Here is a 288,358-nt window from a genome sequence, read left to right as displayed (position 1 = left end):
ATTGACAAATAATTGAAGACCGAGAACTTGTCCACAGCACAGGTATACCCATAGAGATATTAAAGGTACACCACTATGTTGTACCTGTGGACAGCATATGTTGTACCTTTGGACATACAAGACAATAATATAATACTAGCCATTATTATATTCAATTTGAAAAGTTTTAGGGTCGACATTGAATGAAAATTGACTTTTTAGTCGATCGGGCTTATCTATCGTCTAAGGCGAAAATAATTTTGAAAAAATGTCAAATCCAACTGACAGAATAATCTTTTTCATCAAATTAAATAAATCTATAAAATGGACAAATTAAAGATGGTTGTAACATTAATAACTAAAAATCTAAGAAATATGCTTTTATTAGCTTAAAATCATGTAAATATCGATAAAATCTATGCGTGTCTTACCTTTGGACGCGTCCACAGGTAGGTACAACCAGCAATATGTCCAAAGGTACAACAAATCAAAATTTTACATTAAAAGTGTGCTGAAGTTTTTTGAGTATATATTTTAACAAAATGCATTCCTTTAACTTAACACTTAATAATTCACAAATCAAACTACATTTACAAATTGAATCCAATGATCTCTCAATAATTATGATAAAATAAACAGTAAATACGCGACCCGAGAACTACAAGGTTCTAAGTGTCGATTTTTGGCCAAACTAAAGTAATAATGAGGAAGTCTTCCAAGTCACATTATCTACATACTATATTAATATGAAGTCGATATTTCTTATATTATTTCATTAAACCCCAATACTACCTAGTTCTATGTGCACTTTACAAAATATCTGTGATACTACAGAGTTCTATCATAATCTAAAAAGATCCGTCGTTCTACAAAGTTCTATGTGCTTTGACATTTCGCGGTTGTGAATACATTTAAAGCTGTTAAAATGGTTTTAATTTCAATATGAAGAGTAAAATCGTGTTGTTTTGTATTTTAAATCTATTATTAAGACTTCATGCAGTGTCTTTAACTATAAGTCATGAGTATTTACATAAACTACTATAGCTTCGAGATTCATAACCTCAAAAATATGTTTCATGATATTTGATATCAACAGTAAATTGTGAACTCACTTCTGGATGAATTATATTATGAATCATAAGTAAGCTTTAATTATATTATCGTATTTTTTTTAAATTTCGTTACAGTTACATATTCACAAACCGTTAATTACAATACATAATTGATTATTTTCATAATGTGAATGTCGAACGAACATTGTGCATTTTATTATTTGACCTTTTGCTAATAATAATGTTCAAATATTGATAGTATTGTAAAGCTATTGCATTCATTGACTTTATGTTTCAGGTTTAAGTATTCCTGTGGGTCTATTCTATACTTATCGACCGTTAAGTGATAAAGTGATAAATATTATCAAACTTAGGGTAGGTTTAACAGCACCTCTCTTGCTGCTGTAAAATATAGCACTTATTGCAACAATTACAACCAACTAATTGTAATTGTTACAATAAGTGCTAATACGTTGATACAAACCTATCCTTAGTTTGATAATATTTATCATTTTATCACTTTGGCGGTCGATTAGTATAGAATAGACCCACTGAAAGTGATATAAATGATTGAGATGTGTCAAATCTCAGTAGATGAGGTGTAGAAATGGATATGTTGTATTCTACAATCCCTATTCCTGAGAATTCCCACACTATAGAGATCGAGTATATTAATTATACAAATCATTATGATGTTATGATGGATCTGAAAGATATGCCTCTTGCTGGCTCTAAGTTTATTCTAAAACTGAGGCAAATAATTTAATAGAAGATTTTTTACACAACATTCCCTCAATCATTAGTAACAACAATCTTGTATAAAGAATTACAATAAATGTAGGTAGGTATCTGATGTAGATGAAGACAACAGGCCAGTTGAAATTGAACCATCAACATTGGGCTTGTTGCATAAACAATAGTTTTGTATTTTATATTATATTTTCAACATATTTTTCATTTTAAAATGGTAATAAACAAAAAATAGAAAAAATATTTAGAATTTTTTTCCGAATTTCCCATTTTCCCAACAATTTCCATATATTTTCTCCAGAAAAAATATTATATTCGATAACTTTCAAGACTTTTATTTATTTTAAGATGAAAAGTGAAACTATGTATCCTGAATCACCAGAATTTCCATACGAATTTCAGTTAGAACCTTGTAGTAAAGGTGATTTGTTTGAGTTTCAGGTGGACATAGTTCTAACTGAATTTATGACATATCAAATTAACTATTAAAAACTAGTTTTAACATAGTTTTATTGATAGGTACACCATAGCAGTACCATCATTGATATATTCAATAAAAAAAATAATTGAAATCATTCACAATTAACAAAATACAAGCGTTCAAAACTTCAACAGCCCATAACTTTTTTGCTGCAATTGTCCACTTAGAACCCTGTAGTTCTCGGGTCGCAAATAGTCAAATACTTATTTTTCGTTCTAAAAAACACAAATTCAAAATCTGGCAGCTTTCCTGGACTAAAAATTGGATTGAGTATTGGCAGAGTTATAATATGTGCGTAAATTCCTAGAACATAGTATTGCAAAAATATGAATACCTACCGAAATAAAGCCCCTGTCCACAGGTACAATACTCCCCCCTATATGGTGATAACTGATGACTCATCGATAATAATTGTTGATTTTCTAATTTTTTCTCACATCTTCATATCAGTGGCGAATACTCCATACAAGGCTATTATTTAAAGCCCACCTTCTAAAGAAAAATATGTTTTAGCTTAAATTTTATTTTTATTTAAATAGTAACCTCATTATTGCACAATCTACAAAAATAATCACTTACCGCCAATGCGATCTGTATGTAGGTATGTGTTATGAATTGGTTGTCGTCTTGCCCAACCAGATTTGTCCAGCTATCACATAAACCGAACCCTACCCTCCTTGTGTGTGCGTTTTAAACACAGAGGTTATAGAAAACTGTCCTCGTTTACCGCAAATTCTTATCGATTACACTTGGCATTAATTATGGCTTGACCTTACATAACCTTACATACATGAATAATTTTCTTTTAAAAAACAATTATCATTTTTTACTGACTGTACAAGAAACCGTAGAAAATTATTGTATTGTAATTATTGGAAACTCAATCAATCAAATGTCTAATATTATACTATATTATATTAGCTTTATCTATTTTTAAAGGTTCACATATTATATATACCGATTTAGATACTTTTTATATTAAATATTAATATTTTAATGAGATTTTTGTATCTATATTTTTATTAGTAGATAATTCTGTTTTTTTTTCTATAAACATTCAATAGAAAATACCGTTATTGATATTGCAATCCCTATATTATGTGTTCTGTGCTAATACCACCACTGGACGAATATAGTTGTTAGCCATTTAATCAACCCATTGAGTCCTTACATTGGATCAAATACATTTAAAAAAAAATAACATCCATTTTTTGACCAACAGCTAGTTGGAACAGCTTTTCTACAAGGGTGCAAACGTAGAATCAACAAAAACTTTGCTTCAAACTAATCGGAAAATGTTTGTGTGGGGTGGTGCAGCATTCTGCTACTGTCGTAGGTATTTAAATTCAAATTCAATCATTTTAACATTAAGTGAACTTTATAAATCATAAATTTAAGACGTTCACATACATAACATTTAAAAAACAAATAAATATATTATGGAGTATTAGAAAAACAGTACAAAGTGTAAATACAAAAAATATAAACTAAATACATGGAAGTACACCGAACGAGCTAAGTAAACCCCATTATTTTTAAGAATTTATAAAACAACGCCCACCTATATACTCATCCTCACGTAGGTGGAATATTTATTGCCCTCCCAATTGGCATCACCAATTGCAAGTTAGTTCTGCACCTTGGGAAAACAAACAACTAATACTCGCGATTTCTAAGATAGTTATCATAGACACAGGTCAATACTACCAAGAATGGCAGAGTTCTCATGTACACCGCATATAAGTCGGAAAAATGCTTGGCCAAATATAGATATCTTCTAGTGTTTAAAGTATAGTATGTAAGCATTCCTAAGAGAAGACGGAAATTCACGGATAGTATCCATATAACCTCAAGTAAAGGATATACACATTCCATGCAACCAAGCGCACACACAGAAAAGTGGTAAGGGGGGTCCGTATCTAAAATTTATCAATGATAACTTATTCTTGTTTTTTTAAAACGGTGGGAGGGTCAGAATAACATTACCAAGCAGGCGTCAGTGACTCTCGCATTTACCCCGTCAAATACCTATAGATTCTCGCTACACTACGGACCCGCCTCCCACACTTTTCCGTGTACATTATTCATACTCAGACACTCCGCACTTTGAGTCCAAGCGATGGATAACTGGCTTGCAATTATAACTACGGGTCTCACTTATGAGTTATTGCGACCTGTCGCATTCACAGATGGCTATCAATAGAACTTTCTCTAAATTGTCACAGTAGGGTGGAGGTAGGCTGTTAAGATCCGTCATAAATAGTGCACATTAAACTTTGTTAGTTATACGTATTTGTTTTTATTGAACTACAATTTACAGATGGTACTGGTTGGTATTTAATATTCAATTTAACCCTGCCTAACCAAACCATATTAGTTTTGGTATAATTTGGGCAATATGACAAAATTATGTACACTTTTTCATTCATACTTATTAGTTCTCGTTGGATTAAGATTACATTATTACACATAATATTGTTGGTTAAATTTTTAAATTCATTAAGCCCTGCTTAAACCAAACTATAATAGATAAAAAATATTATTAAGTATATCTATATTATATTCAAAATTATGTATGATTTAATTGCATAATTTTAGATATTTCATAGATAGACGAGTATTTTATAACGTTTTTATTAGCTCGTATTCTTGTTTGTCCAGTACAATTTTTGTCTTGTTTGTCCAATACAAATCTTGTTTTAACTAACTTCCCGACTAGCTAGACATTTAAAACTTTTAGAATATATCAGAACACGATGCCAATGCATTCTTTTAATACTTTTAGCCATCTTTAAGCAGAATTGAATCCATTTTTAGTTAATTCTGTTTTGTATGCAAAGTTATTTCGGAAAAAATTCGTAAAAAGTAAAACACTATTATTGGTTGCTAAGGGGGTCGTAGCATCTATATTATTAATATATACGTGCGTTACTATGGCGATCAATATGAAATGTCAAAATGACATTTCAGTAAGTATTCTATAATTTATTCAGTATTTCTATCAAGTACAAAAAAAAGTATTTATTAATACATAGAATTGTCAAGTTAATATGATTCAACAGAAAATTTAAAAACGTGGTACATTTCTTATCTTATAATTATTTGTTTTTAGGTACTATTATTTATTATGGCTTTATTTTCTCAGGGTTCAGTTAAATTTGAAAAACTAATCAACACAATCTGTAAAATAATTGTAGTCTTATTTCAATTAAAACAAATACGCATGACTGACAAAGTTTAGTATCCGCTATTTATGGCGGATCTTAACAGCCTATCTACACCCTTCGCCACTGAATAGTCATAATTATTATTTGGATCATTCGTGTCCGTTGGAAACGTCTGCTGTTTTGTCTTTTAGATATGTCGCGTCAGAATCGTAAGGCAAACATTGACTGCAGATGGTTGCATAATTTCATGAGTGACACGTGTCTTCCACAGACACAGGCCTTGAGTATTGTAGAATAACCAGATAGATCGGTAGATCGGTAGATCCTCAGTCAAGAGATCATGACGAAGAAGAAGAAAAATAATGTTCAGTTCTCTAAAATAATTTGTATTTTTTCTACCTGAGGAGGGGGGTCCGCAACCGAAAATATGTGCGCAACTGCCGGAACTCGGTATTTTTCTGGCTTGGCAGTGTTTTAGATTTACGCACAATGTTTCTAGTTTCAATTGCCTCTTTTGAATGTAGGTACTGGATGTTCAATTTTATAGAAATACATCTAATCTCAAATCAGACCACATATGTTTACCTTTATTGGGAAATTTCCATACGGTTGATTTAATGACAAGGGGGAGGTTTCGTATTCGTACCCATCATTAAAAATACAAATTATTTAGCTGAATAGAATTTAATTTCTTTTTCTCTTCGTCAGGACCCCATGGCTGAGGATAATGACCCGGACCATTTGGCTATAATACAGCTTTCTGAACGGGTAGGTCAGATGTTTATCGCTAAACTCTTAAGTGCGGAGTGTCTAGGTAAATGTATCTGGAAACGTTCGGGGTGAACGGTTGAAGTGATGAGTAAATGTGGGACTTCGTAGCACCTGCAATGTTCGATCCTAAGAAGATCGTTTTTAATCATCAAACCTGGGACTCACGACATTACCCGCCGACACGTTTCCCATTCGAGCATCGTGATAGCTAAATATATTATTATACTTATCTATAAATTCATTTATTTGTAACTAGTAAGTACTTAAAAAACCAATCTCTAATCCATTGATCTTTATTTTGTGCAAATGATAAGGCTGATAATAATTCTGGACTATGTACATTGTACAATATATTTTTTACTATCAATTACGCGATAAGGTTTTTTGATACTTATCCAACCAAAGAATTTATCAAACGTAGGTACATTGGATTCATTTGCAAGATTTAATTTTACAAATATGTTATTTATTTAGTTATCATATTATATAATCATAAATCGGTTAATGATCTTGTGTTATCGATAGGGTCTTTCGAAGGGTGTGGAATGCTTTCTGGAAAAGGATATATCAGTTCAGTAATACATTTTTTTTTAAATCTTAAGTTATACACGATGCAATGTAATAGGTAACATTGATACGTTGAAGCGACAGGTGACAACAAGCCGATATGGCAAGTGGCGGAGGAGCGAGAAGAAAACAAGCATCTGGAGATGGATGGTGAGTACGGCGGATGGCACAAGGCGGCCAAAGTGGACAGCCCCACCGTCTCGACCACCCTCAAGAATCTGGGGGCGCTGTACCGCCACCAAGGGAAGTACGAGGCGGCCGAGACCCTAGGGCAGTGCTCCGCAACCAGTGTGCTGCGAGACGTTGCTAGGTGTGCCGGGGTGTATTGCTTCCAATAAAAACGCTGCTGACTTGAAAAACTTTGCTGCAAAAGAAATTTCATCATTACTTTCATACAATCAATACGACAGGATTCGAAACCCTTTTGCAACCAAAGCCGAAAATTCTATAGAAGCGCTTTCCCAATAAATTCAAGAGGAATTTGTTGAATTAAGAAACGACGAGACGCTAAAACTGGACTTCGCCGATGAATCATTGGCTATTTTCTGGATTTCGGTTAATAAAGAATATCCTCGGATTTCCGACAAGGCTATCGCAGTTCAACTCCCATTTTCTACGACATAGGTATCTAGGTGAGCAAAGTTTTTCAACTCAAGTTATAATTAAAAATGATAAGCAGTCGTGCTTGAAGGATCTTGACCAAGAACTTCGGGTTGCTCTTTCAAAACTTTTACGTTCATTGAATAAGCTCAGGTATCACAATAATTAGTTATTATATTGATAATACAAATACTTACATGGAAATATATAGGTATATTTAGTTCTTATTCGTGTGTTATGTATATTTAATTATTTATCAAATAAAAAAATATGAATTCATGTAATTTTGGTGCATGGCCCCCACGAGAGGGGGCTGGAAGGGCTACCTAGAGGCGGGGGCTGGCGTGGCAGGTCAACCAGATAAGTGAGATAAACACAAATTACAAATTTGCTCATATAGTAAAGAAGTCGCCTGCGGCGCTATTTTACTGCGCTAGTATTAATATTTTAAAACATGTGATTGTGGTATGCAATTAATGCAACTCGATACATAATAATTCTTAACCCGAAAACCAACCATTATTCAAGTGGATGTATTAATACAGGGGTTCCCAACCCCGTGCCCGCGGGCACCATGGCGCCCGCGGAACGATTCGTATGTGCCCGCCACTATTCGACAGAGACAGAATTTTCACGCTAGCCTGACACACGCAGAAAACCCGAAGTGAACGAACGCCACGAACTGAGCCGATGAACGCCGAAGCACGTGACAGTAGTCACGTGCTCGTACCGTCCCGATTGCTTCGGCGATCATCGGCTCAGTTCGGGTTTTCAGCGTGTACAAGGATTGATGTGCAAATAGCATTCCCCGCCTGGAACCGCGTTATTGTCATTGTGATTGCGATTGCTGCCCCGTTCGGGTCGCGACAGTTAGCTAGGAGACAACTTCGTCTGACGAAACACGAATTAGGAGATTTGATTTTATGATGATTTTGATAAGAGATTTTTGCAGTTTACAGATATCGAGCCAATTGTTTCCTTCTGTATCAATTCTTTTACTTGCGAAATAAATGAAATGGAAATGGCCGCATGTATTGCAGATTTTGTTCAAGGTAAGACAGAAGAACTAGAGTTAGAAATTTTGGAGCTTAAGAATGATATTTTGCTTAAATCCTTAATATCAGACGACTTTTGGAATACAGTGGACAGAGAAAAGTTCCCATTTTTGAAAAAAGCGGCATATAAAATTGAATCATTTTTCGGTTCAACATATTTATGCGAATCATTGTTTTCAAACATGAAGTTAATAAAATCAAGATAATATAGATCTCGACTCACCGATGAGCATCTTTATGATTGTTTGCTAACAGGATTATCGTCATAGTCTCCTAATGATGAGGCACTGGCCAATGATAATATGCAATGCCAAAGATCACATTGACATATTGATATTCTATTTTTTTATAAAATGTTTTCTTTGTATTTGTGTTTTTTGTTGTGTGTATGCAATTTGAATAATAGGTTTATTATTTTGAAACAGTTTTGTTTATTATTTATTAATAAATTATGAATATAAGAAAATAAATTATGGGAAAATGAGAAGTTATGGAAGGAGTTTGTCGATTAAAAATAGGTGGTGCCCGCCACCCTACCGATATTTTAGAATGTGCTCTAGAGTACAAAAAGGTTGGGAACCCCTGTATTAATAGATACAAAAAATCGCTAAACATATAACAATTCCATTAGTTTGACCTCAAACACCATTTTAAAAACGCTACTTTAGAGTATCACACTGTCTTTAACCTTAGCGGTAGATAAGAGCCACGTCGGGATATGTTCATAACTCGAAAAGCTGTACAATCTGTAGAATAAACCTATATTTTAATTCACTATTTGATGAAGTTCTATCATGTAAACATGGGTTCAATTATTTTGACATGGGTGAATCTACGTCTACGTGAAAGTACGTCTACTGAAAAGGTTTAATGTACGGCTAACAATCGATTCTTGTATACATATTTTTAATACATCTCTGCAATATCAATATAGAGAAAACAATGTTTTTTGTGTGAAAATATTCGGCATAATTTCAAATGTCATATTATTATTTTCCTTTGGTTTGTGTGTTGTGTGAGTGTTTGTGTAGACGTTTATTAATAGGTTTAATATTGTACAAATTAAAAAACTTTAAGCCTCACTTAGAATGTTAGTCGAATTAGACAAGACTATTTTTTTACATTTAGTGCGTAGTAGAATTTTTATACCAGTTGTCTGTGGTTTGATTTTTTTTTCGTTTTATTTGAAAAGAGCAAGTTAATTATGAGTACTTAATTATTAATTTTCGCTATATAAATATGAGTCTGAATATAATACGAGTACATTGATAGCTTCAAATTAATACGACGAATTTTAATATTCTAATTATTATCATATTTATAATCTAAATCAATTATTATCAAATTTGCTGTATGATAAATTGATAAGGGTAAGAGTGTGCGAAAAATATCTGATAAGCAGTTTAAAGATTAATATATTATGTTATATTACGGCAATTTAACGATTTTGAAATATTTAGACATATTTTACTCTTCATAAATATTTGATAATAATTTTAATGTGTATAGTATACTGCCGTCCTAAGCGAAAGAGCAGTATCTCAAAAATGTTAACTTTTGGCTATGAGCAATTTTGTAAAGATACAAACCGCACCACTTTGTAAATTATTATTTGATGTTTATATGCGATATAATACCTATTCTCATATATACCTAACTGCTTATGGGTTAATTTTAATTAAAAATTAAAAACTTAAGCTAATAAATGAGATACGTCCATTTTGCTTAGTAAATTTGGTTTCGAAATAATAGATACGACCTCGGCCTTTATGATGTTGTAGGAAAACTTACATTTATTTTCAAAAACTTGCATTCTTTTATACTTTTGTACAAATCAAGTTTTAAATATCATGTTAATTATATCTAATGGCCAACTAATGCAAACGCGCCAGTCGCGTTGTCAGCACTAAATGATGTGCGAAGTGTTATTACTTCTAAAATCGTTCTCAGCACACACGACTAACTGTCATTTTGCTTGACAGGAACGTTTGAAACATGATGTAATATGAAAGACTTTCTTGCCATAGAACTGTATATTTCCAAAATTCTTTGTTAAGAAACTGCGTCCTTTCTTCAGATATCATTTCAGCGCACTTATGAGCACATTTTTTCAGTATCACAACCATTTATTACTGCATGCATTTCTGCTATTTTTTGCAACTTTTGTTTTTTTAGTTCTTTTAAACACAAATCAAACTTTTTTCTCTTTCTAATTAATCCCTTTTTTGTGTAAAGGACATCACTGTTGCGTTTACGTTCACTAAAAATTTCACCTGTGCCATTATTCTCATTAATCTCACCCTCATCCAATATTTGTCGAATATCTTCAGTGACAGTGTTATTAGAACTGACAGGATTAACTGGCTCAAGTTCTAATAATAATGAAGAATCTTCAACTATAATATCATTTATTGGAGATTCTGTTTGATTCAAAGAAGTAACATCATACACAGTCGCAGTAGCAGTAGCAGGACTAACTGGCGGCCAAAAATAATATCACATTACATCTACGTTGGTCTGAAATAATAAAATCACGTATTATAAGTAATATTGTATTGCTTGGCCTTTATCTGATACACTATAAATACGGACATAATATTGAATTATATCGATTAAAACAAATCAAAGTTACCTTCAAAACACAATATGTTTTCATCCTGAAGCATTTCTGAAACCATACCCACCCAAATTGTTCTGCATTGCCTCATCAACATCAGGTTCCGAACATTTAACAGTTTCTGAAATGACGTAAGTCCGCACTTAACGGCCCACGTGCGCCGCGTCGCGTAGGTCAAAATTGAGGTTTTATGGTATTTTCAAAGCATAAGCCTGGACATTTCCTAAACGTTGTAGATAATCTATTTATATTATTTTGAAGCCTGATTATCCTTTATATTTATTTTTAACAATTGATGACTGCATAAAGTATTTTTAATACATACAATAGTATTCTTTTAAACCTCTCGATATTTAGAATATAGTTAAGATTTTTTAGATATATTAATTTTTAAAGGTATTTATAAAATCATTAGTGAAATTAATATTAACATTATACAGTGAAATATTTACTTATAATCTCTGTGATCCCAAATTTGACAAGAATTATGCATTTTATTATTCAACACGATTAACACATTTGAAGATAAATGAAGTAGGGAGTAAGATCATGTTAACACGCGTGTTTGAAGATATATCGAACCGAAAAAAAATCGTTTCAGCAACAGCTGAATTATTCTTTATTAATTCTTTCTCAGTTTTAGATATAGATTTCAGAATACTTACTTTGAAAACAACCAAATTTCGCAACAATCGCTGATAATATTGTAGTATAAAAGAATATAAAAGTCGATTTGATCGAATGTGATTGACATAACCTCACATGCATTTTTTCGAGAAATTTAAATGCATTGTATTTGAATAATATTAATGTCTTACCTAATTCCTTTATATTTTATTGACACATAATCATCATTTTCATCGCTCTTGAATACACTCTTGATATATTTTTGATGAAAACACGCTTGTCAAACCTACAATAATACACGCCGAAAGGTCAAGCCGACAATTATGGCATTGTCGCTAGCGAAATATTGTGAGCTTTTTCGGTCATAATGGTAAGCGAAAAGGGCGTAACTCAGAGATTCCACTAAACCGCTTAGGAAATTGAGATATTGCTATTGCGCTTAGGATTTCATTGTGATTTTGAGATACGCCATATTTAATTAGCTTATTTTACCTATTTAAAAATGAGATGCGGCTATATCGCTTAGGAAAATAGATGTGGCACCCCCTGAATGTTCATAAGGCAACAAAAACCAGAAAACGAAAAAAAAATGAGATACCGCTCTTTCGCTTAGGACGGCAGTATAGTCCAGGGATGGCGAACCTATAGCACGCGAGATGATTTTGCATGGCACGCGAATATTTCATTTTGAAGAGAAAAGAAATTACTATTCTATAAATATATGTAAAAATATGTTTTTTTAAGTTTTTTCAAGTACTTACATAATATTATAATGACGTGCCATGCGTATTTTCTTCTGTTTTTCATATTATGTTTACCAATCGACGCGCAAACGGAAACGACGAAATTCATACTAAATATGACAAACCGAATTGTATAAAAAATTGTAGGCAAATCCTTTTCATTACGTTTAATGTAAATATACAATAGAATAGGTCGGTCCTTTGGATCGGGATATTAAAAATAAAAATATTCAATCAACAAACCTTATGAAATTTATTATCAGCAATCATTCAATAATATAATAACTGCTTGTTATTTTGCCTCAAACGTAATCTCTAAAAATTGATAACCGTTCAGTGATGGAGAATATAATATGAAAGAAGAGTGGTTTAAGGAGGAGGCTTATACCAGCAGAGGCACCTAGCAGAAAAATATGAAGCTTGCAATTTGAATTTTTTTTAAACTATACAATTTGAACTGTATTAATTAATAAATATATATCTGAAAACATTAAAAAGAAAAATATTTTTTTTAAGTCAAAGATAAACATACAATTGTAAAAAAATCTGAATTTGTTACATATTTTTGTCCACAGTTATAGTATTATTAAATATATTTTATGGTCATATTTATTATTAAAATTTAGTTGATTAAGTTTTGTATGTGTTGAAATAGAGATTTTTGACTAAGTAATTCATAGTTTTAATATTTTTTATATTTATATTAAAAAACATCGATTTTTATAAAAATATAATTGTGTATAACTTGAAATCCTTTTATGACCCAGACTCATAATAAATGATTCATAGTTATGCATAATATTAAGTATATTCAGCGCGTGGCAGGCTCGACATTTTTGAAAGCTAGAGTATCATCCACGTAACCTTGTCATTGTACACAGTGACAAGGATTTATGTGTACACGCAACCGTATAATTGTATTCGTAAAAGCCAGGCATATGATTGGTTTACTCACGTACCTGCGCCGTATAATTGTACTATTAGTAAATTCCATGCACTTGATTGGCATCACGAAACAAAGTGACGTGTTTCCAGCTCGACGTTCTCTCTCAGGATGCAAGCGAGTCCAAAATTTCGTCGCGCCTATAGTTGAAAATTATTTGCCGTTTCACTGATGTATCACCTTAAGGCGTCAAACTTCACCCACGTCCTCTCCTACTACACAGAAATGCTTCCTAGGTTATAGTTGTCATGTAGGCAGAGAGGTTGTATAAATGTGAAGCGGGAGAATAGAGTATTGCCAAAAATCTTATCATTGACTATCTTAGACTCACTCTGTCCCCAGTGAGTTTTGGTGTCTTCCTACATACAAGTTCAAGAGCTTTCATGGATGCCACCATTTAGTCTAGAGCTTTAAACAAATGTTTTATTGGCAGTATTTGCAATCCCGATTCCCGTGATTTAGCAATATTTGTTGATCCTTACATCATGGAAGGAAAATGCTGCTATTCTGAAAACTTATGAAAGGTAGGCAATTTTAGTATTTTCATGCGATGATAGTAATTTAGGTATCATCATCATCATCAGCCTGAATCTATCCACTGCTGGATGAAGGCCTCTTCAAGCTGTTTCCACTTCTTTTGTTCCTGTGCGTTGTGTTGCCACGTACTTCTGCAGAACTTTATCATTTCATCGATCCAGCGGCCTCTAGGTCTACCTTGCGGACGTTTTGTACCTCTTGGATACCAACTGGATGACTAAATTTGTTTAACGATTGTCTCTTCTTCTAGCAATGTGTCTAGCCCATTTCAATTTGATAGCACACACTGGTTGAACACTTTGCGCTTTAGGCAGAGTGGAAGGTCACTTTTGAAGACATTATTCAGGCGTCCAAAAGCACTCCAGCCGAGCTTTACTCTGCAAACAATTTCATCAAATATACATCCATCAATAGATACTTGTTGTCCCAGATAGATGTAGCTTTTCACCTGTTCGATCTGAGTGCCATTGATGAGGATCTCTTTTTGGCCCGCAAAGTAGTTGAACATGACTTTCGTCTTTGTTACATTTATTTTCAAGCCTACATTGTTGCTTACTTCAGCGAGTTCCTGCATTCTGGTTTGGAAGTCTTCTGAGTCTTGTGAAAAAATTACTATATCATCGGAAAAACGCAGATGACTCAGGTGCTCTCCATTATGGGGATCCCTTTGTCATACCAGTCAAGTTGCCTGAATAAGTCTTCAAGGGTAGCTGTAAATAGTTTAAATGAGATTGTATCACCTTGTCGGACGCCGAGATTTACAGATGCTGTTGCGCTACTGTATATATTATTGAAAATATTTATATAGCGTCCGGGGATTCCTTGATTTCTGAGTGCGTCGAGTATTGAACATTTCTTTATGGAATCGAACGCCTTCTCATAGTTTATTAGCATAGTGGCAGTTTGTATTTCTGGCATCACCGCCCTATGATTTCTCTGACGACTTGGATATGGTCCATAGTGCTGTATCCTCCTCTAAATCCGGCTTGTTCTTTCGGTTGGTTCTCGTCTAGTACATTTTGCAGATGCTTTGAGAGAATTTTTGTGAACTTCTTGTAGAGAATAGGGAGTAGACTTATTGGACGATAATTTGCTAGATCTTCTCTGTTACCTTTTTTGTGAAGAATGACAATGCTGGCATTTTTCCATGCCTCAGCAACCTATGCAGGCTGTGAACAATTGTGCAAGCACTGCGTTTGCATCTTTTCCCGCGTTTTTGAGGATATCTATCGTTAGACCATCTTCTCCCGGTGCTTTGCTACTTTTCATGTAATTTAAAGCATGTGTTTCTTCCCAGGACGTGATTTCGGGAGTATGGTCTTCCACATTTCCATTTCTCTGAAGATCTAAGTCTATAGTCGTATTGTCAGTATCATCACTGTAGAGATCGCTGTAGAACTCTTCAACTCGGCTGAACAAGTTTTCCCAATTTCTGATGATAGAGCCATCCTTTGCTTTTAGTGCTGTGATTCGCCATTTTCCTATTGACAAGCATTGATAATTTTTGTTCAAACTTCTGCCTGCTTTCACAATTGCTTGTATGAGGTTTACATTGAATTTACGAAGGTCTTCTCTTATCTTTCTTCGGAGGGTTTCGCAAAGTGATGAAAACTCCATATCGTTTTACGCCTGTCTATCGCTTTTGGTTTTCCTTCTCTGCTCCATAAGGTTCGATGTTGCTTTTGAAAGCTTGGTGGGAGGTGTGACTCCCAAGCTTTTTACGTCTGTTTTTTTCTGCACATTGTAGAATGATATTCGTTATATCCTCTGCGTTGGATAGGGAAACAGTTCCGTTCTTTCTAAGAAAGCCGATTGAGCCTTCTTGAGTTCATCTTGGAATTCAGTATTGTTCTTCAAGTATATGCGAGCATTTGACTTCTTCTGTAGTTTGGATCTTTCTGATTTGACGTACAATCTTATCTTACATCTCACCATCCGGTGATCGCTGCCGGAGTTAAACCTATTAATATTAGGTATATAAAGGTTTAATTCACGGAACATTATTCATGTTTATTTTATTTTTATGGTTTATTTATGTAAGCAGATGAAAATAAAGTAAGTCACGCATATGACAGATTCAGTATAAAATGGAACATCGCTGTAGCAAGTTGTAGTTTGTCATAAATGCCATGTTTCTTCGCAAAAACCTTCCAAATATCTTGAACACCTTGCTCAGTTTGTATAAGATATTAGTAATTGGGGTCTCTCATATGCCCAGGTTTCATCTCTAGAGAAAGCGGGTTTCTTTAATATCTTGGAATAAAATGGGTAAATTTCTCATAATTAATCAGAAATCAAAATTCTTATTTACATGAAAAAAATTAATTAGAATCGACCCGTTTCTCTGGGTTTAAACATACATAATAGTTATAACCTTGTATTTTTCCGCTTTGGAAAGTATCCTTTGGGCAATCCCAAATTGGCAGCCAGTGTCAAATTTGGTATTATTGTAGATCTTTGACCATATAGTAAAAAAAATTGTGCTTATTACTAACTCTTACCCGTATTACCTTTAATTGTTTATTATAAATTGGTTCCTATACTATATACTATGAGTTTATCTTTGTATGTTTACATTTTTACATGTGAGCTTTTTAATACCTTTTAGTCTCAGAATATTATTGATAGGTACGGTGTATTTTGTAGCTATCATAAAATTGAAAATAAATACTGCGACTATTTGTAACAAACCTCCGAAAATAGTCACCATGGAATATGCATACGGTGACGCATGTACGTATCAGATGATTGAATAAGTAAGTCTTTTGGGAAAATTGAGATTCATTCAAAAGTTTGTCTTTTCAAGAGATTCAAAGCTTAGTTGATCGTTGTTGATACTAATTTTAGCGCAAAAGTAGGGCCCCCAAAATAGAAAATTGTAAGCAAAAACGGAAGAAGAAAGTTTGAAAGATTAGGGATTAAAACAATTGTAGGGTTCTAATGCAAAAGTGACTATTTCCAAAATCGACGAAAATGAGTTAAGTATGCACGATTATACATTGGTATGCCCGGAATCGATTGGCATATTTGTTTTCGACCAAATCGCGATATTTTCATATGATTTTGCTGTTTGAAAATTGCGATTTTTTTCAAAACGAACTATTTCTAGTATGAACATTATTCTGTTTTATTTCAAAATTGACTATTTGTGTTTGTAGCCAAGACTGACTATTTCCCATTAAACAACAACACTAATATAGTGCCTACTATATTCCATAGTGCACTAATTCCATAGAAAAAAGATTTCCTTCAAAATTGACTAATTCCTCGTTTACTAAATGTCAGATTCATAAAAGTATTGTTCGAAATTTTATTTGTCTTCGTTCATTCGTCAGTAAAAGTGTTTTTAATATAGTAGAATGGCAAGCCATAGTGACCAAGGTATTTATTAACAATGATGAAATCATTTCGTATTACGCATTGGATGTTTGGTTGGAGAAAGTTCCACAATATAAAGTATGAACATAACCTTACTTTTCGACAGTGCTCAATTAAATACGTCTAATAATGAACCGATAGTTATTCTGCCACCAATATCAAATACAAATAAGAGTGAATCGGAGTTTTTAAAAAATACTGTACATTGAAAGTGTATGGCAAAGATTTAAATTTTTTTGACTACAAATCTGCAATAAAACTTCTTCTGAATAAGTTCCCTTTCAAAATCACAGAACATTAAGTGATGACTTATATTAAAGGGGAAAAGTCGACTGTTGGTGTTTCACGGACGTATGCTCGGTCTTTTGTTGGAGCTACGATTTTAAAAAGAAACAAAACTATGACTACCGATACCACTCAAATATTGAATAAAATAAGCCATGTTAAGAAGGTTAAAAAAGATGATGTCATGAAGCTAATAAAGTTCTTCACCACCCTCCAAATGCAAACTAATTTTATGATGACATATTGGGGCTTGCGCCAAATGACATTGAACTATCTGAGACAGGAGACGAAGATTAATTATTTTATTTTCATCATAATTTAGCCATTTTTTAATTTATGTATTTTTCCTAATAAAGCATATAACTTACCCTTGTAATTTTTATGTTCTTATTTTACTGAAAACTGTCTCTATTAAAATCCAAAATGTTAAAATACTGTGATCATGCGAAATCTTATATTCCAAAACCGACTATTTCCTGGAAATAGTCAGTTTTGGAAAAATTCAAAATAAAAAAAATGGTTTTTCTTTAATAACTATTAATAAGTTTGATGGACTGGTCTAATTTTTTTAGGAAATATAAAAAATTACTCTACCTATCACAATGTCTTTAAATTGAATGTGTATTTTAATTCTAAAGGTCTCTCATAGAAAATGTTGATTCCTGAAAAAGTGCAAAAATGGAAATAGTCACCTTTGCATTAGAACCCTACAATTTCTAAAAGATTTCATAGATAATCTCATATATTTTAAGAACACTAAGAATTTTAAGGGCTCTGAACCGAACTGTATCGAAAACCGGAAAAAAACTTTATTTTCGTCGGAACGAAAACCGGTTCGGTACATGTTAAAATACGCGCGTTAACATGGTCTTACTCCCCACTTCAGTTGTCGTAAATATGCTGTTGTTTTTCATTTGGTCTGTCAAATTCAAGGCGCAAAAAAAAATATTCACGGTCGTGTGACGTATCTTTACATAGTTCTCAATATTTATAATATTGGAATATTTAAAATATAATATATATTATATGGTTACGGCTATGCGGTGCAGCATAACCATTGGTTTCGGAGTGTGGCGCAGGGTTATCATACAAGTGCCATAGAAAGTTCTAAATTATGGTGGAAAACAGTTTCTTAATATAAATAAAAACATTTAAAAAATAATCACTTTGAGCTGAACCGAAAACCGGAAAAACCGTTTTTTTTCGGAACAAAAATCGGAATCGAACCGATATATTACATATTTATCCTTTTACTCGAACTTGAACGAAACCCGAAACGAAAAAAATAGCGGTTCGAAGCCCTGTATGATCAAAACATCGGAGCATTAAAAAAAACGAAAAAGAAAGTTTTTACGAAAGCAATTAGAACAGTCTATGACGAGATGTTGAAGGCCGTCATCTCTGACACATTAGTTGTGGAGTTGGAGAAGATAATATATTCTCCAGGGCTCTAAATGGATCGGAGCGCACCGAGCGAAATCCTTAAAATTATCGCTCTGTCTCGTGTACTTCGAGCGTTGATCTTCACAAGTTATTGGATTGATATACCTATACTATAGCAATATTGTAGTTGGCGAACCTTTTTACGTACGAGTGCCAAAATTTATAAAATATAACATGGATAAAAAAAATGGTTTTTAAGAATTCTGATGATGTTCCAGATATCAGTCACAGAAAATAGCATACATAAGTATTTACAGCTTTATCATTTTTTTTAATGCCATACATTTCAGTCCACGAATATTGTAACTGTCACAGAATTACTACTACAAGCTCCACCAAGTTTATGTTTCTTATTTGGCACAGTCATTTTTGTGTGTAGAAATGTAATTGTTTGTTAGTGCATTACTTAGTTTGGTTCTTTACGCTCAAATTGACACCAGAATTGCTCCGATCAGATGAGGCATTATCTCGCTATTATAGTGGTCTCAAGCATCATAAATCGATCACATTCAGAGGTTTGCAGCTCGGTTTCTCCCGCCGCCTGATGGATGAGGTTAGTGGAATAATATTATTTGTGACGCATAAAGCGTAAGGTCCGACGTATAAAATTATATATTTAAATTAAACGTAATGCTTATTCTTAAAGACTATTTGCCTGCTATCTTTTATACAATACGATCTGTCATTTATTATTATTATAGTTCATATCAAAATAAAACATTCACGTGCCTTGCAAAATCATCTCGCGTGCCATAGGTTCGCCACCACTGTTATAATATATAATATATATCAATTACATCTATTGTGGAGTGTATTCATGTCATTTATGTGTAATTTCAATATTGATGAGGCGATAAAAATGAGCGAATTATCAATTTAATGAGTACTAACTCAGAGGATATTGATAAGTACTATAGGTTTTCGCTTTATCAAAAGTTTGTTTAAATATATAAATATGTAGGTACATAGCTACCAGTGGCGAAGGGTGGAAGTAGGCTGTTAAGATCCGCCATAAATGGTGCACATTAAACTTTGTCAGGTATATGTATTTATTTCCATTGAAATAATACTACAATTTGCACATGGTGTTGTTAGTTTTTAAAATTCAATTAAACCCTGCGAAAATCAAGCCATAATAGATAGTAGTCAAAAATACTCATCTATCCATAAAATACCTAAAATTATGCAATTAAATCATACATAACTTTGGATATTGTATAGATAGAATAATATTTTTTATCTATTATAGTTTGGTCTAGGCCAGTGGTCGCCAAACCGCGGCTCGCGAGCCACACGTGGCTCTCTGGCCCCTTGAGTGTGGCTCTACCACAAATGACCACGTATGGACTAAAACAGTGAAAGATAAATCAGTCAAAATGTCATCGATTATAACCAATCAGCATATCGAAGATCTTAAATTGGTTTCAACTTTATTAATAGTAGTTAACGAGTTTTGTGACATTAATGATACAGGACAAATTTGTACGATTTATTTCATCTACAGGTAATAAAGAAGAACTTTTAGGACTATTGCCTCAAAGGTCAAACACGTGGAGAGGATATTGCAAATCCTGTAATTGAGTGCATGGAAAAACGTCATATTCCACTCGATAAAATTGTGTCAATTTCAACAGATAGGGCGAAAAGTATGACCGGTGTAGGAAAAGGGTTTCTTACTATTTTGAAAGAAAAAAATAAGCATATTGCATCATTCGTCAAAAAGCGCTTTGTGCGCAGACATTTCCAAAAGAAATTTGCAAAGTTAGCTCTTAATTATTGCCAATTTTTTTTTAGTTAGCTTAGTACGCAGATCTTCTGCTGCATAACAGGGTACGTTGGTTATCAAGAGAAAAATGTTTTTAAACGTTTCGCTTTCTTATTAACAGAAATTAAAGCATTTCTCCTTGAGAAGGGTGTTTGTTCACTATCCAGAAATATGGTAACGGACAGTGAGTTGATCCAAAAATTCTATTTCATGGGAGACGTTACGTCTCATCTAAATTAGCTTAATCGTAAACTGCAGGGGGAAGGAAACACAATTTTTCGATGTTAGAAGAAGTTATTTCATTAGAAAACAAAATATCCCTTTTTGCTTAAGATTTAGAAAGAGAATCTTCGATTCATTCAAAGCCTGCTGAAACATCGCTACGAAAATAATTCTGATTTTGACATTTGCTATTTCAAAACAACAATTTTAAATATGAGGGAAGCTTTCCTCGACAGGTTTCAGGAATTCAGAAACAGCAAAGCGACGTTAGTCTTTGTTAAAAAAAACCTTTTAATGCTACGGTAACAGAATTAATTTTTTCTCCCTTTAATGTTGACATTGGCAACTTTGAAATTTTGAAATGCAACTGCTGAATTTAAAAAATGAAGAATTATGGAGCTCTACATTTCAACGTCTCTGTGCTGATATAGACATATTGGAGAAAAAAAATATGAATATGGTTCATAGCACAAGTACCTAGTCTTCTTTGAAAGACCTGGAGAAGGAAGACGTGATGATTTTTAACACCTGGAATAGTATTCTTGACTCATAATATGTTCTATTGAAAAAACTAGCGTTTGCTGTTCTTTCCCTTTCCGGTTCTACATATTTATGCGAACAATCTTTTGCAAGCATGAACCTTATCAAGAGTAAGGTCGTCTTATTGATTAAAACCTGGAATCGTGCCTAAAATTAAAAACAACAACATACAATCCTGACTTACCCAAACTTTTCAAGGAGATGGAAGGCAATTGTTAATTTAAAGAGAATTTATGACTTATATTTTTATCAATAAATAAGATCATTATTAAATAAGACATCAAATTTTTTTCAGTGTACCTACCTATAGTTTAATTAAGACTTAAAACTTTAATTAAAGTTTATTAAGTTAATAATCAGTGTACCTACATATATAGTTTAAGTTGAAGAAATTTGGCTCTTCAAAGAAATCGCAATCGTTGTACTGTTGATATTTGGCTCTCTTGACTAATGAGTTTGCCGACCACTGGTCTAGGCAGAGCTTAATGGATTTAAGAAAATGAACCAACAATATGACGTGTAATATGTATTCTTAATCTAACGAAAACAAATACGTAGGAATAAAAAAGTGTGCACAATTTTGTCGTATCGCTCAAAATGAACCAAAACTATTATGGTTTGGTTTAGGTAGGGTTTCATTGATAATTAAAAACTAACCAATACCACCTGCAAATTGTAGTCTTAGTTCAATAAAAACAAATACGTATGACTAAAAAAGTTTATTGTGCACTATTTATGGCAAATCTTAACAGCCTACCTTCACCCTTCGCTACTGATAGGTACATACTATAAATGTAGAAAAGCAGTGTTCGGCGAGCTGGACTATCACCGAAACAGCCTCGTGGTTTGAACATTATTTTCTAGACCGGCTTCGAATCGTTGTTTTTATATTACTTTTATTATAATAAATAATATGACTTATTTTAGTATCTACCTACCTGTTGTCTTTTTTTCATGATCTATTATAAAACGGTAAAATAGACCTAATATTTTTGTTCAGTAAAATATGTACTGATGATAAAAATAAATAAAATTCAAGTAGGTACTTAACTATCCTAGGACTTTTTAAAAGTTATTTACCACAGCCTACATACTTTCAATAATATGTACCCTTCGTCACTGACATACGTTCATACAGTCTCAAGAAAAAAAGTATCTTTTTCTGAGCCCTTTTATCCATAAGGCCGTTACTAGATGTGGTTCTGGAGGAGTACCCACAGATAAAGTAAATGGTATGAAATATAGACATTTTAGTATTGTCGCTGAATAATTTCTCGGAATCACATTTAGCTGCACGTACAAAGGAAAATAATAAACTTAACGTTAATAATGGATACGTGGCGAGTTTTAGTTTTGTCAATATTTTTAGTTATTCAGGTGCTGACACTCTCATGTGGAAATCCATTTGGTGAATTAGAATCTGCCCATCTTCACAACATCACAAGGATGGTTCAACAATGAAGAGAGAGATCCGTGAGCCGTAGATTAAACCCTTTATTTATCGAGGAATCAAACATACATAATTATGAATATCACCACGGCGGCCGTCACTGTAAGCTAATGGAAAATTGACGGATGCTGGAAATCATCACCACCGTCACCATCATCATCACGAAATCAACAATGGAAACAGTGGTGTTCAAACGGAATCAAATTATGGTGCGATAAATCCCAGAATTGGAACAGAAATACACACATACCAACTATATAATAAATATAAATATTTTTCACTATGTTTTGTACATTTTTTTGGCATCTTATAACACTTTCGTAATATTTATATTGTAGAATATCGATAATAAGTTTTATGTTTATGGGATCAGGTGTGGTCTCACAAGTATTTTCGATTCTTGTATAAATAGTTTTAACATACCTCTGCAATATCAATATAGAGAAAACAATCTTTTTTTTTGGGTGAAAACATTCGATATTGTCTCTCTGTTTCAAATGTCATATCTTCCTTCGGGAGTGTTTATTTGTGTGCAGAAATTTTTGATATGGTAAATATTATTCAACCTAAAATACTTTAGACGTCACTTAAAATATTGGAGTATTGGGAAAGATTTTTTTTAGATAATATACGTACCTACCTAGTAGAATTTCTTCATACAAGTTGTCTGTGGTATTGATTTTTTTCGTTTTATTTGGAAAGAGCAAGATAGTTATGATTGATTTTGTTTATATAAATATGAATTTTATTAATACATTGATGTCTTATCAAAGGTTTTGGGAATATCTAATTTAAAAATCAACACTTACTAATAATATAATTTTTATCATACTTGTAATCTTGCTGTGTTAACCTTATTTATCCAACACTTCGGTTGTGATATAATTTTTAATAGTCTTGCAGTGTGGCTGATAAGAGTCAGAGTGCGAAATCTATCCGATAAGCATTTTAAATAATAATTCATTGGAGAGTATACTGACAGAAACCTTTAAGTCATTAAAACAAGTTCTGAGATAATCGCAAAAAGGACTTTTTTTTCTACAAAGCAATATTCTCCCACGTAGATTTTTTTATGATTTAAAAATATTTTTTCTACATTATAAAGAATAACCTTTTTGGCATACAAAACATGAGATTCGATGTCAATAAACTGTATAGGTATATATTAAAAAAAAAAAAAACAATGTTAAAAATAATTACAATTTAAAAATTACTGCTGACTTTTTTAGTATGAAATCTTATTTGCGATCGTAAGAAAAATCCAAAAATTGCGACACAATTCAATTTTGTCATCTTCAATCCAATAAATTTCAATTGAATTTACATTATTTATGATTCGCTTCGACAATTTTGGAACTGTTGTAAATACCTTAAAATTATTAGAAGGTAAGCATTCATTACTGAAATATTTATTTTTTCTCTCTTCCAGTTTTGAGGACTTGTCTGTTTCATTTTTTTCTGTTTTGAAATACTTTCGTCAATTACATATCATTTTCGGCAAAAAGACCAAGTTCCTCGTCAAAAATAACATTTTCACTAGAATTTTCTTGGACTAAAGATGAGTTATGAATTACAGATATGGTCTATATTTTCATAAACTTAGAAAGGCCGCGTTGAATCATTGAGTATTATTTTATCAACGTATGGCGAATTACTCGTACTTATCAGATGAGACAAATTATCAGTAGGTACTTTCAATTCAAGAATTCCATTTAAAATCTCTTAATTAATTTAATTATTCTGTTTGATAAAACGTGATTTCACCTTAACTTATATTAAAACAATAGTTACTATGACTATGTTATATAATAATTTCATATTAGGAACTAATAATTATATTTTTTAAATATACAATTAAACATATTTGGGCCGGCATCACCGTCTTCCTTGTTATCTATTTCTGACTTCATAGAATATATGGCATACTACAAGTCCTGTGTGTCATAAACGCAGAATGTATGACTTAATGCTTTCTGTCAGAATAAAAAAATAACAATATGACTTAATAATGTTTTTATTTTCTAAACTATACACCCTATCTTGCCCTTGCACTTCCATCTATCTTCTATATCCATCTATCATCTATCTTCCATCTTGCGCTTTTAGTGTCGTGATCTGCCGTCTCCCTATTGACAGATGCTGCTTGTTCTTATGTAAGCTCCTTCCCAATTGTTGCGTCAGGAAGCAGCTTACATAAGAACAAGCAGCATCTGTCAATAGGGAGACGGCAGATCACGACACTAAAAGCGCAAGATGGAAGTATCGTGCGTAACTGGGATCATCTATTGGACACTGTTGTAGAGCTTTACAGCGCCCTATACAAAGATGACACTGACATCAATTCAGATCCTCCGGTGAATGGAGAATATGGAGATCCTCTTCCCGAGGTTACTACCACAGAGGTGGATAATGCTATAATTTGCATGAAGAGTGGGAAAGCCCCGGGAGAAGATGGGCTGACTATCGATGTTCTCAAACGGGCCGGGAGAACGGTTAGCGAAGTTCTCGCACGTCTGTTTACGTCTTGTCTGCACGAAGAGAACATCCCAGAGTCATGGAAAAATGCCTCTATTATTATTCTCCATAAGAAAGGAGACACTGAAGATCTGAAAAACTATCGATCAATTAGTCTACTGCCAATTCTGTATAAGGTTTTCACGAAAATACTCTCAAACCGTCTCGAAACAGTTTTAGACGAGAACCAACCAAGAGAGCAAGCCGGATTCAAAAGAGGCTACAGTACTATGGATCATATACAGGTCGTCATGGAAATCATAGAGCGCTACCAGGAGTATAAACTGCCATTATATCTTGGTTTTATAGACTATGAAAAGGCGTTTGATTCCATCAAACAATTCTCAATTATAGACGCCCTTAGCAACCAAGGAATTTCCAGACGCTACATAAACATATTGAACAGTATATACAGTGATGCCACAGCATGCGTGAAACTCCACAAACGGTCGTGTAAATTCCCCATTAACAAAGGTATCCGGCAAGGTGATACCATTTCACCTACACTTTTCACCGCTACTCTTGAGGACTTATTTAGGAAACTTGATTGGGAGGAAAAAGGTGTTCCAATTAATGGGGGAACAACTCAGTCACCTGCGCTTTGCAGATGATATTGTTATACTCTCACAAGACCCGAAAGACCTCCAAGGTAGAATGCAAGAACTCGCGGATGTCAGTCAAACGGTCGGTCTAAAGATAAATGTATCAAAGACAAAAGTCATGACTAACTGTTTTTCGGACCCTGCGATTATCTGTATTTCTGGCACCCAACTCGAGCAAGTCAGCAGCTACGTCTATCTCGGACAGCAGGTGTCCATAGACGGAAGCATGCACGATGAAATTGCTCGAAGAACAAAGCTGGGATGGAGTGCTTTCGGACGTCTGAATATTATTTTCAAGAGTGACCTACCATTATGTCTTAAGCGTAGGGTGTTCAACCAATGTGTGCTACCCGTGCTCACGTATGGCTGCGAGACGTGGACCCTCAACACGAGATATGTCCAAAGGCTAAGAGTCACACAGCGAGGCATGGAGAGGTGTATGTTGGGCATCACGAGAAAGGACCGTAAGAGAAACGAATGGGTTAGGAAGCAGGCAAGAGTACGCGATGTAATAGACGTTGCAAAACAGCTGAAATGGAGATGGGCAGGGCACATTGCTCGCCGAAAGAACGGCCGCTGGACAAATGCCGTCATCCAGTGGTACCCAAGGAGCACGAAACGGCCACAGGGTCGCCCTAAAAGCCGCTGGATTGACGAACTGGTAAAGTTCGGCGGATATACGTGGCAACGAACGACACAGGACCGAGAGAGTTGGAGAAAGCTTGGAGAGGCCTTCATCCAGCAGTGGATTGACCCCGGCTGATGATGATGATACACCCTATGACTTCATGCGTTTTACCAGAACATAGTGCATACAATTATTGTATAAATAAAATTTTAGTATTCAAAACAGAAAAACATCAAAAATTGACTTAATGCGTTCTGTCAGTAATACCTTCTATATGGCAATTTAAGGATTTTTATCATATTTTATTCATCATACATAATATTTGTTAATAATTATTGATATTTGTATAGCACTAAGCTAAAAATAAATAGTGGATTAGATAACGAAATAAGTTAAAATATGTGGTAATCAGTATATAAAATCAACAAAATTATTTTGATTGTGCTACTGTGTTATGTTGCAAATTGTCATTTGAGTAGGCTTTCTTGCTTTCCTAACCTTGATATTTGAGTATACAGTATCACCGTTACATAAAGTTTAATTAAACTCTTGACAATTAATTACAATATTCATTTTATCCGTGAACATTTTGAATATTTTTGTATGACCCGTCGCTCAATCAATTTACCCAATTATCCATCGAGTCTATAATCATCTCATCAGAGATGTTATTATTTGCAAGCCATTCAAGGAATCGACACCACAAGATTTCATGTATATTTTGGAATTTACAAAACATCTTAACTCATAATGTTAACTTAAATATTATCTTCGGCAAAATTATGATTACACTATACAATCAGACATAACAATCACAGTTTGAATTAATATCAATTGATGGTTTATCATTTTAGTAATCACAAATTGCAAATTATTATACTAGACATTATAGATATTTTGATACATATAATTTATATGAAGCTTTATAAATTGTATACTTCCAAATTGATCTGTCCTCGTCACCGGGTTTTACCTTTGGGAGTCTTCAGGCTTCATCTATATGTACTAACGGTAGGTACTTGTACAATGAAGCTTGGATCACGAGAAATGATCGATACCTGAAGTGTATGAAATTCATATAAATTTGAATATTCTTTCTACACTCAGTCAATAGTTGTATATTTTTTATGGAATTATCCAATAACCTAATTTTTACATCCGTATAATACATAAGGTTAGTATAAGGTTAGGTTATTGTAATATTATTATAATGCAATTATTATTTTTGTAAGTAACTCCCGTATTATTGCTATATTACCATGTTTTGCCATTTTCTAATTTTGTACGTTTGGTATTTACTTTGCTCTGGGTGTCGTTATTATTTTTACTCAGTGTTTGTATAATTTTTCGAATGTAACGTGTTTTTCCCGGTTTAATCGCAGATTGTGTTGAGGTAATACAATTAATATACAGTAATGGAAAATTAAGAAGTTTGATTTGGTTGGGTCGTGGTCAATGAGGTGTGCATCATTGTATAGATGGCATAATGTTTATTTGCATTTTCGTAGATTTATACTAATCGTGTTATAATATGATATTTCTCACTGAATTAAACGAATAGCATTGAAATAAATTATCGATTTGTTTAATCTGAGACATCAATTTCGTCTATTGAATACCTCTAACAATTTCACACTATTTTTATTTTCGTTATAGTAAACTGCCATAGTTGATTGGTATATAGTTTGTGCATTACAGTTCCTATTGTATTGAATTCTGCGATGATTTGAAGATTGATGATGATTAAACTGGCGCTAAGGTCCATTTAGGTCCATGGCCGACTGCACAACCATCCTCCAGGTGTCTCTGTCCAGAGCTTCTCTTTTCCAGTCGGTCACACCCAGCTTCGCTGCATCCCTGCTGACGGCGTCCGACCATCTCTTCCGAGATCGGCCTAGAGGCCGGATACCCACCGGGACTCCCTTGTAGACCCTGTAGAGAGCTTTGCTTTCTTCGCACCTTACAACGTGACCGGCCCATCTCAGCCTTCTTGCCCTCAGAATATTTCTGATCTTCGGCTTGAAAGACTCGTAAAGTTCGGCATTCTTACGAATGCGCCACCCTTGGTCCTCTTTAATAAAACCTATAGTTCTCTACGGATGTGAAACCTGGAGCATTACGGAGAAACAAGAGAAGTCTATCCAAGTATTTGAAAACAAAATTCTCCGAAGAATACTTGGACCAATTAAAGAGGACCAAGGGTAGCGCATTCGTAAGAATGCTGAACTTTACGAGGATTTGAAGGCAAATCTAAAACATTCTCGATGTGTACCATATCACCATGTCACAGTTGCTAATAAAATTGGACTCTTACGAAAGTTTCTTACAAAAAGACTCAACCCACATAAAAGTCACTCCAGTCCTATGTGCATTATGTCATTATTTTTTAGTAGAGAATCATACTAATTAAACGGTATTAAAATAGTCTTTTGTTTTGTAACTTTACTCAACGTCAACATTTAGTGCTTGGCCAGAGTGAATGCACTGGCAACGGGACGTTAGCGGCCCGTGAAACTCAAACGTAAACTTAAGTGAAATGCTAAAAAAAAAAGGACACTGTCTACGAACATTTTCCACATGGTTATACGTTTGAGTTGCACACGCCGCCGCCGCCGGCTCGACCACTGTGTTCTAGCACTTAGGTCGGCTAAAACTTATTTTATTACCCTATTTTGAGTGTTTTGGCAATACTGTTGAATATACGGGTTGTAACCCCGTCGAGCACCGTATTTTTTTCAAATGTGATTTTTTTCTAGTGATTTTTTTCATGTTAACCTTTCAGCTGCCCGGCCGATATACAGAGTTTATACTAACAGGGCCCAAGAATTATATATTTCAATAAAATAAAAAATTCTACATAAAAATATAAAAATATAGCACTCACATTGATATGATGTCATGAAAAGCTCCAAAAACAAATTAATCATACGAAATCTCGTAAATCTGTCATCACATTTGCACTAGAATTAGGGTTGCCACAAACCACTTCACTTAAAAAAAAATAGTTTCACGAATAAAATAACTTCACCAAACAGACAACGATAAATATTTACAATAAAGAAAGTTTATAAATATATTTACTACACTATATTTATACTATATTTACACATATAAACAAAAAAAAAACACTAAAAATTTTCTTCCGTATGGAAAATTTCAAAACAAGGCTCGAAACATAGAGCAATGTCACATTGTTTACATAAATATCTAGTTTCTTTACGTTTTTTATCAGTTTTGGAATTGAAACACACATAACATCGTCGAGTAGCATTGGTTTTTTTTATTGTCGACGGAATTTTGCCCAAAAAATGGCGTTCGGTAAGCCTAGCTGGCAATGGAGCCTTCCGTTTCAAATTCTGCCGTGGTTCAGTCTTATGATCTTCGATCAACTGTGTCAGGACATGTATTTGAAAATCTCCCAAGGGTTGCTTCTTGCCAGTTTTTTCTTGGTGGATGACGTGGGCATTCAGTAGACACAGATCAATAAGGTGAAAAAATACCTTTTTGTACCACTTGATCGTTTTTCTGGCACATGTGACGGAAGAAATGACCATGTCACCATGATCCACTGCACCCATGTTTTTGTTATACTCTACTATGCACTCGGGTTTCACAATCGGTTCTTTTGATTTGTAATCGACTTTTCCTGTCGGCTTAGTAACATTGGTATGCAGAGTGGTCAACATTGTCACATCTTTTTTATCTTTCCAAGAAAGAGCCATCATATCGTCCGTGTGAAACGATTCGGTTTCACCTTTTTTTAATTTGGTGGTGAAATTTGGCATCCCGAGTCTATTCCGTCTTACTGTTCCGCAAGCATTTGTCCCATTTTCATGCAAAAATTTAAACAGTGTTGGACTACTATACCAGTTATCGATATATAACGTGTGGCCCATGTTCAAATATGGCTTCAGTAAAGTGGCCACAACATTTCCTGATATGCCAATATAGTTTAGCTTGTCGATTATATGGAATGCTACAATCTCAAATATTGTGAATTATTTGTTTATTAAAAGAAATGGTTTATTGAAAATATCGCTATTTATCAAAATATTCCTATTACTCCAACAGCTATGGCCACCCCACCCTACATAATTACTAATGAATCGGTTGTTCTATTTTTAAAGTCGTGGATGGAAAACGAATATTGAAACGTCAAATATTTTCACAGATGTGGCACATCATTTTTTTTGGATTGCTGCAAATGAGTAAAAAACAATTTTTACTCAAACTTCACCATGAAAATTTACACTTACTAGTTAACGATAACACTAATTTTGCCAATACGTCGGCATTTTACCATGAAAAACAACATTCATTAAGGCTATAACTCAGCTGGGGCACGTTCTGAAACGATCGTGACTACGCGACGCGAAGATTGTGCAAACAACGCGTGCAGAACATAACATAATTTGTCATAAAAATTCAACGTGCGTCGATTTAATGTTCTATTTATTGTTTTATTAGTAACAATAATAATATATTCATTGACATGTTTTCTTTTTCAAGTAAATGGGTAACGTTTTTTGGTCATCTTTGCACGATTTAAGAATTAATACCCCCGTCGCCATCACAAAAGAATTTGACGTGTTCACAGCTCGACTTTTGCTCTCCGATTGCCAGCGAGTCCAAAATTTCATAGCACCTATAGTTGAAAATTACTTGCCGTTTCACTGAAGTATGCTCTTAAGAACATTTCATTTAGTATAACGTTACTTATATTTATATAATATTATCTATATTATATTGTATATTATGCTGCTTTTCATTAATGTTATTAATTTCGAATAAAATCGTTACATGAACACCATTGTCTAGAATGTCTAGATTCTAGAAGAAGAAAAATGGTCCTTAATATGACGCATCATCCTGATTCTTCTGAAAGAGAATTATTAATTTTTGTAGGCATACTGTTTATTACTTCTTTTAATGAGGAATAAAACGGAAAATAGTAAATCAAATGAATTCATTTGGAAATTGAGAAAAATAAATTGTATTCGAGAAAGTTTCGAAATTCTTATTTCAAAAACTTAAAAACAACGGTGTTCGCTTATGTGACGATCCCTTTCGTGCATTATTATTCCAAAAATTTTTTTTTTCATACTGCAAAATGAAAAGCTTTTCGATGAGAAAACGCTTTAAAATGTTATAAAATGCCGAAATAATATGCAATATAATTAATAATTAATAGAATTATTAATATAATATAATAATTAATTCGTTCAATGACACGCGAATGGTTGCAGTTGCTTGCATAGAAACTATTATTAGTTACATCAATACCCATAAACACGAAGAATACGTAGTTGAACTGTCATAAATATTGCTTTCGACATATAATTTTCATGGCGTCTAAACCTTCACCGGTCTTATAACTTTTTCATTTAAACACTATCCATATACCTTTTTAAATATTGTTTTAATTTATAGTGCAATATTACGATGAATCTAATTCTGTATTCGAGAACCAGTGTGTCGTGTGTCAAAAATTAACTTTCGGAAAAACGAAAGTTAAGATTTTTCAACCGCTTGCTATCTATGGATTTCGAGATTTTCAAGTTTCTGGTATGGACACAATCATTGGAGTTTTTCAGAAGCACTGCAAAGCCGGCAAACCGTTAGCCCCGAATTTAACTCGTTTTCGGCAAAATCGTACATACGACACTCTAGGACTGAGTGATGTACCTACAGATAAGATAAGTTATTCATATTGTATTTATTAAATGATGACGTTAACGTCACGACGCTAAAATGATTTTAGTTTACAATAAAACAGCGAATATTTTTTGAAAATGGAAAAACCGACAGCTGTTTTAAAATGGCTACTACATGGATCAGAAGTATCTCATACTTAACATAACATTACATTTTTTGTAATAGACAAGCTTGCAATAAGTAAAATTCAAATTATTTTGTAACTTTTCATTTTAATATTTTTCCCAAATAAAACAATGTAACTAATTAATTGCATTCTTACTACTACTTATAAACAAGTGATACTTTTATTTGTGATTAAGCCCGCTTTTCTATTAAGTTTTATAATATCTATAAACTTCAATAAAATACCATGTAAATGGTTGCCGGTGGCATTTTTATGTAAAAAATTAATAATTTATTAGGTACTTAAACTGAAAAAATTAAAAAGAATCAAAATTATTTACACGTAAATTTTATGTAAATGGTTTTTTTGGTTATACATAATAAAGAAATTTTCATGTAAATTTGTCTTTTTACTTTTCATTAAGACATACCTAGTTACATATTTTACGTTGATAAGTGATAACTTATTAAACTGACGATGAGCATCGATTTTATTAGTATTTTTTAGATTTAGATATACATAACCAACAAAATAGTCTAATAGCTCGTCCAGCAGACCAAGAACAATCCAGCGCTCGAAATGGGCCGGAGAGCAGCTTTGGTTCATGAAACCCCCGAGATTATCGCTCCGTCTACTGGAAAAATTAATTTGACCGTCTGAGCTAGATAGGCCATTAAACAAAAAATCTGACCCACCTTTTTTATAAAATATACATAAAATTAGATAATTATGTTCATATTTTCGGAATATTAACGAGCACTCCGGTTCGTCATTATTTTTCATTTTGAGCGCTGGATACATCAGTTCGGTGAACAAAATAATTAATGAACACTGTAAAGAAACTGTTCAAAAGTTGTATTAAAAATTATTTCCTGACATTTTAGAATTTCACACGACTCAGTTGATGATTGGTGACCAGGCAACTTAGAAATAATGGGAATTGAAATACCTAACGGATGTGGAGAAGCAGCATCTATCCAACCTATCTCGAGTGCGGAAGAATACGGGATAAACATAAACACGTGTCAAGAATACGTCATGCGTCGAAAACTGACAACTGCTCTCGGTTTATGCATTGACGTGGTTCTTTTTCGTAGGACACTCACACATTCAAAACCTTGCGTCAAAATGTAGTGTATTGGAATATAGCTTATCAGAATTATATATTTTATTAATCCGTTCAGAGTTGGTGACAGTTGGGTCGACAATAAAGTACTGAAAATGAACGATAACCGTCGTACCAACTGTCACCGATAGAATTATTACATTTTGGCTACGACTCTAGAGAACGATCCAAAATAACATTTCAGGATCGGGGCAGACGATCGGCGTGAGTCGTTGGATCTCCGAGGCTGATGATGTAATTTAAATATGCGCAGTTCACCGTGCACCTGGATGGTCAACTGCGCATGCAGTAAATATTATTGATATGTATTGCAATCCGTTGAATATTTCGTAATAATAATTCAATGAACTACAGTTTTTGTTAGAATATTAAATTTAATATGTATTAATGTATTCTATACATATTTTTTTTCTTTCTTATCTTCACTGTATTATGAAATATACTCAAAATATCCAACGGATCGAAATATCTGATACGAAGAGTATCGCATAAGAGTGTGTACTGCTCTTATCGATTTTATGCATATTATATCAATAATTGATCCACTATTGACAAGATTAACAAGTCGAGTAAGACGCTATACGATATCTTCAATTCAAGATAAAATAAAGATAGACATCTATTATGTATATCAAAAAGTTTAAACATAGCTCTTTTTGACAGTTTAGATGGTTAACTTATTGTAACAATTAACCCCTCTAATACATACATTTGATAAACTACCGTCGATAGCCGCCGATATACGAATACACCCACAGGTATTCTTAATGCTCGCGACCTAAAACTCGGTGTGGTTGGCATATTGATTGATGGAAGTTTCAACAATAACAATATTTTTTAAATAATACCATACGATACCTACATTACAAAATTTGTAATGTTTAATGTACAAACATGATTATAACAATTTTGAGCCCCTGCGCATCGAAAGTAGCACCTTCATGGTATCCAGAATTAGCTAAAATTGCTTGCGGTGACTCCCCACATACTGTATTTGTATGTACTTTTTAAATAAATAACAACTTCGATTTCAACTTTCGAATTTATTGAATTCGGTTGTTGAAATATAACATCTCTATGTACATCAAGTGTAAGTTAAAATTGTGGTAAAGGCGGTAAAAAATACGCCTGTTTCCTGGCCAATTTATTGAAGATACAACATTAATTTTGCTGACGGTGACAATAGGTATACAAAAAATATTACCCAAAAACCGCCATTTTTCCAAGATGGCCCCGTCTGTCCAAGGGTGCCAGAGTGGCCTGGCACCCCGCAGATTTGTAATCAGCAGAAAAAACAAGTATTCCCCAAGCGATTATTACGAGTGCAGCTCCACCGAGCTGTCAGGGTAGCAGATCAAATTTAGCCCTGATTTCGGCCGATACCTACCTACGTTAGGGGATGGCACGCACGGTATTTTATGTAAATCTCGTAACGAAATCTAAGCTTTTTAGATCTTTTTAGCTTTAATTTGATGTAATGAATGTAAATATAATTATGCAAGTTATAAACCGAGTCAGGGAAAATTTCGTAAACGTCGATCACCCCTGTGCCATTTTGATCGGATTTTTGTCAATAAGGAGGTTGAGATTTACATTCCTGTCAAATTTCAACCCCCTATCTCGGAGGACCACTACGTGTACAAGCTTTAGTGGAATATAACAATCTATAAGAGAATGTTACAGATACACTAGCGAACGGAATATAGACATAAAAAATGCTTTACTAAAAAAACATATTTATGAAAACTATGTTTTGTCTGTCCAGTTCAACACGTTCACTCTCGTGTTTGCCTCGATTCGCCGCGTGTGTGTTTGAGCCCTTACATGAAAAATGATATCGAATATTATCTTGATTAAAATTTATTTGCATTTTATTGATATACATACCTACATTCAAAATTATTATCAGTAAAGATAGTTACATGTTCCGTGGCAGTCGATAATCACCAAAGGTACGTAAATAAATCATAATATTAGTAAACAATAAAAATATTTCCTAAACCTCGAAATAGACGCGAAGACCTCTTAAGGCGAAGTCTTTAAACTATATTAATTAATAAATATGTATCTGAAACTTTAAAAAGAAATATATTTTTTAAGTCCAAGATAAATTTACAATTATTGTAAAAAAATGTTATAAAATGTGAATATGTACAAAAGAACGCATCTTATTTTTAGATACATTTTAAAGTCATATTTAAGTTTAGTTTATATGTATAGTGTTCTATGTTTTGTCGTAGAGATTTTTGACTAGATCATAGTTTTAATATTTATTTTAAAAAACATCATTTTTTATAAACATATAAATGTGTATTTGTTTACCTCGAAATCCTTGTCATTTATAATTTACAATTACAAATCGGACTACAAAAATAAGGAAAGTGGGCTACCTTCTGGGCGTGGCAGTAAGAATATCGGTACCTATATCAAAAATACATTAGCGATAGTGCAATAATTAATTTGTGACGTTGACATTTTGGGAATGTATGAAACGAAGTGATTCTTTTAAAGCTAGACATTGTTTTATTGTGGCAATGGAAATTAAAACTGTGTTGATAAAGAATGAACAAAAATAAAAAATATATAAGAATCGGCAGATAATACAAATAAAAATCAGGTATTGTTATTAAAATAAAATCAATGTATTCTGGTAGCTATGCATAAAGCGAAATACAACAAAAAGGTGAAAAACGAATATTGTCAGTTATCAAAATCTGCCAAAATGGCCACAACAAGAATGAAGTCACTGCGCGTATCAGGTTACGTCACCAACCGCCACGTCACTGGGAGTTTTTTTTTAAATTTCTGCAATATTACACATTTTCGACTCACGCTCTTTTTGTACCATAGAATTTCTATTAGATTATGATCTATGACTGTTTAGTCTGGTGTCATTATGGTGTTGACGTATATTATTATTATTTATGGTCTGCTAGTTGGGTTATGTTCCAAATATTAAGTAGTACAGAACTACAAACTTATCGGTAGAACGGCCAGAAATGGAACTACAAACTACCATTGGACGCCATTTTGAAAATGTCATTCGAATGTCAGATTTTGTCCAGTTACGAGTCTTCAGATATTCAGATAAGTCTGTAGGTCTGTACCTACCTACGTTCCAGCAAACGTTTCTGATAGGTACTTTGACATGTCATTTTTGATGGTTTGCGCATGCTCAATAAGGAAACTGGAAATAATTGGAGATTTTGATGAATCGTTATCTGTCATTTTTAACGATCAGAAGTCGTTTGTTATCAAAGGTTTGTTACTTTTCTCTGACGCTACTGACTAAAGACAATCTATCAAACCGACAGTTAAGAACCGAACCTAAAAAAGAAGGTCATTTATTATTGTCGTATGTACCTACGTATATTTCGCATCTTTCATTTTTTTTTAATATGTTGCGTTACCAATGAAAATTATAACATTTAATCGAGATGCTAAATACAGCACTCAGGTGTCCGCTCACCGGTGCGTTTATTCGCAACGCAACCGCTATGGCCTTGTCCACATGGCGCGTTTTGACCGTATAGAGCCGTTCACATGCATTCGCTCCGTGACGACTGTCGCGCGCGGTCATGGTACATGTGACTCATTGAGATAACCACATGCACTCGCGGCGAATCTCGGCGAGACACGCGCAATGTGGACAATGCCAGCCGCTTGCTATCCGCTTGGATTTGATGCGAATTTCGTGTTTGTCATCACACCAATTAAGTAAATATGAAAAATATACGTTGACTATAGCGCTTTCAGAATTACTAAAAATTTTACTCACGTCGCGTAAATTTTATTTTAATGATATGAAACCAAGGTGGCAGCATTGGTTGCAGCCATAGACAAAATACGATTGCCAAATTGATAGTTGAGTGTTGACGAAATGTACTCATCATCGGATGAAGCAGAAGAGCTTTTATTAATATGGATAATATTAGGTATGCAAAAAAATAATCTTAAAGACTACATAACCAAAAAAAATAATTCTTGAATACTATCACATCTCTTAAATCACGATATTATTGACAAATATAAAATGACAATAAGTACTTACGTTACCGAGGATGATTGCAGACAAATTACATACATGATACTTATTGATAATATAATACTCGTATCTGAATGCTCGAAATAGAAACGATCGCAAACAACGGTCCAAATTGAACATTGTAAGAACTGAGAACTGTCAGTGCACTAACAAAGCTATAAAGTTTTTGTATGACGCTAATTAATAATAATATTGTATTTTTGAAATTTCGGGACCCAATAATATTAAAATTATTGTATTGGGCAGTTGCGAAGGGTGGAGGTAGGCTGTTAAGATAAGACATCAATAGTCCACAATAAACTTTGTCAGTCATACGTATTTGTTTTCATTGAACTAAGACTTCTATTTCAAGATGGTGATGGTTAGTTTTAAAAAATCAATTAAACCTTGCCTTAAAGGCCCACATGCCCAACGAAGGTCAAAATGGAAATTTAATGGTATTTTCAAAGCATTGACCTGAACATTCCTTAAACGTTGTAGATAATCTATTTATATAATTTTGAAGCCTTATCCTTTATATTTATTTTAAACATTAAATTTGATGACTACATAAAATATTTTTATTAAGGGGGGACATGCTCGTCGAAGGTCAAAATTGAGTTTTTATTGTATTTTCAAACCATGATACTGGTCACTCCTTAAACGTTGTAGATAATCTATTTATATAATTTTGAAACCTTATTATCCTTTATAGTTATTTTAAACATTTGATGACTGCATAAAGTATTTTTGTTACATAAAATAGTATTCTTTTAAACCTCTCGCTCTAATGTTTTAGAATATAGTCATATTTCGGTACATAACTGTGCAGTGGTGTTAAGATTTTTTACATTTATTAATTTTTAAACGCATTTATAAAACCATTAGTATAATTTATTACGAGATAATTTTTGTAAAATATTCACGATAAAAAATTATATTGATAATCTCTGTGATCCCAAATTTGACAAGAATTAGGCATTTTATTATTCAAAAAATCGGCAAGATTAACACATTGAAGATAATTCTAAAAATACTAATTATAAGCTATGTCTTTGACCATTCAAGTGTGATAAACATCCTACGAATATTGATTGCTTTATAATAATTATTGACCTAAGAATAAGGTAGTGTTTTTTTGAAATACGCCATTTCTTTTGGCATTCCCCAGTGGTTAAGCTACAACATACGGCCGTAGCCATAAATTGACAAACTATAATTAAAGTAGGGAGTAAAATTATGTCAACGCGCGTGTTTGAACATGTACTTAACCGATTTTTTTTAATTTTTTTTTTAAACGGTACATGTTCAAACACGCGCGTGAATATCATTTCACTCCCTACTTCAATTATAGTTTGTCAATTTATGGCTACGGCCGTATGTTGTAGCTTAACCACTGGGAAATGACAAAAGAAATGGCGTATTTCAAAAAAACACTACCTTATTCTTAGGTCAATAATTATTATAAAGCAATCATTATTCATAAGATGTTTATCACGTTTGAATGGTCAAAGACATAGCTTATAATAAATATCTTTAGAATCATCTTCAAATGTGTTAATCTTGCCGATTTTTTGAATAATAAAATGCCTAATTCTTGTAAAATTTGGGATCACAGAGATTATCAATAGAATTTTTTATCGTGAATATTTTACAAAAATTATCTCGTAATAAATTATACTAATGGTCTTATAAATGCGTTTAAAAATTAATAAATGTAAAAAATCCTAACACCACTGCACAGTTATGTACCGAAATATGACTATATTCTAAAACATTAGAGCGAGAGGTTTAAAAGAATACTATTTTATGTAAGAAAAATACTTTATGCAGTCATCAAATATTTAAAATAACTATAAAGGATAATAAAGCTTCAAAATTATATAAATAGATTATCTACAACGTTTAAGGAGTGTCCAGGATCATGGTTTGAAAATACGATAAAAACTCAATTTTGACCTACGACGAGCACGTGGGCCGTTAAGTACATAAAATAGTATTTTTTTAAACCTCTCGATCTAATGTTTTCATCCATTTGCAGTAGTGTTAATATTTTTTAGATTTAATAATTTTTAAACGTATTTACTGCATTAGTAAAATTAATGTTAACATTATTTAGTGAAATATTTACGATAAAAAAATATATTTTATAATCTCTGTGATCCCAAATATGACAAGAATTAGGCATTTTATTATTCAAAAAATGGGAACGATAACACATTTGAAGATAATTCTAAAGATACTGATTATTAGCTATATCTTTCACTATTCAAATGTGATAAACATCCTACGAATAATGATTGTTTTATAATAATTATTGACCTAAGAATAAGGTAGTATTTTTTTGAATTACGCCATTTCCATTGGCATTTTCCAGTGGTTAAGCTACAACATACGGCCGTAGCCATAAATTGACAAACTATAACTGAAGTAGGGAGTAAAATCGTGTTAACGCGCGTGTTTGAACATGTACCGTTAAAAAAGAAACGATTTTTTTCGGTTAGGTTAGATTATGATTTCCCTAATTCTCTTTAGAAATTCGCGCGTCTACGAAAAATACGTAGTCGCTTGCGTTATCGAAATTCACACCGAATATTTGTAGCAAATTCGCACGCTAGACGCAAGGCGGTCGCGTAAGTGTGCTCTTTCCCGTATGCCGATACGAGCGTCATAGGACTGAGTGATGCGAATAAACGCACCGGTATGGGGATACCTTTCTATGGCATTTATACATCGTGACATACTCATAAATTTAGATATTTAGACGGTAGGAGTTGCAATTAATTAGTTATGTTATAGCTTAGTAATCAATGCCTTTTATTCATAAGTAATCGTATACGAGCAAGACACCGCTTTTGTTCTTACTATCCCATAATTCCAATCATATTCGCTATGACAAAATTGGATTTAATTTCTATTAGATACCTATTATCATGTCGACGTCTAACAATTTATTTCCATTTTATATTAGCATTAAACTACAGACTATATTGTCCTTCTTCAACCAAAAATGAAATAATATTACCGATCAATTTTCTCAATTTATATACGATTGTCGTCTATTCACATTCAAATTATAAAATATTTGGGCGATTTGGAAAAGGTTTGGGCAAAAGTTATTGCTAATAATATTCGTCATATAAATTAACTAAGTAGGTACCTATTAATTCATGAAGCATTATTTTTATTTTATAGATTTAAAATAAATGAATACGAGAATTAAATTTATGTGTTCTCATGGACGACGAGCAGGTTGGATTTTCATGAAAATTTCACATTTCAATAAAATGTGTTGCAGTTTTAGAGATAAATAAATTATTGAATAAAATTTAGATACTGGCAATACTAATTCGGTGTTGAAAATCGCATTCGCGCGAAATTTCTGTCAGGCCAATCGAATCTAACCGATCGTTTGATTTATTTGGTTCAGTTTGGTTTGAAATCCTGGAACAAAGATATTATCTTCTATGCATGCAATATGCAAGTAATTTGACGCTCGTCCACGTAGAAACTGTTAAAAATAATTGAAATTACCTTGAATCATAATATCAAATGTAAAGCATTGTTCTTACCTTATCAAATTTTATTTTTTCGTTATGTTCGAAGTTTTCATCTCCAGATAAGACATCAATAAAATAGATACTTAACCGAAAACAATGATTTTCTTATGTATGCCGATTCCCAATCAACCTTTTACATGGATCATAATATGCGAAGAACTCCCAGTATCTTTGATTCGGCCATCCTGTTTATTATACTCCCCTTACAATTAAACATATCATTAAATAAATGTTGGTAATCTATTACTATAAATACGCTGCACTTCTTTGCATTCGCCTTTTTTTTTGGTAGAGTGATGAATGTCAACTTCAACCAATCATCAGGAATTTGGCCCGTTTCATAAATTTTGTTTAACAAATTCTAATTATTGGTCTTCTTCTAATAATTTTATCAGTTCATTTTTGCCATTTTTAGAGTTTTGTATTTCGTATACAATTTCTGCTCTATTTTATGGCTAGGGTTCATTTATGCTCATTACGTACACTCTACGTCTCATTGGTGAGTAGAATTCTTGAATATGGGTCGATTATCTGTTGTCCTTATGAGGTTTCCTATAAGCTTATTTTAGAACGCGTCCAGAAAAAATTTCATCGATGTCTTAACTTTAAGACATTTAACTATTTTCCTTTCGATAATTCGTCAAATGATTATTTTCCGGCTGCCTTTCTACAAGGCATGCTTACTTTTCACTCTCTTGAATCTCGTTGGTCTCTTCTGCTCTTGAAATGCTTTTGCTTGTTAGCGTGAGGGATGGTTTCCAATCCTGGTGTCCTAATGAATTTGAATTTATATGCGCCTGTCAATTACCTACGTGGTCGCAGTCATGATTTATTCTGAATCGGAACCATTTCATCGTGTCAAACTTATCAGGCACCTTTAGCGAGGGGTGCAAGACTAGTCAATGCATTAAATTGTACGTAAGTAGGTATGTTTTGATTTTAAGTTTGAGTTTTGAGTTATTATTATTATTATTTTGATTATATTTTTTTTCTATATTCTCTTCTCTATTTTGAGGGTAAAATTTGACTTATAATGTCAATCTCATGTTGTGTACGTCTTAAACTTAGATTTTTTATGTCCACAATGTTTTGTATTCGTAAATAAATAAATAAATATATAAAAGTATAGCTAATAAATTCTCTATCATCATCAAACAGTTTTTCAATATATTCTTTCCAACGAATCAGTTTAAATGTCTAGACTCTAGCTAGAGCTAGAGTATGATAATCCCATCTTCGTCTTAAATATAATGAGGTTACTCTTGTAATACCTAATAAATATTTCCTTTATCGTCTTGTGCATATTAACGGAATACTCTTTTCATTGGAGATTTTCAATTTCTTTTCATTGATCAGATTCAGTTGTGCGAATTTTTCTTTTGATGGTATTATGAATTCATCTGTATTGAGTTTCATTTTTATTTTTCCATTTTCTTCTATCATCCACCAAGATAGAATCTCATCTGTCATCCATTTTTGCTTCTAAGCTGTTCCTTAACATTCTGATTGAGAACACATTTTTTATCCTGTCCCACTTGTATGTTATGTCTGAGAATATATAATGACTGTAGTTTATTTTTTGTTGTATTTCTGTATTCGGTGCATTTTTCACTTGCTGTTTGATTCAGTTAAATGTTAAAACGTTGGGTTGTGCGTGGTTCCCTCAGTAACCTTTTTAATCTAATTTCTACTAATAAAGCTACAACAGGTTTTTAGATGAGATGTCGGTTTCCAGATAAGTTTTAGTATACGGTACACTATTTTTGTGAAGATCACGAATTAATATAATATTATAGTCAAATTATTGATTTCTTACAATGATATTGCTATAATATTGTGGGGATTTCCATGTGTAGTTGTTGCACTTTGCTAGAAGTTTGAATAATGTGTTACTTAGAGCCAAACTATTTCTGGCAGAATTATTGTAGTACCTAGTCTTTCTCCTCGATCGTTTCTTTGTCCTAGACCAATTTATAATATTTCACTATTTTTACCATTACGAATCTTTGCACTGAAATTTCTTATATCAAGTTTTCTTCATCATCTTTCGTCGATTTTAGAATAACGTTTATATGTTCATGAAATTCTTCAATAACGTCTTCATCTATATCGGTAGTTGCAGCGTACACCTGTTTTATATTAACGTTACCAATCCACTATGTAACAGCATTACTCTGCCAGAGTATGGACAAAGCTATTGACCGATTTTATCGATGACTATGATAGCCACTCCACATTGATGGTGGCAATTATATGTTATACAAGGTACCATTGTCAGCTTTCATTCTGCCATTTCCTTTCCACTTTAGTTAGCTGATACCAAAATTATCTAATTTTAACATCATTCATTTCCAAAACGATGTTTTGCAATTTTTAACTTTTAAATATTGATCGCACATTTCAGGTCGCAATCTTTATAGCCGGCCAGGGAATTCTCAGCACCCTCTGGCCATTTAGGGCCTGCCGGAGACTGAGGGCTATGCAATTTGATTTTTCCGTCATGATGATTTCTAGGGATATAGTTAATGTGGTATTTCCCGTTGCTTTTCACATCACAGTGTCAAAGCCAGTTAAGTCGTTGCGAACATGCCTTCAGTTATTTAAATGAAAGTCTAGTAGTACGGGGTCTATCATCTCCACCTCACACTTTTGCTGCGGCCCAATACCAGGAATATATTTATTGACGGTTTAAGGTTTAAGATCCGCTGTGTTCTGCAATACCAGGGTTGCCTTTAGAAGGATGTGATGCTGGTACCACACACAGACAATCTCAGTAAGGAAAAGGCTAGTGATTTATTCTAAATTTATCCACTTGATCCATTTTATGCAGACAGTGAGGACCAGTGTCTGGTTTACTCATAGAAAGGGTACTTACATCTACAGTTTCACTTAAAGTAATAATTAATGAACGTATTTTTTCCCTTATAATAAATAATGGGTGTTTTGAGAACATAATCTGATTAGTTTTAGAAAGTTAAAGGGTAGGTACGAGGGTGGGTCAATAATTCCTTAGAAAAAAGCATTAGAACAGTTTTTATTTTTGTATTTTTTTTTTATTTCTCAACATAATCTCCTTGGAGCTCAATACACTTGGTTAGACGTTTCTCAATATTTTTTAAACTGTCAGAAAAATAAGTTTTCGGAAGGTCCTCAAAATAAGCATTTGTCCGATCGATGACTTCTTCATTTGAAAAAAAACGTTGTCCACTTAGCCATTTTTTTAAGTTTGGGAAAAGGAAAAAGTCACTGGGGGCTAAATCTGGCGAATACGGTGGGTGGTCGACCAATTCGAACTTCAATTCTTCAATTTTAGCCATTGATCGTAAACATGTGTGAACACGGGCATTGTCCTGATGAAAGAGGATTTTTTTCCTGTTTAAATGAGGCCGTTTTTCTTCAATTTTGTTTTTTAGCTGGTCCAATAAAGATGCATAATAATTCCCTGTTATTGTTTTTCCTTTTTCCAAATAGTCAACGAAAATAATTTCACGTGCATCCCAAAATACAGTAGCCATAACCTTACCAGCTGATTTTACGGTTTTCGCCTTCTTTGGACATGGTTTGCCTTCGCAATCCACTGCTTTGACTGTTCTTTCGTCTCGGGAGTATAGTGGTGTATCCATGTTTCATCTACAGTCACAAAGCGACGAAAAAATTCATCCGGATTGCGTTGCATGAGCGACAACAGGGCTTTAGAGGCCACCACCCTATTGCGTTTATTGTCGACTGTGAGCAAACGCGGCACCCATCTTGCAGAAATATTTTTCATGCCCAATTTGTCATGTAACATAGAAATGACGCTACCTTTTGAGATCCCTGTAACCTCAATTATCTCACTCAACTTTAATCTTCGGTCACTTAACACCATATCGTGGATTTTATTGATCATTTCTGGTGTAGTCACCTCTACAGGACGTCCTGAGCGTGGTTCATCCTTTGTTGATGTACGACCAGTGCTCGAAATGGAAAATTTCACGAACAGGAACGCTGTATAATTTTCCGAAACTAAGTACTTATGCTAATCCTTTCTTTACGTACGTACGTACTTTTGATATAAAAATGCAACAATAAACTTTAAACTTCTTACGTGGGTCTATATTGGGCAGGTTGGTAAGGATTGTCAGCGCCGCAGGCGAAATAATCTTGTTTTAACAAAGTATACCGTCAAAAATTGTATTATTCTTTATTCTTACTTTATCTACCACTATAACCAGTGCATGATACCTCTACCACCACTCGTCACTGATTATAACTTATATTACTGTCTCATTTGAGATAGATAAGTTTGTAATTAATTAGTCATAACAAACAACATATCCACATAAGTACCTTATAGATTCAAATTAAAAAAATATTTACGTACTTATAGAAAATTTTACAAATTCCATTTAAATACGAGCACAGAATATCAAACATCAAGAAATAGTATTAAAATAGTGTTTAAAAAATAAAGAAATAGTATTAGAAAAAACAGTAAGTGCCTACCTATACCAAGAATTTATAAAATAACGTTCACATAAACTCGTTCTCACGCAGGTGGAATATACGATTATCCGAAGCGATTTGGTTGAACATAGTTATTTCCTGCCCAATTATCATTAGCAATTATTGCACCTTGGCAGAACAAACAACTTAGATTATCAAGAAAGTTATAAAATAATATATAATAAAATCAATACTAAGTACCAATAATGGCAGAGTTCTCATTTGTACTGGGTAGATATAAGTTGGAAAAAGTACGTAGCCTAAATACCTAGTTCTCTTTTTAACTTTCAGAATACAGTATGTAAGCATACGTCTTGAGAAATCAATCGGATAAAAACATGGATAGTATCCACTATCCACACAGCTTTAAAGGATTCTCAAAGATTTATTTTGAACCTTCTCCACTATAAGGGGCATAAGGCCGTACCTACATCTAATAAAAGTTTCAAGTCATCCAAACAACGTAAACATAGCATTATTTGTAATAAAATTACCAATGGTGTGTCATTTTCATTTATATAAGATAAAACATGTCGGAAGGTGAAACTCAGGTTGCTAAGCGCGATTCTTATAGAATAATATAAAATTGTCATTAGTTAGTACCTACTATATTCAACATTAAAAGGACTAATATTGTATTGTATGCATGTTATGTTACAATGGTGATGCTTTGGTTACGATTATTGTAATATACATCTACCACCGTATTTATTTAATAATCTATGACTAACACCATCTAAGATAATTAGATGTCCGCACTGGACACACAGGTACCTAATTTGTTAGTACCTACTTATTCTAAACGATTCAATCTATGTTGTTTGTCCTTCCCTACTCACATTATTATTGCCATGGAAATGATAATAGGTACCTACATACAATACAGATATTATGATAGTCGTACATTTTTATTGAAGGATATTCCTATATTTTTTTTAAACAAATTTACAAACAAAAATTAAGTAAAAGTTCTCTCCACACTACCTACGTATTATTTCTATTATTTTTAAAGTCACAAGCTACAATGCATTTAATAATAATTGTAATACAATAGGAACGTCCCAAATAAATAAACTCTGCAGAAGGCTATTCAATATTTTCTGCCCAAACCATCAATGGCCCAAAAACACATTTTTGTAGAAAAAATCATTCATTATTCATTGTAAAAATTGGGGTTTACGACTTCTCATAAATATTTTTTTAACACGAGTCAAGTTGTTGAGATGATAATACCTAATTATTGAATCACAGAACAGATGTTGCCACTGTATTGTCCACCGGAAAGAATTCCTAATGTTTTAGCAGATTTACACGAAGTACTTACTACGTAATTAAGCCTTCATTATTTTTATAAATATCCACAAAATTATTCAATTCATTTATTCAATTCATTTATTTTTTTAACATATTGTGGACATTACAAATTATAAGTTTAAGACGTTCACAACATGACACTTAGAAACAAAGATATATAAATATAACAGTCTTACATAAAAAAAGAGATATATCAGTAGATGAATTAGATAGGTACAAGGAAGTACACCGGATGAGTTAAGCAGACCAAATCGTGCGTCAAATTGTGCGTGTGGCCAGAATTATCTTAAATCAGTTTGGATACCAGCGACAATAGTATATAGGTATATATGTAATAATATAATTATGTAAAAATGGCGAATTTGTATCCCACAGGAAAGTACTTATTAAAAACGATAATTGTAAGGGTGATTATCCACTTAGTGTTACAAACATAACATAATAGACTTTTTAAAATATTATATTATAAAGCCTATTATAAGGACAGTATTCATCCACAGGTAATTAATAAATAAATGTCAAAGGTTAAAAATTCACCTCCTGTAAAATAGTATTTTGGTTAATTCGCCCTTTTTACAATACACCGATGATATAAAGGTATTCGTATCGCCTGCTGAGAATTTTAACGAACTTTTAAGAGAACAAATTGTTATTAAAAAATATGTTCAACACAAAGTTAAAATTAAAACACAAAACTTACCAGAAGCAACAAAATTCACTTACAAAAAAGTATACCTACTCATCATGACCTATGGCAAATAAATGAATGAATGTAGTAGTTATATCACAAGATTTATTGTACTATAGTCGCAATTCAACAATAATGTAAATTACAAAACAAATGTAAACATCGTAAAAATAGGGGTTTACGACACGTCATAAGCTTTTTTTAACAAAAGTCAATTGTTGAGATGAATACCATCTGTTGTCACTTAAATGGTTATTGGAGTGAATTCCTAATGTAATGTAATGTGGTTTTAGCAGATTTACATGAATTACCTACTACTTTATTATACCTTCATTATTTTTATAAATAACCACTCAATATCATTTTTTAAATGATCAAATTGTGTAGGTATGTGGCCAGCGTTACGTTACATGCGACAAAATATTTTTCAATAGTTTCGGTTAACACGTTTCGCCTGATGACATTTTTGACCAACTTTTAGGACATGGGATGGCAAACTGCGGCCCGCGGGCAGCATGTGGCCCGCCATCATTAATTGTACTTCTGATTACGAATAACTTTTTTTATATTTTTTTAAAAAATATTGACAATAGATGAAAAATTTGTTATTTCGTAAATGTATTATCTCAGTACGTCTTCCTTGCGTCTCGTCTCACATTATGTAACCACTATTTTCTACGTTGAACATCGATTTCAATAGATATTGATAGTGTACCGACAAAGCTATAACTTGAGATTATTGATCTGCAGTGTGACACTGATTTAAGAGAATTGCATCGTCGTGAAGAAATCTCCAAATTTTACAATGCCCTTAATTCAGACAAATTCGACCAACTTAAAGATTATGCAAGAAAAATGTTCGTTATTTTTGGATCAATTTATATATGTGAACAAATATTTTCGATCATGAATCTCAATAAAAATTCTATACGATCAAATATCGCCGATGCCCATTTAAAAGCAGTTTTAAGAATATCAACTACAAAATTAACACCTTAATTTAAAAAAATAAACAACAGTTTCATTCTTCTCATTATTTTTTTTTTGAAATGTTTAGTTTTCGTGATAATAAATAGTGTATATCTAAAAATGGTATTTTACTTGCGGCCCGCCGGTCATTTTGAATTCTTGAATTTGGCCCTCCATGCAAAAAGTTTGCCCTCCCCTGTTTTAGGAGAACATTTTTTTATTAAAAAATCAAGTTAAACCCACAGTTAAAATTAAAACACAAAACTTACTAGAATGTAGCAAAAAAAACACCAAACTAATAATATAAACAATTTTGTTTAGAAACGTATTTATATCTCAAATAATACAAAATATTTTAAAAGGCAACTAATAGGAATATTATAGCGGATTGCACGAGTCAAATTATCAAACTTTTTTGTATTAATTTAACCATCAAAAACACAATTCATTCACCCGAATATAAATGGCGAAGTAATAATTTTTGTCACTCCGAATAAAATAATATAATAAATTAGTAGGTGTAATGCGTAAGTCAAAGGCAAGATTGTATTGAGATTTGAAATGTTTCATCCTTTAGAAATTATTAAACAATGTATACTTTATTTTTGAAGAGTTTTCAAATAGTGTCAACAAGGCACATTTTTTTGGGTAATAAAGTAATTTACGCTTGCAGCTGGTTGTTTCTTGTTATTTAGACAATGCATTTAGGCATGGACATATCGACACAAAATAAGAAGGTTGAAAGAAATTTAGGGATGTCATAATTTTTATTTTTAACCCTTGCACGCCCGGCATAACATAACTTCGTTAATTTTTAATTTTGAGAAAAACTTTAAAAGATACATTCATATATTATAATTATCTCAATCTAACGAACCGCAACGCAATTTTAAATGAATTCACGAGCCGGAACGGTATATTTTGGAATTCCACGAACCACAACGGCGCTCCGGTGCGTTCCTGTCCATTCCGAGCGCTGTGTACGACCACGTTTAAATTCATTTAACCAGTTATAAATAGTTGCAAGTGAAGGAGCAGATATGCCGTGAACTAAATCCAACTCATTTTTTATTTCCTTTGCTGTTAACCCTTTTATATTAAAATGTTTAATAACAGCTCTAAACTCAATTTTCTCCATTTTCCATTTTTCCATTTTCCACAAGCAATTTTTTTTTTTAAATGTACGAGAAACACACAACAACCCGACCAATCTGATTGAAACTTCGCAGCATACTGAATCGGTAGTGCCGCTGCATGAAAACAAACCGCTCACAGTACTAGTCGCGCCACCTGTCGGCTTTTCTAAGGACTTATTGACCCACCCTCGTAGGTATCTATTGATAATTTTGCTATTAAAAAATTTGCAATGTCTCAATCCGGTCACCGATACACATTCAATCCTCAGCACCTTAATTATTATTGTAGGTACGTATTTGAGTGATGGCATTTCCATTTTGACAAGATGACTACAATTAATTTTTCACCCTGTCAAGTCCCATTCTATAATAAAATACCTAAACAGTTCGTTTCCTCCATTAGATATTTAAAATGCATTATTATTAATTGCAGAGATCAATAAAAATACAAAAGTGCTGATAATTTGCTGAACGGCGCTGTCAGCATTAGAGAGACGACTCTCGGAGAGAATCACCCGTTCGTAGTCGCCGCCACTCCTCGACAACTTTGCTGCAGTTTATAACAGACAAGGTAAAGCTGTTTCCTAATTATATATTATTTTTATAATCAGAAAAGAAAAGAGTGGTTATATTTTAACAAAAAAATTGTAAACGGAAAAAGAGAGTATATATTAATTATGATTTTAAACAGGAACAACGATTATTAATAAAGATAGGATGCCATGTTACATAGGATTTCGGAGCAAGTAGGTTCTTGGGTTATAGCTCGCTTTACAGGCTTGAGGCTTGTAACCTTTCAAACTCGCTTCAACAATGACTGTAATAAAAAATGACAGCTGATGTAGTTTTAGATGATGATGGATGATAACGTGAACTCAAAGAACAAGAAATAGGAAATGGGTATGGAATCGGCTAGCCAGAAGGAAGTATGAGATTATCAGAGCGTGAATCCTTTGTTTAAATACAGCACTCCGCCTTCAATCAGGTGCACTCTGAGGCGGTTAAGTGATTGTTATGTTATAGAAAAGAGTTAATAAGTTATTTTCACTGGTGACGATAAGTTACAACATCAAGGGAAGTAACATGTAAGAATTCAAGCAACGAGAATATATATGACAATAGAAAACCTTAGCACCAACTCAACCTCGGGGATTGAGTAAAATTAATAAGATTATTATAAAGATATTCGCTCGCCAAAAAAGGCAAATCCCCTTTACTCCGCGATATTATTCAACCTAATCTATAGGTATAACTTATTAATGCAGACACTCACTGGCCGGCCAAATTTATGGTTAGTTATGTTTACTTGGAAGTATTTAATTAACTATTTCTTTTATTCAACGAATAATTCACGAGATTTTAAGAATGTACCATAAGTATTTATAATGTATGTTGAATCTTGTATTCTAATATTATAAAATACATTCAAATTTTACAATTATAATTATTTATTGTTTTCATTAGATGTACATACCTACGCTTTTAACAGATAAATGCACTAAAAAAAGATTTCGGTTATAACCAGTTAGCCGGTTTATTAATCCTAAATTAACCGTTAACCGGTTAATATTTTTACACCGGTTAATTGGAAGCCCTAACCCAGCCGGTATGGAGAGCGCTTATTAGCAGGTACTAAACAGGCCAAGAGTTAAAATGTGTTGCAATTAAGCGTGGCAGTCGTAGCATAGTGGTAATGCACAGGGTGCGATACCCAAGAGACGCAGGTTTGATCCTGCCGGGTGTCTTACTTTTTTAAAAAAGATTTTTCCTATTGGCTATTTATTTTCTTATGAGTGTTTTCAAAATTATGTATGTTATACTATCAAAAGTAGGCTTAGGATTTTTAGTTGCCAATTAATGAATAATAGGTACTTTAAATATATAGATATAATCAAAAAATATGTAAATTTCATAATTATGTGCTAAAAAACAAAAATAGGTGCTAAAAATTTAAGTATTATAATAAATCATAATATATATTTCAACAGTTTAATCTATTATTTATTCACAAACAGAAAACGCTTTATTACAATAAATAATAAAATAATTCTTCAAATTTTCGAAAGTGAATCTAATAACCTAAACCTAACAACCGAACCTTACAATTACAATAAGTTAGTTGTAATTGTTACAATAAGTGCTGTGTTTTAACAGCACCTCTCTTGGCTATGCTAAATTTCAGAGCGAAATAGTCAGTTTTGACTGTTTAGACGGCTAACTTAGTGTAATTGTTACAATAGATGCTAACACCTCGATACTATCCTATCCTAGATAGCTGCCGTAGCGGGCCGACTGCAGTCATTTGTACAGAATAGATGCCCAGGAACATTTCTTATTTTAGCAGCAGTATTATTATTTAACACATTGACTGATGTGTTATAGATAGATATTTTTGATATTTTGTTGTGGGGCCATTCAAAAAAATATTTAAATACCAACCTAAGAAGTATTTGACTATTTTCTAAATACATAATAATACACTATGGAGTAATTATCAAATTACACCGTTACATGATATATTAGGTACGTATATCAAACATCTCCAACGTGAAGTTAATGAAGAATTTTTACTAATAGCGACTGCAATGTCTTAAATGTCCAAATCGGATTTTAATGGATTTTTTTTAATAGTCATCGAATTTTTTTTTGAACTTATTTATGAATAACAAAACGAATCTAGCCCATATCCTTCACTGTTTTCTTTTTTTGCCAAGTTTACGAATTTCAATTTTGGTATGGAAAATCACCATCAAATTTACTACAGTGGAGATCATTAAAATGATATTCAAGATACCCACTCTATTTGGCAATGACACTGGGGCGTTACAAATTAAATTACATTAAATTTGTGTTTCACCATTACACCGAAATACTCAATATCCCATACACTATATTCTATACGGCGCTATTTTTGTCACTAAATGGGCATTTGAAGATATTTTGTATTACGGGCTATGATACACACAGATGCGCACATACACAATTTCGTAACTTATTAATAAAATAACAAGAGGCATAACAAAATTGTTACACAGAGATCTCCTTCAAATTATTATCCTACTGTACTCTCCTAAAAAGCTTACTCGACTGTAAGAGGAAACACGCCTCACTTTAGGCTGCGGAGAATCGTATCTTCTCTCTTTCTCACTCCTGCGCCAGTACTCCTAACCTAAGTACACGCTGCATGCAACACACTTCGAAACACACGCATACAGTCCATACTATGTGTACCTATTAATACCAGGAAGAAGAAAAATGATGGAACTCACATGTATGTCGGTGGTTGAATCTTCTTCAGTATTATTTTGATTGGGAGATGTGTGTGGACATCAGGATAAATTATAACACAGTAACTTTCGATTTGACAGATTCTCCGCGGAGACGTTTAATTACATTAAATTATACAAGTTTGGAACACAAGAGCTCAGCATGAGTGAGGTAAAGTAACGTTAATTGACGAAGTTACACAATTCATGTCGATGGCTAGCGCGCATACGGTATTCATCTGGATCACATTTCACTTTGCATTTTTTTTACACATGGACGTGTTCACACAATGGAGAGGTCGGCGTCGGAGCACTTTATCGGGGACGTGATAATTATGGGAATTAATATTACCACATTATAGGTAAAGGGTATACTGATCACAATTTAGAGAACATATTATCCGGCTTATATCAACAACCACGCCGCTGCCCGCAGAAGCGACGCGTCCGTTTTGGGGACGATTTCCCTACCTCCAATGTATTTAGGGGTCGGTTGACAACTGGCTAGACATGCGTCGTTCTCGAACGAACGTATCTTTTAAAACTAATCTTTAGCCAGCGAACAAATCGGTCCCGTGTCACCTGGCGCTTATGTCGTTCGAGGCGAACGAGATTCACGAGAGTGCTCGCCAGCTCGCGCAGTATAGGAATAAACGTGGATACGAAGGACACGCTGCCAGGCGAACTGAATATGTCATTCCGTTGAACTAGAGCGCGCGCGCAGTATAGGAAGAAACGTGGGTGCGAAGGACACGCTGCCAGACGAACTGAATTTGTCGTTCCGTTGAACTAGAGTGCGCGCGCAGTATAGGAAGAAACGTGGGTGCGAAGGACACGCTGCCAGACGAACTGAATTTGTCGTTCCGTTGAACTAGAGTGCGAGCGCAGTATAGGAAGAAACGTGGGTGCGAAGGACACGCTGCCAGACGAACTGAATATTTCGTTCCGTTGAACTAGAGTGCGCGCGCAGTATAGGAAGAAACGTGGGTGCAAAGCGTCGCTATAGGATTTGTTTCCCGAATATCCATTTTGTCGAAATCGACATTTTAATGCAGTTCAATTTCTTTTATCGAACTCTACCGAAATCATTTATAAAAACAATATATTTTTATCTAGGAACAGAGATATTTTTTTGAAAAACCCGAATACGCCATGTTAAGTTACAATTACTCCGTGTTGTTCTCCCGAATGTCCAACTATTCGTACCTGAATATCCAAGTTAATTTCGGTCGAAATAAATCTCTGGCTGAGTTTTTATTTCCCGAATATGACTTTTAGCCAATCAAACCGCGCTGACGCCGTGCATCTCGCTCCCACATTCACGCTGTCTAGCTCTAAAACAATCACGCCCACTTTCATATTTTTTCGGCCGTCCGGAGTGCTCTTTCAAATTTCGTCTTATTGATATTGTTTTTAAAGTTACTATTGTTTTATAAGTGAATTCATCAAATTTGAAGAGATCATTCATAGCTGATACATCACCAGTTTGCCCTGAACTTACAGTAAAGTTATGGAAGTGAGTATTTTAACCTAAATAACTGCATTTTGTTTTGAGAAATGACACAAAATTCCAACGGTTACATGAATTCTACAGTATGACCCGGCAACTACTATGACGTAAAAAATAATTATTATTTCAAATTATTTTTAATCAAACATTGTTTGTCTTTATTTTACTTTTGATCTAGGTATTTCTATGAAAATAAAGGCGATGCTATTATTTATTTTTGAATGCGCTGATAGTTAATTTAATTTAATATGTATGTTAGTAATTATTTATTTGGTGAATATTATATACTTAGGATATTGGTATCTACCTAATATTAGCAGCCAATGGTAATTAATTGTTTGTAATAAGTTTAATTGTTAATTATAGAAATATATAGATATAATAATATACAGATATATTATATACATAGTTTTTTTTTTTTTTTTTTGAAAAAGTATTAATATAAAATTGTTAGCAAGTACGACTAAGTACCATCATAAAATATTGGAGAAATCCGTGACGTCGGTTAGTAATTGAAGTAGTAGATACCTATTTTTATTTAATAAACAAAAACCGATCGCCGATAGTCGCTTGATTTTGAAGAATACTGATGAGCAGGTATTAAAAGGCCAATAGTTAAAGTTTGTCGTCATAAGTATGTCACCTCGTAGCATAGTGGATAATTCGTGGACAGGGTCGTAAACCCAGGAGATGCAGGGACGACTCCTGCCGGGTGTCTTACTTTTTTCAAAAAGATTTTTTCTATTGGTTATAATATATTTTCTCAGAAGTGATTTTCAAAATTATGTATGTTCAATAATTAGAATGGTACATTCTTAAATCTTGTGAATTATTCGTTGAATAATAAAAAAAGATAATTAAAAACTATTTTATTACTTATTACGAAAAAAACCGAAAAAAGCGAATGCCGCATGATATTATTACCTATGAACTTGGGTTATTACGATCATTAGGTATTTAAATAGTAAAAGTAATCATTAACAATTATCGAGTAAATAAATATAACATTTGAGGTGCGTACTTTTTGACCACTCAGTAATCCGTGGGCCGTGCAGCAATACGCTACGGTCTTAAGTCCCGAACGTCCTTGTTTTGTCCCGAATATCCATTATTCTGAGAGAGCGCTAAAAATTTCCCGAATATCCACAACGAGTACTTGTAAATAAAACGCATTTTCTGTGCATTTACTGATTTATACCAGTATATTATTATTGGAATCTATTCTTAGATAATGTTGCAATCATACAGTGTAGAAAGAATGATTGATACATCTACTGATATTTCAATATACGACAATGAAATTTGTTTTTCGTCTCCTGAAAAATTGACATTTGGTCTATTCGGGAAACAAATCCTAAAGCGACGAAAGGATACGCTGCCCGGCGAACGGAATATCTCGTTCGAGGCGAACGAGATACGCGAGAGTGCGCGCGCAGTATAGGAAGAAATAGTAACTATACATTTTATTACGGCAACAAAAGACACAATTGACCTAATTAATCCGAACAAATCACTATCCGTAATTGAGCTATTCGGTCGGAGTCCTTATTAAGTGACTCATTTCCCATATCTACAACTGGCTATCTTTTTCCAAAAAGCCTGTTGGTTGGTAATGAGACGTGGGACGACCGCCACGGCTGTGGGGTGAGGGGAAGTTATTCGGCTGACTAACGGGACTTCTGTCCGTCCACCTTGCTCAAGGTCGGATGCAGGTATCTGCAAAGGGACTTCGCGTAAAAAAATGCGTTCGCAACAACAATGCTTGAAGCGTTCCGTTTGTACTGCAGGGCTGTGCAACCTTTTAGTTGGGAGGCGTTTCGATATTAATGTTAAATTGTTGATCTAGAATTTGAAACTGTCGCGCCGGAGTCTTTTCTTTTTTTGTCTGGTGACACTATCTATTATTCTACAGCTCGTGAGCCACATTCCAAGCTAATACAGTATTATGTACGTCATGATCGCCGTGCGAGTGTGGGACAAAGGTATCCTTCAAACAATTGGAATACTGTGCATACGTATATTTTAAATTATGTATCCTGCCCATTTCCGTTTAAGGTTTTCAGCTACGAGGGTGGGTCAATAAGTCCTTAGAAAAGCCGACAGGTGGCGCGACTAGTACTGTAAGCGGTTTGTTTTCATGCAGCGGCACTACCGATTCAGTATGCTGCGAAGTTTCAATCAGATTGGTCGGGTTGTTGTGTGTTTCTCGTACATTTAAAAAAAAAATTTGCTTGTTTACAAAAATGGAGAAAATTGAGTTTAGAGCTGTTATTAAACATTTTAATATAAAAGGGTTAACAGCAAAGGAAATAAAAAATGAGTTGGATTTAGTTCACGGCACATCTGCTCCTTCACTTGCAACTATATATAACTGGTTAAATGAATTTAAACGTGGTCGTACATCAACAAAGGATGAACCACGCTCAGGACGTCCTGTAGAGGTGACTACAACAGAAATGATCAATAAAATCCACGATATGGTGTTAAGTGACCGAAGATTAAAGTTGAGTGAGATAATTGAGGTTACAGGGATCTCAAAAGGTAGCGTCATTTCTATTTTACATGACAAATTGGGCATGAAAAATATTTCTGCAAGATGGGTGCCGCGTTTGCTCACAGTCGACAATAAACGCAATAAGGTGGTGGCCTCTAAAGCCCTGTTGTCGCTCATGCAACGCAATCCGGATGAATTTTTTCGTCGCTTTGTGACTGTAGATGAAACATGGATACACCACTATACTCCCGAGATGAAAGAACAGTCAAAGCAGTGGATTGCGAAAGGCGAACCATGTCCAAAGAAGGCGAAAACCGTAAAATCAGCTGGTAAGGTTATGGCTACTGTATTTTGGGATGCACGTGGAATTATTTTCGTTGACTATTTGGAAAAAGGAAAAACAATAACAGGGGATTATTATGCATCTTTATTGGACCAGCTAAAAAACGAAATTGAAGAAAAATGGCCTCATTTAAACAGGAAAAAAATCCTCTTTTATCAGGACAATGCCCGTGTTCACACATGTTTACGATCAATGGCTAAAATTGAAGAATTGAAGTTCGAATTGGTCGACCACCCACCGTATTCGCCAGATTTAGCCCCCAGTGACTTTTTCCTTTTCCCAAACTTAAAAAAATGGCTAAGTGGACAACGTTTTTTTTCAAATGAAGAAGTCATCGATCGGACAAATGCTTATTTTGAGGACCTTCCGAAAACTTATTTTTCTGACGGTTTAAAAAAAATTGAGAAACGTCTAACCAAGTGTATTGAGCTCCAAGGAAATTATGTTGAGAAATAAAAAAAAAATACAAAAATAAAAACTGTTTTAATGCTTTTTTCTAAGGAATTATTGACCCACCCTCGTATCTTTATTACATCGCGCACCCTCGTATGTTCCCTCATCCAATTGTTTTGTATTTTATCATTACGCATTATGTCCAGCATACACCTTTTCATATCACGCTGTGCTTAGTAAAACCCTAATTGTCTCTCGATGTAATAGTTATAATTTTTTTACAGGGAAATATAAAGAAGCGGAACCGTTATTTAAGAGAGCTCTGTCAATTCGCGAAACAGTCTTCGGAAAGGAACATACCGTTACAGCAAAATAGCTTAACAATCTCACAATGGGCCAAAAACAGGTATCTACAACTTTACTATTACGTATCTATAATAATATGTACCTATATAGCAGGGATATCAACTAATTTTTAGATAAGATATACTTCGGAGAAGAAAAGTCCTCCGCGATCTACTTTATCTGAAATTAAGGACATCTTCTAATATATAAAAATTAATATTTGATGGTTTGTTTGTCTGTTTGTTTGTTCGTATTTTATGCGCTGTCATACCGTTCATCCGATTGCGATAAAACTTTGTCAACTTATTTCTTGCACTTTTGCGAAGAGTATAGGTTATACATACATACATAAAAATGAATGTCTGTCTGTCTGTATGTCTGTCTGTCTGTCTGTCCCGTATGCGTTCCTATACCATTCATCCGATTGCGATGAAATTTTGGTAAGTGGTTGTATGCACACCCTTGAAGGTTTCTGAATAAGAAAAATCATCATCTACTTCTTCTTCTTCATTCTATTTTCTTTTATTCGTATGGTTCCTATACCATTCATCCGATTGCGATGAAACTTTCGTCAGTTATTGTACGCACACCCGCAAAAGTTTCTAAATTTAAAAAAAACCATCTTCTTCTTCATTATATCTTCTTTTATTTGTATGGTTCCTATACCATTCATCCGATTGCGATAAAACCTTCGTCAGTTGTTGTGGTAACACCCGTAAAGGTTTCTAAATTAGTACAACCATCTTCTTCTTCTTCTTCTTCTTCATTCTATCTTCTTTTATACGTATGGTCCCTATATCATTCATCCGATTGCGATGAAACCTTCGTCAGTTGTTGTGGTAACACCCGTAAAGGTTTCTGAATTAGTACAACCATCTTCTTCTTCTTCTTCATTCTATCTTCTTTTATACGTATGGTCCCTATATCATTCATCCGATTGCGATGAAACTTTTGTCAGTGGTTGTGCCAACACCCGCGAAGGTTTCTAAATTGTACAACCATCTTATTCTTCATTATATCTTCTTTTATTCGTATGGTTCCTAAACCATTCATCTGATTGCAATAAAACTTTCGTCAGTAATTGTGCCAACAACCGCGAAGGTTTCTGAATTAGTACAACCATCTTCTTCTTATATTCTATCTTCTTCTATTCGTATGCGTTCCTATACCATTCATCCGATTGCAATGAAATTTTGATCAAGTGTTGTGCTCACGCCCGCAAAGGTTTCTGAATTGATACAACGATTTTCTTCTTCTTTTTCATCAATTCTATCTTCTTCTATTCGTATGCGTTCTTATACCATTCATCTGATTGCGATGACATTTTGCCAAGTTGTTGTGCGCACGCCCGCGATGGCTTGTGAATTAGTACAACCATATTCTTCTTCTTCTATTTGTATCCGTTCCTATACCATTCATCCGATTGCAGTGAAATTTTGATCAAGTGTTATGCTCATGCCCGCAAAGGTTTCTGAATTGATACAACCATTTTCTTCTTCTTTTTCTTCTATTCTATCTTCTTCTATTCGTATGCGTTCCTATACCATTCATTCGATTGCAATGAAATTTTGATCAAGTATTGTGCTCACGTCCGCAAAGGTTTCTGAATTGATACAACCATTTTCTTCTTCTTTTTCATCTATTCTACCTTCTGATATTCGTATGCATTCTTATACCATTCATCTGATTGCGATGAAATTTGACAAGTTATTGTACGTACGCCCGCGAAGGTTTCTGAATTACTACAACCATATTCTTCTTCTTCTATTCGTATGAGTTCCTATACCATTCATCCAATTGCGATGAAACTTTTGTCAGTTGTTGTACGTACACCTGCAAAGGGTTATAAATATATAATACAAAGTTTGTTGTTTGTTTGTTCCATCCAATTTTGGTTTTTTTACTGCATATTATTAACATTCATAACGTTTGCATATTTTGGATTCGAATTTAATTTAGTGTTCTTTTGTTTGACCTATACTCCTATTAGAATTATTTTCATATTGCCATATAGTATTACACAGATATTTTAATATTAAAAAAATAATTACCTCTTATTATTTTTAAAATATCTAAGATACATATAACCACAAAGCAACCCTGTGCGAAGCCATGTACTTCAGCTAGTAATATTATAAATATACTTATAATAGATATATTTTTAAACCAAAATATAATTTTACTAGAAAAATAAAATAAAGCGTTGAACATAGAATTTTTTTTATTTACATAGGTATAGGTAAATCATTCTACAGTGGCACCATAGGCGATTCGCGCATGTATTGAATTGCTTGCGACAATGCCTGTTTCAATGCTAGCAAACAATACCACTTCAACTGCAAGCCGCATTTGCCGTACCCATGGTGCCTCTGTAAAACGATTTACCTATAACTGTAGTTGTTTTATTTTGAATACATCAATTTCATTTTTGAGCTTCCGGATACATTGTAAGATGTAAGATGTTTATAATTGGGGGTCTAATTACTCAAACCATTTCTCAAACATGATTCCAAATCTTCGTCCTCTGTACTTCGATTTTATAATTTTCATTTGCAAAAACGCTGATTTGCACAAGTATGTCGAACCAAAACAGTCGTACAAATTTATTATTAGCACATTTTTAGATTTGAATACATCTTATCTGCTGGTAAATATTTCCTAATTTTTTATCTTTTAAAGCTCTTCCTTTAATGTAAATATCATTTTGCAGCGTAATTATTTCCTCTTCAAGCTTCAACATATCCGTATGAAAAAATGTTGAAAGGTTTCCTGCAAATACTTCTGCTTTGTTTTTGGTATCAAATGGAAAACTCATAAATAAAACATACTAATTATGAATAAATAAATTTAAAATTTATGGCGATCGACATTATTGACACCCCTGCTATATTGAAATATATAAAATTATTATGTTAGAAGGACTCCTTCAAAATGATTTTGATGGGTGGAAATTGAAATAATCTTGTGACATCATTATGGGGTCCGTAACCTGGAGACAATAAAATACACCGTTGTCTTAAGAGTAGGTACAACAGAACAATGTGATTCATATTTCAGTATGCACGATGCATTCAGGCCTGCACGATAATATTTATTTTTAGGCGTTATAAATTATTTCGTGCATTGGCTTTACTCAACCAACAAAATACAATAATGGTACCTACCTATTATTTCACTAGTACATATTATAAAAGTAAAGTTATAAAAATAAAATGCCTAATTCCTGTAAAATTTGGGATCACAGAGATTATCAATATACTTTTTTATCGTAAATATTTTACTAAAATTATCTCATCATTAATTATACTAATGGTTTTATAAATGCGTTTAATAATTAATAAATGTTAAAAATCTTAACAACACTGCACATTCATATACCGAAATATGACGTTATTCTAAAACATTAGAGCAAGAGGTTTAAAAGAATACTATTTTATGTAATAAAAATACTTTATGCAGTCATCAAATGTTAAAAATAAATATAAAGGATAATAAGGCTTCAAAATTATATAAATAGATTATCTACAACGTTTAAGGAATGTCCAGGATCATGGTTTGAAAATACAAAAAAAAACTCAATTTTGACCTACGACGAGCATGCCCCCCCCTTAATATGCATTAGAATTAAACAATACTCACCTATTTTTTTTAATAATTATGTAGGTCTTACACATTAAAAATAAATACTATTCAATAATAATGTTTTTTGGATAGCACATGAAATAAAAATGTAGGTAGATAATATGTGTTTCAAAATCCTTCGTATGTTTAGTTCTCGTACAATTTCAGGTTAAATAATTATTAATCTATTTTTAAGTTTAAAAACGTCACAATATCCACCATATTGTTACTAAATATTGAATTTAGTAACATTTAAGTATATTAAAAGATATAATTTTTTGGTCACCCCATACTCGCTTAGCTGAAGCGAGTTTGTTTGTTTTAAATTTAATTTAGTGAGCGTTACTTTTGAGGCTCGTATCGGCGGTGACTTTTTTATATTACTAGTGGACCAACTATTTCGGACCACATATAAAAATATCATATTTTCAATTCCCAAGGGCATTTCTGTAGAGCGTCCCCTTGAGTGTTACATAATATAGTAGAAGCTTCATTTTTCGGATCTGTCGATGATGTAAGTGTATAACCAGAACAATGCAGAAAACCAAATTATCAACATTTCAATATGTATTCAGCATTTGACACCTACTATAGATTATTGCCATCAATCAGTTTAAAAATTTTACCGACGTTTACGTTTCATGTTTCCGTTATAATGGCTTGGAAATAAAGTGTGTGTGAAATTAATTAAATCTTTATTTTAATATGAATTTTGCGTATGTGACGCAATAAATAAAATAAAATTATTATTTATTCAATATTGAATAAATAATAATATAATTATACACCAGGTTTTAAGAATGTAAGATTCCTTATTATAGAAATCACATAATTTTGAAAAACCTCAGAAACATACATATTAGAAAAAAATCTAAAAAAAAAAAGTTGGACCGAATGTGACTTGAACTCATGTCTTTCACTTTCCGGGTGAGTGCTTTGGCGTCTAATAATTCTAACAATTCATAGACGGATCGATAGCTTAGGCTTAGAAGTATGAATAGTTTTAGTGTTTGTTAAAAATTCTGCCTAATTACTAATAATATATTCAATAGGCGTATACATCGTCAAAACTCTACAAATAGGTCTTTAGATAACTACTCACTAATAACACAATCGATAAGCGTAAAATCGGAATTACTGGGTCTTGCCATATACATGTTTAGGGGGCCTTGGTATGAACAAGTTTGAGAAGCACTGATATACACCATTATATGCAATTCAGTCTGTTGTATCCATGCCCCCCAGATTATAAAGCGGGCCCCCAGGCCAGTATCTATGGCGGCCCCCCTACCTGTCGCTAAGGTTAAGGGCAATGTGATTTTTTATAATAGTGTTCCGGAAGTGGTTTCCACGGAACCCCAGGGTATTCTGTGTATTTTTACCGATTTTTAAATAAGTACAGTTGATCGGCACTCAGTATAATATTATGAACCACTGATAGCGACCTCATTTTGTGGTAACATGGAACCAGGAAAACTCATATAATAATTTAAAGCAAAATTCGCAGCGTGAATTATCATTTAATTATATCACATCAAATTACATCGCACAGATGCATATTATAAAATGTTAATAATTATTAAAAAAAAAAAATAGCGCCGCAGGGGACTTTTTTACTGTTAGAGCAAATTTGTGGTGTGTGTTTTTCTCATTAAACTGGTCGGCTTGCCACGCCGGGCCCACTCTAAGCCCGGGCTCCCAGGCTAGAGCCTGTAAGCCCCCCCTTGTGGGGGCCATGGTTATATCCATATCTAACGACAGTCGCGGTGAAAACCCAAAAATCTATTACGATAACAAACAACCGTGAAAATCTCACTAAAACGTTATACGTAAGTAGGTGCGTGTCTGTTTTAGTGGTTATGTTATATTAATATCTTCGATGTTAGTTGTAGGGATTTTGTTATGCTTTGGGTAATATTTTATAGTAAATTTGTGAAAAAAAGCTTATTTTGAAGACTTTGGTATAATTTAACCACTAAACAGATTAATAATATATCTTTGTGACAGCCAGTCGCCATATACCAAATTTTTCACAGAAGTTTTGGTTTATGACTAGGGCTTACAATTAACCGGGGTAAAATACTATACGGTTTACGGTTAATTTAAGATTAATAAGATTAAGAATTTAATTTAAATAACCGGCTAACCTGTTATAACCAACATATTGTTTTATGTACGTAGGTACGTTTATTCGTTAAATGAGTATGTACATCTTATGAAAACAATAATAAATTATAAATATTAATAAATGCACGAACAAAATAGGTAAATATTGAATGTACTTTAAAATATTAGAATCAAGGTTGTTTGTTCGTGTTTTATGCGCTGCCATTCATCCGATTGCAATCAAATTCTGTTCAAGTGTTGTGCTCACGCCCGCAAAGGTTTCTAAATTAATATAACCATATTAATCTTCTTCTTCTTCATTTTATCTTCTTTTATTCGTATGGTCCCTATACCATTCATCCGATTGCGATGAAACTTTCGTCAGTGGTTGTGCCAACACCCGCGAAGGTTTCTGAATTAGTACAACCATCTTCTTCTTCATTATATCTTCTTTTATTCGTATGGTTCCTATACCATTCACCAGATTGTGATGAAACCTAAGTCAGTTGTTGTGGTAACACTTGCAAAGGTTTCTGAATTAGAACAACCATATTTTTCTTCTTCATCTATTCTATATTCTTCTATTCGTATGCGTTCCTATTCCATTCATCCGATTGCAATAAAACTTTCGTCAGTAATTGTGCCAACACCTGCAAAGGTTTCTGAATTTGTACAACCATCTTCTTCTTCTATTCTATCTTCTTCTATTCGTATGCATTCCTATACCATTCTTCCGATTGCAATAAAATTTTATCAAGTGTTGTGCTCACGCCCGCGAAGGTTTTTGAATTAATAAAACCATATTCATTTTCTTCTTCTTCATTTTATCTTCTTTTATTCGTATGGTCCCTATACCATTCATCCGATTGCAATGAAACTTTCGTCAGTGGTTGTGCCAACACCCACGAAGGTTTCTGAATTAGTACAACCATCTTTTTCTTCATTATATCTTCTTTTATTCGTATGGTTCGTATACCATTCATCCGATTGCGATAAAACCTTAGTCAGTTGTTGTGATAACACCCGCAAAGGTTTCTGAATTAGTACAACCATCTTTGTCTTCTTCTTCTATTCTATATTCTTCTATTCGTATGCGTTCCTATTCCATTCATCCGATTGCAATAAAACTTTCGTCAGTAATTGTGCCAACACCCGCGAAGGTTTCTGAATTAGTACAACCATCTTCTTATATTTTTTATGCGTTCCTATCCTACCATTCATACGATTGCAATGAAATTTTGATCAAGTATTGTGCTCACGCCCGCAAAGGTTTCTGAATTAGTACAACCATCTTCTTATTCATTATATCTTTTTTTATTCGTATCGTCCGTATACCATTCATCCGATTGTGATGAAACCTTCGTCAGTAATTGTGCCAACATCTGCAAAGGTTTCTGAATTTGTACAACCATCTTTTTCTTCTATTCTATCTTCTTCTATTCGTATGCATTCCTATACCATTCATCCGATTGCAATAAAATTGTGATCAAGTGTTGTGCTTACGCCCGCAAAGGTTTTTGAATTAATATAACCATATTCATCTCCTTCTTCTTCATTTTATCTTTTTTTATTCGTATGGTTCCTATTCCATTCATCCGATTGCAAACTTTCGTCAGAGGTTGTGCCAACACCCGCAAAGGTTTCTGAATTAGTACAACCATCTTCACCTTCTTCTATTTGCATGCGTTCCTATACCGTTCATCCGATTGCAATGAAACTTTGGTGAGTTGTTGTGCGCATGCCCACAAAGATTTCTGAATTAGAAAATCAACTTCTTCTTCTATTCGTCTATTCGTGCGTTCTTATACTATTCATCTGATTGCGATAAAACTTTTGTCAGTTGCTGTGCGCACACATGCGAAGGTTTCTAAATTAATATTATATAAAATACAAAGTTTGTTGTTTGTTTGTTCCATCCAATTTAGATTTTTTGTTACTACATATTTATAACATTAATAACGTTTGCATATTTTGTATTCGATTTTATAGTGATCTTTTTTTGACCTTTACTCCTATTAGAATTACTTACATATTGCCATATTGTATTACACAGATATTTTAATATTAAAAAAATAATTACGTCTTATTATTTTTTAAATATCCAAGATAAATATAGCCACGAAGCGACTCTGTGTGAAGCCGGGTACTTCAGCTAGTAGATTATAAATTCAATAATATAGGTAAATAGAATAAAAATTATCAAATCACAAATACCTACAATGGATTTGAAGAAATTCTCCCATATGACATGTTCACTATAAAAACAATAAATGAGGAAGTCATAGTGGATATATATAGCGCATGTACATAATGCTTTAAAAAACAAACATCCGAATAAATCAAACTTAGTACATATAAATGACATACAATATATTTTATTCGAAATATTCACTTATTTTTTAAAAAAAAAAAAAATTTTACCAATGCATCAAGCGTTTCGTGGTTCATAGAACTTCGAATTTTCTTACAAAAATTTTTTGCAACTGAAAACAGTCGTTCACTAGCCGTTGACGTTGGTCGAACTGTCATCAAAGAATTATATTTTTTTTCTAGGCTTGGAGTGCGTTTTCGCTTGACTAAAATATTTTAAAATCTTTGTGCTACTCCAACAGTTCTTTATCAAAGCATTTTACTTCTGGTATATATATGGAAAGTACGATTTTATGCATTGCAACAAGTGACGAGTGTGTTGTATTTACAGAATAGATTAATAAATAAAATTTCGATAGGCAATATTCAATACACTACATTTTGATGCAGGGTTTTGAATGTGTGAGTGTCCTATGCAAATAAATCACGCATTGTGCACGAGCAATACTTTCTTGCTGCTGTTAAAATATAGCACTTATTGCAACAATTACAACCAACTTATTTCAATTGTTACAATAAGTTCTAATACTTTGATACTAACCTACTCTAAGTTTGATAATATTTATCACTTAGCGGTCAATAAAGTATAGAATAGCAATAGACATACTGGTCAACAAACAATACCACAGAAGAAGGGCTGGCCGCACAACGATATCTAAGAGTTAATAATGATGACGTATACTTTGAGTTTTCCTATTTAGGTAGATATTTTGTAGTTAGTTTATTAACAGCAGGTTTATTTTATGAAGGTAAAAATATGTATTCATAAGACACGAGAAACTGAACACACCCAAGGAAGTTGTGGATACCCACACCGGTCATCACTATAGAATAGATAGTGTCATCAAACGAAAAGACCCTAGCGCGATAACGTTTCAAATTCCATATCAGTAATCTACTCAAAACCTCACGAGGAGGCCCCGACCAAAGGATTGGCTTTCCTGACTTACAACATAGTAATATTATTCAGCGCTCGAAATGGAAAATTTTACGAACCGGAGCGCTCGATGATTTTACGAAAATATTAACATAGTTATCTAAATTTATGAGTATTTTATAAAAATAAGTGTTAGGTTTTTTTGTTTTATGGCCGATCTAGCTCAGACAGTCAAATTATTTTCCTACGAGATTTTATTAATCGGAACGGCGCTCCGGTGCGTTCCGGTCCATTTCGAGACCTGATATTATTCCAAAACGCATTAGGTATACCTGAAACGGTCGAGGCCAATGTCATTTTACAAATCCTAAGCAAAAGGTACGGCCAGCCACCGCACCCCTTATCCTCTCCTCAGCAGACTAGATCCCGCTGAATTGAAACATGTCCTTGGAAGATCAGTCTCGACCTACCCATGATTGACAGCGTGTCATATAGGGACTTAGGCGGGCGGCTTAGGAATTGCCGTACGCCGGCGGGTGGTTAGCAAACTCGTGCGCTCACCCGCCTCTCAATTATTACGTCTCGAATAACACGCGGTTATCAATAAATATTGTTATAAATAACAAATTGCCCGTGAAACTTAATAAATAATGTGTGAATGCGGCCACGTGGCCCTAACGTGAAGTGAAGTGTAAACCAATCGATAGTTACGTGTTCTCAAATAATAAGCCCATATCGCCCACGCCAATTCGAACGCTTTCTAGTATGAAACACGCGTTCTATGATAACGTTACTTTATTTCAGTCATGCTGAACCCATGTATTCCAAACCTGTATAATCTAGTGTAAAAAAATTCCGCGTGGAACTGTCAAATTAAAAAGTTTCTGTGTTGTAATTTGTCCTATCTGCCATGATGTCACTTATAACCTTGAATCCGAAGTAATGCTGATGAAGGATCCCACTAGCCTACATGTGAGTCCTTCTTCGCGGTATTAATAGATAGGTTACATGCAAATTGTACCTACGTAAAACATTTCACCGTGGTACAGTCCGCCGTGAGGTTTCTATCGGAAAGCGATGACCGTATACTATATTATGGTCTCCAATTTTATTATATTCAATGTGAAAATTAATTCAAAAATTTAATAATGAAAACCTAACCTAGCAAATAATGCAGTATATCGGCTATTTACAACAAAAAGAATTGTTTTGGCTTCCTGTAAAGCAGGGGAGGGCAAAACTGCGGCCCGCGGGCCGCATGTGGCCCGCTGGGTATTTTTTTGCGACCCGCCATCATTAATTGTACTTATGATTATGAATAACTCTTTTTATAATTTTTAAAAAAATATTGACGATAGATTAAAATTTGAAGAATTTGTTGTTTCCTAAATGTATTATCTCAGTATGTCTCCCTTGCGCCTCGTCTCACACTATGTAACCAATATTTTCTACGTTGAACATCGATTTCAATAGATATTGATAGTGTACCGACAGAGCTACAACTTGAGATTATTGACCTGCAGTGTGATACTGCTTTAAGAGAATTGCATCGTCGTGAAGAAATCTCCAAATTTTACAATGTAAATTAGACTCTTAATTCAGACAAATTCGATCAACTTAAAGATTATGCAAGAAAAATTTTCGTTATTTTGGATCAATTTATATATGCGAACAAACATTTTCGATCATGAACCTCAATAAAAATTCTTTACGATCAAATATCTCCGATGGCCATTTACAAGCAGTTTTGAGAATATCAACTACAAAATTAACACCTGAATTTAAAAAAATGTACAACAGTTTCATTCTTCTCATTAATTTTTTTGAAATGTTTATTTTTCGTGATAATAAATAGTGTATATCTAAAAATGGTATTTTACTTGCGGCCCGCCAATCATTTTGAATTCTTGAATTTGGTCCTCCATCCAAAAAGTTTGCCCCCCCCCTGCTGTAAAGCGTAAACCGACAATAACCGTGTTTTATTTAGACATGAATTTTATGTCACTACTAGAGACCAACAAGTTTAACGTGGGGCTCCGCGCCATACGCCCGCATAGGCCTGTTTGGACTGTTCCAGTGATTTAATCGAGTACCAAGTGATTTGGTAAAAAACCGTGTCTGAACAGACAAATTTAGTCGAGTAGTTTAGTAAAATCGCTAGTCCAGTCGATCCAATTCTATTATTTCGTCCGAGTAGCGACCCCCACCACGTCTCACTAAATACTAAACAAGCCACGAAACAAGTCTGAACAGGCGAGTTCATTAGTCGCCGACTGCCGCAGAGATGGCACAGCGTTGGACCAAAGATACTACTCGAAATAATATAACTTACAGTTATTATACTTCAATGCGACAAACCGTCGCGAATGTGTGTTGATAGATCAGTAGATAAATGGCAATATTTCACAGAAAACTTGTTGTTATTGAGAGTAGGTAAAGAGGTAGGTACACATTATCCTAGTGTTCATAAGAATAATTATAAGTTATATTCATTTACCATTCTGTTTATATTTACTAGTCAGTAAGGACAATGGAGCATAAAATCAGGGGCGGATCAAGTCAAACGGAAGTCCTGAGCGGTAAAAATTTCGGGGCCCCCAAATTCAAGTTAGAAAAAAAAAGAAACTACGCAGAAACTCTCATTAATTTATTAACATAAAATATAACAAAGGTAATAGAAATAAAATAAGAAAACATGTTTTAAATAAATTTTCGGCTTGCTTTATTTCTTGCAAATTCGTCAATTATTTTGGCAGTGTCAATTTGGCTTAAAATTTCTTGCTCTATGTACAAAATGGCCATACTATTAAATTTTTCTTACACGCTTTAAAACAGAAAACGATCTTTCACCTGATGCATTAGAATTATTTTTGAAGTTACAAGTTTATCTGATAGACGACAGCACTCTCATGTCGCGCGAATGGTGTCCATTTTGAAATATCCGTCGCTCTCGTCGCTCTGTTCATTTTGACACGTCACTCACTAATGCACTGTGTTCGGACACTTTTCAGTTACTAATTCACTAAATCACTCGGCCGGTCCGAACCAGCCTTCGGTCGAGAGCCTTGTCGGTCTCTATACGACCCAAAGAGGTTGGACTGTCTTTAATTTACGGCCATATATTTCCGATACAACATTTCACGGTGAAGTGTAATACGGCGAATTGCAGTGTACAAGTTTCCGGAAACGAGATAGATAGATGGCCGTGGGCCTTGGGATACCTTCTTAGCTGTTTACGCGTAATTCTTTAAACTTTAAAGAGTCGCGCTATTATTTTTATTCTTGGAAATTTGACCAAACAGAACTGCCATTCCGGAAATAGCATTACAAATATTTTGGTTACGTTTGTCTCTTTGGAGCATATACTTATGTATGTACTAAGAAGAGCGGTCAACCGAATAAAATTAGTCGGTTATCAGTTAATTAAAAAACCCACGGTAATCTGGTTAGGGCTTGAGCAGGCAGAGAGCGGTCAGGCGTTCTGCGTTTTCTTTGTAATGTATGGACTTCATCATACTGTGCACACAGCAGGCAGTCAGACCGCGCCGGTCAATGAGAATACTTGCGTTCTAGAGTTCTATTACCGGAATTACAAAGAACTCCGTACCCCTCAACCGTTGCAATGTCGGGATCAGAAAAATTAATCGATAGAGAGAAGATTGATACTTGATTTAAGTGACGTAAATTAGGACATAAATCGTTTTTATTACAAACATATTGTTTTTAAATCAACACTTGATTGATTTACGTGCATAAATACTTGATAATTTGGCGAGATTTATAGTTTTCATAGTTCAATAATAAAATGAATTTGACATGCGAGGTTATGGGTAAAATTGAAAGGTTAGAATCGAAATGTCAAATATTATAGATAGAGGTAGGTACACAAACAAATAAGTTTATATGTCACTTCATTTAAAATCGTCGATATTAAGTTTTTAAATATCTGGTTTGATAAAATGCATTGATTACAGCAGGAATTTTAGTACCTAGATTATATTTAGTTTACAAGTCAATTTAAAATGTAATTAAATTATATAATTCATCGAAGCTTTGTATTGACATGCGAAAGTTAATTAAAAAGTAGTTTTTCATCTTTTATGAATTGCTGAAAAAGAACATTAAATTCTCCTTCTTCTCGCTTCATATTTATCGGATACATTCAGTGCTTTCGTTTTGTTTGAAACGCTTTTAAGTTCCACAAAAGCAATGGTTCGTCTTCGGAATTTGAGCTGTCAAACGACATAGAGCGAAACCACACGGGTGCTGTGTCTGCGAGACCCAATGACATTAATCGAGACCACTGTATTCCGACTGTTAGTATAAGTTAGAACGCACCGCTGTTGCGTACTCACTCCCCCTCGCAGTCGGAATACACTGGTCTCGCAGTCGCAGCGCCCGTGCCACTACAACGTTTGAATACAAATGGAACGCATTATTGTTGACCGCCACATGTCTGCTGTCGGAACTCATATTGAAATGTCATTGACGCTACCGGTCAACGGTCGGTTGAACGCAGAACGCCAACCGCTCTGTCTGTTCAAGCCTTTAGTTGGTTTCGGTTAGAACCGGTTAAGAAGCTCTATTTATCACTTAATGAGGGGCAAGCCATTTAAATCGAGAAAAAAAAGTCCATGAATGTCTTCAAATATGACTAATATTGAATACGCGTGTCGCTTACCTACGTAACAAACGTTAATGCATATTAAAATACATGATAGGTAAATGGCATATTAGTTGCTTTTCTTCTTCGTCACGACTTCATCGTGACCCGGATGATTTGACTGTTAAAAATAGCCTTTTCAACGGGTTGGCCCTACTCCTTTCAGCATTAAACGACACGCAAGGCCTGTGACCATAGATATATTTTTCAAATGAACCCCCCCCCAATATTTTTTCTGGGTTCGCGCCTAATACATAAGACACGCAAAAAGACTGGCGAGCTACGGGGATTCTTGGAGGTGCCTATTTTTTAATATAATTCCATAATTGCTATGATATATGCATTTTATGATGAATTAATTGTTTATATTTTTGTTTCAAATTCCATTATTTCTCATTTTATGTATTCAAAAATGGTACAATTAATACATATAATAAAAATGTTTTAAACAACTTTCAGGTTAAAAATGAAGAGGCGGACGCCGACACCGCATGCGAATTGGCCTCATCTTGCTTCAGACAGGTACAAACAATTAATGTTCATTGATCTTAGACTTCGTAAAATAGAATAAGGATATTAAGAAATCTTTTTTGATCTCAGTTGCTCTAATTAGGTTACAGTATTTGCGGTCATATAAGAATGACACTGTCTTTCCAGTACAGTGGTGATCACATGTATCGCGTTCTATTTAGAGCCCTACTTGCAATTAGTGTGATCCTCGAAGCATTTTAACCTTTTTATTTTATTTTTCTTTCTTTTAAATTCTTTATTGTGTAGATTTAATCCCCTAAAATGCGGAGTCTTGTATGCAGTACTCCAAATGTAAAGCGCGTATAAATTGAAGGAGCATACACCAGAGATTCTCAACTAGTCCACGGATCCCTGAAATCTTTAAATGTGAAAAACTACAGTATTTTAAAATTTTTGGTTTTGATATTGCATCACAGTTAATATTGAATTTACGACAGTTTTAGGAGGGAGGGAAATTTTTTTAGCAACGAAGAATGAAGGAATAAAAATGAGATATCTGTTGGTATTATCAATTAGATAAGAAATCTATTAGATAGAAACCAAAGAAATTTTGTATGGCTATGTCGTCATTATTTTTTAATATTATATACTTATATACCTATTTATTTGAAAAATATTTTCGTAAAAAATATGTTTTAAATTATTACAGGAATTCCTTTTCTCTTCAAAATAAATCATTCAAGTGCCATGCAAAATCATCTCGCGTGCCATAGGTTCGCCATGATTGGTATATAGCATGCAGTACAAAATATAATTAGGTATCGAATACGCCGCGCCGCTCTTGTTCTTTTTTTCACATATTTTACCACGTTTTTATTAGCTCGTTTTCTTGTTTGTCAAGTACAAATCTTGCAATCGATTTTTAACTAACTTCCCGACTAGCTAGACATTTAAAAATTTTGAAATATACCAGAACACGATGACAATGCATTTTTTTTATACTTTTAGCCATCTTTAAGCAGAATTGAATTCATTTTCAGTTAATTCTGTTTTGTATGGAAAGTTAGTTCGGAAAAAATCTGCAAGGTGGCGCCTCGATCGAATTCAATGCTTGCACTTTTGCGTAACGGCGTTCGATGATTTTGAAAAAAGAATTAACTCGCTTTCTTGTTATTTGTTTGCTTGTTTGTCTTTTAACTTCATATCAAAAATCGGTACTGTTCGGTTATACGGAATACAGCGGAAAACGCATTTTGAAAATAGCCGATTAACTGAATTATTTGTTAGTTTGGGTTAGTTTAGGTTAGGTTAGGTTTGTTTAGGTTAACCTAACAAATAATCCAGTTTATCGGCTATTTTCAAAATGCGTTTTCCGCTGTATTCCGTATAACCGAACAGTACCCAAAAATATCATAATATAATATGTTATTCAATTAATAAATGTTTGAAAATTTCTTATAATTGCTCTCTTTATTACGCATTTGATCACTTTCTTTCAAGTTGATGGGATAATTCATCAGAAAAAATGTAAAAAAGTATTTATTAATACATAGAATCATCGAGTATACATGATTCAACAGAATTTAAAAACATGGTATATAAAAACTTATTTTTATCTTGTAATTATTTATTTTGTTTTCGCTCCATTGATAGATGCTGCTATATTTTTGACTAAATCATTCATTATGAATACAAATATAGCACGATGAATAAAACGATTAACTGTCACTTTGAGAGTAATTTAATGTAGACACCATTTGTAATATTTAGTGCTCTCCTATTGGTCGACTTAAAATGCGCGAAAGAAACAAAGCTTTAATTAATAAATAATCTGATGTATGGACGCTCTTTGTACTACATCAAGATTTTAAATATTTTTTTTAGGCATTTGATAGGTTTAGAAATATATTTATCGACCATCAAATAATATTGTATCAAATTACACGTAGAATGTGTAAGTGCCTAAGTATTTTTATTTTCGATTTTGACCAAATGTGGCTTTATCGCATTTAGAATTAGACGCCTCAAATAAGAATATACGTATGTATTGTTAGTATAAATTTTGCTTTAACTCTTCGATTCACCGCCTTGTAGTAAGCGCTGCCCTTTGACAGTTAGTAGAAAACGCACATAATATGAATTTCATACTATATCTCATCTTAAAATTCAGTTAACATACTTAATTGAATAAAATATAAGTGTACACTTTAAACGATTTAGTAAGAAAAATATTTAAAATGTATTTTTCCAGACTTGCCCCCTAAACCCCGCTGCCCGGATGTTACGCACTCCTAATACTCTCGCTTTGCGCGTCCCCGTCTTCGGGTTAACTGTTTTTATAATGGCTTCCCAATTTAAAAACTCCAACTAAATAGATTGTCGGAACGATTTCCAGGAGTTATTTTAGGCATCGCTAACAACACTTACCGTATGGCCTTTACCAGTCACATACTTATATTTTTTTTAAAACATTTTCTGGTGTTGTTTAGTGCTCAACCGTGAGGCCAGAGCTGTTTACAAATTTTATAAACGATGACAATATATCATTGGTTATTAAAAACGAAGAAGGAAACAAATTATGTTTGATGTTTTTTGTCTGCACAGTATGGTAGCGTCATAACATAGTGTGGTTGCCATATTTTGTGGGTTTGAAGCAGTGGTGCACAAGCTTTTCGGAAGAAGGGACAATTTATCCATTTTCTAATTTTTCACGGGCCGCAAAGAGTAAAAGTGTTGAAATATAATGATATATTATACTAGATGAGATATACATTTTGTTGGGAGAAAATTAATTTAGACACGAATAATTTGTTAGAAAATAATAAAAGTACATAAATAACTTTATACACGCACTATACATATCGCACCCCTAGTTTTAAACTATTACAAGTCGAAAAATTGACATTTTGAGTTAATAATGCAGAAAGGTTGAAAATATCATTATTTATCTGGTCAAAGACTATCACAAGTCTAAATAAATTCTACGGAAGTACAGGACAGAAAGAATAGTCTATAATTTTCATAAATAGTATTGTGTGATATTTAAAGACTATGCTATTTTGAGTTGTTATGGTCTTAAATTAGGATTCAAAAATTCAGCGAGTTTAAGACTATGACATCTTGAATTATCATAGGTCAGGAATGGACAAAGTAAATAAAACTTGTGTTGTGGTCACACTGGTGACTGGTTATTCTGAAAACATTGACAATTTGACAGTAGTTTGTTGATCAATATAGTATTAAATAAAACAAACAGTGATGGAATCATAGAAAAGGATCTCAGAAGAACACATGAAAATCATAAGAAAATTGATACCGAATTAAAACAATATGTTAGAGATCACATCAATTGCATTCCTAGGGTAGAATCCCACTTACTGAGAGCTCAAATTTTCAACCATGTCCGATCTAATAAGATCATATGGGCCTCCGCGGTGTGGAGGTTTGTATTAACAGATTTTTGTTTTTTACGAGATATGAATGTCAGCCACTTGCTCCACCTATTAGGTCCATACTCTGACTCATGCACAAATTGAAAAACAATATGTGTACTTGCCAGACCCAGGATTTGAACCTATGACCCACGACGCTATAGTCCGACGCTTACACCAGACTAACTACCAGACAATTTATTGATGGCTTTTTAAATTTAGCAACATTATATGCTATACAAAGGAAAGTGCCAACAAAATGATCGACCTCTCGTGAAGTTGTCTCAGTATTCTACGATGTTTAACACAGAATTTAACATTGGGCGCTTTCAGTAAAAAAAGGATCAATGGTCAGGACAGCATATACAAATTTAAATAATACACAAAAACAAAACAATTAACTTCGTTCAATCCCAAATAAAGAAAAAGCACGAGAGGAGAAAAAATTACGTGAAAAATGGAGCTATCCCTGATCCAGATATGATAGTTTCATGCTTCGATTTGCAAGCAGTTCTTAAGCATAACCCTGTGGTTAAGTCTCAAACTTCTATTGCACCAAAAAACTTGCAACATATTTCACTATATTAGATATTGCTGCAAAAAAGGGCTTTGTTGTATCTGGAACGAAGTGACTGCTAAAAGAGGTTCTAATGAAATTGGTAGTTGTATTTATAAAACATTACTTGAAAAGGGAATTCTAAATTAGAATGGGCATTTTTGGTCCGATAACTGTGCTGGACAAAATAAGAATAAATATTTAGTTGCGTTGTATTTACTATTGGAAACAGAAAATATAAAGTCTGTAACGCAAAAATATTTGATCACGGGTCACACCCAAAATCAGTGGATACTGGTTAGCGATGCACTCAAAAAAAAAGAAAACTAAAAGTGCTCCAGTCTTCATACCAGCTCAATGGATACCCATTATAACCATGGCTGAAAAGAATGGTGAACCTTATAGAGTTAATGCAATGGCAACTGATGATATATTTGACATGAAATTGCTGTCCAATGAGCTGGAACAAAATTGAGTTATAACTACCGTAGGTACGAAGGTAACATGGCAAGCAATCAGTCATGCATTTGAAAATAGAATCACCGTATAGTTTTTTCATTAAAACCAATTTTAATGATTCTTCCTATAAGGAAATTAATATAATGCATCGCATGACGGGTCGTCCGGTTCCTATGAATATGATAATTATACTGAAAACTTATAATGAGCCACCAGGAATAACCATGCAGAAAAAGCAAGATCTTTTAACCCTATGCAAAAAAATTGATACCGATGACGTACCACGTTTTTTACAATAATTTGAAAGTCGCTAATAGTACTCAAGTGGCAAGAAATGACTTGGTTCACGAAGAGAGTGATGGAAATTACTCTGATTAATTCTAAATTACATAATAATTTTCATTACATAATGTCAAGAATCTTGAATAGGTAATCATAATCTTATACAATTATATATTTTAAAAAATCGGTGTGTATTTGATGATTTATCTGTCCCAGTTATTTTATTATGAAATAAAAATTTCAAATAACCATTTTGTTTATTATTTTACTTGATATGCATAATATATTGAAGAGATTTTATGTTGTTTTATATTAGTTTGTATTGTGTGCATGATGGGTTATTTCAAAATTTATCAAAATAGTCCAATTTTAGAGTATGACATTTCAAAAATACTACTAAAAATATGTTTTCTGTATGATTTTTCAATATAATAATTATTTCATACAAAAATACAAGCCCTGATACATATTGAGCAAGGAAATCGGTTTGGTACATACATTTTTAGATTTAGTTGAGAGGGTTTGAATCTTTGAATCCAATTATCTCAGAATGCTGTTTTTTGACTTGTCATACTTTAAAACTAGGGGTGCGATATGTACATACCTATTAATACCTCAATACCCGGGCGAAAGGAATACTTGGAGGTGCTGTGAGGCCATATATGGCCGATGTAGATATATTTGATGTATTTGGAAACCGTGGCCATTGTGTCAGAATATTACATTCTCAATATTGGTGAATTGTTTGTTAAATAATAAAAAATCAGTTAATTATTATTCAGTATTTGCCATGATTTATGTATTTTATAATAGTTTAATATATTATTGTCTCAAAGTCCATTTTTTCTCATTGAATGTATTCAAAAATTCTACAATTAATATAATACATATATTTTAAACATCTTTCAGGGTGAATATGAAGAGGCGGAACGCCACTATCTACAAGCGCTTGCTACCTACGAAGTGAAATTGAAGCCAGACGGCCTACAACTCGCCAAGATGAAATATGATTTAGCCGCAATTTACCATGAACAGGTAACAACAATAATTGTACATTGATCTTTGATTGTCGTAAAATAAAATAAGGATATTAGGAAACTTATTTGTTCTCAATTGCTCGAGTTAGGTCTCACTATTTTCTGTGATATATGAATGACACTGTCTTTCCAGTATTGTTGTGATTTTCCCACAAAATTAATATCCACTTTTCATGTCTGTGTGAGAGTTTCACATAAACGTCCTAAATTTAAGGTATATAAATAAAGGTCGACGTTTGGCGATTGTTCAATAAATTATTGTCGTCGAATATAAAATCGAAAAGACTATTACATGTATCGCGTTCTATTTAGAGCCCTACTTGCAATAAGTGTGATCTTCGAAGCACTTCAACTTATTTTCTTTTTTTAATTTCTTTATTATGTTGATTAAATCCCCTAAAATGCGGAGTCTTGTATGCAGTACTCCAAATGTAAAGCGCGTATAAATTGAGGTAGCATACACCAGAGATTCTCTACTGGTCGACGGATCCCTGAAACCCAGAAAATGTGATAAACTAAAGTATTTGAAAATATTAGGTTTTGATATTGAATCATAGCTAATATTGAATTGACGACAGTTTTAGGAGGGAAGAACATTTTTTTAGCAACAAAGAATGAAGGAATAAAAATGAGATATCAGTTGGTATTATCTATTAGAGTTTATAAAATTGTCATGGTGACGTTATAGATACAGTGGCTCCTTATTGTTTTTTATTTGTTAACCCCATTAGGTTTTGACAATGTAGAAGTGTGGTTATACGATATATTATCGCATGAATTGCTTGCTTTGAAAAATTAATATTTCCAATTTAATTTTGTATATGTAATTGGGGATTTTAATGGGATGCATTTGGAATAAAGTAAGACCTACGTCGACGCACGCAAACTGCAGTGCTGTTTAAGGGGAAGCTCTACAGAATCGGCCTTGAGAATTGAAAATATGATTTTTTTACATGTGGTCCATAATAACTGGTCTACTAGTTAATATAAAAAGGTTGCCGCCAATGTTTGTCTCAATAAAATCCCTCCAAGTGAAGCTTGTGAAGTGAAGCTATGGGGTGACCAAAAAATAGTACTTTCTAATAAATGTTACTAAATTCAATATGTTTATCAGTTCTTTGGTGTGAAGTATTGCAACTGATATGATTAATATGATAACTTTTTTGATTATGTGTTAGCCACGATATAAACTTAATAATATATTAATAACTTTTTAACCTGAAATTGTCCGAGAACTAAATATACGAAGGATGTTGACATACATATCTACCTACATTTTTATTTCATGTGCTATCAAAAAAACATTACTAATGAATAGCGTTTATTTGTAATGTTTAGGACCTACGTATTAAAAATAATAGGTATTGTTTAATTCTAATGCATATTTTTTAAAACGTATAATTTAGTGTCTGCCTATTATAAAAAGAAAGTGACTTTTTATTGGCTGCGCAACTTCACTTTTATACTAGTGAAACAAGTGGTAGGAAGAAGCATTATTGTATGTAAAGCCAATGGGCGAAATAATTTATATCATGAGTGCCTAAAAATAATTATTAACATACAGTCACTAGACACATCATTTATTTATTAGTCCATCCGACTGGCGGGCGACGCCAGGGCTGTCGACGCAATTAATTATATTGTACTTTTTAAATTTTATTTATAATATTATATTTTATTCAAGTTTTGTGCATCTAATGCCGGGTCCACACTGGCAACATGTCGCGCGACAACCTCGATAAATTTTACGATAATTATCATAATGGCTTAAGAAATTTTACGATAATTATCATACTTATCGTAAAATTTAACGAGGTTGCCGGCGACATGTTGCCAATGTGGACCCGGCATAATATGCCTAAAACTGGCAACCAAATTCGCCATTTTGGAAAGCGACGACTTTTCGTAAACAAATATCGCGTGGTGTGCACGTGTGCGGTAAACTTAAATAGGTAATTTTGTGTATTTTATGTGTATGTATCATGCATTGTTGGCCATATTTTCCGGTCTTTCTTGATTGCCGTGACACAATATGTTCCTTCCAGTCTTTTTTATTCATATAAAAAAACAGTATGTTCTATTAGTTATATAATGTATTATGAATCAGTAATAAAATAATACACAATTAAAATATTTTCAAATTGAAAAAAACACATTTTCCTAGCTTTGAGCCGTGCTCACTCATGAATGTCATTCTTCATTTAGGTAAGTATATACAAATTTTGATGTTATCTTGCAAATTAAACAGGTATCTGACCTTTTCACTATATTATACATGTACCTACATGCAAATGTAATGTTTTCAAATAATTGATATTGATTATATACCATCGTATTATTTTCTCGAAATCATAAACATACTATAATAGTATTTGAGTATCAACCTATGCTCAATTTGAATTAGGTAATAATAATAATATACCCGTAGATATATCAATAGTATGTTTGCTACGATATCCACCCAAGTTATCAGTATGTACTTAAAGGTTTGATTAAAAACTATGACGAAATTAACATTTTAAAAATATTAATCCATATAATATTTTGACAGCCCTGTTTTCTGATCGGCGGACACGTGCAGTTGTTTATCAAATAATAATGTATAAGACGGCCGACAATACCAATAATATTTTTTTTTTTTTAAATAAAATCTCCGATGATTAGTGATTTTTGCGAAAATATCGATTTAAATTAACGTCCTAACGACGCCGATGTCCTTTTGATACTAGATTATATTTCAATCTCCATCTCTTGAGCCCCCTCTTAATAATAATATTTTGCCTCTTGACTTAAAAATAATGTTGTATCTATTAATATGATGTGTTCTATTATGTATTAGTAAAATATATAAATTAGTAGATATGTAAACAAATAAAAGTTTCAAAAAATATTTGGTTTGGCCGATTATGACTCCAATCCCATCCTTAAACCCGCAAAAATATGTCCCACCTACCATTCTGCTTATTATTGTCATCCAGGCACTTAACAAGCACGGGTTAGCAGTAGACCGTGATTTAATGATAGTGAGTTATTAGTAGACAACGAAAGAGTCAACTTGCTATAAAAGTATGGCCGTTGCTTAAGTTCAGTGTTCGAAATGTAAAATTTCACGAACAGGAACGCTCTATAATTTTCCGAAAAAAGTGTGCTTGATTTTTTTCGATACATACCTACGTTCGTACTTTGCATGTACAAGTGCAACAATAAACTTTGAACTTCGTAAGTGGATGTAAATTGTGGGTAAGGATTGTCAGCGCTGCAGGCGAAATCATATTGTTTGAACAAAGTATACCGTCATAAATTGTGTTAATATTATTATTCTTACTTTATCTACCACCCATAAGCAGTACATGATACCTCTACCACCACTCGTTACTGCTTATAACTTATGTTACTGTCTCATTTGGGATAGTTCAGTTTATTAAATAATTAGTCATAAAAAAACAACATATCCACATACCCTAAAAATTCAAATTAAAAATTAATTTACATATAGCAAATTCTACTTATTACAGATTCAAGATGAGCACAGAATATAAAGAAATCAAAGAAATAGTAATAAAATAGTGTTCAAAAAATAAATAAATAGATGCAGAATTAGAAAAAATAGTGTGTACCTATACAGAGACGAGTAAATACAAAATTTATATAGTACCTACATATCTGTACACTGATAGAGCTAAGTAGGCCCTTTAATTATTTAAGAAGTTATAAAACTAAGAATTTATAATCTCTTCACATAAATTCGTTCTCACGCAGGTGGAATGTACCAATATCCGAAGCGATTTGGTTGAACACAGTTATTTCATGCCCAATCATCATTAGTAATTGCGGGTTAGTTCTGCAGTTATGTAAGCATGCCCAATCAATACCGGCAAGTTTTCCAGTCGATAGTAGTAGTATCTACATGTGGTCCATAATATCTGGTCTACTAGTTAATATAAAAAGGTCGTGTCAAAGTTGTTTGTGTCAATAAATTTGCTCTATAACTCGATCCGACTCATATTTCATCAGGGCTGTCGAAGACATAAATCATAAATATTTATAATTTTAAATTTTTATTTATAATATATATTATTTAAGTTTTGTGCATCTAATGCCGGGTCCACACTGGCAACAAGTTAAGTTGCTGGCAACCTCGTTAGATTTTACGATAATTATGATGATTATCGTAAAATTTCTTAAGCAATTATGGTAAGTATCGTAAAATTTAATGAGGTTGCCAGCAACTTGTTGCCAGTGTAGAAATGGCTTAATATCCACTGTGGTTCACGTAGTGGCATGGACCTGGGGTTAACTAATTCAGGAAGTCAACACCCATGATAGAATTATTTTCAGTTTTGGTTGCATTATATTCCAAAACTCAAAAATAAATGGAAATTTCTCGGTGTACATAGTAAGCAAACCTACGAATAAAAAAAGACAAGAAGGAACATACTGATTCATCGCAGTAAAATCTGGTAATCAAATTCGCCATTTTGAAATGCGACGATTTTGCGTAAACAAATATCACGTGGTCTGTACGTGTGCGGCAAACTTCGAATGTGTTTGTAATTTTGTGTATTTTATGTTTGTGTATCACGCATTGTCGGCCATATTTGCCGGCGTTTCTGATTGCCGTGATTTGTACACATCTTCCTTCCTGTCTTTTTTTATTCGTAGAAACAAACAGTATTTTTTATTAGTTATATGAAGTTGACCTTGAATCTGTAATAAAATAATACACAATTAAAAGATTTTTAAATAGAAAAAAAAACATTTCCAAGCTTTCAGCCGTGCTCACTCATGAATTTCATTCGTCATTAAGATAGGTATATATATACACATTTTGATGTTATCTTGCAAAGTGAGAATGTACTGTTTTCAAAAAGGTATTATCAAAACCTGCTTAACTCCATGAACACAAATGTTGGCAAAAGCGAAAAAACTGCTGTGGGCTTAATTATTGCAAAATATAAGAAAAGATAAAATTAATGAATAAAGAAGTAGATAATAACATGTCACCTGCCGAGTTACTAATGTAAAAGCAACATTTAGAAAGTTATTTAGTGTTTAAAAATCCACTTAGGTAGGTTTTGATACTTAACATCGGATTTGAGTAGGTTTTGAAAGTCAATCATATGGATATAGGCTTTTTTGAAAGGAAATAAAGTGGATTGAAATAAATATTTATACCAGGGGTGTATGACAGAGTAAGCAATAATGAAAGATGTGTTATATTATTTATTTTGGAAAATTATTATTTTATCAAAGAAAAAAGAATATTGGGCGTAAAATAATTTCGACATTACAACTTAAATTATACGTTTTCATTACATAGTTGCAATATAAAACGATAATACAATATAATAATAGTGATTATAGTATTTATGTAATATAATGATTAAAACTAGCAAATAAATGAAAAATGTAAAATTTAGAGATATGTACCTAACCTAACTAAAATTGTTGAAATACAATAATTAATATTAGTGATAATTAAGAAAATAATTTCGACATTAAAACTTTACACTATACGTCTTCATTAGATACTTGCAATATAAAACGATAATACAATATACCGGGTGCCGGACGAATGCTGAAATCCCGAATGGCTGAAATCCCGATAGCCCGAAATCCCGAAAGCCGAAATCCCGAAAGCCGAAATCCCGAAACCCTAAATACTGAAATCCCGAAGGCCGAAATCCCGAATGCTGAAATCCCGAATGGCTGAAATCCCGAATGGCTGAAATCCCGAATGGCATATAATATATAATATATATTTTAGATAGACAATTTAGACTTAGTGTGTTATTCCATGAGGTAGTCGATATATTTTTAAATGAATATTTTATTTCGGATTATGAGTTTACTATTTTATGTTTAAAAAATATATCTTAATCCACTGCATAAAGAGAAAAAAAGGTAAAGAGACATTTTTAATTGATATGCTATCGATTGATTTGTAGGAAACCGGTCCTTATAACAATAATTAATTGTATTGAATAAGGACTAAATATTGAAATAATACAAATATTGAATTAATACAATGTGTTTCAACCAAGAATTGATAGTTAACTCTATTGAAGAGATTTTGTAAAAAATCTGTATAATAGAAAAAAAAATGAAAAAGTAATTTTTAAGAATCCTATAAAAAAGCTTTCATTTGAATTCTTGATATTCTATCTTTAAATCAGATGAGGCATTCTTTCACTACAGTGATCTCAAGCATTGTAAATCGATCAAAATCAGAGATTAGCGGTACGGCGTCCTTCGCCGCCTGACGAGGTCAGTGCGATAATATTATATATGATGCATAAAGCCAACTGACGTGCATATAGGAGTCCTTCATTCGGATACTTTGATGTTGAGGAGTGAGACATTTCAAGGGTTTGTGTTACACATCATAACGGCCACAAATTTAGTATAAAATTGATAACACAGATTTTTTTATTTGATAGCACCGCGCAGAACTGGGTTTATTTACGGTTAAACATACATTGCCATTATGGGTATATTATAAAGATTAGGTAATTAAACCTAGGGGTGAGTGATTGTTATAGTTACATTATCGGTTACAACGGAGAAGACACGGTATTATTTTGCAGCCATTGTTGCACTACTTTTAATTTATTCGGCACTGACACAGGAGGGTTAATTAATTTCTAGGTACATTATCGGGATTAACGCTAACCTAATTTATTAGGTTCACGGGCTGCTTTAAGGGTGCTCATATGAATTATTATTAACACGATCACACAAAAGGGATACACTTATTTATAATATTAAGACATGCGTGGCTTTCCGTTGGGATGATATATCCACCGCGTGGGCAGCGGACCCTCGCGTGGGACCTACCACGGCCTTCGCAGTTCTTTTTGTTATTACTCGAAAATATATATCTAATTATTCTCTTGTGAAGGGTGATGCGACCGTAGTAAGTCAAATAGTATAACTAGATTCCCGAATGTTCTTAGGTCTTTTTGGGTTTTGAAAATTTACCATTGCTTGGGATCAAAGTCACCTCAACCCGGCCGAAGTTTAGGGTCAGAAAATAGCCTTGGGTGCAGGTACTCGAATATTGCCTCTCGCAAAAATCGTTTGCGATATGTTATTTATTTTATAATATTTATCAGGGATTGCAAACTTTAATCAGGGGTATATTTTTTGTTATTTTTGGTTAGATTTTAGATCTGGAATTTGAGACGTTCTCGTACTAGGCGCTTTGTTTGGTAATACTATGTACACAAACAAATGTGTCATAATCGAACTGTATTTTTTTCTGTTAAGACAATCGATAAAGCAGTACATGATTTCAGTAGATTATTTACGGCGATTTTTTAATATCGATACACAAACGTCGTCATGCACTGACAAAATTCCTGGAGAACTAACACTAAAATGCGCGTTTTGAAAACAATAATCTAAAAATAGACTGCATCTGCACCACAGACGGTTTGACTCATTGTAAAAAGATGAATTTCAGTCGCAAATTTATACCCGTGAAAATATAATTATATTAAATAATAAAAAATAGCATTAGGTTTTCTATCAGTGTCGATTCAGATTATTTACCGATGCTACTGCATAATTTGTTCACATGTCGAACACATCATATTCAATGGAAAAAACTATTGATGAATACTTGTTATTTTGGGCCGCAACGAATGCTATTTCATTCCGCGTACGGCCCACGGGCCGCGTTTGTTATGCACCACTGGTTTAAAAGCTTCAATTCGTGGGTCGGGATGTGAAGTCAGGTAAGTCACAAATTGTCATTTTGAGATATAGCAAAAACAAAGTTCAAAAAATTGCCCACATACCCATAATTATACTTAGTTATGTTTTTTTTATGGATAACAAATCAAAGTACCTATATGTAATTGGCTTTCAACTATATTTCCTAGAAGTATTCTAGGACACTATTTCATTGCATTAAAACTTAATTGGTTTAAAAAAAAAAGGTATTGACTTATCTGGATTTGCACAAAAAATAATTGACTTACCTTACTACGCACAACGAAATATTATTATTTTTCCATAGTAAATCCGACTAATATTAGCAATAAAACACACATTTTATACATACATCTTATTAGTTTTTTGAAAAAAATAGTAAGTATATAAATTTAAAATTAGCATTTTTATAATTTTTTTTTAATTTAATGTTATTTAAGAAGTGAAAAGGCACAAAAACCTGAATATTATAAAGTTTCATCGTTATCATTAAACTTCAGTATGGATTTCTACATCAGGTATCAAGAATATCGTTGACTATCTCAGATGTCTCAAGTGACTCATAAAATTCTCTATAATACGGTGAAATGTATGGAAGTAAGTCTATCAAATCTTTCGTCTTGTCTCGTCTTATATATGAAATTTGTTAAAATGCAGTAGTCTCGTCAAAAGTTCTCTTAAATTTTACTATTCCCGGTTTGTTTTTGTTGAATTGAAGCCACTTAACATCTCTCCAAACAAACTTATTCCCATATGTGTCTATACGATACGAGAAGTTAAAACAATCTGCACGAGTCATTTCAGTGACTTTAAAAGGATTTGGCCCAATCATGAGGATGTTCGATCGTTCCACCAAATGTCTTTTTTTCTACTCAATTATGCAATGGTCACTATCGCACTCCATATGTGTGTAGCCAGGACTAAAAAATGTGATCAATTTTGTTTAAAAGTCTCAGAATGTTTCACTGCTATCATGCACATTACAGCTACGTGGCTATTTTTTTTTTTGACCCACACATCTCGTCGCTATAGGATTTGTTTCCCGAATATCCATTTTTGTCGAAATCGACATTTTAATGCAGTTCAATTTTTTTTATCGAACTCTACCGAAATCATTTATAAAAACAATATATTTCTATCTAGGAACAGAGATATTATTTTAAAAAACCCGAATACGCCATGTTAAGTTACAATTACTCCGTGGTGTTCTCCCGAATGTCCAACTATTCGTACCTGAATATCCAAATTAATTTCGGTCTCAATAGTCTCTGGCTGAGTTTTTATTTCCCGAATATGACTTTTAGCCAATCAAACCGCGCTGACGCCGTGCATCTCGCTCCCACATTCACGCTGTCTAGCTCTAAAACAATCACGCCCACTTTCATATTTTTCGGCGTCCGGAGTACTCTTTCAAATTTCGTCTTATTGATATAGTTTTTAAAGTTACTATTGTTTTAATAGTGAATTCATCAAATTTGAAGAGATCATTCATAGCTGATACATCACCAGTTCGTCCTGAACTTACAGTAGAGCTATGGAAGTGAGTATTTTAACCTAAATAACTGCATTTTATTTTGATAAATGACACAAAATCCCAACGGTTATATGAATTATACAGTATGACCCGGCAACTATTATGACGTAAAAAATAATTATTATTTCAAACTATTATTAATCAAACTTTGTTTGTCTTTATTTTACTTTTAATCTAGGTATTTCTATGAAAGGCGATGCTATTATTTGAATGCGTTGATAGTTAATTTAATTTATTATGTATGTAAGTAACTATTTATTTGGTGAATATTATAATATACTTAGGATATTGGTACCTACCTAATATTAGCATCCAATGGTAATTAATTTATACATGCTATTATTTTGTGTTGTTATTCCTTACAATTATAGTAAATATATAATATTATTTGGTGGTTTGTAATAAGTTTAATTGTTAATTATAGAAATATATAGATATAATAATATACATATATATATATACTTACATAGATTATTTTTTTTTGAAAAAGTATTACTATAAAATTGTTAGCAAGTACGAGTAAGTACCATCATAAAATATTGGAGAAATCTGTGAGGTTGGTTAGTAATTGAAGTAGTAGGTACCTACTTTTATTTAATAAAAAAAAACCGATCGCCGATAGTCGCTTGATTTTGAAGAATGCTGATGAGCAGGTATTAAAAGGCCAATAGTTAAAGTTTGTCGTAAGTATGTCACCTCGTAGCATAGTAGGTAATTCGTGGACTGGGGCGTAAACTCAGGAGATGCAGGGTCGATTCCTGCCGGGCGTCTTACTTTTTTCAAAAAGATATTTTCTATTGGTTATAATATATTTTCTCAGAAGTGATTTTAAAAATTATGTTTGTTCAATTATTAGAATGGTACATTCTTAAATCTTGTGAATTATTCGTTCAATAAAAAAATAGTTAATTAATTAAAAATTATTTTATTACTTAATCCGAAAAAAACCGAAAAAGCGATTGCCGCATGTTATTATTACATACGAACTTGGGTAATTACGATCATTTAGTATTTAAATAGTAGAAGTAATTATTAACAATTATCGTGTAAATAAATATAACATTTGATGCGCGTACTTTTTGACCACTCAGTAATCCGTGGGCCGTGCAGCAATACGCTACGGTCTTAAATCCCGAACGTCTATGTTTTGACCCAAATATCCATTATTCTGAGAGAACACTAAAAATTTCCCGAATATCCACAGTGACTACTTGTAAATAAAACGCATTTTCTGTGCATTTAATAATTTATACCAGTATATTATTCTTGGAATCTATTCTTAGATAATGTTGCAATCATAGAGTCTAGAAATAATGATTGATACATCTACTGATATTTAAATATACGACAATGAAATTTGTTTTTCGTCTCCTGTAAAATTGACATTTGGTCTATTCGGGAAACAAATCCTATAGCGACGATCTATCAGAATACAATATGATCACATGCTTAATATTATCATGTATCCCCTTGGTTAAGGATTTGCATAGGCATGAAGCGATATTATTAGCTTCTCTATTGGCAAGAGTCTCATGGCATACATAGCAATATCTCTGGTTATTATCACAATCATGCACTGTCGCATGTCGTTTATAAAAGGCCCGGGAACTTTGATGCATGTCAAATGTTACAATTTGGCAAGAGGGATCTTGCAAGTACTCTTTATCACAACTCTTAGCTGAATATGCAAAGTCAGCTTCGTCATGATGCTCTTTCAATTCCTCACGATTTTTATTTCTTTCTTCATCGTTGGTGGAATTCTTAATTTGTATATTAAGTTTATCGCATTTTTGGCAAGTATCCTTGTTTGGCCGTTTGAATGTTAAGTTCATGACATGGAATATATCTGCGTATAAACGAATATTGATGGGATTAGAGCTAATACTCTTCAAGTATTGAGAATACATCACAGTTATTGTCAAATGTGGCGGTAAGTATTTTCTGATAGTCCCTTCTAGAGTAATGACTCTCATAATGATGGGATTGAGAGTATAGGTGTCTTTGCTGTTTGCCTTATCTTCTTCGCTATCTTTGTTTTTAGGGATATTTTTCCTCTTGCATTTTCTTGAATAAGTATACCGGAAGTAGTCGCACATTTTTTTTTCAAAACGTGTTCAATAAAATTGTGACTTTCATTTCATGTTTTCAGTGTACAACCTTTACAAATTGGTTTCCGTAACAGTTCAACAGTCAAGTAATATTGAACTGTTACTTGGCGAAAATGTTGTTTTCCTGGTTCGCTTTGTCTGATACGACTTTCGTATTCATAACTTCCATTATGGGTACTTGTTGTGTAACTTTTACCAGTATTTCGTGCAACTTTTTTATCATTTCTGAAGGCTTTGTATCATCGTTTAAGTTACGTTTTGGTGATTATTTCTTCTCAATCGAGAACGAGGGTAACAGGTTAAAACATCGTTGTGATCTGTAATCGTGGAAGCATTATTTGAGCATGAAGGGCGTGGTTCTTCAATGTTGGTAAATTAGATTGTAATAATTCTAGAATATTAAAATCAGGATCTTTTATGCTATCATATGAATCATCAACATACAAGTTATTTGAATATGCGGTTGAACCTAGAAGCAAGATTATTTGTTTGGATATTGTGTACGAGTTTTTAGATTTGAATAAATCAAATTGGATAAATTTGGTATATTTTTTATTATTTATAAAGAATACAATACTTATTTATATAAGTCATAATGTATTATAATATGACTATTTTACTTACGTTCTATTATTTTTTTTTTTTTTTTTAATTTCTCAAAATATCTTAAAAAATACTTTAGATTCACCAAAATCAACACTGAGTAGGTATGACGTTTGAAGGTAAGCCAACACTAATATCAACTATGAGTAGTAAGGTAAGTCATACAAAATGTTGACTTATCTGACTACTCATGTGACTTAATTGTGTACACACCCGTAAATTAAAAAATATGTTTTGACTGAAACCGCATCTCGCCAATGGTTAGACGTACGACTTACCTGACTACACACAACGAAAGATTTTTTTTTTAGTATAGTGGCATTCATATCTCATTTTGGCTGTTTTGTGACTTACCTGACTACACATCCCGAACACGAATTTAGATATTCATATGCTGTCGACTGTCATGTTCAGAATGGCAGTTGAGAAGTATGAAGTCGGTATCTAGTCGTTATATTTCGTCGCTGTAGATTGGTTTCCCGAATAGACCGAAGGAGACGAAAAACAAATTTTATAATCCTATATTTAAATATATGGAGATATTTAAATTGTTATTTTTACAGCATATGAATGATGTATTCATTACCATTACAAAGTAATTAAAAGAAAATGATGGTTCTCTGCCAATTAGATACAAAAAAACATTCTGCATTAAGAGGTCGATTTCGACAAAAACGGATATTCGGGAAACCAATCTATAGCGACGATTTATCAATAAAATTTAGTGTATTAATACCTATTAATCTCTCATTTACATTTAATCCGATTAGCTGTGAAGAAACGATGGTCAGACTAATGTGCTGTGTCAGTAGTTGTGAAGCCAGAGATACCGGTTGAATATTGAATTTTGCTGAGAATGCCGGAAGCTATGACGTTTTGAAGCGTAACCCATTATCTCTTTTAATATTTTTGGGGTTTCTATGGAATTCGATAGCCTCCTTTACAAATCGTGAGAAATATCCATTATTCCGACCCAGCATTTTGGTATCATAGACGTCAAAGTTGTGACCTGTGTCCATCGAGTGCTCGGCAGTTGCTGACATCATGTAGTGTTTTGGTCGATATGGCCTCTCATGTCACTCACACGCGTTTTTACCGTTCGAGAAGTTCGGCCTATGTACTTCTTCGGGCATCCGCGACAGCTTATCTGGAGACACATGCCGAGTCCAAGGGTTGCGAGTCCATCGCTGGTCTTAAAATGTTCCGGAATTTCGTCGATATGAAGGTAGAATGCCGTTTCGATCTCGTGTTATTCTGGAAATGGTATCATTAGTATTTTTAATAGAAGGCAGATAAACCTATCCCTTGAATTTTGTCCGTTTTTCTTGATTGTCTAGATTGATTTTATTATTGCTGGCATCTTGGTTTGTCTTGTTAGTGTATCTGTTCACTTGGAGAGCCTTTAACACGTGGGATATTTTGGTTTTGAAATACGCAGATTCGCCGAGCTCTTGCCATCAATGTCGAAATCGAACCCAGCAGATTGTGATGACATGATGCATGTTAGTAGTAACGATTAGTATGGGTGTGTTTTCGGTGGAATCTCTGTCCTAGAGAACCACCCAACTTTCCAGTAACTTCCGCGTCAAGAAATGGTATACTTAGCTCCATTTTGTTCTATCTGCATTATAAATTAAATCAAACGGATTTACGTTTTGTACTTAGGGAATTTAATGGAGTTTTACAATTAGAAATAACAATAATTTAAGTACATTCTAATTATAAATAACAATAAGTATTAATACTCAATAAGTGGTAAGAATTACAGGCTTTGCAAAAGTTTTATTAACTAAACGAGTAGGTATACTTAAAAGCTATGTTTTTTTAAACTGTCAGAAAAAAAATCACACACATACCCAATTACGCAAATCAATATACACATATACAAGTGAATACCCTACCATCCAGCATGACTTGCCATCGCAACATAATATTGTTTAAAATCACAAAACAACACTTGATGTAACAAGTCATTTATGTGGGTCAATTAAATTTCAATAGATAGCTGATTTAGCAAAAGTGATATTCATATTTATTTACAATTTATGAAACAAAAACACATACCTGACCAAGCAACCAAGAATCAAACATTTATGTCATTGTCATTTCAAAATAGTAACACTGCATTTTTTCAATCTATAAATATGCTATACAAACATGTACTTTCAGATACTCACTACCCTCGTCCTTTATTCCTAAACCATACATGTTTTATATAAATACCATATAGGTACACAATATAAAATAAATATTCCTTTGTATCCCTAACAATAGTCGCTGTAAACAGTGAAAACCCAAAAATCTATTATGATAACAAACAACCGTGAAAGTATAAAACATATAAGTAGGTAGGTGTCTGTTTGAGTGGTCATGTTATCTCGTTAGTTGTAGGGATTTTGTTATGCTTTGGTAAATATTTTATACCAAATTTGTGAAAAATTCACATATTTTGAAGATTTTTTTTTCGACCATGTCCGATCCTACTAAGATCATATGGACCTCCACAAAGTGGAGGTTTGTATTGAGCGATTTTGTTTTTACGAGAAATGGATGTCAGCCACTTGCTCAACCTATTAGGTCTATACTCTGACACACACAAATTGAAAACAATATATTGTGTACTTGTCAGACCCAGGATTCGAACCTGGGACCCACGACACTATAGGCCAACGCTTGTAGTTGTATTACTGATTTGAGATTTTTTCAAGGCTTCTCTGTCGAATCGATTGCGGGTATTGCTTACGTGACAAACGTTATTGCATATTATGATTCATATTAGGTAAATGGCATATTAGTTGGTTTTCTTCTTCGTCATGATCTTATCGTGACCCGGATGATTTGACTGTTGACAGCCTTTTCAAAGGGTTGGCCGCACTTATTTCTGCAATCCACGACATGCAAGGCTTCTGACTACAAATATACATTATAATTATTATATACATTTTCAAATGAACCACCCCCCAATAATTTTTCTGCGTGCGCACCTGTTACATACCTACCTAATATGTATGACTAAAGAAGACTCGCGAGCGACAGGTATTCTTGGAGGTGCCGTATGGTGTCTATAATATGCTCCAGCCAAGAGACTGACATGGACGATGAAGATATATTTGATGTCTTTTCAAACTATGTTCATTGTTTCAGAATTCTTTGTAAAATAATAAAAAAAAATCAGTTTATTATTCTATATATTTTGCCATGAGATATGTATTTTATAATGGTTTATTTACAGGAGTTGGCAACCTTGTTGCCTCAAAGAACGCAATACAAATTTTGAAGACAGTCAGGGGGGCATAATGTATACATTTATATACTTTTCTAGCTTAATACTTTATATTAAAAATCCCAATAGAACTAGAAATCATGATATAACCCCAAAAATCCCTAGAAATGTGCATTATTAATAATATGGAGTTCTATAAATTTAACTACACACGATTTTGATCAATGATTAAATATTGATTTAAGAGAAAAGATACATACATATCTACATAAATCAACATTAAAAAATATAAAACTAATATTTGGAGATTTAAAATAAAAAATACAAATACCAAAAAAGTTAAACAATAAACCAAGATTCGAATTTTCAACATTATTATAAATTTAAATTGTTATTTTGTATTTTAAAATGGGTAGGTACTCTTATATTTAAATGTACATACACACATCTATTTATATACGAATACATGCTGTGCAAAAAAAATCAATTCGACACTTGGCACTGTAAATCTTCAGCTTACTTATTATAGTTACGTACATAATTAGAATTACCTGTCCTTAAGCAAATATCCAAGTGAGGATTTGTGAGTCTTGATCGATATTTTGATTATAAGTGACACCCCCGAAGTCCGGGTAGGGGAAGAGTCGAGGCCGCACAGCCCGATCCGACCTCCGCACTCAGCTCTCCGGTCGACCTGGCGTTAATGACGCCGTTGGTCGATACGTATAAGTTACATGACCAGCTTCCACCCTTCGATTAGCTCAGTGATGTAAATTGTTCAGGGCAGTCAATAGAAGCTGGGTTTGGTGTGGTAGAGCACGTTCAGTGTAAGGTTAGTCTTGACAGTTGGGTTAAGATGTAGGATTGACAGCTGATGATGGTGATTGTTTGAAATGAAACACACATTGTTCATAGCACAAATCTCAAAAGAAAACTTTATTTTAACAATTAAAAATCACAAAAAAAAAATTACAACACACATGTACACAATTATTAAGTTTTTCATAGTTTATAGTTACAGGCACATTCGAGATTAATTTTAAAACCTTTTCCACTCGAAATTTTTTTTATAGGTACATACCACCCACTCGAGACTTTTTTCCGTACAAAGCATAATTTCAATATAAAACATTTAATTGGTGAAAAAAATGTAAAAAAAATTTTTTTATTTTTATTCTGTAAAATAGATTTATAATGAATATACTGTACTTATTTTTAGTTTATTTATAATTCTTCATTGTGTGGTATTTCACAAAGCAATCTCCAATATGTAATCCTGGCTTATCACAGAATCATAATGAAATAGCGGTATGTAGAGAAGTGGCTATAAAGTGTAAATCGTCCATACGTATAGTTATGACTGTAACTATGATACAAATGAATTGCCTTCAAATACACTTGTAATATAAGCGGCTGTCACGTAAATTTCCTAAATTAGTTTCGGGCTCATAACAACTCATTCCCAGTGCGGTACACATTATCAAAAGATTTCTCAAAAAATAATAAATCGATACGTAATAATTTTCATTTGACTCATTAGAGTATTTCACATTATATAGGTTCCGAATCGGCATAATATACTAGTAAGTATTGTCATCAAAAACAGTCTATTCAAATATAAAACTGTAAACTATACGAGACGCCCCTGCGCAAGCGAGAACCAATAAAAAAATATAAACACACTTCAAAATCATGCGTACAAACACTTCACTCTAGTCTGGGAACATTCAATAAATAAAATTTATGTGACAAAAAAACATTGCTTGCAAGCGACGACCTACGAATAAAAAAAGAGAAGATTCCGATAAAAATACTATGTTGAAATTACGCACGCAGTATTCTTTTGCCGACTTCTTTCTCAGATAAATGTAATAACCTATTATTATTCATTCTAACTTGATTGAAATCGCATTATAAAAATTTCTGAAAATATTACAAAAAATGATTTCATAGGCGTGCCGCCGCTACGGCGGCACTCGAGTAATACGGGAAACTTGTAATGCCGCCGATATGGCGGCACTCGAGTGTTAAGGGTTAAAGGTAGAATATTAATTAAATTTTCACGAGTCGATTTATTTATATTTTTATTCGTAGTGATCATAGCTAAGGGTTATCTAAGCTAATTTCTTCGGTTTTTAAATTATTTAGACAACTATGGGCGCCTTGTATAGCCAACAAAAAAATAAAAAATCGCGATTCAAGTCACGTAACTGATATAGGAAGTTGGTACGTAGTCGAACACGTGTTGCCTGGCCGGATCAATTCCTGTCGATACAGCAATTTTTTTTAAAGTAAGTAATCAGTAAAAATTATTATTCTCAGCGGGACATGATGTCCACCGCTATCCAACGTCCTTGGCTTACTGCCTGCCAGATGGGACATCTACCGCGTGTCGCGGTTATGTCCACTTTTAAGGCTTTATCGCTGTCCCTCTCAATCTACCCCTGAACGCTCACCCCTCTCTGTCTTTCTCACCTGCGGCGGGTACCTTCGTCTTTTACCTGAAGAGGGTCATTAGGCTCACGTTCCAGCCAGCTAGCCGAGAGCTACAGCGAATTCGGAGAATCGTGCTCAAACGAAACAATATTAGATACGGTTTTTTGAAATATGCGAACCTAACTAAACGTACAGCTATCATTACAACAAAATCTTAATATATACGATTTAAAAACTAAAATTATTTCTTTCGAGTCTCGATTATTAGTACTAATCTGGCGTGATCAACCTTTATCTCAAGTATCTAGTAATTTGTACATTTTTTAGTTAATAAATAAAAGTACAGAGCATTTTATTTGATCGAGCGGCGATAGACGGACATTTGGCTTAGCGGACTATAAGAAACATGAATGTGGCATCCATAGTTTCGCTCGCATTTTACCTTAAAGGGGTCTTCCATACACGTAGGTACGTGGAGGTATCATAAGTATTTCATGTTAGAAAACAGAAACTTCCAAGAATATTATATTGTCGTACAGTATGAAGTTATTTTTATGCACATTGTCCTAAATTGGAATAACTACTACTCTTTTCGGCTTAATTCCTAAATATTTTATCATTATTATGTGCTTTTAATTTAGAATAATTTTGTTTATTTATTTTTTCCGATTCTAGGTCTGCGGTAATTTCTATTTCAAAATACGTTGAAATCATACTGGGTATATCATTTTCAGTAATATTAAATGGATCACAAATCCTCAAATCTGGAAGAAAACTGTTCAATGAGAGTATCCATAATCTTTATTATGATATACAAATAATAGGGTTTTCTTCTCTCAAATTCTCAATACTAATATGTTTTGGATTTAGGAAATGTTATATTGATCTTATTATAGATGAGTCTATCATAATGCCAATTTACATTAAAATGCATTTACTGCACTGATCATGTCAGCAATGTGGTGTTTTTTCCTTACATATTTAGATTTAAATCATTAAGCTTGCTCATAATGTCTGTAAGAAACCCGAGGTGGATAAGCCAAAAGTTTTTTAATTTTTCGTAAAATTCGCCTCTTGATGCAATAAAGTCTTTTATTTGCGATAAAAGGTTGATAAATCACGCAAGTTTCTTTGCTCTGCTACGTTACCTCACTTCTGTATGTAAAAGAAGATCGTTGAATTGGACATTTTCATTCTCCAAATGCAATTTGTATATTCTGTGTTGGATTGCTCCTGATCAGGTGGAATTTTTAATTTTTGTTGTAGGTAGTTTACATTACATTTTGAAAACCGATTGATTTGGCACACAGCATTTACTGGTGTATGAAACAGTGGTACGACACATATTTTAGTTATACAGAATCCTCTTTACATAAGGCAATAAAGCCGTTTTTTTCGGAATTGCCGGTGACCCATCTGTAGTAATTGATGACAACTTTTTCATTGGTATTTTTGCATCTATACAATTTTTTAATATAAAAAAATGTGTTCCTCTCTGGTACATCCTTTCAATGACAGAATTTGAAGAAATTCTTCTTTTGTGGAAAAATCGTAAAACACAATCTTGACGTTTATTGCCACTTGTGCTGAATCTGTTTCGTCTGTCGATTCATCCAGTTGTAGGAAAAACAAAATACATTTTTCCATATTATTTGCTAATTCTGACTCCAAATGAGATGCAATTGCTTCAATTCTTCTAGTGACAGTTCTTGCTGATAATTGTATCGTATTAATAGCTGCAACTATTTCTTTTTTATTTTAATATTCTTCAAAAAGAGAATCAGCAGCTTCAATCATAGCTTCTTTTACTATTTCTTCATCTTCAAACGGTTTATTCTTCTTAGCTAACAAATGCGATATTTTAAAAGACGCGATTGGTGCATTTGTTGATTGGTGCGATGGTTTTCTGAAAAATCTTTGCTGCTCTGTAAAACATGCTTTCAACTCCACATTCTTTTTTTCTTATTTCAGAGTTCAATGCATAGGTAGAATCAAAAGTCATATGAAAAGTTTTTATGTCTTTCAACATTCCACCAAAACACTATCATTGCGTAATAAACAGGTACACTTGCAATAAAAATCAAAGAAACAATATTAACTTTCCCAATCGTTGTTGAAATAATATTATGTCCTGTATGTCGTGTTGGGAACACGAACTTATGAGGTCAAGTGTTACAATTGTATTTCAGTTTACTCGATTCGAAATCGATATCAAGGATTTAAAAATTCATGCTTTCGCAATACAATGTAGGTATCACCCTTTACTTTGTAGATTTACATGGCATTGTTTTATAATTTGTGATATCAACAATGATGTAAGATTTGATCGTTTTTTTGTGTGGTCATGAATTTTATTAATAGGCATATGAATGAATATGAATGACACTGTCTTTGCAGTATTGTTGTGATTTTCCCACAATATTAATATCCACTTTTTCTTGTCTGCGTGAGAGTTTCACCTAAATGTCCTAAATGTTTAGGTCGAAGTCTTGACCATTTTGCAATAAATTATTGTCGTCGAAGTTAAAATCCAAAAGACTATCACATGTATCGCGTTATATTTAGAGCCCTACTTGCAATCAGTGTGATCCTCGAAGCATATCAGCTTCTTTATTTTATTCAATCCAACACGCATGTTGATAAAGTTCCCTAAAATGCGGATTCTTGTAGCGTCATATTAACGTAGCAGACGCTAATGATTCTCAACTGGTCCGCGGAACCCTGAAATCTTTAAATGTGAAAAACTGGATTATTTTGATATTTTGGGTAAGATATTGCGTCATAGTTAATAATATTAATATAACAAAAGTTTTACGAAGGAGGAACATTTTTGTAGCAACGAGGAATGAAGGAATAAAAATGAGATATCAGTTGTTATTATTAAGCTATTGCGGTTTATCAAATTTTCATGTGACGCTATTGATACAGTGTGTGCTTATTGTTCTTTATTTGTAAATCCCATTAGATTTTGACAACATGGCAAAGTGTAGTAATACGATACATCACGCATCCAAAGTTTAGTCAATACATGGATTAGGTACTCTTATATATATATTTTTAGAAATCTGTTACTTACCTAATAATTAATATTAAGAGTAAGGTTCGCATGACTTGCTTCGGAGCATTCCTTGTAGAATTTCTAATTTAATTTTGTTTATGTAATTGGGAATTTTAATGGGATGCATTTGGAATAAAGTAAGACCTACGTCGACGCTGTTTAATATTATTATTTTTCCTCTTGACTTAAAAACAATGTTGTATCTAATAATATTGACACCCCGGAAGTCCGGGTAGGGGAGGGCCAGGACCGCAAAGCCCGATCCGACCTCCGCACTCAGCTCTCCGATCGACATAGCGTTAATGACGCCGATGGTAGTGCGTCGTCGGTCGATACGTGTAAGTTACATGACCAGCTTCCTTCCTTCGACTAGCTCAGTGATGGTAAATTGTTCAGGGTGGTCAATAGAAGCTGGGTTTGGCATTGGTAGAGCACGTTCAGCTTAACGTTAGTTCTGACAGTTGGGTTTGGATGTAGTATTGACACCCACACACGTTGTTCGTAGCACAAATCTCAAAAGAAAGTTATATTTTAACAATTAAAGTTCACAAAAAGTTACTCACTATTACACACATAGGTACAGGTCAATATCAATACACATCAAATTTAGATTAACACATGAAGGCGTGTGTCAGAACTTTGAGAAAAACTGTATGTAAATGTTTAAACTTTATTTTTAATTCACAGAAATAATTTGCAACAGCCTTAAATTTGTTCTTGAAATCGTCCAAATAACTCCGTCCGTGACAGCCGCACTATGCCAATGGTTAGCGTCGACAGGTATGACGATACAAATTTCAGATTTTTAAAAAAACTATATTTATTCACAAGTCCGTCACTGTGATTTGGTAAAATCCGAAAAAAGTTACACTAAAAGTTATTTGTTAAGGATGGGCGCCTTGAGCTGCAGCAATTAAAGTTTGAGAATCTATGAATGACTTGATTCGTAGCACTAGCAAATTCTACACAACGTATCACCACGTTTAGGTGCCCGGCGTAGCACACGAATTCTACTGATATGGAAATTAATCGACAATTAGGTAAACAGCAAACGTTATAATTCACGGAGTTGACGCACAGCGGGACAAGATACCCAACGTCCTTGGCTTACTGCCTCCAGATCGGACATCTACCGCGTGTTACCGATTTTCAGGCTTTATCGCTGTCCCTCTCAATCTACCCCTGAACGCTCACCCCTCACTGTCATTCTCGCCCGCGGCGAGTTCTTTACCTGACAAGGGTCATTAGGCTCACGTTCCAGCCAGGTAGCCGTGTTACATGAATTCGGGGAATCGTGTTCGAAAGAAACAATATTAGGTATGGTTTTTTTTTAATATTCGAACCTTACTAAAAGCAACAGCTATCATTACAACAAAATCTTAATATATACGATTTAAAAACTTAAATTATTTCTTTCGAGTCGCGATTATTAATAACAATATCGCATGACCAACCTTTATCTCACTTATCTAGTAATTTGTACATTTTTAGTTAATACATGAATGTACAGAGCATTTTATTTGATCGAGCGGCGGTAGACGGACATTTGGCTTAGCGGATTATAAGAAACATGAATGTGGCATCCATAGCTTCGCTCGCATTTTACTTTAAAGGGGTCCTCCATACACGTAAAAACGTGTAGGTATCAAAGAGTAGTAGGTAATCAGTAGGTATGTAAATAAATAAAAGTTTCAAAAAATATTTGGTTTGGCTGATTATGACTCTAATCTCATCCTTAAATCCGCAAAAATATGTCACACCTACCATTCTTCTTATTATTGTCATCAAGGCACTTAACAAGCACGGGTTAGCAGTAGACCGTGATTTAATGACAGTGAGTTATTAGTAGACAATGAAAGAGTCAACTTCTACAGTGTGGCTGTTGTTTAGGCTAGATTTCAATACGAGTACCCCCAGATCCGGAATCCACAAGCATCCTTCAAAATTACAGTCCACAAAAGCTCAAAAAATATTTTTGATTCAGTAGGAGAAGTGTGCTTTTAATTGATTATTGACAGAGTTTGTAATGAAGTTCCACTTTTAAGAGCCTTGGTACTATGGTAGTCTGGTGGGAGTCTCGGAAAAATGGTGGGGTGTACCTAAACAAATAGAGAATAATATATTTTAAAATGAATATTTTATTTCGGATTATAAGTTTACTATTTTATGTTTTATAAAATATATCTTAACCCACTGGCTAAAGCCGCTAAAGAGAAGAATGAGGTAAAGATACATTTTTAACTGATATGCGATCGATTGACCTGTAGGAAACCGGTCTTTATAACAATTAATTGTATTAAATAAGGACTAAAGACTGTTTTATTGAATTAATATAATGTGTTTCAACCAAGAATTGATAGTTAACTCTATTGATGAGATTTTGTAAAAAAAATTGTTTAATAGAAAACAATGAAAAAGTAATTTTTAAGAATCCTATAAAAAAGCTTTCATTTGAGTTTTTGAGATTCTATCTGTAGATCTGATGAGGCATTCTTTCGCTACAGTGATATCAAGCATTGTAAATCGATCAAAATCAGAGATAAGCGGTACGGCGTCCTTCGCCCCCTCATGAGGTCAGTGCGATAATATTATTTACCTATACAATTGTATGATACGAGGGTGGGTCAATAATTCCTTAGAAAAAAGCATTAAAACAGTTTTTATTGTTGTATTTTTTTTTATTTCTCAACATAATCTCCTTGGAGCTCAATACACTTGGTTAGACGTTTCTCAATTTTTTTTAAACCGTCAGAAAAATAAGTTTTCGGAAGGTCCTCAAAATAAGCATTTGTCCGATCGATGACTTCTTCATTTGAAAAAAAACGTTGTCCACTTAGCCATTTTTTTAAGTTTGGGAAAAGGAAAAAGTCACTGGGGGCTAAATCTGGCGAATACGGTGGGTGGTCGACCAATTCGAACTTCAATTCTTCAATTTTAGCCATTGATCGTAAACATGTGTGAACACGGGCATTGTCCTGATGAAAGAGGATTTTTTTCCTGTTTAAATGAGGCCGTTTTTCTTCAATTTTGTTTTTTAGCTGGTCCAATAAAGATGCATAATAATCCCCTGTTATTGTTTTTCCTTTTTCCAAATAGTCAACGAAAATAATTCCACGTGTGGTGGTGTATCCATGTTTCATCTACAGTCACAAAGCGACGAAAAAATTCATCCGGATTGCGTTGCATGAGCGAAAACAGGGCTTTAGAGGCCACCACCCTATTGCATTTATTGTCGACTGTGAGCAAACGCGGCACCCATCTTGCAGAAATTTTTTTCATGCCCAATTTGTCATGTAAAATAGAAATGACGCTACCTTTTGAGATCCCTGTAACCTCAATTATCTCACTCAACTTTAATCTTCGGTCACTTAACACCATATCGTGGATTTTATTGATCATGGTGTAGTCACCTCTACAGGACGTCCTGAGCGTGGTTCATCCTTTGTTGATGTACGACCACGTTTAAATTCATTTAACCAGTTATAAATAGTTGCAAGTGAAGGAGCAGATATGCCGTGAACTAAATCCAACTCATTTTTTATTTCCTTTGCTGTTAACCCTTTTATATTAAAATGTTTAATAACAGCTCTAAACTCAATTTTCTCCATTTTCCATTTTTCCATTTTTCACAAGCATTTTTTTTTTAAATGTACGAGAAACACACAAAAACCCGACCAATCTGATTGAAACTTCGCAGCATACTGAATCGGTAGTGCCGCTGCATGAAAACAAACCGCTTACAGTACTAGTCGCGCCACCTGTCGGCTTTTCTAAGGACTTATTGACCCACCCTCGTAACATTAATTGTAATGTTTATTCTTGATTATTTGAGTACCTATTTGCCTGATATTTTTGATTCGATGCTACTGTCATTTGTATTTCGTCGTTGACATTTACAGATCGATTGGTAAATATTACTGGTTATATGTACTTCGTATGGCTATGTCGTCATTATTTTTTAATAATATATACTTACATATTTATTTGTGAAATTTTTCATAGAAAAATATGTTTTAATTTATTACAGGTGTTCTTTTTTTCTTCAAAATAAAACATTCAAGTGCCATGCAAAATCATCTCGAGTGTCATAGGTTCGCCATGACTGGTATATAGCATGCAGTGCAAAATGTAATCAGGTACCTAATACGCCGCGCCGCTCCTGTTCTTTTTTCCACATACTTTTGTTTTGTTTTCGCTTTCTTGACACTTCTTGACGCGTAGGCATTTGACGGGTTTTGAAATTTATCGATCATCAAATATTGGTAAAATTACACGTAGAATGCGTAAGTGCCTACGTATTTTTATTTTCGATTTTGATCAAAAGTGGCTTTATCGTATTTAGAATTAGACGCCTCAAATAAGAATATACGTAGGTAATGTTAGTATTCGATTCGCCGCCCTGTAGTAAGCGCCGCCCTTTGACAGTAGGCAACACACATAAATGTATTTCATACTATATCTCATCTTAAAAGTCAGTTTACGTACTTAATTGAATAAAATATAAGTGTAAACTTTGAATGATTTTAGTAAGAAGAATAAAATGTATTTTCCGGACTTGCCCCCTGACCCCGCAGCCCGGGTGTTACGCACTCCTAATATCCTCGCTTTGCGCGTCCCCGTCTTCGGGTTGACTGTTTTTATAGTGACTTTCCAATTTAAAAACTCCAACCTAATAGATTGTCGGATCGATTTCCAGGAGTTATTTTACCGTGTGGCCTTTACCAGTCACAAACTTATATATTTTTTAAAACATTTTCTGGTATTGTTTAGTGCTCAACCTTGAGGCCAGAGCTGTTTACAATTTTTATAAACGTTGACAATATATCATTGGTTATTAAAAACGGAGAAGGAAACAAATTATGTTTGATGTTTTTTGTCTTCACAGTATGGTAGCGTCATTATTAATGTTATTGCATGGCATAGTGTGGCTGCCATATTTTGTGGGTTTGAAGCAGTGGTGCACAGGCTTTTTGAAAGAAGGGCCAATTTATCCATTTTCTAATTTTTCACGGGCCGCAGAGGGTAAAAGTGTTGAAAAATAATGATATATAATTTATTACAAGATGAGATATACATTTTGTTGGGAGAAAATTAATTCAGACACGATTAATTTATTACAAAACAATAAAAGTACATAAAGAACTTTATACACGCACTATACATTTATGTACATACCTATTAATACCTTTAAGAACTCACGTGCATATAGAAGTACTTCATTCGGGTACTTTGAGGCTGAATTCTTTTTATTTTTCTTAAATTTATTTCGCCGATAGAACCTCTGATGCGGACCGTAGGATTTATTAAATTTGTAATGCTAGCTAACAGGAGTGGTGTTTGTCTTATTTACAAGTCCAGTTAACTAATAGGCTAAATGTCGGAGGTAATGTCGTCTAGTGCTCCAGAGGAGTCGTCTGCTAAAGGCAGACAGTTTTAAATGGTGTTAGAATGAATAAATAAAAATGAAATATCGGTTGTTATTATTCAGCTATTGAGGTTTATCAAATTTTCATGTGACGCTATTGATACAGTGTGTGCTTATTGTTCTTCATTTGTAAATTCCATTAGATTTTGACAACATGGCAAAGTGTAGTAATACGATACATCATGCATCCAAAGTTTAGACAATAGATGCATAAGCCACACTTTTATTATATATTTTTAGAAATCTGTTAGTTACTTACCTAATAATTAATATTAACAGTAAGGTTCGCATGCATTGCTTCGGAGTGGCATATTTGACAAAATTAAAAGAGTACCTATAAAATGAAGAGAGGAACTCGACTAATATAACTTTTCGGAATAGATTCTGTGTTACATTTTGTTATGTAGAACCTCCCATTTGATTTTGTATATCTTATTGAAGATTTTAATATGATGCATTTGGAATCAAGTAAGACCTGTGACGACGCATGTAAATTGCAGTGCCATGTGTCTGAGCGTCAACAGTCATGAGAGGCCGTATTAAAATCGTCACTCCGGACGGTTCACATCCTAGGATAATTTTATTATCTGTCTGAATACAATATTACAGCACATTAATCATCACTTTTTGATTGGAGTTTACTGATAGGTTAGAAACCCCTTCTTTCGTAACATGTCTGTGTAAGAGTTTCACCTAAAAATGGAATAAAAGTTTATACAAAGTTATTGTTTGTAATGTCATAGACTGCCATGCAGAACCATACTTAGAAGTGCTAGTCCTTAAAATAGGCATCCATATTCAGGTGGCGGCGACGTCCGAGATTGCGATGATTTTTTTGTGTGTGCCCCTGATACATAATAATTTTTGTATGACGCAAGAACACTGGCGGACGACAGGAATTCTTGGAGGTGCTGTGAGGTGTCCATATATGGCCGATGTAGATATATTTTGATGTATTTGCAAACTGTGGCCATTGTGTCAGAATGTTACATTCTCAATGTTAGTGAATTATTTGTTAAATAATAAAAAATCAGTTAATTATTATTCTATATTTGCCATGATTTATGTATTTTTTAATAGTTTAATATAGTACCGCCTCAAAGTCCGTTCTTTCTCATTGAATGTATTCGAAAATTCTACAATTAACATAATACAAATATTTTAAATATCTTTCAGGATAAATATGAAGAGGCGGAACCCCACTATCTACAAGCGCTTGCTATCTACGAAGTGAAATTGAAGCCAGACGACCCAAAACTCGCCGAGATCAAATGTCATTTGGCCGCAAATTACCATGACCAGGTAACAACAATAATTTTTTTGTACATTGATCTTTGATTGTCGTAAAATATTATAAGGATATTATGAAACTTATTTGTTCTCAATTGCTCGAGTTTTGTCTCACTATTTTCTCTAATATATGAATGACACTGTTTTTCCAGTATTGTTGTGATTTTCCCATAAACTTAATATCCACTTTTCATGTCTGTGTGAGAGTTTCACATAAACGTCCTAAATTTTTAAGGTCGACGTTTTGGCCATTGTTCAATAAATTATTGTTGTCGAATGTAAAATCGAAAAGACTATCACATGTATCGCGTTCTATTTAGAACCCTTCTTGCAATTAGTGTGATCCTCGAAGCATTTCAACTTATTTTTCTTTCTTTTAATTTCTTTATTATGTTGATTAAATCCCCTAAAATGCTGAGTCTTGTATGCAGTACTCCAAATGTAAAGCGTGTATAAATTAACGTAGCATACACCAGAGATTTTCAACTGGTCCGCGGATCCCTGAAATCTTTAAATGTAATAAACTACAGTATTTAAAAAAATTAGGTTTTGATATTGCATCATGGTTAATATTGAATTTACGACAGTTTTAGGAGGGACGAACATTTTTTTTGCAACAAAGAATGAAGGAATAAAATTGAGATATCAGTTGTTATTATCTATTAGAGTTTATAAAATTTTCATGGTGACGTTATAGATACAGTGTCTGCTTATTGTTTTTTATTTGTTAATCCCATTAGATTTTGACAATTTAGAAGTGTGGTTATACGATATATTATCATGTGTCTGAAGTGTAGGCAATAAATGGATAAGGTACTCGTTTACTATATTTTATAAAATTGATATTTACTTACCTAACAATCATTAATAAGAGTTAGGTTCGTATGAATTGCTTCTGAGTATTCCTTGTAGAATTTCCAATTTAATTTTGTATATGTAATTGGGGATATTAATGGGATGTATTTGGAATGAAGTAAGACCTGCGTCGACGCACGCAAACTGCAGTGCTGTTTAATAATATTATTTTGCCTCTTGACTTAAAAATAATGTTGTATCTAATAATATAATATGTCATATTATGTATTGGTAAAATATATAAATTAATAGATATGTAAACAAATAAAAGTTTCAAAAAATATTTGGTTAGGCCAATTATGACTCCAATCCTATCCTTAAACCCGCAATAATATATCACACCTACCATGCTTAGTATTATTGTCATCCAGGCACTTAACAAGCACGGGTAAGCAGTAGACCGTGATAGTGAGTTATTAGTCCACAAAAGCTCAAGAAATATTTTTGATTCAGATGGAGAAGTGTGATTTTAATTTATTATTAACAGAGTTTTTGGTGAATTTCCACTTTTAAGAGCCTTGGTACTATGGTAGTGATGAGCCTCCAAATCCGCGGCTAGCTCCGAGGGTTGGAAGTGGAGGTCAATCATGCAAGGAGTCACAGGCCAAGGTCTGCAAAAGGTGGTGATCACACAAGTCACCGAAATAAAAACTCGTAGAAAAGTTAATGGTTCATATATTGTTCACGATCACAAAGTTTACAATTTTATAATTGGTTTTAATTCAGAAAAATTGGTATAGTTCACAAGTTTAGGTATAGTTATAGTTCAATAAAGTTATATATATAGTTCGCAGAATTATTAGTACACAATTACACAGTTGCACATTAAATGTCAAAGTAGGTACGTTGAATTTCAGAAAAACGAGAATAATTAAATTCGAAAAGTTAACAATTATTCAAAATATACACGGGCCGCCACTAATAGACTTTAGGAACCGATGTTTGAATGAAATGAAAGTTGAAAAATTTCGGGGCCTCCGTTGAAGAACCGCTGTACGAAAACTAACTTCGCGTTCAAAATGTTTGTAGTACTGAGTAGGTATTTATCTCAAAAAGTCCGGTTAAGGTATTTATAATTAATTTCTCGCCCGCAAAACGACAGAGTCTACTTGAGGTATAAACCCGAAGTAGGTATAGGGAGAGTTGGGCGGACCACACTCCTGTGTAAACTTGCACAATATATGACTTTGTATGAAACGGATCAAAGCACGCTCCGACGTGGAGTCGCGCTGAGATGGTAAAAAGACTGGATAATGAATTCAAAAATCCTGGGTTTTTATCTAAAAAAGCAGATTTCATCACAATTTTGCAAAACGGTTTTGCTATTAAATTTGCATTTAATCGCTCATTACGCAGGACCGCGAAGTCAGAACATTACAAAAACATTTGTACCCGGTGCAAGCGGTCGGTAGGTACCTATAGGCCGATATAGCGTCTCATTGCGAGCCGACTTTGGGGTACTTCCCCGAACAGTAAGTACGTTTCGTAAAATGTATTGTTATCTACGATTTTACTTAACCATGCGAAAATTATTAGACCTCCTAACCTAAGTACATGTATATATCTTATATTATTATCTAATTACGAGTACCTTATAATTATTGAGTGTAAATTAATCCTAGTCCTTAGCCATATATGATTAGATAAATCGCTAACCCTTCTAGTTACGCAAGCTACGGAATAACTGAGGTCACCGCGATCCAGAGACGATCACGTCATTAAAAATTTCAATCAGATCGGACGCGTGTACCTCGAGTTATCGTTTAAGATTTGTTTGTATGAAAATATCGCTGTGTTCCGCGGTTCGAGCGTGCGGGATGGGGCCATACGTGCAAGCGAGACAGCTGCCGCAATACCAAACTGGAAACGCCGCTCTCAGAACGGCCTTAGATCTAGATCGAAGCTCGCGGAATATCTTGCGGTATTAATACTGCGGATGACGCATTCCACGACTGGTACCCGCCGCGAACAGACACACTTACGCGTCCCGATACTAGTATTAACTCCGGTACGATTCCGCTACTCTTATATACCGCTATATTTCGCCACCTTGCTCCGCCACCCACGCCGATTCGATTTCAACACGACCTTATAACATTTGTTGAAACGATTCCGCCACCTTTTGACTCAGCTCCATCGTCACCACCGCCCACCCAGATGACACCCAACTGACCTATTCCGCCAGAATCAGTCTTTCTTAAGATAGATTCGACGGCCGATTGACTGGAAACTCCTCTGCAAAACCACCACAGCACATAGAAGACCAACACCTGTTCTAAAAAAAAAAAAAATACAATTTTATTTTCTCAAGATTCATCCACAAACCGCTACAACTACACAAAATGGATAAAATCCTACAAGAAATTGAACCAGACATCATCTCCTAGTACGGCTTGTCACTAGGAAAGCCAGGGCTATTTACAAAGAGAGGTCAGACCCTCCAGAAAATCCTCTAAAGCCGACCACGATTGATAAAATCGAACGCTTTATCAAGCGGCTTGACAACCGCAAAGCCCCTGGTAATGACGGACTATCAAACCAAGCCGTCAAAAACCTCCCAGACAGAGGATTAGTAATCTTAACGCAGATAATCAACGCATGTTTATAACTCCAATACTTTCCAGCAGCCTAGAAAGCAGCGGACATTGTACTGATCCCAAAACCCGGCAAAAATCTAACCAAACCAGAAAATCACAGACCTATCCGCCTACTGCCTGTACTAAGTAAAATCTTTGAAAGAGTCATAAAATCCAGACTTCATTTCATGATCGATGAATTAAGCCTCATCCCGGACATCCAAGATGGATTCAGAGCAAGGCATTCAACCAACCACCAATTACTTAGGGTTACAGAATACATAACCAAATCCTACAACAAAAAAGTCTTCACAACAGGACTCTTTTTAGACATTGCAAAAGCCTTTGACAAGGTCTGGATCAAAGGTCTCATTGTTAAATTATCAGAATCAGGACTCGATAAAGCAATGATTAACATGATAAGCTCTTTTCTTCAGAATGGAACTTTCAATGTTAAATTAAACGGTATCAGATCCACAACAAAAACACCCACAGCCGGAGTCCTACAAGGATCCGTGCTAGGTCCCACCCTGTACAACCTGTACACGTGGGACATAACGATTCCCATAGACAGCACCGGTAACTCTACCATCTTAGCACAATACGCGGATGATACAGCTATCATAGCAAGATCGCATAACCTCAATCAAGCCACCAAATAAGTCCAGACCTCGGCTAACCAAATTTCCAATTGATGTGACAAATGGCGTATTCAAATCAACCCTTCAAAAAGCACAGCCGTCATATTTTCCAAACGCATATACAGAAGACACTCACTTAAGTTTAAAAAAAATTGTAATGAACTCACACCCCATCCCACGGAACAAATCAGTCAAATATTTAGGCCTCACCATCGACAAAAGACTCACTTTTTACCCACACATTAATATCAAAAAACGCCAAGCCAAGGTAATAAACGCACGACTTCAACCCATGATGGGTAACAAAAGTAGACTGTCTACGCGAGCAAAACTTCTGCTATACACCGCAATCACTAGACCCATAATGACATACGCATGCCCCATCTGGGCATATTCAAACCCAAAACACCTGAAAACTCTACAGACAAAACAACAAAACACTGCGTAGAATCACAAGCGCACCCTGGTTCGTGCGCGGTTCTACGCTGCACAGAGATCTCAACTTAGAATCCATCCACGACGCCTACCCTGTCCATGGAGGAAAGGCTTGACAGAGCCGAATCTCTGCTTATTAAATGCGGCATGTTGCCCTAAATGGCTAACACACGCCCACTAAAAATAATCTTCTATTATATATCCTATAAGGAGATTATTTTTCTCCTGGAACGCCCGCAGCATTGCTCAGCGCGATAAGCGACCGGAGTTGACTGACCTACTCCGGGTGCTAGACGTGGACATTGCTTTAATTCAGGAGACATTCCTTAAACCAAAAGACCGTTTCTCCGTTCCCGGTTTTGACTGTTATCGTGAGGACCGCCCTCTCCCAGCGAAGGGTGGGGGTGTCATGATACTAGTCAATCAAGACTTAAAACATGCTCACATCCCAATTAAGCCTCTCATTGGATTTGAAGCCACGGCAGTTGAAGTAAACTTAAATGGAGGCCTACATGCCATAATTTCGGTATATGGGCATGCCAAAGAAAAAATGAGCGAGGCAGAGGTGGTCTACCTTGCCAACCTCAGAGGCTCAGTCATCCTAGCAGGTGATTTTAATGCACATAATAAGATTTGGAACTGCCATTCCAACAACGCCCGTGGCGATGCCCTCTTAAAGATTACAGAGAAATACGATTTCTCAATCTCACATCCTGACGAGCCGACTCGTGTCCAAGCTCGTTGCAACCCAGCAGTTTTAGATTTTGTGATAGCAAACAACTCCCCAGAAACCGGTGTCCCGAGAGTTGTTAATGCTCTGAAGTCGGATCACCTGCCAATTTATTTCGAAGTTGGAGGCGAATACGATAATGAAAGTAAAATCCAATTTGACTACTCTAAAACCAAATGGCACCTATTCAAGAGGCATATTAATCGATGCATTGATCTCACGCCTAGAACCTTTCAAACGGAGGTAGAGATAGAGACAGCGGCCGTCGAACTCACTGAGACTATTCTCACAGCGAGACGTCGCTATATTCCGAAAATCAAGAAAAATCCCATCAGGGTGGATCTTAATGATGAGGCCAGAGAGCTCATCAATACTAGAAACCAGCTACGCAAGGACTGGAACAAAGCTAGACGCACAAATCACTTCATCAAACGTAAGATCAATACTTTACAAGGTAAAATCAAGAAGATAGTATCAGAACTACAAGCCGAGCATTAGGACAATAAACTCAAGGACTGCAGAATTTATACAGACGACCCGCGGAACTCGCTCTGGGCACTATCCAGGGCAATTAAAACGGGCCCGTCTGTTATAAAGCCCCTCAGAGAGAATGCGACTAGTCGAAATTTCGTATACTCGGATCTCGTAAAAGCAGACGCACTTGCCGATGCGTTCGTCAATAATACTAAAATCCAGTCGGACACCGATTCAGCTACTAAAGCCTTGGTGAACAACTCAATTCTTGCACTTGCGAAAGAAGACATCGATCCCGATGATGTTAAAATTGTTGAACCGCGCGAGATCTCTAGATCTATCAATACCTTGATCGCCAGAAAGGCACCCGGACGAGACAATATCACAAATTACATGTTGAAACGACTTTCCGAGAAGGCGCGGATACATATTGCTAAGATCTTCAATGCATGTCTGCTGCGCGGATACTTTCCAAAGACCTGGAAAACGGCTCACGTTGTCGCTATAGCAAAACCCAAGAAAGACCACTCTTTGGCTGTAAACTACAGACCTATAAGTCTACTAGATGGCATAAGCAAACTTTTCGAGAAAGTGATCCTTCGACGCTTTCTCCCATCCCACAATCAAGTCCTCCCGGACACCCAATATGGTTTCAGGAAGGGTCTATCAACGACCCTACAACTCTCCAGAATTACCGGGATTGTGATGGCCGATATGAGACAACGCAAGACCACTGGTATGGTTCTGTTGGACCTCGAAAAGGCATTTGATACGGTCTGGCATGACGGTCTAATCCACAAACTTTTTACCACAAACATGCCCGTGTACATCACAAAAATCATCCAGAACTACTTGAGCGGTCGAGCGCTTTTTGCAGTGGTCAAACGGGAGAATTCATCTCACCGCACTATCGATGCAGGGGTACCACAGGGCAGTTTGATAGGCTCTTCAATCATTTCACAAGTGATATGCCAAATCCCGCCAACTGCACACTGGCGCTATACGCAGATGACACAGCCATCCTTTCCACCAGCCGCCAGACTGACACGGCAATTAGGAACTTAGAAAAGGGCACTCGACAGCTAACTGATTATTTCAGTCGCTGGAGACTTAAAGTTAACGCGGAGAAGGCGGAGGCAATTCTCTTCTCGCGGAGCCAAAAATCCTATAAAGGAAAAATTACTGTTTGTGACATCCCCTGTTCATTCAGTAACACTGTGAAATACCTCGGGGTATACCTTCACCATAGATTGAACTGGACACCTCACCTATTAGAAGCCAGGCGAAAAGCCTTTATGGCGATGGGGGTTCTTAGACCCATCTTCAACCGTAGAAGTTGTCTCTCAGAAGAAAACAAAAAGGCACTATATAGCATGGTTATTAAACCAACCATGCTGTATGCATCCCCAATTTGGACTACTGACATCACCAAATCCAATTTAAAGATGCTGCAAACAATAGAGAACAGATGCCTTCGAATCGTCTACGAACTCAAGCCTCACCATAGCATCAAACGCATCAATGCAAAACACGATGGAATCGACATTGCCGAAACCATAACTAAATACAGAGAGACCTTCTTGAATAGACTGACAGAAGGGCCTCATAAGAAACCTACACTATTTGCCAACAAAATTAAAATTTTTAAGCACAGGCGCAAGGAAGCTAGGCTCCGTCATAAGATGATGCCCCCTGACTCTCCAAATTTTGATGATCCACCCCCTCCTCACTCAATTACAGGTACCTCTTCCACATCGGATGCGGCCGGCAGTACTCTGACCCTGCCGGATCCCTTCCAGGGTCTAGCGGTAGAGGTAAAAGAATGTTTGGAAGCCCTAAGAGTTAAACTAGGTAGCTTTAGAATGTACATCAGAATGAGACTCGGGCTCAAAGCCCAGGTTAGAGCTAAACTTATGGAAAACAGAAAACGGGGTATACCCCCTAGGGACTGGGCGAACATCTTTGATGTTATAAAATGATCCACACAAGATCATAATCTCAAGCCGAACATCCCGCTAAAGGATGAACTTTTTGTTTGTTGGACCCATAAGGACAATATTCGGAAGAGGGTTTTTCCTAACTGTTTTCCCTCGAAAGACTTGTTTGAAAAGCGAAGGTAAATGTAAATTCAACAGCTCAATACTTAGCTAGATTACATGCGGGAAAGGGCATTTATGTACTTACAAGACCCAACCCTAGAAATAACAGTCAGGAAACCGAGGTCTGCCTCTCAGACCTCACAAGGTTTCAGTTAGAAGAAAAGGTAGGAAAAAAAAAAAAAAAAAAAAAAAGAGACCACGTCATGAAATTGTCAGAAAATTTTTACAAATCCATGCCAGGCCACCCTAACCCGACCATCCTAAACCTATCAACCTACGATAAAAGCGACACAGACTACGCCTATAGGAGACCGAGGGCGATCCTTGACGACAAACCACCATAGTTCCCCTCACATCCCAACCACAGACTCCCTCAACCCGAGCGACTAAACCTCTGTTAAAAAACCAACCCTCAAAAAGACAAATACTGATATTCGACCCCTCCCCGAGGATAATAAAAGATGAAGGGCAACCTGCCGCCCGTCGCTATTGCACGGACGGAAGGAACTTTCCTCACCTGACTTTTTAGGGGGATGTAATGTATAAAAGACAAAATACTGCTCGGGTGATACAATCGTGCATTGGTTGAGGATTATATCTATGTTACGAGTATCATGTTGTACACTGTACTACCTTACTGTATCATAACTAACACTACTAACAGCCAAAGCTTTCATATCAAGAACCAAGAGATGAAGGAGATATGGGGCCCAGCCCCTGAGCTCCATCCAAATGTAAAAAGCAATACACCAAGAAGACAAGAAGCGGATGACGCCTTCCCCGCGTATGAAATTTATTATGAGAATGATGAATATTAAAATCGGGGATACTGGGTACCCCGTAAAGAGATTAGATACTATGTTGATGTTTTGTGTGAGGCTTGGGCTCGGATTGATTTTCGGCTAATTAAATCGATAAAAATGATGATTAATTAATATCTAGCTTATCTCGCGGATTAACTTATGCTAATTTTATGCTCTAATTATTATAATGATATTATATATTAATGCCTGTCTACAATTCTACACACTGATAATATTTAATCTTTGCATTTACATGGTACATGGTTCGTTTCATATTAATTACATGGTTATCATTAATCGAAGCCCAATACATGATTAATCTATTCTTAATATTAATATCAGTTATTTAAATAACAGTAGAATACCTATGACTATTATTGAAATACCTATTACTAGCATCTTAATTACTCAAATTTAATTATCGTGTGGTGTGTCTATTTGTCATGTTAATTTTACGTTAATTCTCGATTTTTATTATGTCGTCGTTATTTACATTCTTACCATTACTCTTCTTGGTCCTTGTGACCGACCTTACATCATCCACAGTTCACCCTGAAAAGTGGTGGGACCTGCAAGAGCAAACTGCGGGACTTCTACATTTATAACATATTGCTCTGCTTTGTCGAGGGTCGTAGTCACATAACCGGTGGCACATTGACTACTAGGATCAGAACGAGCGGCTGGGTGGCACTACTCCTTATGGGAGCACCCCCACAGGGGTCTGTAAATTAGGTGCACGTCAGTAGTATGGTGGGGTGTACCTAAACAAATAGAGAATAATATATTTTAAAATGGATGAGTTTAATATTTTATGTTTTATAAATTATATCTTAACCCACTGGCTAAAGAGAAGAATGAGGTAAAGAGACATTTTTAACTGATATGCGATCGATAGATCTGTAGGAAACTGGTCCTTAGAACAATTAACTGTATTGAATAAGGACTAAAGATGGTTTTATTGAATTAATACAATGTGTTTCCATCAAGAATTGATAGTTCACTAAAGTTTTGGAGAGATTTTGTAAAAAATCTGTATAATAGAAAAAAAAAATGAAAAAGTAATTTTTAAGAATCCTATAAAAAAGCTTTCATTTGAGTTCTTGAGATTCTATCTTTAGATCAGATGAGGCATTCTTTCGCTGCAGTGATCTCAAGCATTGTAAATCGATCAAAATCAGAGATTCGCGGTACGGCGTCCTCCGCCGCCTGATGAGGTCAGTGCGTGATATTATGTATGATGCATAAATCCTAAGGAACGACCTATACAATTATATAATAACAATATTCGTAATGTTTTTTCTTGACTATTTGAGTACCTATTTGCCTGCTATTTTTGATACGATGCTGTCTGTCATTTGTATTTCATCGTTTACATTTTCAGATCGATTGGTGAATATTACTGGTTATACCAAACCAAAGAAATTTTGTATGGCTATGTCGTCATTATTTTTTAATATTATATACTTATAATATATTTATTTGAAAAACATTTTCGTAAAAAATATGTTTTAAATTACGAGTATTATAGGTATACTTTTTCTCTTCAAAATAAAACATTCAAGTGCCATACAAAATCATCTCGCGTGCCATAGGTTCGCCATGATTGGTATATAGCATGCAGTACAAAATATAATTAGGTATCGAATACGCCACGCCGCTCTTGTTCTTTTTTTCACATATTTTACCACGTTTTTATTAGCTCGTTTTCTTGTTTGTCAAGTACAAATCTTGCAATCGATTTTTAACTAACTTGCCGATTAGCTAGACATTTGAAACTTTTAAAATATACCAGAACACGACTAAAATGCATTCATTTAATACTTTTAGCCATCTTTAAGTAGAAATGAATTAATTATCAGTTAATTCTGTTTTGTATGGAAAGTTAGTTCGGAAAAAATCTGCAAGGTGGCGCCTCGATCGAATTCAATGCTTGCACTTTTGCGTAACGGCGTTCGATGATTTTGAAAAAAGAATTAACTCGCTTTCTTGTTATTTTTTTGTTTTTTACTTCATATCAAAAATCTCATATATGTTATTCAATTGATAAATGTATGAAAATTTCTTATAATTGCTCTCTTTATTACGCATTTGATCATTTTCTGTCAAGTTGATGGGATAATTCATCAGAAAAAATTAAAAAAGTATTTATTAAAACATAGAATTGTCGAGTTTACATGATTCAATAGAATTTAAAAACGTGGTATATAAAAACTTCTTTTTATCTTGTAATTATTTATTTTGTTTTCTCTTTCTGGACACATTGATACATGCTGTTATATTTTTGACTAAATCATTCATTATGAATACAAATATAGCACGATGAATAAAACGATTAACTGTCACTTTGAGAGTAATTTAATGTAGACACCATTTGTAATATTTAGTGTTCTCCTATTGGTCAACTTAAAAATGCGGGAAAGAAACGAAGCTTCAAAATTAATAATAATCTGATGAATGGACGCTCTTTGTACTACATCAAGATTTAAAATATTTTTTTTCGTAAGCATTTGATGGGTTTAGGAATTTATCGATGATCAAATATTGTGTCAAATTACACTTAGAATGCGGAAGTGCCTACGTATTTTTATTTTCGGTTTTGACCAAATGTGGCTTTATCACATTTAGAATAAGACGCCTCAAATAACAATAAACGTAGGTAATGTAAGTATAAATTTCGCTTTAACTCTTCGATTCGCCGCCCTGTAGTAAGCGGCGCCCTTTAGTAGTTAACGCACATAATATGTATTTCATACTATATCTCATCTTAAAATTCGTCATGGACACAGGCGCGACGCATACCCTCATACGGAGCGATGTGTGTCCACAACTCACGCCGCGAGGCGCCCGCATGACGCTGACAATGGCGGGCGGGAGCCCGATACACACGATGGGAGAGGTGACCCTAGGCCCTAGGGGGCTACTTGCGGGACGACCAGGTCACGATGCGTGCCTTGGCCTTAAAATTTTATTTATGTACAGTCCCAATATTGAAGCTTGATTTGATATAAATAAAAATGATTTCAAGTTATACACATTTATATTTTTAATAAAAATCGATGTTTTTTAATATAGATATAAAAAATATTAAAACTATGAATTAGTCAAACTCTCTAAGGTGATGCTTAGAAAACTTAATAAACTAAATTTTAATAATAAATATGACCATACAATATATGTAATATTAAGGTGCGGTCCGATTCAACAAATTCACATTTTATTACATTTTTTACAATTATTGTAAGTTTATCTTTGACTAAAAATAAAAAATATTTTTCTTTCTAATGTTTTCAGATACATATTTATTAATTAATACAGTTAAAATTGTAAAGTATCAAAAAAAATCTCAAATTGCAAGCTTCGTATTTTTCCGCTAGGTGCCTCTTTAGAAAAGGCTCAGTAAAGACTTCACCTTAAAAGTAAGGTTCGCATGTATTGCTTCGGAGTGGCATATTTAACAAAATTAAGAGTACATATAAAATGAAGAGAGGAACTCGACTAATATAACTTTTCGAAATAGATTCTGTGTTACATTTTGTTATGTATAATCTCCAGTTTGATTTTGTATATCTTACTGAAGATTTTAATAGGATGCATTTGGAATCAAGTAAGACCTGCGACGACGCACGCAAATTGCAGTGTCATGTGTCTGAGCGTCAACACAGTCATGAGAGGCCGTATTAAAATCATCACTCCTGACGGTTCACATCCTGGTATTATTATCTGTCTGAATACGATATTACAGCACATTAATCATCACTTTTTGATTGGAGTTTAGTGATAGGTTAGAATAGCCCTTCTTTCGTAACATATCTGTGTAAGAGTTTTACCTAAAAATGAAATATAAGTCAATACAAAGATATTGTTTGTAATGTCATAGAGTGCCATGCAGAACCGTACTTAGAAGTGCTAGTCCTTAAAATAGGCATCCATATTCAGGTGGCGGCGACGTCCGAGATTGCGGTGATTTTTTTGTGTGAGCGCCTGATACGTCATAATAATTTTTGTATGACGCAAGAACACTGGCGGGCGACAGGAATTCTTGGAGGTGCTGGAGGTGTCCATATATCACCGATGTAGATATATTTGATGTATTTGCAAACTGTGGCTATTGTGTCAGAATGTTACATTCTCAATATTGGTGAATTATTTGTTAAATAATAAAAAATCAGTTAATTATTATTCAGTTTTTACCATGATTTATGTATTTTATAATAGTTTAATATATTATTATCTCAAAGTCTATTCTTTCTCATTGAATGTATTCAAAAATTCTACAATTAATATAATACATATATTTTAAACATCTTTCAGGGTGAATATGAAGAGGCGGAACGCCACTATCTACAAGCGCTTGCTACCTACAAAGTGAAATTGAAGCCAGACGACCCAAATATCGCCGAGATCAGATGTCATTTGGCCGTAACTTACCAAGAACAGGTAATAACAATAATTATTGTGCATTGATCTTTGATTGTCGTAAAATAAAATAAGGATATAAGGAAACTTTTTGTTCTCAATTGCTCGAGTGAGGTCTCACTATTTTCTGTCATGTATGAATGACACTGTCATTCCAGTATTGTTGTGATTTTCCCACAAACTTCTTCTTCTTATTGTGCCATCTCCTAGCGGAGGTCGGTCACCATCAAGGCGATCTTATCTTTGTCGTCTGCTACCCGGAAAAGTTCGGTGGAGCTGCACTCGTACCAATCACGGAGGTTTTTTAAGCCACAAAATGCGGCGCCGTCCTCTGTTACGCTTCCCGTTGATCTTTTCTTGAACCACAAACTTTCCACAAACTTAATATCCACTTTTCATGTCTGTGTGAGAGTTTCACATAAACGTCCTAAATTTTTAAGGTCGACGTTTTGGCAATTGTTTAATAAATTATTGTCGTCGAATGTAAAATCAAAAAGACTATCACATGTATCGCATTCTATTTAGAGCCCTACATGCAATTAGTGTGATCCTCGAAGCATTCAACTTCTTTATTTTATTTTTTTCTTTTAATTTCTTTATTATGTTGATTAAATACCCTAAAATGCGGAGTCTTGTATGTAGTAATCCAAATTTAAAGCGCGTATAAATTGACGTAGCATACACCAGAGATTCTCAACTGGTCCACGGATCCCTAAATTCTTTAAATGTGATAAACTACAGTATTTAAAAATTTTATGTTTTGATATTACATCATAGTTAATATTGAATTTACGACAGTTTTAGGAGGGAGGAACATTTTTTAGCAACAAAGAATGAAGGAAGAAAAATGAGATATCAATGTGTAGAGTTATATAGATAGTTAGAGTTTATAAAATTTTCATGGTGACGTTATAGATACAGTGTCTGCTTATTGTTTTTTATTTGTTAACACCATTAGATTTTGACAATGTAGAAGTGTGGTTATACGATATATTATCGCACGAATTGCTTCGGAGTATTCCTTATAATATTTCTAATTTAATTTTGTATATGTAATTAGGGATTGTAATGGGATGCATTTGGAATAAAGTAAGACCTACGTCGACGCACGCAAACTGCAGTGCTGTTTAATAATAATATTTTGCCTCTTGACTTAAAAATAATGTTGTATCTATTTGATACCTCCACGTTTCTACGTGAATGGAGGACCCCTTTAGGGTAAAGTAGGAGCGAAGATATGGATGCCACGTTCATGGTTCTTATAGTCCGCCAAGCCAAAGTCCTTCTATCGCCGCTCTATGAATAAGATGCTTTGTATTAATTAACTCGGTGTTGCTTGGGCATAACCTGATAACTGCTTTTTTGGCTATTTTATGTTAAGAGTAAAAAGTTTGTCAGTATTGTATGTTCTTTCATTTGGTAATAACATGATATCTGCATTTCAATTCGAAATGCCTCAAACGCGTTGATAATATCATGATATGTGAACAAATACATCAATTAGTTTGGTCAAAACACGACAACGGATTTTATCATATTTTGATCTTACTACGAGTAGTAACTGTAAGGTACATACATGGTATCTGCTCACTTATCAGCTTTGGACCAAATTGTCTATGGAGCTTGTCGTTTGACAGGTGTGAGTTACCGGGTAATGATCTAACGTGTGCTGTTGTTAAATACTTTTTTTTCTTAATTAATGCATACATATTACACTAAAAAACATGTCTTCGCGTGGAAAAACTATGGTTCAAATGTGTCTCAATAAAGAGAATGGAAAACTTGCTCATGAGGTAAGTTATGGCATGTTTTAATTTTAAATGAAGTAGAGGGTATGTTTCGCATTGTTTTAAAGTTTAAACGTATAATTTCAAATTCCCCAAAAATAGTGTAACGAAGAATCGTTTAATGACTGCTATTTATAACATTGATCAAGATGGGGTTTTTATTCACGTCTGTAAAACTTGTTTCCTGAATATTTTTGGGGAAAAAAGAGGATATTTAGATGAAATTATCAAGAATAAAAAAATTCTGATAATCCAATAATAAATACAGACCAAAGAGGGAAGTCCAGCTAACAAAAGATCTGAAATGGATATACAATTATTTAACGACCATATTAATAGTTTTCCAGCATACGAAAGTAATTACACACGACGGGATACACAGAAAAGATATTTATCGCAAGAGTGAAATATGAGAAAAATATATGATTTATATGTAGAAAGCAGTCAATCAAGCAATTGTTTACCAGTTAGCTTATGTGTTTATAGAAACATATTTTTAACGAACAATTTAAGGTTCAAGAAGCCTCAGATGGATACATGCAAAACTTGCGATATAATGGACATACAAATCAAAGCTACCATGGACGAAATGCACAAAAATTCTCTAATAGAAAAGCAGATTGACCACCAAACCACAGCAGACTTCCACTATGGAAGCAAGCGAAGAGATAAAGATGTTGCTTCGGGATCAAATGAAAAAGTAGTAGTTGCCGTGTTTGATCTCCAAAAATGTCTGGAAACTCTTCATATTAAATCCAGTATTGCTTTCTATAAGAGGAAACTTTGGACTTTCAACCTCACAGTACGCGATTGCAACACCCGTAAAACATCTTGCTTTATGTGGCATAAGGGTACAGCAAAGAGATGGGCCAACGAAATTGCTTCATGCCTCTATAAGTTTTTTATGGAGTTGCCTGAACCAACTGAAAAGCTTATCCTGTACTCGTCCATACATGTCCTGGCCAAAACTGAAATACAATTTTACCAGTAATGTTTTCAGTCGCAGTTCAGATGAAGCCAAACCTGACTGAAGTAAATCATATATTTTTAGTTCCTGGGCACACTCGCCTTGAATGTGATTCAGACCATGCATTGATTGAGAGGCTTAGAAAGCAGCGTGAGAACGTTATCCTGGCAATTCCTCATGATTGGATTACTCGAATTCGCCTAGCAAGTCCGAATTTTATAGTTACACACATAGACCAATCAGATTTCATTAACTTTTCTAACTTTTTAGAAACGATATTGATGAAGAAAACTGTCGATTCTGAAATGGCATCGTTCAACTGGACAAAAATATTTTGGATCCAAGTGACTAAAAGTGATGGACTTGGATGTATAAAATTTAAATACAGTTTGAACGATGAACCTTTCCGAATATGTTCACTAGAAGAGGACGGCCCAGTGATGTGTCGTCAATGTCACTGCCACAAGCTTATTCAGGACCGCTGTGTATTGACAAAAAAAATACAGCGATCTGATATCTTTGCAACAATTTTTAGACCCAGTGTACCATAATTTTTACATAAGTTTGACTAACAATTCCATCTCCGTTCCTGATGAAGATACTGATAGTGATGATATTTATGAGGAATAGTATTTTTAGTGCTCTTAGTTATGTGTGTAGCGGTTATGTTGGTGCATGTTCTTCCTGACATTATATTATAAATCTGCTTTTGTTAATCTATATACTATTCAGAAATACCTTTTTTGTGTTTTGTGTTTAATGTTTAAGTCTATACTGTATTCATTTTAATAAATTGTAATAAAAAGTTCTTGAATGCGTTTTATTACTTGGAAATTCGGTGACTTTGTGGTCAAACCCTGGTACGTGTATACTTTCAAAGATAGGTTTTACAACTATTATTTGATCAACTCCTGATAAGTGACATTATTTCCTTAATTAGTGAAATAATTAAAAATCTAATTCATGTTATATTTTTCTCTATTTATTTATTTCAAAATGTATTTTGAATGTTAGACTAAAAATCAAACCGGGATTTATGGGGGCAATTCAAACTTTAAAATTGCTCTTCTGAAAATTCAATATATTGCAGTTATCAGGTTATGCCCAAACACCACCGAACTATAAATGTTCAAATTACCAGATGGGGGAGATAAAGGTTGGTCATGCGGGATTGGTATGATCGAGACTCAAGGGAAATAACTTTAGTTTTAAATCGTATTTGTATTAAGATACCTAATGTTGTTTCTTTTGGGCTCAATTCCCCGAAATCGCTGTAACTCTTGACTACCTAGCAAAAAAAAGGTGACCTGGACGACCCTTACGGTAAAACCCAAGTAAAGTTCCAAGCGTTCTGCCGCAGGCGAGAACGACAGAGAGGGATGAGCGTCCAGGGGTAGATCGAGAGGGACAGCGATAAGGTGGAAACGGGAACATAACCAGTCTGGCGGGCAGTTAGCCGAAGCCTCCAATACCTGACGGACTTTGTGTCTCGTTGATCCTTAAATTTTATTTGCCACAGCCACGGCGCCCATTATTAACAAATTTAGGGCTGTTGCAAAATTATAACCTGTGTAAAACTTCATAATTGTGTTCTGTGTATTGATATTGTGTTGTGTATGTAACTTTCTGTGAACCTAAACTGTTAGAAATAAGACTTTGTACTACGAACAACGTGTGTTTCATTGTGAATATCTGCCATAATCAACTGTCAAGACCTAACCTTACACTGAACGTGCTCTACCAACCCAAAACCCAGCTTCTATTGACCGCCCCGAACAATTTAAATCACTGAGCTAGTCGAAGGGTGGAAGCTGGTCGTGTGACTCATACGTTCGACCGACGGCACGCTATGAGGGCGTCATTAACGTCAGATCCACCGGAGGAGCTGAGTGCGGAGGTCAGATCGGGCTGTGCGGCCCCGAATCCCCTCCCTACCCGGACTTCCGGGGTGTCAATATTTGGCGAGCCCAACGTGGACCTTTGACAGTACTTGTCATGTTGGCAAGCATCTGTCAGAAATAGGGCAGTGAAGAACTGAAGGAGCTTCACCGAACCGATATCCTGAAATGAAGAGTCAGTGCTAAATTCAGTGTAATAAATTTTGTGTGCTTAAAGCGTCTGACAGTTGACGTGGACAGTGACATTTTGACATTTGTGACAATGGGAGGACAATTGAAGTTAAATTCCCTCCACCAAAACCCGCCCCGTACCACCCTCGGTCTTAATCGAGAGTATCACGGGACCCATCAATTGGTGATGTGAAGCATCTAAAAATTGGCCTGGGAGTGTCCTGGGAGAAGATGCCCAAGACTTAGGTTGCTACGCTCAAAGTGAGCTCTGACTGAGTTTACTGAGTTTACTCTAATGCAAAGTGCCAGGGAGAGAAAAAGCACATGGAATTTACTTTAAAGAAAAAGAAGCTACTATTTTAATATAACAAAGAACGAAGCTAATCATACAGGCAGCAAAATTTATGTGAAGAGATCTTCACGCCCGTAGTAAGACGCCGCAAATTTTTTGAATGCAAGATAGTTGGCCTTAGTAGCAACCAGGTCGGACGGGCCGATGGGTCCAACAGCTGGTTGGACCGACCTGAGCATTTCCTCCCGTTCGGAGCACATACTCAGACACTCCCATAGGATGTGATTGGCATCCTGTACCTCCCATCCGCATGGACATGTCGGATGGCTTACAAGTCCAAGCTCAAAGAGCCTGCCAGCGAAACCACCATGACCAGTCACAAATTGACTGGTGTAATGGTCTGGAGTCAAATACTTGGTTATCTCCATTCGCCACTGAATGTCTGGAAAAAAGCTGTATGTGTGCCGGCCCTTGGTGGATTCGTCCCACTTTCGCTGCCAGGTCTTAATGGCCGCATCTAGCGACATGAGTCTAATTTTGCGCTTCAGTAGTGCTAATCCCTCGCCAGCTAGCCGAGGGGAAGGGACGAGGTGAAAATCACCAACGTCGACCTCCTCGCCCTTGAGGAGCAATATTGAAGCGCCGCTGACCTGAATATGCAGGTCAAGTGGGAGAATGCCGGCCAGGACCGGGAGCGCGTCAGTTGAGGTAGTACGGTAGGCCTTGGTAATGGACAGAAGCGCGATGCGCTGTCCTCTTAAAAGAGAGATTCTAAGTTTGACACTTTTGGGAATGCGCGGGCACCAAGCACTGGCGGCATAAGCCGCGATTCCCATAAAAATGGCGCCGTAGGCGATCTTGAGCGCCCTTACTTTTAAGCCCCATCCTTCACCAGCCATGCGGCCGATCCTCTGGAAGGCCACCCCAGCCTTGTGGACTTGGGTTTCGGCATGGTGTAGGAAATTTAACATTGTGTCCATTTTGACGCCTAGATAGGTGACGATCTTCGACACTTTCACTCTCGTGTCACCGAATCGGACTGTGGGTAGTCTCGAACAGCTAAGTCGTCTCGGTCCTTTAAGGACAATGGCTTCTGTCTTGGAAGGTGCGAATGATAGTCTAGTTAATCTACCCCAAGCCTCAATTGATGCTAAAGCTTCGCCAACGGTGCTCTCAATCTTCGCCCTGCTGTCGGCCTCGACCAGCAGAAGCGCATCGTCTGCGTAGGCAATGACAGTACAGTCGGTTGGAAGCGGAATTCTAAGGAGATCGTCGAAGAGTACGTTCCAGAGAAGGGGCCCGAGGACTGAGCCCTGGGGACATCCCATGCTGGTGTTCCTCTTTATTGTGGTTGAACCAACTCGAAACTCGATCGATCTATTGGTGAAATAACTTTGAATTGACGCGAACAAATTTCCTGGTAGTCTCTTCAGCCGGAGCTTTCGAAGTATAAGAGGCCAAGACGCACTATCAAACGCACCTGCAATGTCCAGGAAAACTCCTAGGACGTATTTACGGCGAGAATTTTCAGCAATGGCAATCACGTTCCTTATGGCGTCGACTGTTGATTTGCCTCTTCTGAATCCAAATTGCTTATCGGAAAGCGGCGAGTGTGTCTCCAGGTGGGCTTCAATCCTGTGGCACAGTAGCTTCTCCAGCACTTTGCCCAGAGCGGGCAGAAGTGTTAGAGGGCGGTAGGCTTTGGGGCTAGACGGTTCTCGGCTGCCAGTTTTGGGGATTACCTTAAGTAAGCCCCTCTTCCAGCAGTCGGGGAACGTGCCGCTTCTGATGCAGTCACTGAGGAGGGCTGTAATCTCTGGCGCGGCGATGGCCCATGTGCGTTTGACAAGTAAATTGTCAATGCAGTCCGGGCCCGGGGCCTTGCCAGCAATCAACGTGCGTATGATGTGGTTGATCTCCTGTTCGGAAGGCAACGATGAGTGATCCGTGTCGATGGGAAGAGAAGCCTCAAAGCGGGCCATCCTCATGGCGTCATCATCCCTGGATTCGTCATCCAGGGGGATGAGGGCCTCGAGTAGGACCGCAGCCGTTTCAGACTCGGTACTGGTGAATCCGCCACCCGGTTTCTCGATGCCGCACAGGAGGCTCGTCGGTCTGAGTCCCAGCCTCAATGCGCGGTATGGAGGACCCCAGGGGTCCGAACCTCCCTCAATGGTGACGAAGTTACGCCAGTAGTCTTTCTTGGCTTGAGTAATCGCTTTCTTGTATTCCATTCGGGTGGATTTGGCCATGGTTGCAAGGGGATCGATGGAGGCAGGTGGTTGCTTGCGCAGGCGTGCACGTTGATGGGCCTTGCGCGCTTTTCTGAAAAGGTCACGCAGGCGCGAAACATGCTGCGTCCACCACGGCGACTGGCTTGGTGGCTTGGGCTTGCAGCGTCCAAGTGAAGCTTCGGCTGATCCGGTGATGTCTGCAGTCAGTCGTGAGGCAGCCGAGTGCAGGTCCGGAAATCGGGTTCTAGATGTCCTGTCAAGCTTTTTGGAGAGCACCTCTTCAAACTTTTCCCAATTCCCGTCGCGCGTTCTAAATCGCGTGGGCGGGGTTGGGGATACGTCAGAGACGCCATCGTGCGAGGAGACAGTGGCCAGCTCAAAAGTGACCAGCCGGTGATCACTCATGGAAGCGCTCTCATGGACTCTCCAGCCGCTGATTCGTCTCGCGACGGACTCAGTGGCCAGGGTGATGTCGATGTGGGTGCTTCCGGAGTTCGCGTGCGACACGAAAGTCGGCAAGCTGTTGGGGTCGTTGAGGACGACCAGGTTGTGCTGGTGAACCAGCTCCTCGATGACGTCCGCGTCGCATAGGGGGATATCCACGGGCGCCCAGAGGGGAGATTGCGAGTTTGCATCCGCACAGATGATGACATCCCTGCCACCAACTGCGCGTAGGATGCCGTCGAGCACTGATGCCACGTGTTCCTTTGTGCTCTTAAAGCTGAAGTAGGCGGAGATAACCATCACACTGCCTCCTCCGGGAAAGCTTATGTCTGCACATGCGACTAGCTCAGTTGACAGGTGCGAGAGCGAAAGCACGCCAAGGCGAGGGTCAAGAGCGAAGACGCAGGCCTTTGGCTCTGCACCCCTGGCGCTGACGACAAGGCCCGCGCACCCGAGTCCCTTTTCAGTGGCCTTGGGGCCCTTTTTAGAGCCCCAGTGGTACGGTTCCTGCACCAGCGCCAGAGACAAGCCTGTGGCCCGCATGGTCTCAATTAACTCCGCCGAGCCGGCGTCGCTCAGGTTGACGTTCAACTGAGCGAAGGTAATCATCGCGTGGCAGTGTAGTCCACCATAGCCCTCTCGCGCAGCTCAGCGTGTAGCCTTGCTGGGCAATCGAGACTGCCGGTGGAGTGATCAGACGGTTGCTTGTGTTTATGGCAGGCCACGCATTTGGGTGGGTTTCCTTTGTTGGGGCAGTCCTCGCGGTCGTGGCCGGAGATGGCGCAGTGGCTGCACGTCGGGGTTTTGTTAGAACAACCTTTGGCCATGTGACCGAAGAGGTGGCAAATATTGCACTTTACTACCCCAACGTAGTCCCTAAGAGGGAAGGATTCCCACCCCATGTAGAGTCTGTCTTCTGCTATTAGGGCAGACCAGATGGCCGCCGGGGCGAAGACCACAAAGTGGCATCTGCCGGTTCTTGGCCCGGCTTTGTGGCTCAGTCTTATTTCCTGGTATGCCTTTTCTGGCAGACCGGTCTGTTCCCTGGTGGAGGTGAAGATAGCTTTCCGGAGTTGTGGTTCCGTGAGAGTCGACGGTAAGTTAAAGATAATGACACGAGGCTGTTTTTTCCCAGCGAGCTCGGCTCGTAGGGCAGCCTCCGAGGTCTCCAGGGCTTTCATAAGGGCCTTGGCCTCGACTTCAGAACGGGGGTGAACAATTACATTTATGTTACAATTATGTTACGGATACCCGTAATTTGAACCCCAAGGGACCTGGGGTCGAAGGCCTTCTTGAGGATCTCCTTCGTGGTATCCGACTTCTTCTCCCCAGATCCGGTCGGGAAGAAGAGAACTCCCGGTCTGGGGGCGAGGGGAAGCAGGGACGGAAACTGTTGGTTGGCGGATGTTGAGGTGGAGGGTGGAGCAAGTATTGCTGTAGTCGCCGTAGGTGGGCGGCTCTTCCTGCCCAATGCTGTGGCCCATGACATTGCAGGTGTCGTTGCTGTAGGTAGGGCGTTTGTGACCGCTTGTGGCTGGATAGTTTTTAATATTTTAGACTGAGCATGCAGGTCCTTAATAGCCTTTTTTTGTAAGTTGAGGCCGGAGGTCCTGTCTTTCAATAATCCTTCAAGTTGCAGGATCCTAGCCTCTTGGACGATTGATCTCCGCTCTAGCTTGGCCATGGCTAGATTTTGTCGGCTGTGGGCTTCCGACATGCTCAGGAGGGCATTTGTTATGCGCTCTTTGGCGCCGGCCTGTTTGCCGCGGAAGGCCGTAATAACCTCGTTCAGGCATGTTGAAACCTCAGTGTATATGTCCTCGTGCTGGTCGGGGTCTATCCTGGAGAAGTCCACCTCGTAATCCTCGCCAGAGGAGGAGGAGTCTTCGTCTTCTTGTGGGGGGGGCGGCTGATGGTTTCTAGATTTGGGTTTTTTCGCCTTTGGTTCTGTGATTGTTGTCGGAGAAGTATTTTTTGATGTTTTTTTTGTTGTTGGTGATTTGGGGGAACGTTGTTTCGTTTTGCTAGTTCTGGCCGAAGATGGGGCGTATGCTGTGGATCCCGAAGTGGATGCCGCGAGGGTTGGGGAGTTGTCAGTCTCGGGAGGATCAGGACCCTCCTGGGGAGGAGTGCGCATCATATTCGGCATGCAGTCGCGTGATGGTGTGTAGGCAGGGAGAGAGAAGACGAGTGGAGATTATATTGGATTTGGTTGTCCGTCACACGGCCGGTAGCTTGACGTTTAGATAGTGTTTTAACACTTTGTCGGGGGTGGCCGAAGCGAAGCAGTAGTTATGTATACAAAGTGGATACCTACTTGGATATCAGGGGTGCCCAAGTCAGGGGTCGGGGTCCAGATGGGGTCCCTTGACTTCCGGTCAGGGGAGGTCAAGTTGGGCCCGCGGTCCAAAAATGGTCCCTATCCAAAATTGTACAGGGACACGGGGGGGGGATAAAGCGGACCTCAGAGACAATAAGTTGTCGAAGTTGGCGCGAGTATATGCTGTATTGGGTGAAAAAATGGGGTGAAGGGAGAAAGAGCGTTGTCTGGCTAAGTGCCGTAGGTATTGAGTTGAAATGAAAAATTTGAGAAAAAATTACAAGTCCAAAATGGGCTTGATGTAGGTATTGAGATGAAATGAAAAATTTGAGAAAAAATTACAAGTCCAAAATTGGCTTGATGTAGGTATTGAGATGAAATGAAATATTTGAGAAAAAATTACAAGTCCAAAATGGGCTTGATGTAGGTATGGAGGTGTAATGAGTGAGAAAATAAAATTACGAGTCGAAATCGAAATCAGAAATTAGATGCGGGTGGGGCGAAATGACCGCCCGCTCTAGTCGGCCGCCAAAAAGCGACTGACGCAAGAAATTCAAAAAGTGGGCGTGGATTTTGGAATATGGGATTAGGTTGGAAGGGGTTTAATTGTTTTGTTTACTTCCTCAGTATTAGCCTTCAAGTCGTTAGCAAGAGAATGATGGTGATAAATCTTCGGACTTGGTCGGTGATTGGAGGTCACTTGTGAGTTCTTGATGATTGCTTCTTAATGTTGCTGTAATGACAGCAGACGGAGAGTTCAAAGTTCAATGTTTGTAAATCTTGACAGCGTATCACATGAAACAATCGTGAAAACACACCGTGGTTATAACACAATCACTTATGGAAAGCCGTTGTTTCGTAGGGCAGACAGTTGCTTATTCGCTGTGCGAATTTGGAGCACTTTGAGCGTCTGGTTTGCACTTATAAGCAGATTGATATCGCTTAACACAAAAAAAAAGTCACAAAAGTCACAATTCCCGGGAAAATCCCGGGAGGAAGCACTTGAAGATATGTCAGGTCGAAGTCCAGGGGCAGGCGCGGGTAATAAAGTGAAAACGGGATCAAAAACAGTAGAAAGCTGGGTCAAAGATAAAATGTTAACGAAAAGCGGTGAGTCGGCGTAAAATAGTTGCGGAGCGAAGCAAAAAACACGTCTGCATTCGGCAATAAGGAATACGATGGGAGGACAGTTGTTGTGGTTGACAACTGTCACTTTGACGTTTGTGGTGTTGTGATAGTCCGCCATCTTGGGACGGCTGAGTCTGTTGACATCCGCCATCTTGGATTGGCTGTGAAGGTTTTCAACTGTCACTTTGACGTTTGTGGTGTTGTGATCGTCCGCCATCTTGAAACTGCTGAGTCTGTTGACATCCGCCATCTTGGATCGGCTGTGAGTGTTGTCATTTGTCGCTTTTGATAGCTGTCATCTGTCAGTTTGACAGTTGGACATATTTTTTCAAGTTTATATTTTTCTGTTAATTTTGCAATACGAACAATTGCCAGTGCGCGCAAATAAGGATCAATGACACTAATAATAAAATTTAAATACTAAATTTATTTTTAACTACCTATACGATGGATAACTGGGATACGAACTTTATGAAAGTTATTGAGTGTACCGTGCAGTGTATCTGCGAGAAGACGGCGTGGACCAGAAGGGATGCCGGTCACGAAATATCCGTGGAGAGGCGTGGTACGCCATCGCGGCGCGGACGACGCGGTAACAGACCGCCACACAGCCGGTTAGGGCCTATCAGGCCCTAACGGGAGAAGATGACGAGGAAGAAGACCCCCTACGGAGGAACGACCAAGCCAATATAACACTTTCATTTTAATTCATATTTCATATTGTTGTTTATTTTTGTATTGTAATAGGGTAAGAGGTACAATGATGGGCCAGTTAAGCGAATGGCTTGCTTTGATCGGTCAGAACAAGCTTATTAATGCGGTTTTATTGAAATGCATTTTTTTTTCGTGTTTACAAAGCATGTATATTGATATATATCTGTACATATTTTATAACACCAAACATGGTTATTACAAAAAATATAAAAGAAAAAAAAATCGCAAAAAGTATAGTGATGGGCCACACTCAGATAGTGATCGGCCACTTTCCAGACAGTGATGGGCCACCCGCCTTTTTCTGAATAAATTAAACAACTAAGGCTTACTTTTTAATACAATATTGAATCAAAGTGTCTAATCTTATGATATAATCAACAAACATACTTCTTTATCTCACCGTTGATATAATAAAAGAGGATAGAGTGACAGAGAGTGGATTCTAAGGTCTTAGAAAATTATTGACCTGTCTGTTGAATACTTCATCACCTGAGTCACTAAATAAAACATCAATCTCAATTGGGACATGGACCTGCTGAGATTTTGGAACGCAATTTGAATGGAAGCTATCTTTATACACTGAACATTCTAATTTATTAAGATATTTTATTATTATTTCACAAATCGCACAATGATTTTGGCCGCCATTTTTTAAACTTTATTATTTTTTATTGCCTCTACTCTGCACTTTTCTTGTTTTCCATTTTTTGGTCTTAAATATCTCTATATTTTTGCAAAGTGATGGCGAATGGAACTCTTTGTAAAAAATGTTTATCGTTTATTTTTGGTATCTGAGGCCATGATAATGTTTGAATTAGAACTGTAGATATTATATTTACCATATTTTTATTTATTTCTGCCATGCGTTCAGTATCTATTGCCATGTTGCACTCTCTCTCGGCACTGACACATTATATACATTTAATTGGGTTATATTTTCTTTGCTCTAGCTGTTGTCAGATAATGACTTAATTTGATTAATTTTTTCCGCAATCGATAAGTATGGTATAACAAATGTTTTATCTATTTACCTCCGCTAATATTTTGAATATTTTAAAGGTTTTCTTCTGTTTAATTGCCCATTACATCGTAAAATCTAAAGGATGCATTAGGCATAAGGCAGGATTACATAAAGGATGAAAACAGCATTTTGCGATATTTTGCAGCTTTAACTGGAGGGAAAACAGTTATATCTATAGGCTGAAGAATCCTAGGTGCATTAGGATTATAGTGCTATAAGATGTATTTCAAATAAAATTTTAGACAAAGCTCACTAACTTGGTAGATAAGATGTGGCTTATGCCTTTCGATAAATAATATAGGAAACTCTATACCAACAGTAACCAGATTCGGATAGAAAATATTTCCAATGTATTGATATCGATCGTGGCACTCCGATTTTTTTTTGCAACTTCACATAGTGATTCCCTATTTTTATAAAAGTATGCAACAGCATCATCTATAGTTTTAACATCTTATTTTAAACTTAAATTATTCAATTTTGATATTCTGAAAGAAATGGGAAGTTAAATGTGTCTAAATACAGTGATGGGCCAGTACAAATTTAGTGATCGGCCATGTGGCCAACGACTGTTTAAAATTAAAAAAACATAAAAATAAAAACGGTAGATACCATAGTACATTATACATATTGTATTTAGCATAAAAAAGTTAATTAAAAGTAAAAAAAACATTTTTTCAGTCATGGGCCAGCCCGGCTCATCATACAACTGCTACATATATTTAGTGCAGTAAATGGCCACCCAGCTAGATGTGTCATTTTAATTTAAAAAAGTCGTAGAATTAACATAATTATATGTTTGAATATCCAGCATAACGATTATTAAATAAAAAGTATAATTAGTAATATAGTTAAAGAGATCTTACCTTCCAAAGCATGTTATTTCCTTAACAAAAAGTTAAGCAATTGTCAGACAAAATGCAAAACGTGTGACTTGGTATGCAAAATGGTCACTTATAGGGTCAGTCCTGCTACCTATACAGGAAATAATGTGCTAGAACCGAAGTATATGATGTTGTGAGTCACATATAGGAAAAAATACCCATAACTTAGGTTTTTAAATACCTATTTTTTGTGTTTTACTGCTGAGTGGCCCATCACTGGAGGGTGGCCACGATTGTACCTCTTACCCTACTTGTGTATTATTATCGTTGCCATGTATGTCTTATTGATGTAGCGTTTTGTTGCTGGCACTACGATTTAATTTCTGTAAATGCCGTAGTTTGATACTACGCCGGCTGATGTCGTCAAATACGACGGAATAAAATAGATTATTTAAATACAATGACCTGATTTACTCGATTACGATGAGATGAAAAAAGTTGAAAATGGATCTTAATTATCATTTATAAATCTACCTTGGCCAGATTGATGACTCTGTATTGCGTATTTAGTACGGAGGGATGGTGTACTAAGTATGATAACCGTGAATACTTATTTTAAATTTTGTTTTGTAAGCACATTTTGTTCATTGTACCCCATAAATTTTGCCTAGTTTAATTTACCTAATGACGACTCATGTATTAACGTAATATGTGAATGCGTGTGACCAGAGGTAGTGACGGACGTTAGCAAGGAACGTTCGTTAAGGAGGAATGGAGGTATTGTGATGAACTGCCGTGGGCCGACGGAATAGGTTTTAGCTACGCGCATCTTCTTACGGGGCGGTTGACTAGATGATGGCGCCATCGGCTGGTTGGTTGACTCGTTGAGGTAGGACCATGTCTCTTGATCGGGGATTGATCGAGGAGGCATCTGTCGTCTCCCTGTCAGGATTAAGGCGAGCTCATGAATGTAGTGACACTGAGCACGAGTGCCAGTGTGCGCGATAGAGTAGTGATGCGGAGGGCGTCGGTGTGTAACGAATCTGTTCGCGCCAGGTACGCCGTAATTGTTTTTGTATTTTATTTGTATTTTCTTTGTGTCACGAGTAAATAGTCGAGCGCGGCCGGTTATTCTAGTAATGGATGGTGTGTCCCCCACAACTGTTCCGTGAGTTGGTGTCGTGTGATGAGGACAGATTTTTGAGGTCTAACGGACGTGAATCCGCAGCATCTCTGTGATAACTTAGCGAGCGTGGTAGATAACGATAGGCCTTCAGCCGTGTCAGAAAGGACGCATGTATGTACGCATCTAGATACGGTTGATGAAAATAGGGTACGATTTTTAGTGTGGGCGTTTGTTAGGTAGGAATAGATGTGTTAGGATGAGCTGCCGCGGGTCGACGAGATGAGTCTTAGCTACGCGCATCATCTTGCGAGAGCCCACTGTGGAAGTAACCTGCATCTAGGTAATGGTACCGATCGTGAGCGGGAGACTTGATGTGACGTATGTGTTGAGAGGAGGCCTAGATCGCGAAGTGTAGTGCCGGCCGAGTGATTCCGCCGTGCATGAATGGGTAGCGAGGCGAAGCTTAATTTGTTTTTTTGTGGCACCTTGGTTTTGTCTTCTGTCGGGAGTGATTGATTGAGGGGCGCAGTTCGTCACCCCGGCGAGTGTGTGGGAGGCCGGCTCGTTCGCCTTCGGTAAGACCCCTCACCCTTGCGTGAGAGTCCGTTCGTAAACCTCTGTCGGCACAGACCCTCTCACCACCACAGGGGCCGCTTGTCGACTCTTCGTCGAGATACGACTGGCGGAGGGCAGTATTGAGGTGTATTTTTATTATGTGTTGAGGGTCCCTTATCGATCGGTGGCCGGATATACTAGTAATTCGACATGCAGGGTCGGAATGCCACAACCCTCTCGTGAATTGTATGTCGCTGAGTGAGGATGAATCTTTAAGAGCTAGCGGACGTGAATCCGAAGCATTGCTGTGATTACTTAGCGAACGTGGTAGATAACAATAAGCATTCAGCCGTATCAGAAAGGGCAACACTTCAGCATTCGCTCGCTTAGCCGCGAGACAGAATAGCGTCGTTGTGTCTACCCGAATTACCAGAAAATCTAATTTCATTTTTTTTTTTCAAAATAAGTAATGGGGGGGGGGTGAAGTAGCGAAGTAGTGCAGTAGTGTAGTGTTGAAGTAGGCGATGAGGATAGGCCTTCAGCGGAGTTAAAACGGGCGATGATCCACCATCTACTCATTCGAAGAAGAGTGGATACGGGTGGTGCAGAATCTACCCTTATAGTTAGAAATTCAAGGTATTTTTACAAAGGTGCGAGGGGATGCCTACATCGAGAAGGATATAAATCGAAAAGGTATCAGACCACGGAAATCGGGTGGAGATAGCCACCGTAGACGTACGCGACCTAAAACGGTGCGTAGAAATAAACAGGTAGAAACAAAAATAGCACGGACTGCCGCCATACGAGCCGAAAACGTCATTGACGCAATCGCTCGCAACCTAGCGATGTGGGTACTTCAGTTACCCGCCTTCTTCTTGCGGTTCAGGTAGGAAGCTTGCATCAGGGTCACCTCATGGCAGAGGGACGAGTTTTTAAGGTTTTATACTTTGTTTAATGATTGTAATTGTGGTTTTTCATCCTAGTTTTGTCTTGAATTTCTGTTGTAATTAAAAATGTGTTGTTACTAGCGTAGTGAGGCAGGAATGATAGAGTTCCACCCAGAAGTTGATTGCAGTTAAATTGTTTTCTTTTTCTTTTATTGTAATGAGTAATGGATGTTGCTTTGTGATTATGTCTGTCAAAATTTATTCGTAAACGTTCCTATACCATTCATCCGCTTGCGATGACTTTGACTTTCATTGCAACGCATGCCGGGTGCTCGCTAGTTATAAATAAAAATATAGCACGATGAATAAAACGATTAACTGTCACTTTGAGAGTAATTTTATGAAGACGCCATTTGTAATATTTAGTGCTCTCCTATTGGTCGACTTAAAAATGCGCGAAAGAAACGAAGCTTTAAAATAATAATCTGAAGAATGGACGCTCTTTGTACTACATCAAGATTTAAATATATTTTTTCGTAGGCATTTGACGGGTTTTGGAATTTATCGATCATCAAATATTATGTAAAATAACACGTAGAATGCGTAAGTGCCTACGTATTTTTATTTTCGATTTTGACCAAATGTGGCTTTATCGCATTTAGAATTAGACGCCTCAAATAAGAATATACGAGGGTGGGTCAATAAGTCCTTAGAAAAGCCGACAGGTGGCGCGACTAGTACTGTAAGCGGTTTGTTTTCATGCAGCGGCACTACCGATTCAGTATGCTGCGAAGTTTCAATCAGATTGGTCGGGTTGTTGTGTGTTTCTCGTACATTTAAAAAAAAAAATTGCTTGTGGAAAATGGAAAATGGAGAAAATTGAGTTTAGAGCTGTTATTAAACATTTTAATATAAAAGGGTTAACAGCAAAGAAAATAAAAAATGAGTTGGATTTAGTTCACGGCATATCTGCTCCTTCACTTGCAACTATTTATAACTGGTTAAATGAATTTAAACGTGGTCGTACATCAACAAAGGATGAACCACGCTCAGGACGTCCTGTAGAGGTGACTACACCAGAAATGATCAATAAAATCCACGATATGGTGTTAAGTGACCGAAGATTAATGTTGAGTGAGATAATTGAGGTTACAGGGATCTCAAAAGGTAGCGTCATTTCTATTTTACATGACAAATTGGGCATGAAAAATATTTCTGCAAGATGGGTGCCGCGTTTGCTCACAGTCGACAATAAACGCAATAGGGTGGTGGCCTCTAAAGCCCTGTTGTCGCTCATGCAACGCAATCCGGATGAATTTTTTCGTCGCTTTGTGACTGTAGATGAAACATGGATACACCACTATACTCCCGAGATGAAACAACAGTCAAAGCAGTGGATTGCGAAGGCAAACCATGTCCAAAGAAGGCGAAAACCGTAAAATCAGCTAGTAAGGTTATGGCTACTGTATTTTGGGATGCGCGTGAAATTATTTTCGTTGACTATTTGGAAAAAGGAAAAACAATAACAAGGGATTATTATGCATCTTTATTGGACCAGCTAAAAAACAAAATTGAAGAAAAACGGCCTCATTTAAACAGGAAAAAAATCCTCTTTCATCAGGACAATGCCCGTGTTCACACATGTTTACGATCAATGGCTAAAATTGAAGAATTGAAGTTCGAATTGGTCGACCACCCACCGTATTCGCCAGATTTAGCCCCCAGTGACTTTTTCCTTTTCCCAAACTTAAAAAAATGGCTAAGTGGACAACGTTTTTTTTTCAAATGAAGAAGTCATCGATCGGACAAATGCTTATTTTGAGGACCTTCCGAAAACTTATTTTTCTGACGGTTTAAAAAAAATTGAGAAACGTCTAACCAAGTGTATTGAGCTCCAAGGAGATTATGTTGAGAAATAAAAAAAAATACAAAAATAAAAACTGTTTTAATGCTTTTTTCTAAGGAATTATTGACCCACCCTCGTACGTATGTAATGTTAGTATAAATTTCGCCTTAACTCTTCGATTCGCCGCCCTGTAGTAAGCGCCGCCCTTTGAGAGAAGACAACGCACATAATATGTATTTCATACTATATCTCATTTTAAAATTCAGTTTACGTACTTAATTGAATAAAATATAAGTGTACACTTTGAATGATTTTAGTAAGAAGAATATTTAAAATGTATTTTTCCGGACATGCCCCTGAACCCCGCAGCCCGGGTGTTATGCACTCCTAATACCCTCGCTTTGCACATTTTCTGGTGTTGTTTAGTGCTCAACCTTGAGGCCAGAGCTGTTTACAATTTTTATAAACGATGACAATATAACAATGATATTATCATATTTGGTTATTAAAAACGAAGAAGGAAACAAATTATGCTTGATGTTTTTTGTCTGCACAGTATGGTAGCGTCATGGCATAGTGTGTCTGCCATATTTTGTGGGTTTGAAGCAATGGTGCACAAGCTTTTTAAAAGAAGGGCCAATTTATCCATTTTCTAATTTTTCACGGGCCGCAAAGGGTAAAAGTGTTGAAAAATAATGATATATTATACTAGACGAGATATACATTTTGTGGGGAGAAAATAAATTCAGACACGATTAATTTGTTAGAAAACAATAAATATACATAAAGAACTTTATACAGGCACTATACATATGTACATACCTTTAAGAACTCACGTGCATATAGGAGCCCTTCATTCGGATACTTTGATGTTGAGGAGTGAGACATTTTAGGGGTTTATGTTACACATTATAACTGGCACAAGTACAAAATTGATTTAAACAGATTTTTTATTTGATAGTCCGCGCAGAGCTGGGTTTATTTACGGCTATACACACATTGTCGTTATGGGTATATTATAAAGATTAGGTAATGAAACCTAGGGGTGAGCGATATTTATAGTTACATTATCGGTTACAACTGAGAAGACACATTATTATTCTGCAGCCATTGTTGCACTACTTTTAATTTATTCGGCACTGACACAGCAGGGTTAATTTATTTCTAGGTACATTATCGGGATTAACACTAACTTACTTTATAAGGTTCACGGGCTGCTTTAAGGTAGTCATATGAATTATTATTAACACGATCACACAAAAGGGATACACTGATTTATAATATTGAAACATACGTGGCTTTCCGTTGGGATGGTATATCCACGGCGTGGGCAGCGTACCCTCGCGTGGGACCTATCACGGCCTTAGCAGTTCTTTTTGTTACTACTCGAAAAATATCTCTAATTATTCTCTTGTGAAGGGTGATGCGTAGGAAGTCAGAAGAGTATAGCTAGATTTCCGAATGTTCTCAGGTCTTTTTGGGTTTTGAAAATTTACCGTTGCTTGAGATCGAAGTGACCTTGACTCGGCCGAGGTTTAGGTTCAGAAAATAGCCTTGGGTGCAGGTACTCGAAGATTGCCTCTCACAAAAAACGTTTGCGAAATGTTATTTATTTTATAATATTTATCAGGGATTGCAAACTTTTATCAGGGGTATGTTTGTTGTTATTTTTGGTTAGATTTTAGATCTGGAATTTGAGACGATGTCGTACTAGTGATGAAGATGAAGTATGAATTCGGCATCTAGTCGTAATATTTATCAATAAAATATAGTGTATTAATAATTACTAGCAGAGCCAGCTGGCGGTCGCCAGTCTGTCTCGCTAGGTCTTGCAGACGGCTTGGCAGTGTTGGTATAATTGTGAAGTATGCATAAACGGCACCATAGTTTTCCCTTCGGGATGGATTTTCATTCACCTCAGACAGTTTGACATTTCGCTGATTTGTTATTTTTACGATTTGCAAGTCGTCACTGCCAATATAAATTTTCGGTCATATGCATAGTCTATTCTGGATTCTGACCTTCACAATATCGTCTGACACCACTTCAGACTGATAGGCCTAGCAGAACACCTGGCAATCGTCGATTGCTACCAGTGACATTTTAATAGAATATACCTAATATGTTTATATATTCCACTTTTTCATCCATACTTATTTGTTTTCGTTGAACTAACGTTGTTAGTTAGTTTTTTATAATTCATTAAACCCTGCCTAAACCAAACAATAGTATTTAAAATATTATTCTATCTATTAAATATCCAAAATGATGTATGATTTAAAAGCATAATTTTAAATATTTTATGGAGAGATACGTATTATGGCTTCGTTTTCCCAGGGTTATTTTGAATTTTAAAAACTAACCAACACCATCTGTAAATTGTTGTCTTAGTTCAATGTAAACAAATACGTATAACTGATAAAGTTTAGTCTGTACTATCTATGGTGGAGCCACCCTACCTCCACCCATCGCCACTACAGGATAGTCTAATTTTTCATACATTTAGATTACTGCGTTATAATACGTTTTATTTATTCAATGGGGGAAGATCACATCAGTTTGAAAAAATGTAAAAACTATTTCTCATAATGTCTTTTAAGATACTCGTAATTACCACCCTGCAGACATTGACATTGCATTGACATGAGAAGTATGGCGTTAAATAGGAGTTTAGAAAATACATATTAGGGTAACCTTTGTACTTGTTTTGATATTACAAAAATGGAAAGTATATAATATTTGATATATAGTGTTATTGAAGTTAAACATGAATAGTTTGTCTTTCGATTGATAATAGAATATAATGGACAACATTGGTTGGACGAGCAAATAGAAAAGATAATTATGTTAGGCGTGTAAACATCAATTGATTCATCAGGGCTTCTCAATGTATAAGATGTAAGATATTAAGAATGAGAGTAGGTACATAACAACTCCTATCTTAAGAATAAACTTATGGCTTATCCTTGCTATAAGTTTATAACAATGTAGGGCATATCAGTAATAAAATTCAGATAACAAGTTACTTAGTTATCAAAGCAAGTTATATAGTTAACAATATTTGGATAAATGATAAATGGTATACAATTTATTTTCACATAAAATATATAAAAGATTATTAGTTAAGACATATTCATTAAAACATATTGGAAAACAATGCGAAGTTGTTATACAAGTACAGTACATTATTATGAGATTAACAATTTTGAACTTATTGTTTAAGGTTTATCATTTTAAACAAAGGATTTTTGAAAATGTTAGTAACACATTAATTTTATGAAACACCTTTTTTATTATTTATAATTGCCTTTTTGTCTCACTTTTTCACTTTCACTTTATTATTTTAAGGTTAGTTAGTATACATTGCATGATTAAATGGAGAATGCTTTTATAATTTTTTATTTTATAACTTAAATTTTGAGCTTAATCTACTACTTCGCCTGAGAGGTGAAGATTGGGTTGGCGAGCTGTCATTTGATGGTATGGTAGGCGTACTATTTAATTCTATATCGTCATTATTGACAGTATTCGGAGTGGTTTTGAAGCAAATTTGAAATATGTTGTTAATATTTGGAGTACCAGGTTGGTTATTTTCTGTAGAGTGAATTCTATTAGGAAATTTTAATCTACGACAACATTTGAAAAATTTAAATAAAATAAAGAGTAAGATAACTATAATAATATATATAGTATAGATAAGATAATTATAGGTATTAGTATATTTCTTGACATGGGGTTGATCAAGCAGATTGTCGATATCTTTCGAGAATGTGTTTATTCTATTCGAGATAAGATGTAAATCTTCTAAACCTTTATTAGAAAAATGAATGGGGTTTAGCAAGGGTATATGAATGGAATCATTAGGTTTATTTTTATCACAACAATCGTCATGTAGGATATCGATGTTGGGGACTATAGAATGAAAATCAGAATGTTTTGTATCTTCGGTAGTCAATAAAATACTAGGTGAATATCCTTTACATCCGGCGGGAAGTTCTAATATACCGGTGTCAGATAGTTTTATATCATTGATATTGTCGTTACATGAAACAGTTATAATTGGTGGGAAGGATAAAACAAATAACCAGCAATTGGTTGCTGCTAGTTTATGCCAAAGATCTAGAGCAGGGGAGGGCAAACTTTTTGGATGGAGGGCCAAATTCAAGAATTCAAAATGAATGGCGGGCCGCAAGTAAAAACCATTTTTAGATATACACTATTTATTATCACGAAAAATAAACTTTTCAAAAAAAATTAATGAGAAGAATGAAATTGTTGTTTATTTTTTTTAATTCAGGTGTTAATTTTGTAGTTGATATTTTCAAAACTGCTTGTAAATGGGCATCGGCGATATTTGATCGTATAGAATTTTTATTGAGGTTCATGATCGAAAATGTTTGTTCACATATATAAATTGATCCAAAAATAACGAACATTTTTCTTGCATAATCTTTAAGTTGGTCGAATTTGTCTGAATTAAGGGCATTTCACGACGATGCAATTCTCTTAAATCAGTGTCACACTGCTGATCAATAATCTCAAGTTGTAGCTTTGTCGGTACACTATCAATATCTATTGAAATCGATGTTCAACGTAGAAAATAGTGGTTACATAGTGTGAGACGAGACGCAAGGAAGACGTACTGAGATAATACATTTACGAAATAACGAATTCTTCAAATTTTTCATCTATTGTCAATATTTTTTAAAAAATTATAAAAAAAGTTATTCGTAATCAGAAGTACAATTAATGATGGCGGGCCGCAAAAAAATACCCGGCGGGCCACATGCGGCCCGCGGGCCTCAGTTTGCCCTCCCCTGATCTAGAGGTTGGTTGGTTTCTTGGATCATACAAGATTTTGGGATATTAGAGGATTTAAGTAATTCTATTTCGCAAATGGGTTTATTGTGAGGTATGTAAATTATATGATTATTTGAACATAAGAATTCGTGTTCTACGATTTTTTTACAATCAGTTAAATCTTGTATAATGAATTTTAGTGCTAGAGTATGCTAAAAATCTTTGTATAGGATGTATAGAAATATATCCGTTAGCGGAATGGATAGGAAGTGGTATCATATTATAAAGATCAAAGTTATTAGAGGACGTTAAGGGAATTGATAATTTTAATATTAACTTTTGATTAATGTTATACACATGTATGGTTATGAGATTCATTAACTTGTAAATATTTGGTAAGTTAAGGGTTAATGGATAATCAGTTGAAGAAGGTAAGTGCTTACGGATTTTCTGAAGTTCTCCATAAAGTTGAGAAGAGGTTATAATTGACGGATGTATCTGATTAGATTTAACGAACATGATCGAAGAAATAATGTTGTTTAAATCACTTTTTATTTTTACTGTTAGATACTTAAGAGAATTCAAGTGAGCAGAGTACAATTCATTTTTTTCTAGATTTATAAATTTAGACTTAAGGGTAGACGAATAATTAGTTATTTATCAAAATTTCGGTTGATAGTATACTCTTGTAATTAAAGTGAGGATAGAGATTCATTAAAATTGGTGAGAGTTGTCATAACAATGCTTGTTTGTCTTTTCATAAGAGCTATTGTTTGAGATTCATTTGTATTTAATTTATTGATGGCGTCGTCATAATAATGAGCATCCTTAGAATCTAGAGTTCCAAAAAGACTTTTTGCTATAGTACCTATACCGTTTATAAGACCTCGTTTGACACGGGTTTGGTTAGAGAATGGAGTAGTCATTTGTGACAAGGAACCTTTTAAACGGTCAATAGATGTAAGTTCATGCTCAAGATCCTTTAGATTTTGATGACATATATAACTGATACCTCCACGTTTCTACGTGTATGGAGGACCCCTTTAGGGTAAAGTACGAGCGAAGCTATGGATGCCACATTCATGTTTCTTATAGTCCGCTTAGCCAAATGTCCATCTATCGTCGCTCCATCAAATAAAGTGCTCTGTAATTTTACTAATTAACAAAACGAAACAAAATATAATGAGTACGTATTTAAAGGACACCTAAAGAAATAATTTTTGTTTTTAAAACGATACCGTAACGCGAAAGGGTAAGTTAGGTAGCTATAACATTTCGATGGCGCGGAAATTTAAATTTAAATTTTTACACAATTTTGATTCGTAGGTACTTAGTAAACCTCCCTTCGTTATTAAGGTAAGAGAAAGAAGGTTATTTTTGAAACAATTTACCTGTGGTAGCGATTAGGTCCAAAGTTCAACATACCTGGGGCAAAAAGAAACGCCAGGTGTAACCAAGGGGTGCAAAACTTTACAAGTGAATTGTTTTAATATGTTGACCCCGTGAGAGGTATTGTTTTTATTTACATTTGGTTTTGATATATCTTGCAACTAACTAATAATTTAATGATTATTATAGATTACATTCTTTCCGTGAATTTTCGTTGTTGATTACCGATGTTAATTTTTATAACTTCCAATTGAAGCCAACGGCCCTTCTGAATCAATTGTAGTAATGATAATTATTATTGTAGGTATTTCAAAATTAGTAACACTGTTGGTGAAAAGTGAAATTGAACACGATGACCGTCGGGAATTAAGTCTATTCCCGAACACAGATTCTGTCGACTTGTTGTTCGCCGGAGAATAATATCTGTGGTGGATTCCATAGTAGATGGTATTTTTTTCCTATCCAACCGTGTTACGCAATGTGAAAGTATAATTAAATTTGTGTACCTATGATGCTTAAGGTTGACAAGTATCCCGTATTATGTATCGCGGAATTTCCTTGCAAAAGTGTTCTTCTGATAAATATTTTTTAATGTAATAGGTATTAATTTTATTTTTTTTGTGATCCGCTGTATGTAAAACCTCGTAAAAAGAAAGTGTATTCGCGAAGTTTTCAGTCCAGCATTTTATACCCCTGCCAAATGCAAAGTCGATAGCCGTAGGCGCATAGTCGGGTTGGGTTAACCTGCAAAAATCACTTCTGGGAAATGCGTTGGTGACCGTGCGTCGGACGCATATAACCTTATTATTGTAGATAAATAGTTCTGACTTTCGATCTATTAATTCTAAACGAATTATTAAAGCAACGTATCCAACATATATTTTTTTTTTAAATCGAATGGCGTAAGTCCCATTTCGGGGGCATACCTACAACTAGTCTTAAATTGATGAACATGGTTTCTTCGCCTGATCTGATCGGCCAATCAGGGAGGTGCGAGACTCGCGCCTAATCCATCTAAGAAAGTAATTTGAGATTATGTTGTTCTAATCTTTTGAAGATTTCTCTGAGTTTATATTCATGGGTTTCAATGGTATCAACATAAACAACAATATCGTCAAGATAAACAAAACATTTCAGACCTTGAAGACCTGTTAATACCTGATTCATTAATCGTTGAAAGGTACTACACCCATTTTTTAATCCAAAACTCATTCGGTTGAATTGATAATGTCCTAGATATGTAGAGAAAGCGGTCTTATCCGCGTCTCTAGGGGACATCGGAATTTGGTGGAATCCATAGGCTAAATCTAAGGTCGTAAAATATTTGGCATGACCTAATTGATCTAAGATATCAGAGATGTTTGGGAGTGGAAATGCGTCACCTACCGTAACATTATTTAGTTTCCGGTAATCAACAACGACACGCCATTTCTTTTTACCTTTAGAATCGTCCTTTTTGGGCACGATCCAGATCGGTGAAGACCAGGGAGAATTAGAGGGTTGGATTATACCTTGATCGAGCATTTTATTGATCTGACTATTGACTTCAGCTTTATGAATTTCTGGGAACCTATATGATTTTACATGAATTGGATTTGGTACAGAGAGAGAGAGATTTTATGCAAGATAGAATAAGTATGTGATAGTTTATCACCTTCTAAGAAAAATAATTGACTATACTGAGTACATAGTTTGATAATAGAATCGCGCTCAATGTTATTTAGATGCGATAATTCTAATGAGTCTATCACTCTCTTATCACGATTTATATCGATATAAGCTTGGCGATTTTGAGAATTTTGTACAACAGATAAGATATAAGAGTCAATTGGTTCTAAATATACTTCATTTTTTAAAAGATTAACAGAGTTTTCATTGTTAATAAGAACAGTAGTAAGAGCTTGAGATAAATATACTCCTGGACAAATTTCTACATTAGGAGTGATTCCTTGATGGATTTCAGGATTTAGGATTTTGAGTTCAACGAGGGTTTCGGTACGAGTTTTTAATGTAAGGATAGGTTGAGAGGATTTATTTTCTTCTGACATCTAAAGTATGGGAATTTTATAATTTAAGAGACTAAGTTCATTATATTTATAATCGATCTTAGCTTGGAAATACCTTAGGAAGTCTTGACCTAATAAACCATCGAGTGGAATATTAGTTTCTCGACTGGGAATTACATGCGTAATGTGAGTTAATAATAATATAACTTAATAGTTAATAATAATAATATAACAAAAAAATACGAAGGAGGAAAATTTTAGTAGCAACAAGGAATGAAGGAATAAATATGAGATATCAGTTGTTATTATTTAGCTAGTGAAGCTTATCAAATTTTCATGTGTCGCTATTGATACAGTATGTGCTTATTGTTCTTTATTTGTAAATCCCATTAGATTTTGACAACATGGCAAAGTGTAGTAATACGATACATCATGCATCCAAAGTTTCGGCAATAAATGGATAAGGTATTCTTTTATTATATATTTTTAAAAATCTGTTACTTACCTTATAATTAATATTAAGAGTAAGAGTAAGGTTCGCATGCATTGCTTCGGAGTGGCACATTTAACAAAATCAAAAGTGTATAAAATGAACGGAGGAACTCGACTAATATAACTTTTCGGAGTAGATTCTGTGTTAAATTTTGTTATATAGAATCTCCAATTTAATTTTGTATATCTTATTGAATATTTAAAAAGGATGCATTTGGAATCAAGTAAGACCAGCGTCGACACACGCAAATTGCAGTGACATGTGTCTGAGCGTCAACACAGTCATGAGAGGCCTTATTAAAATCATCACTCCTGACGGTTCACATTCTGGGATAATTATTAACTGTCTGAATACGATACAGCACATTAATTATCACTTTTTGATTGGAGTTTAGTAATAAATTAGAATAGTCCTGCTTTCTTTACATGTATGTGGGAGAGTTTCACCTAAAAAATGAAATAAAAGTCAATACAAAGTTATTGTTTGTAATGTCATAGAGTGCCATGCAGAACCGTACTTAGAAGTGTTAGTCTTTAAAATAGGCATCCATATTCAGATGGCGGCGACGTCAGAGACTGCGGTGATTTTTTTGTGTGTGCGCCTGATACATAATAATTTGTATGACGCGAGAACACTGGCGGGCGACAGGAATTCTTGGTGGTGCTGTGGGGTGTCCATATAATATGGCCGATGAATATATATTTGATGTCTTTTCAAACTATGGCCATTGTGTCAGAATATTACATTCTCAATGTTGCGAATTATTTGTTAAATAATAAAAAATCAGTTAATTATTCTATATTTGCCATGATGTATGTATTTTATATTGTTTATTATTCTTCTTATTATCTTAAACTCCATTATTTCTCATTTGATGTATCAAAAAAAAAACTTCAGAGTTATTATAATTCAAATGTTTTAAACAACTTTTAGGGTAAATATGAAGAGGCACTACACCACCAACTACAAGCGCTAGAGGTCTACGAATCGAAATTTAAACCAGACGATCCACAACTCGCGAAGATCAAACAAAGAATGAGCATAACTTACCATCAACAGGTAATAACAATTGTACATTGATCTTTGATTGTCGTAAAATAAAATAAGGATATAAGGAAACTTTTGGTTCTCAATTGCTGGAGTTAGGTCGCACGATTTGCGGTCATATATGAATGACACTTTCTTTGCATTATTGTTGTGATTTTCCCACAAAATTAATATACACTTTTCATGTCTGCGTGAAAGTTTCACCTAAACGTCCTAAATTTTTTGTTCGAAATCTTGGCCATATTGCAATAAATCATTGTCGTCGAAGGTAAAATCCAAAAGACTATCACATGTATCGCGTTCTATATAGAGCCCTACTTGCAATCAGTGTTATCCTCGAAGCATATCAGCTTCTTTATTTTATTCAATCCAACACGCATGTTGATAAAGTTCCATAAAATGCGGAGTCTTGTATGCAGCGCCCGAAATAAAAAGCGCGTCATATTAACGTAGCATACACCAATGATTCTCAACTCGCCGCGGAACCCTGAAATCTCTAAAAGTGAAAGACTGGATTATTTTGATATTTTGGTACAGATATTGCGTCATAGTTGATAATATTAATATAACAAAAAAATTACGAAGGAGGAAAATTTTTGTAGCAACAAGGAATGAAGGAATAAAAATGAGATATCAGTTGTTATTATTTAGCTATTGAAGTTTATCAAATTTTCATGTGTCGCTATTGATACAGTGTGTGCTTATTGTTCTTTATTTGTAAATCCCATTAGATTTTGACAACATAGCAAAGTGTTGTAATGCGATACATCATGCATCCAAAGTATAGGCAATAAATGGATAAGGTACTCTTTTATTATATTTTTTAGAAATCTGTTACTTACCTTATAATCAATATTAAGAGTAAGAGTAGGGTTTGCATGCATTGCTTCGGAGTGGCACTTTTAACAAAATCAAAAGTGTATAAAATGAAGGGAGGAACTCGACTTATATAACTTTTCGCAGTAGATTCTGTGTTACATTTTGTTATATAGAATCTCTAATTTAAATTTGCTATATATCTTATTGAATATTTTAAAAGGATGCATTTGAAATCAAGTAAGACCAGCGTCGACACACGCAAATTGCAGTGACATGTGTCTGAGCGTCAACACAGAGGCCTTATTAAAATCATCACTCCTGACGGTTCACATTCTGGGATAATTATTAACTGTCTGAATACGATACAGCACATTAATCATCACTTTTTGATTGGAGTTTAGTAAGAGATTAGAATAGTCCTGCTTTCTTAACATGTATGTGGGAGAGTTTCACCTAAAAATGAAATAAAAGTCAATACAAAGTTATTGTTTGTAATGTCATAGAGTGCCATGCAGAACCGTACTTAGAAGTGTTAGTCCTTAAAATAGGCATCCATATTCAGATAACGGTGACGTCAGAGACTGCGGTGATTTTTTTGTTTGTGCGCCTGATACATAATAATTTGTATGACGCGAGAACACTGGCGGGCGACAGGAATTGTTGGAGGTGCTGTGGGGTGTCCATATAATATGGCCGATGAAGATATATTTGATGTATTTTCAAACTTTGGCCATTGTGTCAGAATATAACATTCTCAATGTTGCGAATTATTTGTTAAATAATAAAAAATCAGTTAATTATTCTATATTTGCCATGATACATGTATTTTATAATGGTTTTATATGCTTCTTATTATCTTAAACTCCATTCTTTCTCATTTAATGTATTAAAAAAAATCTACAGAGTTATTATAATTCAAATGTTTTAAACATCTTTTAGGGTAAATATGAAGGGGCACTACACCACAAACTACAAGCGCTAGAGATCTACGAATCGAAATTGAAACCAGACGATCCACAACTCGCCGAGATCAAACAAAGTTTGGGCATAACTTACCATAATCAGGTAATAACAATTGTACATTGATCTTTGATTGTCGTAAAATAAAATAAGGATATAAGAGTCGTATAGTATCAAAAGTAGAACTGTCGCATATATGTCGAAATTGAACTAAGTATGCCACATTATTCTTCGGATCATAATGTCTGATTAGCAATGTAATATTCGAATCAAAATCATATCTGTGTGGTATCAAAACGTGAAAGAAAATAGGGCTTGGTATCAAAGTTAGAACTGTTCACGTCTTTGGAAACACAAGTAGAACTGTTCGGTTTCGACCAATCACAGAGTTGCCCTAAGTGACGTCACAATATGCCCGCTCATACATATCGTTCAGTTGTGACTGTTGACATGCCGTGTTTAAAGTTGAGTTTTTTATGGTTTTTTTTTTACCAAAACATATAAATACTGATGGCTAGTCCCCTCATGGAGTACCAACCAATACCAATAATAATAAACAAAGGTCGGAAGAGAAGCAGAAATCCATTACAAAAATTATTTGTAAATCCATTAGATTTTAAAAACATGGCAAAGTGTAGTAATACGATATATCATGCATCCAAAGTTTAGGCAATTAATGGATAAGGTACTCTTTTATTATATATTTTTAGAAATCTGTTACTTACCTTATAATTAATATTAAAAGTAAGAGTAAGGTTCGCATGCATTGCTTCGGAGTGGCACTTTTAACAAAATCAAAAGTGTATAAAATGAAGGGCGGAACTCGACTAATATAACTTTTCGGAGTAGATTCTGTGTTACATTTTGTTATGTAGAATCTCCAATTTAATTTTGTATATCTTATTGAATATTTTAAAAGGATGCATTTGGTATCAAGTAAGACCAGCGTCGACACACGCAAATTGCAGTGACATATGTCTGAGCGTCAACACAGAGGCCTTATTAAAATCATCACTCCTGACGGTTGTCATGTTATTTTATAACATAACACACTAAGCCAAGGAAGTCTTTACGAGGGCAACACTACGCAAAAGTACGACCGGATCACGCCTGCGCACGGGATAGTTTGTACGGAGTTCGTGACACTATTTCCGGCGCTATACGAGATAGCGGGCTTTTTACACGAAGGTGAAGCGGGAGTCGCTCCCTCAGTCTTGACCCTTCGAAGGAAGCAGACGTTTTGGCCCGTTCCGAGCCTCGGACCCTGGGCACAGGGCTTTCGATTTCCTGACGTTTTGGAGACGAGGACGATGGCCATCTGAAGGACGTCCCCCCCACGCCAGGAGATCGGAGGAACTCCACGGTCCCCACACGTTCGAAGACGCACTCCTCGATTCCGTCCTGGAAGGAATCGAGGGCAGCGAAAAGGCTGAAGAGCCTTTTGTGTAATTGGTATTTATTGTTATTTTATGTTACGGTTCACCGACCGAACTAGTCTTTGTTTCGAATTAGCTTTTGGGTTTTTGTTCTTATTTAATTAAATATTGTATCGCTTTAGGTGCTCGTGATTCACTTAAGTAATTATATTTCTCTATACACTGTAGCCCGCAAGTTATCTTATTTATTAATATACAATTGTTGAAATTTCTCTACTTGCTTTTCATTTAATTTTCCTTATCACTATTGTCTCTATGCATCATCATAGAGTGGCGCTCAATCCGAGATATTTATATTTATTCCATCTTTATGTACTTTATTATTATACAGGAACATCACACGAATGAGCGAAGTAACCGGACAGGTAACTGAGGTCTTAGAGGTAATTGTCAAACCATCCACGACCCTGCCTCCTATTTCCCCGAGTCTCATGCGTATCCCTATCCTAAATCCCCATGTCAAAATCATTCCGTGATATTGGCGCCCCACGTTTGGCGCCAAATGTAACGTAGGTTTTGTGTCAAGGTTTATAGAGGAGATATATGTATAGGCCGGCTAGCCAGTATAAAAGACTACTACCTTCCGGTCGTGGGTTTTTTGAGTACCAACGGCCGTTATCAAATTTCATTCCTCCGGAACGTTAATAACTAAAGGATAAACCAATGTATATTACCCAGAACAGATGCTAGTAGGTGGGCGCCAGCCCCTAGATCTGAAAAGGCTATAAATTTGGGAGTCTAGAAGCGAAATAAAAGTTTAAGTTGAGTTCAAGATATAAGTTATATATTGTCAATAAGTTTGACAGGTAATTTACAGGTTAGAAAAATGAACAAATGCAGCTAACGGATCAAACCCTGAATAGCGAGAAAAGACACTCTGACAATCCCGCGAGAGGGATTAATAAATAATGGAACAAATGGAACGATACAGCTTACGATAATCCAGGTCTCCGAGGGGGAACCAAATCCCGACGTCGACAAGCCTTTGTCCGGGCGTTATGTTTACGTCGGTAAGCCATCTCCAATTCGGGCGGACCGAAAAAGGCCACCCATGCACGTCCGTCCTGCCTCGAGGTCCCCACCGTAAGCCCCGTGTCACCAGCCTCTCGTCTCCTTAATCGATTATTAATTTATCTCCGTACAAATTCGCCAATCACAACACCAAAAAACAGCAACTCATTTCCGTCGCCAGCCGCCATCTTGCTCCCTCCTGCTTCTGCGTGTTGCCAGCGTAAAACTTGTTTTCCTTAGTGTGGCAAGTTAATATAACATGACACGGTTCACATTCTGGGATAATTTTTAAATGTCTGAATACGATACAGCACATTAATCATCACCTTTTGATTGGAGTTTAGTAAGAGATTAGAATAGTCCTGCTTCCTAACATGTATGTGGGAGAGTTTCACCTAAAAAATGAAATAAAAGTCAATACAAAGTTATTGTTTGTAATGTCATAGAGTGCCATGCAGAACCGTACTTAGAAGTGTTAGTCCTTAAAATAGGCATCCATATTCAGGTGGCGGCGACGTCAGAGACTGCGGTGATTTTTTTGAGTGTGCGCCTGATACATAATAGTTTGTATGACGCAAGAACACTGGCGGGCGACAGGAATTCTTAGAGGTGCTGTGGGGTGTCCATATAATATGGCCGATGAAGATATATTTGATGTCTTTTCAAACTATGGCCATTGTGTCAGAATGTTACATTCTCAATGTTGCGAATTATTTGTTAAATAATAAAAAAATTAGTTAATTATTCTATATTTGCCATGATTTATGTATTTTATAATGGTTTCATATACTTCTTAATATCCTTAGCTCCATTCTTACTCATTTAATGTATTAAAAAAATCGACTGAGTTATTATAATTCAAATGTTTTAAACATCTTTTAGGGTAAATATGAAGAGGCACTACATCACAAACTACAAGCGCTAGAGATCTACGAATCGAAATTGAAACCAGACGATCCACAACTCGCGAAGATCAAACAAAGTTTGGGCATAACTTACCATGAACAGGTAATAACAATTGTACATTGATCTTTGATTGTCGTAAAATAAAATAAGGATATAAGGAAACTTTTTGTTCTCAATTGCTGGAGTTAGGTCGCACGATTTGCGGTCATATATGAATGTCACTTTCTTTGCATTATTGTTGTGATTTTCCCACAAAATTAATATACACTTTTCATGTCTGCGTGAAAGTTTCACCTAAACGTCCTAAATTTTTAGTTCGAAATCTTGGCCATTTTGCAATAAATTATTGTCATCGAAGGTAAAATCCAAAAGACTATCACATGTATTGCGTTCTATTTAGAGCCCTATTGCAATCAGTGTAATCCTCGAAGCATATCAGCTTCTTTATGTTATTCAATCCAACACGCATGTTGAATCACACATCCACAACCTAATCAAACGCCTTCGAATTAGGGTTCACCACCCCTGATTTACGAAATAACATCGCCACGGGACATTTCAACAGCGGCAAAAAGGGCGGGTACCTAAGCCCAGCTTCTAGGAAATGGTAACTTGCCGAGAGACAAACAAAAATTTACCGTAATTTTTGTTTCATCCCTTTGCCCCTCCCTCCTGTCTCATCACCCATAGATCCGTCGTAGATAATTGCAGGCAGTACTCATTCTCTCGCCAAAGTGGAAGCTGACATCCGGGGTTGCACTTCGGTGTGGCCCGGAGTTTTTACGATGTAAACTGTAAAGTCGCGCTCGTTTCATTATTATAAATCAGTGAATTCCTTTTGTGTAAGCGGCCCGATAATAATCCCTACAACCACCTCAAAACCACGTGTCGCGTCCTCGATAAAACGTTCGCGCCAGTTTGGCTGATGTGTTCAAACACGTGTTCCCATATAATGACTGTGTGGTAGCTAAATCTAAGACTCCTTTAAGTGTAATTAATAATGTAAACTAATCGATGTCCACCCTAATGTTATTACAACCCACGCTTGTATAATCTAGTGTAATTAAATATATCCTCTGCGCGGAGGTTTTGAATCGAAGTTTCTGTGTTATAATTATGTCCTGATGTCCACACAACCCTCAATCAAGGTGATACTCGTGAAGAACGCCGCCAGCATAAATGTGAGTTCTCCACCCATTCTTCTCGGTATCAATACATATTATTTTAATACAGTTAAGGTTAAGGTTCATGCCTAAATATAGTGAGTTAATAAAGTAATAGTTATAATGCACACTGGAACTTTTAAATTTTTAAATGAAACACATTAAATACATGTATTATCTTTACTCTATAAATGACTTAATTAATTTGTTAAATATTGCACAAAAATAACATAGTAAAAATAATGTGAATAAAACTACGTGCCCTACCTAAGTATCTACCAAGATAGGTATACTATATCCTGTCCTACCGAGGGTTGAAATTCTTGAGCACGTTTATGATCAATACGGCAGTGGTAGCCAATTGTTTTTTGTAATGAAACTTTAAATTTTGTATCGAGACAACCATAATTGACCGAATTGTCCATTTATCATATCATTATGTTAGCGAAATTTACATGGGTTTGACGCGTTCATAGTTTTTGTATTTCATAATGCAATCGGGGTCGTTCATTGGTCGTATCAATATTTAACCCAATGCTTACGGGCCCTTTTAAATAATTTTGTAATTAACGTGTTAATTTGCATTCGAAAAGTAATTAGCAAAAACACAATTTTGTGCGGCCCGTAAACATTGGGTTAAGTTGTATGCAGCCAATGATAAGCGTTTTCATCAGAGGAAGCGACAAAATTAGACTCCTTATTTTTCCAAATTTAATCATTTTATGTTGTGGTTTTTTGGTTTCCCATTACCTAACCCCCATGCTTTGCTGCTCTACACTAATTTATTTTTTATATTTCTTATATTATTGACGAATTGATGAAGTTCAGCGGAAATACTTTGCAGTGAAAAACTAAGTAGGTACCGAGAGAGATGGAATAAAATAAGGGAGGCCTTCATCCAGCACTGGATCGACCGAGGTTGATGGGTTGGGTTCTAAATAATTATTATTCCATACATGAAAAAACCTAACTATTGCAGCTGCTTTGCTAAATTTTTAAATTTCCGAAAAACTTGTGCTCTGACATCGTTTAAAAACTCTTTGTAGGTACTTAATAGCTTAAATTGTTGTTTAATAATTTCTAAGGGGGTAAAATATTTCATATTAAATAGTAAATACAGTCATGCTTTTCCTTGTGACCAGAACATACGTATTTGCTGTTTTACCTACCTACTCAACGCTACGGAATCGCCAGATAATAATTATTTATCCTAATCTATTATAATATTTTACATTGAGTGACAAAAAAAAAATATCATTTCCTCATATATTTTTATTGTTTTAATTTTATATGGATATTTTTCGGGTTGAATGAACTGTGTTTTTGATGGTTAAACTAACAAAATAATACATTTAATAACTTAAATCAAATAATTCCATAATTAATATAGATACATATTCGTGAACATCGTATGCATGTTAAAATTTTTTGTATTGTTTAAGCTACAATACGAAATAAAAATATTTAAATAAATCAATCAGAATCCAACGGGATAAATATATGAAAAATTTCCCTGTATATAACAATTTCTATAACATAGGAAACCTATTAGAATAAATTATCCTATATGTCCACATGATGTAAATATTTTTTTTTCTAATAATATGTATCTACACTTCTGAGGTTGTTTAAAATGATTCATATTTAATAAAGAATGCTACATTTGTAAAACTTGCGTATTAGATATTTTTAAATTAATTTATTAAAAACCATGCCCTTGCTTTTTCGTATACGATGCATTTTAATTTGATTAAAAAATAGTTAACCTTAATCAAAATATTTCGAATTTACGAAAAATCAGAGCTTTGAAAAAAGCGGCATGTATTTTGTTTAAGCCGAAGTATCTTCACTCATATTTCTATCCACTCTTAGTTGAATATTTTTATTCAAACTGCTAAAGAAACCAATGGGAAATTGTGATTAGTTTGTCTGTTATTTCATGTATTTTAATAATGTTTCCCACTCCAATTAGATTCATATATGTTTAGTGATTTATATTTGCATAATTATTAATGTATTTTTTAGAAAACGATTTCGTAAGCTAAAATGACTCTATATTTGTATATTACCACTAATTGTTATAGCCGATAGCGTATTGGGAGAAGATGATGATGAAAAAAGTACATCATGTAAAACTAAAAGATATTTTTATGTTACAGATATTATTATATCTAATATCACACATTTTTGGAAAATTGTCGAGCGTTCCTGTTGGTGAAATTTTCCATTTCGAGCACTGAATCTACTCCGAAAAGTTATATTAGTCGAGTTCCTCCCTTCATTTTATACACTTTTGATTTTGTTAAAAGTGCCACTCCGAAGCAATGCATGCGAACCTTACTCTTACTCTTAATATTAATTATAAGGTAAGTAACCGATTTCTAAAAATATATAATAAAAGAGTACCTTATCCATTTATTGCCGAAACTTTGGATGCATGATACACTTTGCCATGTTGTTAAAATCTAATAGATTTACAAATAAAGAACAATAAGCACACACTGTATCAATAGCGACACATGAAAATTTGATAAACTTCAATAGCTAAATAATAACAACTGATATCTCATTTTTATTCCTTCATTCCTTGTTGCTACAAAAATTTTCCTCCTTCGTAAATTTTTTGTTATATTAAGGGGGGACATGCTCGTCGAAGGTCAAAATTGAGTTTTTATTGTATTTTCAAACCATGATCCTGGACACTCCTTAAACGTTGTAGATGATCTATTTATAGAATTTTGAAGCCTTATTATCCTTTATAGTTATTTTAAACATTTGATGACTGCATGAAGTATTTTTGTTACATAAAATAGTATTCTTTTAAACCTCTCGCTCTAATATTTTAGAATATAGTCATATTTCGGTACATAACTGTGCAGTGGTGTTAAGATTTTTTACATTTATTAATTTTTAAACGCATTTAATAAACAATTAGCATAATTTATTACGAGATAATTTTTGTAAAATATTCACGATAAAAAAATTATATTGCTAATCTCTGTGATCCCAAATTTGACAAGAATTAGGCATTTTATTATTCAAAAAATCGGCAAGATTAACACATTTGAAGATGATTTTAAAGACATTTATTATAAGCTATGTTTTTGACCATTCAAGTGTAATAAACAATTTATGAATAATGATTGCTTTATAATAATTATTGACCTAAGAATAAGGTAGTGTTTTTTTGAAATACGCCATTTCTTTTGTCATTCCCCAGTAGTTAAGCTACAACATACGGCCGTAGCCATAAAATGACAAACTCTAATTGAAGTAGGGAGTAAAATAAAAACGCGCGTGTTTGAACATGTACCGTTTAAAAAAAATAAAAAAAAATTCGGTTAGGTACATGTTCAAACACGCGCGTTAACATAATTTTACTTCCTACTTTAATTATAGTTTGTCATTTTATGGCTACGGCCGTATGTTGTAGCTTAACTACTGGGGAATGACAAAAGAAATGGCGTATTTCAAAAAAACACTACCTTATTCTTAGGTCAATAATTATTATAAAGCAATCATTATTCATAAATTGTTTATTACACTTGAATGGTCAAAAACATAGCTTATAATAAATGTCTTTAAAATCATCTTCAAATGTGTTAATCTTGCCGATTTTTTGAATAATAAAATGCCTAATTCTTGTCAAATTTGGGATCACAGAGATTAGCAATATAATTTTTTTATCGTGAATATTTTACAAAAATTATCTCGTAATAAATTATGCTAATTGTTTATTAAATGCGTTTAAAAATTAATAAATGTAAAAAATCTTAACACCACTGCACAGTTATGTACCGAAATATGACTATATTCTAAAATATTAGAGCGAGAGGTTTAAAAGAATACTATTTTATGTAACAAAAATACTTCATGCAGTCATCAAATGTTTAAAATAACTATAAAGGATAATAAGGCTTCAAAATTCTATAAATAGATCATCTACAACGTTTAAGGAGTGTCCAGGATCATGGTTTGAAAATACAATAAAAACTCAATTTTGACCTTCGACGAGCATGTCCCCCCTTAATATAACAAAAAATTTACGAAGGAGGAAAATTTTTGTAGCAACAAGGAATGAAGGAATAAAAATGAGATATCAGTTGTTATTATTTAGCTATTGAAGTTTATCAAATTTTCATGTGTCGCTATTGATACAGTGTGTGCTTATTGTTCTTTATTTGTAAATCTATTAGATTTTAACAACATGGCAAAGTGTATCATGCATCCAAAGTTTCGGCAATAAATGGATAAGGTACTCTTTTATTATATATTTTTAGAAATCGGTTACTTACCTTATAATTAATATTAAGAGTAAGAGTAAGGTTCGCATGCATTGCTTCGGAGTGGCACTTTTAACAAAATCAAAAGTGTATAAAATGAAGGGAGGAACTCGACTAATATAACTTTTCGGAGTAGATTCAGTGCTCGAAATGGAAAATTTCACCAACAGGAACGCTCGACAATTTTCCAAAAATGTGTGATATTAGATATAATAATATCTGTAACATAAAAATATCTTTTAGTTTTACATGATGTACTTTTTTCATCATCATCTTCTCCCAATACGCTATCGGCTATAACAATTAGTGGTAATATACAAATATAGAGTCATTTTAGCTTACGAAATCGTTTTCTAAAAAATACATTAATAATTATGCAAATATAAATCACTAAACATATATGAATCTAATTGGAGTGGGAAACATTATTAAAATACATGAAATAACAGACAAACTAATCACAATTTCCCATTGGTTTCTTTAGCAGTTTGAATAAAAATATTCAACTAAGAGTGGATAGAAATATGAGTGAAGATACTTCGGCTTAAACAAAATACATGCCGCTTTTTTCAAAGCTCTGATTTTTCGTAAATTCGAAATATTTTGATTAAGGTTAACTATTTTTTAATCAAATTAAAATGCATCGTATACGAAAAAGCAAGGGCATGGTTTTTAATAAATTAATTTAAAAAATATCTAATACGCAAGTTTTACAAATGTAGCATTCTTTATTAAATATGAATCATTTTAAACAACCTCAGAAGTGTAGATACATATTATTAGAAAAAAAAATATTTACATCATGTGGACATATAGGATAATTTATTCTAATAGGTTTCCTATGTTATAGAAATTGTTATATACAGGGAAATTTTTCATATATTTATCCCGTTGGATTCTGATTGATTTATTTAAATATTTTTATTTCGTATTGTAGCTTAAACAATACAAAAAATTTTAACATGCATACGATGTTCACGAATATGTATCTATATTAATTATGGAATTATTTGATTTAAGTTATTAAATGTATTATTTTGTTAGTTTAACCATCAAAAACACAGTTCATTCAACCCGAAAAATATCCATATAAAATTAAAACAATAAAAATATATGAGGAAATGATATTTTTTTTTTGTCACTCAATGTAAAATATTATAATAGATTAGGATAAATAATTATTATCTGGCGATTCCGTAGCGTTGAGTAGGTAGGTAAAACAGCAAATACGTATGTTCTGGTCACAAGGAAAAGCATGACTGTATTTACTATTTAATATGAAATATTTTACCCCCTTAGAAATTATTAAACAACAATTTAAGCTATTAAGTACCTACAAAGAGTTTTTAAACGATGTCAGAGCACAAGTTTTTCGGAAATTTAAAAATTTAGCAAAGCAGCTGCAATAGTTAGGTTTTTTCATGTATGGAATAATAATTATTTAGAACCCAACCCATCAACCTCGGTCGATCCAGTGCTGGATGAAGGCCTCCCTTATTTTATTCCATCTCTCTCGGTACCTACTTAGTTTTTCACTGCAAAGTATTTCCGCTGAACTTCATCAATTCGTCAATAATATAAGAAATATAAAAAATAAATTAGTGTAGAGCAGCAAAGCATGGGGGTTAGGTAATGGGAAACCAAAAAACCACAACATAAAATGATTAAATTTGGAAAAATAAGGAGTCTAATTTTGTCGCTTCCTCTGATGAAAACGCTTATCATTGGCTGCATACAACTTAACCCAATGTTTACGGGCCGCACAAAATTGTGTTTTTGCTAATTACTTTTCGAATGCAAATTAACACGTTAATTACAAAATTATTTAAAAGGGCCCGTAAGCATTGGGTTAAATATTGATACGACCAATGAACGACCCCGATTGCATTATGAAATACAAAAACTATGAACGCGTCAAACCCATGTAAATTTCGCTAACATAATGATATGATAAATGGACAATTCGGTCAATTATGGTTGTCTCGATACAAAATTTAAAGTTTCATTACAAAAAACAATTGGCTACCACTGCCGTATTGATCATAAACGTGCTCAAGAATTTCAACCCTCGGTAGGACAGGATATAGTATACCTATCTTGGTAGATACTTAGGTAGGGCACGTAGTTTTATTCACATTATTTTTACTATGTTATTTTTGTGCAATATTTAACAAATTAATTAAGTCATTTATAGAGTAAAGATAATACATGTATTTAATGTGTTTCATTTAAAAATTTAAAAGTTCCAGTGTGCATTATAACTATTACTTTATTAACTCACTATATTTAGGCATGAACCTTAACCTTAACTGTATTAAAATAATATGTATTGATACCGAGAAGAATGGGTGGAGAACTCACATTTATGCTGGCGGCGTTCTTCACGAGTATCACCTTGATTGAGGGTTGTGTGGACATCAGGACATAATTATAACACAGAAACTTCGATTCAAAACCTCCGCGCAGAGGATATATTTAATTACACTAGATTATACAAGCGTGGGTTGTAATAACATTAGGGTGGACATCGATTAGTTTACATTATTAATTACACTTAAAGGAGTCTTAGATTTAGCTACCACACAGTCATTATATGGGAACACGTGTTTGAACACATCAGCCAAACTGGCGCGAACGTTTTATCGAGGACGCGACACGTGGTTTTGAGGTGGTTGTAGGGATTATTATCGGGCCGCTTACACAAAAGGAATTCACTGATTTATAATAATGAAACGAGCGCGACTTTACAGTTTACATCGTAAAAACTCCGGGCCACACCGAAGTGCAACCCCGGATGTCAGCTTCCACTTTGGCGAGAGAATGAGTACTGCCTGCAATTATCTACGACGGATCTATGGGTGATGAGACAGGAGGGAGGGGCAAAGGGATGAAACAAAAATTACGGTAAATTTTTGTTTGTCTCTCGGCAAGTTACCATTTCCTAGAAGCTGGGCTTAGGTACCCGCCCTTTTTGCCGCTGTTGAAATGTCCCGTGGCGATGTTATTTCGTAAATCAGGGGTGGTGAACCCTAATTCGAAGGCGTTTGATTAGGTTGTGGATGTGTGATTTGGAACTGCGGACCAGGGGTTTTTTCGTCTGGTGACAGTATGAACATGCAAAAAAATAAATGTCTCGTTTTATAAATTAATACTACTGTAACTCTACATTCCAATGTAAAATAGCTTCCAACCTTTCCTTAAAATCATAAAAACATTTTTTTTTCAAAATACATTATTGTCCCATAACGTGCGACAATGCAATAAATCTTACCCAGTGCATTTCTTTGTATACAATTTTATTGTTTTATCACCATTGACGCAAAAGGGTCTGTCTATTAGTGCATTCAATGCCAAATTCTAAAATTCTTACTAAAAAGGTTAGTTCTCAAATACGTTGTCTTACATTTACTCTATCACTATTTCAAAAAAACTTAAGTACATTATGACCGGGCCATAGAAAATTCAGTGGTTAAAGTAAAATTATTTAAAAAAAAAAAAATATTTATGTTTTTGAACCTTTGTACCTATCAATTCATTTTCGTGAATTTTAAATCTAACCGGAACGTAATAATATTAAGTATGACGCTTGAGAATTTTACTAGACGAATCGCTGTCCGTCGGATATTTTACGAACCGGTACGCCATTTTCAAGGTTTTAACAAACAAGAAAGCCATTCTTGGAAATCCCACGAACAGGAACGGCGCTCCGGGGCGTTCCGCTCCATTCCGAGCGCTGAGTAGATTCTGTGTTACATTTTGTTATATAGAATCTCCAATTTAATTTTGTATATCTTATTGAATATTTAAAAAGGATGCATTTGGAATCAAGTAAGACCAGCGTCGACACACGCAAATTGCAGTGACATGTGTCTGAGCGTCAACACAGTCATGAGAGGCCTTATTAAAATCATCACTCCTGACGGTTCACATTCTGGGATAATTATTAACTGTCTGAATACGATACAGCACATTAATCATCACTTTTTGATTAGAGTTTAGTAAGAAATTAGAATAATCCTGCTTTCTTAACATGTATGTGGGAGAGTTTCACCTAAAAAATGAAATAAAAGTCAATACAACGTTATTGTTTGTAATGTCATAGAGTGCCATGCAGAACCGTACTTAGAAGTGTTAGTCCTTAAAATAGGCATCCATATTCAGGTGGCGGCGACGTCAGAGACTGCGGTGATTTTTTTGAGTGTGCGCCTGATACATAATAATTTATATGACGCAAGAACACTGGCGGGCGACAGGAATTCTTGGAGGTGCTGTGGGGTGTCCATAAAATATGGCCGATGAAGATATATTTGATGTCTTTTCAAACTATGGCCATTGTGTCAGAATGTTACATTCTCAATGTTGCGAATTATTTGTTAAATAATAAAAAAATCAGTTAATTTTTCTATATTTGCCATGATTTATGTATTTTATAATGGTTTAATATACTTCTTATTATCCTAAACTCCATTCTTACTCATTTAATGTATTAAAAAAATTCTACTGAGTTATTATAATTCAAATGTTTTAAACATCTTTTAGGGTAAATATGAAGAGGCACTACACCACAAACTACAAGCGCTAGAGATCTACGAATCGAAATTGAAACCAGACGATCCACAACTCGCGAAGATCAAACAAAGTTTGGGCATAACTTACCATTATCAGGTAATAACAATTGTACATTGATCTTTGATTGTCGTAAAATAAAATAAGGATATCAGGAAACTTTTTGTTCTCAATTGCTGGAGTAAGGTCGCACGATTTGCGGTCATATATGAATGACACTTTCTTTGCATTATTGTAGTGATTTTCCCACAAAATTAATATACACTTTTCATGTCTGCGTGAAAGTTTCACCTAAACGTCCTTAATTTTTAGTTCGAAATCTTGGCCATTTTGCAATAAATTATTGTGGTCGAAGGTAAAATCCAAAAGACTATCTATCACATGTATCGCGTTCTATTTAGAGCCCTACTTGCAATCAGAGTAATCCTCGGAGCATATCAGCTTCTTAATTTTATTCAATCCAACACACATGTTGATAAAGTTCCCTTAAATGCAGAGACTTGCATGCAGCGCCCGAAATGTAAAGCGCGTCATATTAACGTAGCATACACCAATGATTCTCTTTTGTCTGCGGAACCCTGAAATCTCTAAAAGTATTAGACTGGAATATTTTGATATTTTGGATAAGATATTGCGTCATAGTTGATAATATTAATATAACAAAAAATTTACGAAGGAGGAAAATTTTTGTAGCAACAAGGAATGAAAGAATAAAAATGAGAAATCAGTTGTTATTATTTAACTATTGAAGTTTATCAAATTTTCATGTGTCGCTATTGATACAGTGTGTGCTTATTGTTCTTTCTTTGTAAATCCATTAGATTTTAACAACATGGCAAAGTGTAGTAATACGATACATCATGCATCCAAAGTTTAGGCAATAAATGGATAAGGTACTATTTTATTATGTATTTTTATAAATCTGTTACTTACCTTATAATTAATAATAAGAGTAAGAGTAAGGTGTGCATGCATTGCTTCGGAGTGGCACTTTTAACAAAATCAAAAGTGTATAAAATGAAGGGAGGAACTCGACTAATATAACTTTTTGGAGTAGATTCTGTGTTACATTTTGTTATATAGAATCTCCAATTTAATTTTGTATATCTTATTGAATATTTTAAAAGGATGCATTTGGAATCAAGTAAGACCAGCGTCGACACACGCAAATTGCAGTGACATGTGTCTGAGCGTCAACACAGACTTGAGAGGCCTTATTAAAATCATCACTTCTGACGGTTCACATTCTGGTATAATTATTAACTGTCTGAATACGATACAGCACATTAATCATCTTTTTTTGATTGGAGTTTAGTAAGAGATTAGAATAGTCCTGCTTTCTTAACATGTATGTGGGCGAGTTTCACCTAAAAAATGAAATAAAAGTCAATACAAAGTTATTGTTTGTAATGTCATAGAGTGCCATGCAGAACCGTACTTAGAGGTGTTAGTCCTTAAAATAGGCATCCATATTCAGGTGGCGGCGACGTCAGACACTGCGATGTTTTTTTGTGTGTGCGCCTGATACATAATAATTTGTATGACGCAAGAACACTGGCGGGCGACAGGAATTCTTGGAGTTGCTGAGGTGTCTATATAACATGGCCGATGAAGATATATTTGATGTCTTTTCAAACTTTGGCCATTGTGTCAGAATATAACATTCCCAATGTTGCGAATTATTTGTTAGATAATAAAAAAATCAGTTAATTATTCTATATTTGCCATGATTTATGTACGAGTATTTTACAATGGTTTAATATGCTTCTTATTATCTGAAACTCCATTTTTACTCATTTAATGTATAAAAAAAATCTACTGAGTTATTATAATTCAAATGATATTTAATCATCTTTTAGGGTAAATATGAAGAGGCACTACACCACGAACTACAAGCGCTAGAGATCTACGAATCGAAATTGAAACCAGACTATCCACAACTCGCCGAGATCAAACAAACTTTGGGCATAACTTACCATAAACAGGTAATAACAATTGTACATTGATCTTTGATTGTCGTAAAATAAAATAAGGATATAAGGAAACTTTTGGTTCTCAATTGCTGGAGTTAGGTCGCACGATTTGCGGTCATATATGAATGAAACTTTCTTTGCAATATTGTTGTGATTTTCCCACAAAATTAATATACACTTTGCATGTCTGCGTGAAAGTTTCACCTAAACGTCCTAAATTTTTAGTTCTAAATCTTGGCCATTTTGCAATAAATTAGTGTCGTCGAAGGTAAAATCCAAAGGACTATCACATGTATTGCGTTCTTTTAAGAGCCCTACTTGCAATCAGTGTAATCCTCGAAGCATATCAGCTTCTTTATTTTATTCAATCCAACACGAATGTTGATAAAGTTCCCTAAAATGCGGAGTCTCGTATGCAGCGCCCGAAATGTAAAGCGCGTCATATTAACGTAGCATACACCAATGATTCTCTACTGTCCGCGGAACACTGAAATCTCTTAAAGTATAAGACTGGAATATTTTGATATTTTGGGTAAGATATTGCGTCATAGTTGATAATATTAATATAACAAAAAATTTACGAAGGAGGAAAATTTTTGTAGCAACAAGGAATGAAGGAATAAAAATGAGATATCAGTTGGTATTATTTAGCTATTGATGTTTATCAAATTTTCATGTGTCGCTATTGATACAGTGTGTGCTTATTGTTCTTTATTTGTAAATCCATTAGATTTTAACAACATGGCAAAGTGTAGTAATACGATACATCATGCATCCAAAGTTTAGGCAATAAATGGATAAGGTACTCTTTTATTATATATTTTTAGAAATCTGTCACTAACCTTATAATAAATATTAAGAGTAAGAGTAAAGTTTGCATGCATTGCTTCGGAGTGGCACATTTAACAAATTCAAAAGTGTATAAAATAAAAGGAGGAACTCAACTAATATAACTTTTCGGAGTAGATTCTGTGTTACATTTTGTTATATAGAATCTCCAATTTAATTTTGTATATCTTATTGAATATTTTAAAAGGATGCATTTGGAATCAAGTAAGACCAGCATCGACACACGCAAATTGCAGTGATATGTGTCTGAGCGTCAACACAGAGGCCTTATTAAAATCATCACTCCTGACGGTTCACATTCTGGGATAATTATTAACTGTCTGAATACAATACAGCACATTAATCATCACTTTTTGATTGGAGTTTAGTAAGAAATTAGAATAGTCATGTTTTCTTCACATGAATGTGGGAGAGTTTCACCTAAAAAATGAAATAAAAGTCAATACAAAGTTATTGTTTGTTATGTCATAGCGTGCCATGCAGAACCGTACTTAGAAGTGTTAGTCCTTAAAATAGGCATCCATATTAAGGTGGCGGCGACGTCAGACACTGCAATGTTTTTTTGTTTGTGCGCCTGATACATAATAATTTGTATGACGCAATAACACTTGCGGGCGACAGGAATTCTTGGAGGTGCTGTGGAGTGTCCATATAATATAGCCGATGAAGATATATTTGATGTCTTTTCAAACTATGGCCATTGTGTCAGAATATTACATTCTCAATGTTGCGAATTATTTGTTAAATAATAAAAAATCAGTTAAAAACTCTATATTTGTTATGATTGATGTATTTTATAATGGTTTAATATGCTTTTTATTATCGTATACTCCATTCTTTCTCAATTAATGTATAAAAAAAAATCTACAAAGTTATTATAATTCAAATGTTTTAAACAACTTTTAGGGTAAATATGAAGAGGCACTACACCACCAACTACAAGCGCTAGAGATCTACGAATCGAAATTAAAACCAGACGATCCACAACTCGCGAAGATCAAACAAAGTTTGGGCATAACTTACCATGAACAGGTAATAACAATTGTACATTGATCTTTGATTGTCGTAAAATAAAATAAGGATATAAGGAAACTTTTTGTTCTCAATTGCAGGAGTTAGGTCGCACGATTTGCGGTCATATATGAATGATACTTTCTTTGCATTATTGTTGTGATTTTCCCACAAAATAAATATACACTTTTCATGTCTGCGTGAAAGTTTCACCTAAACGTCCTAAATTTTTTGTTCGAAATCTTGGCCATTGTGCAATAAATTATTGTCGTCGAAGGTAAAATCCAAAAGACTATCTATCACATGTATCGCGTTCTATTTAGAGCCTTACTTGCAATCAGTGTAATCCTTGAAGCATATCAGCTTCTTTATTTTATTCAATCCAATACGCATGTTGATAAAGTTCCCTTAAATGCGGAGTCTTGTATGCAGCGCCCGAAATGTAAAGCGCGTCATATTAACGTAGCATACACCAATGATTCTCAACTCGCCGCGGAACCCTGAAATTTCTAAAAGTAAAAGACTGGATTATTTTGATATTTTGGTACAGATATTGCGTCATAGTTGATAATATTAATATAACAAAAAATTTACGAAGGAGGAAAATTTTTCTAGCAACAAGGAATGAAGGAATAAAAATGAGATATCAGTTGTTATTATTTAGCTATTGAAGTTTATCAAATTTTCATGTGTCCCTATTGATACAGTGTGTGCTTATTGTTCTTTATTTGTAAATCTATTAGATTTTAACAACATGGCAAAGTGTAGTAATACGATACATCATGCATCCAAAGTTTAGGCAATAAATGGATAAGGTACTCTTTTATTATATATTTTTAGAAATCTGTTACTTACCTTATAATTAATATTTAGAGTAAGAGTAAGGTTCGCATGCATTGCTTCGGAGTGGCACATTCAACAAAATCAAAAGTGTATAAAATGAAGGGAGGAACTCGACTAATATAATTTTTCGGAGTAGATTCTGTGTTACATTTTGTTATATAGAATCTCCAATTTAATTTTGTATATCTTATTAAATATTTAAAAACGATGCATTTGGAATCAAGTAAGACCAGCGTCGACACACGCAAATTGCAGTGACATGTGTCTGAGCGTCAACACAGAGGCCTTATTAAAATCATCACTCCTGACGGTTCACATTCTGGGATAATTATTAACTGTCTGAATACGATACAGCACATTAATCATCACTTTTTGATTGGAGTTTAGTAAGAGATTAGAATAATCCTGCTTTCTTAACATGTATGTGGGCGAGTTTCACCTAAAAAATGAAATAAAAGTCAATACAACGTTATTGTTTGTAATGTCATTGACTGCCATGCAGCACTGTACTTAGAAGTGTTAGTCCTTAAAATAGGCATCCATATTCAGGTGGCGGCGACGTCAGAGACTGCGGTGATTTTTTTGTGTGTGCGCCTGACACATAATAATTTGTATGACGCAAGAACACTGACGGGCGACAGGAATTCTTGGAGGTGCTGTTGGGTGTCCATATAATATGGCCGATGAAGATATATTTGATGTCTTTTCAAACTATGGCCATTGTGTCAGAATATTACATTCCCAATGTTGCGAATTATTTGTTAAATAATAAAAAATCAGTAATTATTCTATATTCCCATGAATCATGTATTTTATAATGGTTTAATATTCTTTTTATTATCTTAAACTCCATTATTTCTCATTTGATGTATCAAAAAAAATCTACAGAGTTATTATAATTCTAATTTTTTAAACAACTTTTAGGGTAAATATGAAGAGGCACTACACCACCAACTACAAGCGCTAGAGATCTACAAATCGAAATTGAAACCAGACGATCCACAACTCGCAAAGATCAAACAAAGAATGGGCATTACTTACCAAAAACAGGTAATAACAATTGTACATTGATCTTTGACTGTCGTAAAATAAAATAAGGATATAAAGAAACTTTTTGTTCTCAATTGCTGGAGTAAGGTCGCTCGATTTGTGGTTATATATGAATGACACTTTCTTTGCATTATTGTTCTGATTTTCCCACAAAATTAATATACAATTTTCATGTCTGCGTGAAAGTTTCACCTAAACGTCCTAAATTTTTAGTTCGAAATCTTGGCCATTTTGCAATAAATTATTGTCGTCGAAGGTAAAATCCAAAATAATATCTATCACATGTATCGCGTTCTATTTAGAGCCCTACTTGCAATCAGTCTAATCCTCGAAGCATATCAGCTTCTTTATTTTATTCAATCCAACACGCATGTTGATAAAGTTCCCTAAAATGCGGAGTCTTGTATGCAGCGCCCGAAATGTAAAGCGCGTCATATTAACGTAGCATACACCAATGATTCTCAACTCGCCGCGGAACGCTGAAATTTCTAAAAGTAAAAGACTGGATTATTTTGATATTTTGGTACAGATATTGCGTCATAGTTGATAATATTAATATAACAAAAAATTTACGAAGGAGGAAAATTTTTCTAGCAACAAGGAATGAAGGAATAAAAATGAGATATCAGTTGTTATTATTTAGCTATTGAAGTTTATCAAATATTCATGTGTCGCTATTGATACAGTGTGTGCTTATTGTTCTTTATTTGCAAATCCATTAGATTTTGACAACATAGCAAAGTGTTGTAATACGATACATCATGCATCCAAAGTTTAGGCAATAAATTGATAAGGTACTCTTTTATTATATATTTTTAGAAATCTGTTACTTAACTTATAATTAATATTAAGAGTAAGAGTAAGGTTCGCATGCATTGCTTCGGAGTGGCACATTTAACAAAATCAAAAGTGTATAAAATGAAGGGAGGAACTCGACTAATATAACTTTTCGTAGTAGATTCTGTGTTACATTTTGTTATATAGAATCTCCAATTTAATTTTGTATATCTTATTGAATATTTTAAAAGGATGCATTTGGAATCAAGTAAGACCAGCGTCGACACACGCAAATTGCAGTGACATGTGTCTGAGCGTCAACACAGAGGCCTTATTAAAATCATCACTCCTGACGGTTCACATTCTGGGATAATTATTAACTGTCTGAATACGATACAGCACATTAATCATCACTTTTTGATTGGAGTTTAGTAAGAAATTAGAATAGTCCTGCTTTCTTCACATGAATGTGGGAGAGTTTCACCTAAAAAATGAAATAAAAGTCAATACAAAGTTATTGTTTGTTATGTCATAGCGTGCCATGCAGAACCGTACTTAGAAGTGTTCGTCCTTAAAATAGGCATCCATATTAAGGTGGCGGCGACGTCAGACACTGCGATGTTTTTTTGTTTGTGCGCCTGATACATAATAATTTGTATGACGCAATAACACTTGCGGGCGACAGGAATTCTTGGAGGTGCTGTGGAGTGTCCATATAATATAGCCGATGAAGATATATTTGATGTCTTTTCAAACTATGGCCATTGTGTCAGAATATTACATTCTCAATGTTGCGAATTATTTGTTAAATAATAAAAAATCAGTTAAAAACTCTATATTTGCCATGATTGATGTATTTTATAATGGTTTAATATGCTTCTTATTATCGTATACTCCATTCTTTCTCATTTAATGTATAAAAAAAAATCTACAAAGTTATTATAATTCAAATGTTTTAAACAACTTTTAGGGTAAATATGAAGAGGCACTACACCACCAACTACAAGCGCTAGAGATCTACGAATCGAAATTGAAACCAGACGATCCACAACTCGCGAAGATCAAACAAAGTTTGGGCATAACTTACCATGAACAGGTAATAACAATTGTACATTGCTCTTTGATTGTCGTAAAATAAAATAAGGATATAAGGAAACTTTTTGTTTTCAATTGCTGGAGTTAGGTCGCACGATTTGCGGTCATATATGAATGACACTTTCTTTGCATTATTGTTGTGATTTTCCCACAAAATAAATATACACTTTTCATGTCTGCGTGAAAGTTTCACCTAAACGTCCTAAATTTTTTGTTCGAAATCTTGGCCATTTTGCAATAAATTATTGTCGTCGAAGGTAAAATCCAAAAGACTATCTATCACATGTATCGCGTTCTATTTAGAGCCTTACTTGCAATCAGTGTAATCCTCGAAGCATATCAGCTTCTTTATTTTATTCAATCCAATACGCATGTTGATAAAGTTCCCTTAAATGCGGAGTCTTGTATGCAGCGCCCGAAATGTAAAGCGCGTCATATTAACGTAGCATACACCAATGATTCTCAACTCGCCGCGGAACCCTGAAATTTCTCAAAGTAAAAGACTGGATTATTTTGATATTTTGGTACAGATATTGCGTCATAGTTGATAATATTAATATAACAAAAAATTTACGAAGGAGGAAAATTTTTCTAGCAACAAGGAATGAAGGAATAAAAATGAGATATCAGTTGTTATTATTTAGCTATTGAAGTTTATCAAATTTTCATGTGTCCCTATTGATACAGTGTGTGCTTATTGTTCTTTATTTGTAAATCTATTAGATTTTAACAACATGGCAAAGTGTAGTAATACGATACATCATGCATCCAAAGTTTAGGCAATAAATGGATAAGGTACTTTTTTATTATATATTTTTAGAAATCTGTTACTTACCTTATAATTAATATTAAGAGTAAGAGTAAGGTTCGCATGCATTGCTTCGGAGTGGCACATTCAACAAAATCAAAAGTGTATAAAATGAAGGGAGGAACTCGACTAATATAATTTTTCGGAGTAGATTCTGTGTTACATTTTGTTATATAGAATCTCCAATTTAATTTTGTATATCTTATTGAATATTTAAAAACGATGCATTTGGAATCAAGTAAGACCAGCGTCGACACACGCAAATTGCAGTGACATGTGTCTGAGTGTCAACACAGAGGCCTTATTAAAATCATCACTCCTGACGGTTCACATTCTGGGATAATTATTAACTGTCTGAATACAATACAGCACATTAATCATCACTTTTTGATTGGAGTTTAGTAAGAGATTAGAATAATCCTGCTTTCTTAACATGTATGTGGGCGAGTTTCACCTAAAAAATGAAATAAAAGTCAATACAACGTTATTGTTTGTAATGTCATTGACTGCCATGCAGCACTGTACTTAGAAGTGTTAGTCCTTAAAATAGGCATCCATATTCAGGTGGCGGCGACGTCAGAGACTGCGGTGATTTTTTTGTGTGTGCGCCTGACACATAATAATTTGTATGACGCAAGAACACTGACAGGCGACAGGAATTCTTGGAGGTGCTGTTGGGTGTCCATATAATATGGTTGATGAAGATATATTTGATGTCTTTTCAAACTATGGCCATTGTGTCAGAATATTACATTTTCAATGTTGCGAATTATTTGTTAAATAATAAAAAATCAGTAAAAACTCTATATTTGCCATGATTGATGTATTTTAAAATGGTTTAATATGCTTCTTATTATTTTAAACTCCATTCTTTCTCATTTAATGTATTAAAAAGATCTACAAAGTTATTATAATTCAAATGTTTTAAACAACTTTTAGGGTAAATATGAAGAGGCACTACACCACCAACTACAAGCGCTAGAGATCTACGAATCAAAATTGAAACCAGACGATCCACAACTCGCGAAGATCAAACATAGTTTGGGCATAACTTACCATGAACAGGTAATAACAATTGTACATTGATCTTTGTTTGTCGTTAAATAAAATAAGGATATAAGGAAACTTTTTGTTCTCAATTGCTGGAGTTAGGTCGCACAATTTGCGGTCATATATGAATGACACTTTCTTTGCATTATTGTAGTGATTTTCCCACAAAATTAATATACACTTTTATGTCTGCGTGAATGTTTCACCTAAACGTCCTAAAGTTTTAGTTCGAAATCTTGGCCATTTTGCAATAAATTATTGTCGTCGAAGGTAAAATCCATAAGACTATCTATCACATGTGTCGCGTTCTATTTAGAGCCCTACTTGCAATCAGTGTAATCCTCGAAGCATATCAGCTTCTTTATTTTATTCAATCTACCACGCATGTTGATAAAGTTCCCTAAAATGTGGAGTCTTGTATGCAGCGCCCGAAATGTAAAGCGCGTCATATTAACGTAGCATACACCAATGATTTTCTACTGTCCGCGGAACCCTGAAATCTCTAAAAGTATAAGAATGGAATATTTTGATATTTTGGGTAAGATATTGCGTCATAGTTGATAATATTAATATAACAAAAAATTTACGAAGGAGGAAAATTTTTGCAGCAACAAGGAATGAAGGAATAAAAATGAGATATCAGTTGTATTATTTAGCTATTGAAGTTTATCAAATTTTCATGTGTCGCTATTGATACAGTGTGTGCTTATTGTTCTTTATTTGTAAATCCATTAGATTTTAACAACATGGCAAAGTGTAGTAATACGATACATCGTGCATCCAAAATTTAGGCAATTAATGGATAAGGTACTCTTTTATTATATATTTTTAGAAATCTGTTACTTACCTTATAATTAATATTAAGAGTAAGAGTAAGGTTCGCATGCATTGCTTCGGAGTGGCACATTTAACAAAATCAAAAGTGTATAAAATGAAGGGAGGAACTCGACTAATATAACTTTTCGGAGTAAATTCTGTGTTACATTTTGTTATATAGAATCTCCAATTTAATTTTGTATATCTTATTGAATAAGTTAAAAGGATGCATTTGAAATCAAGTAAGACCAGCGTCGAGACACGCAAATTGCAGTGACATGTGTCTGAGCGTCAACACAGAGGCCTTATTAAAATCATCACTCCTGACGGTTCACATTCTGGGATAATTATTAACTGTCTGAATACGATTCAGCACATTAATCATCACTTTTTGATTGGAGTTTAGTAAGAGATTAGAATAGTCCTGCTTTCGTAACATGTATGTGGGAGAGTTTCACCTAAAAAATGAAATAAAAGTCAATACAAAGTTATTGTTTGTAATGTCATAGAGTGCCATGCAGAACCGTACTTAGAAGTGTTAGTCCTTAAAATAGGCATCCATATTCAGGTGGCAGCAACGTCAGAGACTGCGGTGATTTTTTTGTGTGTGCGCCTGATACATAATAATTTGTATGACGCGAGAACACTGGCGGGCGACAGGAATTCTTGGAGGTGCTGTGGGGTGTCCATATAATATGGCCGATGAAGATATATTTGATGTCTTTTCAAACTATGGCCATTGTGTCAGAATATTACATTCTCAATGTTGCGAATTATTTGTTAAATAATAAAAAATCAGTTAATTATTCTATATTTGCCATGATACATGTATTTTATAATGGTTTTATATGGTTCTTATTATCTTAAACTCCATTCTTTCTCATTTAATGTATTTAAAAAAATCTACAGAGTTATTATAATTCAAATGTTTTAAACATCTTTTAGGGCAAATATGAAGGGGCACTACACCACAAACTACAAGCGCTAGAGATCTACGAATCGAAATTGAAACCAGACGATCGACAACTCGCCGAGATCAAACAAAGTTTGGGCATAACTTACCATAATCAGGTAATAACAATTGTACATTGATCTTTGATTGTCGTAAATTAAAATAAGGATATAAGAGTCGTATAGTATCAAAAGTAGAACTGTCGCATATATGTCGAAATTGATTTAAGTATGCCACATTATTCTTCGGATCATAATGTCTGATTAGCAATGTAATATTTGAATCAAAATCATATCTGTGTGGTATAAAATCGTGAAAGAAAATAGGGCTTGGTATCAAAGTTAGAACTGTTCACGTCTTTGGAAACACAAGTAGAACTGTTCGGTTTCGACCAATCAGAGTTGCCCTAAGTGACGTCACAATATGCCCGCTCATACATATCTTTCAGTTATGACTGTTGACATGCCGTGTTTAAAGTTGAGTTTTTTATGGTTTTTTTACCAAAACATATAAATACTGATGGCTAGTCCCCTCATGGAGTACCAACCAATACCAATAATAATAAACAAAGGTCGGAAGAGAAGCAGAAATCCTGAAAAATGACAGGCAAAAATCGACAAAGTTGGCAGGTCAGTGCGTGTAAAATTCATAGGCGTACCTACTAGAGGTGGGAAAACTGGTCGATTTTGAAGACTAAGTATACTTACTACCAGTATTAAAAAATACTTAGTATTGAAACTTGTTACAAAATACTTACTAGTATTTGAAATATCGGCTATAATAGAATCGTAAAAAATACATCCGCTTTTCGAAAAGTCTTATTTTCGAGACAGGTACAGCTGGAACTATGGCACTAGTCACTCCTGTTTCAGTAGAAAATACTGAAGCATTAAAAGCACTGGTTTCATTTATCTGTAAAGCATTTTCATTTACAGGTGGAGCTATATTTTGCCTGGCAAATTCAATATGAATAGTTGGGTGCTTGCGCTGTAAAAGTTTCTTCAAATTTGACATTGACTTGTATGAATTTTTTATTTTACAAACATTATAGATGGCATAATTTGTAACTATTTCTTTGGAACGATTCACACGAAACTTAAGCTTTTAGTAGCCATTTTTACAATAATTGTTTATTAAGTATAATATAATTATTATCCATTTATACAATCACGCATACAATTTGAATTCAGTTTATGTTTATAAGTTCCAATTATAACACTAAAAATCGAGAAGCTCGACGTGACAAAACCAGATAAACGCGTAGTCAGTTCAGTTATTCATTTTCAGTTATCAGAACTCCACTATTCCGGCTTGCGACTGACGTCAACTCGATGTAAATGTCTTACTCAACTAAAACTAAAACTAAAACCCGTCGCATACTTAACATACGCGAGTCGCAACGCCGAGGTGATGATTTCATACGTAGCAAGACTACGAACTAGCTAGCGGACGGCGAGATCTCATACCATGCGTCGAACTCCTGGACTCGATAAAGTTTCATACTCAACTGAAACTAAAACTCTTAGGCTGCGGTTAGCGTACAGACGCTCATGCGACTCGCGTTGAAGTCTAGACTAATTATCCGCTCCAAATGTTTTGCCTGTCCAACGTAGGAGCGTCTTTTACCAGCGGCTTGAGCCAGTGGCACTTCACCTTTTCAATATTAATATTTATTCAATATATTTAATGAAATTGAGAATATTTACTTAAAAATAAACTTTTTCCGAGACCATTCAAAATCACAGTATTTTGGACGTACCTACTATACCTATAGACATTTTTTATATCGTACATAGTGCGCGGACCAAATACGCCAAATAGTTCGGCTGGCAAAGAAACTTGGTTACCTACGAGGAACGGTTATCAGCCATTCGCCGAATTTATTGGAACCTTGCTCTGTTAAATGTTTTACCTTGTTATCAGCTCGCATCCAATCATAAACATTTAAGTTATTAGCAGTTACTTATTTTTCGTTCTATTTCGCTCAAAATAGGTCAAATTTATTCAGAGATGCGAACGAACGACATATATTTTTAATTTACCACCAATTTCGTCCGATATTTGAAAACAAGTCTCACAATAACTTTGTATTTTGTTGTTTTTCAAGAATATATTGCATTTTTATAATATTAAAAAGTTTTAACACCTTGATATTGTCTACACTTGCAAGTTGAAAGTTGTGGTCTGTGATACCAAACATTAGTTATAATATTTTTTCTTATGTTGGATGACGTTCCCTATTATGTATGTATGTATGTACCTACCTATGTGAAAAAGTGACGTCGAGACAGCCGTGTTTTCAGTTAGTTTACATAATGACTTCAAACTAGAACTACGTATTTTCAGTACCTACCCAGTTAATAATATTAAATAGTATGTCTTTATCAAATCATTCTCGGATGTTATGTCATCTCGAAAGGAGTTCGTTTTTCACGTATGATATCTTAATGAACAGAACAAACATTCACGATTTGAACTGTGAAAGAAAAAGTGTAACATAAATACGTACCTACTTATCTACTTCCATAGTTACCTTGTATTTGAAGATTATTTAAATATCGAGCGTATTTTTTGCACTTCGTTCTTCCGTATTTGTTGATATAACTATACGAATGAAACCATAGTATATGTGCATACCTACTGTTATAACATTCCTTTGTATTTTTAATAATAATTCATTATACATATTGGAAACAATATGCACCACATACAATAAAATATGTTTTATTCAATTAATAATACACCTACACAAAGCGGTTGGACCGGGGATGATGGCGATGGGGCGAGGGAAATGGCACGACCTTGTGCCTTCCTTGCACTACGATGATTGAGCCTGATAGTGTTAAAGTAAGAAATATTTATCACAGTTCAAAAACATAAAAAAATATATTTATTGGGAATTCTGTGCTCCGTGGCCATAACTCAAAAACTCCTGGATGATGTAATGATTGATGAAAATCTTATAGAACACAACTTATAGAACAGCAGCTTATTGGTACCAATTTACTAAAGTTTCGTCTTCTTTTTGTGCTCCGAACATGTGGTCCCCAACCAACCTTCTTCCAAAAAACAACTTTATGTTTTTCATGATTTGAAATCGTCTTCATAACATAAATAGATTTTTTGTACTAGTCAGTTTCCAGACATGAATTTCAAAAAACGATATTACGATTATTATTTCAATATAAATCAAATCAAGGTTAATGTGTATTTTAAATCTAAAACTAACTTAAATAAAATTTCATCAGTCTACCTATATCAGTGGCGGGTTTAGAGACTTAAAAGGCCGATTCACTGACTGATGTTGAGGTTCCCCCACAATAAAGAATACTACCAACGTACCTAATAAAAATAACAATATATCTATTTCCCTATCCAATTATTATTGAAGATAACAGTGATGACACATAATATTAGTGGTTTATTTTTTGTATGTACAAGTACATGTGAGTTGGAGGAATTCTGCATCTCTGCATTCAACATCTTCAGGCAATATGTAGGTAATCTTGACTCAATAGCTAGGTAATAAGCTTTTTACCTACTTTGTTGTATTAATTTTATTAAGTATATAAGATATAATTAACTGCATTTGTTGATAATGTTTATTTACCTTTGGTGAGTGTGCATAGTACCTGAAGATGCCGTAAGTCAAAAACCGGGTCGCACAAAACGACTCAAATGGAATACATAGGTAGTACAAAACTTAAATGGATTAGATTATTTATACCTGTACATATTTAAAAAAAAAACTTAAAGTATAGGTACATGCTAGTGTAATTTATAATACTATGGGTTTAGTAAGTATTTTCCTTCAATAAAAATGAATAGCAAACTAAGACGCGCGTAAAATACAAAATGTTTTGTGATCCGAATTAAATATAGCAGCGGCTTCCCAACGCTACCGATTGCAGACGTTTTTGGAAGTCGGGCAAACGAAGGGCGAGGGGAACAGTCAATTTTGTTTGACACACCGCTTATAAGCCGCTGGAAGCGCTGCAAATTCGACGAGCGGCCAGACTGTCTACCGCTCACTCTCCGCGCTTTCATGGTGGTCCCCATACATTTTTCGGCTCCGCTCGACCAGGCCGCTTGTAGGCTAGCCAAGGGCTTAAACTAAAACCCTAAGGCTGCGCGCACACGGCAAAGCGAAGTTTCGGATTCATCCGCCAAACGACGTTTACGTTTTGTTTGCGAGCCGATTGCGTTTTAAATGCGTGTCAAATGCGTCAATATTTCGACGATGCTGTCCAAGAGAAAACACGGTTTTCAAGGGGATTCATAAACGCCTTTTTTTGAAACTGCACCCTGCTGCGAGAGTATTTATCTTTCATTACAGTGGCGTACAAGGGTAAATAAATCAATATAAAATCAGTACATAATATTGCATTATACCTACATTTATTTTCCCACTATTGCTTCTTTTGGAGCTGGACTGTTTTATATCAAAAGCGTTTTGAAAATTACCTATTGTTGAGCCTATTATATACCATCATCATCAATACTATCGACCGAGGGTACTTGATGGAGTTTGAATTTAAATTCTAATTGATTTAAGTTTTGTACTATTATTATTTATTAATAAAATAAAAAAAGATTATAAGTTAATACACGAAGAAAGGGTAAAAACTTTATTACCTAGATACCTACTAAGTAAAGGATTAAGTACAAAAACATAATATTTTGAATAATTTGAATATTTGCAGTATTTCTAAAAACCTGTTGTAAATACTATTAAATACATTCGGTAGGTAAGCAGTTTTACAAAATATAATAAAAAGTTGTGACACAGCACAGCTATGAGAAGAAGTATTTCACGAGAAGAAAGGCTCGCCATATCTTTACGTTAAACTAAACTATTATTATTTATTTTGTAGTATGTACTTATTTAATTAATTTTTTTATTAGTTGACACTGTCATCTTCTATAGATACACTAAAATGGAAACGGGTACTAATAATAATATATTGAAGTGAGAATAATGAATACCTGCCTACTACTATTGATTAGTACTACTACTAACACGAAATTACCTGATATAGTCTCATTACAATAGCTATCTTTTTAATATGTAGCTATTGAATTCTAAGCAATAATATTCTATTGGAAATATGAACAGATTTTAAGGGGAGATATTTCAAATGTTTATGAATAATATGTTTTAAATGTTTATTTAATAAAAGATACAATAGGTATAATAATATATTACATTGTTCTAACAAATTATATACAAAAAACCTATAAAATATTTTAATTAAATTATATCTGTTTTCCCCATTGCATTAACGCCACTGTGAAATTCTTGATGACACTAATTAAGAAAGAAGGAAGATTTTTTTAATTTTTTCGGACTAAAGTAATAAATTATGTCATACAATATGTGCCTTATTGTGTTCGACAAACAAGAATTTATTTATTGCACTATCCGAAGAATTAAAAAAAAACTTTTTTTTGTCGCCAGTGGCGAACTAAGAAAAATAAAATATAAAAATATAATATGTAAACATTACCTACATAATTATTAAGTATTTCTTTTTTACCATTTTACCTATATTTATTTTTTCCACTATTGCTTGATTTGGAATAGAATTCTGTTATATTATATCGAAAGCGTTTTTTAATTTGATGATATTTTCATAGTGTAGAAATTATTTTTAACGACTTTCATGCGGATTTTTGTTAGCTATACACAAACACTTACCAATTGCAGTTTTCTCTTTTTTTTCCTTCTCCTCGAAATCCTGTATAATTTCTTTACACAAACTCACCCACGCATTTTGTTTAATTATTTTATTGCTATAGTCTGCACACTTATAGTTCCAAAGACATGGGTGGTTTTTGATCGCCACAATAAATGAATCCGTGTCACAATCCATAACGTCTTAATCACAACGTAGTCTGAACTAAACTAATTGTTATTTAGTTTAAGTAAAAGAACTTTCTATAAAAGGGTTAGCGAAAAAACAAAAATGGTAGGTATTTGGTATTTTTTTAAAACAAAGCCGTTTCAAGAAATCTGCCAGGACCGAACTTTTGAAAGCTGAAATTTATGGGGGCGCGTATTAAGAAATATTACTGAATAACCACATAATTATGTTCAGAAAGGCCTAATAAATTTTATTTACCAATGACAAACTCATGACCGGATGAGTGGGTATTTTTCATTAAAAAAATGGTTCCATGACAAAACAGGACAGTGACAAAACAGAACACCTGGAGAAAACCTGGCTGTTCTGTTTTATCATGTTCTGTATTGTTATTGTTGTCGAAGTCATGATGAATTGTTTGCAACCAGAAAGATTCACTTGAATGCTTAATGCTTATTTGGACTATGTCTGCATTTGCGTATAGCTAACAAAAATCCGCATGAAAGTCATTAAAAATAATTTCTACACTATGAAAATATCTACAAATTAAAAAACGCTTTCGATATAATATAACAGAATTCTATTCCAAATCAAGCAATAGTGGAAAAAATAAATATAGGTAAAATGGTAAAAAAGAAATACTTAATAATTATGTAGGTAATGTTTACATATTATTATATTTTTATATTTTATTTTTCTTAGTTCGCCACTGGCGACAAAAAAAAGTTTTTTTTTAATTCTTCGGATAGTGCAATAAATAAATTCTTGTTTGTCGAACACAATAAGGCACATATTGTATGACATAATTTATTACTTTAGTCCGAAAAAATTAAAAAAATCTTCCTTCTTTCTTAATTAGTGTCATCAAGAATTTCACAGTGGCGTTAATGCAATGGGGAAAACAGATATAATTTAATTAAAATATTTTATAGGTTTTTTGTATATAATTTGTTAGAACAATGTAATATATTATTATACCTATTGTATCTTTTATTAAATAAACATTTAAAACATATTATTCATAAACATTTGAAATATCTCCCCTTAAAATCTGTTCATATTTCCAATAGAATATTATTGCTTAGAATTCAATAGCTACATATTAAAAAGATAGCTATTGTAATGAGACTATATCAGGTAATTTCGTGTTAGTAGTAGTACTAATCAATAGTAGTAGGTAGGTATTCATTATTCTCACTTCAATATATTATTATTAGTACCCGTTTCCATTTTAGTGTATCTATAGAAGATGACAGTGTCAACTAATAAAAAAATTAATTAAATAAGTACATACTACAAAATAAATAATAATAGTTTAGTTTAACGTAAAGATATGGCGAGCCTTTCTTCTCGTGAAATACTTCTTCTCATAGCTGTGCTGTGTCACAACTTTTTATTATATTTTGTAAAACTGCTTACCTACCGAATGTATTTAATAGTATTTACAACAGGTTTTTAGAAATACTGCAAATATTCAAATTATTCAAAATATTATGTTTTTGTACTTAATCCTTTACTTAGTAGGTATCTAGGTAATAAGGTTTTTACCCTTTCTTCGTGTATTAACTTATAATCTTTTTTTATTTTATTAATAAATAATAATAGTACAAAACTTAAATCAATTAGAATTTAAATTCAAACTCCATCAAGTACCCTCGGTCGATAGTATTGATGATGATGGTATATAATAGGCTCAACAATAGGTAATTTTCAAAACGCTTTCGATATAAAACAGTCCAGCTCCAAAAGAAGCAATAGTGGGAAAATAAATGTAGGTATAATGCAATATTATGTACTGATTTTATATTGATTTATTTACCCTTGTACGCCACTGTAATGAAAGATAAATACTCTCGCAGCAGGGTGCAGTTTCAAAAAAAGGCGTTTATGAATCCCCTTGAAAACCGTGTTTTCTCTTGGACAGCATCGTCGAAATATTGACGCATTTGACACGCATTTAAAACGCAATCGGCTCGCAAACAAAACGCAAACGTCGTTTGGCGGATGAATCCGAAACTTCGCTTTGCCGTGTGCGCGCAGCCTAAGGCGAACTATAGAACTTTATCATTTCATCGATCTAGCGGCCTCTAGGTCTACCTTGCGGACGTTTTGTACCTCTTGGATCCCAGTGCAAAAGTATACTATAAAACGAACATGGCGTGACCATTTCTGTCCTTCACTATACCAACTTTACAACAGAGGAGAAAGGGAGAACAATGAGAGTTGAGTATAATATCACGGCTAGACATACGTGTATCATGATATCTCGCTCGCGCGCATTTAATATCAATAGCGTTAAAGTCAACCAGCATCAAGGAATAGCGAGTCACGGCGATGATATTATTATCAAATGCGTTCGAATTCGAACATCTTATACGTTTCAAGTTTCTTGAAACAAGTTTATTGAGCAACAAATACCTAGTATGGGTAGTTTCATCCGAAACTTAAATACACAAACTGGTGACAGTATTTCCAACTCACCTCTAGTACCTACATCAAATGTTTTGAAAATATTACTTATTAAATATTTTTATTTAATTTTATTTATCCAAGTTTAAACTATTTCAAAAACATAGTGCTAATTCTTTTTCATCCTCGGAAGAATGAAACATCAGTTGAAAATTTTCCTATAAGGATAAACCGCTCCTGATTCATTAAATAAAGTAAATTTTAGTACAATTGTTTTTATGAAATTTTATTTATATTATTAAAACTAGATTAAAATAATGCCCTGCCTCTCCACCAACAAGAATAGTTTCTATAATTATTTGGATTGTTTTTGTTAACTTTTTGTTTGTGTTCTTCATTTCTTCTCTTTTATTTATTTTCTTTCTTTCTTTTATTTATTTTCTGTGAACTGCTTATTTTATTCCTTTTTTCTTATCGATGAAATATTAAGTTTTCTGAGTCCAAAAGAAATATGAAGAGCTCAAAACATTAGGGGAATGTTTTAGTCCAGGTAGAGAATTTATATCGATCAGACTAGAGGAAACTAAAGAATATTATACAAGAAAAATAATAACATTGATTCGATTCGTCCATTTACAGTTGCAAAAAGGTTGCCAAGTGAAAGAATTTTTTGAATAAATTATTAACTAAGCATTATGGGCCACAATGGTAAACTTTACCTAGGTTGGTACTCTCCAATTCTATAAAAAAAAAAACATTAGATGAAAATATCTCCCGGAATAATTTACGAGATTCGGGGGACGTGAACTTAGGTAAAATACAAGATGACATTCTAAATGAACTTATAGTATAGATTTTATTCCGTTATTATTCTTAATACCTAATACATTGGAAAATATGTCCTATTTTCTTTATTATAATATATGTCATACAATAATATCTGTCTCCCTGTATGTTTATGGTTTCATGTTATTTTTTTTATACCCACAATATTTAATCAATTTAAAATTAAAGTATTATAAATTTTATGTAGGTACCTATTAAAATTGAAATCAATAAATAAAGAAAATACATTATTTTTTTTATAATGATGTACTGCATTGGTAAATTTAAACTAATTCTTAGTGACGTCATCCACAATTGTTTGGGATAAAATACAGAACGTTACACAACCTTGGTAACAAAGACAGAACTGTATACTATGTGAGTATCAAATGTAGCACTCTTCACTTTTAAAACATGTATATTTAATTATTTACAACAATCAGAATTCTGACATACGTAAATTCTGTTGTGTATTTCTAATTTCTAAAAGTAGAAAAATATTTTATGCTTTTATAAAACTCAAAAATCCAACAAAGCGTTTTTCGTCATTTTCTCGAAACGATGAAAAGTGCACAGTTCTACATATGATTCTATACGACTCAAAGAAAACTTTTTGTTCTCAATTGGTGGAGTTAAGTCGCACGATTTGCGGTCATATATGAATGACACTTACTTTGCATTATTGTAGTGATTTTCCCACAAAATTAATATACACTTTTCATGTCTCCGTGAAAGTTTCACCTAAACGTCCTAAATTTTTAGTTCGAAATCTTGGCCATTTTGCAATAAATTATTGTCGTCGAAGGTAAAATCCATAAGACTATCTATCACATGTATCGCGTTCTATTTAGAGCCCTACTTGCAATCAGTGTAATCCTCGAAGCATATCAGCTTCTTTATTTTATTCAATCCAATACGCATGTTGATAAAGTTCCCTAAAATGCGGAGTCTTGTATGCAGCGCCCGAAATGTAAAGCGCGTCATATTAACGTAGCATGTACACCAATGATTTTCTACTGTCCGCGGAACCCTGAAATCTCTAAAAGTATAAGAATGGAATATTTTGATATTTTGGGTAAGGTATTGCGTCATAGTTGATAATATTAATATAACAAAAAATTTACGAAGGAGGAAAATTTTTGTAGCAACAAGGAATGAAGGAATAAAAATGAGATATCAGTTGTTATTATTTAGCTATTGAAGTTTATCAAATTTTCATGTGTCGCTATTGATACAGTGTGTGCTTATTGTTCTTTATTTGTAAATCCATTAGATTTTAACAACATGGCAAAGTGTAGTAATACGATACATCATGCATCCAAAGTTAAGGCAATAAATGGATAAGGTACTCTTTTATTATATATTTTTAGAAATCTGTTACTTACCTTATAATTAATATTAAGAGTAAGAGTAAGGTTCGCATGCATTGCTTCGGAGTAGCACTTTTAACAAAATCAAAAGTGCATAAAATGAAGGGAGGAACTCGACTAATATAACTTTTCGGAGTAGATTCTGTGTTACATTTTGTTATATATAAACTCCAATATAATTTTGTATATCTAATTGAATATTTTAAAAGGATGCATTTGGAATAAAGTAAGACCAGCGTCGACACACGCAAATTGCAGTGACATGTGTCTGAGCGTCAACACAGAGGCCTTATTAAAATCATCATTCATGACGGTTCACATTCTGGTATTATTATTAACTGTCTGAATACGATACAGCACATTAATCATCACTTTTTGATTGGAGTTTAGTAAGAGATTAGAATAGTCCTGCTTTCTTAACATGTATGTGGGAGAGTTTCACCTAAAAAATTAAATAAAAGTCAATACAAAGTTATTGTTTGTAATGTCATAGAGTGCCATGCAGAACCGTACGTAGAAGTGTTAGTCCTTAAAATAGGCATCCATATTCAGGTGGCGGCGACGTCAGAGACTGCGGTGATTTTTTTGTGTGTGCGCCTGATACATAATAATTTGTATGACGCAAGAACACTGGCGGGCGACAGGAATTCTTGGAGGTGCTGTGGGGTGTCCATATAATATGGCCGATGAAGATATATTTGTTGTCTTTTCAAACTATGGCCATTGTGTCAGAATGTTACATTCTCAATGTTGCGAATTATTTGTTAAATAATAAAAAAAATCAGTTTAGGTTCAAATATACTATATGACGACCGGGCACATATATGCTAAGAGCGTTTTAGTGTCTATGATCAAATCTATGCCATTCCGACATTTATACATACATATTGTATGACAGCTATGACATCGTATTTACACTCTGTGACACCCTGTGACACAGGACGCCAACATAAGAAACGGGTTTTTCGACATATATATGACCGATCGTCATAGAGTCTATTTGAAGCATTAATTATTCTATATTTGCCATGATTTATGTATTTTATAATGGTTTATTATACTTCTTATTATCCTAAACTCCATTCTTACTCATTTAATGTATTAAAAAAAATCTACTGAGTTATTATAATTCAAATGTTTTAAACATCTTTTAGGGTAAATATGAAGAAGCACTACACCACAAACTACAAGCGCTAGAGATCTACGAATCGAAATTGAAACCAGACTATCCACAACTCGCCGAGATCAAACAAAGTTTGGGCATAACTTACCATTATCAGGTAATAACAATTATGCATTGATCTTTGATTGTCGTAAAATAAAATAAGGATATAAGAAAACTTTTTGTTCTCAATTGCTGGAGTTAGGTCGCATGATTTGCGGTCATATATGAATGACACTATCTTTGCATTATTGTAGTGATTTTCCCACAAAATTAATTATACACTTTTCATGTCTGCGTGAAAGTTTCACCTAAACGTCCTAAATTTTTAGTTCGAAATCTTGGCCATTTTGCGAAAATTATTGTGGTCGAAGGTAAAATCCAAAAGACTATCACATGTATCGCGTTCTATTTAGAGCCCTACTTGCAATCAGTGTAATCCTCGAAGCATATCAGCTTCTTTATTTTATTCAGTCCAACACACATGTTGATAAAGTTCCCTAAAATGCGGAGTCTTGTATGCAGCGCCCGAAATGTAAAGCGCGTCATATTAACGTAACATACACCAATGATTCTCTTTTGTCTGCGGAACCCTGAAATCTCTAAAAGTATAAGACTGAAATATATTTTGATATTTTGGGTAAGATATTGCGTCATAGTTGATAATATTAATATAACAAAAAAATTACGAAGGAGGAAAATTTTTGTAGCAACAAGGAATGAAGGAATAAAAATGAGATATCAGTTGTTATTATTTAGCTATTGAAGTTTATCAAATTTTCATGTGTCGCTATTGATACAGTGTGTGCTTATTGTTCTTTATTTGTAAATCCATTAGATTTAAACAACATGGCAAAGTGTAGTAATACGATACATCATGCATCCAAAGTTTCGGCAATAAATGGATAAGGTACTCTTTTATTATATATTTTTAGAAATCTGTTACTTACCTTATAATTAATATTAAGAGTAAGAGTAAGGTTCGCATGCATTGCTTCGGAGTGGCACATTTAACAAAATCAAAAGTGTATAAAATGAAGGGAGGAACTCGACTAATATAACTTTTCGGAGTAAATTCTGTGTTACATTTTGTTATATAGAATCTCCAATTTAATTTTGTATATTTTATTGAATAAGTTAAAAGGATGCATTTGAAATCAAGTAAGACCAGCGTCGAGACACGCAAATTGCAGTGACATGTGTCTGAGCGTCAACACAGAGGCCTTATTAAAATCATCACTCCTGACGGTTCACATTCTGGGATAATTATTAACTGTCTGAATACGATTCAGCACATTAATCATCACTTTTTGATTGGAGTTTAGTAAGAGATTAGAATAGTCCTGCTTTCGTAACATGTATGTGGGAGAGTTTCACCTAAAAAATGAAATAAAAGTCAATACAAAGTTATTGTTTGTAATGTCATAGAGTGCCATGCAGAACCGTACTTAGAAGTGTTAGTCCTTAAAATAGGCATCCATATTCAGGTGGCGGCGACGTCAGATTTTTCAGGTGATTTTTTTGTGTGTGCGCCTGATACATAATAATTTGTATGACGCAAGAACACTGGCGGGCGACAGGAATTCTTGGAGGTGCTGTGGGGTGTCCATATAATATGGCCGATGAAGATATATTAGATGTCTTTTCAAACTATGGCCATTGTGTCAGAATATTACATTCTCAATGTTGCGAATTATTTGTTAAATAATAAAAAATCAGTTATTTACTCTATATTTGCCATGATTGATGTATTTTCTAATGGTTTAATATGCTTTTAATTATCTTAAACTCCATTCTTTCTCATTTATTGTATTAAAAACAATCTACAAACTTATTATAATTCAAATGTTTAAAACAACTTATAGGGTAAATATGAAGAGGCACTAGACCACCAACTACAAGCGCTAGAGATCTACGAATCGAAATTGAAACCAGAAGATCCACAATTCGCCGACATCGAACATTGTTTGGGCATAACTTACCATGAACAGGTAATAACAATTGTACATTGATCTTTGATTGTCGTAAAATAAAATAAGGATATAAGGAAACTTTTTGTTCTCAATTGCTGGAGTTAGGTCGCACGATTTGCGGTCATATATGAATGACACTTTCTTTGCATTATTGTTGTGATTTTCCCACAAAATTAATATACACTTTTCATGTCTGCGTGAAAGTTTCACCTAAACGTCCTAAATTTTTAGTTCGAAATCTTGGCCATTTTGCAATAAATTATTGTCGTCGAAGGTAAAATCCAAAAGACTATCTATCACATGTATCGCGTTCTATTTAGAGCCCTACTTGCAATCAGTGTAATCCTCGAAGCATATCAGCTTCTTTATTTTATTCAATCCAATACGCATGTTGATAAAGTTCCCTAAAATGCGGAGTCTTGTATGCAGCGCCCGAAACGTAAAGCGCGTCATATTAACGTAGAATACACCAATTATTCTCTACTGTCCGCGGAACCCTGAAATCTCTAAAAGTATAAGACTGGAATATTTTGATATTTTGGGTAAGATATTGCGTCATAGTTGATAATATTAATATAACAAAAAATTTACGAAGGAGGAAAATTTTTGTAGCAACAAGGAATGAAAGAATAAAAATGAGAAATCAGTTGTTATTATTTAACTATTAAAGTTTATCAAATATTCATGTGTCGCTATTGATACAGTGTGAGCTTATTGTTCTTTATTTGTAAATCCATTAGATTTTAACAACATGGCAAAGTGTAGTAATACGATACATCATGCATCCAAAGTTTAGGCAATTAATGGATAAGGTACCATTTTATTACATATTTTTAGAAATCTGTTACTTACCTTATAATTAATATTAAGAGTAAGAGTAAGGTTCGCATGCATTGCTTCGGAGTGGCACATTTAACAAAATCAAAGGTGTATAAAATAAAGGGAGGAACTCGACTAATATAACTTTTCGGAGTAGATTCTGTGTTACATTTTGTTATATAGAATCTCCAATTTAATTTTGTATATCTTATTGAATATTTTAAAAGGATGCATTTGGAATCAAGTAATACCAGCGTCGACACACGCAAATTGCAGTGACATGTGTCTGAGCGTCAACACAGTCATGAGAGGCCTTATTAAAATCATCACTCCTGACGGTTCACATTCTGGGATAATTATTATTTGTCTGAATACGATACAGCACATTAATCATCACTTTTTAATTGGAGCTAAGTAAGAGATTAGAATAGTCCTGCTTTCTCAAAATGTATGTGGGAGAGTTTCACCTAAAAAATGAAATAAAAGTCAATACAAAGTTATTGTTTGTAATGTCATAGAGTGCCATGCAGAACCGTACTAAGAAGTGTTAGTCCTTAAAATAGGCATCCATATTCAGGTGGCGGCGACGTCAGAGACTGCGGGGATTTTTTTGTGTGTGCGCCTGATACATAATAATTTGTATGACGCAAGAACACTGGCGGGCGACAGGAATTCTTGGAGGTGCTGTGGGGTGTACATATAATATGGTCGATGGAGATATATTTGATGTCTTTTCAAACTATGGCCATTGTGTCAGAATGTTACATTCTCAATGTAGTGAATTATTTGTTAAATAATAATAAAATCAGTTAATTATTCTATATTTGCCATGATTTATGTATTTTATAATGGTTTAATATACTTCTTATTATCCTAAACTCCATTCTTACTCATTTAATGTTTTAAAAAAAATCTACTGATTTTATATAATTCAAATGTTTTAAACATCTTTTAGGGTGAATATGAAGAGGCACTACACCACAAACTACAAGCGCTAGAGATCTACGAATCGAAATTGAAACCAGACGATCCACAACTCGCGAACATCAAACAAAGTTTGGGCATAACTAACCATGAACAGGTAATCACAATTATTGTACATTGATCTTTGATTGTCGTAAAATAAAATAAGGATATAAGGAAACTTTTTGTTCTCAATTGCTGGAGTTAGGTCGCACGATTTGCGGTCATATGAATACGTGTATTAATTAAGGCGCTAAGTACCAAAAAAATAAAAACTGACATTTTTATAAAAAAATGTTCTTCATACCAACGCCAATAACTTCAACTATAGTCTAAGTGCCTCAAGCAGGTCAAAAAATACAGCAAAATAATTAAACCTGTCGACTTTGTAAGTCCGTTGGCGTGTTTTATTTATAATGGTGTAAGTAGCACTGCAGTGGTCAATGGCATTCAATATAAAATAGCTGACGATAGTGTGTTGACACTTTCGAGTTCTTTATACTTAAAATTATAGAAGCTGCCGGGATTGCTTCACACTGTAAAACTACATTTTTCAAAAGGTCTGCTTCATGAAATGTTACTGCACTGACTCGGTATTTTGTAACTACAGGCAATACTACTTTTTGGTACTAAGAGCCTTATTTATTACACGTATTCATATATGTATGACACTTTCTTTGCATTAGTGTTGTGATTTTCCCACAAAATTAATATACACTTTTCATGTCTGCGTGAAAGTTTCACCTAAACGTCCTAAATTTTAGTTCGAAATCTTGGCCATTTTGCAATAAATTATTGTCGTCGAAGGTAAAATCCATAAGACTATCTATCACATGTATCGCGTTCTATTTAGAGCCCTACTTGCAATCAGTGTAATCCTCGAAGCATATCAGCTTCTTTATTTTATTCAATCCAATACGCATGTTGATAAAGTTCCCTAAAATGCGGAGTCTTGTATGCAGCGCCCGAAATGTAAAGCGCGTCATATTAACGTAGCATACGCCAATGATTTTCTACTGTCCGCGGAACCCTGAAATCTCTAAAAGTATAAGAATGGAATATTTTGATATTTTGGGTAAGGTATTGCGTCATAGTTGATAATATTAATATAACAAAAAATTTACGAAGGAGGAAAATTTTTGTAGCAACAAGGAATGAAGGAATAAAAATGAGATATCAGTTGTTATTATTTAGCTATTGAAGTTTATCAAATTTTCATGTGTCGCTATTGATACAGTGTGTGCTTATTGTTCTTTATTTGTAAATCCATTAGATTTTAACAACATGGCAAAGTGTAGTAATACGATACATCATGCATCCAAAGTTAAGGCAATAAATGGATAAGGTACTCTTTTATTATATATTTTTAGAAATCTGTTACTTACCTTATAATTAATATTAAGAGTAAGAGTAAGGTTCGCATGCATTGCTTCGGAGTGGCACTTTTAACAAAATCAAAAGTGCATAAAATGAAGGGAGGAACTCGACTAATATAACTTTTCGGAGTAGATTCTGTGTTACATTTTGTTATATATAAACTCCAATATAATTTTGTATATCTAATTGAATATTTTAAAAGGATGCATTTGGAATCAAGTAAGACCAGCGTCGACACACGCAAATTGCAGTGACATGTGTCTGAGCGTCAACACAGAGGCCTTATTAAAATCATCATTCCTGACGGTTCACATTCTTGGATAATTATTAACTGTCTGAATACGATACAGCACATTAATCATCACATTTTGATTGGAGTTTAGTAAGAGATTAGAATAGTCCTGCTTTCTTAACATGTATGTGGGAGAGTTTCACCTAAAAAATTAAATAAAAGTCAATACAAAGTTATTGTTTGTAATGTCATAGAGTGGCATGCAGAACCGTACTTAGAAGTGTTAGTCCTTAAAATAGGCATCCATATTCAGGTGGCGGCGACGTCAGAGACTGCGGTGATTTTTTTGTGTGTGCGCCTGATACATAATAATTTGTATGACGCAAGAACACTGGCGGGCGACAGGAATTCTTGGAGGTGCTGTGGGGTGTCCATATAATATGGCCGATGAAGATATATTTGTTGTCTTTTCAAACTATGGCCATTGTGTCAGAATGTTACATTCTCAATGTTGCGAATTATTTGTTAAATAATAAAAAAAATCAGTTAAGGTTCAAATATACTATATGACGACCGGGCACATATATGCTAAGAGCGTTTTAGTGTCTATGATCAAATCTATGCCATTCCGACATTTATACACACATATTGTATGACAGCTATGACATCGTATTTACACTCTGTGACACCCTGTGACACAGGACGCCAACATAAGAAACGGGTTTTTCGACATATATATGACCGATCGTCATAGAGTCTATTTGAAGCATTAATTATTCTATATTTGCCATGATTTATGTATTTTATAATGGTTTAATATACTTCTTATTATCCTAAACTCCATTCCTACTCATTTAATGTATTAAAAAAAATCTACTGAGTTATTATAATTCAAATGTTTTAAACATCTTTTAGGGTAAATATGAAGAAGCACTACACCACAAACTACAAGCGCTAGAGATCTACGAATCGAAATTGAAACCAGACTATCCACAACTCGCCGCGATCAAACAAAGTTTGGGCATTACTTACCATTATCAGGTAATAACAATTATGCATTGATCTTTGATTGTCGTAAAATAAAATAAGGATATAAGGAAACTTTTTGTTCTCAATTGCTGGAGTTAGGTCGCATGATTTGCGGTCATATATGAATGACACTATCTTTGCATTATTGTAGTGATTTTCCCACAAAATTAATATACACTTTTCATGTCTGCGTGAAAGTTTCACCTAAACGTCCTAAATTTTTAGTTCGAAATCTTGGCCATTTTGCAATAAATTATTGTGGTCGAAGGTAAAATCCAAAAGACTATCTATCACATGTATCGCGTTCTATTTAGAGCCCTACTTGCAATCAGTGTAATCCTCGAAGCATATCAGCTTCTTTATTTTATTCAGTCCAACACACATGTTGATAAAGTTCCCTAAAATACGGAGTCTTGTATGCAGCGCCCGAAATGTAAAGCGCGTCATATTAACGTAACATACACCAATGATTCTCTTTTGTCTGCGGAACCCTGAAATCTCTAAAAGTATAAGACTGAAATATATTTTGATATTTTGGGTAAGATATTGCGTCATAGTTGATAATATTAATATAACAAAAAAATTACGAAGGAGGAAAATTTTTGTAGCAACAAGGAATGAAGGAATAAAAATGAGATATCAGTTGTTATTATTTAGCTATTGAATTTTATCAAATTTTCATATGTCGCTATTGATACAGTGTGTGCTTATTGTTCTTTATTTGTAAATCCATTAGATTTAAACAACATGGCAAAGTGTAGTAATACGATACATCATGCATCCAAAGTTTCGGCAATAAATCGTCGCTATAGGATTTGTTTCCCGAATATCCATTTTTGTCGAAATCGACATTTTAATGCAGTTCAATTTCTTTTATCGAACTCTACCGAAATCGTTTATAAAAACAATATATTTTTATCTAGGAACAGAGATATTTTTTTGAAAAACCCGAATACGCCATGTTAAGTTACAATTACTCCGTGTTGTTCTCCCGAATGTCCAACTATTCGTACCTGAATATCCAAGTTAATTTCGGTCGAAATAAATCTCTGGCTGAGTTTTTATTTCCCGAATATGACTTTTAGCCAATCAAACCGCGCTGACGCCGTGCATCTCGCTCCCACATTCACGCTGTCCAGCTCTAAAACAATCACGCCTACTTTCATATTTTTTGGCCGTCCGGAATGCTCTTTCAAATTTCGTCTTATTGATATTGTTTTTAAAGTTACTATTGTTTTAATAGTGAATTCATCAAATTTGAAGAGATCATTTATAGCTGATACATCACCCGTTCGCCCTGAACTTATAGTAAAGTTATGGAAGTGAGTATTTTAACCTAAATAACTGCATTTTGTTTTGATAAATGACACAAAATCCCAACGGTTATATGAATTCTACAGTGTGACCCGGCAGCTACTATGACGTAAAAAATAATTATTATTTCAAATTATTATTAATTAAACATTGTTTGTCTTTATTTTACTTTTAATCTAGGTATTTATATGAAAATAAAGGCGATGCTATTATTTATTTTTGAATGCGCTGATAGTTAATTTAATTTAATATGTATGTTAGTAACTATTTATTTGGTAAATATTATATACTTGGATATTGGTACCTACCTAATATTAGCAGCCAATGGTAATTAATTTATTGATGCTAATATTTTGTATTGTCATTCCAATAGTTAATATATAATATTTATTTGGTGGTTTGTAATAAGTTTAATTGTTAATTATAGAAATATATAGATATAATAATATACAGATATATATACATAGATTTTTTTTTTTTTTTGGAAAAAGTATTAATATAAAATTGTTAGCAAGTACGCGTAAGTACCATCATAAAATATTGGAGAAATCCGTGACGTCGGTTAGTAATTGAAGTAGTAGATACCTACTTTTATTTAATAAACCAAAACCGATCGCCGATAGTCGCTTGATTTTGAAGAATACTGATGAGCAGGTATTAAAAGGCCAATAGTTAAAGTTTGTCGTCATAAGTATGTCACCTCGTAGCATAGTGGATAATTTGTGGACTGAGTCGTAAGCCCAGGAGATGCAGGGACGATTCCTGCCGGGTGTCTTACTTTTTTCAAAAAGATTTTTTCTATTGGTTATAATATATTTTCTCAGAAGTGATTTTAAAAATTATGTATGTTCAATAATTAGAATGGTACATTCTTAAATCTTGTGAATTATTCGTTGAATAAAAAAAGATTAATAAAAACTATTTTATTACTTATTACGAAAAAAACCGAAAAAAGCGAATGCCGCATGTTATTATTACCTACACACTTGGGTTATTACGATCATTAGGTATTTAAATAGTAAAAGTAATCATTAACAATTATCGTGTAAATAAATATAACATTTGAGGTGCGTACTTTTTGACCACTCAGTAATCCGTGGGCCGTGCAGCAATACGCTACGGTCTTAAGTCCCGAATGTCCTTGTTTTGTCCCGAATATCCATTATTCTGAGAGAGCGCTAAAAATTTCCCGAATATCCACAACGAGTACTTGTAAATAAAACGCATTTTCTGTGCATTTACTGATTTATACCAGTATATTATTCTTGGAATTTATTCTTAGATAATGTTGCAATCATACAGTGTAGAAAAAATGATTGATACATCTACTGATATTTCATAATACGACAATGAAATTTGTTTTTCGTCTCCTGAAAAATTTACATTTGGTCTATTCGGGAAACAAATCCTATAGCGACGAAATGGATAAGGTACTCTTTTATTATATATTTTTAGAAATCTGTTACTTACCTTATAATTAATATTAAGAGTAAGAGTAAGGTTCGCATGCATTGCTTCGGAGTGGCACATTTAACAAAATCAAAAGTGTATAAAATGAAGGGAGGAACTCGACTAATATAACTTTTCGAGTAAATTCTGTGTTACATTTTGTTATATAGAATCTCCAATTTAATTTTGTATATCTTATTGAATATGTTAAAAGGATGCATTTGAAATCAAGTAAGACCAGCGTCGACACACGCAAATTGCAGTGACATGTGTCTGAGCGTCAACACAGAGGCCTTATTAAAATCATCACTCCTGACGGTTCACATTCTGGGATAATTATTAACTGTCTGAATACGATTCAGCACATTAATCATCACTTTTTGATTGGAGTTTAGTAAAAGATTAGAATAGTCCTGCTTTCTCAAAATGTATGTGGGAGAGTTTCACCTAAAAAATGAAATAAAAGTCAATACAAAGTTATTGTTTGTAATGTCATAGAGTGCCATGCAGAACCGTACTAAGAAGTGTTAGTCCTTAAAATAGGCATCCATATTCAGGTGGCGGCGACGTCAGAGACTGCGGGGATTTTTTTGTGTGTGCGCCTGATACATAATAATTTGTATGACGCAAGAACACTGGCGGGCGACAGGAATTCTTGGAGGTGCTGTGGGGTGTACATATAATATGGTCGATGGAGATATATTTGATGTCTTTTCAAACTATGGCCATTGTGTCAGAATGTTACATTCTCAATGTAGCGAATTATTTGTTAAATAATAATAAAATCAGTTAATTATTCTATATTTGCCATGATTTATGTATTTTATAATGGTTTAATATACTTCTTATTATCCTAAACTCCATTCTTACTCATTTAATGTTTTAAAAAAAATCTACTGATTTTATATAATTCAAATGTTTTAAACATCTTTTAGGGTGAATATGAAGAGGCACTACACCACAAACTACAAGCGCTAGAGATCTACGAATCGAAATTGAAACCAGACGATCCACAACTCGCGAACATCAAACAAAGTTTGGGCATAACTAACCATGAACAGGTAATCACAATTATTGTACATTGATCTTTGATTGTCGTAAAATAAAATAAGGATATAAGGAAACTTTTTGTCCTCAATTGCTGGAGTTAGGTCGCACGATTTGCGGTCATATGAATACGTGTATTAATTAAGGCGCTAAGTACCAAAAAAATAAAAACTGACATTTTTATAAAAAAATGTTCTTCATACCAACGCCAATAACTTCAACTATAGTCTAAGTGCCTCAAGCAGGTCAAAAAATACAGCAAAATAATTAAACCTGTCGACTTTGTAAGTCCGTTGGCGTGTTTTATTTATAATGGTGTAAGTAGCACTGCAGTGGTCAATGGCATTCAATATAAAATAGCTGACGATAGTGTGTTGACACTTTCGAGTTCTTTATACCTAAAATTATAGAAGCTGCCGGGATTGCTTCACACTGTAAAACTACATTTTTCAAAAGGTCTGCTTCATGAAATGTTACTGCACTGACTCGGTATTATGTAACTACAGGCAATACTACTTTTTGGTACTATAAGCCTTATTTATTACACGTATTCATAAATGTATGACACTTTCTTTGCATTATTGTTGTGATTTTCCCACAAAATTAATATACACTTTTCATGTCTGCGTGAAAGTTTCACCTAAACGTCCTAAATTTTTAGATCGAAATCTTGGCCATTTTGCAATAAATTATTGTCGTCGAAGGTAAAATCCAATAGACTATCACATGTATCGCGTTCTATTAAGAGCCCTAATTGCAATCAGTGTAATCCGCGAAGCATATCAGCTTCTTTATTTTATTCAATCCAACACGCATGTTGATAAAGTTCCCTAAAATGCGGAGTCTTGTATGCAGCGCCCGAAATGTAAAGCGCGTCATATTAACGTAGCATACACCAATGATTCTCTACTGTCTGCGGAACACTGAAATCTTTAAAAGTATAAGACTGGAATATTTTGATATTTTGGGTAAGATATTGCGTCATAGTTGACAATATTAATTAAACAAAAAATTTACGAAGGAGGAAAATTTTTGTAGCAACAAGAAATGAAGGAATAAAAATGAGATATCAGTTGTTATTATTTAGCTATTGAAGTTTATCAAATTTTCATGTGTCGCTATTGATACAGTGTGTGCTTATTGTTCTTTATTTGTAAATCCATTAGATTTTAACAATATGACAAAGTGTAGTAATACGATACATCGTGCATCCACAGTTTAGGCATTAATGGATAAGGTACTCTTTTTTTAATATATTTTTAGAAATCTGTAAGTTACCTTATATTTAATATTAAGAGTAAGAGTAAGGTTTGCATGCATTGCTTCGGAGTGGCACATTTAACAAAATCAAAAGTGTATAAAATGAAGCGAGGAACTCGACTAATATAACTTTTCGGAGTAGATTCTGTGTTACATTTTGTTATATAGAATCTCCAATTTAATTTTGTATATCTTATTGAATATTTTAAAAGGATGCATTTGGAATCAAGTAAGACCAGCGTTGACACACGCAAATTGCAGTGACATGTGTCTGAGCGTCAACACAGTCATGAGAGGCCTTATTAAAATCATCACTCCTGACGGTTCACATTCTGGGATAATTATTTACTGTTTGAATACGATACAGCACATTAATCATCACTTTTTTATTGGAGTTTAGTAAGAGATTAGAATAGTCCTGCTTTCTTAACATGTATGTGGGAGAGTTTCACCTAAAAAATAAAATAAAAGTCAATACAAAGTTATTGTTTGTAATGTCATAGAGTGCCATGCAGAACCGTATTTAGAAGTGTTAGTCCTTAAAATGGGCATCCATATTCAGGTGGCGGCGACGTCAGAGACTGCGGTGATTTTTTTGTGTGTGCGCCTGATACATAATAATTTGTATGACGCAAGAACACGGGCGACAGGAATTCTTGGACGTGCTGTGTGGTGTCCATATAATATGGCCGATGAAGTTATATTTGATGTCTTTTGAAACTATGGCCATTGTGTCAGAATAAAACATTCTCAATGTTGCGAATTATTTGGTAAATAATAAAAAATCAGTTAATTACTCTATATTTGCCATGATTGATGTATTTAATAATGGTTTAATATGCTATTTATTATCTTAAATTCCATTTTTTCTCATTCAATGTATTAAAAAAAAATCTAAAAAGTTATTATAATTCAAATGTTTTAAACAACTTTTAGGGTAAATATGAAGAGGCCCTACACCACCAACTACAAGCGCTAGAGATCTACGAATCGAAATTGAAACCAGACGATCCACAACTCGCCGAGATCAAACAAAGTTTGGGCATAACTTACCATGAGCAGGTAAAAACAATTGTACATTGATCTTTGATTGTCGTAAAATAAAATAAGGATATAAGGAAACTTTTTGTTCTTAATTGCTGGAGTTAGGTCGCACGATTTGCAGTCATATATGAATGACACTTTCTTTGCATTATTGTTGTGATTTTCCCACAAAATTAATATACACTTTTCATGTCTGCGTGAAAGTTTCACCTAAACGTCCTAAATTTTTAGTTCGAAATCTTGGCCATTTTGCAATAAATTATTGTCGTCAAAGGTAAAATCCAAAAGACTATCACATGTATCGCGTTCTATTTAGAGCCCTACTTGCAATCAGTGTAATCCTCGAAGCATATCAGCTTCTTTATTTTATTCAATCCAACACGCATGTTGATAAAGTTCCCTAAAATGCGGAGTCTTGTATGCAGCGCCCGAAACGTAAAGCGCGTCATATTAACGTAGCATACACCAATGATTCTCTACTGTCCGCGGAACCCTGAAATCTCTAAAAGTATAAGACTGGAATATTTTGATATTTTGGGTAAGATATTGCGTCATAGTTGATAATATTATTATAACAAAAAAATTACAAAGGAGGAAAATTTTTGTAGCAACAAGGAATGAAGGAATAAAAATGAGATATCAGTTGTTGTTATTTAGCTATTGAAGTTTATCAAATTTTCTTGTGTCGCTATTGATACAGTGTGTGCTTATTGTTCTTTATTTGTAAATCCATTAGATTTAAACAACATGGCAAAGTGTAGTAATACGATACATCATGCATCCAAAGTTTAGGCAATAAATGGATAAGGTACTCTTTTATTATATATTTTTAGAAATCTGTTACTTACCTTATAATTAATATTAAGAGTAAGAGTAAGGTTCACATGCATTGCTTCGGAGTGGCACTTTTAACAAAATCAAAAGAGTATAAAATGAAAGGAGGAACTTGACTTATATAACTATTCGGAGTAGATTCTGTGTTACATTTTGTTATATAGAATCTCCAATTTATTTTGTATATCTTATTGAATATTTTAAAAAGATGCATTTGGAATCAAGTAAGACCAGCGTCGACACACGCAAATTGCAGTGACATGTGTCTGAGCGTCAACACAGAGGCCTTATTAAAATCATCACTCCTGACGGTTCACATTCTGGGATAATTATTAACTGTCTGAATACGATACAGAACATTAATCATCACTTTTTGATTGGAGTTTAATAAGAGATTAGAATAGTCCTTGAGATATCATAAGTTTCGGTCTAGCTCAGATTGATTCAAACTCAGGATTCACAAAAATTAATTAAATAGATTAGGGTTAAATGAAAAGTCTTTGTCTTTTTTTTTGGTTATAAGCACGTGGCTTTATATTTTCAGTAATTTTTCTTTGCTACACACTTATATGCATATAATTAAAACAATAGTTTATTTTTTTTTGTTGTTGCGCGGAGTACACAAATTTAACTTCCCGACAGTCTGTCTTTGTCGGTTGCCCCTTGGACGCTTACTGACGGTTACAGATTGCGACGGGGTTCACAATCCCAGTTAAGCTCAAAATCTCTATCGGAAGCGCGATGGGGCTCTCTTTATTTTATCACGCGACACACAATAATTTCACAATGGATGGTGTTGCCATTTTAATATTATTGCGTGTTTAGAATTTAGATTTTACTATTAAAAACGATTCTACTGAATTTAAATTACATTCACCCATCGCGCTGTACAATGTATGTTACATTATTTAACATTAATTTAAAACTTCTAGAATATATTGACGGGTTATCAAGGAGCTTGGTTGTATGTTTTGTTAAGCCGACGATTTTTGAGATTAGGTAACATGTTTCAGCCTTTTCTAAAGTTACAGTGTAGGCACTAGCAATAGGCTAATGTGAGAGTGTATCAAAACGCCCTCCCTTTCTTAAGGTTGAAACGTATACTCTGACCTCACGGCCATACTCCTTTTCCCTTGATAACTCGTCGAGTACATGTTATTACAGTTTTATGTCAATTATATCTCAATAGTATTATATTCATGTTCCAGCATCGGAAGGCGTCATGTCTTAATTAACAATTATATAAACAGTATTTCCAGAGTCGGAGGTTTGGTTGTACCAAGAGTTTGTAGAGCGACGGCATGGTCGTAACTACTGAGTAATTACTTTTAGGTTGAGGAGAGATTAGCAGGTGGTCATGCGTGAGCCACCTTACCTGTCCATGAAACTAAGGTGAGATAACCTTTTCATCCTGATCCGATTGCGCTACCCTATCTACTCGAGACGGTGTCAACAGGAGAGAATTATGGTGCTTGCCCAGTCGAAGAGGGTTGGATTAGCCACAGAACGTGACCACCGTCTATAGATCTGGAGCAGAACTTTCAATCTACCTGGACGTTACCTAAGAATTACTAATATTATTTACCTAAATCTAACATATTAACTACACATTTATTTTTCTAGTCAATCTGAGTCTAGCAAATAGGTGTCTATTTGTGATATTTTGTGTTTCAAAAATGCTTTTGTTTATTTGTATTTACATAATAAACTATCTTACGTTCAATCTATTTCTCCCTGTCCCCTTTATCTTCATAATACTTTCGATTTTATTGGCATTACGAAATATGTCTAAAGAATTTTTCTCTTCTTTTATCTATATATATATTTAATTATTTTGTTTCTATTCTTCCACCCATAGTATTGCGGTGCGATGCCATTGAATGGGTCCGGGTTTGTTTTTCTGTTGAATTTTACTGTTATGATTAACGTTAAAGTTTATTTTGGTGTCTTACCTTTCTCCGTATTTAATGGTTTTTTACTGTGTTTTTTTAACTTCCATTTTACGTTTGAATCGTAGAAGTGACGCGTTTCTCGAGTCGTCGTCTGCCACTACGCTCATAATAATTCGGGGTTAATCGTTAGTGGAACTTGTTCCAGCCAAGATATCCTCTTCAGATGTGTAGTGGGTTAATTCCACTACCTACTGAATTCTTCTAGCATGGTCGGGTCGTGCCTTTTTGGACGACGTTGCCCTTGTTTGCCAGGGCGTTTGAATGGTCGTTCAGTGAATTTTGCACCCGTCGGTACAACGGTCGTACCCCGATTGGCGGCGTCTAACTTTATTTTAATTTCACTGAGCGATACCTCATCATCAGTTGATTCCACATTGTCGGTTATTCCTTGTGTGGAGAGATCTGTGTGGGGCGGCACGGTCATGACTCCGGTCGTCTCACTGTCTTCTCCACAGGATTTTGACGATGCTTCGGGCGTCCTGATTCTTTTATATTTTACCTTCTTTCTTTCCATCTTTTGTGGTGACGCTTTACTCGTCCCTTCAGTCGCATTCTGAAGTCTCGGGGGCAAATCTTTGGCAGGCTCACCATGATACGTCGACGTGGATGGAGAGTGTGCACCTCTACGTACCTCATCAGGCACAGTAACCGTGGTTCTTCCGGCAACGACATCCCGAGCCTCAGGTGCTTCTGGGAGGGGCGTGCTTGGCGCTTCCGGGTTATTGTCGTCTTCACTTTCCTCGTCTATTATAGGTTCGTCATCTGGTGCTATTGGGGGATAATATTTTCGTATTTGATTTACGTGGAATTTATAGGGTCTACCTCTACGTTCCACGTAGTATGACACTCGTCCAATTTTAAACATTACTTTATGTGGACCTGACCACCTGGGTCCTAATCCCGCACAGGCACCTGATTTCGTTTTAGGGTATTCTTTGGTGTATACTGAGTCACCGACTTCGTAAGTCGGCGGTTTCGGTGCATTATCTGGCCGGCGGCTATTGAAGTATCTCTCTTGATTAGCCAAGACCGCTTCATTCATCTCGTCCCTATTTCTCTCTACTTCGAAATTTTCGCCAGTTCGTAAGGGGTTAGACCAGAATCCCGGCCTACACATCTTGGATCCCCACAATACTTCAGCGGGGGTGAATCCTGTCGCTGCATTGCGGTGGCACCGTAGATTGCCCAGAACATCTTCGAGATGGTCATCCCACGAGTTTTGTTCTCGGCCCACTAACCGAATGCGTAATCCCTTCTTGATCTCTTGATTTCATCTTTCCGTCGGGTTGGCGCGCGGTTGCCAGATAGCAATGTTCCACTGTACAGCGTCCTACTCCTCTAATGCTGCCAACCAAGCCGGATGATTGAATTGTGTCCCGTTGTCCGATAGGATCGCCCTTGGACTCACGTATCGTAGGATAATCTGCTCGCGTACTAAAGGAATAATGTTTGCTACAACAGCGGATCGCATCGGGAAAGCTTCGACCCAACGCAAAAATAAGTCGATGATTACAAGAATGAATCGATTCTTCCGTCGTGAGACTGGATATGGTCCCATTAGATCGAGTGCTAAGATCTCCCAGGGCTTTTTAGCTTCCACGTGAGAAGTTTGAGCTGCCTTGGGTTGCAGTGCGCCTCGTTTTCGAGTGGCGCATATGTCACACGCTTGGACGTAAGCTTCTATTTTATGTCTCCGTTTATGCCTGACGAACTCCTCTCTGATGGCGTCATCGGTCGCCAAAGCCCCCGGGTGACCATTCTCGTCATGAAATAATTTTATTATATCCTTCCTTAGGGAGGCTGATACTACCAGCTGTGGCGCCTGTCCTCTACGCACCCGTACCAACAACCCGTTTTTCACGGCTAGTCCAGCGAGTTGTCTACTCGTACCGTCATTCGCATTCAGTCTGCGTATTAACTTCATTATTGTTGGATCGGCCTCTGTCGCTCTATTATCTTTTGGCGTATATTCACCGTCGTTAGCAACATGGCTGTTGCGGGCTTAGACCTTCGTGTAGGTGCTTCCATTCGAGCGCCCTCCGCTTCTGCACTCTCAGTAACAGCTGCGGGTTCTTGTGGAAATCTCGAAAGATGGTCAGCCAGGTAGTTTTTCGTTCCTGGGCAATGTTCAGTGTCGAAACTGAACTCACTTAACAGCATTGCCCATCTAATTAATTTCCCCTTTTGATTGCGGGCAGTATTCAGCCATGTAAGTGCCTGGTTGTCGGTAATAAGCGTGAACTTGGAATCCTGGAGATAGCCGCGGTATTTTCTAATACCCCAAACCGCCGCCAGAGTCTCAAGCTCATTACTATGGTACCTCCTCTCAGTATCATTCACACGCCTGCTCGCGTAGGCAATGACATCGCGTTCACCGCATTCTTTCTTTTGAAAGAGTACGGCCGCAATGCCATGTCCGGATGCGTCCGTCTGCTAACAAAAAGGTCTCTTGAAGTCCGGCCGTGCTAATTTTAGAGGTTGCCGCAAGGCAAGCTTTATCTGATTAAAAACTTCGGTGGCTTCTTCTGTCCATCGGAATCGTACAGTTGTTCTGAGCAGCTGTGTCAGGGGAGCTGCCATTTCTGCAAACCTTGGTACGTATTCTCTAAGCCAATTAGCTAGGCCCAAAAAGGCACGTACTTCCTTTCTAGTCCGCGGTTCCGCTGCCGCCTCCACTTCTTGGAGACTATATTTCTGTGGTTCATTACCCTGGGCCGTTATACGATGTCCCAGGTAATTGACCTCTTGGAGACCTATATGGCACTTTGCTGGGGCTACTCGGAGCTCGTGGTATTGTAACCTTTCAAGAACGAGTCGTAAATGGTTAGCGTGTTCTTCCCAGTTTTGGCTATAAATGATGATATCATCTAAGTATACGAGACAAATTTTGTTAATCAACCCCACTAAGACCTCTTGGGACATCAGCCGCTGAAAACAACCCACTCCGTTCCTTAATCCAAAAGGCAAGACTTTAAACTGATAGCAGCTCCCATCGGCGGTAGTAAAGGCTGTTAAGGGCTTGGCATCTTTATGTAATCTTACTTGCCAGTAACCAGATTTTTAATCAAGGCTACTGAAGATGGTAGCTGTTCCAAGGTCTTTGAGAGTGTTTAGTATTAGTGGCAGAGTAACAGATTCTTCTTTGGTGACGCTGTTCAATTTTCGGAAATCGATGCAAAATCTCGACGTTCCGTCTCGTTTAGGCACAAGGACTATAGGGCTGCAGTATGGGGATGTGCTAGGCTCAATAACATCATCAGCCAGCATCTGCTCTACGTCCTCTTGTATTTGTTTTCTTTTCGATTCTGATTGTTTAAAGTATCCTAATCGAAAAGGTGTCGGATCTTTCAAGTAGATTCGCACTTCTGTCGTCTTACTCGGGGGACCGGTTTCCGCGAACCTGTCCGCAAAGTCTTCCATGACCTTAGTTAAGAAAGCTCGAGCAGCTTCGGGGATCCCTGGGTCCAATTCTGCCAGAGTAATAGGGCCGCACGGTTACGTTGTCCTATTTGTTTGGCAATGAATCGTCTGTCGTTTCTGGTCTCCAAAATGTATACAACGACGCTTCAGATCGATGACGGCTTCCTGTTGCGTCAGCCAGTCTAAACCAATTAAAAAGTCTACGTTCAATTCGTCGAGTGCTAACGCATTCAGTTTAACGGGACTATCTCGTAAGTGTCCTCTGATTAAAACGTCACCTCTAGTGCGAAGTGTTTCACCACCCGCCGTGATAATAGTCTGAGGTATCCCTCTTGTTTCGTAGGGTGAGAGTACTAAAGCTTGATTTACTAGAGAGCGTGTCGCTCCGGTGTCAATGACCGCCTCGTAACTTCCTGTTACTCCTTGGATGCGTAGAGGTATTCTGAGGAGGTGTTCTCCATTTGGATGTGTAGTGATTCCACCTCCGGTCAGATATATTCCCGCAGGGGGCACGTCACCAACTACCCCACATTTCAGGCGACCTCCATCTTGCCTATACCTATTAATAACTACACCTACATTTTTATGATTATCATCTATATTGAAATTATAATTATCCACCCCCTCGTAAATATCTATATATCTACTTTCCTTACAATCTATACATATTTTTATCTGAGGGTTATCTTCACTTATAATTTTATCTTGCATCGAATTTAAATTTATAGTTAATTCTAACCCACAACACAAGCATTTATCTGAAATATCTAATACTAATCTATTATTTTCAGCATTATTATTATTTAACAAAGTTTCATTACTATCATTGGTAACGGTGGCCGACTTCGGCAATACATTTTTGCATGCCTCCATTTTATTCGTTCCAACATGACCAGCTTTACCCTTAGTATTTAATAATAATTCTTTCCTACGATTACTTGATAAATTCTTACAACTATCATGTAATAATTTTTTACTAAATTTACCATTATTAGTTTTATTGTTAATAATATTTCGTTTATTATACATTCCTACATCAATATTACCTACTTCATGTGGTAGTGTTTGTTTATCGATATTAGTGATTCGCTTCTCCGATAATGATGTTATACACATTGTTTGTTTATATTTCGATCTCGGCTTGGCAATATTTGCGTCTAGACATAATACCTTCGTCTGACCGGATGTGTTAAGGGACTCGGGTTTATTTTTAGAATGGTTATTTGTTCGCGTACCGTCACATATCGATACATTCGCCTGCTCGAAGTCATTTTGGTATAGGTCAGTTATATTATTTTGAATTGGCGGCGTTACTAGGCGGTCATATGTTTGCTTAATGCAGCTATTGGCCGTAAAATACCGCAAAGATTTTTGCAGCGCAGTAGTTTGAAACATTTTACTTACAGTATCAAGTTTATCACATACATAATTTATATCTTGTTCAATAATAGACATAATATCATTTTTTAAAGGTAATTTTATGCTTTTATCATATCCAGCGATGCTTTCACTTTCCAAAAGTGATTCTCTATTTTTTTTATTCATACCTTGAAGAGGTTTACTACATTATGCTTGTCGGAAGGACCTCATAGTTATTACTGACTTTAGTTTTTATTTTTGCTGGAAGAGCCTGTTTAATTATGTATGCCGGAAGGGCTTTTTTATTAATGTAAATATCACTAGTTTTGGTTATAAGGTCATTACTCACTTTTTTCTGGAAGATCTCTACACCAGTGTTAGCTCTTGTTGAATAATTATAAACACATACATTCCTCGTTTTACATTCCTCATTTGACCCTAGACTGTTATTAGATTTACATTTTGCATTTTTATCTACATCGTCAAACAACGTTGAGCCACTTTATTCTTTACCTTTAGAGGGTGTGATATTTATTATAGGTATTGGCGATATAGCAAGCAGTGGTACCTTTACGTTACTTTTGTCGTGCCGTTTTAAGACTTGTTCGCTATCACTGGCTATGTTTATACTTCGTGTCTCAACGCTGTTTTGTGATGTTATTTGTGCACATGGTGAATGCACAGTAATGCATTTCCTTTTTCTAATTTTTTTAACAATAATTTTACAGTTAGGTGAACGGATTTTTTTTTTAAGAAAGTTATCACTATCACGATTCACAGACGCTGGAAAAGCGTTCTGATTCTTACAATTATCTACACTATGAACCGGCACTGGAAGCGAATTATGATGATTATCACAATCGTTGTCACTCGCAGTTTCCCGTCGATCACCACTGAGCCGAAAGCGATGACAGGTCTCTGCGGCCTCCTTTCACTGCGGTCTGGTTTCTTCCTGTTGACGTCTATCATGTCTTTCAGGGCAGTCTGAGTTGTTATGCCAGCCATTGGCACATATCTGACAACGACGTACCCCTTGGTCATTTCGGTACCCCCCCCCCCCGGCCTCTACCGTGGAAGTTTCCTCGGTTGACGAAGTAGCCGCCTCGGCCGACATAGGCTCCGGCTGGAGTCCTATCCGTATTAAGTTTGGCGGGGGTCTCCCTACTCGTTTCGGCCTTTACAGGGCGGGTTTCATGAGTCACTTTGCGTTGTTTCTGCTTACATACACAGTAGCATCCACAGTCTTTTATTCCTGACGGCCTCGGATTAGCAACTGGTACTGGCCTTGGAAGTTGATAGGCCGGTGCACTTGGTCGAACACGCTTTGCCACTTCCAGCAACCCCTCCAATGACTTCCAGCCGCTCTGACCAACTCGAAGCTGGTCATGAGGGTTAAGGAGATCAAAGAATATTTCAGCCAGTTCTTCATCGTTAGCTGTCGGCATGAGTGATTTAGCTAAAGCACGTTTATTCAACAAGAACGGGAATAGATCCTCGTCCAGCTCCTGTCGCCTGGATTTGAGCTCGTTTTCTTGTGCCCGTCTTCTGGTTGAAGATTCGAAATACCTGGTCATCCGGCTTTTAAATGATTCCCAGTCATCTTCTGGGTCCACCTTCGAGCTTCAGGTTTTTGCTTCTCCTCGCAGCTGACCAATGGCTAGTCGTGTCCAGTTTAAAGATGGACTTCTAGCCGCTTTGTAATATTTTTCACATTCCTCCAAAAATTGGGCCACTCTATGTTGAGGTGCCCCACTGTATGTTACGTCTAACTCGGGTTTATAGTTCCGTTCCTTATACTTCGGCCGCTCTGAAGCCATGGTTTCCTGGCTAACACTCGGGGTGGACGACTCCGTCCTTGGACTATTCACAAACGCTGATGCATTCGGAAACTCCGGTGTGTATACTGTTTCTTCTGCTATGATCACCGATTCTAGGACTGGCTCCAGTAGGGGTGGATCGGCCATATTGTCTATAGGTATTAACTGGTTCCTAGTCTGCGATCTCGTCTTCATTAACTTTTCCACTTTTAATTAATTCTGACTACTTTATTTATATTTTTAAACTTTAGTTTAGAGCTGAGAAGGGTGTGGTTTCGGGAAAACCATGCGTTTTCCAAGCCTGGAGTTGTGGCGCCACTTGAGATATCCCGAGTTCCGGTCTAGCTCAGATTGATTCGAACTCAGGACTCACAAAAATTAATTAAATAGATTAGGGTTAAATGAAAAGTCTTTGTCTTTTTTTTTTGGTTATAAGTACGTGGCTTTATATTTTCAGTAATTTTTCTTTGCTACACACTTATATGCTAATAATTAAAATAATAGTTTATTTTTTTTTTTTGCGCGGAGTACACAAATTTAACTTCCCGACAGTCTGTCTTTGTCGGTTGCCCCTTGGACGGGGAATGGGACGATTTGACACCGCGAACTGGCCTCCGCCGATTGGCCTCCGGTAATTGGCCGCCGGTACAATCGGACGCCGGCCCAATTGGACGCCGACCCAATTCGACACCGACCCAATTGGCCTCCGGGAGGATTGGACGCCGCATAGTTGAATTAAATGCGCAAAGGAATAGACGTACGTTACGATTTGTTGGAGTAAGTAAGCAAGTCAGTTTAATATGCTTCTATCTTCTCAGTAGTTGTACCTTATACATTTCGCGCTTGACACATTTTTAATATAGATTGAGAATAATTATTATGCCTTATGATGTTTATTAAAAGAAAATAAGTCTTCCCTCGCTAAAACTTAAAGGTGTGCATAATCAATTAATTTATTGTCTATACACGGGTACTTATTTATATTTACAACAAATATTAAAAATAATGTTAGATGTTAGAATGAAAATTACATTATATTTCAGCGTTTTATCGACTTAATATTATAATAAAGCTTAAGCATGTATATTATTATGCATAAATGCGTATTTTAAGATAGTATGAAATTAAAAACAAAATATTAAGTAAGTTATCTGCTAAGTATAAATGTTTCAGTAGTTTGATTGATAAGCTACTGATAAGGTACTGGGAAGGTACTGGGACGAAATCCCGAAGGCCGAAATCCCGAAGGCCGAAATCCCGAACGCTGAAATCCCGAATGGCCGGAATCCCGAAGGCCGAAATCCCGAAAAATAAAAAAATACAAACATCAATAATTGCGCAATTTTTGCAAGAGAGACAAAAACCCAATTTTTGTGCAAATATAAAAAAAATGTAAAATACACACATCAATAATTGCGCAATCGTGCGCACAATTTTTGTAAGAGAGACAAATCTCATTTTTGCGGAAAATGGGTTTTCCGATTGCGCAATTTTTTTCAGGAGAGACCATTTTCTCTCTTGTAAAAATTGCGCAATTATTGATGTTTGTATTATTTTTATTTTTCGGGATTTCGGCCTTCGGGATTCCGGCCATTCGGGATTTCAGCGTTCGGGATTTCGGCCTTCAGGATTTCGGCCTTCGGGATTTCGTCCCAGTACCTTCCCAGTACCTTATCAGTAGCTTATCAATCAAACTACTAAAACATTTATACTTAGCAGATAACTTACTTAATATTTTGTTTTTAATTTCATACTATCTTAAAATACGCATTTATGCATAATAATATACATGTTTAAGCTTTATTATAATATTAAGTCGATAAAACGCTGAAATATAATGTAGTTTTCATTCTAACATCTAACATTATTTTTAATATTTGTTGTAAATATAAATAAGTACCCGTGTATAGACAATAAATTAATTGATTATGCACATCTTTAAGTTTTAGCGAGGGAAGACTTATTTTCTTTTATTAAACATCATAAGGCATAATAATTATTCTCAATCTATATTAAAAATGTGTCAAGTGCGAAATGTATAAGGTACAACTACTGAGAAGATAGAAGCATATTAAACTGACTTGCTTACTTACTCCAACAAATCGTAACGTACGTCTATTCCTTTGCGCATTTAATTCAACTATGCGGCGTCCAATCCTCCCGGAGGCCAATTGGGTCGGTGTCGAATTGGGTCGGCGTCCAATTGGGCCGGTGTCAGATTGTACCGGCGGCCAATTACCGGAGGCCAATCGGCGGAGGCCAGTTCGCGGTGCCAAATCGTCCTAGACCCCCTTGGACGCTTACTGACGGTTACAGATTGCGACGGGGTTCACAATCCCAGTTAAGCTCAAAATCTCTATCGGAAGCGCGATGGGGCTCTCTTTATTTTATCACATGTCACACAATTATTTTACAATGGATGGTGTTGCCATTTTAATATTATTGCGTGTTTAGAATTTATATTTTACTATTAAAAACGATTCTACTGAATTTAAATTACATTCACCCATCGCGCTGTACAATGTATGTTACATTATTTAACATTAATTTAAAACTTCTAGAATATATTGACGGGTTATCAAGGAGCTTGGTTGTATGTTTTGTTAAGCCGACGATTTTTGAGATAAGGTAACATGTTTCAGCCTTTTCTGAAGTAACAGTGTAGGCACTAGCAATAGGCTAATGTGAGAGTGTATCATCCTGCTTTCTTAACATGTATGTGGGAGAGTTTCACCTAAAAATGAAATAAAAGTCAATACAAAGTTATTGTTTGTAATGTCATAGAGTGCCATGCAGAACCGTACTTAGAAGGGTTAGTCCTTAAAATAGGCATCCATATTCAGGTGGCGGCGACGTCAGAGACTGCGGTGATTTTTTTGTATGTGCGCCTGATACATAATAATTTGTATGACGCGAGAACACTGGCGGGCGACAGGAATTCTTGGAGGTGCTGTGGGGTGTCCATATAATATGGCCGATGAAGATATATTTGATGTATTTTCAAACTATGGCCATTGTGTCAGAATATTACATTCTCAATATTGCGAATTATTTGTTAAATAATAAAAAATCAGTTAATTATTCTATATTTGCCATGACTTATGTATTTTATAATGGTTTAATATGCTTCTTATTATCTTAAACTCCATTCTTTCCCATTTAATGTATTTAAAAAAATCTACAGAGTTATTATAATTCAAATGTTTTAAACAACTTTTAGTGTAAATATGAAGAGGCACTACACCACCAACTACAAGCGCTAGAGATCTACGAATCGAAATTGAAACCAGGCGATCCACAATTCGCCGACATCAAACATTGTTTGGGCATAACTTACCATGAACAGGTAATAACCATTGTACATTGATCTTTGATTGTCGTAAAATGAAATAAGGATATAAGGAACCTTTTTTTTGTTCTCAATTGCTGGATTTAGGTCGCACGATTTGCGGTCATATATGAATGAAACTTTCTTTGCATTATTGTTGTGATTTTCCCACAAAATTAATATACACTTTTCATGTCTGCGTGAAAGTTTCACCTAAACGTCCTAAATTTTTAGTTCTAAATGTTGGCCATTTTGCAATAAACTATTGTCTTCGAAGGTAAAATCCAAAAGACTATCACATGTATCGCGTTCTATTTACTGCCCTACTTGCAATTTGCGTGATTCTCGAAGCATATCAACTTCTTTATTTTATACATGATTTCATTTCATCCAACACGTATGTATGCAGATTATATTCCCTAAATTGCGTTATCCTGTATGAAGCGCTCGAAATGTAATGCGCGTAAATAATGTAGCATACCTATACCAGTGATTCTCAACTGGTCCGCGGAATCCTGAAATCCTTAATTTTGAAAAACAACAGTAATTTAAAATTTTCGGTTTTGATATTGCATCATAGTTAATATTGAATTTACGAGAGTTTTATGAGGGAGGAACATTTTTTTAGCAACAAGGAATGAAGGAATAAAAATGAGATATCAGTTGTTATTATCTATTTTTTTTTTTTTCGACCATGTCCGATCCTGATAGGATCATATGGGCCTCCACAGAGTGGAGGTTTTGTATTGACAGATTTTGTTTTTTACGAGAAATGGATGTCAGCCACTTGCTCAACCTATTAGGTCCATACCCTGACACACACAAATTGAAAAACAATTTTTTTTTGTACTTGCCAGACCCAGGATTCGAACCTGGGACCCACGGCTTTGTAGTCCAACGCTTATGCCGCGCGGCCACCCTATTAGAGTTTATAAAATTTTCATGGTGACGTTATAGATACAGTGTCTGCTTATTGTTTTTATTTGTAAATCCCATTAGATTTTGACAATTTAGAAGTGTGGTTATACGATATAATTATCATGTGTCTGAAGTGTAGGCAATAAATGGATAAGGTACGCCGTCGGTCGATACATATGAGTCACACGACCAGCTTCCACCCTTCGACTAGCTCAGTGATGTGAATCGTTCAGGGCGGTCAATCGAAGCTGGGTTTTGGGTTGGTAGAGCACATTCAGTGTAAGGTTTGGTCGTGACAGTTGATTATGGCGGATATTCACAATGAAACACACGTTTTTCGTAGCACAGAGTTTTATTTTTAACAGTTTAGGTTCACAAAAAAAAACGTTACTTGCTATACACACAGACACACAATTATTCAGTTTTTTTTCCACATAGATAATTCGCAACAGCCCTAAATTTGATAATGATGGGCGCCGTGGGCTCGAATTACCGCGTCTCGAATCACTTGGTTCGTAACACTAGCGAATACCTACAACGTACGTACACGCGAACTCCTTTTGCGATACGGTAACGTTTTTAAAAACAAAAATTATTTCTTCGCGAAGTCGACTTTAAGCGGGATACGCAGTCCATCACGTATCGGAGGCTTTCGCTAACTGCCTGCCAGATTGGCTATGTCCCCGTTTCAGCCTTATCGCTGTCCCTCTCGATCTACCCCTGAACGCTCATCCCTCTCTGTCGTTCTCGCCTGCAGCAGAATGCTTAGCCTTTACCTGGGTTTTACCTTAAGGGTTGTCCAGGTCACTTTTTAGCTAGGTAGTCAAAAGTTACAGCGATTTCGGGGAATTGAGCCCAAAGGAAACAACATTAGGTATCTTAATACAAATACGATTTAAAACTAAAGTTATTTCCTTCGAGTCTCGATCATACCAACCTCGCATGATCAACCTTTATCTCCCTATCTAGCAATTTGTACATTTATAGTTAATTAATAAAAGTACAGAGCACTTTATTCATCGAGCGGCGATATAGGGATATTTGGCTTGGCGGACTATAATAAACATGAATGTGGCATCCATATCTTTGCTCGTACTTTACCCTAAAGGGGTCCTCCATACACGTAGAAACGTGGAGGTATCAGCACGATGAATAAAACGATTAACTGTCACTTTGTGAGTCATTTTATGAAGACGTCATTTGTAATATTTAGTGCTCTCCTATTGGTCGACTTAATGCGCGAAAGAAACGAAGCTTTAAAATAATAATCTGATGAATGGACGCTCTTTGTACTACATCAAGATTTAAATATATTTTTTCGTAGGCATTTGACGGGTTTTGGAATTTATCGATCATCAAATATTATGTAAAATAACACGTAGAATGCGTAAGTGCCTACGTATTTTTATTTTCGATTTTGACCAAATGTGGCTTTATCGCATTTAGAATTAGACGCCTCAAATAAGAATATACGTAGGTAATGTTAGTATAAATTTCGCTTTAACTCTTCGATTCGCCGCCCTGTAATAAGCGCCGCCCTTCGACAGTAGGCAACGCACATAATATGTATTTCATACTATATCTCATCTTAAAATTCAGTTTACGTACTTAATTGAATAAAATATAAGTGTAAACTTTGAATGATTTTAGTAGGAAGAATATTTAAAATGTATTTTTCCGGACTTGCCCCTGAACCCCGCAGCCCGGGTGTTATGCACTCCTAATACCCTCGCTTTGCACATTTTCTGGTGTTGTTTAGTGCTCAACTTTGAGGCCAGAGCTGTTTACAATTTTTATAAACGATGACAATATAACAATGATATTATCATTGGTTATTAAAAACGAAGAAGGAAACAAATTATGCTTGATGTTTTTTATCTGCACAGTATGGTAGCGTCATGGCATAGTGTGTCTGCCATATTTTGTGGGTTTGAAGCAGTGGTGCACAAGCTTTTTGAAAGAAGGGCCAATTTATCCATTTTCTAATTTTTCACGGGCCGCAAAGGGTAAATGTGTTAAAAATAATGATATATAGATATAAATTTTGTGGGGAGAAAATAAATTCAGACACGATTAATTTGGTAGAAAACAATAAAAGTACATAAAGAACTTTATACACGCACTATACATATGTACATATCTTTAAGAACTCACGTGCATTTAGAAGTCCTTCATTCGGATACTTTGATGTTGAGGAGTGAGACATTTTATGGGTTTATGTTACACATTATAACTGGCACAAGTATAAAATTGATTTAAACAGATTTTTTTATTTGATAGCCCCGCGCAGAGCTGGGCTTATTTACGGTTATACACACATTGTCGTTATGGGTGTATTATAAAGATTAGGTAATGAAACCTAAGGGTGAGCGATTATTTTAGTTACATTATCGGTTACAACGGAGAAGACACATTATTATTCTGCAGCCATTGTTGCACTACTTTTAATTTATTCGGCACTGACACGGGAGGGTTAATTAATTTCTAGGTACATTATCGGGATTAACACTAACTTACTTTACAAGGTTCACGGGCTGCTTTAAGGGTAGTCATATGAATTATTAATAACACGATCACACAAAACGGATACACTGATTTATTATATTGAAACATGCGTGGCTTTCCGTTGGGATGGTATATCCACCGCGTGGGCAGCGTACCGTGGGATCTATCACGGCCTTAGCAGTTCTTGTTGTTACTACTTGAAAAATATCTCTAATTATTCTCTTGTGAAGGGTTAATTAATTATTTTCTGTTACGACAATTGATAAATCAGTACACGATTTCAATAAATTATTTACGGCGATTTTTTAATATCGATACACAAACGTCGTCATGCACTGACAAAATTCCTGGAGAACTAACACTAAAATGCGCGTTTTGAAAACAATAATCTAAAAATAGACTGCATCTGCACTACAGACGGTGTGACTCATTGTAAAAAGATGAATTTCAGTCGCAAATCTATACCCATGAAAATATAATCATATTAAATAATAAAAAATAGCATTAGGTTTTCTATCAGTGACGATACAGATTATTCACCGTTGCTACTGCATAATTTGTTCACATATCGAACACATCATATTCAATGAAAAATTTATTGATAAATACTTATTTTTTTCAACAAATGAATGACCCACGTCGTGGAATTTCCTTAAATCTTGTGAATTATTCGTTGAATAAAAGAAATAGTTAATTATAAATTATTAGCAAGTAGTTACATCTAAAAAAATATTGGAGAAATTCCACGACGTCGGTTAGTAATTAAAGTATTAGTAATATACCTACTTTGATTTAAGAAACAAAAATCGATTGCCAAAGTAGCTGATTTGGAAAGAACGCTGATGGATAGGTATAAAAATTGACCAATAGTTAAAATTTGTCACTATTAGTATGTCGCGCCGTAGCATAATGGATTAATGCGACGGATGAGGCGTATACTCGGGATATACAGGGTTCGTTTCCCCGTCGGGGTGACTTACTTTTTTTCAAAAAAGATTTTTTCTATTGGTTATAATATACTCTCTCAGAAAGTGTTTTCTTCAAAATAATATATGTTTATTGTTTAAGGTTTATCATTTTAAACAAAGGATTTTTGAAAATGTTAGTAACACATTAATTTTATTAAACATCTTTTTTATTATTTATAATTGCCTTTTTGTTTCACTTTTTCACTTTCACTTTATTATTTTAAGGTTAGTTAGTATACATTGCATGATTAAATGGAGAATGCTTTTATAATTTTTTATTTTATAACTTAAATTTTGAGCTTAATCTACTACTTCGCCTGAGAGGTGAAGATTGGGTTGGCGAGCTGTCATTTGATGGTATGGTAGGCGTACTATTTAATTCTATATCGTCATTATTGACAGTATTCGGAGTGGTTTTGAAGCAAATTTGAAATATGTTGTTAATATTTGGAGTACCAGGTTGGTTATTTTCTGTAGAGTGAATTCTATTAGGAAATTTTAATCTACGACAACATTTGAAAAATTTAAATAAAATAAAGAGTAAGATAACTATAATAATATATATAGTATAGATAAGATAATTATAGGTATTAGTATATTTCTTGACATGGGGTTGATCAAGCAGATTGTCGATATCTTTCGAGAATGTGTTTATTCTATTCGAGATAAGATGTAAATCTTCTAAACCTTTATTAGAAAAATGAATGGGGTTTAGCAAGGGTATATGAATGGAATCATTAGGTTTATTTTTATCACAACGATCGTCATGTAGGATATCGACGTTGGGGACTATAGAATGAAAATCAGAATGTTTTGTATCTTCAGTAGTCAATAAAATACTAGGTGAATATCCTTTACATCCGGCGGGAAGTTCTAATATACCGGTGTCAGATAGTTTTATATCATTGATATTGGCGTTACATGAAACAGTTATAATTGTTGGGAAGGATAAAACAACTAACCAGCATTTAGTTGCTGCTAGTTTATGCCAAAGATCTCGAGGTTGGTTGGTTTCTTGGATCATACAAGATTTTGGGATATTAGAGGATTTAAGTAATTCTATTTCGCAAATGGGTTTAATGTGAGTTAAGTAAATTATATGATTATTTGAACATAAGAATTCGTGTTCTACGATTATTTTACAATCAGTTAAATCTTGTAATAGAGTATAATGAATTTTAGTGCTAGAGTATGCTAAAAATCTTTGTATAGGATGTATAGAAATATATCCGTTAGCGGAATGGATAGGAAGTGGTATCATATTATAAAGATGCTTCAATTAATAATATTCTTATTGACAAAAATGTCTTAACTCATTCGCTGCTGAGTCGATAATGATTTTTAATTGCCCCCTTTAAAATGCACGTTAATTAGATCGATCGGCCGCCTGGTCATTACGCGCCGTGTGCGTCTTCCGCGTCCAAAGTATTAAACAACTTTAAGGGTAAATATGAAGACGCGGAACATCTCTATCGGCGAGCGCTAGAGATCTATAAAGTGAAATTGGGACCAGACCATCCAAAAGTCGCCGAGACCGAAAACAATTTGGCCGAATCTTTCTTCGAACAGGTACAAACAAATAAATTGATCTTAGATTGAAAATAAATGAAATGATTATTTTCCGACACAAGGCATGCTTACTTTTCACTCTCTTGAATCTCGTCGGTCTCTTCTGCTCTTGAAACGCTTTCGCTTGTTAGCGCGAGGGATGGTTTACAATCCTGGTATCCTAATGAATTTGAACTTACATGCGCCTGTCAATTACCTACGTGGTCGCAGCCATGATTTATTTTGGATCGGAACCGTTTCCTCGTGTCAAGCCTATCAGGCACCATTAGCGAGGGGTGCAAGATTAGTAAATGCGCTCCCTAAAGACATAGACATTTTCAATGATGTAGGTAGTGTAGGTGCATTTTGTTTTTGAAACTTTATTTTTCTGTATAAAATTGTATTAATGTATTATGCCAGAATGTTACTTTCTCAATTTTGGTGAATTATTTGTTAAAGAATAAAAAAAATAGTTTATTATTCTATTTTGCTATGACATATGTATTTTATAATGGTTTAGTATATTATTGTCTCAAAGTCTATTCTTCCTCATTTAATGTATTCAAAAAATTATTCTACATTAAATAATATAATACAAATATTTTAAACATCTTTCAGGGTAAATATGAAGAGGCGGAACTCCACTTTCGACAAACGCTAGACATTTACGAAGTGAAATTGAAACCATACGATCCAAAACTCGCCGAGATCAAATGTGATTTGGCTAAAACTTACCGTGAACAGGTACTAACAATAATTGCACATTGATGTTAGATTGTTGTAAAATAAATTAAGGATGTAAGGAAACTTTTTTGATATCAATTGCTTGAAATAAGTCTCAGTATTTGCGGTCATATATGAATGACACTGTTTTTCCAGAATTGTTGTGATTTTCCCACAAACATAATATTCACTTTTCATATCTGTGTGAGAGGTTCACCTAAACATCCTAAATTTTCAAGGTCGACGTTTTGGCCATTTTGCAATATATTGTCATCAAAGGTAAAATATCAAAAATACTATCACATTTATCGTGTTTTATATAGAGCAATTTGCTCCAATTGCTTGCAATTTGTGTGATCCTCGAAGTATATCAACTTCTTTGTTTTATTCATGGTTTTAGTTAATCCAACACGAATGTTGATTAAATCCCCTAAAATGCGGAGTCCTGAATGCAGCGCTCGACACAAAAAATGATAAATGCCTGTTCAAGATTTATTTAGTTGATAATGTCCCGTTGAGGAGGAAAAAAACGATCTAAAATTTAATTAATTAATTGGAATAAGTACTATATTTTTTTAAACAAACAATTAATCAAATAATACAATGCAGTTCTACCATGAATTGACAGTTAACTATAACAGAAAACACAGAACAGAGAACACTATAAAAGAAATTAGGAGTAAGGTTTGCATGCATTGCTTCGGAGGGTCACATTTAACATAATTAAAAGAGTATAAAATGTAGGGAGGAATTCTACTTATATAACTTTTCGGAGTAGAGTCCGTGTTATATTTTGTTATGTACAATCTCCAATTGAATTTTATATCTATTGAAGATTTTAATGAGATGCAATTGTAATCAAGTAAGACCTGCGACGACGCACGCAAATTGCAGTGTCGTGTGTCTGAGCCTCAACAGTCATGAGGGGCGGTGTTGAAAACATCACTCCTGACGGTTCACATCGTGTGATATTTAACTGTACGATACAGCACATTAATTATCAGTAAACACCAGCCCGTTCACGTTTTTAACCGTCAACCCATAAAAAACACATTAAATTGGTGGACGAATCCAATATCCTAATGAGACTTTTGCCCAAATGATTCTTAGTATGGATTTCTAAAAATTTTCAGTTGTTTTTTCTGCCAGCTCAGGTGCGATGGTAATTATTGTAATTAAAATAATCATCTTGCCAATATTATAACGCGATGTGCGGCCACGTCAAACAAATTCCAATTCGCACATTGCTATTAAAAAGGTCGCATTACAAAACTGATGGTTTTTTTTATTGCAGGTAAGTAATGGTAAACCATTTTTATAAAATGCGTGTAGAATATGTTTTTTCATAATTAAATATCGAATAGTTTTTGCGTACCAACCATTAATATAAATACAAATATTGAAAGATTTTGTCCGCTGACCCGTTTTATGTTCTAAATGTATCATATTGATACCTATTAGTATTACCAAGCAACAATACCGTACCTACATATCGATAAAAAAGACATATACCTACTTGTTTATTTCTTTAGATATTTAAGTATTTTGAGGATGCTCTGCCCAAACTGGTATATTTGATTATAAACTATTGACATTAAAGAATTTCATCAAATCGATCGTAAGAAATTTCGTCTTCAAAATACCAGTGGCGTACATCTGTAGATGCGAGACATCCCTGGAAATATTCGTTTGAATAATTATAATACCTACTATTATAATATTATGTATTGCGTAAGCCGTAATTGCATTCTTCTAAAGGCTTTGCAATATAATATTGCTTCAGATTTTCACTTAGTCATTGTATTGCGTTAATATGTATTGTTGTTTAATTTAATAAAACGCATTTTTTTGTAGTACTTATTCCACTTTTAATCAATAAATTAGGACCGGTTTCGTTCGCATCAGAGGGACATTTTCAACTGAACATGGGAAGATTCAGTTGGAAATGTCCCTCTGAAGCGGACGAAACCGGTCCTAATTTATTGATTAAAAGTGGAATAAGTACTACAAAAAAAATGGAGCCATTGTCGAAAACTACCCAATCAAGACTCGTAACAGGACAAAATCTGACATTAGAATGAAATTTTCAAAATGGCGTCCTATGGTTATTCGTATTTCCATTTTTGGCCATTCTACATGTAAGTTTGTAGGTGTGTAACGTTAAAAAAAGTCCCGCCGTCCCATTTAATACATTGTACGCTAAAAGCGCCGATTAGGTGGCCATTCGACATAATTAGCATTATATTTAAATGTTGTTATTAAAAAGTAATTATCTGATATATGATTATATTATGTATTTGATTTAAATACTTACATATTATAAAGTGTAAAGAACTATTCATCACATAAAACGACTGGTACCTAGATACATATTTCATTTAAACACTTTATATCTACTTTCGTACTTTTTCCACATTTATTTCATAATGTTGATATTCAACCGATTTTATCCTAATGGACATTTTCAATTGAATAACAGTACAAAATATAGGTAGGTACATATTATTGCATAAAAAGTCAATTAAGTATAGAGGACGTGGGAGTCGATTGTTTACTTGAACTAACTTGTTGGTGATATTTGTCCTTATTTATTAAATGACTGATTTATATACATTAAGAAATAGCGTAACTTCAAAACTGTGAAAAATTTGCTGTGTTTAAAATTCACCTGCCGTAGGTTTAGGTATCAAAAAAGGTTCCCGACCAATGACAAAAACTTGAAGACGATTTTATTTCTTTCGTCGCATGATACGTACAAGAATTCCACAACTTAAAAATGAATTATTTTTCATACGATAGTATGTATCATCATCAGCTGTAGTATATACCAATATTGTATATAAATTTATGTTTACATTTTAGATATAATAGTGCAGCCATCTATAATACCGTGGATTTACAAGAATAAAATTACAAAGCAAAGGATAATCCTAAAAAAATAACAATGCAATGTGCTTTTAAAACAATATGAACAGCAGGTTTACATAGGTCGTAAGTGCATTTGCTAGTCACGCAGCCTTCGCTATCGAGGCTTGATAATTATATATTATATACTTACACAATATTATATATGTGACATATTATAATATTTAGGAATATTATATTTCATCCATTATTGTTATTTTTAAGTTAATAAGTCAAAAGAATAATATCAACTAAGATTTAATAACAATAAACAAAAATGCAAAATGTACAAAGTGTTTAAAAGTACCTTATATACGAGGGTGTGTCAATAAGTCCTTAGAAAAGCCGACAGGTGGCGCGACTAGTACTGTAAGCGGTTTGTTTTCATGCAGCGGCACTACCGATTCAGTATACTGCGAAGTTTCAATCAGATTGGTCGGGTTGTTGTTTTTATTTTCGTACATTCAAAAAAAAAATTTGCTTGTTTACAAAAATGGAGAAAATTGAGTTTAGAACTGTTATTAAACATTTTAATATAAAAGGGTTAACAGCAAAGGAAATAAAAAATGAGTTGGATTTAGTTCACGGCATATCTGCTCCTTCACTTGCAACTATTTATAACTGGTTAAATGAATTTAAACGTGGTCGTACATCAACAAAGGATGAACCACGCTCAGGACGTCCTGTAGAGGTGACTACACCAGAAATGATCAATAAAATCCACGATATGGTGTTAAGTGACCGAAGATTAAAGTTGAATGAGATAATTGAGGTTACAGGGATCTCAAAAGGTAGCGTCATTTCTATTTTACATGACAAATTGGGCATGAAAAAAGTTTCTGCAAGATGGGTGCCGCGTTTGCTCACAGTCGACAATAAACGCAATAGGGTGGTGGCCTCTAAAGCCCTGTTGTCGCTCATGCAACGCAATCCGGATGAATTTTTTCGTCGCTTTGTGACTGTAGATGAAACATGGATACACCACTATACTCCCGAGACGAAAGAACAGTCAAAGCAGTGGATTGCGAAAGGCAAACCATGTCCAAAGAAGGCGAAAACCGTAAAATCAGCTGGTAAGGTTATGGCTACTGTATTTTGGGATGCACGTGGAATTATTTTCGTTGACTATTTGGAAAAAGGAAAAACAATAACAGGGGATTATTATGCATCTTTATTGGACCAGCTAAAAAACGAAATTGAAGAAAAACGGCCTCATTTAAACAGGAAAAAAATCCTCTTTCATCAGGACAATGCCCGTGTTCACACATGTTTACGATCAATGGCTAAAATTGAAGAATTGAAGTTCGAATTGGTCGACCACCCACCGTATTCGCCAGATTTAGCCCCCAGTGACTTTTTCCTTTTCCCAAACTTAAAAAAATGGCTAAGTGGACAACGTTTTTTTTAAATGAAGAAGTCATCGATCGGACAAATGCTTATTTTGAGGACCTTCCGAAAACTTATTTTTCTGACGGTTTAAAAAATATTGAGAAACGTCTAACCAAGTGTATTGAGCTCCAAGGAGATTATGTTGAGAAATAAAAAAAAAAATACAAAAATAAAAACTGTTTTAATGCTTTTTTCTAAGGAATTATTGACCCACCCTCGTACCTTCTATAGGAAAGTGGTATAATGGTCCCTATATCTAACGGGTACGAGTAGCAAAAATATTAATCAATAAATTCTAATTGATTTATGTTTTGTACTAGGTATTTTATTAGTCATTATTTACGACCCGGCGTATGCCTTCTGGCTTCTTCGTGCACTATGCGCACTCACCGATCGTAAATGCACATTGACATCGAAAAAAGCTAATTTTCGTTTATATAGTAATTTAATATAATAAAAGATTGTGAAAACCTTCTTGCCTATTAGTAAAGGATCAAGTAAAAAACAAATTTTGATTATCTGAAGTGTTTGTGAAAACTCGTAATGAATATCTTACATACTATTAATACATTCAATAGTTAAGCCCGTTAAATCGTCATTTCTCGGTAGATAGGTAGATCAAAATAGGTAGATCAGTATAACAAGGGAGCAGGTAAAGTTTTTTTTGTTTTTTCTACCATATTACCATAACATCAAATTATAGTTTCATGTGTGAACTCCCAGATTGGATAAAGCAATGAACTATTAGGGAAGGTCAACTTGTTAAGAAATGGTAGGCACTGCAACTGTGTTATACCTATTTATATCTTATATTTCTTGATAAAATAATTTATTATCAATGGTATTAGGTACTATATATACACAATGTATCAATGTCGACTAATTATGATTGTATCATTTTGATAACTTCCGAAATAAATATTTATATCGGGTTTATATATTTCATTGAAATAATACTATGATATATAATTTATAGTATTAGGGAGTAGCAATTAACAGAAAACGCATATACTTACATATTTTGCATGATGAATATAAAGTGTTTGAAAATGGCCTATCAAAATATCAAAAAAAACATTACAACATCAGTACCTATGTATTAAAATTGAATATCTCGATATGTCCAACCACTTGCTTGAAACACAAAAGTACGATTTTAAGTATCTTTCGTACGAAACTTTTTCTAAAGGGTTTCATTAACCACGTAGGTCCGATATTTCCCATTTTACCCATCCATAAATCCATATCGCTGTTGCATTCTCGTATCACAAGGAACGTATTATATGTGAAGTATTCAAAAATAATTACTAGTTTGGCTTAAGTACTTAAGTAGTTATGGTAAATATAACAGACGTATCTTGATATTCTCAAGTGGCCGCTGTTGTGCAATGTGTACAAATATGGTTCCTTACTCAGATCTGATAAGCATTGATTTGAATCCTCGTTGAATTGGTTTTACAATAATATAATAATATGTTTTCATATTATATATTTTCGTAGTATCAACATAATATACGAAATCATTCAGATTTGGTACTATTTTAATAATACACTAGCTGCCCGGTCCTTCTCATCATGGGAGCAAGTGTGATTTGTTATTAATTGATAGTGAAAATATAAGTAGTTTAGTGGAAATTTATACTTTGATTTCAATAAGAGGTATATAAAAAGTTGAATATTATTAAATATTATAGATATTACTATTAACAACTAATTCTTCCACTCTATACGTAAGCGCTTCATTAGTTTCTCTAAATAGTATAGTATATCTACTAATAGCAGCGTTTCTATATAATTAAGTATCGCTAAGGTATCTTGCACTTCATTTATTTCATATTTCATTGTACCTACTACATCGTACAACTTATTTTTCTGAAAAACATAGGTTCCATAAATTATTAACGCATTTTTTAATTAAAAAATGTTGCAATATTCGAGTTTGTCCCAAAAAAAAGACTTGAGATGTCCGGTGTATAATTATCAGATATTGATTGGAGTTTAGTGATAGGTCAGAATAGTCCAGGTGCTTAAGCAGAAAAGTCAAAACTCGTGACTTTGTTACTTAGAAATATTGGTAGACCTATAAATGAAATACGAAAAATTTACCACCGATTATAAATTGAGCGCTGGTGAAGATTGAGGTGTTATTTGAAATCCGTAGTTTTTTCTTTACCTTTGATTCAGTACCTATATAATGGACAAAATAATATTCGGTTGGTGTAACTCGTTCAATTGGGTGTCCACAAGTCCATAAGATAGGTATCCATATTTAAGTGGCGGTGACATCTGAGATTGCGTCGATTTTTTGTGTGCGCGCCTGATAGATAATAATGTGAATGAGTGTATGACGCAAGAATTCTGGCGAGCGACAGGGATTCTTGGGGGTGCCGTGTGGTGTCCATAATAATATGCTCCAGCTAAGCGACGGACATGGCCGATGAAGATATATTTGATGTCTTTTCAAACTATGTTCATTGTGTCAGAATGCTACATTCTCAATTTTGGTGAATTATTAGTTAAATAATAAAAAAAAATAGTTTATCTTTCTATATTTTCCATGATATATGTATTTTATATTTTTTTAATATATGATTAATTATTCTACATTAATTAATATAATACAAATATTTTAAACATCTTTTAGGGTAAATATGAAGAGGCAAAACGCCATTATCGACAAGCGCAAGAGATTTACGAAGTGAATTTGAAACCAGACGATCCAAAACTCGCTGATATCAAACATGGCTTGGCCATAACTTACCGTGAACAGGTACTAACAATTATTGTACATTGATTTTAGACTCATAAAATAAAATAAGGATATTCGGAAACTTATTTGGTCTCAATTGGTCGAATTGGGTCTCGGTATTTGCGGTCATAATAATATATGAATGACACTGTCTTTCCAGTATTGACGCACGCAAATTGCAGTGTCATGTTTCTGAGCCGTAACACGGTCATCAGCATAATTATCACTTTTTTTGATAGATCAAAATATAGTTTTAATTCATAAGCTGAAAAAGGCAACACTCGTGTTTTTGCTACTTAGAAATATTGATAGACCAATAATAAATTAATTATTCACTGAAAATTTACGACCGATTATAATTGAGCGCTGATGAAGAATTAGGTGTAATTTTAAATCCTTAGTTTGTCTCTTACCTTTTATTCAATACCTACATAATGGACAAAATCAAAATCGCATGGTGTAACTCGTTCAATTGGGCTTAAACTCTAATTATCTAAAAGAGACGCTCAAATTAATAAACATTATTTGAAGTGAAACACAAGTTAAAACCGTCACTGTTCTGGCAGAAGACACTAATTCGAAAAAATGACATATTGAGTTAGTTATACCAAAATGTTCCTTATTTTAAACTTTACCGTCTGGAAACCTTCTTAATAAATAAACAGTCTTTATTTTAAAGTCATCCTTTTTACGATTACCTAATTAACTCACATGATAGACCATTTCAAACATTTTAACAACTTCAAAGTCAAATTACTCATAACTAGTATTCTCCAGTTAGTGTGTTCTGCCAGAACAGAGACGATACAAAGTTTTTGTTTGTAATGAAGTGCAAGTTCCTAAGATAGGCATCTATATTTAGGAGGCGGCGACATCTGAGATTGCGTCGAGTTTTTTGTGTCCGCGCATAATAATAATATTATAAATGTCGCAAGGAGACTGGCGAGCCACAGGGATTCTTGGCGCTTCCGTGTGCTATCAATATGCTCCAGCAGTCAGCGAAGGGACGGACATGGCCGATGAAGATATATTTGATATCGTTTCAAACTATGTTTATTGTGGCAGATTGTTACATTCTTAATTTTGGTGAATTTTTCGTTAAAAAATAAAAAATACATCAGTTTATCATTCTATATTTGCCATGATATATGTATTTTATAATGGCTAATTTATTAATTTAATATATTATTGTCTCAAAGTCCATTTTTTCTGATTTAAGGTATTCAAAAAATTAATATAATACAAATATTTTAAACGTCTTTCAGGGTAATTATGAAGAGGCGGAACGCCACTATCGACAAGCGCTAAAGATGTACGAAGTGACATTGAAACCAGACGATCCAAAAGTCACCGACATCAAACGTGAACTGGCCATAACTTACCATGCACGGGTATCTACTAACAATTATTGTACATTGATCTTAGATTGTCGTAAAATAAAATTAGGCTATTAAGGATCTGTTGTAATCTCAATTGCATGAATAAGGTTTCAGTGTGTGCGGTCATATATAATAAATGATACTGTCTTTCCAGTATTGTTGTGATTTTCCCACAAACTTAATATCCAGTTGCATCCACATGCATCGCGTTTTATGTAGAGCTCTACTTGCAATTTGTGTGATCTTCGAAGAACATAAACTTCTTTATTTTATTCATGGTTTTATTTAATCCAACACGTATGTTGATTTATTAAATCCTCTCTAATGCGGAGTCCTGTATGCAGTGCTCGAATTGTAAAGCGCGTACATGTCAACGTAGCATACACCAGATATTCTCAACATACAAGGATAACAGTCTTGACTTTGCTACTTAGAAACATTGGTCAAACTATATATGATTCACGGAAAATGTACCACCGATTATGATTTAGCGCTGACGGAAATTAGGTGTTATTTTAAATTCGTAGTTTTTCGTTTACGTTTTTTATTCAGTACCTAATATATGGCCGATGAAGATATATTTGTTGTCTTTTCAAACTTTTTTTTTGTAGCTTAACCACTGGGAAATGCCAAAAGAAATGGCGTATTTCAAAAAAACACAACCTTATTCTTAGATCAATAATTATTATAAAGCAATGTTTATCACACTTGATTGGTCAAAGACATACAAGTAGCTTATAATTAGTATCTTTAGAATTATCTTCAAATGTGTTAATCTTGCCCATTTTTTTAAGAATAAAATGCCTAATTCTTGTCAAATTTGGGATCACAGAGATTATCAATTTAATTTTTTATCGTAAATATTTTACTAAAATCATCTCGTCATAAATTATACTAATGGTTTTATAAATGCGTTTAAAAATTAATAAATGTAAAAAAACTTAACACCACTGCACAGTTATGTACCGAAATATGACTATATTCTAAAACATTAGAGCGAGAGGTTTAAAAGAATACTATTTTATGTAATAAAAATACTTTATGCAGTCATCAAATGTTTAAAATAAATATAAAGGATAATAAGGCTTCAAAATTATACAAATAGATTATCTACAACGTTTAAGGTATGTCCAGGACCATGCTTTGAAAATGAAAAAAAAGCTCCATTTTGACCCACGCTGAGCACGTCCGCCTTTAATATAATACAAATATTTAACCTTTAAATGATTTACGGAAATTTGACCACCGATTATAATTGAGCGCTGACGAAGAATTAGGTGTTATTTTAAGTCCGTAGTTTTTCGTAATGTTAACGTTAATATAATACAAATATTTTGAACATCTTTTAGGGTAAATATGAACAGGCGGAACGCCACTATCTACAAGCGCTTGATATCTACGAAGTGAAATTGAAACCAGACGACCCAAAACTCGCTGACATCAAACATGGCTTGGCCATAACTTACCGTGAACAGGTACTAGCAATTATTGTACATTGATCTCAATTACTAGAATTAGTTCTTAGTATTTGCGGTCATATATATATGACACTGTCTTTCCAGTATTGTTGTGATTTTCCCATATCCATTTTCCATGTCTGTGTGATCGTTTCACCTAAACGTCCTAAATTTTTAAGATAGTAAAAAAATCAATATAAAGTAAAGTTATTGTTTGTAATGTCATAGAGTGCCATAAAGAACCACACTTAGATGTGTGTTTGTCCCTAAGATGGGCATCCATATTAAGGTGGCGGTGACATGTGGGCTTGCGTCGATTTTTTTGTGTGCGCGCCTGATAGATAATAGTGTATATGACGAAAGAATACTGGCGATTCTTGGAGATGCCATGTGGTGTCCATGTGCTTGCTCCAAGGGATAGACATGGCTAGTGAAGATATATTAGATGTCTTTTCAAACTATGTTCATTGTGCAAAATATTTCATTCTCAATTTTGGTGGACTATTTGTTAAATAACAAAAAAAATCAGTTTATTTTCATCAGTACATTTCTATATTTGCTATGAAATATGAATTTTTTTTCCCAACCATGTCCGATCCTAATAGGATGATATGGGCCTCCACAGAGTAGAGGTTTGTATTGACAGATTTTGTTTTTTACGAGAAATGGATGTCAGCCACTTGCCAACCTATTAGATCCATGCCCTGACTCACACAAAAATTGAAAAACAATATGTGTACTTGCCAGACCCAGGATTCGAACCTGGGACCCACGGCGTGATAGTCTAACACTTAAGCCACAGTGGGTGTATTGGTAATTTTTGTAATGGTTTAATTATTACAACTTAATTTCGTATTGTCTCAAAGTCTATTCTTCCTCATTTAATGTATTCCAAAAATTCTACAATTAATATAATACAAACATTTTAAATCTTTCAGGGTAAATATAAAGAGGCAGAACTACATTTTCGTCAAGCGCTAAAGATTTACGAAGTAAAATTGAAATCATACGATCCAAAACTCGTCGAGATCAAACGTGATTTCGCCATAACTTACCATGTACAGGTACTAAGAATTTCACATTGATCTTAGATTGTCGTAAAATAAAATAAGGATGTAAGGAAACTTTTTTTTATCTCAATTGCTCGAAATAGGTCTCAGTATTTGCGGTCAAACATGAATGACACTATTTTTCCAGTATTGTTATGATTTTCCCACAAACATAATTTTCACTTTTCATGTCTGTATATGATATATGATAGATTCACCTAAATGTGCTAAATTTTCAAGGTCGACGTTTTGGAAATTTTGCAATATATTGTCGTCGAAGTTAAAATCGAAAAGACTATAACATGTATCGCGTTTTATATAAAGCTCTACTTGCAATTGTTGTGATCCTCGAAGTGTATCAAGTTCTTTATTTTATTCAGGGTTTTAGTTAATCGAACGCGTATGTTGATAAAATCCCCTTAAATGCGGAGTCCTGTATGTAGCGCTCGAAATGTAATGCGCGCACATATCAACGTAGCATCACTAGGACTAAACTAGAGATTCTCAACTGGTCCGCGGAACCCTAAAATCTTTAAACGTGAAAAACTACAGTATTTCGAAATTTTAATTTAGATATTGCGTCATAGTTATTTATTACGAGGGAGGAACATTTTTGTAGCAAAAAGGAACTAACAAATAAAAATGAGATATCAGTTGTTATTAGCTACTGAAGCTTAGACTATAGATACATCTACTGAAGTTTATAATATTTTCATAGTGACTCTATTGATACAGTGTGTGCTTATTAATTGTTAATCCCATTAAATTTTGACAACGTGGAAGTGTAGTAATACCATAGGTATATTATCATGTAGGTATCCGAAGTGTAGGCAATAAATCGATACGGTAGGTTTTTTTTAAAACATGCATTACAAGAAAATTGTTAGTTACTTACCTAATAATAGATATGAAGAGTAATGTTTGCATGCATTACTTTGCAGTGGCACATTTAACAAAATTAAAAGAGTATAAAATGAAGGGAGGAATTCGACTCATTCGATACCCTAGTTCAATAGGGGAACAACTCATAAAACCCTGTTCCAAGATAATGGCGTTTGAATTTTTTGCAGTAATTCTCATTTTAATTTTAAAGCCTTGATTTCGACGAAAGTGTATATTTTTTTTATATTTAATTTAGTGGAATTCATAAATACACAATGAAATTGTACATTTTAATAAGGAATTAGCCAAAACATTTGATTATATAACGGAATTACTGATTAATCTCAGAAAGGGTTATTTGATTTTATGACACATTGAAGAAATTTTTGATTATTTTTTTTTTTGCTGAATTATAAAGAAAAGACCTTTCTACATCAAATGGCATTCTTAACTCAAAACCTTTAAATTTTGAGTTGTTCTCCTATTGAACTGTGGTATCGAATGACTTTTCGGAGTAGATTCCGTGTTTTCATTTGTTATGTAGAATCTCCATTTAAATTTTATATATCTTATTGAATATGTTAATGGGATGCATTTGGAATCAAGGTAGACCTGCGTCGACAGTGTCGTATGTCTGTGTCCCGTCTTGAGGGGCTGTGTTAAAAATAACACTACTGACGGTTCACATCCTGGGATAATTAACTGTCTGAATACGATACAGCACATTACTTATCACTTTTTGATTGGAGTTTAGTGATAGGTCAGAATATCCTGATGCTTCAGCTGAAAAAGGCTATACTCGTGACTTTGCTACTTAGAAAAAATATTGGTAGACCTATGAATGATTCTCGAAAAATTAACCACCGATTATAATTGGGCGCTGACGAAGAATAATTAACTGTTATTTTAAATCCGTAGTTTTTCTTTTACCTTTTATTCAGTACCAATATAATGGACAAAATAATAATCGGTTGTGAGATCCCCGGGGTTCCAGCGGCTAGCTCAGGTGTCCATCGAACCCCGGATTCACAAAAAAAAAGTACGATATATTTGAGGGTGGAATTAAATAAAACCACGTGTCTCGTGTAACTTGGTATTCCTTATATTTTACAATTTCTTTACATGTTTAGGTTTTTTATAATTAGTTACGCAGGTCCGTATATGTCGGAAAGGGGACGCTTACTATTTTTTTTTTCTTTTTAAATTTCGCGTACCGACGCCGTCCAGCAAAAAGGACTCTCGTGATTGGCCAAATTTTATCGCGTGATCTTTGATTCGGCGAATCACGAGCCTGACCCTGGCGCCGGCGCGCGAGGATTTCACGCACAATGCGCGGCAAAATTTATTATATTTAAATACTTATATTTAGTCTTAAAATTATCGCTTTCATCCATCATCATTTATACTTTTTAAATTAAATTAAATTTATCTTAATTACACCTCCGCCCAATATGCGATTTTCACACACCGGACGAAGGCCTTTACCTATGAATAATAAATACTTACGTGGTTGAGCAAGGAATCAGATTAGATGTTTTATGAAGCCGTTTCTAGAGGTCAGGGTTACGTTTCGACGTATAGCTACTAAATGATTATTTTACACCGGGAGAAGCCCGCCTGTAACAGGGGTGTATCAATTCGCCCCATCTGGATTAAAGTCGAAAGGTACAACCTGATCTCATCGGCCACCCATCCAATTCCTTGTTCATCCGTTAAGTACATGGCATGATAACAGTTTATAAAAAAAAATCAACTACAATCTAACTATTCTAACAAAAAAAAAAAAAAACTCTACACAACTAACTTTACGTATTGTTTCTATATTTATTTTAATTACTATTTTCCTGCTCAAAGCAATGCTCCTGAATAAGTCAGAGTTTGATTTATTTTCCTTTCTTATTATCATTTGTCATAATTTATTATTATTTTATTTTTCTCCTGTAATGTCGTGCGTTTATTTTGTTTTCGTAATGTTTTTGTTATTCTTCTCGTTCTTTTATACTAGTCAGCGGAGGGGTCGTGGAGCTATAGTCTTCGACTCTTGGGCTGTCCAGTTTTTTTGTATTCCGAGAGGTTACATTTGTAGACGTTTGGCCCTCGTTCGGAATTATTATTTCGTGTTACGTTTTTCCTTTATTTTATTCTTGCTCAATAGGAGCATACCTAGCTGGACGTCGTCTGCCTTCGCGACGAGGGCGAGATAGTAGCGTGACTACTGGGCCAGGCTCGTCCCGAGCAGCGAATATTTTTCTATGGAAAATTTCCCACTCGTCTGCTGGTCGCTGTAGCATCACCTCATGGGTAGATACTGCGCTTACATCCGTTCCTACCGCTGTGGGCAAAGCGTCATTTAGCGGTACAATGGCCAGGCTCGTTGACGGCATGGCTTTCCCACCGGTAGTAGGATGGTTCTTAGCCGCAAGTATTCTCTTCCACTTCCTCTTTTTTCTTCTCTTCGTGTATGGCAACGCTTCGAGAGTACCTCTCGTTGTGCCACGACCTCTTTCAGGCGTCACGTCCCTAGCCTCCTCATGAGCCTGCGACGAGAAAGGAGAGTGCGCACTCTCCACACCATCAAGCTCTGGTATCATAAGTTGCCCGGTTACGCTACCTTCAGATTCGCTCACTTCGAGAGGAGACCCACTTAGTGCTTCCAAATTATCTTCTTCGTCATCTCCTATATCGTCTTCCGCTTCCGTCTCAGCGGGAGGGTAATGTTTACGGATTTGATCTACATGAAATTTATAAGGTCGGCCACGCCGAGCTACGTAATACGTCACTTTGCCAACTTTCCAGATAATTTTATGAGGTCCTGTCCATCTAGGTTCAAGTCCCGCACTTGCTCCTGGTCTTGTTTTGGGATATTCCTTCGTGTATACCGATTCCCCAACTTGGTAAGCCGGTGGTTCAGCCACACGATCCTGTCTTCGACGTTGGAAATACCTTTCTTGATTTGCAAAGACAGCCTCATTCATACCTTCACGGTTCCGCTCAACTCCATTACTCTCTCTCGACCTTAACGGGTTGGACCAATATCCAGGCCTACACATTTTCGCTCCCCAAAGTACTTCAGCAGGGGTGAATCCCGTGGCTGCATTGCGCCGGCATCGTAAATCACCCAGTACGTCTGTGAGATGGGCATCCCACGTACTTTGGTCCATGCCTGCTAAACGAATACGCAACCCTTTCTTAATCTCCTGGTTACGGCGTTCAGTCGGATTCTGCCTGGGATTGTAGATGGCAGTTGTCCATTGTAAACAATCCCATTCTTCCAAGGCCGCGAGCCATGCCGGGTGACTAAATTGCGTTCCGTTATCCGTTAAAAGCGCCCGTGGACTTCCATAACGCAGGATGATCTGATCGCGAACTAACTGGATGATATTTGATACAACCGCTGATCGCAACGGAAAGGCTTCAACCCACCGTGAAAACAAGTCGGTGATTACCAGAATGAATCTATTTTTTAAACGTGTGGTAGTATAAGGTCCCATCAGGTCTAATGCCAGGATCTCCCATGGCCGCTTAGCTTCCATATGAGAAGTTTCCGCTGCCCTAAGCTGCAACGCACCACGCTTCCGGGTGGCACATATGCCACAGGCCCGCACGTAAGCTTCCACTTCGCGTCTACGCCTGCGCCACACGAACTCATCGCGGATAGCGTAGTCCGTTTCCAACGATCCTGGGTGACCATTTTCGTCGTGAAAAACTTTCATCACCTCCTTCCTTAACGAGGCCGGCACTACTATTTGTGGTGTCTGACTTCCACTCAACCGTACCAGCAACCCGTTTTTCACAATCAAGCCGGCGGGTTCTCTACTCGGTCCAGCATTCGAATTTATGCGCCGTATTAATCCTTGTATCGTAGTATCCGTTCGTTGTTTATCCATAATCTTTTGTCGTAATGTGACCGTTGTTAGTAACATAGCGGTATGGGGCTCAGATTTTCGCGTGGGCGCTTCCATCCGCTTGTTTATCTCCTCAGCATCCTTAGCGTTGGTCGCGTGTTCTTGAGGGAACCTTGAAAGGTGATCGGCCAGGTGGCTTTCAATACCGGGGCAATGTTCCGTATCAAAACGAAACTCGCTCAAGAGCATCGCCCACCTTGCCAATTTACCCTTCTGATTTTTCGCTGTATTTAGCCACGTGAGTGCCCGGTTATCGGTAATCAGCGTGAACTTTCGATCCTCAAGGTAACCTCGGTATTTTGTAATACCGAAGACTGCCGCCAGGGTTTCAAGTTCATTACTGTGATACCTACTCTCAACTTCATTCACGCGTCTACTTGCATAGGCTATGACATCGCGTCCACCGTCTTGTTTACGTTGAAACAGCACGGCCGCAATTCCATGTCCTGAAGCATCGGTTTGTAAGCAGAAGGGCCTTTCGAAATCCGGTCTGGCCAGCTTTAAAGGTTGTTTCATAGCTTCTTTTATTTGTCTGAAAGCATTTGTGGCTTCATTGGTCCAGTGAAATTTTACAGTGGTTCGAAGTAATTTCGTCAGAGGTATTGCTATTTCTGCAAACCTAGGTATATACTCCCGTAACCAATTGCATAAACCTAAGAAGCTACGCACATCTTTCCTGGTCGTTGGTTGAGCGGCCGCTTCTACCTCTCGCAGATGGTGTAACTGCGGCTCGTTTCCAGTAGCCGTAATGCGGTGTCCAAGGTAGTCGACCTCTCTGAGACCAATTTGACACTTATTTGGTGCCACTCTTAGTTCATGGTATTGTAGTCTTTCAAATACCATTCGTAAATGGTTCACGTGGTCCTCCCACGACCGACTATATACAATAATGTCGTCCAAATAGACTAAGCATATATTGTTTATGAGTCCGACCAGCACCTCTTGGCTCATGAGTCTCTGAAATGCGCCGCAGGCGCCTTGCAAACCAAATGGTAAAACGTTGAAGTGATAGCAGCTACCATCAGCCGTAGCGAAAGCCGTCAGTGGTCGAGTATTTTTATCAAGTTTTACTTGCCAGTAACCGCTACGCAAATCTAGGCTGCTAAAAATGGTGGCAGTGCCTAGGTCCTTGAGTGTCTCTAAAATAAGAGGCAGGGTAGTAGCCTCCTCTTTAGTGAGGGCGTTAAGTTTTCGGTAATCCACACAAAACCGGGTGGTACCATCGCGTTTGGGTACTAAGTGTACAGGAGAGCAGTACGGAGAGTTGCTAGGCTCTATTACACCGTCCGCAAGCATCTGCTGCACGCTTTCTTGAATTTGTTTTCGCTTATTTTCGGATTGTCTAAAAGGTCCCAACCTGAAGGGTGTAGTATCCTTTAAATGAATCCGAAATTCCGTGGTTCTACTCGGTGGTCCGTGTTCGGCAAACCGGTCGCTAAAGTCCGTCATAACTTTAGTTAAATCAACGCGCGCCCTTTCAGGAATGTCAGGTGACAGTTCTGCCAAGGTAATTTGTTCGCTAGGCAATGGCGGTCTCGTCGTTTGACAGTGAACAGTTTGTCGTATGTGGTTTCCAAAGTGTACACAGCGACGCTTCATGTCAATGACCGCTTCTTGTTTGTCCAGCCAATCCATGCCGATGAGAAGATCTACCTGCAAATTGTTCAAGGCGAGAGCATCGAATTCCACGGGGCTGTCACGTAAATATCCACTGAGTAAAACGTCCCCGCTTGTGCTCAAAGCTTCGCCACTCGCGGTAACGAGCATTTGAGGAGCGCCCTTAACTTTGTATGGCGGGCATACCAATGCCTTCCGTACGAGAGTTCTCGTGGCTCCAGTATCGACGACGGCCTCGTAACGTCCGGTTACTCCGTGGATGCTCAAAGGCAGTTTGAGAAGGGGCGCACCTCCGTTATATGAGCTGACCCCATACCCAGACACACATACCCCAGCAGAGGCTACGTCGTCTTGTACCCCGTATTTTAAATTATTTACACTACTAAAACTATTTCTACGCAGTGTATTTAAATATATTTTATCACTATTGTCATTATCCACACTCTTATTACTATTATCAGTATGTGATTGAACACTATTACCGTTCACTTTTTTATTTAACACTAAATTTTCGTAATCGTATTTCACACTTTTATCCAGTAAACATTTATTTAAAACATCTAATTTATCAGCTACAACATTATTATTATTCACTAAGGCGTCACTAAAACTATTGGCAATAGCGATCTTCTTTGGTAGTACGTTTTCGCACGCCATAATGTAAGTTGACCCGGTACTGCCAATTTCATTATAATTAAATTTCTTATCAAGACTTTCCTTATAACTAACATTTTTATTATTACTTATTTTACGTTTCTTATTATTTATCTTATTTATTACAGCTAGAATATTTATTCCCCCTCGATTGGATGAAGACATTCGTTTATTTAGTTTCTCGCGAGCATCGTCTGACGTTTGCGGCGACGCGAGTTTGCTAGCTGATCCTGACCTAGGCAATCTGCGGTAGGTCATGGTTTCGCTGAACGTTTTCGTGCTCACTACTTTATTTTTAGAACTCCCGTGCGAGTTTTGTATCGATTTATTCCCGATAATATTATTCGTTGCGTTTGAAACGTTTATACACCTAATATCGTCTTGAGCCGACGTAGTTTTTGCAAATACATCTTTATATGTATCAGATTCGATTCGCATACAATTAAAAGGGCCAGTGGCGGCATATTTAAGATTAAATTTATTATCAATATTTTCAGTGTTTTTCAAAGTCAAATTATTTATTCGTAATTTACCGATGTTGTTTTTGTCAACATTTACAGATTCGAATGTTGAGTTTACTATATTTGCCTGAAGGGAATCAATAAGCGGCTTTACTTGAGCAGTTTGGTTATATTTATCAACGAAATTACCAGATGCGGTTAATTCTTTACTCACTGTTGTCGCTTCCCCAATGTCCGCCGCAGGGTCTGCTCCGAGAAACTCGTCATAAGAAATTGGCGCGTCACGCAATCTTTGTTCATCCGTCATCTTTCTTACCTTTTTAATCCTAGTACAGTTTGTATCTTCGACGAGCAACACCAGCTGATTTTCATTCTCTCTTTGCGGAATATCGTTAAGGCCAGGATTCAAATTAATTGCTCCGCTATCGTACGGCGTACTATTAAATCCTATGCCATCAACATTATTTTTAGAGCGAAATACTCTCGTTTTATGGTTAACCGGAAAGTTTACTTCGGAAAATTGTTCTGAATGAAAATCGGTGTTGCTTGACGACACATTTTTACAATTATTATCTAACTTAACACTAGCAACAATAGGCTTTATAAGAAAGTCACTATCTATAAACTTATCACTAGATTTAACGGGCACTTTAAGAGGGTCCCGATTAAAGCACTTGTCACTATTTTCTTCATTTTTTCGTATGCCATTGTAGGTGGCATCCGCAGGATCACGAGGTCTCCTCGAGAGCCCAAGTCGACTTCTCGGTTCTGCGGCGCCCCATCAATGTCCCTGCTCCGTTTCCAGTGGACTCCATTCTTGGTTGCGTCTCCATGCAGGGTAGTTCGGGCATGTATGGTTCTGGTGGTAACCGAACTCGCAGTACTGACACTTGCGAACGCCGTTTGCGTCATAAAGTGGCGTGCGGTTTCCGCCATGGAAAGCACCTCTGCGTTGTTGGCCTCCTCGAGCCAGAAAGGCTCCGTTTGGGGTTCTGGCCTGATTATTATTTGTCGATTCCCGCGGTTGCGGAGGCGGTTCAGGGCGTGTCTCAGCCTTAAATATTTGTTGACGTGGTTTCGGGCGTGCGCTCGACTGTTCTAAATTTTGATTACAGTCGCATAGGCAGCCGCATTCTTTTCGTCCCGATCGTTGCGTGGCTATCGCTACGGGAGGTCTAATCGTAGTTGGTATAAGGCGTTGAGCCACCACCAGTAGTTCGTCCAGGTTGGACCAGCCTGCTTGGCCCACTCGCAGTTGATCCCTTTCACTTAGCAGGTCGAAAAATAACTCGCCAAGTTCTTTCCCGGGGATATATGGTAGCAATATGGTCGCCAGATCCTTCTTATTCAACAGAAACCCGAAGACATCTTCATCCGGTCGTTGTACCAAGTTTTGTAGTTCCGTCCGTTGTTGGCGACGTTTGAGGGACGATTCGAATTGCTGGCGCAGCAGATGAATAAATGACTGCCAGCAGGTATTCGAAGATATCGTCTTCCCCCATATTTTTGCCTCATCTCTTAATCTATTTAGTGCGAGTCCTGTCCAACTTTCGGGCGGGCTCTTAGCTGCGGCGAAGTACGCCTCACACCCTTTGATAAAATCTGACACCTGATATAGTGGGTGTCCCGTGTAGAAGACTTCAAGCTCCGGCTTCAAGCCCCAAGGTTGATACAATTGTGGTATGACCGGCACTGCTTCTGACGTAGGCTTCAGGGCTGTTGATGACGCTACAGTCGGAAAATTCACATCCTCGTGCGGCCTCATTTCGAACACCAGAGGAGGGCTCTCCCGGTTTGATGTTGGAGACAGCACTTCTTCTTCGATGAGGGTCACGTCGGAATCCGCTTTTTCGTTAGCCATTTCTTGGTTGTTCCGGCTCCTGGATCTCGTTAACATTTAATACACAGTATGTGATCTCAAACTTTTATTTAGCGTTCGCGGGTTCGGAAGAATTAATGCGATTCTTCACGCCTCATGTTGCTTGGGCGCCATTGAGATCCCCGGGGTTCCAGCGGCTAGCTCAGGTGTCCATCGAACCCCGGATTCACAAAAAAAAAGTACGATATATTTGAGGGTGGAATTAAATAAAACCACGTGTCTCGTGTAACTTGGTATTCCTTATATTTTACACTTTCTTTACATGTTTAGGTTTTTTATAATTAGTTACGCAGGTCCGTATATGTCGGAAAGGGGACGCTTACTATTTTTTTTTTCTTTTTAAATTTCGCGTACCGACGCCGTCCAGCAAAAAGGACTCTCGTGATTGGCCAAATTTTATCGCGTGATCTTTGATTCGGCGAATCACGAGCCTGACCCTGGCGCCGGCGCGCGAGGATTTCACGCACAATGCGCGGCAAAATTTATTATATTTAAATACTTATATTTAGTCTTAAAATTATCGCTTTCATCCATCATCATTTATACTTTTTAAATTAAATTAAATTTATCTTAATTACACCTCCGCCCAATATGCGATTTTCACACACCGGACGAAGGCCTTTACCTATGAATAATAAATACTTACGTGGTTGAGCAAGGAATCAGATTAGATGTTTTATGAAGCCGTTTCTAGAGGTCAGGGTTACGTTTCGACTTATAGCTACTAAATGATTATTTTACACCGGGAGAAGCCCGCCTGTAACAGGGGTGTATCAGTTGGTATAACTCGTTCAATTGGGTGTGAACTACAATTGTCTAAAATTCTAAAATAGGCATTCAAATTAATAAAGATAATTTGAGGTGAAATTGAAGGCAATTCAAAGTTATTGTCTGTAGTATCATAGAGTGCCATGCAGAACTATAATTGCAAGGGTTAGTCCCTCAGATACCTATCTATACTTAGGTGGTGGCCACACAAACAGGCGTAAAAAGATGGACTTCAATATTGAAAAATGCAATTTTTTATCGTTTACCAGAGCCTCGCGAATATTATTTTTCCAATATACGATGCATGAAAGAGTTCTTTTGCGAATACCATCTGTAAGGGATCTTGGCATTACGTTTGAGAGTAAGCTGTCATTAAGTGGCCATATAGCTATAATTTTGTAAAAAGGCGCTACTAATGTTGGGCTTCGTCTTACGTACTTCTCGGGTCTCTTCGGATGTTACGGTATTAAAACTTTTGATTAATTCTTCACTACGAAGCAGGCTTAAGAGTGGGTTTATTGTTTGGGCACCGCATCAGTTGAAGTATTACCTTATAGTGGAGAGGGTTCAGAAGAAATTTTTGAGACTCCTTTACTTGAGGTTGTATGGATACTATCCGTGGCTTTGTCCAACAGACTTTCTTTTAGGTATGCTTACATACGGCAGTCTGCAATTTAGATGAGATCTTTATTTAGGTACGTATTTTTTCGACTTATACGAAGTAAAAATAAAAACTGGCAGTGTTGACCTGTGTGTCCCTGATAACTATCTTTGAAATAGAGAACATCAGTTGTTTATTCTCCCAAGGTGCAGAACCAACCTGCCACTGGTAATGCCAATTGGAAGGGCGATAACTATGTTCAACAAAATTTCTTCGGGCGTTAATATATTCCACTTGCGTGAGGGTGAGTTTCGGTGGACGCTATTTTATATATTGTCAAAATAGGGTCCTTTTCAAACTTTGTTCATTGTGTCACAATGTCACATTCTCAATTTTGCTGAATTATTAGTTAGATAATAAACAAATCAGTTCATTATTCTATATTTGCCATGATATATGTATTTTATAATGGGTTATTATATCATTGTCTATATTGTAAGCCCATTCTTTCTCATTTAATGTATTCAAAAAATTCTACAATAATTATAATACAAATATTTTAAAAATCTTTCAGGGTAAATATGAAGAGGCAGAACTCCACTATCGACAAGCGCTACAGATTTACGGAGTGAATTTGAAACCAGACGATCCAAAAGCCGCCGACACCAAAAAAAATTTGGCCTTATGTTGCTTCAAACAGGTACAATTAATAATATACATTGATCTTAGAATGTCGTAAAATAAAATACTGATAATAAGAAATCTTTTTTGATCTCTGTTGCTTGAATTAGGTCTTAGTATTTACAGTAATATATGAATGACACTGTCTTTCCAGTATTATTATGATCTTTCCACAAACTTAATATCCACTTTTTATGTGTGTGAGAGTGGCTATGGTTTCACCTAAGCGTCCTAAATTGTTAAGGTTGGCGTTTAGGTCAATATTATTGTCGTCAAAGGTAAAATCGAAAAGACTATCACAATATGAATCGCGTTTTATTTAGGGCTCTTCTTACAATTTGTGCGATCCTCGAACGAGGTATATCAACTTCTTTATTTTGTTCAAGGTTTTAGTTAAAACTAACACATATGCAGATTAAATCCCCTCAGTAGTCCTGTATGCAGCATTTAAAATGGAAAGCGCGTAGATATCAACGTAGCATATAGTGATTCCCAACTAGTCTTCGGGACCCTGAACTTCTTAAACATTAAAGCTTCAGTATTTTCAAATTTTATGTTAGATATTGCGTCATAGTTAATATTAAAATAACGAAAGTTTTACGAGGGAGGAACATTTTTGTAGCAACAAGTAATGAAGTAATAAAAATTAGACGTCATCATTGTGACTTTATAGATAAATCCGCCAAATATGAAGCAAAACACATCCATTTTCACTATCACTAAATCAGCATCATCATCATCATCACTAAAGTGGGAAGAAGGAGGCGAAGTTTATTACGAAGTTCTACAATTCTTATCCATATTGTAGATGATATTTATCAGGTATCGTCCAGTGATTACGTTATAATTTTTGTTTTTTCAAATACTAACATATTTCGCGGCTTCCTGGCAGGAGCTCCACGGCCCCCTGGGGGGCCGGGCCCCCAAGTTTGAGAAGAACTGATCTACACGTCGTCTACCCGAGGTCAATACGCATGTGGCTGTTGTTCTTCTTTTTCGTCATGACCTCATCGTGACCCGGATGATTTGACTGTTAAACAGCCTTTTCAACTGGTTGACCACACTCCTCTCAGCAATCCCCGACATCCAAGGCCTCTGTCCACATAAAGACATTATACATACATTATTTTAAATGAACCGGCCCTATTTAACTTAATTATTTTATTTAACTTAACTATTTTCATTGTGTCAGAATGTTACATTCTCAATTTTGGTGAATTATTGCGTTAAATTATAAAAAAATCAGTTTCTTTTTCTATATTTGCGATGATATATCTATTTTATAATGGTTTAATGTAATATTATATTATTAATTCGCCCACGGTGGCCGCGCGGCATAAGCGTTGGACTACAAAGCCGTGGGTCCCAGGTTCGAATCCTGGGTCTGGCAAGTACAAAAATTGTTTTTCAATTTGTGTGTGTCAGGGTATGGACCTAATAGGTTGAGCAAGTGGCTGACATCCATTTCTCGTAAAAAACAAAATCTGTCAATACAAACCTCCACTCTGTGGAGGCCCATATGATCCTATCAGGATCGGACATGGTCGAAAAAAAAAAAAAATATTATTAATTCACAAAGTCCATTCTTTCACATTAAATATATTCAAAAAATTCTACAATTAATTATTAATATACCTAATTAAAATATTTTTATCATCTTTCAGGGTAAATATGAAGAGGCAGAACTCCACTTTCAACATGCGCTAGAGGGCTACACAGTGAAATTAGGACCAGACAATCCAAAAGTCGCCGACATCAAAAACGTTTTGGCCTTAACTTGCCGTGAACAGGTAAGAACATTGTACATAGATCTTAGATTGTCGTAAAATAACTTAAGGATATTAAGAAATCTTTTTTGATCTCAATTGCTCGATTTAGGTGTCAGTATTTGCGGTCATATAGGATCATAAGGGCGAAACTACAAAAACACTGTACTGAGATAAATGGGAAAATAGGGTAAAATAGTTTTTATTGTTAAAAAAAACAATTTCACACCGTAAAAATACAAAAAAAAAAAATTAAAGCTATTGTAACATATTCATAAGAGTAATGTAGAGCATCAATATCGTCATTTTAGACATTAGTTAGATGGGAAAAAAATAAAATATAATTAATGGGAGACATTCGCCCTTTTGTCTCTCAAAATATTTTCAAATAAAGTTACTGGTAAATATTTGTTCATAATACAATATAGATAATACAAAACATAGGCGAAATATCTTTCATCAAATTCTATTCCTAAATCTAACTATATACATAATTTTGTTATGCATCTTCTTCATCCATGTTTTCCTAATTATTTTCAAGATTTGACAACTTTAAGGAATTGTAAAAATAATGATATTGTTCCTGAATAATGCCCATTGATATCTTTTTCGCAGTGAGGGAAAGTGCTGCGTTATATTTAGGCTGGAGTCGAAAAGATGAATGGTTAATTATTCTGGTTTCTCTTCGTATGACTTGGAGCATTTTGAATGGCTCGTCAAATCCATATTTTCTCCATCCGTATCAATCCGTATGAATCGTATAACACTTTCTCCATCCGCATCAATCTTCTTATTTTTATTCTTTTTTATTTTATTCTATATTTCTTATATGCATTTTTGTAATTCAGAAAAATCAAGAAAATCTTGTTGATCCATCTCAGTTAGATTGTATTTTTTGTGTGCCATCTGAACAGCAGAGTACCATGCGGATGGATGGTATTTATATCCAAATGCTTTAGTTTTCGATTCTCGCATGAACGGAATCTCATTTCATTTGCGAGCGCCCGGATTCAAAGAACATTTGATTAACTCTCGGAATTTTTGGGAACGACTATGTTTTATAATGAACATCTTGTGGCACCATCCGGTCTTTGTTTTTCAATATCGCCTAAAGACCAATATGAATTCAACATTGTCTGCCGTACGTTTCGGTAAAATTCTCATTGCACTTTCTGGGACATTTAGAACAGTCTTTGGGCTTTAAATAACTTCCTTCAATTTGCTTACCTGTAACTGAAACATATGACATTCCGTTTTGTCTATTAGTTATATGTTTATTTCTTTTGCATTCGTAGGGCTTAGCAATACGTGTTCGTTTACTATTTAACTCATCAAAAACACAATTTTATTTCTGAATTGAACATTATCGAACATCACCGACATCATTTCTTATTGTAATTTCTTCTGGGCATCCATTACATTACACCAAAAAACCGGTTGAGCTATTCAAACACGTAGTAATTCCTGAGATGCTGTAAATGAGTTTGTTCTACAGGGAATCGATAAATTAACTCACTTTTATCTGTGTTCATAATATAATATTATGAAGTATATACCATGGTTAAATTCAGCATATAATGGTGGTTCATGCGTAGGTTCTAATATATTTTCTACTGACAATAATAATTGTTCTCTAATCTCTTCAAAAAATCCTGTTTCACTATTCAACTACAAAGTAAATTTTGGGATGATGTGCACGTCTAAGAAAAGAAATAGTATTTTTGATATAAAAGACAGATGTTTTGAGTCCGGTTTTCTAAAAAAAATATAAAATATTAATTACATAATACATAATAGAGTTCAATTCTGTCTTTTATGATGAGTGAATATTCTGCATTATTTTCCATTAGTCATTTTGCTGGCCATCCTGGTAACGTATCAGGGAGAAACTCTCGAAAATATTATCTTGAGCTCTGCAACCACGAAGTAACTTCTAAGATGATAATATGCATGTCTGAGAAAAAAAATCGTATTTTTAATACAATCAGCTAGTAGATAAAGCCATATCTGAACAAATGAACAATTCATTATAATATTTCATCACTGTTAACTGTTTATCAGAGTTATTCTCCTTGAAATTATAATCATTAGTCGGTGTATTATCTGGTACATGATTTGAGTTCAAAACATTCAGTTCTTCATCTTCCAATTCTGTATTTCGATCTGCAAAAACATGATGCTGTAAGTATATAAATATTTAATCAGATTACATTTAAAAACAATTTGACCGGTTAGGAGTCGAAATAACATAACTTAAATATACATAAATAATTACTTACTTCGCATGCTTGTACGTTGGTTCTGTTTAAAGATATCCACAATCATGACCTCTCCAAAAAATTGTTGATATGCAAATATGAACAACTTACGCCAAACTAAAAATTACGAAACATCCATAAACTAAACTTTATGTCAGTGACATAAAGGCGAAACGCCGCTTACGTCGAAGTGTCTTTGATTAATCGGCATTAATGTCAGAGTCACACAGGTGTTAGAGGACATTCACCCATATGACATTAAAATTCCATGTGGATTTGTAGATACGCCAAGTAATATCTGGCAAACCGCTATAAGTACGAGTTTCATCTTTTTACATATGATAGAACTGCGTTCTAGCAAGACAATGCAATATTTAACTCAAAACAGCCATTTTTGTAGTTTCGCCCTTATGATCCTAGACCCCCGATATGAATGACTCTATTGTTGTGATTTTCCCACAAACTTAATTTCCACTTATCATCTGTGTGACAGTTTCACCTAAACGTCCAAACTGTCAAGGTCGACGTTTCGGCCTTTGTTCAATATTATGTCGTCGATGGTAAAATTGAAATGACTATTACGTCACGTATCGCGTTTTATTTAGAGCTCTATTTGCAATTATTTGTGTGATCCTCGAAGTATATCAATTTATTTTATTTTATTCATCTAAACGTATGCATATAAAATCCATTAAAATGCGGAGTGCTTTATGCAGCGCTCGAAATGGAAAGCGCGTACATATCAACATAGCATATACCAGTGATTCTCAACTGGTCCACAGAAATATAAAATCCTTAAATATAAAAAACTACCGTTAGATATTATCATTGCGTCATAGTTAATATTTAAATAACGAGAGTTTTACGAGGTAGGAATATTTTTGAAGCAACATGGAATGAAGGAATAAAAATGAGATAGGTATCAGTTTTTCATTACTATTAAAGTTTATAAAATTTTCATGGTGACGTTGAAGATACAGTGAGAGCTGATTGTTTTTTTAATTTTTTAAACGTATTATATTTTGACAACTTGGAAGTGTGGTAATAGTCACGATTCCGATGTGTAGGCAATAAATGGATAAGGTCTTTTAATACACAATATTATAAAAATGATAGAAACTTAGGTACATAATAATAATAATAATAATAATACAAATAATTAATATAATAAAAATATTTAAAACACCTTTCAGGGTAAACATGAAGAGGCGGAACTCTACAATCAACAAGCGCTGAAGATCTACGAAGTGAAATTGGGAGCAGATGATCTTAAAGTCGCCGACACCAGAAAAGATTTGGCATTATGTTGCTTCAAAAAGGTACAAATAACAATGTACATTTATCTTAGATTAGCGTAAAATCTTATGGGATGCATTTGGAATCAAGTAAGACATGCGTCGACGCACGCAAATTGCAGTGTCGTGTGTCTTAGCCTTAAGACAGTCATGAGAGGCCGTGCTTACGTTCTTACGGTTCACATTCTGGGATAATTAACTGTCTGAATACGATACAGCACGTTAATTATCACTTTTTTTTAGAATTCAGTGATAGGTTAGAATAATCCTGGTTTCTTAAGCTGAAAAAGGCAATACTCGTGAATTTGCTACTTAGAAATATTACCTAGTAGTCCTATAAATGATTCACGAAATATTGATCACCGATTATAAAATTGAGAGCTGACGAAGAAGGAGGTGTTTTTTTTAAACCCGTAGTTTTTCGTTTACTTTTTATCTAGTACCTACCTACATAATGGACAACATAATAATTGGTTGGTGTAACGCGTTCAATTGGGTGTGAATTCTAATTAACTAAAATTCTAAAAGAGACACTCGAAAATTTGAAGTGAAACAAAATTCAATACAAAGTTAATGTTTGCAATGTCGTAGAGTGCCATGCAGAACCATAGTTATAAGTGTCTGTCCCTAAGATAGGCTTCCATATTTAGTTGGCGGCGACATCTGAGATTACGTCGAGTTTTGCGCACCTGATACATAATTATAATAATATGTACCTATGTCGCAAAAAAACTGGCGAGCGACAAGTATTCTTGGAGGAGCCGTGTGGTGTCCATATGCTCCATCTAAGGGACAGACATGGCCGATGAAGAATATTCTATTTTATTTATTTTTTTGATCGTGTCCGATCCTAATTTGTATAAACAGATTTTGTGTTTTACGAGAAATGGATGTCAGCCACTTGCTCAATCTATTAGGTCCATACTCTGACTCACACACATTTATTCTATATTTACCATGATATATTATGTTGTTTATAATGGTTTAATACATTATTGTCTCAAAGTCCAGTCTTTCTCATAAAATGTATTCAAAGAAGTCTACAATTATTATAATACAAATATTTAAAACATCTTTCAGGGTAAATATGAAGAGGCGGAACTCTACAATCGACAAGCGCTGAAGATTTATGGAGTGAAATTGGGACCAGACAATCCAAAAGTCGCCGACACCAGAAAAGATTTGGCCTTATGTTGCATCAAAGAGGTACAAATAATAATGTATATTGATCTTAGATTATCGTGAAGTAAATAATGATATTAAGAATCTTTTTTGATTACATTTGCTCGAATTAGGCCTCAATATTTGAGGTCATATAATATGAATGCCACTATCTTTCCAGTATTGTTGTGATTTTCCCACAAACATAATAACCACTTGTCATGTATGTGTGAGAGTTTCACCTAAACGACCTGAATTGTTAAGGTTGACGTGTTGGCCATTATCACTATCGATTGCGAAAAAAATCTGAAAATGCAGTTCAACCTCAGCCAGGATTTTCTGTACGAATTCAAAAAGCCATGACAGCAGCAGAACGTATGCCACTTTATAGACTACAAAGTTGTGTGGCTTGATTCCCGGACTCACTGAAGATTGGCCAAAAAATCCGACAAAAAGTTGCTAGGCATGTAGCTGCAATTCAGATTAGTAAAACAGCAGTGCCTATCAGACGGAGATCTTCAACTATTGCTCTAAAACTATTAACGTTAAGCGTTCACATTTACCTCTAGTTTTCGCATGTACAACGACTATTCATAAATCACAAGGGAGCACGTGCCCCAAAATAGTTTATGAATACGATAAAAAACATCCATTGTCATTAGTTTATGTCGCTTTGTCACAGGTAACAAGTATTGAAGGTTTATACATTACAACAAAAGAAAACGATAAGACTTTTTTAATGGCCAAAGAAGAAATTTTCGGTTAGGTACATGTTCAAACACGTGTGTTACCATGATCTTACTCCCTACTTTATTTATCGTTTGTCAATTTATGGCTACGGCCGTATGTTGTAGCTTAGCCACTGGGAAATTCCAATAGAAAGGGTGTATTTTAAAAAAATGCTAGCTTATTCTTAGGTCAATAATTATTATAAAGCAAACATTATTCGTAGAACGTTTATCACATTTGAATGGTCAAAGACATAGCTTATAATCAGTATTTTTAAAAGTATCTTTTACTGTGTAAATCTTGCCCATTTTTTGAATAATAAAATGCCTAATTCTTGTCAAATTTGCGATCACAGAGATTATCAATATAATTTTTTATTGTAAATATTTCACTAAGTATAATACAGTCGACATAAAGTTTACTAATGGTTTTATAAATGCTTTAAAAAATTAATAAATATTCCACTTCACATGGACGTACTGAAATATGACTATATTCTAAAACATTAGAGCGAGAGGTTTAAAAGAATACTATTTTATGGAATAAAAATACTTTATGCAGTCATCAAATGTTTAAAATAAATATAAAGGATAATAAGGCTTTATAATTATGTAAATAGATTATCTACAACGTTTAAGGAATGTCCAGGATCATGCTTTGAAAATAGCATAAAAGCTCCATTTTGACGTACGCTAAGCATGTCCCTCCTTAATCAAAACTTTATTAATTGTATTAAATATCTTTCTTCAATTTATTATTTTATCGTATTTTCTACTTATTTGTTTTGTTTTTGTTTTTTATATTGTTTAATTGTGTAACAATAATTTAATTGTGTATAGGTAAATTAATATCATTATATCATTTTAATTTTATTATGCTTTTGAATCAAAACTTTATTAATTGTATTAAATATCTTTCTTTAATTATTTTATCGTATTTTCTACATAAGTATTTCTTTTGTTTTTGTTTTGTTACACCAAAGAAGTATAACTTCTAACGCGCGTACATAAGTAGAGTCTCTGTCGCGTAACCTTGCCATTTAGAATAGATGTTTTTGAATGAAAACGTGAATAAACCCATCGAGTGCTTGGAATTTACTAATTCAATCATACGGCGTACGTGTGTTAACCATTCGAGTGCCTGGCTTTTACTAATACATTTATATGGTTGCGTATACACACAAATCCTTGTCACTGTGTACAATGGCAAGGTTACGTGAATGATAGTCTACACGCAACGATATTTAAAAAAAAAATCTAGTCAACATTGGACAAAAAGATTATACATAATACTAGTGATCTAGATATTATCTAAATCTAAATATTTCTGTATTTTTGCGATCACACTGTAGGTATATGCATGTGCATGGAGTACACAATGTAATTAATTAACTAATACGCCGCGCCGCTCCTGTTCTTTTTTCCACATATTTTTATTTTGTTTTCGCTTTCTAGACACTCCATTGATAGATGCTGTTATATTTTTGACTAAATCATTCATTATGATTAAAAATATAGCAAGATGAATAAAACGATGAACTGTCACATTGAGAGTAATTTGATGAAGACGCCATTTGTAATATTTAGTGCTCTTCTAATGGTCGACTTAAAAATGCGCAAAATCAACCAAGCTTTATAATTTAAATAATCTGATGTATGGACGCTTTTTGTACTACATCAAGATTTTAAATATTTTTTTTTGTAGGCTTTTGACGGGTTTTGAAGCCATAGAATGCGTACCTCAATAGGCTGTAAACGCGGTGATAACCCAAAAAACTAATACGATAACAAACAACTTACTGTGAAAGTCTAATATAAGTAGGTACCTACGTGTCTGTTTGAGTGGTTGTTATCTTAAATATTCGATGTTAGTTGTAGGGATTTTCTTATGCTTTGGGTCAGTGACGTCCCAAGACAAAATGCCACCCCTCGCCAGCGCACCCCATTTTTATACAGTATTTTTTATCATACTTGTATCTCTCCAATATTTAAGAAATGTGTTGTGTGGATACAATACTACAGAAAATATAGATATCACTAAAACATACAAAGTTAAATTATTTAAATATAGAAAGCGAGTCAACGTAATATAACTAAGACATTTACCCAAATCACCAGAGCTGAGGCCTTATTAGGTTGATATTTCTGACACATTTGGTTTGTACTATTCAGCAATACACAGATTTATTATTTTCACTATGCTATTATGTACAACGCAAAAACAAAATAATTTTAGCTATTTCTATATATACCAAATGATTCTCCTCGATTTGCCGACCTTCAAGTAACTGCCGACCCCAAGTGACGCCTAATCTGCCTACCCCCACGGGACGTCACTGCTTTGGGTAGTATTTATACTCAATTTGTGAAAAATACGCATGTTTCGAAGAATTTGGTATAAATTAATAATTTGTATGACTGATTTGAGGTTTTTTCGAGGACTCCTTTAAATTTTATATCGAATCGATTGCGTCATCTACGCGTCATCAATACTAATAATAGTACAACAAAAGTTTCTTTTTCTATATTTGCTATGATATATCTATTTCATAATGGTTTAATATATGATTGTCTCAAAGTCCATTCTTTCTTATTTAATGTATTCAAAAAAATCTATACTTAATATAATAAAAATATTTTAAACATCTTTCAGGGTAAATATGAAGAGGCAGAACTCCACCTTCGACAAACGATAAAGATCTTCGAAGTGAAATTGGGTCCAGACGATCCAAAAGTCGCCGACATCAAAAACATGTTGGCCATAACTTACCGTGAACAGGTATGAACAAGTATTATTGTACATTGATCTTAGATTGTCGTAAAATAATACAAGGATATTAAGAAATCATTTTTGATCTCAATTGCTCTAATTTGGTCTCAGTTTGTGGTCATATATGAATGACTCTGTCTTTCCAGTATTGTTGTGATTTTCCCACAAACTTAATATCCACTTGTCATGACTGACCATGTTTCACCTAAACATCCTAAACTGTTAAGGTCAACGTTTTGGCCATCGTTCAATATATTGTTGTCTAAGGTAAAATCGAATTGACTATCATAATATGACGTATCGCGTTTTATTTAGAGCTCTACTTGAAATTTGTGTGATTCTCGAAGTATATCCACTTCTATATTTTATTCATGGATTTATTTTTATTTTTAAATTAAATCCTCTAAAATGTGGAGTCCTGTATGCAGTGCTCGAAATTTAAAGCACGTACATAAAAAAGTAGCATACACCAGAGATTCTCAACTTATCTTATCACTTATCTATTAAAGTTTATAAAATTTTCTTGGTGACGCTATTGATACAGTGTGCGCTTATTGTTTTTTATTTGTTAATCCTATTAGATTTTGACAACGTCGAAGTATGGTAATACGATATAAATCATGTATCCGAAGTGTATACAATAAATCGGTAAAGTAGATACTCTTTTAATATATATTATTAGAAAATTGCATTGGTAAGGAGTGGCACATTTAACAAAATTAAAAGAGTATAAAATGTAGGGAGGAATTCGACTAATAGGTATAACTTTTCGGAGTGGATTCCGTGTTTGTTATCTTTTGTGAAGTACAATCTCTAATTGAGTTTTGTGTATCTTATTGAAGATTTTAATAAGATGCATTTGGAATCAAGTAAGACCTGCTTCGATGCACGCAAATTGCAGTGTCGTGTGTCTGAGTTCTAATACGATCATTAATGGCCGTGTTAAAAATGTCACTCCTGTGGGTCTATTCTATACTAATCGACCGCTAATGTAATAAAGTGATAAATACAACGGCTAACTAGGGTGGGTTTGTATCAAAGTATTAGCACTTATTGTAACAATTACAATAAGTTGGTTGTAATTGTTGCAATAAGTGCTATAATTTAACAGCACCTCACTTGGCTGTGATAAAATTTAGAGAGAGATAGACAGTTTTGACTGCTTAGAGGGCTAACTTATTATAGCAATTATAATATCTCAATACAAATATGTAATAAATACTATCACTTCAGCGGTCGATAGTCGCCTTGTGTATAGAATAAACCCGCTGATGATTCTCATCCTGGGATAATTAACTGTCTGAATACGATACAGCAATTTTATCATTTTTTAATTGGATTTTAGGATAGGTTAGAATAGTCTTGCCGCATAAGCTGAAAAAGTCAACACTCGTGACTTTGCTACTTAGAAAATATTGGTTTAATAACCTTAAAATGATTTACGGAAATTTGACCACGAATTATAATTGAGCGCTGACGAAGAATTATGTGTTATTTCAAATACTTAGTTTTTCGTAATGTTAATGTTAATATAATAAAATATTTTGAACATCTTTCAGGGTAAATATGAAGAGGCGAAACGCCACTTTCGTCAAGTGCTAGAGATATATGAAGTGAAATTGGGACCAGACGATCCAAAAGTCGCCGACATCAAAAACGACTTGGCCATAACTTACCGTGAACAGGTACTGAGATACCCGGGGTTCCAGCGGCTAGCTCAGGTGTCGATCGAACCCCGGATTCACAAAAAAAGAGATATTTTAAATTGAGGAGAAATTAAATGAAACCACGTCTGTCTCGTGCGTAACTTGGTATTATCTTATATTTTACATTTTCTTTACACGTTTACATATTTTGTTTTAACAATAAGTTTCGCAGGTCCGTACATGTTGGAAAAGGGACGCTCACTAACTTTCTTTTTTTTTCCAAATTTCGCGTACCCACGCCGTCCAGCAAAAAGGACTCTCGTGATTGGCCAAATTTTATCGCGTGATGCTTTTGATTTGACGAATCACGAGGACCACCCCGGCGCAGGCGCGTGGAAATTTGAACGTTGCCGGCAAGCGCGGAAAAATTTATTATATTTGAATAAGTACTTATATTTAATCTTAAAATTATCTCTTTCATCCATCATCATTTATACTTTTTAAATTAAATTAAATTTATTTTAATTACACCTCCACGCAATATGTGATTTTCACACACCGGACGAAGGCCTTTACTTATGAATAAGAAAAATTACGTAGTTGAGCAAGGAATCAGATTAGATGTTTTATAAAGCCGTTTCTAGAGGTCAGGGTTACGTTTCGACTTATGACTACTAAATGATTATTTTACACCGGGAGAAGCCCGCCTGTAACAGGGGTGTATCAGTACGAACAATTATTGTACATTGATCTTAGATCGTCGTAAAATAAAATGAGGATAATATTAAGAAATCTTTTTTGACCTCAATTGCTCGAATTATGTCCCAGTACTTGCGGTCATATATGAATGACACTGTCTTTTCAGTATTGTTGTGATTTTCCAATAAACTTATTATCCACGTTTCATGTCTGTGTGAGAGTTTCACCTAAATGTCCTACATTAACTGTAAGATCGACGTTTTGGCCATCGCTATATGTTGTCGTCGAAGGTAAAATCATAAAGAATCACATGAATCGCGTTTTATTAAAATCTCTACTTGCAATTTGTGTGATTTTTTTTTATATTTGCCATGATCTATTTTATAATGGTTTAATATATTATTGTCTCAGAAATCACTCTTTCTTATTTAATGTATTCAAAGAATGTTACAATTATATAATAAACCTATTTTAAACAACTTTCAGGGTAGATATGAAAAGGCGAAACTCCACTGTAGCCAAGCGCTCAAAATCTATGAAATCAAATTAGGACCAGGCGATCAAAAAGTCGCCGAAACCAAAATCTACTTGGCCGAAACTTACATTGAACAGGTACGAACATTGATCTGAGATTGACGTAAAATAAAAAGGAGATATGTATTAAGAAATCCTTTTTGATCTCAGTTGCTCGAATTAGTTCGCAGTATTTGCGGTCATAATATATTATGGATGACACTGCCTTTCCAGTATTGTTTGATTTTCCCACATATTTAATATCCACTTTTCATGTCTGTGTGAGAGTTTCAGTAAAACATTTGTAACTGTTAAGGTCGACGTTTTGGCCTTTGTTATATATATTATTGTCGTATATCACAATATGTATCGCGTTTTATTTAGAGCGCTACTCGCAATATGTGTGATCCTCAAAGTATATCAACTTTTTTATTTTATTCATGGTTTTAGATAATACAACACGTATGCAGATTAAATCCTTTAAAATCTGCTATAAGTAGCGCTTAAAATCGAAAGAGTGTAAATATCAACATAATATACTATTTCAGTGATCCTTAATTGGTCCGCGGTACCGTGAAATCCTTAAACGTGAAAAACTACAGTATTTTAAATTTTAGGTTACATATTGCGTCATAGTTAATATTGAAATAACGAGAGTTTGATGAGGGAGAAATATTTTTGTAGCACAAAGTATGAAGGAATAAAAATGAGATATCAGTTGTTATTATCTATTACCTATAGTCAATAAAAAAAATCATGTTGACGTTATAGATACAGTGTCAGCTTATTGTTTTTTTTATTTGTTAAAATCCGATTAGATTTTGACAATATAGAAGTGTGGTAAAACGAAATATCATGTATCCAAAATTTGGGCAACAAATGGATAAGGAACTCTTGTTATATTTATTTTTATAAAATTGAAGTGACTTACTTACCTAATAATTCATAATAATTGTAAGGTTCGCATGCATTGCTTTATCTTTTATCATGTAGAATCTCCAATTGAATGTTGTATATTTTAATGAGGATTTAAATGGGATGCATTTGGAATCAAGTAAGACCTGCGTCGACGCACGCAAATTGCAGCGACATGTGTCTGAGACCTAACCTGGTCATAAGTGGCCGTGTTAAAAACATCACTTCTGACAGTTCACATCCTTGGATAATTTCTGTCTGAATACGATACAGCATATTTATCAATTTTTGATTGGAGTTTTGTGATATGTTAGTATGGTCCTGCTGCATAAGCTGAAAAAGGCAACACTCGTGACTTTGCTGCTTAGAAATATTGGTAGACCTATAAATGATTTACGGAAAATTGACCACCGATTATAATTGAGCGTTGACGAAGAATTAGGTGTTATTTTAAATCCGTTGTTTTTCGTTTACCTTTTATTCTGTACCTACCCAATAGATAAAATAATCGGTTGGTGTAATCCGATCAATTGGGTGTGAACTCTAATTATCTAATATTCTAAAAGAGACACTCGAATTAACCCATCATTATTTCTTGAAGTGAAACAAAAGTCAATACAAAGTTATTGTTTGTAATGTCATATTGAACCATGCAGAACCACATTTAGAAGTGTAAGTCCCTAAGACAGGCATCCATATTTCGTCGCTATAGGATTTGTTTCCCGAATAGACCAAATGTCAATTTTACAGGAGACGAAAAACAAAATTGATTGTCGTATATTTTAATATCAGTAGATGTATCAATCATTCTTTCTATACTGTATGATTGCAACATTATCTAAGAATAGATTCCAAGAATAATATACTGGTATAAATCATTAAATGCACAGAAAATGCATTTTATTTACAAGTACTCACTGTGGATATTCGGTAATTTTTTAGCGCTCTCTCAGAATAATGGATATTCGGGACAAAACATGGACGTTCGGGATTTAAGACCGTAGCGTATTGCTGCACGGCCCACAGATTACTGAGTGGTCAAAAAGTACGCGCCTCAAATATTATATTTATTTACACGATAATTGTTAATAATTACCTCTACTAATTAAATACTTAATGATCGTAATTACCCAAGTTCGTATGTAATAATAACATGCGGCAATCGCTTTTTCGATTTTTTTTCGGATTAAGTAATAAAATAGTTTTTAAGTAATTAACTATTTTTTTATTGAACGAATAATTCACAAGATTTAAGAATGTACCATTCTAATAATTGAACATACTTACATAATTTTTTTAAATCACTTCTGAGAAAATATATTATAAGGTATCTACTACTTCAATTACTAACCGACGTCACGGTCATTTCTCCAATATTTTATGATGGTACTTACTCGTACTTACTAACAATTTTATATTAATACTTTTTCAAAAAAAAAAAAAATCTATTTATATATATCTGTATATTATTATATCTATATATTTCTATAATTGACAATTAAACTTATTACAAACCACCAAATAAATATTATATATTTACTATTGTAAGGAATAACAACACAAAATAATAGCATGTATAAATTAATTACCATTGGCTGCTAATATTAGGTAGGTACCAATATCCTAAGTATATAATATCCACCAAATAAATAGTTACTAACATACATATTAAATTAAATTAACTATCAGCGCATTCAAAAATAAATAATAGCATCGCCTTTATTTTCATAGAAATACCTAGATTAAAAGTAAAATAAAGACAAACAATGTTTGATTAATAATAATTTGAAATAATAATTATTTTTTACGTCATAGTAGTTGCCGGGTCATACTGTAGAATTCATATAACCGTTGGGATTTTGTGTCATTTATCAAAACAAAATGCAGTTATTTAGGTTAAAATACCCACTTCCACACTCTACTGTAAGTTCAGGCGAACTGGTGATGTATCAGCTATGAATGATTTCTTCAAATTTGATGAATTCACTATTAAAACAATAGTAACGTTAAAAACAATATCAATAAGACGAAATTTGAAAGAAGTCTCCGGACGGCCGAAAAATATGAAAGTGGGCGTGATTGTTTTAGAGCTAGACAGCGTGAATGTGGGAGCGAGATGCACGACGTGAGCGCGGTTTGATTGGCTAAAGTCATATTCGGGAAATAAACACTCAGCCAGAGATATATTTCGACCGAAATTAACTTGGATATTCAGGTACGAATAGTTGGACATTCGGGAGAACACCACGGAGTAATTGTAACTTAACATGGCGTATTCGGGTTTTTAAAAAAATATCTCTGTTCCTAGATAAAAATATATTGTTTTTATAAATGATTTCGGTAGAGTTCGATAAAAGAAATTGAACTGCATTAAAATGTCGATTTTGACAAAAATGGATATTCGGGAAACAAATCCTATGGCGACGATTTAGTAGGCGGCGACGATAGAGATTGCGTCGATTTTTATGTATACATACCTGATACATTGGTAATAATAATATGTATGTCGCAAGAAGACTGGCGAGCGACAGGGATTGTTGGAGGTGCCGTTTGGAGTACATAATATGCTCCAGCTTAGGGACAGACATGGCCGATGAAGATTATATTTGATATTTGATGTGTTTTCAAACTAAGTTCATTGTGTCAGAATGTTACCTTCTCAATTTTGGTGATTTATTCGTTTAATAATAAAAAAAATCAGTTTATTATTCTATGTTTATCATGATATATGTATTTTATAATGGTATAATATATTATTGTCCATTCTTTCTCATTAATGTATTCAAAATCATCTACAAGTATTATTATAATATAAATATTTTAAACATGTTTCAGTTTAAATACGGAGAGGCGGAATTCCAATATCGACAAGCGCTTGATATCTACGAAGAGCAATTGGGACCAGACCATCCAATAGTCGCCGACATCAAACACAAGTTGGCCATAGCTTACAGTAAACAGGTACGAACAATTTTATTGTACATCGATGTTTCGTAAAATAATATAAGGATATGTAAGACTTTTTTTTGATCTCAGTTGCTCGAGTTATGTGTCAGTATTTACGGTCATATAAGAATGTGACTGTCTTTCCAGTATTGTTTTTGTGATTTTCCCAAAAACTTTATATCCACTTCTCATGTCTGTGTGCGAGTTTCACCTAAACGTCCTAAACTGTGACGGGCGACATTTTGGCCACTGTTCAGTATATTGTCGTCTAAGGTAAAATCGAAAAGATTTAAGAATAAAGCAAACCACAAAAACTGAAAATGACGATTGATGATTTTTTTGGTAAACTTATTATCTGAAATACTAAATTTGTATAATCTATATCAAATATTAAAATATATATATTGCAATGAAATTAATCAATTATAACGGTATTTCACATGTTCATTTAGAAAACAACACAATTACAAGAAATTAAAACAGATTTTGCCAATAAATTAGATACAATTTCATATTTATTTTGGAACGTAAAAGCTCCATATATTATTCTACATCTTTCGAGGAGTTCATTTTAATGTATGTAACTAAACAAAAAAAATACACAGTTTTTTTATCTCCCCTGAAAAATTTGCTTTCTGTCAGTTATGGGGTTTTCGAAATGACCAGTTCAAGTATTATTTGAGGTGAAACAAAGGTCAATACAAAGTTATTGTTTGTAATGTCACAGAGTGCCTTGAAGACCCATACTTTCTTTTACCCTAACAGAATGTTACATTCTTAATATTGTTAAATTTAGTATTCGTTGAATAATAAAAAAAAATGGTTATTATTCTATATTTTCCATGATCCATTAATTTATTTTATGATGCCAAAATATATAACTGTCTCAAAGTCCATTCTTTATTATTTATTGAATTCAAAAAATGCTACAATTATTATAACAAAAATGTTTTAAACAACTTTCAGGGTAAATATGAAGAGGCGGATCGCCACTATCGACAAGCTCTTGATATCTACGAAGTGGAATTGGGACCAGACGATCGAAAAGTCGCCGACACCAAAAGAGATTTGGCGCTATGTTGCTTTAAAGAGGTACAAACAATAATTTACATTGATCTTACATTGTCGTAAAATAAAACAAGGGTTTTAAGACAACTTTTTCGATCGTAATTGCTCGAATTAGGTCTCAGTATTTGCGGTCACATTATATGAATGACACTGTCTTTCCAGTATTCTTGTGATTTTACCACGAACTTAATATGCACTTTTCATGTCTGTATGAGAGTTTCGCTAAACGTCCTAAACTGTTACGGTCGACATTTTCGCCATTGTTTAATATATCGTCGAAGGTAAAATCGAAAAGACTATCACAATATTTATCGCGTTTTATTTAGAGCTCTTCTTGCAATTTTTATTTGATCCTCAAAGTATCTAAACTTCTTTATTTTATTCATGGTTTTAGTTAATCCAAAAGAAAATATTTAATTATTCTATATTTTCGATGATCTATGTATTTTATGGTGGCATTATATATTATTATTGTCTCAAAGTCAATACTTTATCATTTAATGTTTTCAAACAATTCTACATTTACAAAATAAAAATGTTTTAAACTACTGGTACTTTCAGGATAAATATGAAGAGGCGGAACTCTATTATCGACAAGCGCTAGAGATATACGAAGTGAAATTGGGACTAGACGATCTAGAAGTCGCCGACACCAAAAGATATTTGGCCTCTTGTTGCTTAAAACAGGTACAAATATAAATGTATATTAACGGCCCTCGTGCGCTTCAAAATGGAGATTTTATGGTATTTTCAGAGCATAAGTCTGGACATTCCTTAAACGTTGTAGATAATCTATTTATATAATTTTGAAGCATAATTATCCTTTATATTTATTTTAAACATTTGATGACTGCATAAAGTATTATTATTACATAAAATAGTATTCTTTTAAACCTCTCGATCTAATGTTTTAGAATATAGTCATATTTCAGAACATCCATGTGCAATGTGTTAAGATTTTTTAGGTTTATTAATTTTTAAACACATTTAAAAAACCACTAGTAAAATTGTTTGCTATTTAAATAATAAAAATATACACGATAAAAAATTATATTTATAATCTCTGTGATCCCAAATTTGACAAGAACTAGATATTTTATCTATTATTCAAAAAATGGGCACGAATATCACATTTGAAGATAATTCTAAAGATACTGATTGTCTTTGACCTTTCAAATGTCTTTGACCATTCAAATGTGATAAAAAATCCTACGAATAATGATTGTTTTATAAGGCCACGTCATCTGAGATTGTGTCGTCTACTGTATCCGTGTATAATCTTTGTCCTATACCTAGTAGGTAGTGAATTTACAGATATGATACATTGGTTCAAAACGATGCCATTTAAAATGCAGTGAAGACACCTTTGATTAGGTCGAGCTAAATAAATTATGAACTCTGGGTGGTGTAAATTTCCAAGTGCAACTAAGTTAATCTATAATCTAGCTTAGATAGTTCAGATTCTAATTGTAATTAAATAGTCATTTATTACTATCTTCAATATGCATGAGGCGTTTTTTGGATATTTCTTGCGGTGCATGCATGAGAAATAAATAGACCGGGTGGTGCGTGGAGGTGGGTGTCCACAAAATGAGGAGCGCAGACTGTTTGAGGCTGTTTTACACGATAAGTCATGATGCCAGCCATGGAAGTTGTCTAGGCCTACATTAATAGCATACATAACTTTGTTATGTATGCGGGCAGCCATGTTATATGCATATATATGCCTAATAATTGAAAGTAACTATAGTTTTAATTTATCCCCTGATATCCCAAATAAAAAGTAAATATTAATAGTACTTACCTATGCAATTTGTTTATTCAATAGGGCAAACTCAAGGAAGCGGGAATTCTATACACACAAGTTTCGACTAGAGCTCACAAACCGTAATGCGGTTCAAACGATGGTAAGGAAAACAAATCAAATACAATATTATAATGTTATGGGACCAAGGGCCTTAAAGAAGTCAAGGGCGGGACTATATTGCTTATCACCACGCAATGCAGTGGGTCCGGTATCCATTGGACCCTTGGATCCGTTTTTAAATAATTTTATAAGTACAGTTAAATTCTATGTACATTTTCATATTACATAATGTCGAAACATCTAACGTGAGAGCAAATGATCCATTCTATTGTGGTAATACCAATATTTTTTTTACACAATTATATTATGTAATACTGTGCAGCTTTTGCTTTTTTTGCATCTTACAACAAAACGTAAAAACCAAATGACCACCGAAATAAACGTATATTTAATATAATATTTCGGACAGATAATAAATAGATTATCTGCTCAAACATAGACTAAGAAAAAATATGACTAGAGAGAGGATATCGTCTGGCTCAGGACGTAAGTACCAATCGAAGGGTTTGTCAGTTTGCGCAGCCCCGGCGCGGCGGTAGGCTTCAAGAAACGTTAAAATCCCATTTTTTTCATAATAGTATTATAAATACTCGTTGAGTCGCTGCTTCATAACTGTGCGCTCCAGCTCCAGGTTGAAAATGATGTAATATATTCCAAAAATATAATTGTTACATATATTATCTATTTAATACGTCACATATTATTATATTAACTTTATATTATGACGACGAATCTGACTATGAATTTTTGTGTTTACTTTTGTCTCAAATAAACGAACCACAAAAGAATGTTCATCTCTCTAATTATGTATACGGATTCGATCACAGCTCCTGGATTAATAATATCTTTTATTTCTGCCATATATTATTATGATGACGTCTCATAATAAGATAAACTGCCTGCTGACAAAATAGGATAATTGCTATGTAAAAATATAGTGTTTCTGCGTTGGTATATAAAAACACAATGTTAATCCAAATATCAGTATGTTTTCACTTACAATAATGTATAATGTTTAAATTTGGTAGGGACCATTATATATTCATGTTAGAAATAAACTTTTTTCAAAACACTGTCTTTTTACTTAGCAAGGCAGTGAAAAATTTGACATTACACTCTCCGTATGGAATTAATTATGACACCTAATTTGCTTTGAATAAAAATATATTAAAACCAATATGTATTCGTTTTAGGGTTGTAGCTCAGGCAGTATTAATGTTGAGATGGAGAGTTAAGATGTGACAAGCGAGCATGATATTCAACCAGCCATCGAAGATACTTTCGTTGGATCTCCTGATGAGGAACCTCTTCAGAATCGGCCTCATATAGAGGCACTGCTGCATGATTATCTGCTTTTTGATCAGCTGCTGTATTATCGACTGCGAGTTTTTGAAGTTATATATTTTGTCGATAGATGCTACTATAAATTGCACCTTTTACCGTAACATGATAACATAATATTTTTTACACGAATTGATCATAAAATATGGTTTCAACAGGTGGCACTACATGCTATGATACGCGCAAAATTAGTTAACTATAGTAAACCTTTTATAATACACAATGTCACTGCTTAAAGTGTTGCAATTCTTAGGAACACTCTTAATCTTTCCTGCAAAAATTCCACCAACGTAGGAGGGGACTTCTGACTTTAGGCGAATCATCTCAAACGACTTTGTGGTTTCGAGATCAAGTTTTGACAATTCTTGGTGTAGGAATATAAAATCTGCCAGGTCGTACAAATCTAGCTGTTTCAACGCAGACACGGCAGGATCGAAGGTTTCCATGAAGTATTTGATTCCGCCCTCCGACTCAACAGACATGGGTTTCAAGTCTAGGACAGTGTTCAGGTACTCCGTCACGTTCATTCGTTTGTCGTCATAACGCCGATCCTAGAACTGCCATATCAACTCGTAATTTTGACTGATGGGCGATATGCCTGAACATGATGCCAGGGCTTTTCGGGAGAGTTAACCTAGTAGAGCTTCTGGGCGTGTGACAGTTCCCCGTTTAAATGGAGGATGTGATAGATAGATTATTCGAACATCGGCCACCTAATTATTTAGCGCTCTGGTTCGCAAACTTTTCAATTTTGAGCACTGTCACTATTGAATGTTTGTCCACTTCACGATACGTCAATACTTAATACTTACAATATAATATTTCTTGCATCACTTCAAATGGTTTGTCTTCCAATAATGATAGTTTTAGAGAACTGTGCTCCAACATTCCAAAGTGGAAATTACATGTAGCATCAATCAGTTCTTTTTTACCTCGTAGTCATATTATGATGGTCGACCTATAACGTAAGATCGATTGATGGCACTTGATTTCATCCAAAAATATCACCTCAAGTTTTAGTTAAACCCATGACATGAACAAAAACCTACCATAAGTGCGAGTGAGCAAGCATTTCGCTTAATTTGCACAATATGCGTTAGAGTAATATACAAGATATATAGAAGACATACCACTATCTTATAGACCAGTTTTTCATAACCAATGTATTTAAAACCTACATTATTTAGCGTGTAGCGTATAGCGAGGTCCTACATTTGGATGCACCAGCAGTTTTTTTTACGCCTGGGAATATCTCAGGAGCAGATGCCCAAGTCTTGGGCATCGCCACGTTCTCAAGTGAGCTTTGACTGAGTTTACTGAAAGACGTAATTTAATAAAAACGTGCCATGGGAGAGACAGGCATGGAGACAGAAATCATGACAAATTTGTACATAATATTATGAGTTTATGATTATTTTTTCCATTAAAAATAGTTAAATCAAGTTTTCTATTATGTACTAGAAATATTTAAAAATAATTATTATTCTTTATGTAGGTACTTACTTATTTTATATTTATTAAAAAAAAAACATCGATTTTCCTTAATATTATTTTTATATACCCATATTAAATCAAGTTTCGATATTGTGACTATAATACTAGTAGTAGTGGCGAAGGGTGGAGGTAAGCTGTTTAGATCGTAAAATTTTTCAGTCATACGTATCTACTTGTTTTCATTGAACTCAGAATACAAATTGCAGATAGTGTTGGTTAGTTTTTAAAATTCAAATGAACGAACCATAATGAATTCAATAGATATTCGATTATCCATAACATATTTAAAGATATGGCTTTAAATCATACACAATTTTAGATATTTTATAGATAGGAAAATATTTCTTTATCTATTATGGTTTGGATTAGGCAGGGCATAATGAATTTAAAAAAAATATTGTCCTATTATGTGTTCATAATTCAACGAAAACAAATAAGCATGATTGAAAAAGCTTGGTTTACGCAGGGCGAATTTTAAAAACTAACCAACACTATCTGCAATTTGTAGTGTTAGTAAAATAGAAATAAATACGTCCTACTGACAAAGTTTATTGTGCATTATTTATGTCAGATCTTAATATCCTACCTCCGCCCTTCGCCACTGAATAGTTATAGACAAACTAGCATACAAAAATATTCATATTTTTTCGCAACCTGCAATTTAATTAATAATGTTCTCACATGAAAAATGTATTTAACTTAATTCTTATTATGTAGTGATACTGTTATTTTTGGAATTGATATTTTTGTATGTGATCAACCCCAGTGCCGGATTTACGTTTGAAGGGCCCTGGGCTAATACATTTTGGGTGTCCCAGAAAAACATATTTTTAAGAGACAATTTAGATGTTTATATTTAGTATTAGTATTTATAATAAGTCTTATTGGTTCTTGTTATAGAATATTGCACGTCTTTCAACCAAAAATGTTGTGGATGATGCATGCAAATAATTTTTTGTTGCATTATGTCTGGTGGCTTCTGAAATATAAATTTGTGTATATTAATTACACATTCAATATTAGTGGATCAATGAAACAAGTAACTGACTTTTATCAAGCTTTTGGATGCTGCAAAATCATTCGAGAGGTGACGTTTTGTCAGCCTCGAGGTTTTTTCATAAATATTTTTTTATTTTATTATTATGACACTCACTGGGTCTCCTAGCAAATTGATGGCTCTGGGTTATAGCCTCTCTAGCCCTACGGTAAATCTGACTGTGATTAAGACGGTACTTTAGTGAAACGGCAAATAATTTTCAACTATAGGTGCGATGAAATTTCGGACTGGCTGGCAATCGGAGAGCGAAAGTCGAGCTGTGAACTCGTAATTTTGTTTTGTGATGGCGACGGGGGAATTAATTCTTAAATCGTATAAAGATGACTAAAAAACGTTACCCATTTACTTGAAAAAAAAACATGTCAATGAATATATTATTATTATTAGTAATAGAACAATAAACAGAACATTAAATGGACGCATGTTGACTTTTTATGACAAATTATGTTTTGTTCTGCACGCCTCATTTGCACAATCTTCGCGTCGCGTAGTCACGATCGTTTTAGACCGTGCTCTAGCTGAAGTATAGCATTAAGCTCGATGTATATTACGGTTCATAATATCTATAACCTTCAAGCAAAGTACGTATTTTTAAATGCGTACCAGTAACACTTTTTAGGTAAACAAATTAACAATTCGTTACCTACATTGAAGAAACGAAAAAGAATCAATATTATCTACATACTTCTTTTAAGTGATTGTTTTTTGTATTAAATAATAAATAAATTTTCATGTTAATTATCTTTTTATTATCATATTTATCTATTTCCACACTTTACCCATTATTTTTCATTATTACGTACGGATCAGGGGAAGGTGTTGTACCTGTGGACAATTTTTGGTTGTTCATTTCTAAATCGTCAAATATATCATATTATGCAATGCTTTTGATGTCATCAATCTGGGTTTATAATTACAAAATAAAAAACATATTTGGCGCAAAGAATTTCATTTATTGACAAATAATTGAAGACCGAGAACTTGTCCACAGCACAGGTACACCCATAGAGATATTAAAGGTACACCACTATGTTGTACCTGTGGACAGCATATGTTGTACCTTTGGACATACAAGACAATAATATACTACTAGCCATTATTATATTCAATTTTAAAAGTTTTAGGGTCAACATTGAATGAAAATTGACTTTTTAGTCGATCGGGTTTACCTATCGTCTAAGGTGAAAATAATTTTGAAAAAATGTCAAATCCAACTGACAGAATAATCTTTTTCATCAAATTAAATAAATCTATAAAATGGACAAATTAAAGATGGTTGTAACATAAATAACTAAAAATCTAAAAAATATGCTTTTATTAGCTTAAAATCATGTAAATATCGATAAAATCTATGCGTGTCTTACCTTTGGACGCGTCCACAGCTAGGTACAACCAGCAATATGTCCAAAGGTACAACAAATCAAAATTTTACATTAAAAGTGTGCTGAAGTTTTTTGAGTATATATTTTAACAAAATGCATTCCTTTAACTTAACACTTAATAATTCACAAATCAAACTACATTTACAAATTGAATCCAATGATCTCTCAATAATTATGATAAAATAAACAGTAAATTAATAGTCAAATACTTATTTTTCGTTCTAAAAAACACAAATTCAAAATCTGGCAGCTTTCCTGGACTAAAAATTGGATTGAGTATTGCCAGAGTTATAATATGTGCGTAAATTCCTAGAACATAGTATTGCAAAAATATGAATACCTACCGAAATAAAGCCCCTGTCCACAGGTACAACACTCCCCCCTATATGGTGATAACTGATGACTCATCGATAATAATTGTTGATTTTCTAATTTTTTCTCACATCTTCATATCAGTGGCGAATACTCCATACAAGGCTATTATTTAAAGCCCACCTTCTAAAGAAAAATATGTTTTAGCTTAAATTTTATTTTTATTTAAATAGTAACCTCATTATTGCACAATCTACAAAAATAATCACTTACCGCCAATGCGATCTGTATGTAGGTATGTTTTATGAATTGGTTGTCGTCTTGCCCAACCAGATGTGTCCAGTTATCACATAAACCGAACCCTACCCTCCTTGTGTGTGCGTTTTAAACACAGAGGTTATAGGAAACTGTCCTCGTTTACCGCAAATTCTTATCGATTACACTTGGCATTAATTATGGCTTGACCTTACATAACCTTACATACATGAATAATTTTCTTTTAAAAAACAATTATCATTTTTTACTGACTGTACAAGAAACCGCAGAAAATTGTGGTATTGTAATTATTGGAAACTCAATCAATCAAATGTCTAATATTATACTATATTATATTAGCTTTATCTATTTTTAAAGGTTCACATATTATATATACCGATTTAGATACTTTTTCTATTAAATATTAATATTTTAATGAGATTTTTGTATCTATATTTGTATTAGTAAATAATTCTGTTTTTTTTTTCTATAAACATTCAATAGAAAATACCGTTATTGATATTGCAATCCCTATATTATGTGTTCTGTGCATTACCACCACTGGACGAATATAGTTGTTGGCCATTTAATCAACCCATTGAGCCCTTACATTGGATCAAATACATTTAAAAAAAAAATAACATCCATTTTTTGACCAACAGCTAGTTGGAACAGCTTTTCTACAAGGGTGCAAACGTAGAATCAACAAAAACTTTGCTTCAAACTAATCGGAAAATGTTTGTGTGGGGTGGTGCAGCATTCTGCTACTGTCGTAGGAATTTAAATTCAAATTCAATCATTTTAACATTAAGTGAACTTTATAAATCATAAATTTAAGACGTTCACATACATAACATTTAAAAAACAAATAAATATATTATGCAGTATTAGAAAAACAGTACAAAGTGTAAATACAAAAAATATAAACTAAATACATGGAAGTACACCGAACGAGCTAAGTAAACCCCATTATTTTTAATAATTTATAAAACAACGCCCACCTATATACTCATCCTCACGTAGGTGGAATATTTATTGCCCTCCCAATTGGCATCACCAATGGCAAGTTAGTTCTGCACCTTGGGAGAACAAACAACTAATACTCGCGATTTCTAAGATAGTTATCATAGACACAGGTCAATACTACCAAGAATGGCAGAGTTCTCATGTACACCGCGTATAAGTCGGAAAAATGCTTGGCCAAATATAGATATCTTCTAGTGTTTAAAGTATAGTATGTAAGCATTCCTAAGAGAAGACCAGTTGGACAAACTCACGGATAGTATCCATATAACCTCAAGTAAAAGATATACACATTCCATGCAACCAAGCGCACACACAGAAAAGTGGTAAGGGGGGTCCATATCTAAAATTTATCAATGATAACTTATTCTTGTTTTTTTAAAACGGTGGGAGGGTCAGAATAACATTACCAAGCAGGCGTCAGTGACTCTCGCATTTACCCCGTCAAATACCTATAGATTCTCGCTACACTACGGACCCGCCTCCCACACTTTTCCGGGTACATTATTCATACTCAGACACTCCGCACTTTGAGTCCAAGCGATGGATAACTGGCTTGCAATTATAACTACGGGTCTCACTTATGAGTTATTGCGACCTGTCGCATTCACAGATGGCTATCAATAGAACTTTCTCTAAATTGTCACAGTAGGGTGGAGGTAGGCTGTTAAGATCCGTCATAAATAGTGCACATTAAACTTTGTTAGTTATACGTATTTGTTTTTATTGAACTACAATTTACAGATGGTACTGGTTGGTATTTAATATTCAATTTAACCCTGCCAAACCAAACCATATTAGTTTTGGTATAATTTGGGCAATATGACAAAATTATGTACACTTTTTCATTCATACTTATTAGTTCTCGTTGGATTAAGATTACATTATTACACATAATATTGTTGGTTAAATTTTTAAATTCATTAAGGGGGGACATGCTCGTCGAAGGTCAAAATTGAGTTTTTATTGTATATTCAAACCATGATCCTGGACACTCCTTAAACGTTGTAGATGATCTATTTATATACTTTTGAAGCCTTATTATCCTTTATAGTTAATTTAAACATTTGATGACTGCATGAAGTATTTTTGTTACATAAAATAGTATTCTTTTAAACCTCTCGCTCTAATGTTTTAGAATATAGTCATATTTCGGTACAGAACTGTGCAGTGGTGTTAAGATTTTTTACATTTATTAATTTTTAAACGCATTTATAAAACCATTAGTATAATTTATTACGAGATAATTTTTGTAAAATATTCACGATAAAAAAATATTTTGATAATCTCTGTGATCCCAAATTTGACAAGAATTAGGCATTTTATTATTCAAAAAATCGGCAAGATTAACACATTTGAAGATGATTCTAAATATACTTATTATAAGCTATGTCTTTGACCATTCAAGTGTAATAAAAATCTTATGAATAATGATTGCTTTATAATAATTATTGACCTAAGAATAAGGTAGTGTTTTTTTGAAATACGCCATTTCTTTTGTCATTCCCTAGTGGTTAAGCTACAACATACGGCCGTAGCCATAAATTGACAAACTATAATTAAAGTAGGGAGTAAAATTATGTTAACGCGCGTGTTTGAACATGTACCTAACCGAATTTTTTTTTATTTTTTTTTAAACGGTACATGTTCAAACACGCGCGTCAATATCATTTTTTTCTTTACTTCAATTATAGTTTGTCAATTTATGGCTACTGCCGTATGTTGTAGCTTAACCACTGGGGAATGACAAAAGAAATGGCGTATTTCAAAAAAACACTGCCTTATTCTTAGGTCAATAATTATTATAAAGCAATCATTATTCATAAGATGTTTATCACACTTGAATGGTCAAAGACATAGTTTATAATAAATATCTTTAGAATCATCTTGAAATGTGTTAATCTTGCCGATTTTTTGAATAATAAAATGCCTAATTCTTGTCAAATTTGGGATCACAGAGATTATCAATATAATTTTTTATCGTGAATATTTTACAAAAATTATCTCGTAATAAATTATGCTAATGGTTTTATAAATGCGTTTAAAAATTAATAAATGTAAAAAATCTTAACACCACTGCACAGTTATGTACCGAAATATGACTATATTCTAAAACATTAGAGCGAGAGGTTTAAAAGAATACTATTTTATGTAACAAAAATACTTCATGCAGTCATCAAATGTTTAAAATAACTATAAAGGATAATAAGGCTTCAAAAGTATATAAATAGATCATCTACAACGTTTAAGGAGTGTCCAGGATCATGGTTTGAATATACAATAAAAACTCAATTTTGACCTTCGACGAGCATGTCCCCCCTTAAGCCCTGCTTAAACCAAACTATAATAGATAAAAAATATTATTAAGTATATCTATATTATATTCAAAATTATGTATGATTTAATTGCATAATTTTAGATATTTCATAGGTAGACGAGTATTTTATAACGTTTTTATTAGCTCGTATTCTTGTTTGTCCAGTACAATTTTTGTCTTGTTTGTCCAATACAAATCTTGTTTTAACTAACTTCCCGACTAGCTAGACATTTAAAACTTTTAGATTATATCAGAACACGATGCCAATGCATTCTATTAATACTTTTAGCCATCTTTAAGCAGAATTGAATCCATTTTTAGTTAATTCTGTTTTGTATGCAAAGTTATTTCGGAAAAAATTCGTAAAAAGTAAAACACTATTATTGGTTGCTAAGGGGGTCGTAGCATCTATATTATTAATATATACGTGCGTTACTATGGCAATCAATATGAAATGTCAAAATGACATTTCAGTAAGTATTCTATAATTTATTCAGTATTTCTATCAAGTACAAAAAAAAGTATTTATTAATACATAGAATTGTCAAGTTAATATGATTCAACAGAAAATTTAAAAACGTGGTACATTTCTTATCTTATAATTATTTGTTTTTAGGTACTATTATTTATTATGGCTTTATTTTCTCAGGGTTCAGTTAAATTTGAAAAACTAATCAACACAATCTGTAAAATAATTGTAGTCTTATTTCAATTAAAACAAATACGTATGACTGACAAAGTTTAGTATCCGCTATTTATGGCGGATCTTAACAGCCTATCTACACCCTTCGCCACTGAATAGTCATAATTATTATTTGGATCATTCGTGTCCGTTGGAAACGTGTGCTGTTTTGTCTTTTAGATATGCCGCGTCAGAATCGTAAGGCAAACATTGACTGCAGATGGTTGCATAATTTCATGAGTGACACGTGTCTTCCACAGACACAGGCCTTGAGTATTGTAGAATAACCAGACATGAAATAGATCGGTAGATCCTCAGTCAAGAGATCATGACGAAGAAGAAGAAAAATAATGTTCAGTTCTCTAAAATAATTTGTATTTTTTCTACCTGAGGAGGGGGGTCCGCAACCGAAAATATGTGCGCAACTGCCGGAACTCGGTATTTTTCTGGCTTGGCAGTGTTTTAGATTTACGCACAATGTTTCTAGTTTCAATTGCCTCTTTTGAATGTAGGTACTGGATGTTCAATTTTATAGAAATACATCTAATCTCAAATCAGACCACATATGTTTACCGTTATTGGGAAATTTCCATACGGTTGATTTAATGACAAGGGGGAGGTTTCGTATTCGTACCCATCATTAAAAACACAAATTATTTAGCTGAATAGAATTTAATTTCTTTTTCTCTTCGTCAGGACCCCATGGCTGAGGATAATGACCCGGACCATTTGGCTATAATACAGCTTTCTGAACGGGTAGGTCAGATGTTTATCGCTAAACTCTCAAGTGCGGAGTGTCTAGGTAAATGTATCTGGAAACGTTCGGGGTCAACGGTTGAAGTGATGAGTAAATGTGGGACTTCGTAGCACCTGCAATGTTCGATCCTAAGAAGATCATTTTTAATCATCAAACATGGGACTAACGACATTACCCGCCGACACGTTTCCCGTTCGGGCATCGTGAGCGCTAAATATATTATTGTACTTATCTATAAATTCATTTATTTGTAACTAGTAGGTACTTAAAAAATCCATCTCTAATCCATTGATCTTTATTTTGTGAAAATGATAAGACTGATAATAATTCTGGACTATGTACATTGCACAATATAATTTTTACTATCAATTACGCGAAAAGGTTTTTTGATACTTATCCAACCAAAGAACTTATCAAACGTAGGTACATTGGATTCATTTGCAAGATTTAATTTTACAAATATGTTATTTATTTAGTTATCATATTATATAATCATAAATCGGTTAATGATCTTGTGTTATCGATAGGGTCTTTCGAAGGGTGTGGAATGCTTTCTGGAAAAGGATATATCAGTTCAGTAATACATTTTTTTAAAAATCTTAAGTTATACACGATGCAATGTAATAGGTAACGTTGATACGTTGAAGCGACAGGTGACAACAATCCGATATGGCAAGTGGCGGAGGAGCGAGAAAAAAACAAGCATCTGGAGATGGATGGTGAGTACGGCGGATGGCACAAGGCGGCCAAAGTGGACAGCCCCACCGTCTCGACCACCCTCAAGAATCTGGGGGCGCTGTACCGCCACCAAGGGAAGTACGAGGCGGCCGAGACCCTAGGGCAGTGCTCCGCAACCGGTGTGCTGCGAGACGATGCTAGGTGTGCCGGGGTGCATTGCTTCCAATAAAAACGCTGCTGACTTGAAAAACTTTGCTGCAAAAGAAATTTCATCATTACTTTCATACAATCAATACGACAGGATTCGAAACCCTTTTGAAACCAAAGCCGAAAATTCTATAGAAGCGCTTTCCCTATAAATTCAAGAGGATGGTGAATTGAGAAACGACGGGACGCTAAAGCTGAACTTCGCCGATGATTCATTGGCTATTTTCTGGATTTCGGTTAATAAAGAATATCCTCAGATTTCCGACAAGGCTATCGCAGTTCAGCTCCCATTTTCTACGACATAGGTATCTGGGTGAGCAAAGTTTTTCAACTCAAGTTATAATTAAAAATGATAAGCAGTCGTTCTTGAAGGATCTTGGCCAAGAACTTCGGGTTGCTCTTTCAAATATCATGTCAAAATATATAAATCTTTTACGTTTATTGAAAAAGCTCAGGGATCACATTAATTAGTTATTATATTGGTAATACAAATACTTACATGGAAATATATATATTTAGTTCTTATTCGTGTGTTATGTATATTTAATTATTTATCAAATAAAAAAACATAAATTCATGTAATTTTGATGCATGGCCCCCACGAGAGGGGGCTGGCGTGGCAGGTCAACCAGATAAGTGAGATAAACACAAATTACAAATTTGCTCATATAGTTTTAAAAAAAAGTCATCAATAATGCGGCTCTGTGCGAGCATCGAAGGTCATTTTTTGTGCGTCCACACATTTACTCACACTTCTAAAATCCTGCTTCACTTTGAACCGTTTGCAGGATAGGAGATGAGAGTTCTATTTATTTTCTTTTCTGTGGGACAGCCTTTACACCTCGTACCTGGCTTGTAGGTACATTGGGTGTCATACGTCTGAGAATTTTTGCTAACCACAGAAATATTCAACCAGACCTTTTCCAGGTACTTACATGCTTTGAAAGGGACTGCATTTGCTGGGATTAACATTACTGCACTAAATTATAGCTTGCTTGTATGTTTAAAATTGAATAAGTATAAAATTTATAATGACGCTAGGTTTTACTTTGCTTGCTTCTAGAATTAATGTAGGTATAAAGAAAATGCAGGATTTTACATACATTAAGGGCTAGAATGATTTCATTAAATTTTGTAGAACTTGCAAAAGGGTGACTATAAATTTTCATACATCTAAGCTTACGGGCTAGAAATTTGCCTCGCAGTCGATCTGTTCATGTTTGCATGAATCAGCCCAATGATGATTCGGGCCTCATGGCCTTGGATCCTCTGAGGATGCCATGGTTTAGGCGGTATCAAATTCTTAACCCGAAAACCAACCATTATTTGAGTGGATGTATTAATAGATACAAAAAATCGCTAAACATATAACAATACCATTAATTTGACCTCAAACACCATTTTAAAAACGCTACTTTAGAGTATCACACTGTCTTTAACCTTAGCGGTAGGTAAGAGCCACATCAGGATATGTTCATAAATCTATATTTTAATTCACTATTTGATGAAGTTCTATCATGTAAACATAGGTTCAATTATTTTGACACGGGTGAATTATGAAGTACGTCTACTGAATGTGAATGTACGGCTAACAATCGATTCTCGTATAAATATTTTTAAAAGTAAACAATGTTTTCTTGTGTGAAAACATTCGACATAATTTCAAATGTCATATTATTATCTTCCTTTCGTTTGTGTGTTGTGTGAGTGTTTATTTTTGTATGGTTTTGACGTTTATTAATAGGGTTAATATTATACAAATTAAAAAAACTTAAAGCCTCACTTAAAATGTTAGTCGAATTAGAAAAGATTATTTTTTTTACATTTAGTGCGTAGTAGAATTTTTATACCAGTTGTCTATGGTTTGATTTTTTTCATTTTATTTGAAAAGAGCAATTATAATTATTGATTTTCGCTATATAAATATGAATTTTAATATAATACGAGTACCTACATTGATAGCTTCAAATTAATACGACAAATTTTAATATTCTTATCAAAGTTTTTGGAAATATGTAAGTACTTAATTTAAAAGTCAACATTTAGTAATGTACCTAATTATTATCATATTTATAATCTAAATCAGTTATTATCATATTTGCTGTATGATTAGAGTAAGAGTGTGTGAAAAATATCTGATAAGCAGTTTAAATAATAATGCATGTTATATTATGGCAATTTAACGATTTTGAAATATTAAGACATATTTTACTCTTCATAAATATTTACAATTGTAAAAAAATCTGAATTTGTTACATATTTTTGTCCACAGTTACGTTATTATTAAATATATTTTATGGTCATATTTATTATTAAAATTTAGTTGATTAAGTTTTGTATGTGTTGACATGGAGATTTTTGACTAAGTAATTCATAGTTTTAATATTTTTTTATATTTATTTAAAATAAACATCGTTTTTTATAAAAATATAAATGTGTATAACTTGAAATCCTTTTATGACCCAGACTCATAATAAATGATTCTTAATTATGCATAATATTAAGTGCATTCAGCGCGTGGCAGGCTCGACATTTTTGAAAGCTAGAGTATCATCCACGTAACCTTGCCATTGTACACAGTGACAAGACGACAGGCACCTATTGAGCGTCAATCCATATCAGCCTGGTAAATGAAAGGAAGTCCCCGGGGAAGGCATATTATATTATGGTGCTGCTGTCAAAAACAGCCTCAGCGGTTTGGATTTTTCTGCGCTCATAATATTATGATCTTTATATAAAGGAGAGGTATTTAATCCCACTGCGAATGGTTGGGTCTCTCGTCATGGGATCTCTTTACCCCAGATGCCTGTCATTTAAGGCGTCAAACCACCTCCTCTCCTACTACACAGAAATGCTTCCTAGATTTTAGTTGTCATGTAGGCGGAGAGGTTATATAAATCTAAAGCGGGAGAATAGAGTTTTGGCAAACATCTTACTATTGACTATGTAAGACTCGCTGTCCCTGTGAGTTTTGGTGGCTTCCTACATACAAGTTCAATTTTATGGATGCCACCTTTTAGTTTAGAGCTTTAAAAAATGTTTGTGTTTGCAATCCCGATTCTCGTGATTCAGCAAGATTAAATTTGTTGATCCTGATATCCTGGGATGAAAATGCTGCTATTCTGAAAACTCATAGAAAGTGGCCATTTTTGGTATTCTCACGTGATGATAGTTACGCGCTGTTACTTAATATTGGCTGGTGGGTTTAGATCTTCTTTAATGTCATATAATATATTATATTGGCACTCTAAAAATAACGGGAGAGAATTGAGTGATGGTACCTCATTGCCAGGATGGTTAGCAAATATTTTGAGAGGGTTATTATATAATGAGAACACTATATTTGGTGGCGTCGTCTTGGCTTATTGAGTCATTTAATGTACCTAATAAAAGATACACGAATTATTGAGATTCATATATTACGACAAATTATTTATCCCCGTGGGCAAACGTATAATATGTCCGAACCAAACCGCAGAGGAAGGGGTGTCCGACTGTCTTAGGAAAAGAAAGTTATTCTCTTTACCATCAAATGCATAAAGGCAGCTTGCTTGTTGTAAGGACAAAGATGGATTATTATGTTAAAGAGAAAAAGCGTGTTATCAGGTATAAACATACCCATAAATAACAAATTACTGCAGGTACATTGAAATAAATTATAAAATCGCATTACATATTATTATATAAACGGGCTAAAACTAAAATTATGCTGTCGGCTGCATATCGTAGATATCTTCATTTGGTGAATATAATATTATGTATTAATGTTAGTAACCAATAAAAAAAGGTTTTGAATAACCTAATGCAAATTCGGATTAATCCTGTAAATTTAAATGCGAAGGCAAAACATGCCAAGCATTTTCGGACAGTTAATATTATATGGATAGAATAAATGTGTAGGCACTTGCATTGTACAGTGTATAAGACGAAATAATTATTGAAAATCTTTGTATGCATAATATTGTAGCGTAAGTCAATCGTTTCTTATACAAAGATATAAATAAAAGAGATTTCAAGCTATGCACATTTTAATCTTTAAAAAAATGGATGTTTTTTTATACGATGTAAATACGATGAAAATTATACGATGAATAATTCAAAAAATATAGAGGTTTAATTTACCGAACATTATTTCATTTTTATTTATTTTTATGATCTATTTATGTAAGCAGATGAAAATAAAGTAAGACACCTATATGGCAGATTCACTATAAAATGGAACATCGCCGTAGCAAGTTTTAGTTTGTCATAAATGCCATATTTCTTTGCAAAAACCTTCCAAATATCTTGAACACCTTGCTCAGTTTGTATGATATATTTGTAATTGGGGTCTCTCATATGCCCAGGTTCCATCTCTAAAGAAAACGGTTTCTTTAATATCTTGGAATAAAATGGGTAAATTTCTCATAATTAACCAGAAATCACAATTCTTATTTACATGAAAAAAATTAATTAAAATCGATCTGTTTCTCTGGGTTTAAACATACATAAAACTTAAAACCTTGTATTATTACGCTTTGGAAAGTATCCATTGGGTAATCCTAAATTGGCAGTCTTGGTGCAAATTTGGTGTTATTGTAGATCTTTGACCATATCGTCGCCCTCAAGGAAGAACTCACCAAATACAGTTTTTGCTCAAAATGAGTTATTTATACTGGCAATCTTGTAATTTTTAGCTCTATCTTAGAAAAAATCACCAAAATTCTAACTTTACGTTTTAAGTCAAAAAATATAAAATTAAAATAATTCACCAAAAGCCGATATTTTGTGTTATGGAAAAAGTCACCAAGGTACTTGGTGACTTCTTACATGCGTATTTTTTCGTATTGGTAACACTTGGTGACACATCTTTCACTGAGTCAATTACAATTTGTCACAAGTCACAAACCTATTCGCATGAAAAAAAATGCAAATCAAAATAGGCTGGCTTCACGGACTTATTGCTTCATGAAAAATGGTGAGAATATGAGAGTATGCCGCGATTTTTTTCAGAAAACGTTGTGCATAAGTAATGGCCCAATAATCACTGCCTTTAAAGGAAAAAGCGAAAAAGGTGTTTTTTTGAAAAATGACCAATGAGGTAAGAGCTCTCCTGCCAATAAAAAGAGAGAAATAGAAATGAGTATTATCAAACAGCACATAAACAGCTTCCCAAGAGTGGAAGCACACTATGTTCGCAAAAGTTGCCAGAGGCAGTATTTAGATAAAAATTTGAGTATTCAAAAAATGTACGCATTGTATAAAGAATATTGCACAGGGAAAAGTTTAACTCCAGTAAGTTTAACATTGTACAGATGTTTTTTCTGCAGAAACTTTAATTTGTCTTTTTAGACCTAAAAAAGATTTGTGCCCGACTTGTACAAATTACGCTAAGTGTATGGATGAATCCAAAAAAGCCAAACTTGAAGAAGACTATCAAGAGCATCAAAGGCGGAAAGAAGACTGTAATGCAGCGAAAGCAGCTCACAAAGAGAGAGCCAAATCAGATCCTTCATTCATAATGGCTACATTCGACCTTCAAAGTGTCCTACAAATTCCGAAGTCCGAAGTTTCGCAATTTTACTATTCAAGAAAAATATGCGTCTACAATTTGACTGTTTATGATGGAACTACAGGTAAAGCTGGTTGCTATTGTTGGAATGAAATGCATGGAAAAAAGGGTAGCTCTGAAATTGGCTCTGCTTTGATAAAATGGATGGAAAATCTTCCAGATGAGGTCAAAGAAATCTCACTTTTTTCTGATACATGTGGTGGCCAGAACTGCAACAAAAATATTGCTGCTCTATTTTTGTTCACAGTAATCAAACACCCTAACATCCATACCATTGAACACATTTTTTTAGAATCTGGCCATTCCTTTATGGAATGTGACAGCATGCATTCTGCGATAGAGCGGGAAAGTAAGAACAAGTCCGTCTATGGAATGAGTGGTTGGTTGGAAATATTTAAAAATGCGAGAGGTAGAACCAGCGATCGACAGCCATATCTTGTTGAAGAGATGAAGTTCGACGACATGATGGATTTGCAATGGTTGTCAAATCAGATAATAAAAAATCGATTGAAGGATGAAAATGGTGAGACCATAAAATGGTTGAAGATTAAGTGTATGAGATTCGATCGAAAACTACCGGGTATTATCCAGTTTAGATATGGCCACCAGAATGAATATAAAAATTTACAAGTATCTGGACATGGCAACTTTGAAGTACCACCAGCCATAAAAAAGGCATATAATAAAATATTGACTATAAGTGTGAAAAAAATGACCTCTGGAAACTTTGCACTTCAAACAATATTCCAGAGGAATACCACGGCTGGTATGCACAACTACCAGTGTCCAGAAATGTTTCTCAGAATGATATTCCGATGAATGAAAACAAATCAGAAGAAGAATAATTGTTAATGTGAATGAGGTCTATGTCATCATCATCATCATCATCAGCCTGAATCTATCCACTGCTGGATGAAGGCCTCTTCAAGCTGCTCCCACTTCTCTCGGTCCTGTGCATTGCGTTGCCACGTACTTCCGCCGAACTTCATCATTATTTTTTCATCAATCCAGCGGCCTCTAGGTCTACCTTGCGGACGTTTTTCCGTTTTTCGGACGAGGTCTATGTATAAGACGTATAATTTCAATTTCAATTTTAATTTCAATTTCAATTTCAATTTCAATTTCAATTTCAATTTATTTATTTTTACATATTGTGGACATTACAAATTATAAGTTTAAGACGTTCACAACATGACATAAAAAAGATATAGATAATATGTTATTAAACAAATATGTACATACAAAAATATTAATTATATAGGTACATGGAAATACACCGGATGAGTTAAGCAGACCCTATTTTAAAAATTTATAAAATAACGTCCACCTATACTCATCCTCACGTAGGTGGAATATATCAACACCCGAAGCAATTTCGTTGAACATAGTTATCGCCCTCCCAATTGGCATTACCAGTGGCAGGTTGGTTCTGCACCTTGGGAGAATAAACAACTGATGTTCTCTATTTCTAAGATAGTTATCAGGGACACACAGGTCAACACTGCCCAGAATGGCAGAGTTCTCATTTATACCTCGTATAAGTCGAAAAAAATACATAGCTAAATAAAGATTTCTTCTAAATTGCAAACTGCAGTATGTAAGCAAGCCTAAGAGAAAGTCAGTTGGATAAAGCCACGGATAGTATCCGTAATATGTAAATGGACAAGATTATTTCAGTTAAATACGGTATATTATTCTTTTCTGATGTGTTTTTTTTTTTTTTTTTTTTTTGTGATTTTACCGAGGCTTTGACTGCGACTCGCTGTCATATCGCCTCTTCTCTTCTAGAAGGGGATCCGTCGATCAGGTCCTCACTCCTATTCTGTTAAATAACTTTACAATTTTGCCTAACTCTTCCGTCTTACCCACCGCCAGGACACCCTTCAATTCGTCGACATTCTCATAGATATCTGCAATTCGCAGCTGTACTCTGTGAACTTCATATTTGGGGCATTGCAGTGCTATATGTACAATGTCCTCTAAAACATGACATTCATCGCAGAGCTGCGATTCGCTTCTTCCCATGAGGACATCAAATCTTTTGCCCATGGTGTGCCCTGTTCTTAGCCTCAGTATTAACTTAAGCTCATTCCTCGTCAAAATGTGTTTTATTGATATGATCATTCAAGATAAAAACTCACCATTTGAATAATGTCATACATTGAATGTGTATGGAAAAACTAACCAAGTACGAAAAACAGTTTTTCTAGATTTTTTTCTAAGGAAGGTTACATGTTTTAAATGTAATGTACATAAACACAAAAAAAATCAATCAAACAAAAAAAACCGTTTACTTCTATGTATTTTCGTTTTCTAATGAGAGCAATTTAAAAATTTTCAAAAAGTTTAAAAGTCGATTATCTCAGGATTTTACTTTTGTTGGTTGGTGAGTTGGTTGGTGAGTGGTTAGGCGCTTCAGGGCGACGATATAGTAAAAAAAAATGTGCTTATTACTGACCCTTACCCGTGATTCCTTTAATTGTTTATTATAAATTCATTCCTATAATTTATACTATGTGTTTATCTGTGTATGCTTACATTCTTAGACGTGAGCTTTTTAATACCTTTTAGTCTCAGAATATTATTGATAGGCACCTACGATGTATTTCGTAGCTGTCATAAAATTTTAAAAAAATACTGCGACTATTTGTAACAAACCCCCGAAAATAGTCACCATGGAACATGCATATGGTGACGCATGTACGCATCAGATGATTGAATAAGTAAGTCTTTTGGAGAAAATTGTGATTCATTCAAAAGTTTGTCTTTTCAAGAGATTCAAAGATTAGTTGATTGTTGTTGATACTAATTTTCTGTATTTAGGTATACTGTCATATAAGGATTTATGTAGGAGTAGGTAGGGTGGAAATTGTGGATATGAAGGGAATTGGATGGGAAGTATGTAGGCAGGTGCGCCTGGGTATGGAGCGTGGAGATGGGATATGATAGGGATAGCATGAGACTCGGGGAAAGAAGCAGGGTCATGGATGGTTTGACAATACCTCTATGACCTCAGTTACCTGTCCGGTTACTTTACTCATTCGCGTATATTCCTGTATTAATAAAAGACATATAAATGGAATTAATAAATATCTCGTATTTGAGCGCCACTCTAAGTATAGAGACAATAGTGATAAGGTAAATTAAATAAAAAGGGTGTAAAGAAATTTCAACAGATGTATAATTAATATGTATAAGTTTAACTTGCGGGCGACAGTGTATAAAGTTGTATAATTTATCAAATGAATTACGAGCGCCTAACGTAAATATAGTATTCAGACAAACTCAGAATAAAAATCAAATGCTAGTTCGGTGGACCGTAACGTGAAGAAAACAACAATAAATACCAAATACAAAAATATGCTGTTCAGTTTCTTCGCTGTCCTCGAATGTGTCTTGTCCATGGGGTTCCTTCGATCTCCTGGCCTGATGGGGACGTCTTTCGGTGGGCCATCATCAACGTCTCCAAAAAGTTAGGAAATCAAGGACATGTGCCCCGGTTCCCTTGGCTCGGAACTCAAGAGACACGTCTGCTTCGTTTGAAAGCTAAAAACTGAGAGAGCACTCCCGCTTCGCCTTTCTGTTCTCAAGCCGCTTTTTTGTTCTTTAGCGCCGGAAATAGTTTTACGAACTCGTACAAACTATCCCGTGCGCAGGCGTGATCCTGTCAATGTTTTGCGTAGTTGCCATCATAAAAAATAGTGTGTCATGTTATAAATAACATGACAATACCTAATATCATTTTTATACGAAAGGTTGGTTTTACCAGTACTCTGAGTGTGCGCAAAAGTAGGGCCCCCAAAATAGAAAATTGTAAGCAAAATCGGAACAAGAAAGTTTGAAAGATTAGGGATGAAAACAATTTCAAAAAGATTTTATAGATAATATCATATATTTTAAAAAAAAACGTGCAATAAGATATTATGTTCAATGCAGGGTTCTGAACCGAACTGTATCGAAAACTGGAAAAAACCCTTTATTTTTGTTGGAACGAAAACCGGTTCGGTACATGTTAAAATACGCGCGTTAACATGGTTTTACTTCCCACTTCAGTTGTCGTAAATATGCCGTTGTTTTTCATTTGGTCTGTCAAATTCAAGGCGCAAAAAAATCATTAACGATCGTGTTACGTATCTTGACATAATTCTAAATATTTATAATATTATAATATTTAAAAAAAAAAATAAGGTTTCGGAGTGTGGCGCCGCGTTATCATACAAGTGACATAAAAAGTTCTAAATTATGGTGGAAAACAGATTTTTAATATAAATAAAAACATTTAAAAAATAATCACTCTGAGCTGAACCGAAAACCGGAAAAACCGTTATTTTTTTCGGAACAAAAATCAGAATCGAACCGATATATTTATCTTTTTACTCGAACTTGAACGAAACCCGAAACGAAAAAAATAGCGGTTCGAAGCCCTGTATGACCAAAACATCGGAGCATTAAAAAAACGAAAAAGAAAGTTTTTGCAAAAGCAATTAGAACAGTCTGTAACGAGGCCCTATGTAGAAGGCCGTCATCTCTGACACATAAGTTGTGGAGTTGGAGAAGATAATATATTCTCCAGGACTCTAAATGGACCGGAGCGCACCGGAGCGCCGTTCCGGTACATGAAATCCCCAAAATTATAGCTCTGTCTCGCGGACTTCGAGCGCTGATCTTCACAAGTTATTGATTGATATATACTGTAGCAATATTATAGTTGGCGAACCTTTTTACGTACGCGTGCCAAAATTTCTCAAATATAATTTTTCAACTCGCTGACGTGCCGAGCAGTTTTTCATGGATTAAAAAAATGGTTTTTAAGAAATCTATTAAAAATATATGATGTACCAGATATCACTCACAGAAAATAGCATACATAAGTATTTATAGCTTTCACATTCAGAGGTTTGCAGCTCGGCTTCTCCCGCCGGCTGATGAGGTTAGTGCACTAATATTATTTGTGACCAGCGCTCGAAATGGAAATGTTTACGAACCGGAGCGCTCAACAGTTTTGTGAAGATATTTACATAGTTATCAAATTTTATGTGTATTTCATAAAAATAAGTGTGTTAGATTTTCTATTATATGGCCTATCTAGCTCAGACGGTCAAATTATTGTTTTCCACGAGTTGGAGCGAAAATTTTACCGATCTCACAAACAGAAAAGGCGCTCCGGTGCGCTCCGGTCATTTCGAGCCTTGTTTGTGACACATAAAGCGTAAGGTCCGACGTATGCGATTATATATTTTCATTAAACTTAATACTTATTCTTGAAGACTATTTTGCCTGCTATCTTTTATACGATACGATCTGTCATTTATTATTACAGTAGATATCAAAATAAAACATTCACGTGCCTTGCAAAATCATCTTGCGTGCCATAGGTTTGCCACCACTGTTATAGTATATAATATATATCAATTACATCTATTGTGGAGTGTATTCATGTTATTTATGTGTAATTTCAAAATTGATAAGGCGAGAAAAAATGAGCGAATTATCAATTTATTGAGTACTAACTCAGGATATTGATAAGTACTATAGGTTTTCGCTCAATCTAAAGTTTGTTTAAAATATAAATATGTCGGTAGATAGGTACATACTATAAATGTAGAAAAGCAGTGTTCGGCGAGCTGGACTATCACTGAAACAGTCTCGTGGTTTGAACATAATTTTCTAGCCCGGCTTCACATCGCTGTTTTTATATTACTTTTATTATAATAAATATGAATTATTTTAGTATCTACCTACCTGTTGTCTTTTTTCATGATCTATTATAAAAAGATAATATACATAATAATTTTGTTCAGTAAAATACTGATGACAAAATAAATAAAATTCAAGTAGGTACTTAACTATTCTAGGACTTTTTAAAAGTTATCTACCACAGCCTACATACTTTCAATATGTGCCCTTCGCCACTGACATACATTCATACAGTCTCAAGAAAAAAAGTATCTTTTTCTGAACCCATCCATAAGACCGTTAATTACTATCTATTAATACTATCGACCGAAGGTACTTGATGGAAATTGAATTTAAATTCTATTGGATTGAGGTTTTGTACTATTTTATGTGAGACGTTTTTTGCGAAAATCGAAACCCAGGTCGCAAAAAACGTCTCAAATGGAATAGTCCAAAACTTAAATCCATTAGAATATAACATTGATGTGACAGGTGACAACAAGCTGATATGGCAAGTGGCGGTGAAGCGAGAAGAAAACAAGCATCTGCAGAAAGAGAACGCCCCCTCCGGTGAGTAGGTACATACAGCGGATGGTACAAGGCGGCCAAAGTGGACCGCCCCACCGTCATGACCAGCCGCAAGAATCTTGGGTTACTGTACCGCCGCTAAGCGAAGTACGAGACCCTCGAGGACTGCGCGCTCAGGAGCCGCAAGGAGGTGGTCAGATCGCATTCCAACTAATATCTTTTTTAATTCATTTGTTTTTTTTGGATTATGCAAAATTATAGTAAATATCATGAAGAAATTCTATATACAAATCTATAAAGTGTTGATTCTGAGTTGAATCGTATCATAAACGAGTGTGATCGTTAAAAACACAATTTATATTTATTCTAAAGATCGAAAAGGTGTAAAATCAACGTATATTTTTAATTCACTATTAGATGAAGTTCTATCATGTAAACATCGGTTCAATTAATTTGACATGATTGTACCATGATGTAATATGTCTACTGAAAAGGGTTGAATGTAGGGCTTACAATCGATTCTTGTATAAATAGTTTTAGATATGGTGAAAAACGAATGGAACTCACGATACATAAACTCATCGACAGGGGAGTTGACCCGAAAGTTTTTACCTTCAATTTTAGCAGCACGAGACGTCAGGGTGCATAAGGGGCTGTGTTTTGAGATGACTCAGATTCTTACAGGTCACGGAGTCATGCGAGCATACCTGCACCGGTTTAAAATAACATCTGATGGAAAGTGTCCATGCGACGACGGAAGCGACCAGGACGTCTTACATTTACTCCTAGATTGTCAAATCTTTAGCAAGGAGAGGCACAACCTGAACTTTTTATTACAGATGGCAGATGCGGACATTCGAGACTTTCCGGGGACCATGGCAAACGAGGCCGGAAGAGATGCACTTTTTAATTTCTGTATTGATGTAATAAAAAGAATAAAAATAATAAATGGTGACATGTAAAGATGATTCATGCCTTTCAGATCCAGTGACTGCAATCATAATATAAGATAGGATAAGTATATACTTAGAATATCAGTCCTTTGCGACATTTCTTTTACCACGGGAAAAAAACTCGACTACAAATCGCAGTCCTCAGTTCCCAATGAATACGACAAAATATTCATCAGAATCACCTCCGCCTTGCGCTACTAAGAATTTTCCAGGGTTTTTGCAAGGCGGTTTCATAGGCCCTGGCCGAATTCAAATTAGCAATACCCGATGCGGGTAGAAGAACAGTTTTCAATAAGGCATATTCTCTCAGCCGGCACAATTTTCATTTGACTAGCATCAAGTAGAGTAGTTTGCGTGCCAAAGTCCTTATGAAACCTCGATAGTAAATGCGAGGTATCCATAAAGGCATCTAGAAAAAAAAAAAAAAAAAAAAACATACCTCTGCAATATCAATATAGAGAAAATGAGTTGCATAGTATCAAAAGTAGAACTATCGCAAATATATTGAAATTTAACTAATTATACCAAATAAATTATTCTTCTGACCATAATGTACGACTAGCAATATAATATTCGAATCAAAATCATATTTGTGTGGTATAAAATTGTGATGGAAAATAGGGCTTGGTATCAGAATTAGAACTGTTCAATACTTTGGAAACAAAAGTAGAACTCTTGAATTTGAATTGAATTTCTAAATTCTAAATGTAGAAACATATTATTTCATGCTATTATAACACTAAAAGACCCAACAAAACGTCTTTCGTCATTTTCTCGAAATGATGAATAACGCACAGATCTACTTTTGATACTATACGACACAAATAATCTTTTTGTGTGAAAACATTCGTTATTGTCTCTCTGTTTCAAATGTCATACTATCTTCCTTCGGGAGTGTTTATTTGTGTGCAGACATTTTTAATATGGTAAATATTAAACAACTTAAAATACTTTAGACCTCACTTAGAATGTTGGAGTATTAGAAAACATTTTTTTAGATAAAGTACGTACCTACCTAGTAGAATTTATTCATACAAGTTGTCTGTGGTATTGATTTTTTTCATTTTATTTGGAAAGAGCAAGATATTTATGATTGATTTTGGTTATATAAATATGAATTTTATTAATACATTGATGATAATGATAAATGAATATCTAATTTAAAAATCAACACTTAGTAATATATTTTTAAATAATCTTGCTGTGTGGCTGATAAGAGTCAGAGTGCGAAATGTATCCGATAAGCATTTTAAATAATAATACATTCGAGAGTATACTGACAGAAACCTTTATAAGTCATTAAAAAACAAGTTCTGAGATAATCGCAAAAAGGACTTTTTTTTCTTCAAAGCAATATAAATTCTCCCACGTAGATTTTTTTATGATTTAAAAATATTTTATCTACATTATAAAGAATAACCTTTTTGGCATACAAAACATGAGATTCGATGTCAATAAATTGTATAAATATTTAAAAAAAAAAAAAACTGCTGACTTTTTTAGTATGAAATCTTATTTGCGATCGTGCGACATGCGACACAATTCAATTTTGTCATCTTGAATCCAATAAATTTCAATTGAATTTACATTATTTATAATTCGCTTCGACAATTTTGGAACTGTTGTAAATACCTTAAAATTATTATAAGCATTCATTATTGAAACATTTATTTTTTCTCTCTTCCAGTTTTGTGGATTTGCCTGTTTCATTTTTTTCTGTTTTGAAATACTTTCGTCAATTACATATTATTTTCGGCAAAAAACCCAAGTTCCTCATCAAAAATAACAATATGTTCACTACAATTTTCTTGGACTAAAGATGAGTTATGAATTTCAAGCTCATTAATGATATCGTCTATATTTTCATAAACTCGAAAGGCCGCGTTGAATCATTGAGTATTATTTTATCAAAATATGACGAGGTACTTTCACTTATCAGATGAGACAAATTATCAGTAGGTACTTTCAATTCAAGAATTCCATTTAAAAATCTCTTAAATCATTTAATTATTCTGTTTGATGAAACGTTATTTCACCTAAACTTTTATCAAAATAATAGTTACTATGACTATGTTATACTTATAATAATTCATGTTAGGAACTAATAGTTATATTTTTTTAAATAAACAATTTAAAATATTTGGGCCGGCTTCACCGTCTTCCTTGTTATCTATTTGTGACTTGATAGAATATATATTGCATACTACAAATCCTGTCTGTCATAAACGCAGAATGTATGACTTAATGCTTTCTGTCAGAATAAAAAAATAACAATATGACTTAATAATGTTTTTATTTTCTAAACTATACACAGTATGACTTCATGCGTTTAACCAGAACGTAGTGCATACAATTATTGTATAAATTTTAGTATTTAAAACAGAAAAACATCAAAAACTGACTTAATCCGTTCTGTCAGTATAACTTCGATATTATATGGCAATTTAAGGATTTTCATCATATTTTATTCAACATCCATAATATTTGATAATAATTATTGATATTTGTATAGCACTAAGCTAAAAGTAAATAGTGGATTAGATAACGAAATAAGTTAATCATGGAGTTAAAATATTTGGTAATCAGTATATAAAATCAACAAAATTATTTTGATTGTGCTACTGTGTTAGGTATGTTGCAAATAATTGTCATTTGAGAAGGCCTTCTTGTTTTCTTAACCTTGATATTTGTGTATACAGTATCACCGTTACATAAAATTTAATTAAACTCTTGTCAATTAATTACAATATTCCTTTAATCCGTGAACATTTTGAATATTTTTGTATGACCCGTCACTCCATCAATTTACCGAATTATCCATCGAGTCAAATCATCTCACCATCACACCGCAAGATTTTACGTATATTTTAGGATTTACAAAACATCTTAACTCATAATATTATCTTAAAGAGTATATTCGGTAAAATTATGATCACAAAATTATTGCATAAAGAAAAACACTTCACTTTACCTCAATATCTACCTTCAATCAACATCAATCATAGTTTGAATTAACATAACTTGATGGTTTTTCATTTTAGTAATCGCAAATTGCAAATTATTATAATACTAGACATTATAGATATTTTGATACATATAATTTATATGAAGCTTAGATTGTATACTTCCAAATTGATCTGTCCTTGTCACCGGGTTTTACCTTTGGGAGTCTTCATGCTCTATGTACATGTACTGATGGTAGGTACTTGTACAATGAAGATTGGATCACGAGAACCGATCGATACGGAAGTGTATGAAATTCATATAAATTTGAATATTCACTCCATTTCCATCAAGTAGACTCAGTCAATAGTTGTATATTTCTTATGGAATTATCCAATAACCTAATCTTTACATGCGTATAATACAATGAAGTGTAAGGTTGGGTTATTGTGATATTATAATGATGCAATTATTATTTTTATAAGTAAAATATAGAAACTAATTTACCTAATTAATTAAACTAATAATAGAATTTAAATACAAAACTCATGTACCTATCTGGATTCGCCTTAATTATTTATAAAGTTAGTTTATCTAGGTATAGGTACTAACCCCATGTAATTTTGTAATTTTTAACAGTATGCAGCGTGCAAAATCCCTGTCCGTGCTCAGTAATAACAAAACACCTTCATCGCCACTTGTTGTGACGGCCAGGACTCCCATTAACCATGAGGAGCGGTAGCTTAAAGGAAAATATCGTTGAACATACATAACTTGAAAACACCTCAGATAAACCCACAAGAAAAAATCACATTTGATAAAAATACGATATTCGACGGAATTTGAACCCGTATAATATTTTTATGTGTTTTTAATTTCGAATTGAATCGTTACCTGAACATCACTATCTGGATTCTAGAAGAAGAAAATGGTCCTTGAAATCACGCATCATCTTGATTCTTCTGAAAGGGGATTATTTATTTTTCTAGCATCCTGTTAGAAATTATTCTTTCTTTCTAATGAGACTAAAACGGAAAATAGTAAAACAAATGAATTCATTTAGATATTTGGAAAAATAAATTGTATTCGAGAAAGATTCGAAATTCTTATTTCAAAAACTTAAAAACAACGGTGTTCGCTTATGTGACGGTCCCTTTCATTCAGCAATATTCCAAAATGTTTTTTTTCATACTGTAAAATAAAAATCTTTTCGATATGAAAACGCTTTACAATATTAGAAAATGGCGAAAGAATGTGCAATATAATAATATGTTATAATCAATAATAATTAATTCGTTAAATGACACGCGAATGGTTGCAGTTGCTTACATACATACTATTGTTAAATAAACACGAATTAAGAATACGTATGGTGAACTGACATAAATGTTGCTTTAGACATATAATTTTCACGGCGTCTCTGTACCTACACCGCTCTTATAACTTTTTCATTTAAACACTATCCATGTACCTTTTTAAATTTTGTTTTTAATTAATAGTGGAATATTATTTTCAATCCATGTGCATGCATCTAATTTATTCTGTATTCGAGAACCAATGTGTCGTATGTCAAAAAATAACTTTCGGGAAAACGTAATCAACCGCTTGCTATCTATGGATTTTCGAGATTTTTTGGAAATTTAAGTTCTATTATGACATGCATAGACACATTGGCGTTTTTTAGAAGCACTGCAAACGCCGGCATACCGTTAAGTGACGTCACCATTTCTTCAAATATGTAAATAGGAAATCAGGCATTCTATCTAATAAACACACATGTGTAAGGGCCCAAAAATTAATAGGCTCTGAAAAAAATTATTATTCTCTAGGTATAAAAGCCGTATTTTACTCATTTTCTGCAAAATCGTACATACGACACACTGGGTCTGATGAATATCGGTATACATAATCATAAGTTATTTATATTGTATTTATTAAACGATATTTAATTGTATTGCAATGTTACATACCTAATATATCAAGCATTAATTACCTAAATACCTATAGCGAGGAATTCAATATAAAAATATTATCGATAAGATGCTTACATACGAAGAAAATGTAATTTTAACATTAGATTGATTTTCCTTTTTTGAAATCTTGAGAAACGTTTTAGTTATAACAATTTTATTACATTATGTAAGTACCTAGGTATAAACAATTATCTGAAATTTATTTCATGTTGTCTATCATGATGAAATATTTATAAGGACATAGGTGTGCTAATCAAACATCAGTATTTTTATTAGATTAGATTGCATAGCTTCTTTTTTTGCAAATAGGTACTTAATTCATAATTTCCTAGAATTGATAGTGTCCGATAAGCCATGCTAAAATGATTTTAGTTTACAATAAAACAGCGAATATTTTTAGAAAATCGAAAATACCGACAGCTGTTTTAAAATGGCCACTACGTGGATCAGAAATAAATCTGTAAACACGTTATATACTTAACGTAACATTACATGTTTGTAATAGACAAGCTTGCAATAAGTAAAATTCAAATTATTTTGTAACGTGTAATTTAAATATTTTTCCTAAATAAAACAACGTAAAAAACTGCATTTTTAGTACTTGTACCATAGTGATACTTTTATTTGTGATTAAGCCCGTTTTTTATTAAGTTCTTGAGTTTAAACATCAAACAAAATACTATTGCAATGTATACCGGTCGCATATTTAGATAAAAAATTAACAATTCATTAATTATATTGAAAAAATGAAAAAGAATCAATCTTATTTACCTATACATTTTATGTATTCGGTTTTTTTGGTTATAAAATAATAAAGAAATTTTCATGCAAATTGTCTTTTTACTTATCGTCTTTCTTATGTCTTTTAGTTACATATTCTACGTTGGCAAGTAGTGATAACTTATTGCAAC

At 34.5% G+C, this 288,358-nt stretch overlaps 1 protein-coding gene and 1 pseudogene across 1 annotated transcript; both read left to right on the top strand.

Annotated features, from left to right (window-relative positions):
• Nucleotides 1-50,069: 50,069 nt before the first annotated feature.
• Nucleotides 50,070-281,628, top strand: LOC147063841 (uncharacterized; annotated as a pseudogene).
• Nucleotides 237,705-257,490, top strand: LOC147063842 (uncharacterized). The gene is made up of 11 exons (XM_085959053.1): nucleotides 237,705-237,737; nucleotides 238,580-238,705; nucleotides 240,351-240,476; nucleotides 243,904-244,029; nucleotides 245,086-245,211; nucleotides 248,548-248,673; nucleotides 250,224-250,349; nucleotides 251,496-251,621; nucleotides 255,273-255,398; nucleotides 256,350-256,475; nucleotides 257,013-257,490. The coding sequence occupies exons 1-11, from the start codon at nucleotides 237,705-237,707 to the stop codon at nucleotides 257,148-257,150; spliced, it is 1,305 nt and encodes a 434-aa protein (XP_085815179.1). The 3' UTR covers nucleotides 257,151-257,490.
• Nucleotides 281,629-288,358: the final 6,730 nt, after the last annotated feature.

Source organism: Rhyacophila brunnea, unplaced genomic scaffold (genome assembly GCF_057557595.1).
Source record: "Rhyacophila brunnea isolate RB1 unplaced genomic scaffold, BYU_Rbru_1.0 scaffold_8, whole genome shotgun sequence".
Classification (NCBI taxonomy): domain Eukaryota; kingdom Metazoa; phylum Arthropoda; class Insecta; order Trichoptera; family Rhyacophilidae; genus Rhyacophila; species Rhyacophila brunnea.
Note: the sequence above shows the minus strand (reverse complement) of the source record. Positions and strands in the feature narration are given on the sequence as shown.

Coding starts and splice junctions, on each gene's coding strand:
- LOC147063842 (XM_085959053.1), top strand. CDS start 237,705: ATGCATGAAAGAGTTCTTTTGCGAATACCATCT. Junction 250,350..251,495: donor CCATAACTTACCGTGAACAG/GTACTGAGATAC, acceptor AACAACTTTCAG/GGTAGATATGAAAAGGCGAA. Junction 256,476..257,012: donor CGCTATGTTGCTTTAAAGAG/GTACAAACAATA, acceptor TGGTACTTTCAG/GATAAATATGAAGAGGCGGA.